Genomic DNA, 288,358 nt, shown 5'->3' with positions numbered 1-288,358 from the left:
GTGGTCTGTCTGGCAAAGAGTCATTGCTCAGGCTCTGTCACTGCAAGCTTGTTTTCCAGAGGTTTAAGAGGTAGGAAAGGAGTCAGACAGCAGGGGAAATGTGGTTATTTCCTGTGGTTTCTAATTATTTCTTAGACTCCTGTCAATTTTTAGCACCACAAAGACCTTGACATGAGCCAGGGAAGCAGCCAGGGTGGGCAAGCAGTGGAGAAAAAAATACTTCACTTCCTGAACATTTGCCAGCTCTTGCTAGGAGTGTAAGTATATTATTGATGACAGCAAGCTCAGAGAGGATCTGTTTGGGTTCTCAGATACTTGTCAAGGTCAGACTGACTTAGCTTTGCATATACAGCTAAGGTGCCCACTCAGTCATTGCCAAGAGAGAGAAAATAGGACACATTTGCATATGCTAATTTATATATATAGATATATAGATATATATCACATTTAGAAGTGATGAATGTACTTTTCAATAGAAATACATTACATCTCACCCTTGTCAGGAAGATTGTGGCCAGGTGATCTGTGTACCTGTCAAGGTGTGTAACAACAACAACAACAACAACAACAACAACAACAACAACAACATTCTGCCCATCTAACTGAGTTGCCCCAGCCACTCTGGGTGGCTTCCAACAAATTAAAACACAGTAGGACATAAAACTATCATATCTACTACTGTGGACAAGAATCCTATAAAAGAATTAAACAGCTGCAATTAGTCTTGCAGGGAAAGGCAAGGGGTGAGATGGTTTTGTATTATTGACAGAGCCAGACTGATACCCAGAGAGAACTTGCTGCAAGACAGACCCAAAAAAGAAAATAACAGAACACCACTAGTCATCACATACAGGTCCCAAGTTAAAACAGTACAACGCATCATCAGAGATCTACAACCTCTCCTAGACAATGACAGTTCTCTTTCTCAAGCTCTGGGAGGAAGACCCTTCATCGCCTACAAACAGCCACCCAATCTCAAACAGCTCCTCACCCACAATAATACAAAAACAGGACTCAACATGGACACTGGTACCAGAGCCTGCAATAAACCCAGATGCCAACTTTGCTGCCACATAAACCCGGATAACACCATTACTGGTCCCAACAACATCAAACACACCATCTCAGGACTATTTAATTGCTCATCTTCCAACATTGTGTATGCAATCAAATGCCAACAGTGCCCTTCAGCTCTCTATATTGGACAAACAGGCCAAACCCTACGCCAAAGGATAAATGGACATAAATCTGATATCAGGAATCACAAGACAGAGAAACCAGTAGGAGAACACTTCAATCTCCCAGGACATTCTATAAAAGATCTCAAAGTAGCTGTCTTAATACAAAGAAATATCAGAAATAGACTGGAAAGAGAAGTGGCTGAATTGCAACTAATCACCAAACTTAAAACCATGGAGAAATCTGGTTTGAACAAAGACATTGGATTCTTATCTCATTATACATAACAAAGCTATCTTTAGCCATCTCACCCCTTGCCTTTCCCTGCAAGACTAATTGCAGCCGTTTAGAGTCGTCAACAGGTTTTCCACACTTATCAGCCGATCACCCATTCCCACCACCCTTCTGAGTAATACCCCTCCCCACTCCCCACTATATTTAAGGATCTGGTGACTTCTGTTTCAGTGTATCTGAAGAAGTGTGCATGCACACGAAAGCTCATACCAAGAACAAACTCAGTTGGTCTCTAAGGTGCTACTGGAAAGAGTTTCCTATTTTGTTTCAAAAATGATAGAATGATCTCGATATGAATCCAAGGCAGACCTTTTAACATCACAGTAATCCAAGTTTATGCACCAACTACTGGTGCTGAAGAAACTGAAATTGACCAATTCTATGAAGACTTACAACACCTTCTAGAAATGACACCAAAGAAGGATGTTCTTCTCATTATAGGGGATTGGAATGCTAAAGTAGGGAGTCAAGAGATAAAAGGAACAACTGGCAAGTTTGGCCTTGGAGTTAAAAACGAAGCAGGGCAAAGGCTAATAGAGTTCTGTCAAGAGAACAAGCTAGTCATCACAAACACTCTTTTCCAACAACACAAGAGACGACTCTACACATGGACATCACCAGATGGGCAACATTGAAATCAGATTGATTATATTCTCTGCAGCCAAAGATGGAGAAGCTCTATACAGTCAGCAAAAACAAGACCTGGAGCTGACTGTGGCTCAGACCATCAGCTTCTTATAGCAAAATTCCAGCTTAAACTGAAGAAAGTAGGAAAAACCACTGGGCCAGTAAGATACAATCTAAATCAAATCCCTTATGAGTACACAGTGGAAGTGAGGAACAGGTTTAAGGATTTAGATTTGGTGGAGAGTGTGCCTGAAGAACTATGGATGAAGGCTCGTAACATGATACAGGAGGCAGCAACGAAAACCATCCCAATGAAAAGGAAATGCAAGAAAGCAAAGTGGCTGTCCAATGAGGCCTTACAAATAGCAGAGGAGAGAAGGCAAGCAAAATGCGAGGGAGATAGTGAAAGATACAGGAAACTGAATGCAGATTTCCAAAAAATAGCAAGAAGAGACAAGAGGGCCTTATTAAACGAGCAATGCAAAGAAATAGAGGAAAACAACAGAATGGGAAAAACCAGAGATCTGTTCAAGAAAATTGGAGATATGAAAGAAACATTTCGTCCAAAGATTACCATAATAAAGGACAAAAGTGGGAAGGACTTACCTTAATATTGAACTTATTTTGGATATAAGGCGCTTCGGGAGATGCGACGGAAAGGAAGCCCGTTTTTCTCCCTTCGGTACAAAGAAAATAACGGTCTTGATGGTACTGCTGCTACAGTGATGGTACATTGTTTCGACTTTTGACAAGTGAGAATGGCTAGATCCCCTTTGGGGGAGCAATGTGGTGGTGGATATCTCTTTTTAAAATGGATAGATTCTAATCTTTTCGCCCTGACTCCAGGGAAAATGGCTGCGGAGACTTAGGAGTGAGATGGAAAAGTACTGTGATTAAGATGGAAAAACACTGAAATTTGATACTCTATGCCCACCTCCACCATGTTAAGTTTCGTTTTCAAGCTGCTTTTAGACTTTGAACTGACTCTTGAACAAAGGATTATTTTGTTGAAGCTAGAACTGATAAATCAAAAATTAATTTTGCTGAACCAGGATATGGCAGAAAAGTTATATCCCACAGGAAAAATTGTTCAGAACATTGCTGATATGGAAGGAAACCTTGGCAGAGAGCTGGAGGGAATTATTGAAGAACAAAACATGATGATTTTGCAACTCCGAGAAGATGAAAAGTCCTGCTGGGGTGGCAGACCCAGGATGAGAAGACTTTCTATATCCAATTTCTGGGGTGAGGGCCCAGGAATGATGGGGAAAAGACTTTTAAATTCACAATTAGAAGAGGAATGGAATTTCGAACCGGAGATGCTGGAAGGTGACGATTTGTGCCCCCTGATGCTCCCTGCAAGGACTGTTGTAGATTACATCTGGAACTGTGGATTCGCAAGAAAAGAGGACATTCTAGAAATCCGTATTGGTCTAAGATGGAGGAATGTGTGGGGGGAGAATGGGTATGTTTAGCCTGGAGAAGAGAAGGTTAAGGGGTGATATGATAGCCATGTTCAAATATATAAAAGGATGTCATATAGAGGAGGGAGAAAGGTGGTTTTCTGCTGCTCCAGAGAAGCGGACACGGAGCAATGGATTCAAACTACAAGAAAGAAGATTCCACCTAAACATTAGGAAGAACTTCCTGACAGTGAGAGCTGTTCGACAGTGGAATTTGCTGCCAAGGAGTGTGGTGGAGTCTCCTTCTTTGGAGGTCTTTAAGGAGAGGCTTGACAGCCATCTGTCAGGCATGCTTTGATGGTGTTTCCTGCTTGGCAGGGGGTTGGACTGGATGGCCCTTGTGGTCTCTTCCAACTCTATGATTCTATGATTCTATGAATCTGAAATGGCGTAAGAAAATGGATAGAAAAGGGATAGGGTGAAATGTATCAGGGATAAAATTAGGATGGTTTACTATGGTACCCTGAAGCCGGAGTGTTAAGATCTTAAGTTTTTAAATGAAAGAAGAGATATTAGAATTTTTTGTTATTAGCAGCAACCTAAGGGAAATAAGGTGTTTGATATGATTCGATATAAGATGTAATATGTTGTGTTATGAAGTTGTACTATTAACTATCATGAAGTTAGAACTGGATAGATTTGATCTAAGTTAATGAGTGATAGATTATTGTGAATTAAAATAAGATTTTAAGAAATATGTTTAGTTTAAATTTTTAAATGATTTAATTGTGATGAGAAGTTATTAAAGTAAAAATGGAATTGGAACTGAAGGAGAGAAAACGGGGGAAGTCACTTAACAATGATTCGAACTAGAAAAGTTTTTTTTATGTAAACAAGAAAAAGAATTGTTGGTGTATTTGTATTTGTTTTATTGTGGTTTGATTGTTGGGGGTGGGTTTGGGTTTGTGTTGTTATTTGTGATATGTTGTTCTTTGTCCTGGAAAAACCAATAAATTCTTTATAAAAAAAAAAGGAGAGGAGGAATGAAGAAGACCTATGTACCCTGAACTCCTTGAGAAAAGGGTAGGATTAAAATGACAGACAACTAGAAAATTCCTCCTCCACCACCACTAAAAGAAGAGCACAACTGGGCTTCTTAATGTCAGCTGCGGAAGAGACACCCTCGCCCCTCCAGCTCCATGATTCTCAGCCCTCTTATCCTGCTCCTCATAGGAACACCAGAAGATCCGTGCAGGATCAGGCCAATGGCCCATCTAATCCAGCATCCCGTCTTCCCACTGGCCACACAATGCCTGTGGGAAACCCCTGCAAGCAGGATCCGAGCACCTTGCAATTCCCATCAACTGGCATTCAGAAGCCCTGCTGCCTCCAACCTTCCCAGGATACCCTCAAATAAATCCCTGCCCCCTCCCAATCTCACACTTTCCATGAAGCCTTGGGCACAATCTCCCTCCCTCCCCAACCAGGTGCCTCTTGCAAGTATGACCCTGGCTAGAATAAACCCTTTCCAACCCCCACACCTGTCTCAACTTCCTTTCCCCCAGGCTTATAAGAAACACAGCTCTATCCATGTTTTTACTTTTCAATCATCCCCCCCCCCATTTAGGCTGTTTCCCATTCCCTCTGTAAGCCGCCTCAAGTCCCTGTCAGGGGAAATGGCAAGATAGAAATCAATATAAAACCTTTTCCCACCCTCACCGCCTCTGCCAGGCCCACCCTTCCCCGAAATACACCTCAGGTGGAGGGGAGGGAGGGCACCCTTTTCCCCTGCCCCAAAGTTGGTTACATCAATGCCACCCCCACCCCCACCACTGCTGCCAGTGAGGAAACACAAAAGCACCGGAAGCCACAGAAGCCTCGCTGCCCGCTCAGTCAGTCCCCGCATGCTGAAGTAAACCTGGTGTTACATTTTGGCCGGCAGGCCAGATTGACAAGCCTGACAGGCCGGATTCAGCCTGTGGGTCGTAGTTTGAGGACCCCTGCCCTAAACCGTTAAGGGTCATGGTGTTTTAGAGGCCACCTCTTCTTAGATGCATGGGGCTGCCCACCTTGGCACTTGTGCTTCCACTGAGATATGGCAGAAACAGTAATTCCCAAACTGTGGGACTCTCTGCTCTGGGAGAGTGATTTTGGCTCATCTCTTATTATTTCCCACCACCAAATTAGCCCCCTTTTGTTTATTCAGGCAAGCATTGGGCTTTCTCTCTGATGTTATTTAGTCCCACAAGTGTATTGTTCTTGCTCTGTTGTGGTTTACTTTTAATTGTATTGTTTTGAATTGCTTCTCTTGCATTACAAGTAGAGATCAGGGGAATTTGGTTCAGTTTGAATTTTAATGCACACCTGCCTTATTCACACTTCCCGAAATGCAGCTCTAGGTAAAAATAAAAATAAAAATATTCCTTTCAAATTTTGCAATGCAGTTCTACAATGAAAACATTCAAACAAAAAAATGCATATATGCAGATGCATATGTTTGCACAAAAATGTGTAATAAAAACATAGAAAAATGCACTCTATCAGGATTGTTTGTTTGTTTGTTTGCAAAGATGTGTGCCTGGCTTTTGCAAAATAAAAGGCAACAAGCAGCAGGGGTCTGAAGACTAGCCATCAGTATGCGCAGCACAGATATACATGCAGCACATACACCAAATAAAACCTGTCTTGTTCTTTTGTATGCCACCCTCCACCCCAAAAACTGAGAGAAAAGGGTTTCCACAACAAATTGTCCTAAGCTGCATGACCTAATGATCTGGCTTAAAAAACACATTCAAACACCAACACACACCAAATAAGGACATCAAAAGTGAGCATTGATCACAAGGTTAATCATATGTGTTTGGCAATCTCCCCCCACCCCCCTGATAGATGAAAGAGATCAAATAAAAGAATTCCCTGCAAGATAATCTTTTATTATTCCCCACCCCAACCAATCTAACAGCTTTGTGAAGTTACTTTCAAGCTGCTTTGATTATTACCTCTGCACAAACTTTTCTAGTGTCAAGAAAACATTTTAAAAAGTATCTATCATCTCTCTCTCTCTGAGTTGTTTTCACATCCAGGTTAAACTGGCTGATTTTCTCTGGTGAACATTCAATATGTGACATGGATTTTGTTTGAAGATATCTTGTTTGAATGCTTGGAGAATTTGTGGGTGTGTGGCTGCTAATTCACTTCACTTGTCTCAAATGGGATCAAAACATACAGTAGGGAAGCCATATGCTAGGTTAGCTTTCCTGTTTGGATTTTATAGCACTCTACTAACCTGTCTACTCAGAAGTAAGTCCTACACAGGGGCGTAGCAAGGCAAATTGGTACCTGGGGGCAAAAAAAAATTGTCACCCACCCCCCAGGCATGGGAAGGTCAGGTGGTACCCAGTGTGGAAAATTTCTTGTCAACCCCCCCATTGATCCCCCCCACAAAAATGGTTTTACGTTATTTCATATTTTCTTACAAAGGAATAATAACAGGTAATAATAAAAAACCTTTTATTTATATCCCACCCTCCCCGGCCAAAGTCGGGCTCAGGGTGGCTAACATCAGATACATAACATTGGTATAAAATCAAACAATAATTAAATTACCTCCTAAAAACATCTCAAAATCAAATTAAAGTCTAATTAGATGGCTTTCCACAGGGTTAGGGTTGGGAACAGTAAGTGTTCTCTGAACTGAAATTTCAGCCTTCATTAACATAGGAAAACAGCCAAGTGAACAGCTATTTTGGTGGAAGAGGGTCAAGATATTAAGCGATATGCATGAAATTTCATATATAGCTATATAATCCCTAGTATAGTAAGATAAGACCTTCGGAGCAGGCATTTTTCCCAAAAAAAAAAATTCCCCCCAAAAATTTGTTCCTTGATAATTTGTCTCCCCCTCCAATATGGAACCCAGGGCAGACTGTCCTCCTCGCCCCCCCCCCTTGCTATGCCCTTGGTCCTACAGAATTCAACCATTGAATCTCCATTGGGATAGTCACACTGGTCGGCTTTACAAGCTGCTGCGAAGATGATTGGGGCAATGTATGCGCCATGTTCTAAAGCACCTGCAATTACCAGATGCTATTATTACAGCATAGTCAGGATTCCAGAGGTTGGGTTGTGGGCTGCAGTGATGGCTGCTCCCTGCAGGCAACATCTCTTTAATGGTCTTAATTTATGACTTTGCTATAGAATGCCTGCTTGGACTCCTTGACAGTGGCCCATGCATCCATCCCTGCTCACCGTATAGCCAGTGGCTATTACGGCATAGAAGTCTCCCAAGGCAGAGGGCCGGGAGGAAGAGAGAGGTGGAAATGAATCCCCTAACCACTTTGCAAAGGAGAGATTATTCCAGGAGAAGAGTGGTATCATGACTCTGACTCTTGGGGATTGTCACTAATCGAACAACAGCAAGTTCAGTGAACTTGTAAGCAATACGAAGGAGCCTGTGGTGTTGTCAGACTCCTGCAAGTGCAAACTGATGCATTATTCACAAGGTGCAAAAGCAATGGCCTCCCTCTGCTCCAGCTGCCAAGGAAACCATTTTTGTCCCAGACTGGAAAAGGGTGTTGCACTCTGCTTAATTGGGTCTGACTGGGGAAGCAACACAGCCAAAGGAATGAACTTCTGCCAGGAGGGAAAACAGGGAGAGACAGGGTGGGCCAGCCAGGCCCCATCGGCATTGCTGGCACTGCTGCAAGGGTCTGTGGGAGCCCTCGATACTAACAACCATTCTAACAACTATTCACATTCTTCCATTGTTTGATACATGTTATGAATAGTAAGCATAACCTTTGCATTTAAAGGAAAACATACCCAATATGCACTTCCCAAAAGCATATGTGAAATGAAACACAGTTCACACTTCCCTGAATTTTGCAACACAGTTCTCTAGCCAAATAATGTGTACAGAAATGTGTGTCTGAAGGTAAAGTGTGAGTTAAAATGCATATATTAGTGAAAATAACACACAAATGCATTACATGATAGGAAATATGTTTTGCAAAAACACATTAGACAAAATTGCATACAAAAATTGTTTATCTGGAGAAACTTGCAATAAAATGCGGGTGAATTTTCATGGTGACCTTTTAAAAATAAAATGAAATAAAACTGCAAACTTGATCCTAGAAAATTGAGAAACTGAACGAAACTGAAATGGACAGATTTGCCCATCCATCCCTGCTCATGTAACCCCTAATGTGGGATAATAACCCTGAAATAACATTGTCACAGTTTTGATTGTGTAACACAAGCACTTGGGCACCACATGTTAAATTTAATTTTGTTTAATTTTTTACTTCTCCAGAGCACTCTACAAACTTACAGGAACCTGATGGAGAGTCCAAGAGCCCCTGCTGGACTCTTGTGAGTAAGGTCAGGTGCTACTTCATGGAATGCTTGCTGGAGAGTTGCTGCTATTCCAGCAAAACCATGAGGTCAAGTAGCATGAACTTTTCATCAAATGTGCAAAGAAATAACTTATTGTAAAGGGAGCAGCTGACATAAGACAGGATGCACCAGCCCCAACTAAGGCTGCACACACACACACACACACACACACGGCTGTAACACATGCAAGTCCACAGAATCAGGTAGGACTCAGTCACTGCCCCCTATGGGCTTTTCATGTGGAATGATTTGCACCTCCATTTATTTCCTCTAATGACACTTGGAGTCAGCCTGCATCGCTCCTTTTCTGCTTTTACAAGGTCAGTGGCAAAAGCAAGGCAGAAGAAAAATGTGTTTCTCAAAGAGCAATATTTCAGTTTTATGACCTGGGAGATATACAGTTGCATTTTCACTGTGAAAGCAGATACAATAAACACCATGCTTTAACTTTGATCCGCTGGGTCATCAAAGCAACATTTCTTGCAGGACGATAAATTGGGTCCTTTCCAAAGCAGCACGTCCTCTTTAACAGATGGGCGCTGTGTAAGGGGGGGGCAGGGCTGTAAATTTCCTCCCAGTGTGTCATACGTGTTCATGCTCTAGAAGCTCTTCTGAGCCTTTGAGAAACAGCTTGGGGTGGGGGCATGCAGGCACAGGGGTGTGTGCTTTTGGTGGTAGGCTGGCACTTGCATGGGTGCAGATGGAGGCCAACCCCTAAGCATCCCCAAAGGGAGCACCCTTTCTGATAAAAAGAGTGGCACCTTTGCTGTGGAAACCATTTCAGTCTCTAGGTCTGTATGGAAGTCTGCAAGCAAGGACAGAGAGTAGGAGTTCCCCCATGGACTTGAGGCTGCCTCTTGTAGTTAAATCCGCTCCACTTCCGGGTGGGGAGGAGTTGCGGTGGACCGCAGAGCCGCTCTTCCCCACTTCCTGTGGGCGGGGGACTTTGTCCCTCGCAGCTTAGGGAGTCCCCGGCCACGTCAGCAGGCATCCGGCCAATCAGCCGGCTGGGGGCGTGGCCGGGGGCTCCCTTTCAAATAGAGAGGCGCGAGCCGAGAGACTCCCTTTCGGCTCGCTTCCTCGGATCTCTTGGTCGCAGATTTCCCTGCTGCTCCCGCCTCCCGCTTCCTCCTGCTCTGCTTCTCCGCTCTTCATCGATCGCCTGCCGTCTCCCCCCTGCCTACCCCACGATCCTTGCTTTTCTTGCCGCGCGATCGCGGCGCTTTGCGCCCAGCGGTCCCCGCTGCCCTAAGCCGGCGCGTGCTGACTCCTGAGCCTTCTGCAGCCTCCGGACATCGTAGGAGCCCAACGCGCTATCGGCGCCATCAAATAGGCTTTCGGCGCCGGCTTGGGGAGCGTCCTGCCTGTTCAGCTCTTTAACGATCGGCTGCTGTTCTCCCTGGCATCGCTGCACGCTCCTTCCACTTTCGCTTACCGCGGCTGAGCGATCGCTGCGCTTGGCGCCCCTGTGGGCCCGCGCTCCCCCCCCAAACTGGTTCCCGACCTCTTTCTGAGCTACATTGCGATCGCAAGGCTCTCGCTGCCGCCGCGGCCGCCACGCTTCTGGATTGAGGCTTCGTGCGCCCCATTTGCCTCACATTGCATCCACAGCCACCGGGATTCAGGCAGACCGAGCCTACAGCCTCCGCATCCCAGCATCGCGCCGAGAAACAGCTAAGTAGCGGGGACTGTGTGGTGAAGTGTGTGGGGGGGGCAGGAACTGGCTGCGCTTTATCCCTTTAGCCTTTGAATTGGCCGTATTGCGACGTCAACGCCCTGGGGGGGGGCTTAAGGAGTTAGCCTACGGTTTAGCCTTCTCTCTTACCCTTTCTTTCTGCTTCTCCGGGGGTGGGTGGCTCCCACCGTGTTGCGGGTTGTTTACTGTTGAGCTGAAAATCGGGTGGCCGCCATCTTAGCTAGCGCCACGTGTGCGGCGCCATTTTGAATGCGCCACGTGACCTTCGGAGCTTTAAAAAATAAATAAATAAATACATACATACAAAATAAATAAATAAATAAATAAATAATAACAATAAAATAAATAAATAAATAAATCATTAGGTAGAAATTAAAGAGAATAAATAAATCAAATAAATTTAAAATATACATACACATAAACAAATAAATAAAGATTGAAAGTGGTTTTTTGCGGTAACTCTTTGGGTCCGCGTGGTTTCCCCACGTTGCCGTGCCTGGGATTGTAGTTTCACTTTTAAAATTCCAGCTGGAAATTAAGATACCTGCATATCTAATTTGAGCGGGGAGGCTCGGTCGGAAGAAAAGTTTCAAGGGGCAACTTTGTTTCCAAAGAAGTTAATTGGGTCTGGAACTGATTAACAGTGCTGGCTGTGCCAATTTGATTGTTTGCGTAGCGGTCCAATTTATCAAGAGTGCGCAATTTTAAATCAACTGATTACGTGCCACTGTGTTTCCAACTAGGTTATTTGGCATCGAAATTTACTAAGAGTGAAATTTACTAAGAGCTTGCAGGCCGCCATCTTGGTCGTGATCACGTGCGCGGCGCCATTTTTGAATGCAGCACGTGGCATTGCTTGAATAATTGAGGCCTTTTTGCTGCAGTAAGCATATTGAGCTCTCCTGTTCTACTGATCTTCAAACCAGTTTGAAAAAATAATAAAAAGGGTCTGGGGAAGCTGTTTTAAATTGGGTGGAGTTGTGCTTTGACTCATTTTGCTGCTTCAGCCTTCCTGGTACCAGTGCTATCAGTCAAGGAAATTCCTTCTGTTATTACAGCGCCTTTAAACAAATAAATCTATCAATCTTCCATTACTGCCATGTCAGCCTCAAAGCCGACCGCTCAGTCCCAAGGAGCTCATTCCGAAAAAGGCCCTTCTTTAGCACGGCAGGCCATTGGACAACTGGGGTCAACCTTAGCTAGTATGGCAAAAAACCCTCACGAGTTGCAACAGTTTTTTAATGAATTTGATAACATGATGCAACGCTTTAGGCCTGGAGAGGAAGATGAGGGGTCAGAAACCCAGTCAGCCTCTGATGTTATTCCTGATACGTTGGCCAGTGGTTCCAATACTGCTCAGGTTAGTGAGGAGTTGGATCAGAGGCCAGGGCCATCCCAAGTTCTGTTCAACGACTCCCAATTATCTGCGGTAGCTTCCCAGCCTAAGTCGTCCTCAAAAACGCGTTCTGCCGCAGCTTCCCAGCCTAAGTCAACCTCAAAAACGCACGCAAAGCAGCCTGCCTCCTCTAAGCGTCCGCAAAAATCTAAGCAGCCGCGTGCAACCGCGCAGCCTGAGTCTGAGGTACAATCACGACCCTCCAGGGCAAGGCAAAGCAAAAAGGCACAACCCTCCTCTTCCTCTGCCAATGCGCCCGAGGGGGAACGTTTTCAATTAATATCTTCCAGTGTTGCACAACCCTCCTCTTCCTCTGCCTATGCGCCCGAAGGGGAATGTTTTCAATTAATACCTCCCAGTGTTGCGCAGGTTAACCCTCTGCTGCTGGTCACTGGTGATGACTCATCCTCCGATGAGAACACACACCCTTTCCCAGAGACAGCTAGGAAGCGTCAGCAGAAGAAGCATTCAAAAAAGAAGAGCAAGAGATCCAGAAAAGACGACTCGGACTCAGATTCAGGTACTTCTTCTTCCTCCTCCTCTGGCTCTGATAGTGATGAGTCCATGGATTGTTACTGGGGTCATGGGGAAGGGGTGCCTGGCCTTCCTTTGTGGGCATGGAATAGGAGAGCTAACTCTCACAGAAAAAGATTTGGAGGGACTTTGGAATGTAAGGATGGGGCCTTGGTTGATGATGTTAAAATTGCAACCAACAGGCCCAAGGATATTATATTGGGTAACCACCTGTCTTCAAAAACCAGGGCAAAAATTTTAAATGGAGAATATGTGGACATGTTTAAGTTAGTGCCGCTGGACGAGGTTCCTGAAAAGTGGGAAGGGAAGCGTGATTATGGCAAGCGGAAGTATAAGTCACCAAAAGTTGAAAAAACGTTTGAGAATTGGTTAAATGGTTTCCAAGTTTTTTCCTGTGTAGTAGCAGCTGCTTATCCTAAGAGAGCCATGCACTTGATTGTCTACCAATCAATTGTATGGACAGCATGCGCAATGGCCGGCGAGGCAGCGGCCATCAGGTACGACAAAACCTTTCGGAGAAACGCCGCTACGCTTCCTTCTGCACGCTGGGACCGGGTTGACCAGTTCACTTGGCTAAAATATGTGGGCCCCCATATCGAGAAGAAGCCTCTGGATCAAGGTAAATTAGGGACATACAACGCTAAAAAGTCCAACGCCAAAAAAATTTGCTGGGATTTTAACAAGGGATTATGCCAGAGGCTCGGTTGCAAGTACGTGCACGAGTGCGACAGGTGTCGTGGCAATCACCCAGTGGTGTCCTGTTATAAAGGAAAGCAGCCCTTTCGTGGGGGCGGGGGTTCCCACCAGCAAAATAGGCAGGGTGGGCAGCCCCCAGCTCCCGGAGGCATGCGTAGGCAATAATTCTCTCTCACTAGCCTTCTCACCCATCAGGTTGAATTCACTAAAATCACTCCTTGACATATACCCAAACAGGAAAGCAGCAATTTATCTCTGGAGGGGTTTTTCGCAGGGTTTCAGGATCCCTGTTTCATTCACTCCACATTCGAAGGATCCCCCCAACCAAAAATCAGTAAGAGAAATGCCAGAAATAGCAAAAAAGAAAATAAATAAAGAAATTGTGGCTGGGAGGGTAGCTGGCCCTTTTCCCCGCCCCCCTATTCCCAATTTACATGTTTCCCCTTTGGGTATAGTGCCTAAGAAAACCCCTGGGGAATTCCGCATGATCCATAATTTATCTTACCCCAAGGGAGGTTCGGTGAATGATGCTATCCCGGCCGAATTATGTACAGTCAAATACGCCTCTTTCGATCATGCCATAAAACTTATTCGGAATTTTGGTAAGGGCGCATTGCTTGCAAAGTGCGACATTGAATCAGCCTTTCGCCTCCTTCCGGTGCATCCTGAGGACTTCCGCTGGCTAGGTTTTAGGTTTGAAGGATCCTTTTACATTGATAAAGCAATGCCTATGGGTTGTTCCGTGGCATGTGCTGCATTCGAGACGTTCAGCACCTTCTTGGACTGGGCCCTGCGCTTCAAAACCGGTATGTCAGGCGTGACCCATTATCTCGATGATTTTCTGCTGGTGGGCGGCCCTAACAGTATCGCATGCACTACTCTCCTTAATGCCTTTGCCTCTCTTTCAGAGGAACTGGGAGTTCCTTTGGCCAAAGAAAAAACAGAGGGCCCAGTTACCACAATGACCTTCCTAGGTATAGAACTTGATACTGTCGCACAGACTTCACGTTTGCCGGAAGAGAAGCTGACAGCTCTTAAGGCAACTATTTCCCAGCTTCTCCCCCTGAAAAAGGTAACACTCAGACAAATACAATCCTTGCTGGGTCATCTGAACTTTGCCTGTCGTGTGGTAGCTCCTGGGCGTCCTTTCTGCTCGCGGTTGGCAAGGTTATCGGCGGGTCTTCGATCTCCCCATCACAGGACGCGCCTCCCCAAGTCGGTAAAGGAGGACCTCCAGGATTGGCTTCAGTTTTTGGATAAGTATAATGGGGTGTCTCTCTGGCAGGATACTCTGAGGCTTTCTACAGATTTCCAAGTACAGTCAGATGCTGCAGGTTCCCTGGGTTTCGGTGTGTATTTCAGGGGGCGCTGGTGTGCCCAACAATGGCCCGCTAGTTGGCGGGGTAAGCCCATCACTCGCGATTTAACATTCTTGGAATTTTTTCCTATAGTAGTGGCTATTCACCTGTGGACCGAGGAATTTAGGCATCACCGCGTTTGTTTCTGGACGGACAACCAGTCAGTGGTTAAGGTTCTCGCCAAGCAATCATCACGCTCAAAGAGGGTTTCAGCTCTGCTCCGGTCATTCGTTTTGCGGTGTCTCCAATTTAACATCGTATTCTCAGCCAAATTCATCCCGGGAGTCAATAATGACATCGCGGATGCATTATCTCGTTTACAGATGGACCGCTTCCGGATGTTAGCGCCAGAGGCTCAGCAGTTGTCGGAGCCTTTCCCGGAACACCTATGGAGCCTTGGAAACGAGACGTGATGCAGGGAGTATTGGCCTCAGTCGCACCTTCCACACTTAGGTCCTACACAAAAGCATGGTCCGATTTCTTAACATACCGCACACAATATTTGGGTATTCATCAGCACACACACCCCTCCACCAGCCACGTCTTGCAGTACTTAGTCCACCTGCGCAACCAAGGACGTGCCCCAAAAACGCTGAAAATCCAGGCAGCTGCCATTTCATTTTTCGCAAAATCCATGCACTTCCATGACCCATGCGCTGATTTTGTAGTTCGAAGGGCGCTTGAGGGTTGGCGTAGATTGCAACCTCCAAGCGTGGATGGCCGCCGGCCTATCACCTATGAACTCCTCTGTAAGATCCGTGACAAATTGCGCTCCATATGTTGGTCAAAATACGAAGCCAGGCTTTTTGCTGCAGCCTATTCAATTGCGTTTTTTGGGGCACTAAGGGTGGGGGAGGTAGTCCATGAGGGTGACCCAGGCCCCCTATCCCGAGGCTTACAGCTCAGCGACATCCAGCTTTCAGCAACTGAGTTGGTGGTTTATATCCGCCGTTCAAAAACTGATCAGAGGGGAAAGGGCGCCATGCTTCGATTGCCAGCAACTATGCAGAGTGGCCCATGTCCCGTAAAAGACACAAAAAGATTTCTCGACCTTAGGCCCCCTGGTTCCGGTCCCCTCCTAGTGCACGAGGATGGGTCCCGTTTGGCCAGACAGCAGTTTACTCGGGTGATGCGTATGGCTATCGGAGCTTGCGGTCTCCCAGCCAAGGAATTTGCTGCTCATTCCTTCAGGATTGGCGCAGCTACCACTGCTTTTCACTGGGGATTGTCAACAGATAGAATAAAGACCTTGGGGCGATGGAGTTCTAATGCTTTCAAAAGCTACATCCGTGCTGGCTCATCGGTTTGAACAATACATGGCTGATCCCTTCTTTTCATTTCCTTCCTTTCCAGGGACCCAGGGCTATGAGATCTGGATGGTTGGGCACAGCATTGTTCATTGGGCCCGGTTGAGAGCAATTGCCAGTGGCCTGGGGTGCCAGCTGGGTCTTCCGGAAGGTGTTCATATCTCATGGATTTCGAGACGAGGGATGCTATGGAGGGAGATGTTGCCAATTGTGATGGCTAGGGCTGATGCTGAAGGCCCCCCTGATGCTCTGGTTGTGCAGCTGGGAGAGAACGACTTGCCTGGCCGAAAGGGCGTGGACTTGCTTCTGAATATTAAGAAGGACTTGGACTATTTGGCTGTGACCTTCCCAAAAATGACTCTTATCTGGTCGCAGATGTTGGAGAGGCGCTTCTGGCGCGACAGTACTAACCCAGCTGCAACGGACTATGCTCGAAAGCGCATAAATCGCGCAGTGGCACAGAAGGTGCACATGTTTGGTGGCCAAGTGATTACGCATCCCGACATAGTGTACAGCAAGATGGCTTTGTTTCGTAACGATGGGGTTCACCTCTCCGATTGGGGAAATGACATCTGGTTGGCCGATTTAGCGGAGGGATTGAAGAATTGGTTACAGCTGTGAGGGTATGTGGCGGCGAGCCCCTTTCGGGACTCTTGTGGCGGTTAGGCATTGAGTGACCTATTGTTGGGGGAGGGGAGGCCTGGCCATCGCCTGCCCCTCCAAGCTTAAGGGTAGTCCGTTAAAGGAATCCGGGGGGTGTGGGATCTTGTCCGAAGCCCGGGGCGGGGCTAGGGCCACTCCACGACCCCATTGGAACCCAAGGGGAACTCGAGTTGGTCTGAATCGACGGGGCTCCCCTTATCAGTGGTTTACCCTTACTGGACTTCCTGCTCTGCGGGCAGGAGTCAGATATAGTCAGGTCCACTCAATGCCTAAGCCAATACCGCTCACATGCTGTAATCAATAAAGTTGTGGCCAAATTTTTTCCCAACATCATTAACCTTATATTCTGTGTCCTGGTCTCTTTATTTCATTCCCGGGAGGGCGGCCTTGGGGTCTCGACACGCAACTATTTGATTCCTAATGGATTGAATACCCTGCATCCTCCTTCTGCCTCTCCAAAATGAAGATCTCCAAGGCAGCAGCCAGAAAACCATATTAAGGTAACAATAAAACATAAAAACCATAGCAATCAAATAGTGCTTGATCTACAGATTTCACCTTAGGGGGCAAAAGTCTGCACTGCTGCCACCCCTCCCCCATGTGCTTATTCCAGTGGCAGCAGTGGGGGAGGACAAAGAAGAGAAAGGATTGCTTCTTCCCTCCGCCACCCTTCCTGCTGCAGTAAGTGACAGAGGGAAGTTTTTGTTCCAAAACACAGCCTTTCTGCTGTTGCTCAGCTCAGGCAGCATCAACAGCAGCAGCAGCTGGAGGCAAGGCGAAGGGGACAATTCTTCTATACCCCAGGAGCATTCCTGCAGCCCCCCTTTTTTAAATCTCCACTGGTTTTCCAATCCTCCTCCTGCTTTGCAAAGCCCACCCCGTGGGGATCCTTTCAACCTCCCAAACGGAGCTGGAAAGGCTCCACACCAGAGACATTTTGCAGGACACAGGAAGGCTTGGAAATCCAGCAGAGCTTCAAAGGAGGCCCACTCCAGCACTGTTGTCAGAGACCAAACCAGAAACTTAAGTACCTGTAGCCAAAAGGGAAACATACTAAAAACAATAAAGCCTCCCCAGGAGAGAAATTGAAACTTGCTGGGAAAAGTGAAGTTTTCAAGCCTGCAAGGAAGACAAGCTAAATTCTGGTGGCAATGAGTGACATGTATTTTTCAATGAAAAAGAAAAAGTTAACACCCTTTACCATCCAATCAGGGCACATGGGGGGAGAGGTGGTGACTTAGAGCTTCAAGGGTGTCAGGGAAAGTCCTCAAGGGCACCAGGGTGCCCACAGGTGCCACATTTGCAACAGAGGGAGTGACATACAGATACGTCCGGCAGCATTATAGATGTGAACCTGTGATTATACGGCAGAGAATGGGGGGGGCACAGGACAAACACGTTGGGGCCGCATGACATTGGCACACCCCACAGTGCACACGCATGACCTCAGCACGCTCCAGGACATGCTGTGTGCTGATGTGTTGTGCACACACCCCGTGGCTTGCACACATGACACGAGCATGCCCTGCAGCATGTGTGCATAGCTGCCAGGGATTTTTGAGGGGGCCTTGTAACCCCCCCCCCCAGTTGGCACACCTGGCACAGGACAAAATGTCAGGCTGTAACTGCAGGAACTGGAATTCTGCTCCCTCCAAGCTTCTTCAAACTAGCTGGGAAATTCAATCTGAGGACTGTAAATCTTTCGAGCTGCACAAAAGGAGAAAGGACAAGACTTAAAGCCATGGGATTTTCCTTTTGAAAAGAGTTGTGTTTTTAAAAGCCCAGATCCTGGAAAAAAGGCAGCTCCTTGATGCCTAGGGGGATACATTGTCTATAAATCAACATGATGAAGGGGGTCTACAAAGCAGGGAAGGAAGTGATCCAAGGCTTGGAGGGGGTGCTCTTTTCGAAACCAGCCTACCAACAACACAGGGACCTCTTGCACTTAGTAGCTATTATATCTACTTGCAGATGCAATGCATCATCTTTAGCTGGAGACACAGCATTTGCTTTTGGGTTTTTTATTTTTATTTTTAAAGAGAATCCAATAGATGCATCATTTTCCAATGGGATATCTAAACACACATTTCTTTTGTCTGATTGTTGTCAAGCTGGTTTTGCAAGTTGCTGGAGAACTACAAAAGCCAGGACAGGCTATTGCAGACAACACATGAACTGTGCAGTGCAGGTAGCCTTAAGTGAAGTGGAATGTGCCCAGGTAACTCTCCTTCCTTGGCAGAAGAATCTGGGTGTTACACTTCCCATAAGAATGAGTGTGAAATGTTGGGTGCTCTTACTTTAGGGTTACCAGATGTCCTCAGTTCCCAGGGACAGTCCCCGGATTTGCAAATCTGTTCCCGGACAAATTCTGTCCCTGGAATGTCCCCAGATTTGAAAATCTGGTAGCTCAGTCAGCTCTGGCTGGCTTCAGGAGCTGCTTGCTGCCATGGCGCAACACATCATATGGGGACTTCCAGCGAGGAAAAATGGCGGACACCACAGCAGCGAGCAGCTCCTGAAGCCAGCCAGAGCCGACTGAGCTACCAGGCTGACTCCGGTCTGCTGACTGCTGCTGCCACCACTGCCAAAGAGGAACCAGGGACCTCTGGCAGTACAGATCTCCTGCCCCTTCCCCCTTCGTTTTGACTGATCAGGGGAGGCTCGGGAGTTGTTAAAAAAAACTCTGCGCATTTATGTTTCACAGGGTGCAAAAGAAGGGCTTTGCACCTTTATACAATATGCATGTGTGCTTGGGCCCAGGGTCTTTTGCCTCACCATCCCCACTAGTGACTCCCTGTTGCTGCACAGCTTACCAAAAAAAAAAAGTGTCCCCGGATTCATTGAAAAAAATCTGGTAACCATATCTTACTTCCTCCTTGACTTGTATTTCCCCACTAAGAAAAGGAGGGCTCATGTTGTTTGAGAAGGTCATGGAGGTAAAGGAGGGGGAGCTTTCAGCAGTAGGCAGCAGGGCGGTGCAAGCAGAGTGGCATTGCTCCCTGCCTGAGCATCTCTGCCTGTAACTGACCTGTGATCCTCTGATGAAGAGTGGTATAGAAATATTATTAAGCCAGAGGGGGAGGGGCGAGGCATGAGGAGGTCCCTGGGATGTGGGCATGATGACAGGGTATGAAGAGGCTGGCCCACCCCTGCAGTGTGCCGTTCCAGGTGTTAAGGAAAGGTTCCGGGGTCAGAGACTACTCAACAGCCCAGCTCATTGGGGTGCAAGTCCCCTGTGAGTCTATGCGGTCAGTAAAAGTAAATTGGAGCAAAATAGCGGTCGGTAGGCTACAATCTTTATTGTTGCACAACAGCAGGGGTCAGCAACCTTTTCCAGCCGTGGGCCGGTCCCTCAGACCATGTGGTGGGCGGGACTATATTTTTTTTGGGGGGGGGGGGGGGAGAGAACGAATTCCTATGCTCCACAAATAACTAGTGATGCATTTTAAATAAAAGCACACATTCTACTCATGTAAAAACACACTGATTCCCGTACCATCCGCAGGCCAGATTGAGAAGGCGATTGGGCTGCATCCGCCCACGGGCCTTAGGTTGCCTACCCCTGCACAACAGGTTCCCATACAGAGTAAGAACCCCAAACATAGGTTACACGCTCTTAAAACCTTCCCCCCTTCCCATAATACCTTTCCAGAAGCATAATTGATACATCACTAATACATCACCATCATGTCATAAAGAGGGAGGGGGATCTTGAGGTTACCCAAGTTCATCAACTTGCTCCGCTTATCAGATTTAGTCCCAGACACCTCAAGTACCCGCCACCCAAAGAACAATAAAACTATCCTTGCCCTCCAGCCTTCCTGAGGATGGGCTGTGGGAACACCCGGCTGCAGCAAACCCATCAGCGGGTGTCCATTGTTTCCCTCAAGGGAGGGGTGCTGTGTACGTGACTGTATATCCCAAGGATTATGGAGGCAGGGGAAGCCCTGGATCCCCTTCTTCCAGAGGAGTCATTAGCCATTGGAAGCAAGGAAATGGGCCAAACTGCTGAATTTTGACGATTATTTGGTTCTGTATTGGATAGTTGGAGGAAACAGTACGATACATGGTATCCACTTATTGCTACAGTTTTATAGACTACAGTCATACCTCGTGTTGCATATGCTGCGGGATGCGTAATGTTCGGGTTACGCACTGCAGCAACCCGGAAGTAACGGAACGCGTTACTTCCGGGTTTGGCAGTTTGCACATGTGCAGACACGTCAAATGGCATCACACGCCTGCACAGAATAGCAGAATCGCGTCGCACACATGTGCAGACACGGTGCTTCATGATACGGACATCATGGGTTACAAACGGGGCTCCGGAACAGATCCCGTTTGTAACCAGAGGTACCACTGTACTTTTCTGAGCTTCTTTGCTATTCTGTATGTATGGTGCCTGTGTCAATGGTCATTTTCCTTGCCTTAGTTAGAGGCTGTGGTGGGGACTTGGGATTTTGGGGAAGTCGTTTCACTGCCCCACCCTCCGTTCCTGGTTTTAACACAGGAGAGTAGCAGGCATATGGAGCAGTAAAGGTAAAGGTACCCCTGATCGTTAGGTCTAGTCGTGGACGACTCTGGGGTTGCGGTGCTCATCTCATTCTATAGGCCGAGGGAGTTGGCATTTGTCCGCAGACAGCTTCTGGGTCATTTGGCCACCATGACTAAGCCGCTTCTGGTGAACCAGAGCAGCGCAAGGAAACGCCATTTGCCTTCCCGCTGGAGCTGTACCTATTTATCTACTTGCACTTTGACGTGCTTTTGAACTGCTAGGTTGGCAGGAGCAGGGACTGAACAATGGGAGCTCACCCCATCGTGGGGGTTCGAACCACCGACCTTCTGATTGGCAAGCCCTAGACCACAGCGCCACCCACGTCCCTGTATATGGAGCAATGGCTTGCATCAACTTTGTGCCCCAGACTGGTGCACCGTGAACAGTGGTTGTGCAGCAAGCATTTAGGGGTTCCCCAGCAGAACGGTGCGATATTGGAAGGTTTCGTGAAGGGAGTGAACAAATGGACAGCACAAGTGGATCATGCAAGCCCTTCTCTTTTACTCAGAGATCTGAAGGTTTTACTGCTCCTTTCTGTATCTTATAAGTGACATGGTTGCTTATTTGGACCTATGGACTGCTTGTGTTACCATATATGTTTACGTGAGCATCAATGGATTATTCTTATTGTCAGTCTGAGCTGATGTTGGCCACACCATACATTTAAAGCACATGGTTCCCTCCAAAGAATCCCTGGAGTTGTAGTTTGTTATGGGTGCTGGGAACTGTAGCGCTGTGAGCATTAAACTGCATTTCCTGGAGTTATTTGGGGGAAGCCATGACAGTTAAAGGTCTATGAATGTGCTTTAAATGTTTGGTGTGACTGTGGCCATTGCTTCTTTCTTCCCCCATCTTTCTCGTATAATTGCAATATAGTATATAATGAATAAAGCAGAAGTCTAAAAAACACTGCCCTCTGTCCATGAATAGAGGGGGAGCTGCTAGCAGTTGGAAAGGCAGTGGTGCACAAGGGGACCTCCTCTTCAAGGGATCATCATCATTGGATGCTTTTGGACAACTGATCAAAAAATGCACCTCTTTAGCTAGGGCTTTGGGTGAGTGAGTGCTTTTCCTCCTCCTGTGTTCTGTTAGGCACACCAGGAGCTGCCTTCCACTGAGTCACACCATCGGCCCATCAAGCTTGCTTTATTTACCGGTATTTGTTTGTTTATTTCATTTATATCCCAGCTTTCCTCCAGGAGGCTCATAGTTCTTCCTTTCCCCATTTTGTCTACACCGGGGGGCTGCCAGTGTTGTGCTCTCCCTAGTCTACAATTCCCATCATCACTGATCATAGGTCATGCTGCCAGGCGCTGATGGGAGTCATAGTCCAACAACATCTGGGAGCTTCCCTTGGTCTGATTGGCTGGAGCTCTTCAGGGTCCCAGGCAAGAATCTCTCTCAACCATGCCTGGAGAGGCTGGGGATTACCATATTCTTGGTTGATTTTATGCTTGTAATTTATTTTTTAATACCAGTGAAATTATGTTTTTAATTGTGATATTTCTGCTGCCTCCCTGGGGATCATCTGCTGAAGGGTGTGCTGTAAGTATACATAATAATACAAACAATAATATAACTGGTTGTGCAAACAAGCCTAAAAGCAGCTAGGTTGTTCTTTTTCTCAGTTCAGATTGCAGCTGGTTTGGAAGGAAACACATCAGAATGCAAAGAAATTACAGGAAAGGTATGGGACAGATATAGATAATGGCAGAGGAAGTGCATTGGATGCAGAGTAAACACAAACCCCTGTGATGCAAAATATGACAATCTACAAAAATGCAAACACAACACGCTGGCTAATAGCTGTTAGTAAATATATAAGTGGTATGATGTCATTCAAAATATACAAAGAAGCTACTTCAAGATAATATATATCATACAACATATCTCACAAAATATACAAGTAACTGCAAGTTGTTATATGTGTCAGAGTCAAACAAAGATTCAAACAACCAATGAATAGTGAGGAATGCCAAACTGTCTCTCAAATGAAGACGTCTCACAAAAGTCTCAGATGAAGACATCTCTCAAAAGGACAGAGCATCCAGAATAGTTCAACTGTTTTGGAATACAGTGGACGCTCGGGTTGCGAACGCGATCTGTGCGGGGGGCCGTTCGCAGCCCACAGCATTCGCAACCTGTGCCGCTGTATCTGTGCATGCGCGTGATGCAATTCTCCGCTTCTGCACATGCACAAGCGCCAAAACCCGGAAGTAACCCGTTCCAGTACTTCTCGGTTCGGCACGTTCGTATCCTGGAAACGCGCAACCCGCAGTGAGCGCAACACGAGGTATGACTGTACTGTAAAGTCTTCATCAGAGAATAATTATCAATGAAATCATACTAGTGAAGATCATACTAGTGGATCAGTGCTCACTGGATAATGTAGATTAGATGCAGAGTAAACAGGAGTGTATACACAAACATGCATATGGACAGGCTTTTACCAGAAAATAGCTGGGTTGCTGAGCATCTACAAAGGCGGACTTTGCAGGGATTCAAAGCTGCCTCTGTGCCCCTCTGCCCTCCTCTTTCCCCCTGCCTCTGCCCATAATGCCAGCCCACAGAAGGCATTAAGGAGTGTCTGCTAACAACCTGGGGGCAGACTTGATGACTTCTTTTCCTTTCTGGAAATGGCTCACGATCTATTAGCGATGAACCATCCTGCCTTCAGACTCATCTTGGCTGGTGGTGCCCTGAACCCTGTTCTGTGATGCATTCGTGTCCCCAGGAATGCACGTATACCCGCCAGCTAAATGTTGTTATTCAGAGGATGTGGCCACAGATGCACAGGCCAATTAGAGCATCCAGCAGCATCTCAGTCCCTGCGGTATTTGGGAAGCTTATGCTCCGTCTCTTGGCTGCTCTTCTGCAGCGTTGGAAGGAGGACTGGCTTTGCTGGGCTTTAATCCACATCAAGCATTTCCCAAGCCATTTCTCCTCTCCTCCCGCTCCTCCCATCCAGGCTGGCTGGCATGCCCAGTCTCTTCCACATGACTGCCTCTGCTTCTGCTGAGTCGGCTAAGCAGCAGGCCAAACAGGACCCTGGTGGATACTTCCTGGCATAGCCTCTCCAAGGTGATCTCTTTAACACCAGCTAATGCCCCAGAGGATGGATGGCTGTAAAAGCAGGCGGGTCTGCTCTGCAGTGAATGGCAGCTCTGGGACACGGGAGTTGGCTTTCATTGGCTTGTTAATGTTCCCTCAAATTCATGCAGATGGGAGCGCATCCTTCTGGAAAAATGAAGTTCTAGGCCTTTTGCAACACCTGGTGTTTGGGAAACGGGAGAAGAAATGGCAGCCCAGAATGAATGAGTTGTACATGTTGCTTTGGCTGAGGAGAGATGCTGAGAGAACTTCACCGCTTGAACACTTTTCTGTGCCTTAAGAGAAACCTGAGGCCTAAAGCTAAAGCGAAGAGATGGAGCTCAGGGGTGGAGCACATGCTCTGCATACAGAAGGTCCTTGGTTCAACCTCTGGCATCTGTCTCCAGGTAGGGCTGGGAGTGAGTCCTGCCTGAATCCCTGGAGAGCTCCTGCCAGTCAGTGTAGAGAACACTGAGCTAGATGGACCAATGGTCTGACTTGGTAAAAGGCAGCAGCTTCCAGTGTTCCTGTTGCTGGACTCATCTGCGGACTAAAGCACAGAAAACAGGCACAGCGCCAACATGCAGCACCCTACAGTCAGGGGTGGAGCAAGGGCGGGGCATTGGGGGCGGACCGCCCCGTGTTCCACCCTGGGGGCAACACTTGGCGACTTCCAAGCTGAGTCCCGCCGCCCAGTAAGAAGCCTCTTTCCATGCGGCGGCGGCAGCGGCTGGCTTGCTTGCTCACCTGCTTCCAGCTTTGCTTCTTCCTTCCTGCAATCGGCACCCCCGATGGGCTGGCGGCCAAGCCAATCAGCGGCCCCAGGGGGTGGGAGGATGGCTTGGCTGCACCAATTGGCAGCCCGCTCCCCCTCCCCTCTGTGGCTGAGTCTCAGGCGAGCTCCCTCTTCCCCCAGCTGGCTGTAGGCTTGGCAGTCGGTGGGGCCCCTGAGGGTGACATTCGGTTGCCCCCCCCCCCCGCGCGACTGAATCCTTATAGTGGCACAAACCCCAGAGCTTATCATCCCATTTCATAGTGTTTAAACAACTTTCTTTCTTTCTTTTTAAAAATGCCCCTTAATTAAACAGTTGGTGCATTTCACCCCCCCTCCCCCCCCCCCACGTCTTTCTCCCTCATTTTCTTCCAGCACAAGCCTCTCTAGGCATTTGTTTCAGCTTCTTTGCAATCCTCCCCTTTTGCCTGCCTGGCAGAAAGAAGCCCCGCCCCCAGAAAAGAGAGAAGTGGGGCGAGAGGCCCCAATCCTGGCATGGTGTAGTGCGAAAAGGGGCTTTGAAAAAGAAGTTGCACACCATGCAAACATCAAAGAAGGCGCTCCGTCCTTTGGGGGGGGGTTCACAGAGGGAGGAGCCCCCATCACCCTTTGAGAGACAGAAGATTACTCCCAGCAGCACTGCAGGGCCGGCCTCCTCCTTAGGGCCCGTGGGGGAAGGGGGGAGGCGAACCAGCAAAGATCAGCGAGGCAGAAAAGACGGGTGGACAGAAGGCAGCGGAGGCAACTTTTGCACTCACCCCCCCCCCCCAAAAAAAAACTCCTATGGGGTGTTGGAGCCTGGGGTGGTGGTCTGTATATGCTCAGAGGCACGCCTTCCCTGCCTGCAATTCCAGTTACAGAGCTATGAAAAGAGAAAAGGGAGGAATCCCTTGGTGGTCTCTGTACTGCTGGACATTTTAATATTTTTTTTAAACAGTTAAAAAAAAAAAGAGAGAGAAAAGGGAGCTGCATGTGGGGAGAAATTGTGGCCTGCACTGCAGGGCTGCTGTGAGCCCCCTATCGCCACCCCACCTCTCAGCCACATGCACCAAGCACCAAGCTGCCTTAGGGGCAAAATGAGAGTGGACTACACCATATGGCTGTTGTAAACTCTTCTCAGCCACGATCCTCCTCCAAACCACAAGAGAGCATAATAATACAAGTGGTCTACACAACAGGGTTGTCTATGTCAGTGTTTTTCAACCTTTTTTGGGCAAAGGCACACTTGTTTCATGAAAAAAATCACGAGGCACACCACCATTAGAAAATGTTAAAAAATTTAACTCTGTGCCTATATTGACTATATATAAAGTAATTCTCTTGAATAGGAATCAAATAAACAAATTTTTCCCACGGCACACCAGGCAACATCTCGCGGCACACTAGTGTGCCGCAGAACAGTGGTTGAAAAACACTGGTCTATGTTACTCCCTCAGGCTGTGCAGTATAGAGAGCAGACTACATGGCAGGGCTGCTGTAGTCCACTGTCACCCTCTGCACCTTAAAAAAAATTGAATAAAAATACAAAGTAAATGGCAAGTTAGGAAGAAAGGCAGGCTTTGATTTCATTGAATATTTGTATTGCACTCGTCCAAAAACAAATGTTGAGCTATAAGTGTTTCACAATAATCACAAACAGCATTATTGCAATCTCTAACATAAAAGACAGCAGCATATAAATAGGGCAAACGACGACAAATTCATTTAAAAATATTGATATAATGCAATAAAGTCACCATAATGTCCTCCCTTTGGTGCTGCCTTTTTGTTTGCAGTGGGGGGTGAACACGACAGCCAGTTTCCCAGCTGGTCCAGTTTCACAGGTGGGGGAAACTGAGGTGCTCAGAGCCTGCCACTCTTTCCCCAGGCAACCTGTGATGGACTGGATATGCCTGTGTGTTTCTGAAAGGAGAAACTGTTCCTACAAAGATCGCAGGGAAGGTGGTGCCAGGACCCAGGCAGAATCAGGCAGCATCTGAGAGCCCCTACGCCAACTTCTTCAAGTTGGAAGCAGGGAAGTAGGAGGAGAGAATAGATGAGAACAGATTGTGCAGGTCCCCACTTGGAGTGCTCCAGGCTAAGTCAACAGCCTCCTACCCTTTTGCCCTAAGCAAGTTTCCAACCATTGTTCCACCTAGCTCAGTATTGCCTACACTGACTGGCAGCAGTTTCAGACAGGGATTTTTTGTGTGCACTACAAATAAAATATGTGCAGTGTGCATAGGAATTCGTTCATATTTTTTAAAAACTATAGTCCAGCCCTCAACAGTGTCTGAGGGACAGTGAACTGGCCCCCTGTTTAAAAAGTTTGAGGACCCCTGCTTTAAAGTTCGGAACAGGTCAGAGAGGCTGAAACATCTGCATATTAAGGGAAATCTTGAGGTTTAAAGAATATCAAAGATAAGGTTTAGAAGTGTTATTGCTGTATGGATTTACTGTTTTTATTCTTTTTTATTTGTGGTTAATTGTGGAAATTAATGGTGAAGAAACAATGGGGGAGCTCCAGCAGCTGACCCAAGATGCTGCGTGTTGCTGGCGCTGGATCTGGGCTGGATGCAGGAAGGACCTTTGTTAAGGTTGAACAAAGGCTGCTGCGGGGATAAAATAAACTTTATGCAAGGCAGTAACCTCAACTAACGTTTTCTGCTGATGGAACACACAGCATGGCAGAAATTCTGGGGCAGCCTAGCTCCCCCAGGTTGGGATTGGCAGAGTTCTCTGGTTTAGCCATCTTGTCAATTGAAAACAAAGTAGCGAAAGGAATTGACTTTGATGATGTGATTTCAAAATTTTCAGAGAACAAAGTTAGGAAAAAAGGGTTTTAAGTCAGAGGCGTAGGAAGCCTGATGTCACGACGCATGCGTCAGGACCGACTGTCCATCCCGCCGGCACTGCTGCTCCAGCGGCAACCTGCTCCTGCTCCTGCTCCTGCTCCTGGGGCTTTAAAGCAGCACGGACGGGGCAGCCCCATGAGCCGCTGATCGCACGGGGCAGCCTCATAGCAGCGCCGGAGGGCGGACCCCGGACGGGTCGTGGGGCAGAGTGGCTTCTCTCCGCGGCTTGCTCAGGGCCCGCCGGCAGGGGGGTAGCCCAAGTGTCACCCCCCTCCCCTGGAACACGGGGCAGACCGCCCCCTGCCCTCCTCGCAACGCCCATGTTTTAAGTGTTTATGCTCACAATGTTAAGTAAATAAATGAGAAAATAACACTTTCCACTGTGAGTATCTTATTTCTCCTTCTTTTAAGAATTTCCGGGGGGGGGGGGGCAAGAAATTTTCTGCACTGGGTACCATCTGACCTTGCTACGCCACTAGGCACAGTCTACCACTAGCACTTACCATGGGTCCCTCCTTTTACTTTGCCCCTCCCCCCACACTCAGTGCTGGGTCTGCCATATTAATTTCCCACAGTTCTTCTGCCATTGCCTCACTCCAGCAGACCCTCTGAGTGTCCCTGTTTTTCCAGGGATTTAGAGAAGCCATCCAGGTTTCTAATTTGATCCCAGAATGCCCCACTTTTCCTTAGGATGTCCCTATTTTCATCAGAGAAATGTTGGAGGGTATGCTCCAGGGTATTGTGGGAAAGTATAATGGCAGCTCCCTGGTGTGTGTGTGTGTGTTCTTTAACATTCCAGTTGGACAACAGCCTCTGTTCTTTGAGAAACTATTTGACTGAACAGTACATTCACATATTTGTGTGTGGCTCTCAAAGGGTAGGCACATATTAGTAGTAGTAGCCCCAAGTGGTGATTTAAAAAAAAAAAAACATATTTTGTGCATTCTGTTTATTTCTTTATAGCATTTGTACCCTGCTCTTCAGGCAAAGAGGCTCCCAGAGACACATGGATGACTTACAACTGAAAACAAGCAAAAAGGACACACAAGGAAAAAGGGACCAGGAGGGAAGAGGAAAACCAAACTCAGACTCCAACTTCTAAGCAGTTGTTCCTATATGACCATCTGGCCTGGTTCAGGAGCAGGAGGTGCCTGGTGGATCTGGGCCTTCTGCTTCCTGTCTCTCCCACTGAGGCAGCCTGGCAGAATGGCTGCTCCCCTAGAGCAGCGGAAGGGAGAGGAGGCCAGTGGAGCTTGGCAATTTCAAGCCAGCATTTCATTCTTAAAATCATTCGACAATATTTTTGACCATTGTATTTTGCCTTTGCAGGTGGTGTTGCTTTAGACTTGTACATCCCCAATTTGTTTTAATGTTTGTAAGTTTTCATTTGCTTTCCTGCCAAACAGTGTTTACGTACACTGTACACAGGCAAGGAAGACTAAGGTGGGAACCCGGGCGGATTCTGTGGATCTTGTGTGTGTTAGAATTCTTTACCTTGTTGATATTTTGCCAGCATACGCTGCTTTTGTTTTGGTTTTTTATTTGCTTGCTTTTGAAACAAGTAAGACCTACTGTATGTTTCTTATTGTCTGTAGACCCTGTTACATTATTTCATGCATCAGATTTGATTTATTAGTTTTTACTGAGTCCGGCCATTGGCCCATCGAGCCCAATGTTGTCTGCACTGACTAGCAGTGGCTCTCCAGGATTCCGGATCAGGAACCTTCTCAGACCTCCTGGAAACGCCTTTGGCGATGGAGCGGGGGTCCTTCTACAGGCCTAGCAGGTGCTTTGCCACTGAGCTGCAGCCGCCCCCCAGGGGAAGAGGCTTCTGCTTGCATTCATGTGAATGAGCGTTCAAGATGCCCTGCAGACCTGCACGCAGCACAGTCAGGGACGAAGGGGGTGGTGAGGCTTGCAGGTGTGCCCCTGCCCTCAACTCATGGATTTAGCTTTAGACCACATCCACACAGTACATTGGAAGAGCCTTGGCTTCTCCTAAAGGATCTTGGGAGCTGTAGCTTGTTAAAGGTGCGCTTAGGAAAAGCCTGTTTCCCTCAAAGAGCTACAATTTCCAGAGAGGTTCAACAACCAATCCTTCCTCCCAAGGAACTCTGGGAACTGTAGTTCCGTGAGAGAAAATAGGGGTTTCCTAACAACTTAGTACCCTTAATAAACTTCAGTTCCCAAGATCCTTGCAGGGAAGCCATGACTGTGGTATTCCTGGTGCTTTAACTGTCTTGTGTGGATGTCAAAAAAAAAATCCTTCCAGTAGCACCTTAGAGACCAACTAAGTTTGTTCTTGGTATGAGCTCTTGTGTGCATGCGTCTCTTTGTGTGGATGTGTCTCTTGCAGGTGCACCAGCTAAGGGGGCCAAGGCCTCCCTAAAGTTCTTAGGGTGGGGCTGGGGTCCCTCAATATTGAGCAGTAACATTGTGTGCGATGTCACCATGTCTTGCACCACATCACCACGTCACATGACATCACGTGTGACATCTGCACGTCGTGTGACGTCGGCCCCTCCAATAGCAGGGGCAAGCTGGTGCCTTGTGCGTTTGGGCAAATGCCAGAACACGCCTTACTTAGCCATCAAAACATGTTGGTTTAAAATTGCCCATTGGTTAGTGTCAAGGCAGAGTGAGCTTAAAAGGGGAAGGAGGGAAGAACAAGCCTGTGAGTAGAGAGGGTGAAGCGTGGCCCGGCCATTTCAGTTACAATGCAAGCAGGTTGGGGTTCATGCTGTTCTCTTGTGTGGTGCCAGAATTTCTCAAAGGTTCTATTGTCATCCAGGCCAGTGGTTTTGCTGCTTTTTCCTAAACACAGGGCATAAGTGTGCTGCTCCAAAAACCTTTTACGTGTCTCAGCGCTGCCAAAGCCCCAAGCAACAGCTGGGAGTCCTCACAGTAAGTGGCAGCCCTCCTTACTGAAGCCATCCGATTTCCTTTCCTGGGGCCTAATGGAGGGGGAGCAAAAAACCCAGCAGAATAACAACTCAATTTCCTCTCACTTGGGCCAGCTGGGAAGAAACCTTTGTTGTTGTTCTAGATGGAGGTAACGTACTTCAGTGAGCAAAGAGGCTGTCAGGTATCAGCATGGCAGATTTATCAAAGCTGAGAATGGCAATAAAGTTTGCAAAGCTAGCCTGTTCCCACTGGGATTGTGGGGCAGAATCGTTGTAGACTTGGAAGGGGGTCATCTAGTCCAACCCCCTCCAATGCAAGAATCTCAGCTAAAGCATCTGTGACAAATGGCCTTCCAACCTCTGCTTAAAAACCTCCAAGGAAGGAGAGTCCACAACCTCCTGGGGGAGACCATTCCACTGTTGAAGAGCTCTTACTGTCAGAAAGTTTTCCCTGATGTTTAGTTGGAATCTCCTTTCTTGTAACAAGAAAACAAGCCTGCTCCATCTTCCATGTGACAGCCATTTAGATATCTGAAGATGGCTATCCTATCTTACTCTCCTCTTTTCCAAGCTAAACACACCCAGCTCCCTCAACCATTCCTCATCAGGCTTGCTTTCCAGACCCTGAATCATCTTGGTCACCCTCCTCCGCACACGGCTTGACAATATCCTTCTTAAATTGTGCTGCCCAGAACACAGGAAGCAAGGAGGCCAGTGGTGTGTGGAGTCCAAGTCAATGGGAGGCAGGGCCAATGAATTCTGGTTTTGTCGCCATCTCCCTGGCCCTGTCCACCCCTGGCATCTGGCCCTTGAAAAGGGTGCCCAAAACCAAATGTGGCCCTCAGGCTGAAAACAGTTCAATATCCCTGAGGTACACAGAAGCCAACCAGACTGGTAACTGGATTATAAGCAGCAGACTACCTTAGAATAATAGAACTGCAGGGTTGGAAGGGGCCTAAGGGTCATCTAGTCCAACCCTCTGCAATTCAAGATCACAATGGACAGATGGCCTCCCAGCTTCTGCTTAAACAAACAGGTGGCAGGGCGCACCCTCAGCTCTTGTCCTCAAGCCCCTCAGTTCCACTCCTTGCCTGCAGCACCTGCTGCCTGTGGCACCAGCCATCTCTGCCCAATGGTAGGGCTGGTCCTGCCTCTCTGGATGGAATTAAGGTTGGCTTTGTGCTGAGCAGAATTAAGGCTGCGTACTCTGTCTCTTCCTGATTCACCCCCCCCCCCCGTTTTGGAATAAGTGGACTGCAGCAGGGAGCTGGGTGACCGTGGGCTAGTCACACTTCTCTGCAGTCTCTCAGCCCCACTCACCTCACAGAGTGTTTGTTGTGGGGGAGGAAGGGAAAGGAGGATGTGAGCCGCTTTGAGACTCCTTCGGGATATCAAATAATCCTCCTCCTCCTCCTCCTCCTCCTCCTCCTCCTCTCCCTCTCCCTCTCCCTCTCCCTCTTCTCTTTCCTCCAAGAAGCTCAGAGGGTGCTTTAGTTCTACAACAATCTTGCAAGGTAGGCTTGTTTGAGAGTCTCGAGGCTTTTCGTCTTCCCACATCCAGGCCAAGTCCTCATGCAGCCCAGTCCAATGCACGTATATATCTCCTGGGGGGGGGAACATCTGGCTGTTCAGATGATGTTGAACTACAACTCCCAGCGGCCCCAGCCAGCATGGGCAATGGTCAGGGCTTATGGGAGTTGATGTCTGGCAACATCTGGAGAGCCACACATTCCTTGTGCCTGACATATACTGTACTGAGAGGCTAGCCCCACTCCTTTCTGTGGGACTTACACCTTAGTAAATGCGCACAGAAGAAGACCTTTGGGTGGCTCGGATGAGCATATCTGCAGGGCACATATACACCTAGGTTTTCCAAGAACCTACAAACCCAGCTGCAAGGGGAAGGGGAAGACTCCCCCCCCCAAGTTGTTGTTCATGGAGGCTGCAAGGAAGCAGAGCTCTTTTGAAAAAGTGCCAGTCTTCCTCTATCTCAGCCTTCCCCCCCACCACCACCATCAGCAGGCTAGGAAGGAGCATTTGTTACTGGGCACACAAAATGCAAATGGGACTGCTAAATATTTAGCAGGATGGGAACTTAACAAAAGGTGTCTGAATTCCATCTGCAAGGAGTGCGGGATTTGACACCAGTAGCAGATGCCTCCCCTTCCTGGCAATGCAGCTGTTGTCTTTGCCAGCAGGGAGGTTCTCTCCAAGCACATCACCACTGAGAGCCAGAATGGGAGGAGAAGGAGGAAGACCCCTGCAGGGACAGGAGGGGGCACATTAAGGAAGGGAAAGGATGCTGGACAGCTCTGCATTTCAGCTGGGACGCATAAGTGGAATGGGAGATGCCACAATTTCATGGGAAGGCAGAAAAGCCATACTATGTGGGAGCAGTCAGTCACTGGATTTAGATGCCATTAGATGCCCTTTTAAGTTAGCAAGTTTCCAATCCAATTGGTTAAAAAAAAGTGGACGGCTTCCAACATATATTAAAACATAATAAACACATTAAAAGGCTTCCTTCTACAGGGCTGCCTTCAGATCTCTTCGCCTTGCCTTGCACCAAGTGGATTTGCTTGTTATGCAACACCTTCATGAGCTAGAATGTGCAATTGCATTAGGGCCAGTCCCTGCCTTTCCAGCCTAAGCTGCCTTGCAGGATAACCATGGCGGTGCGAGGGAGAGGGGAGAGCCTCATAGGCTGCCTTAAAATTCTTGGAGGAAAGGTAGGATGTAAATTTATTTATTTATTTATTTATTTATATTTATTTGTTTGTTTGTTTCATAAAACAGATTAAAATTTCCTCAACTTTCTAAGCATCTGGGTAAAGGTAAAGGGATCCCGACTCTGGGGTTGCGGCGCTCATCTCGCATTACTGGCTGAGGGAGCTGGCGTACAGCTTCCAGGTCATGTGGCCAGCTCACCCTGTCGTGGGGATTCGAACCGCCAACCTTCTGATCGGCAAGCCCTAGGCTCTGTGGTTTAACCCACAGCGCCACCTGCATCCCTAAGCATCTGGGTAGGCTTGTCTAAATTCGAATGTTTTTAGCAGATGCTGAGAAGAGTACAGTGAAGGCCCCTGCTTGATCTCAATAGGCAAAGAGTTCCAAAGTGTAGGTGCTGCCACACTAAATGACCAACTTCTGACAAAGGCGCAATGGATATTACATGGTACTTGTAGTGGTGCCAGTTCTCCCAATTGAAGCAATTGAGTGGGCACGTGTGGGGTAAGGTGATCTTGTAGGTAAACTGGTCCAAAGCTGAATTCTTTCCAGTAGCACCTTAGAGACCAACTGAGTTTGTTCTTGGTATGAGCTTTCATGTGCATGCACACTTCTGAAGTGTGCATGCACACGAAAGCTCATACCAAGAACAAACTCAGTTGGTCTCTAAGGTGCTACTGGAAAGAATTGTTTATTTTGTTTCGACTATGGCAGACCAACACGGCTACCCACCTGTAACTGGTCCAAAGCTGTTAAGGGCTTCATATACTAATAGTAACACCTTGAACTTGGTCCTGTAGCAAATGGGCAACCAGTGCAGATCTCTGAACACAGGCGTTAGATGCTGACAAGACCTCCCTCCTGTCAGCATTCGTGCTGCAGCATTCTGCACCAACTGCAGCTTCCAGATCAAGCACAAAGGAAGCCCCACATAGAGCGCATTGCAGTAATCCAGTCTTGCAGCAACCAACACAGGAACTTCCTTGGCAGAGCTTTCCCAGTCCAGGAATGGCCTTAGGATAGGTAACTGGCTCTCCTGTGCTTCCTGTCCTGCATTGGCAACTGCAGGGGCAGATTTGGGGGAACGTGATTGGTTCAGTCAAACTGGGTTCTGAGCCCCAGGGCTCTGCAGGGAATGGCACAACTATGATATAGAACCAAGTGCGAGAGGTGGAGGGTGCCAAATTTTGGCATTCTACAAGGCACCGCTGAAATTTGAGACCCCAGGATCCGCCACTGGGCAACTGTTGAAGACTTCTTGTGGTGTTTGCAATTCTTTCAGTGGAGCTTCGTGGGGGGGGGGGTAGCAGAGCTCAGTAGCTCTGAAAGTCCCATATTTAACCCCTAGCATCTCCAGGTAAAAAAGAGAGAAAAGGCTCATGTGTGAGGTAATAGAAAAGGCCTCTATCTGAGGCCCTGGAATGCTGCTACCAATCAGAGCAAACAATACTGAAGGGCCCATAGCTTCCTGCTGGAGCACCTGCTCTGCAATACAGAAGGTTCAAGCCATGGGGTGTCTGGGTGCAAGCATCAGACAGCAGATGATGAGACTCTGCTGTCAGTCAGGCAGGCAATTCTAGACTAGGTGGATTATGGCAGCTTCCTATATTTCTGTAGTGGGAGGGAACTGTCACACCTAGAACATGCGTAGATCAAGGGGTCTGACTATCCTTCTACCTGACACATTAGCTTTCTATATGGAGAGTTTTTGGCATGGAAAAGTATTTCATCATGCAGGAGCCCTCATCAGCCTGGCATAGAATTATCACGCTGCTGAATTATCAGTTAGTAGGCATCCAGTAAGTCATCAATCTAAAGCCCTTCTAGTCTAGGCAACATCTGGCCCTCCAGATGTTGCTCAGCTGCAACTCCCATCAGTCCCAGCAAGCATGCCCAGGAACCAGGGGTCCCCACACCTGCCCTATGGGGTGTAGGAAAGGTCCAGCTGTTTATTCCCACTCCCAAAAGATGGCTGCCCAGCCTCTGCTTGAAGACCTTCAGGGAGTAGAACCTCCCCCCGCCCATACATGCTTAGATGTCACTGAGAAAATTTTAATCTATGCTAGTTTTGAACATGTGCCTGGAGTATAGCGACTGAGGAGGGAGCACAAGGGCTTCGGCCTCTTGGATTTGTGTGACTGTCCAGGCTTGTGTGTGTGTTTGTTTCTGACCTGAGCACATGGTCTGAGGGGGAGGGGCTTCTGTTGAGTCAGGTGAGTCAGGTGACTAGCTGTGGGCAGAGCTAGTCAGTGCCTGGAGTACAGCGACTGAGGAGGGAGCACAAGGTGAGCTGAGCTTGGGTTTGTCCCATCTTTTATATTTAGGGGAGCTAGTCTCAAACGTTTATTGGGGGAGACCTAGGCTTCTTTTTTTGTCCTGACTTCAAGCTATTCAGGATGGAGGGTGAGGGAACAACTGCAGTCACCTGCAATTCCTGCGCAATGTTTGTCTTCTTGCCAAAGGATGTAGGCAGCTACACCTGCAGCAAGTGCAAGTTGGTCGCCCTACTAGAAGACAAGGTCCAGCAAATTCAGGCCCGTGTATCTGCGCTCCAGAAAATTAAAGAGCTGGGAGCTTTTCTTGGATGCAGCAGAGCACTGTCTGCACCAAGGAGGAGACAGGGGACATCCCTGAGGTCAGTTCCCCAACACAGGAGCCAGATGTATGGAGGAACGTGACTCATAGAAGGCCCAGGGATCATTCTGATTGTTTAGAACTACACAATCGATTTGAAGTGCTCTCCCTTAACATGGAAGACGAAGAACAGACTCCATTTGAAGATCTCTCCCTCATCACAATTGATCAGGAATATGAAAACGAGCAGCAAAGTCAGTCTTCCAGGAATATGCAGGTGACCTTGGAAGGGACAGCACATGGAAGAATCCCGACCAAGCCTATGAGGAGGCGTGTAGTAGTGATAGGGGATTCCCCACTGAGGGGTACAGAAGCAGTGATCTGTGGGCCTGACAAGACCTCTCGAGAGGTGTGCTGTCTCCCCGGGGCCAAGATCCAAGATGTAACAGAACGACTGCAAGGAATCATAAAACCCACTGACAAACACCCCTTCCTTTTGGTCCATGTGGGAACCAATGACAATGCAAGCCATAGCCTCCAGAAGATCAAAAGTGATTATGAGGCTCTGGGCAGGAAGTTGAAGCAATTAAATGCACAAATTGTCATCTCATCTGTCCTCCCAGTTGAACAACGTGTCCCAGGGAGAGAGGGGAAAATAGGGGAAGTGAACAGGCGAAGTCCCAGCAGACTGCAGGAGGGCAAATGTTGTCCCTATTTTTAAAAAGGGGGAAAGAGAGGACCCAAACAATTACCGCCCAGTCAGCCTGACATTAATACCAGGAAAGATTCTAGAGCAGATCATTAAGCAAACGGTCTGTGAGCACCTAGAAAGGAACGCTGTGATAACTAAAAGTCAGCATGGTCGCTGTCCTTACCCAAAAGCGACGCCAAGGAGCACTACAAGCTAGCTAAGGCTTAGTTTGCCATTCTATTTTATTGTATTTTATTGTTACTGTGGGGTTTTAGCAGCTGTTGTTCCCACTTGCACAAACTGTTTTCTATGTGTTTTTTTTTTTTTTTTTTTTTTTGTATGGGCCTATGGCCGTAAATAAAATTCTATTCTATTCAGCATGGGTTTCTGAAAAATAAGTCATGTCAGACTAATCTGATCTCATTTTTTGACGGAATTACAAGCCTGGTAGATGAAGGGAACGCTGTGGATGTAGCCTATCTTGATTTCAGCAAGGCCTTTGACAAGGTGCCCCATGATATTCTTGTAAAGAAGCTTGTAAAATGTGGGCTAGACAATGCTACCATTCAGTGGATTTGTAACTGGCTGACTGGCCAAACCGAAAGGGTGCTCATCATTGGCTCCTCTTCATCCTGGAGAGAAGTGAATAGTGGGGTGCCACAGGGTTCTGACTTGGATGATGGGCCTGAGGGCATCCTGATCAAGTTTGCAGATGACACCAAATTGGGAGGGGTGGCTAATACCCCAGAGGACAGGATCACACTTCAAAATGACCTTAACAGATCAGAGAACTGGGCCAAAGCAAACAAGAAGAATTTTAATAGGGAGAAGTGTAAAGTACTACACTTTGGCAAAAAAATAAATATGAAAGGCACAAATACAGGATGGGTGACACCTGGCTTGAGAGCAGTACATGTAAAAAGGATCTAGGAGTCTTGGTAGACCATAAACTTGACACAAGTCAATAGTGTGATGCAGCAGCTTAAAATGCCAATGCAATTCTGGGCTGCATCAATAGGAGTATAGCATCTAGATCAAGGGAAGTAATAGTACCACTCTATTCCGCTTTGGTCAGACCTCACCTGGAGTACTGTGTCCAGTTCTGGGCACCACAGTTCAAGAAGGATACTGACAAGCTGGAACGTGTCCAGAGGAGGGCAACCAAAATGGTCAAAGGCCTGGAAACGATGCCTTATGGGGAACGGCTTAGGGAGCTGGGTATGTTTAGCCTGGAGAAGAGAATCATAGAATCATAGAGTTGGAAGAGACCACAAGTGCCATCCAGTCCAACCCCCTGCCAAGCAGGAAACACCATCAAAGCATTCCTGACAGATGGCTGTCAAGCCTCTGCTTAAAGACCTCCAAAGAGGGAGACCACACTCCTTGGTAGCAAATTCCACTGCCGAACAGCTCTTACTGTCAGGAAGTTCTTCCTAATGATTAGGTGGAATCTTCTTTCTTGTAGTTTGAATCCATTGCCCCGTGTCCGCTTCTCTGGAGCAGCAGGAAACAACCTTTCACCCTCCTCTATATGACATCCTTTTATATATTTGAAAATGGCTATCATATCACCCCGTAACCTTCTCTTCTCCAGGCTAAACATACCCAGCTCCCTAAGCCGTTCCTCATAAGGCATTGTTTCCAGGCCTTTGACCATTTTGGTTGCCCTCTTCTGGACACGTTCCAGCTTGTCAGTATCCTTCTTGAACTGTGGTGCCCAGAACTGGACACAGTATTCCAGGTGAGGTCTGACCAGAGCAGAATACAGTGGTACTATTACTTCCCTTGATCTAGACGCTATACTAGGTTAAGGGGTGAAGAAAGGTTGTTTTCTGCTGCTCCAGAGAAGCAGACACGGAGCAATGGATTCAAACTACAAGAAAGAAGATTCCACCTAAACATTAGGAAGAACTTCCTGACAGTAAGAGCTGTTCAACAGTGGAATTTGCTACCAAGGAGTGTGGTGGAGTCTCCTTCTTTGGAGGTCTTTAAGCAGAGGCTTGACAGCCATCTGTCAGGAATGCTTTGATGGTGTTTCCTGCTTGGCAGGGGGTTGGACTGGATGGCCCTTGTAGTCTCTTCCAACTCTATGATTCTATGATTCTATGCAGGGGGATTTTGATACCATGGAGAAGCCTTCTGCCCACATGCTGTCTAGAGCAGTGCAGAACTGAAAGAGTTTTGGCAACCTCCTGGCTCTCTGTGCTTTGCTTTCACTTGAGGGGTGTTTGGTCATGAGGGGCATTGCCAGGGGACCTCAGCCCAGGGGCTTTTGCTCCAAATTTCTTGCTGCTTCCACACTTTTCGAAATGTGGGCATGCTGTGAGACTCCACCAACCCACCCTTTTCATGAGTGGTCTAAGTCTGCATCTTTACATCTAAAGTAGCATATGGAAATTTTATGCAAATTTGTGGCATGGACTCTGTCCTGAAGGTTGTAGCCAATGCTAGTCCTACTCATAGTAGACCCATTGAACATTAATGGGCATGGCGAACTTAGGTTATTCATTTCAATGGCTCTGCTCTGAGTAGCACTAGCATTGAACACAATCCTGTGCTTCTTTGAGTACCTAGCATTGTCACTGTGGGCCACCATCTTTAGCACCTCCATCACAGGGATCAGTGGGGTGGGGTGGGGATCTGTGTCTTTTAATGTCTTCTCTGGTCATCCTAAATGCCTGAGGGATGGTTTGAGGGCACCCCTCTGCAGAATGGTGCACAAAAGACAAGAAATTATGTGTGTGTGTGATTCTTGATTTCAAGCAGCGCTGCTTGATCCAGCTTTATTAATCCCATCCCCCTGTTACCACTTTTATTTGAAACTGCTGTTATTTATTGGTTTTTTATTAGTATTCTGAGCAGCCACTGGAAGGGTGGGGGATATTGCCTAGAAAGAGGCAACTCTTAACATGAGATCTTTTAATGGAAAAATGTGTTGGGTGCACATATGCACACACACTCACGCACTCAGACACACATTTGTTCAGCTCTAGGCCAGTTTTCCACTGTTCTGCAGAAACCAGGCCTCCTTTCCAATCCACCTGGGCTTGTTTCCAAGCCCAAATTGACTATTGTTGGCCCATTTTCTAAACGCAAGAAGAACATGCCCAACACTTCAGTTTCCTCTCTTTCTTAAAATTTAAAAAAGAGGGAGGGAAAAGCTATTTCATGGAAACAGGAGACACAACCCAGTGAAAATTCTTTCCAGTAGCCCATGAATCAGAAACCATTTTGTGGTTTGCCAGCAAGATGGCTTCCTGCTGCAGTGAATCAGGGAACTTCTAAAAATGGCACATTGCTGGCATGTTTACCTTAAGCTTGCTCTGCCTTTTTGTTCTAGTTTTCGTCCCATCTTTGGAAGAGTTCCCAAAGGCTGCAGTCCTCTGCACACTTACCTGCAAGAAAGTCCAACTGAACTCAATGGAGCTTACTTTTGAGTGTACCTGTATGGAGTTGTGTTGTCAAATGCATGAAGTCTGGAAATCTTCCAATGAAATCCTTAACAGTCATGACTAGGGGCCAGTCCCCTGTTTTCTGGTACTTGTCTCTAATAAATCATTGTTCCTGTTTATCCCTGATTTGCTTTTGCAGGGATGCCCTAAAAATGCTTTCTTTAGGATGAACAGGCTGTTATTCCATTACGTGGTGAGCAACTCCACAACAGAATAAATGGTTATGGCCTGTTTCCTAAACCACACGGCTCCAGAAGGCAGTATGTAGCAGGCTGTTAAAAAGCTAAGAAAGAGCTGCAGCTAGGGTTGCCAACTGTTCAGTTGTCCCTTGTAGCTGTGCTTTTAACAGAGACCTTCCAAGTGCCCCTATTTTCCAGGGACAATCCCAGATTTACAGAAGCTGTCACGGTTTCTGATTGGATCCTGTAATGTCCCACTTTTCCTTAGGACGTCCCTATTTTCATCAGAGAAATGTTGGAGAGTATGGCGTTATGTGACACACCTGAGCCAAGGAGATAAGGAGATACATCCATTAGAAGATATCTGAAGGCAGCCTTGTATAGGGATTTTTTTTAATGTTTAATGTTCTATCTTGCTTTTATATATGTTGGAAACTGCCTAGAGTGGCTGGGGCAAACCAGTCAGATGGGTGGAGTATAAAAATCAAACTATTGTTATTATTATGTAATAGGATGTCCCTAATTTCATTGGAGAAATGTTGAAGGGAATGTTAATAGTGGTGTCATTTGCAGCAACTAGCAGGCAAGCACTCTGGCTTGTCCCTGTGTTTGGGGGGAGGGGACAGCACCATGTGAAATGTGAACACTGCCCAATGTGCTGACATCACTCACACATGCAATGCAAGGCATCTCAGCTCAAGCATCCCTGACAGATGGCCATCCATCTTCTGCTGAAAAACCTCCAAGGAAGGAGAGTCTATTACCTTCTGTGGGAGACCGTTCCACTGTCAAGCAGCTCCCACCATCAGAAATCTCCTTTATTGTAATTTGAAGCCATTGGTTCAAGCCCTACCCTCCAGATCTGGAGAAAACAAGCTTGCTCTGTCATGTGACAGCCCTTTAAATATTTGAATATGGCTATAATATCATAGAATTGTAGAATTCTAGAGTTGGAAGGACCCTGAGGGTCCTCTAGGAATCTCAGCTGAAGCATCTGTGACAGAGGGACACCCAAGCTCTGCTTAAAAACCTCCAAGGAAGGAGAGTCCGCAACCTCCCGAGGGAGACTATTTTAATGTCAAACAGCTCTTAATGTCAGAACGTTTTTCCTTATGGTTTGTCGGAATCTCCTTCCTTGAACAAACGATGCAGGAAGCCACTTATCCCAGTGAATTATGACTTTATTTGGCAGTTCATATGACATATGATGTTGTTTGACTGATTGGTCTGAATCATGCCCCCTCCACCTGCCTCTGCTGAACAAGGCCATGTTCTGTCTCTTCCCTCTTTGCCCAGTGGCTTAGGAAGGGGGTGCAGTGGGTGCAGACTGCTCCGGGTGTCATCACTGGGGTGTTTGTGTGAAAAAATGGCAAAAATATGTGTTTTTAAAATAAGAAATTCCCATCGCGAAAGAAAGGTTTTAAGTGCTTATGCTGACAATGTTAAGTAAATACCTGTAAACCAGAAAATACCTGTAAACCAGAAAATAACAATTGCAACTGTATTAAAAGAAGGAAAAATAAGATACTTACAGTTGCAAGTATTATTTTCTGGTTTATTTACTTAACATTGTCAGCATTTCACAATGGGGAGGGGGGTGACAAGAATTTTTTTTGCACCGGGTACCACCTGACCTTGCTACACCACTGCCTTTGCCTTATTCCTGCCTCTCTGGGTTGTATTTACCTTGGCTTTCTATGAATCCATTCTGGGAGCTTTTGTTTTTCTTTAGTATGTTTAGTGTTATTCTGTCATGATTTCCTAGTGCTGCTGTCCTTTCAAAGGTATTTGAAAAAGAAAGAAGAGACAATAATCCCAACTGGGCATATGTCAAGTGACCAGATAGAGAGGGGCAGGGGACCTTTTTCAATTTATCAGGCCAAGGTGAGACCTGGCAAGCTGAACTCCACCCACCCCTTGATGTAAAGCTTTAAATGTTGATCCTGATGTGTGAGAGAACTGACCATTATTGAATACAGATAACAAAATAGAAACATAGAATTGTAGAGCTGGAAGGGACCAAAAGGGTCATCTAGTGTGGGTGGCCCTGTGGGTTAAACCACAGAGCCTAGGGCTTGCTGATCAGAAGGTCAGTGGTTTGAATCCCCGCAATAGGGTGAGCTCCCGTTGCTCGGTCCCTGCTCCTGCCCACCTAGCATTTCAAAAGCAGGTCAAAGTCAAGTAGATAAATAGATACCGCTCCAGCGGGAAGGTTAAACAGCATTTCTGTGTGCTGCTCTGGTTCACCAGAAGCAGCTTGGTCATGCTGGCCACATGACCCAGAAGCTGTACACCAGCTCCCTCGGCCAATAACGTGAGATGAGCGCCATAACCCCAGAGTTGTCGGCAACTAGACCTAATGGTAAGGGGTCCCCTTTACCTTTACCTTTTAGTCAAACCCCCTGCAATGCAGGAATCTTCCTGCCCATTGTGGGGCTTGAACCCATGACCCTGAGATTGAGTCTCATGCTCTACCAACTGAGCTATCCTGCATGAATCAGAGTTGTTATTTTGGAAGATCTTGTAACTTTGTACTGCTTTGGATTTTTAAAAAATGAGGGGCCATACATCCCTTTAAGAAACACGTGTGTGGGGAAATGATATGTTCAGGTTAGCCATTCAACAATGTTTGACATCTAATTCTAGCTGCATCTGTCCTATATCTGTGCAGCTGATGAAAAGCAGCTCCTTGTCGGTGTCATCTCCCAGACAGCCATGCATCCCTCTGCCCCAGTTGTACATTGATCTGCAAAGTGTGTGTGTGCTAGCTGGGTAGGAAGAGTCGGCCCATCCCATTCTTTGGCTTCCCTCTGCTTCAAAACCACAGCAGCCTTGCACAATGACACGTTCAAGACACTCTGCTGAAATGAAGTCCTTTCCAAAGAGGCAGGAATGTCTCCTTGCCCAGATGGGGACACTGTCTACTTTGCTCATGATTGAAAGGTTTAAAAGGGAGCCTCACCTGCCCATTCATAGAATCATAGAATCATAGAGTTGGAAGAGACCACAAGGGCCATCCAGTCCAACCCCCTGCCAAGCAGGAAACACCATCAAAGCATTCCTGACAGATGGCTGTCAAGCCTCTGCTTAAAGACCTCCAAAGAAGGAGACTCCACCACACTCCTTGGTAGCAAATTCCACTGTCAAACAGCTCTTACTGTCAGGAAGTTCTTCCTAATGTTTAGGTGGAATTTTCTTTCTTGTAGTTTGAATCCATTGCTCCGTGTCCGCTTCTCTGGAGCAGCAGAAAACAACCTTTCACCCTCCTCTATACGACATCCTTTGATATATTTGAACATTGCTATCATATCAGCAACCTTCACTCTGATTGAAAGCCTTCAGTGCTGACCTAAGTGGAGAAACAGAGGCACCAAGAGACATGCAGCCATCTCTGAGTCAAAGCACAGCTCTGGGAGCAAGTGGCTTGGATAGCGGTGAAGGGGAATTTTGTGTACAATAATTTTCCTTCCTGCTAGAGCTGTCAAAAGAGGATCATTGCATCACTGGCTGCACCAAAAGGGAATCCCCTTTACTTTCCCCAGATTTACAAAAAATCCACCCTGTGCCATCTAACTATTGAATCCATGGGAATGAATCAAGATTAACTTGTACGTGAACACAACAATTTGAATTTTAGAGGTCCAGGGGAGTCCAGAAATAAGAAACATGCTCTCGCTCTCTGGGATCAATTCCAATCTGTTACCTCCGAGGATGTGGACAAGCTGCTTGGACAAGTGAAACCAGCCACCTGTCTCTTTGATCCTTGCCCATCCTGGCTAATAAAAGTGAGCCGGGAAGGGCTAGGCGATGGGCTCCGCGGGTTGTGAGGGAGCCTTCCCAGACCCACTGAAATAGGCGGTCATTAAACCGCTTCTTTAAAAAACATCTTTAGACCCAGCCAATATGGCCAACTATCGCCCAGTCTCAAATCTACCATTCCTGGGCAAGGTGATTGAGCGGGTGGTCGCTGAACAACTCCAAGCATGCCTGGAGGATGCGGACAATTTTAAGCACATCACAATACCATTAAATGTTTCATTCCCCCCCCCCCTCACTGGGGAAAGCAAACCAATCCCTTCTGTCACCGGGAAAGACAATAAACATTTCACATTTAACATACTTAACATACTACTTCTGAAACTTTCCTAAACCCTTATCAATTTCCCTTACTACAACCTAATTTTATAATCCTAATTTTTTTCTTTTTGCACTCTTCCCTCCCTCCGGTCTCGAAATGTTTAGCTATTTTACCCACCTCCAACCTCCAATTTTTATTTTTAACTTAACTTCATTAATGCCAATATCCAGATCCAACCATTTTAGCCACTTATGGAGGGAAAAATAAAGCACAATACATCCATTTTAACCCACTCCAGCCCTCTGAAATTGAGGAGCCCGAAAGTCAGTCAATGCTGTCTTTCGTTCTCTTCTCTTCTTTTGCAGTGTACTGATCCATATATCATCATCTTTACAGGATACCATCCAGGCTGATTGGACTTCTCTTCCGTTCTTTTGCAATGTATTGTTTTTCAAATCCTCATCTTTAGATATTCCATCCTCTATATCTTCCTCTATACCAGACAGTCCTTTTAAATTGAGTTCCTCACTGTTCATTCCTGTTTCTTGTTGTACTCTGCTTGATAGAAAGTCTTTGGCTGGTTTTATTTCTATCACTTTTCCTTCCACTTCCACAAGTTCCTTTAGGACTGGCACTGTCATTTCCATCATTTGTTTAACTGCACTTTTATCAAAGCTCTCCAAAGTCTGATTCGCACTTCCTAAAGCCTGGTTGGAGGCTCTCAAAGTCTGTTCCATCTCTTGTAAAAGATCCAAAGTCCTTTTCTGAAAAGCAGCAGACCAATTTTCCTTTGTCATTTTCAAGGTCAAAAAACAACTTTGTAGCCAAAACAATCCGTTATATTGTATCTACAACAGTCATAATGCCAAAGTTTCTTGCTAAATCTTTCAAGACCAGGGGGGTGGGGAGGGTAACTTTTTTCTCAATCAGAGTTCAGAACAAATAAATCCCCTTTCAATCCCCCCTTTTTAGGGACACAATCACAGAAGTTTTCCTTATTTTCTAGTACTTTTGACAGCAGCCTTGGTTAAGCTGTTAGACTGTTCCTTCTGCTTCAATGATAAGGGACCGACCTCCGTAATTTTAAGTCCCTTATTTCTTCCCAATTAACTTCAATTCTTTTTTGTTACTTACAGTTCCATAGATTCCAATCCAATTTATTAGAGAAATTGGGGGCACCTGGCAATTGGCAGTCACCGCTTCCTGCAGCCAGGGTAGCCGCTGGATCCACAGTGCTCCGTCTCCCGCACTGCTCACTCTCGGCGGCTCTTATTAGAGCTTACCGGGGAGCAGGGGAGATGTGAGCACCCGCCGTATCATCCATGCCCCCAGGACACTCTTCCTGGGGTTCTTCAGGGGTCCGCAGCGCAGTTGCGGGTTCCCCTCTCCCTTGCCGCATCGGGGAATCTCAGAGTAAAATTCCCCTGACCGAGGATGCGGACCATTTGGATCCCTTCCCATAGGGATTCAGGCCTCAACTTGGGACTGAAACTGCCTTGGTTGCCATTGTTAGTCTTAGAAGTATTGCTAAAGAAGATCAGACAAGATAGCCTAATAAGAGGAATTGTAGTAGGAAAGAAAAATTGTAAGATCAGGGCTTTTGCTGATTACGTGATGATTACAACAGAAAACCCCCTAGAAAGCATACCCAGAACATTGGAATGTATAAATGAATATGGTAAATTGGCAGGATTTAAATTGAATTATAAAAAAAATGTATTAGTTAAAAATACGGATGAAAAGGGCTGAAAAATACGGATGAAAAGTGAGCTACAACAGATTACTGGATTGCAAATCAAAAAGAAGATGAAATATCTTGGAATTAATCTGACACCAAATACCATAGATGTAATTAGTGAAAATTGTGGGAAAATATGGAAAGAGCTTAAGAAAGATTTAGAAGTATGGGAGAAATTAAATTTATCATCATTGGGAAAAATTTCAGTTATAAAGATGAACGTACTCCTGAGAATGATGTTTTTCTTTCAGGGTATTCCTTTATTGGGTGGGGGGAAATGTTTCAACAATTGGAGGAAAGATTTGGCCAAATTTATATGGTCCGGGATTTATTTGGGCGGGGTACAAATAAATTGTTGTTGTTGTTGTTGTTGTTGTTGTTGTTGTTGTTGTTGTTAATGTTGCCTTTCTGTGTATTGTCCTCTGCTGGTTCAGGTAGCTTATGACAAGCCTTGTTGATAAGAGAGGCAAAAGCAAGGTGGTTACAATAGGGAATGTGAACCTCAGTCACACCTGGAAGTTGCTGGGTGAAGTGAGGGCCCCTCCAGCCATCCCTTTAAGTTTTGCATCCCTGGTTATGTCTGCTCATGACGCTACTGGGGTGGTCTCACATGATCTTGCTTTCCATACTATTTGTGCCTCTGAAAGTTTGGGGCAGTCACACTGCTTCAGCTCCTGTCTGTGCACAACTCATAACTTCCTGCTGAAATCCTGTCACTTACCATGTGGCAAATGTTCTGTGCTGTAGCGCCTTGGGACAGCACTAATAAGCATCTCGGAAGAAACTAAAGCAGAATAAATCCACCAGCAATATACTATTACTGTGTTGATAACATGTTGCTCCTTGCAGAACATGCCCAAAATAAAACCTCCATCTGGAGGGGGGTCCCTAGTGATGCTGGAAGCAGACCAGAGAGTTAACATTCAGGGCTCATCCCCACTTCTGTTTGTGCTGCAATTTCTAGGCACAGGTCTGAGTGCTGGGTTTTTTTGTTTGCTTGTTTGTTTTTTTGCCCCACTTCTTTCCCCAGGAAAACTTGCTGTTTACTGCTAAATTGAAACAAACATTGTTTGGGTCTTCCATGGAGTGACGCTTGGTGTGCTTAGCAAAAGAGGCACTGGCATGCCTGGACCAGAGGGTCTGGCATGAGCGGGTCACTGAATACTTGCTCATGCAGCACAACACCCCACATGCAGTCACAGGGCGGAGTCTGGCTGAACTGCTTATGGGCCACTGCCTCAGGTCTCCGCTCGACCGGTTGCACCCGGACCTTGGGGTGACTGAGCCTCCGGGCTGTGCTAATGCACCACGGTCTTTTATTCTGGGGAATAGGGTTTTTGCCCGGAACTTTGTGGGGGACATTCCTTGGGTGCCGGCCATGATAGTGGGAGTCACTGGGCCCTGCTTATACCAGGTGGCACTCGAGAATGGACGCTTGTGGCACTGACACATAGACCAGCTAAGGCGCAGAGTTGGGAATTTGGACAACACTGCTGTGTCCCCAACTGCGGCCTCAGCTCCAGAGCAGACGCTAACAGAAGGCGAGGCTCCACCTACATCTCCCTCACAAACTGCGGACATGGAGCCAAGCTGAGCCGCTGCAATGGTTCTGCCTGACTCCCCTGAGACTCGGACCACTGCCATGCCTGACCTTCTGCCGAGTCTGCTCACAGCAGTTCCATCAACAGCAGCGGAGCCAGGGAACTCGGGCTCAACACCACCGTTGGTCACACCACAGTTGCAGCAGGACTCGGGCAGCCAACCGGACTCTGATACTGGCCCTTGGCGGTCAGGTAGGGTCCCCAAGCGCCCAGCTTATTTAAAAGACTATGTTACCGACAAATTGCACACGTAATGCCACATTGCAAATAGAATTAGTTATGCTTGCGAACTGGGAAAATTGAAACCGATGTGCTATAAGAGTATTGCTGTATATAAGGGAACCACTGATTGTAACCTAATGCCTTTTTTCAAATCATATTTATTAAGGTTTCCAATAAAACATAATCATATGAAACATTCCAAATTACATTCCAAATTATTTCTCCAATTATAAAACAAAAAAGGTTCCAAATTAACCAAATTATTACTTTAAATTTTACTTAAGGCTTCCCATGCTTCAAATTCCAGAGGCTCTATTATCATAACTATTGTCCTTTGCTTTCACATTCCAATATTTTCACAGCCGCTGACATGTCCAACAAGCAAGATGTCCAAAACAAACAGTATCGCTGTGTGGTTTTGGTTATACTTCCGCATTCATTCTTCACCCTTGCTGGTTGAATCCAAGAGTCACATATAAGCAATCGCCATCTTCTTTTTTTATATTTCATATATTTTTCCACTTTTAAAAGCCCCGATCTGCACCAACTTATAAATCTTCGGAGAGTTAGCCAGTCGTACTTGTAAATCGTATCGTAAAAAGGAAAAGAAATGTGGCTATGTCCTCCTTCGTTATCTCACTTTGCAGTCCGGGCGTAATTCCAACTGCGTCATTTCTGGGCAGTCAACCAAAGTCTTCCAATTAAAGTCAATCAGTGTCCAAGGGATTCATCTTTGCCAAAAATCACAGATAAGAACGCTCTTCCCCCTTCCAAATGTTAGCAAAACATTCCACTCAGAGGGACAGCGTATCTTTTTCATAATCCACACAGTTATAAATTTGTACTTCATATATTCTCCTCCAAAATTCAAATTTTCAGTCCTTCAAATCTCACTTGTTATATAAACGTTGGGTCTTCTGGGGGGGGGGTATTTGCCCACTATAGAATCATACAATCATATAGTCCAGGGCTCCTCCCCCCCTTCTGTCCCGTTTCACATACAGATACAGTTGTAGAGTCTTATCTTCTTCTTTTCAAGCAGTGGCTGAGTTCTTTAGCAAAATACTTTCTCCTCTTTCATTTGAAGCATGCCCAAGGCTTCTCACTAATTTATATTTCATAGCGTTGGGGATCTCGGACGATCAGGCCGGTCGCAGGAGTGCCGAACCTCTGGGGGGGCTCTCTGCCCAGGCTCCCCTGCTCATTTTCCCGAAGGGTCAGAGCAGGTTTTGGAGCATCTGCGGGCAAGACAGTCCTTCCCACGCTCCTGGGAAGGTAAGGGTGGCTGCATACTCCCAAAACAGCCTCAAAATTCCCCATGGAGGTCGGGAGCTGATGGAATCACGACCATACCAGTCCGTGCTGGAAACCGGAAGCCTGATTGTAACCTAATGCCTTATCACGGTGGGGAGGGGTGTTATGTATTGAAGTTCTCACTCTAGGCCACTAGGGGTGTTGTGTATATAGTTTCACTCTGCCCACCGTGGCTGCAGTTCTCACTCAGGTCCACAACATGCAAATGAAGGATTGAGAGTGCTGTTCACGGATTGGGTAGCTAGAGAAAGTTGTTACTGTTGCATGGTACTGAGTACTATATAAGCAGGCTGGCTGAGCCCTTCAGTCCAGTTCTGTTCCAGCCTGAGAATAAAGAGAGCTGCTTGGAGAATCACTGTGTCGTCTGCTATGTCCACCCACTACTTACTAAGGACGATTTCAGGTTAAGAACGGACCTCCAGAACAAATTAAGTACGTAACCAGAGGTACCATCTTTGAAATGATTGCTACAGTTTAAATTAGAAATACACACCATAGAAATACACTATATCTCACCATGGTGAGAAGACTGTGACTAGTTACCTTTGGTGCCTTCATAAATTCATTCCATGTCATATTAAGAAGGGTTGTTGTTTTTATGTCATTGTCAGAATTAATCCCTACCTAGGGGTCTCCCTGGAGGAGAAGCAAGGGTGAAGGATCCACTTCCAGCAGAGCTCTGCACTACCAGTGACCCTAAGGAGTTGTGCAATCCAGACCTCTCCACTCCAAATGCCTGGTTCCTGCATGGCTCTGGGACGGCTTCATCCCCAGAGCTACAGGAGCAGAGGAGACAGGGAGCCAGAGGCTGCTCAGGAAGTCCGGGAAGTTCATCTTAGCCGAGGTCCAGACCTTTCCAAGAGCCAGGAAGGGGTGGAACTGCCTGTGCCTCTGTAAGTACTCAGCCTGAGCTACAGCACTTGACTCTTGAACTGGAGGAAATGGACAGTTGCAGTGGTGTGCAATCAGTAGACTAAGGAGACTAGGCGTGTTCCCTAAAGGGTCCAAGAGTCCTCCCGCCACCTTCCCAAATCCCACCTGGCTTTGGGAAGCAGGGCTCCAGCATCCTGTTGTAGGCCTGGTGCCTCCTTTCCAAAGCCTGGGAAGCTTTTTCCCAGCTTAGGGAGGGAGGCGCAAAGCAAGGCTCATGTGCATGATGTCAGGACATCATGCACGCAATGTTGCTGCCACCCCACCCCACTCCACATCGCCCTCAAAAGGTGGTGCCTCTGGCCCAACTGTTCCTCTACGAAAAATGTCACTGCCTACCACTGGATGGCTGTGAACCTATTCCTAATCAACAACATTAGGTGACTTCAAAGTTCAAGTACTGGGGAGGGAGCACACCTCTTTAGCCACAAGTTCCTGCACAACATTGTTGTATAAACCTCCTATTGTGTTCCTATTGCAGCTCAGTCCTTTATGCAAGGAAGCACTACTGAAGTCAGTGTGGGGCTGACTCCAAGCTAAATGCACATAGAAGTGTTGTTTTAATGGTCATTTCTAGAAACGGAAAAGCCTCAGATACTTCCCTTTGTTCCTGCAGTCCCTGATGTCTGTGATAACCTCCTGGAGATGGAACTGGACACAATATCCCAAGTGGGGCTGCAGGATCCAAGAGTATTATGATCTGTGCACATTATTATTTTCAATCCTTTTCGCCAAGTCTTAGTGTGGCTTGTCAGAACAGGAAGGTGGAGGGCATTTCTGCTGTGTTTGAGCAAAATCTTCCACCCCAAGCTACAAACCTCAAGAATGGCTTATGGTTTCTATGAAAGGGAGACAGCTTGTTAGTTAATCTTTGGCTTTGGGGGCTTCTCTGAGGAAAGGCAAGTCCCAGCCGCTCCCCGAGGGGCCAGCTGGTCTCTGTGATGTAGAGAGTTAAAAGGGATGCCAGCCTTCCTTAAATTTACTACAGAGTGTTTCTCAGTGAAGCATTTAAAAGCAGCAGCAACAAAAACATCAAAAACCTTTGCAATGCAAAGGAGGTTTTGAACTAATGGGAAACATTAATAAAGCTCATCTCAATCAGCACAAGGCCAGAAAGAGACAGTTTGGGCGGCAGGCTAATTAAACACTGTGATGTTCTCTCTCTCTCTTCTTCCCCTCCACTGTCACCAGAGCATGCTGCCTCCTTTCAGAGGATGGTCTGACTCACAGAAAGTTAAGCGTGGGCCAGGGAAGAGGAAATGCACCACTGATGAGTTCAAGCAAAGTAGTGGAGGTGGTTGACGTGACATGCAGCACGTATCACCCATGTCTCCTTGTGCTTTTGTGGCATGCATGAGCCTTGAGTCTCAAGTGGGAGCATTTTAGTTCACTGCATCACTGGGGGCAAACCTCCCTGGTCTGCATCCAGACGGAACAAGCTGGGATCGGAATGTGGAAGTGCAGACTAAACCACATGCCTACAAAACACTCAAAGCCCAGGTCACTCCAGCTTATGCCTGTTTATTTTTACGAGACAATAGAGGACAAAAGTGGGAAAGACCTAACAGAAGCAGAAGACATCAAAAAGAGGTGGCAAGAATACACAGAGGAATTATACCAGAAAGATATGGAGGTCTCGTACACCCCAGGTAGTGTGGTTGCTGACCTTGAGCCAGACATCCTGGAGACTGAAATTAAATGGGCCTTAGAAAGCACTGCTAATAACAAGGCCAGTGGAAGTGATGATATTCCAGCTGAACTATTAAAAAAATTAAAAGATGATGCTGTTAATGTGCTACACTCAATATGCCAGCAAGTTTGGAAAACTCAGCAGTGGCCAGAGGATTGGAGAAAATCAGTCTACATCCCAATCACAAAGAAGGGCAGTGCCAAAGAATGCTCCAACTACTGCACAATTGCACTCATTTCACATGCTAGCAAGGTTATGCTTAAAATTCTACAAGGCAGGCTTAAGTAGTATGTGGACCGAGAACTCTCAGAAGTGCAAGCTGAATTTCGAAGGGGCAGAGAAACCAGAGACCAAATTGCAAACATGCGCTGGATTATGGAGAAAGCTAGAGAGTTCCAGAAAAAATCTACTTCTGCTTCATTGACTACGCAAAAGCATTTGACTGTGTCAACCACAGCAAACTATAGCAAGTTCTTAAAGAAATGGGAGTGCCTGATCACCTAATCTGTCTCCTGAGAAATCTCTTATGTGGGACAAGAAGCTACAGTTAGAACTGGATATGGAATAACTGATTGGTTCAAAATTGGGAAAGGAGTACAACAAGGCTGTATATTGTCTCCCTGCTTATTTAACTTATATGCAGAATTCATTGTGCGAAAGGCTGGACAGGATGAATCCCAAACCAGAATTACGATTCCTGGAAGAAGTATCAACAACCTCAGATATGCAGATGACACAACCTTGATGGCAGAGAGTGAGGAGGAATTAAAGAACCTTTTAATGAGGGTGAAAGAGGAGAGCACAAAATATGGTCTGAAGCTCAACATCAAAAAAACTAAGATCATGGCCACTGGTCCCATCACCTCCTGGCAAATAGAAGGGGAAGAAATGGAGGCAGTGAGAGATTTCACTTTCTTGGGTTCCATGATCAGTGCTGATGATGACAGCAGTCACGAAATTAAAAGACGCCTGGTTCTTGGGAGAAAAGCAATGACAAACCTAGACAGCATCTTAAAAAGCAGAGACATCACCTTGCCGACAAAGGTCCATATAGTTCAAGCTATGGTTTTCCCAGTAGTAATGTATGGAAGTGAGAACTGGACCATAAAGAAGACTGATCGCCGAAGAATTGATGCTTTTGAATTATGGTGCTGGAGGAGACTCTTGAGAGTCCCATGGACTGCAAAAAAATCAAACTTATCCATCCTTAAACAATTCAGCCCCGAGTGCTCACTGGAAGGACAGATCCTGAAGTTCAGGCTCCAGTACTTTGGCCACCTCATGTGAAGAGAAGACTCCCAGGAAAAGACCCTGATGTTGGGAAAAATGGAGGGCACAAGGAGAAGGGGATGACAGAGGATGAGATGGTTGGACAGTGTTCTTGAAGCGACTAGCCTGAGTTTGGCCAAACTGCGGGAGGCAGTGAAGGATAGGCGTGCCTGGCGTGCTCTAGTCCATGGGGTCACGAAGAGTCAGACACAACTGAACGACTGAACAACAACAAGGTGCTACTGGAAGGAGTTTTTTATTTTATTTTGTTTTGAATTTAGATTTAGAGAAATCCTGGTTTCTGATTTGATCCCGCAATGTCCCACTTTTCCTTAGGATGTCCCTATTTTCATTGGAGAAGTGTTGGAGGGCATGGAGTTATCCGACCCCCCGAGCCATCTGAAAGCAACCCTGTATAGGTAAGTTTTTTTAAAAAAATTGTTTTATGTTTTATTATGTTTTTATATATAGCATGGGCATGGTGATGTCACTGGCACAAACCAATGTGCCTCTAGCTGTGGGAGGCAGTGGAGGATAGGGGTGCCTGGCGTGCTCTGATCCATGGGGTCACGAAGAGTCGTACACATAGAATCATAGAATCATAGAGTTGGAAGAGACCACAAGGGCCATCCAGTCCAACCCCCTGCCAAGCAGGAAACACCATCAAAGCATTCCTGACAGATAGCTGTCAAGCCTCCGCTTAAAGACCTCCAAAGAAAGAGACTCCACCACACTCCTTGGCAGCAAATTCCACTGTCGAACAGCTCTTACTGAACGACGGAACGACTGAAGAACAAACGGAAAAGTGGGGCATTCTGGGATCAAATCAGAAACCAGGATGGATTCTGGAAATCCAAGACTTTCCCTGGAAAATAGGGACACTTGGAGGGTCTGAGATATAGGAGTCTCATCATTGCTTGCAACTAATACTTTATTATTATGGGAGATGAATAGTAACCCTCATTCACGTTGTGGGGAGATTGAATCCCACTTGCAAAAGGGGCCTTGGAAGGAATCCATTGCCTGAAAGACTCTTAAAACCCCTTCAACCCAGAATGCTTGTTCCATCAGGCCAAGGCTACTGTGGGGAAGATGTAATATATATGAATGACAAGGTAAAAACTATGTAAACTAGACTGTCCTAAGTTCAAGAAAATAGTAATTAGCTTTCATGCAATGTCTGGTCTGTACAGGTTGGTAATTTCATTTCTGAGGTAAAATGTTTGTGTTTTCTCTCTAGTGATCTGAGTTGACGTTCCTGAGATTCTGAAGGTGTGCAAAGCAACACACTAGCAGCGTGACTAGCCATTGCCACCCTCTGGACAAGAGTCACACACCTTTTTAGATCTGCAGGCACATTTTAGATCTCCAGTCACAAAATAGCTGTCACTGGGGACCTTGTTGTTGTTGTTCAGTCGTTCAGTCGTGTCTGACTCTTCGTGACCCCATGGACCAGAGCACGCCAGGCACCCCTATCCTCCACTGCCTCCCGCAGTTTGGCCAAACGCATGCCAATTGAGGACCTAGCAGAGCACAAAATGAGATTGGATAGTCATAGAGGAAAGACTGGAGAAGATTTAGGCAAAGGGTTATGGGTATCATGAGGAAGTTCCTAATTCTCAGCTCTCAGATAGAGTGTCCCTGTTGAGGAACTGTTGTGGCAACAAACAACAACAACATGAAGTGGTTGCAGCTCACCCTCCATCTCCATCACTAGCCCATGGCTAAATGCGCTCCACTGTGTTAGGCTGCAGGATCAGGCCCAAGCGAGAAGGTACAGTTGTGCCACTCCATATTCTCCAACATTTCACAGGTGAAAGAGGACCATACTTGTAGCAGCCTCCAATTCTCCCACTAAGGATAATGGACACTCTGAAGTGTAAGTGGGTTCCCACAAAGCAAGACACCATGATAACAGCAAGAACCTTTATTGAACTAACAGAACTGGACAACTGACTGCCTCCTGTTACGAGCCTCCATCCATAGTTCTTTAGTCACTCTATCCACCAAATCTAAATCCTTAAACCTGTTCCTCACTTCCACTGTGTACTCATAAGGGATTTGATTTAGATTGTATCTTACTGGCCCAGTGGTTTTTCCTACTTTCTTCAGTTTAAGCTGGAATTTTGCTATAAGAAGCTGATGGTCTGAGCCACAGTCAGCTCCAGGTCTTGTTTTTGCTGAGTGTATAGAGCTTCTCCATCTTTGGCTGCAGAGAATATAATCAATCTGATTTCGATGTTGCCCATCTGGTGATGTCCATGTGTAGAGTCGTCTCTTGTGTTGTTGGAAAAGAGTGTTTGTGATGACCAGCTTGTTCTCTTGACAGAACTCTATTAGCCTTTGCCCTGCTTCGTTTTGAACTCCAAGGCCAAACATGCCAGTTGTTCCTTTTATCTCTTGACTCCCTACTTTAGCATTCCAATCCCCTATAATGAGAAGAACATCCTTCTTTGGTGTCATTTCTATAAGGTGTTGTAAGTCTTCATAGAATTGGTCAATTTCAGTTTCTTCAGCACTGGTAGTTGGTGCATAAACTTGGATTACTGTCATGTTAACAGGTCTGCCTGATGTTAACAGGTCTGTTGGGGATCAGGACATGGGTGGCAATGTAGTCTAAACCACTGAGCCCAGGGCTTGCTGATTGGAAGGTGGGCAGTTCAAATCCCTGCAATGGGGTGAGCTCCTGTTGTTCGGTCCCAGCTCCTGCCCACCTAGCAGTTCAAAAGCACTTCAAAGTACAAGTAGATAAATAAGTACCGCTCCAGCGGGAAGGTAAACGGCGTTTCCGTGTGCTGCTCTGGTTCGCCAGAAGCGGCTTAGTCATGCTGGCCACATGACCCGGAAGCTGTCTGCAGACAAATGCCGGCTCCCTCAGCCTATAGAGCAAGATGAGCGCCACAACCCCAGAGTCAGACACAACTGGACCTAACGGTCAGGGATCCTTTACCTTTATTTGTTGGGGAATGGCTACAGGTCAGCAGTAGAGCATATGCCTTGCATTCAGAAGGCCCCAATTCAATTGTTGATATGTCTAGAAAAAAGGCTTCTGTCTGAAATTCTGGGGAGCCTCGGCCAGGGCTCACCCATACCTATCTTTGCTCTGCTTTCCAGGTCCTTATTTGAGCACTTTTTACTGTTGCCCCGATCCTTTCCCTGCGAAAACCTGATCTTTGCAGCTGAAATGGAGCAACTGCAATCTGGTGAAAACCAGAATTACTGTTTGCTCTGATTCAGCAGGAAAAAAATCGAGTTTTCTTGGGGAAGGGGGGGGGAGCACTAGGACATGGACCAGGAAAGCACAGACCTGTTTTTAGAAAGCATGGAGCAAAAGGTAAGCTGGTCTTTGTTTACATACATATCTATTTATCTTTGTTTATCAGAATGAAAGCTGGTATGCATGTTCAAGGCAAAATTCTGTTTTTAAGTTTGAACCCTGCACCCATGTCCTAGACTGGCAGTTCCAGTGGGGGAAGGGGCTCTGATGGGTTTTCCCCATGCACCTCCCTCTGAGAGAGACAGAACAGCATCAAGTCCTATTGCTCTCAGGGGGACAATGCTTCTATTGTATTTCCAAGCATATGGTGGCAGGCTTTGGGCTGCTGGATTATCTATTTTGGAACTTTTAAAGAAGGATTTTACTTTTTAGCAAAAAAGACAGAGGCAGTGCTGCCGTCCTCAGATCACCTTATAACAGGTATGGATCAAAGATGACAACCTCATAAAGGGATCCATGGGGAAACTAGATCTGTCACTGTGAGCCTCTCCTTTCTATGCTCAGGCTGTATATATGTGCAAACATACCCCATGCAGCATGGATCCTACCCCCTAAAGATGCTACAGCCTCCAGTGTCCCTCATGACAAAGGAAACTGACCCTTTGGAACCCTGACATCGCCTACTGCTTGGAGCCTGGGGTTGCACACGGCAGTATGGGGTGGATGTGAGCAGAGTGTCTGGAATGTGGGGTGGAACGGGGTTGGGGGAACTGCCTTCTACACAGGGAACCTTAGGACTCTGACCCACTCACCTTTGTGGACTGGTGCTGCTCAGACAAAAGAGAATGTGGAAGTTGACTTCACAGCTGCTGCTTTCAAGGCCACAATTCCAGATGGCAGGAAGTGGTGGAAAGGCAGAATCCCAGTTCCAGTCCTCAGTTATACTGTGCTTTTGAACATTCAGCTCTGCCCAAGTCAGTGACTCAGTGTGACATCTCAGCTTTGCTCGCCACTGAGGCAGCGTGCGCTGACAGCCAGCTCACCCTCCCGGCTTGTTCCTGTCAGAGGCAGGACATGCCAGTGCTGAGAATGGATATCAAGGTGACCGAAGGCCACCAGAGTGGAGGAGCACGCAAGGATGGTCAGGAGAAAGACAGTGATACCACGTGGCATCCATCAAACGGGCACCATGCTGTGTACAGAGCATCTCCTCCAGCCAAAGGCCTCTTCTCATAAGAAACACACCCACCCTGTGCAAAACTTGTTGAGAGCTGCACCACGTGCCCAAGCTATGGGAAATCGCCAGGGTTCATGTTTACAGTGGGCCTTAGGGGTGTTTGCCGAGGGTTCACCCATGCACAGGGCTGGCCTAAGACATTTTGATGCCTGAGGGGGAGCAGAAAATCCCCCACACCACCCAAAGGAAGGGGGGGAATTTAGAAGAAGAGGAGTTTGGATTTGATATCCTGCTTTATCATTACCCGAAGGAGTCTCAAACATTCTCCTTTCCCTTCCTCCCCCACAACAAACACTCTGTGAGGTGAGTGGGGATGAGAGACTTCAGAGAAGTGTGACTAGCACAAGGTCACCCAGCAGCTGCATGTGGAGGAGCGGAGACGCGAACCCGGTTCACCAGGTTAATCACTACACCACACTGGCTCCCAGTTTGACTTTCCCTGACTTAGAAACAGCTGCAAAGGCAAGAATAGCCCACAATATTTTGATGCCTGGGGCAAAGGACAAAGGTGCCAAGAAGTATACCTGACCACCTGTGGCTTAGGAGGCCTGGGCATGGCACTTAGCCCACAAAGCTCAGTCCACACCCTCAACACCACCTCTCTCTGCTCAGTACCTGCTGCCTGAGGTGACCCTCTCACTTCGTCGAATGCTAGGGCTCGGGAGGTGAGAAGGCATTGTTTTCTGTTCTGCCCCACATTCATCCCATGCAGCATGCATCCTATTCTGCTGCAGTTCCTCTTCTGCCAAGAACTACATCATTCATTTGGCTGTCTGCTGTGGCAAAATTATGTAACTAATGTCATTTGATTAATTAACTATGTAAATGACACAAGCTGCATAAGTTACATTATCATTACTTTGCTCCACTCCCTTTGTTTCAGTGCAAAGGAAACACAATACAGACGGGGAGAAATGTAATCAATTACATATCATTTGTGGACGGAAACTGACCATGACAGCAAATACCAACCATTTGGGGCCGGATTGATTTCCATTGTGGAAATGGATGGAGAAGCAAATGTCAGCAATTTCTGCTCCTGTTCCTGTTTCCATCAGAATTCTCCAACATCTGTAAGGAGGGCCATCCCTGCCTTGAACCTGCTCTGAAATTTGTAGATTGCCTTCCTTAAGAATGTCTAAAATCTGCAGAAATGCTTGCTAAACTCTGGCTCCCTTTTTGTCTTGGAATAGGATGGGTGTGTTCTGATGCTGTTTGCTGCCAAAAGAAACACACAGCATTAAGTCCAAAGTCAAAGCACAGGATAGAAGTGAGGGGACTCTGCTGCAAACTTCACATTACTCCTTCCCCCCTCATGTTGTTTGATATAAATCTTTCCAAACGAAGTCCCCCTAAAAGCAAGGCGGATTTGATTAGGCCTCTGCTATCCAGACGGCATTTTGGAACATGAGCCACTTTGAAGTGTTTCAGAGGCTGGGATCAAAGGTGGCAGTGGCAGGGAGAGATGGGGGGTGTGTGGGTGGGGTGGGCCAGGGGCTCCCAAGATGCTGGGGCTGTGCCGGGTGGCAGCCTGTTGAACAGCTGAGGAAAATATACTTTAAAGTAACACAAGCTGGCATCAGGTGTCTTTATTCAAGCAGTTCTAAGCGAAAAAGAGACCTTGATCATTTGGTTCAAACATGGGAGCCCACCTCCCGCAAGGCCAGTGGAGAGACCCACCCGCATGTGTGTGTGTGGCCTTTATGGCCCATGACCAATGCCCTGGTATTAGTAGGAGCCTATGACAGGCAGCCAGGATCTTTCATCTTGGGCAGGAATTCCAGTTAAACGTCAGCTTCCTTTGTGTAAGATTAAGCACAGTCCTTGGCTTCTCCTGCAGCAGACAAATTCTTTCATGCCTAGTTAATGTTTGCAGAGAATGGATCACATGGAAAGTTCTTGCATCAGAAGAGGGAAAGAGGGCGGGGGATGATCATCCAACTGGAAGGTTTCCAGGCTGCACAGGCACAATCTTCAACTGGATATGCATGGAGAGTTTCAATTTCCAGTTCACAAACAGCACAGAAGCTGACCCATTGCAGCTCTGCTACCAAAACAGCAACAGCTGCTGCTGAAGGATGGTGACGAGCAGTGGCACTAGGTTACCCCCAAGATTTGGGGGCTGGTGTGCGTCACACGTTTATGACACCATGTGCGTGTCACAGGAAATCACACACATCTCCTGATGCTGCGGGTACTGGTGCGACCAAGCGGAAGGCTGCACCGGTCCCTGCAGGGTCAGGAGGTGTGACCTCACGCCTGGCGCACCGGCCCCCACAGAGTTTTCCAGCAGCTCACAGGCCAGTGCAGCCTTCTGTGACATTGCCCCGGGTGCCCTCAATGTGTGTGTGTGGGGGGGGGGCTGAGCCCCCTTCAATCAAATATGGAGGGGGTGGAAGACACCTCCGCCCCCTGGAGTTGGTGCCCTGGTTTGGGGCGGGGGCAAAAGAGGCTGCCTGTTCCCTTCACAGCTTGGCAGCATGGCCAACAAAATGAGCAAAGACTCCCCACCAGGCTTTACTTGGGAAACTGCAAAGTGTCCTATGACTCTAAGCTGTTTTAACTATTTTTTAATTCTGAATTTAAAATTCCTGAAATCTGCCCAGGGACCTGCTGGTGAAGGGTGAGTAATAATAAATATATGACTTCTAACCCCCCCCCCCCCCCGCAAAAGAAGCACCTCCTGTGGTGTTAAATGAGACCTGTGAAGGCTTTCAAAATGTATTGCACTCTCATGTAAGGATGGACAAATCTGTCAGCTTTGATTTTCTCTTGGGAGTTTTACACGTCTTAAATTCAGTTCCCCACATTTCCACAGTACTTTGCAATTTAAATATAAAAATCCCCATGGAAATTCATCAGCATTTTATGGTGAAATTCTCCTAAGAAACACCGTTATTTCATTCATTCATTCATTTGTTGTTTTGACCATCATGGTCATCTCAACCACCACAAAAATGGGAATATGCAAAATACACCATTAAAACACAATATATGCACATATATGTTAAAATACAAGGCAATGCCAATGGGTTTCAATATTTCATTCTCAATCAGATCTTTACAGTCTACCATATTATCCTTGATGAACGTTCTCCTCCATTTTGGGGCAGCAACACAGTTTTGTATTTAGTTTTGACTAATATAAACAAATTTCCAAAGAGAGCTGTGCTTCGGTTCAGATATTGCTTCTAGAGGTGTGAATTGGGTAGCAAAATCACATTTCTCCTCCATGCCTACTCCAGTGGCACAATCCCTTGCCTGCAGATGCCCATATGGGAGCAAAACCCCTTAGGGGTCAAATGAACCCTTTCTATTTTCCCAGCTGTCCTTCAGGCAGGTGTGGACTACACAGACTGCAACATGTGTTTGGCCATTTTCTGGCATGAGAAGGCCATGCACACAGCCCAAGGAGAGACTGATCTGCCTTGTTTCCTTGGGTGCTGAACACATGTGCTCCTCATGCTCGACAGAACAAACCTATGCATATGGCACTGTGAGGGAGTGGAACCACTGATGCTCGCTATGAGAGGTGCACATGAATCTCTCATTCCAGGAGCATGAGCACTTGCAGAACATCCATGTACCCAGAGAAGGGATAACAGGGAGATAGATGGCTTCATTGAATCCCATGATGATCTCCTTCCTCATGCACATGTGCAGAGGAGTATGGACTGTACCACAAACATATGGTAAAAAGGTAAAGGACCCCTGGACAGTTAAGTCCAGTCAAAGGTGCTCATCTCGCTTTCAGGCAGAGGAAGCCAGCATTTGTCCACAGACAGCTTTCCGGGTCATGTGGCCAGCATGACTAAACTGCTTCTGGCGCAACGGAAACACCATGACAGAAGTCAGAGCACACAGAAATGCAAACATATACCAAGTCATCAGTATCAGTATCAAACTTTATTTTGGTCACAGCCCAGCATAAGATAAAATATACAGATAAACTGAACACATAAGACTTAGAACAGGTAAGGGATAAAAACTAGTAATTAAAAGGTGATTATATCATACATATTTAAAAAGATAGAAACAAGGACAAACGGTTAAAAGTGCCTATAAGAGGGAATGTGAAGGAGCACAGGTCTTGCATTTTGGGCCTAGTTTGTGGCGCAAACCATCCTTTGACAATATCCATCATGGCAGTGCAAAATCTAGCAACTGAGTTTTCATCTTGAAGTAGCAGGGAGATAACAGTGGTACCTCGGGTTACAGATGCTTCAGGTTACAGACGCTTCAAGTCACAGACTCTGCTAACCCAGAATAATATCGTGGGTTAAGAACTTTCCTTCAGGATAACAGAAATTGTGCTCCGGTGGCCCGGCAGCAGCAGGAGGCCCCATTAGCTAAAGTGGTACCTCAGGTTAAGAACAGTTTCAGGTTAAGAACGCACCTCCAGAACGAATTAAGTTCTTAACCCGAGGTACCACTGTATAAAGTCTGGCCTTAATTCTTATGAATCCAATTTTGAGACGTATGGTAGCATTGGAGATGTATTTAGGCATTTGTAGGGCTGATCTTAAGAATTTAGATTGTACCAGTTCTAATGGTGCACAATCGGGTACGATATACAAGCAATGCGCAATGGATTTGGCCTCAAACAGTTGGAGGGCTGCAGGTATATATTGTCTGCCTTTAGTCCTAAAGTACCTGAGTATAGAATTTATGCTTCCCTGCAACATAATCCCAGTGGGCTTTTCTGCTTCCCGAGGAATGAAGGGTTATACCCAAATATTTGAAGCAGGTGACCTGATCGATGTTATGGCCATCGATGTACCATGAGCAAGGTTTGGGCCTTTTGGCAAAGACCATGAATCTGGTTTGCTGGTAATTTAGTTCTAGTTTGCTCTCCTTGCAGTACGCTGCCAGTGCTTTTATGGCTCTTTTAAGGCCTGTAGGAGTTCTTGAGAGGATTGCTGCGTCATCTGCGTAAAGCAGCACAGGGATATGCTTTCCTGCTAGTACTTCCATGTACCCAGAGAAGGGATGGCAGGGAGATAGATGGCTTCACTGAATCCCATGATGATCTCCTTTCCCATTCATGGCACATGTGCAGGGGAGTATGGACTACAGCATACCACAAACATATACCAAGTCATCATACTGTATGGGATTACTGAGCTGGCCACTTAACTTCCCGGGGGGGGCATGTTTATTTTTGCTTCCTTCTGCATGCTTTGGAATTCTGTAGAGCAGCCTCCCCTTTTCAGCAGCTTTCATAAACATAAAATTATCCAGTAGCTCGTCCAATAGCTGCTGTTCAGCTCACTTTGGGAATATACAGCCCATCATTTCTGTGCAGAAAAGAGCAGTGTGTTTTCCTTTCACACTACTGTGGTTCTGATAAATCACGAGTTGCTTGATCAGTGAATGATCGTAGTGAGCTTGGTCAAACGTCCCAGTTGGAAGAGGGGAGATCTGGCTGCTCTGACTTCGTTTCAAATTTGAAACTGTTTTCACAAGTTCAGTTACTCTCAAAATGTGTGCTGGGAGTGAGGATTTCAGAGCATTCTGACAAAAATGGAAATGGGAGCAGAAATTTGGGGTTTTAAAAGTCAGCACCCACACTTTGAATTGTGCTTGGAAATGTACTGGGAGTCAATGTAGAAGAAGAAGAAGAGGAGTTTGGATTTGATATCCCGCTTTTCACTACCCGAAGGAGTCTCAAAGCGGCTAACATTCTCCTTTCCCTTCCTCCCCCACAACAAACACTCTGTGAGGTGAGTGGGGCTGAGAGACTTCAGAGAAGTGTGACTGGCCCAAGGTCACCCAGCAGCTGCATGTGGAGGAGCGGGGAAGCGAACCCGGTTCCCCAGATAACGAGTCTACCGCTCTTAACCACTACACCACACTGGCTGCAATATGGTCTGGTAGGGCAGAAGGGAGGGAGGCCAACAGCAGGTGGCGCCAGAGCTAAGGACACAAAGAAGCCATTACTATGGCTTGGTTCCCATTCTCCTCCCTGCTGAGTTCTTCTACAAGGGCAAACCAGAGACTGGTTTGTTTGTTTGTTTGTTTGTTTGTTTATACCCTGCCCATCATACACAGATGAGAACAGGGCAATAATTCTATTCCATCTTTGATCATCAGTTTAATAATTAACCTGGGGGTATTCTCTTAACTTTAATTAGGGAGCAAGCATATCAGGGGATCTCTATGGCTTGGTGGGTGTACACAGAAAACTTAAAAAGCAGGAATTTGTGTGCTTTTTCCTCCCCTACAGTTTGCCAAATTCTCCATGCCACCTCCTTCCAACAGGAAACAATATCATATGGATTGACAAATCTGGTCATTTCTGTTTCTCTCTGTTTCATTTCTGAATTAATATCAGAATATTCCCAACAAACATTCACACAAAAATCTGCATGCATTTTAATGCAATTTCCCCTAATAATATATTAGGAATTTTTATTTTTATTATTGGTCCAGCACCAAGGGCCTTCTGGCGGTTCCCTCACTGCGAGAAGTGAGGTTACAGAGAACCAGCCAGAGGGCCTCCTTGGTAGTGGCGTCCGCCCTGTGGAACGCCCTCCCATCAGATGTCAAGGAAATAAACAACTATCCAACTTTTAGAATACATCTGAAGGCGGCCCTGTTTAGGGAAGTTTTTAATGTCTGATGTTTTATCGTGTTTTTAATATTCTGTTGGGAGCCACCCAGAGTGGATGGGAAAACCCAGCCAGATGGGTGAGGTATAAATAAATTATTATTCATAGAATCATAGAGTTGGAAGAGACCAGAAGGGCCATCCAGTCCAACCCCCTGCCAAGCAGGAAACACCATCAAAGCATTCCTGACAAAAATATTATTATTTATTTTTATTGCTGCTGCATCTCTGTGTGCAAGTTGACTTGATACATACTGGTACATTTCTGCAAGCAATTTTCCCTAATATAATATAATAATGTAGCTTTGCACATTACTTTTACTGATATATGCATGTTGGGGGTTGGAGTAGTGCATCACAAAGTTTTGAGAAGTGTGAATTTCAGAGGATAGCAAAGCTTCTGTTTCTTTCTTTCAGGAAGTGTGAATTAAGGTGGAGAGGTAGACTTGTCATCTATCACTGGGGGGGGGGGGGATCCCAAAACATATGAGTGAGATCTTGTTTTAAGGAAATATGTTTCATTTTTAGCACAGAGGAGTATTCAGCCCTGTGAAGCAACCCCCTCCCCTGCAGCCTGAAGTCAGAAGGTCCAGAAACAGCTTCACCACCTTCCCATCTGCAGTGTGTGCTAAGTAAGCCCCTCCATCTCCACCAGAACCAGACAGTCCATTGTTTACTCAGGAATGTTCAATCTGCCTTTTAAGCCTGATTCCCCCTTCCTGGGCAGATCTAACGTGCGGCTCAGACGTCGTTTGTTTTTCAATCATTTCCAAATTTTGCAACTGAGTTCTTGGCACAAAATTGTGTTTTGATCTGAACATGAGGCGTAGATTGGGTCACTTTATTTAAAAATTTGGAGAAGTGGAGTTCCTTCTGTGTCTTGAAAATCCAATTATATTGGGCATTGTATCATATGAACGTTGCAACCCATGGCTTAGCAGCATGGTACGTGGCACCTCACAACCTTCCCCTGGCACCCTTGAAGCCCCAAACCCCCCACCCCCCAATAGCATTTCCAAAAATACTTCAATAATAAAACATAGTTTTATTGCAACACATGACAGGACCTGCTTTTCTCGCATTATTTTGATCTATGTTAGCAGGATGCCCCCTGGTTTAGGTGGGAATAAGTAAGACAAGTCTAACAAAGTTCTGATTTTTTCCCATGTTAACTACTTGGATGCTTTTTTCTGAAATACTGAATGTCAAATTCTTAAAAGAAAATAATATCATTTTTTTGTGGCTCTGCTTTGCTGGTGCCCTGAGTAATCCAGCATAGAGAGAAGGAGAGATGTGGGGCTGGATAGGTCAATGGCTTCCATTTCTCCATTGCAACAATGATGGAAAAAATAGATTCTTGCCCACCCCCTGCCTGGTTTGTTCTTTCCAGATGGAAATGATCCACTTGACCCAAATAATGAAGTGCTTGTGTGTATGTGGTGCACGAATAGATTTGGATCCCTCTGATAAAAAAAGAAGACTGTAAGGCAACGTGTATTTAGTGAAAGCTTTAAGCCAGACACAGCCTAAAAATAACAGAAGAGTGGAAGGAGCTACACAGAATAATAGATGGCAACAGAATGCTTATAAAAGCATAATTCCTTTCCTATGTAGCTGAGGATCTGTGAAAAATCTCTGGGTTGCAGCAAGAAGCTAGGCAGCCATACCAGCCCTGGCAAATCTGCCAATGCTCTCCCTCCCTCCCTTGGGGCTTCCACTGGTTGGGCGCTGACCTCCCAACCTCCCTGTTCTTTCTCCTGTCACTTTGGAAGGCTTTTGAATGACCCAGACAGAAAAGCTTTGACAGGCTTCAAAGTGTGCGTTTCTCTCTTTGAGACACAGCAGTGAAACATGAGGCCACATAAGTCCTAAGCATGCCTTTGTGGGAGCCAATCAACACACCTAGGAGCTGAAGGAAATACTAGCCGATTCCATGGCTATTTTTGGTTTGTTACTTTCAGTGGGCCTACTCTGAGTAGGGCTAGCCTTGGATGCAGCCCAAAGTCTATTGTGCTTGGAACCTTTTCCTCACCCCTGGGTATGCAAAAAGATGAGAGGAGAAATCAAGGTGCCTGGTGAGCATTTCCAGCATTTCTCAAAATTCACATCCCACTGTTTGGCTCTGGTTATATTTATGAACACCAGCTTATTACCGGTAATTGCTTTTTTTCTTTCCAGGTCTGAGGAAACAGTGCTTCCAAATCCCAGTTGCTGGAAACCACAGGATGGGAGAGTTTCTCTTGTGCTCAGATCCTGCTTGCAGTCCCCCCCCCCCACATTCCGTTGGCCCCTGTGGGAACAGGATGCTGGGCTGGGTGGGCCATGGGCTCCTTTTTATGTTCTTTTGTATTTCACCATCCCCAAAGGCTGCTCTTGTCACACTTCTGACAATAAGGATGGGGGGAGGGAGGGACAGGGGAGCAATCCATGGGGGGATTTTGTGGTGCTAAAAGTCAATTCAAGGTGGTTTGTGCTAGAAAAAGTTTTCATTAGGTTGGGTATGTGTACCTCTCACTCTGTGATCCTTCCTGGCTTCCAGAACAGCCTGGGCATTAGAGTAGCTTTTCTCCACAGCTGAAGGCAGGTTGCGGGGGACAAAGACTGATGAAAGACTTTCTTCTGTCATGCCAAGTATGGGGAACCTTTTTCAGCTGGAGGGTCACATTTCCTTCAAGACAAGCTTCCAAGGGCCACGTGTCTGTGGGGATCAGGGCCAGAGAGGAGAGCTGGCAGAGTAAAGAATGTAAAATTGACTTCTGTACAGTAGGCTGGTTTCTACAGAAACTCACACACCTCTTCCTCTCCTCCATCTAGACAGGCAGATTAGAGTTCAAGGGCATATCCCAGCCAGGCAAAAACACTCAAGGAAGTGCAGAGCAGGGCTGGCAAGCATCAAGTGGCTGGGGAATGTTCTGAGGGCCAGAGAGAGATGCCTGCAGGGGTGCACTGAGGTTCCTGCCCACTGGCTTTTGCTAAGGATTGATGAATGAACACAACGGGGGTGTCAGAGAGCAAAAAGGTGGCAGTGATGGCCACCACCCTGGGTGGCTTAAGAGGACTGGGCAAATTCATGGAGGAAAAGCCAATCCAAGGCCATAATGGCTCTGAACTTTCTCCATGCTCAGAGGCAGTGATGTTGCTGAATACCAGTTGCTGGAAACAGGGACAGACTTTGGTCTTCCAAATTTCAGTGGTGCCTGTGTGAGGCCAACATTTGGTGCTCCCCTACCTCTCACCATCCATGCTGCTCAAGGCACCATATAATGGTGCTTTGCCCTGCTGCATCCCCTGGACTCGGCACCCAGTGTGGCAGCAGAACCGGCCAAAATGCCCTCAGTTTGCTTCTGCTGGAGACCACAGAGAGGGAGAGGGCTCTTGGGCTCAAGTCCTGCTGGCAAGATCTCACTCGCAAGATCTCACTCACATGTTTTGGGATCCCCCCCCCCCCGTGATAGATGACAAGTCTACCTCTCCACCTGCCATGTGTGGGATGTAAACACAGAGCAGCCAAACACAACACTCCTAGAGAGGACATGAAGGTAACTCAGTCCTCCAGGCTTAACTTCCTGTTTACCTGGACTGAGTTACAGGAACCAGAAGTAGGTGTGGTCTTACCTGGGAGGAAGATCCCAAAGATCACTCTCCATTTTGCCTCGTCTCCTGAAGAAGCAGGATGCTCTCTCAGCCTGCAGCTGAGAGAAGCAGAAGTGAAGCTGATTCCATTTCTGCTTCTCTCAGCTGCAGGCTGAGAGAGCATCCTGCTTCTTCAGGAGACGAGGCAAAATGGAGAGTGATCTTTGGGATCTTCCTCCCAGGTAAGACCACACCTACTTCTGGTTCCTGTAACTCAGTCCAGGTAAACAGGAAGTTAAGCCTGGAGGACTGAGTTACCTTCATGTCCTCTCTAGGAGTGTTGTGTTTGGCTGCTCTGTGTTTACATCCCACACCATGTTGGGTGTCCAGTGCAGACACAGTTCTACTTTCTCATGTGTGCTGGTTCTTGCAGAGTCCTCCAGAGTCTCGGCATAAGCTTGTGTGCAGCTCACAATTTCCTTCCATATGTTGGAAATCTGGAAGGCGCAGGCAAGCTGGAGATGGAGTGTTCTTCTCTGCATTGTGGTTCTCCTTGAAGCGTGACATCTACAATTGCTTCCAGATGTGTTTCCAGCAGGCCTGGGTGGATGTGGTAAACTCCATGATGGAAACCAAAACCCAGACCAGATGTGCCATGTCTGTTTCAGCAAAGCACACATCTGGCTTCAGGGATCACCAGAACAAATGGCTCAGATACATTTTACTGTCAGCATCATTGAAGGGTGCTTGGAAGGCCTTCAGCAGACATCCTACCTAGGGAGGCTTCCTACTTCAACTGTTACTCCCTCAGAGAGCTTAGCAACCTTCAATACAAGGATGAGGAAACTGTGGCCCTCCATATAATGTTGGACTACAACTCCCATCATTCCTCACCACTGGTGATACTGGTTGGGGCTGATGGGATCTGGACTCCAACAATACCTGGAGGGCCAAACATTTCCCATCCCTGCACCAGTTTCTCATAGTTCCATGGGCGTACCCAGGGGGGCAGGGGGGCAACTGCCCCCCCCAGAAGCAGAGTCCGGGGAGGAGAGAGTGGGGAGGTTAAGTGAGGCGGAGCAGGGGCTTGGTGCCTTCGCGCCTCCAGCGCCCCTCTGGAGGCGCTAGGACCCTGTTGCGCTCTGAGGGCTGAGCACTCAAGCCAGGGACAGAATCCTGCTGGGCGGCAGGACTCACCCCTTCCTTAAAGGACCAGTGAAGAGAGAACACAACCGGTGCTCCCTTACGACCTTAGCATGTGCAGCTAGATATGTAGGGTCTTGCCCGGCACTGATTTGGTGGGAGGGGGATCCTTTTAGATTACCTGCCAAGCTGCTTTTGTCTGGGGCATTGTCACCTCTCCCCCAGCTGATTTAATGGCTACTATTCCTCACACACTTTTTTCCCCCTCGCAACCACTCCCTTCCACTCCCCTTGTCCATGAGCGAAAGAAAGAAAATCCTTCCTGCAGGTTTAAAAAGGGCACTTTCCCCCCTTCTGAAACCAGCCCCCACACAAAACCATTCATTTATTTTGCTCACAAACTAGAGGAAAGGAAACTTGCTCAGCCATGTAGGTGGGAGGGTTGCCTTGAGGACCTATTACAGGTAGGTAGCCGTGTTGGTCTGCCATAGTCAAAACAAAACAAAATTAAAAAATTCCTTCCAGAAGCACCTTAGAGACCAACTAAGTTTGTTCTTGGTATGAGCTTTCGTGTGCATGCACACTTCTTCAGATACACTGAAACGGAAGTCACCAGACCCTTAAATACAGTGAGGGAGTGGGGAGGGGTATTAACGACTGCAATTTTTAATTTTCACAGGGTCTTAACAGGGAAAGGCAAGGGGTGAGATGGCTAAAGATAGCTTTGTCATGTATAATCAGGGCCGTCTTAAGCTTATCTGGCGCCGTGGTGCAAGGATCCCTCCGGCGCCCCCCCACCCCCAGGCGTGGCGGCACGGCATGACGGAGGCAGACAAGGGCAAAGTACAGGGAAGTTAAGAAATGGCATGAGCCACAATGTATTGAGATTCATGTATCTTTGGGCATTAGCCCAAAGGACACCTCCATCTGCACACCCCCATACAGCATAACCCAACAAAGCCCACCCAGCAATCGAGGTTTTCTTAAGGTAGCCTTGGCTTTGGAGCTATTGGCAAAAGTACACCGTGTTCCTTGGGTCTGCACAGCCAGGTGCAACCTAGTGCCAACCGCCTGCCCCCCCCAATTCTACCCACATTGTTGCGTCCATATAAAGGTACAACAGTGGTGTCAGAAGCCAATGCACTGGTAAAGAAACCGGCAGAAAAAGTAAGAGAAAAAGGAAAGCGGTATTACTGGCAGTTTTCCAGTGGAAGCGGATCACATGGTTTTGATCTCGGGTCCATGGGGGGGGGGTTGCCGAGGTTGGAGACCACCAGTTCTGCAGAAGTGATCACAGGCATGACTCTCTTTTGCTGCTGGGGGGGGGTGTCCAAGAGCAGAGGGGGCCCGTCCAGGGGCAGGAAGCCCAACTTTGGGGATTCTCAACATGGCTGAGCCTTCTCCAAAGGGCCACAAAGCAGAGCTTCAAAAACAAGTGATGGTGGCAATAACTGTTCTTATTTTGAGAGATCCTGAGAGGTAGCTTGGAAAATGTACACTTAGCCATTTTTAAAAAACTGCCAATGGCTTGCTTCCCAGGGGTCAAGCCCCAATGCAACATAAAAAAAACAACACAAATCAATCCTTCAAAGAAAAAGAAACCTGGAAGAAACGGCTTGCAATACTGACTTTTGGTATTGGAGGAATGGCTCATGCAGACCCCGATTTCTCTCTTTTCATCAAAGTCTGTTTCCAGAACCTTTCTTTGCTAGGGGAGCGAGCCACAGGGCAGCCAAGCAGGCTCCCCCCCCCCACACACTTCCTCCTCCTCCAAACCGATGAATGACCCCAGCTCTCGGCTTCAAAAATAAATAAATAAATAAATAAATGGTGCACGCTTAGCGCGGAGAATAATAATAAAAAAGACACACCAACTTTGCACTAGCCCTCTTTCCAAAAACATAAAAGTAAAGTGTTATAAGAATTTATGGGAATATTACCCATTAAAGGGGTCCGATTCCGGGTGGAATCCTGAACCTCAGCAGGATGTTGTTTGTGAACCCCTGCTGCTGTGGGAATAAAAGCCGCCTGACAGGATTTTATGCTGGGGCTGAGCAAGAGCCACGCTCGCCGGCGGAGGACTCCCTGCGCCCCCAGTGGCAGCTTCGGGCACTGCAGGGCTCTTTCCGAGCTCTGTTCAGCTCGGCTCTTCCCTGGAGTCCCGGTCTACTCGAACGCAGCCCGGATTCCCAACCAGGCGCCCTCCGGAGCTTGGCGCCCTGGCGCAATGCGCCACTTGCGCCACAGGGTAGAGACGGGTCTGTGTATAATGAGATAAGAATCCAATGTCTTTGTTCAGACCAGGTTTCTCCGTGGTTTTAAGTTTGGTGATTAGTTGCAATTCAGCCACTTCTCTTTCCAGTCTATTTCTGAAATTCCTTTGTATTAAGACAGCTACTTTGAGATCTTTTATAGAATCATAGCTGTCAAGTTTCGGATTTGAAAATAAGGGATCAGCACCCTCACCCGCCTACGGTTCTCGCGGACAGTCCACACCGCGGTAATCCCCCCCCCCGGCTACAAATTAATTTACACCAGGAAAGAGCTCCCAGGAAAGAGAAATCAGGGCAGAGAAAAGAAAGCACTTATTCACACAGCACATGGTTAACCTCTGGAACTCCCTGCCACAGGGAGCAGCGATGGCCACCAACTTGGATGGCTTTAGAAAAGGATTAGGCAAATTCATGCAGGAGGAGAGGACCACTGATGGCTTCTGGCCAGGTTGGCTCTGCTCTGCCTACAGTTAGGGGCAGCAATGCTGAATCGGGGCACCTGTTGCGGAGAAACATTCGTCTATTTTATCTTCTTCTTTATATATCTGTTTATATGTCTGTTTGTTATTAGGTATTTATATTCCACCTTTTTCTCCAAGGAGCTCCCTGGTCCCAGTCCTCATTTAATCCCCACAACAGTCCTGTGAGGTAGGCAGGCAGGCAGGCAGGGCTGAGAAAGGCAGGGACCCAAGGAGTCCCCAGACTCCAACTCTCCTTCCCGGAAATAAGGGAAATTTAAGGGATATCAACAATAAGGGATAGCTGCGGGAAACGGCTTGGAATAAGGGAGTTTCCCGCAAAAAAGGGAGACTTGACAGCTATGTATAGAATGTCCTGGGAGATTGAAGTGTTCTCCTACTGGTTTCACTGTCTTGTGAGGACCTATGTGAGTCTCCTCCCCACTTTCCCCTCTCTTTCTCTGCCTTTCACCTTTCCTCCTGGCCATCCCTTTCCAAGAATGCCAGGGAAGGGTTAAAAAGGCAATGCATTGGGGGAAACACCCCCCTCCCAACAACCTGGAATCAAAGAGGGAGGGGAAGGAGGGAAGTAAAGCTCCATCTCATCCCTCCCAGCCCAGGTCAATGCCAGGTGGGGAAACAAGAGAAGACTAGATGAGCAATCTTGGCTGTTGGAAGAGGGTGCCAACCTCTGTCGCGTCCCCCCTTGGCAGAGCGGAACCCACTCCCCAGTCAGCCAGGTAGGGAAGGGGGGATTGGGTAAGGTGGGTAGAGGGGCAAATGGCCCTAAGGATGGCTGGAGTGCCCCCCCCACCAGCAGCTAGGCTGGGAATAACTGGGTGTTTCGTTTTTTTCTAATTCCGAACATTCCAGTTATTTATTTAATCTGCAAATAAAGCAGGTGGCGGAGTCATAGCTCTGTGGCAGAGCATCTGCTTTGATGCAGAAGGTCCCAGGTTCAATCCTTGGCAACTCCAGGTATGGCTGGGAAGTGGGAAAGACTCCTGAAGATCCACTGCCAGTCAGTGTGGGCAATACTGAGCTAGATGGACCAAGAGTTTGATTTTGCATAATGTGGCTTCCAATGTATCTATGTCTTAAGGGGAGGGTCATCGTTCAGTGGTTAGAACACCTTGCACCTAAGTTTTCCTCCCTGGCATCTGCATGTATGGCTAGGAATCTCCCCTGCCTGAAACCCTGGAGAGCTGCTGCCAGTCAGTGTATGCAGTACTGAGCTAGATGGTTTGACTTGGGGAAAAGTACCTTTCCAGTAACACAGTCCTTATTTATTTATTTATTTTCTTTACTACATTTATACTCCTCCATTTCCCCCAAGATGTCCAAGGAAGTAAACATGATTTTCATTTCATCTTTGTAACAACTTTGCAAGGTTGGCAAGGCTGAGAGAGAACAACTGGTCCAAGGTCATGCAATGAGCTTCTTGGCTGAGTGGGGATTTGAACCTGGGTCTCAGGTCCGACCTAGCCCAACATTCTTAACTGCTATACTTCCCTGGCTCTCTTATTTGCTTAATCCTATTTTTTTTTCCCATGCTCCTGCCAACCTAGCAGTTCGAAAACACGTCAAAGTGCAAGTAGATAAATAGGTAAACAGTGTTTCTGTGCACTGCTCTGGTTCGCCAGAAGCGGCTTAGTCATGCTGGGCACATGACCGGGAAGCTGTCTGCGGACAAACACTGGCTCCCTTGGCCTATAGAGTGAGATGAGCGCTGCAATCCCAGAGTCGTCCACAACGATCTAACAGTCAGGGGTACCTTTACCTTTACCAGGGCCGTCTTAGAGGGATCGGCCGCCATGGTGCAGCGATCCCTCGGCGCCCCCAGCCTGCTGCCTCTCCGCCCGCCTCCCTCCCGCGCTGGCCGCCCCTTGGGAGGGGGGGCGGGCGAGCGGGGGATGAGGAGCGTGGCATTGGAGCAGGAGCTCGCGCGCCGGCGGGCGAAGGATGAGGGGCGGGCGCTCGCCTCCCGGAGCGCCCGTGGGGGTGGGGGCAGGTTGGGGAGGGGGAGCCCGGTATGCCGGCGGACTCGCGGGGGCGCCCCTGGGGTGCCCGGCGCCCTGGTGCACCATGCTACCAGTCCCTATGGATGAGACGGCCCTGACCTTTAGCTTTACTCTGTCCATTAAGGAGAATCCTTCCCCCCCATCCATTATATGGGACAACCTCCTCCACAATGCCAGTTTAACAGGGGACACATGACCTGAGGAAATGAAATATTAATTTTATAGAGGGATAACTTAACCAGAGTTGGATCACTGGCCTACCTAGCTCCATAGTGTCTACACTTGTGGGAATACACTTCGTGGATCCGTTAAAGATCCGCGGTTATTTGTTTATTTTAATGGTTATTATGCACTACTTTTCGTATCCTTCCGTTTAAAAGTGAAAGTAAAAGTAAGAGTCAGTGGGCACTTTGCCACTGGGATTACTCCGCCTAAAATTGTAGTTCCAGAGGTTTTCAAAGTTATCAATGGTCGTTTATTCTGCTTCCCACCTTTTTGGAGGGCAGCAACAGCGTTCCTATTGGTAAATATATTGGTTATGATGTCACGCTTGGTGATCAATAAAAGGCTGAGGCTCCCCGCTTAGGCATCTCAGTTTGGGGTTAGAAATCTATTGTTAGTCTTTAGTTCTTTCAGTTGGAGTCAAGTTTAGTTTAAGGGTTTTTTGGGCTGAGGGTTGGCTGGGTTGGATGGGTTGGAAGCGCGTGCAGGTGGTAGTCAGGGATTAGATCGCGGAAGACTTGGCGGTAAAGGTTAGATAGCCTTTAGACTTAGCATAGGTTTAGATCGCGGAAGATTTGGCGGTGTAGTTTTATTTAGCCTAGCATTGCGGAAGATTTGGCGGTGTAGGGACTGAAAGTTTAGAGAAAGCTTAGTATAGGGCTAGGAACAGCAAAGAGTAAAAGCCTATGCGGGTCAGCCAAAGCCATAAAAGAAACATCGGTGTCTGTCTTTATTGGGGAAAAGGTTTTTATTTAATTTTGAAAAACGTCAGGGTTTTCACTTAATGCTTTTAACTTTGCCCTTGGTTTAGTTTCCTTTGCTTTAAGTAATAGTGCAGGAGGTCACAAGTGGTTTCAAGTCTAGTTTCGAGGCATCCATTCAGATTTGAGGCATCCATTCATTTTCGAGGCATCCATTTACTCACGCACCTTCAGATTCATTTCCGACTTACTCACGAACCTTCAGATATTGAGGCTTGGCTGGCGCCCGTGCCAATACGCACGTGGAACGCTGGCCGCTTTTCCCCGGCAACTGGTATCCCATGTGTGGGTGGCCTAGACTCACGCACGGGAAGCTCCAGCACCGAATCCCCGCATACACTGACAACAGCCCCCTATTCCAGCATACCTGGAGATGCCAGGGACTGAACCAGGAACCTTCCGCATGTCAAGCAGATGTTCAGCCGCTGACGCCAGTTCTAGAGTAGACCACACATTTAAAGCATGTGACTTCCTCTAGAGAATCATGGGAACTGTAGCTCTGTGAGTGGGAAGCTACAGTATCCAGGATTCTCTGGGTGAAATCATGTGCTTTAAATGTGTGTTGAATGTATGATGTGGGAAATGGGGGGGGGCCCTCCGGAGGGATCTTTGTACTCCGGCACCTATCCTTACTACGCCTCTGGTTATTGCCCCCTGCATCACGGGAGTCCTGGGCCCACGTCATGCCACCCCGCCAGCCAAAAGGTCGACAACTCTGGGAAACCGGGGGGGGGGGCGACCATGGCTTGTCCCCGCCCCTAGTTTTGATCCTGGGTACGCCCCTGCATGGTTCTCATAGCAAAAGTTCTTATGGAGCAGCATGAATGGTGTTCAACAACCCATAAGGTCACCATGCCTTTTCTACCAGAGGCTTTCTATCTTTAATGGTTGGTGGTAAGGCAGAAATTCAACAGGTACTGGTCTCCATCTTCATCACTTCCCTGAGAATACAAGCAGCTACCTAAGACTGATTCAGTCCATGGATGCATCTATCTTATGGCACCATCTACACTGACTGCTCTCCAGGGCTTCAGGCAGGCCTCTTCCAGCCCTACCTAGGGATGCCAGGGATGTACCATTCTGCGCCTGTGCTCCCTGCTCCAAAATGCTGCATCGCTTGATCTCTCCTTTCTTACCTGAGCCAGATGGATGAATGGTCAGACATGGAGCAGCTTCCTGTGCTCCTATAACAGTGGAGTGATTATAATCTACCACCTCTCTCTGTTCTTTGTTGGTCCAAGGGATGGACTATGGGATGGGTTTTAATGGGTAGGAGAAGATATGTTAATTGCAATTTGTCCCTCCAGGTGCTCACATGTGTGGGTTGAAAGAGTTTCAAAATCCCATCCTTGGGAGCAAAATTAAAAGCATAGGAATTAGGCTGTAAAGCCTTGGTTTGAGCAAGTCCAGCTATGAAGTCAGCTGGCTTCCCCCTTCTTCCTCCACTTAACAAAGAATCAGGCAACAAAACTTGGGAAGTAAGTTTAAGAATAAGATTTACTTACTTTATAATCCTGCATTGGTTCAAAGAAGCAACTATGCAGGCAAAATACCTATATTTACAGTATAACCAGCTTCAAGCATCTGCCTGAGTGGGAGCAAGCACAGGGCCATCTGCCCACGTGGCATGTCAAAGGAAGAGAGAGGAACAGGGAGTACTACATGCTTGTTCCTCTCCAGGAGAGGAGGGGAAGTGACATCACACAGAGCACTCTCTATCAATTGTATTCCTATGATCTGAGTATCTGCCTATCAGAAGTATAGCTCTGGGATATTAGCCCCTTCTCATTCCAACTAGCAAGAATATGCATTTGTTAGAAAACACACACATAGGCACCTGGAGGGATAAATTGCAATTAATATACCCTCTCCCACCTGTTAAAAGCCATCTCACAGCTTTAAATCACAGAGCATGCCTGGAAAGAGTGGAGGAAAGGTATTATTATTATTATTATTATTATTATTATTATTATTATTATTATTAATACCCCACCCATCTGGCTGGGTTTCCCCAGCCACTCTGGGCGGCTTCCAACAAAATATTAAAAATACAAAAAAACATCAGGCATTAAAAGCTTCCCTAAACAGAGCTGCTTTCAGATGTCTTCTAAAAGTCAGATAGTTGTTTATCTCCTTGACATCTGATGGGAGGGCGTTCCACAGGGTGGGAGCCACTACCAAGGAGGCCCTCTGCCTGGTTCCCTGTAACCTCAATTCTCGCAGGGAGGGAACCGCCAGAAGGCCCTCGGCACTGGACCTCAGTGTCTGGGTGAACAATGGGAGTGGAGACGCTCCTTCAGGTATACTGGGCCGAGGAAAGGATGCATAAGCCCTTAGTCGGGTTCATTAATTTCAATGAGTCACTGACAGTTAAACTCAGTTAAATACTACCATGTTCAGTTTATCTTACCTCTGTTATTGTCAGGCACCAAGTTGGTTAAGCAGAAATGTGACATTCAAGTGCTTTAAATCAGTGTTTTTCAACCTTTTTTGGGCAAAGGCACACTTGTTTCATGAAAAAAATCACGAGGCACACCACCATTAGAAAATGTTAAAAAAATTAACTCTGTGCCTATATTGACTATATATAAAGTAATTTTTCAATTTTCCCCACGGCACACCAGGCAACATCTTGCGGCACACTAGTGTGCCGCGGAACAGTGGTTGAAAAACACTGCTTTAAATACATGAATGCTGTCGGTATGGAGGATTCTTCATCAGCAATCCCCAGCCTCCTTGCTCCTCCCCAGAATTTCCTGGGGAGAAGGAATGATGATTAAAACACTTAATAGCTGCCTTCCCCAACATTTCGTCTTCCAATTGTTTTGGACTACAAATCCCATTGGCCTCATTCAGCATGGTCAATGACCAGGGACAATGGGAGTTGTAGTCCAAAACATTTAAAGGGCACCAGCCAAACCCTATTGTCCTGGAACATGGCCCAGGCTTCCTGGGGCTGAGAGGAGCTGCAGGGCCCATGTTGACTTGCCCTGCTCTGTAGTGTAGCTGTGCCACCTGTTTCTCAAGCCTGGTTAATGCCTGAGAACAGAGCTGCTATTCCCTGTTGCATTATCACAAAGACATCTTTTAAAAAAAACCCTCCCCTCCCCCCAATCTTGTGGAATACCCTCAAGATAGAGAAGCTTTTGGGTTCTCCCTCTGCATAGCTGAAGGCTCCTCTCCCTTGTACCTGCTTGGGGGCTGGGGGGGGGGTGTTGGACTGGGGGGTGATTAATCTTTGCCAAGCACTTTGAAGTTGAGAAGTGTTAAGAAGGGGGTGGGGGTTGCTGAGCTGGAATATAAATGGAAGCATTTGGAGTAAGCTAATAGAAAGCCAAATGACATCCAAAGCTGAAGTGCTTTTTAAAGTTCACAGCCTTATATATCTGAGATGGGGATACAGAATATAAAAGGCATGTTTTCTCAATCAAGCCTGATTCTGTAGACGTCAACACAAGTGGGTCTTTGTGCCTTGCAGCCAAAAGAGATAAAAGCTCCCCTTCCATAGCGGCTTTTGATCCCCTAAAACCAAAACCAAACCAACCTGGGATTTCAACCCCACAAGCAAGCTGTGCCTTGCCCCAATATTAGTCTTCTGCACTTCCCTAAGCTGCAGGAAATATCACAAAGCAGCCTAATACAGGGTTAGCTTCCTTGCCAGAGGATGCAAGGGGGGGAGGGGAGAGTGCTATAGAGTTACAATATGGTTTTAGTTACAGGTAGGTAGCTGTGTTGGTCTGCCATAGTCAAAACAAAATAAAATAAAATACTTAGAGACCAACTAAGTGTGCATGCACACGAAAGCTCATACCAAGAACAAACTTAATTGGTCTCTTAGGTGCTACTGGAAGGAATTTTTTATTATTTTGTTTTGAATATGGTTTTCTTTTTTGCGGGGGGGGGGGGAGATCCCCTAAACTCCTGGATGTTAGATCCTTCCCATAATTCTTGGATTTAGTAAAAGTTAGATTTGATCAAGGTTTGATGAAAGTGTGCTAAACATGGCTGAATTCAGCTTATGCATAGCAAGCTGAGTGGCGGTCATTGGAGGAACAGAGCTAATAACAGCTGAGTCATTAACCTATCCAGAAAGCCATTAGGGGGTCAAAGACCATGCCAGACAAGGAGTAGTGGGGCTCCTCCTCCAGCTTTGAGAGGGTCAGCAGGACAGGAGGTAGGCAGTTCTGTGTTGCAAAGAGGGTCAGGGTCAGGGAACCGCCCCCATCGCAGAGCAGCGTGGAGTCAGTACGCTCTGAGTATAGGGAACCCCGTCCGGTCATCCTGAGCAATTCCTCGTCGTCCAGTGGGGGTGGCAGCGATCCCTCTAGTGGGGAAGAGGGACTGCGGGGAGGCAGGAAGTGTCGGGGCTTTGGCAGGGTAGCAGAGCCATCACGCCAAGAAGGATCAAGGGAAGGCGCACCTCTTCCGGCGCCCCAGCTGTGCAGAGGGGTTCAGTGCAGGGGAGATAGGAGGAGATTCCGTTTCCCGCGGCTTTTATGTTGGTCCAAAAACTGGAAAGACTCATTCCCGGACTCTGAACTAGGATGAGTCAGACGTGGTCTTTGATGCTCTGCACTGTATATATCCGCACAATAAATGCTTTATAGCAAAGAGCCACGGACTTTGGCTGGTTACTCATGAGCAACACCTGAGAACCTCACAGCCAGAGGTGGTGTTTCAGGTCTCTCTGAATCCAAGGCTGCAGCAATAGAAGGAACAGGGCCCTCTTGGGATGTGAATGCTCTTCACTCTCTCCATTTAGGCTCAGGTTGTATATATATGTGTGTCAATAAACCATATGTCATAAAGACACCAGTTTCCAATGTGCCTCATGGTCCAAAAGGAAAAACAAACCATGGGCAAAGCGCCATGCGCAATCTTGTGCCACTCAGAGGATGGAGTTGCATGCAACAATACTTTTGTCAGCTCAGTTTGTTTGCAAATTGATAAAAAGAAGATGCACAGCACCCTAATAGTACATTGCCTGCAAAAGAAAGGAAATGCATCCAAATAAGACAGATGTTCATAAAATGTTCCTATGCTTATATGTGTTGGAAATGACTTTTGTTATGGAAGGGAAGCTGATGGCCACATATTTTAGCTGGAGAGTCTCTGTGGGGTGTGCCATGCTGTCCCCATGGACACAGGACGGCTGAGTGGATGAAAAGGCTGCTTGGCACTGCATGTGTAGGCAAACCCCTAAAGTTCTTCCCACAGAATTCTTTGCCAAAGGAGGAATGGACAAATCTGTTGATTTCAGTTTCTCTCAGTTTGTAATTTTCTTAATCATACATTCAGTTCTCCACATTTCTGCAGCAATTTACCAATTATGTTTTAAATCCCCAGGGAAAGTCACTAGCATTTTCTCATAATAAACATATTTTTGCAGTCTGGACAAATACAGTATTCACATTTTTGCAGGGACATTTCCCTAACATTATGCATTTTGTATGTTATCTTCACTATTATTTGCATTTTTATCCACACTTTCCCCTAGCAAGTTATCCCCCGCCCCCAATTGTTTGGTTGGAAAAGTGCATCTTGGACTGGGCAAATCTGCTAACTTCAGTTTCTCTCCATTCCTCATTTTCCAGTCTTATCCTCATTTCTGCACTTTTGGACTGCAGCTTCCCTCAGTCCCACCCAGTGTGGCCAGGCTCTCTGGGCTGATGCAGGTGGCAACCCAGAAGATCCAGAGGCCACCTGGATGGAGAAGGTGGCTTTCACACCATCGGCAGTTCATAGCAACTCAGTTTGTTTATCTGATTTGTTTGACACAGCATTTTGTCTTCTGGTTCACTTCAAAACGCGGCCTAGTTATGATTTATGACTTTCTTAGCTGACAGTGACACCTTCCTTTCCCTTTCTGGAATAGTGATTAATGGGCCAACCATTCTGCAAATGTTTGTAAGGGTTTGTTGCAATTCAGTGGGGGGTTGTGTCCTGTTTGGCAATGGACACCTAAATGAAGACGCTATGTACAAAAGAGAATGCGTTTGTGTCAGATGTAAACACAGAGCAGCCAAACCCAACACTGCTAGAGTGGACATGAAGGTAACTCAGTCCTCCAGGCTTAATTTCCTGTTTACCTGGACTGAGTTACAGGAACCAGAAGTAGGTGTGGTCTTACCTGGGAACCAGATCCCAAAGTAGATCGCCCATTTTGCCTTGTCCTTTGAATAAGCAGGATGCTCTCTCAGCCTGCAGCTGAGAGAAGCAGAAGTGAAGCAGGATGCTCTCTCAGCCTGCAGCTGAGAGAAGCAGAAGTGAAGCTTCTTTCCTTATGGAATCAGCTTCACCACATGTAAATATGTTTATCTAAGTTTATATGCCTCTTTGAGCCTGTACTGTGACTCTTGGATGTCCGTGAGTAAACTCTTTCATATCTAATAATCAGTGCTGTATTGTGTCTTTGCTTTTAAGAGGGAAGAAGGGGAATATACCAGGAATATATATTTCTTTTATAGAGGCTCTAGGAAGCCTATGCATCCGTTTTCCGCTGTGTTTTAAAAGAGAATGTAACTGCTAAGTTTGGAGCTTGCTCACACAAGCTGGGATTGAGATATATAAATAATATATACTCATCCACACTCCTAAACATTCCCACAAAGGGTTATGGGCCCAGTATTGCATATTTTTGTGTATTTTTGAAGGATTGCATTGGATTGTGTTTTTGAGTTGAGTTAGATTTTTTTTTTTGAAAGCATTTCCTGGTGAGCACGTGTCTTTGTCTTTGTTCTTTTGTTACTGTGCTGAAAAGGGATTAACTCCCCTCCCCTCCCTCAGAGTTTACAGTACTCAGAGGCAGTGAAGATTTATTTGAGGTTTTTGCATTTTTGAGGTTTTCGATTTTGGAAATTTTGACAAATTTTTGATTTTTAAATTTTTTTCAACTTTTTGAATTTTAAGATGGCTAGTGTAGCTTTTGATAGTGAAGCAAGGCCAAACTATATGCTGCTGAACGACCATAATTTTGTGCACTGGAAGCAACGCTTAATGGTATATCTGAGTGCAAGGAACGTTCTGCAGGCTATAAAAGACCCAAAGCCTACAGGAACAGAAGCAGAAGATTTAGCAAAAATTGAAGCCTGGGAAAGGAAGAATAGCAAAGCCAAGCACATAATTTTAAGTGCACTTCGCGATGAGCATCTATCCTTAATAAACATTGAGGATAATGCATCCCAGATTTTAAAAGACATTGAGCGGATTTATGGAGCATCTACACAGAACGCCTACAGGCATTTGCTAGATAAATTGCTCAAGTTAAAGATGAACTCCAGAGAGCAGTTCACAGAGCATGTTAAGAGTTTTTCAGAGATTGTGCAAAGAATTGCTCTTACTCCTGAAGCTCTTAATGAAGTGACTAAGGTGACATTCTTGCTAGCATCCCTAGGACCAGCATTTTCTTCATTTAGAAGCCTAATGGATCACACGAAAGATCTGACTTTTAATGAATTAATCAGCCATTTAAGAGAGGAATGCAGAGAAAGCCTGGATTCCCCAGAACGCAACTCTAGGAGAAGTGACTGTAATTATGCTTCAAAGCAATTTAAAAAGGCCAAAGAAATAACTTGTTTTAACTGCCAGAGGATAGGTCACATGGCAAAGGACTGTAAATCTCCTAAAGTGAATAGACCCCGCCCCTTTAAGCCAGATGGGGACAAAAGGGGGAAGCATGAGCACAACATGCTCTTGCAAGAAAGGAGCTTAGCTGTCCAGAATTATGAAAATGTGCATAATAAGTGGTTTTTGGATAGTGGAGCCAGCCGCCATTTTTGTTTTAATAAGGACTACTTTAATGAACTAAATGATGAAGAATCTGAAATTCAGATACCAGATGGCCGCATTTTGAAGTCGAAAGGTGCAGGTTCTGTGCATTTGGAATTCAATGTAGACAATGAACCATTTAGAACCAGAGTGTCTAATGTTCTGTTCGTACCAGAATTGAACTGCAACTTACTTAGTGTGTCCACATTTGAAAAGAAAGGTTTCAAGGTCACATTTGAAAATGGACAATGCAATGTAACCAAGCATGGTGAAGTGTATATCCAAGGAAAGCTAATCAATAATGTTTATGAGGTTGATCTTTCAGAAAGCCAGTCTGCAAAGGTTGACACAAAGAAGACTATCATTGACTGTTCCAAGGAGTCAGAATGGACTCAAGAACTTATACACTTTCCTTCTGTAACCCCACAAAGTACTAATCTGCCTTCTAGTGTCATAGCGCCCCCTACAGGTGATGCACCAGAAGACGCAGAGGACCAGAATCCTGGCGGCTCCAGACACGAAGAGGATCCAGAAGGGGACATGCCAGCGTTGGAGGATGATGAAGAAGCTGATGCGGTTCAGGAACCAGAACCAGAGGTCAGACGCTCATCCAGAACCAACAGAGGTGTTCCACCGGTTGTCCTACCTTGCAGGGTCGGCGTCACCACAGGAACCTTCCACATGGGAAGAGATTCAGCGGATGCCAACTGCAGAAGCCAGTCTCTGGAAGAAGGCCGCGCAGGAGGAGATGGATGCACTGCATCAAAACAAGACTTGGACCCTCACAGAACTACCTCCGGGTAAGAAAGCCATTGGCTGCAAGTGGGTTTTCAAGGTTAAGAAGGGGTCAGAAGGGGAAGTGCAATGCTACAAAGCAAGACTAGTAGCACAAGGCTTTTCACAGAAATATGGTGAAGATTATGATGAAACGTTTGCACCAACTGTAAGATACAGTAGTGTGAGAATGCTTTTGAGCATAGCAGCCTCTAAGCAAATGGACGTGCGTCACATCGATGTTTCGACTGCGTTTTTGCACGGCGAGATTACAGAACAGATTTATATGAAACAGCCTAAGGGTTTTATAAAACCGAATGAGGCTCATCTAGTCTGCAAATTAGAAAAAGGACTTTATGGACTTAAGCAGGCCGCTAGAGCTTGGAATCAGAAATTGCACAGTATGCTGGTGCAACTTGGATACAAGCAAGGAAACGCCGATAAGAGCTTGTACAGTAAGTCAAATAATGGACAATTTTCTTATATATTGGCTTTCGTTGATGACTTGATTATCGCGACATCAAATAACAGAGACTATGTGCAGATTGTGAAACACCTCAGCAAAGAGGTGGGAGTCAAAGAACTAGGAGATGTCAAGTACTACCTAGGAATCCAAGTGGAAAGAGAGGAAGATGGATCGTTTCTTCTCAGCCAGCGACAGAAAATAAATGAACTGATTGAATGCATGCAGATGCAAGACGCAAACCCAGTTGCAACGCCCATGACCACAGACTTCCTGAAGAATCAGCAGGATTCGAAGCTGTTGCCAGATAACAGTGAATATAGGTCGGTAATTGGTAAACTTTTGTATTTAGTTACCACATGTAGACCTGACATAGCCAATGCAGTGGGGATTCTTAGCAGGAAAGTGAGTTCTCCCACTGAGCATGATTGGGCTGGTGTGAAGAGGGTGGTGCGTTATCTGAAGGGTACAGTGAACTGTAAATTAAGGTTGCCAGCTGTCAGTGACCCTAAGTTGGTGGGCTACACTGATGCAGATTGGGCTGGGGATAATGCAGACTATAAGTCAACAAGTGGTCATGTTTTTATGTTTGGGGATGGACCTGTTGTATGGGGCAGTTATAAACAGAACTGTGTAGCATTATCTTCCACAGAAGCTGAATATATTTCTGCATCGGAATCGTTCCGAGAGATTGCCTGGCTGGATGAACTCATCAAGGACTTTGGTTTGGTGAGAAAGGAACCTGTCAGTTTGCTGGAGGACAATCAGAGTTGCATAAAACTGACACAGAGTGAAAAGTTCCTTGCCAGGACAAAATATATAGGTGTGAGGTACCATTATATATGTCAGGCAGTCCAGGATGGACTTGTGGAACTGTCGTACTGCTGCACCAATGAGATGGCTGCGGACATCCTGACGAAGCCCCTCCAAAGAAACAGTTTCCAGAATCTACGTGTCAAGCTGGGACTCTTTGTGGTTGAATAAAGTTGTATATTTTTGTATGTTGTGTTTGTCTGAGAAGGGGTTTGTGGGATGTAAACACAGAGCAGCCAAACCCAACACTGCTAGAGTGGACATGAAGGTAACTCAGTCCTCCAGGCTTAACTTCCTGTTTACCTGGACTGAGTTACAGGAACCAGAAGTAGGTGTGGTCTTACCTGGGAACCAGATCCCAAAGTAGATCGCCCATTTTGCATCGTCCTTTGAATAAGCAGGATGCTCTCTCAGCCTGCAGCTGAGAGAAGCAGAAGTGAAGCTTCTTTCCTTATGGAATCAGCTTCACCACATGTAAATATGTTTATCTAAGTTTATATGCCTCTTTGAGCCTGTACTGTGACTCTTGGATGTCCGTGAGTAAACTCTTTCATATCTAATAATCAGTGCTGTATTGTGTCTTTGCTTTTAAGAGGGAAGAAGGGGAATATACCAGGAATATATATTTCTTTTATAGAGGCTCTAGGACAGTGTTTTTCAACCACTGTTCCGCGGCACACTAGTGTGCTGCGAGATGTTGCCTGGTGTGCCGTGGGAAAAATTGAAAAGGTTGAAGGCGTGGATGCCGAAGCGGCGCTCGCAGCCACCCAAAGGCCGGCTGCGCCCAAAGGACTCCCACCACATGAGGACGGTCACCGGCTCATCGCCCTTGTCGTTGCCGCGGCCCCACGCGGGCGGCAGCTCCCGCAGGCTGGTGGTGGCGTAGAAGGCCAGCACGGTGCAGCAGGACAGCCCGACCGCCAGCAGACGCCGCTTCAGCCCCGGCACCCCCGGGTAGGAGAAGCCGTGGCATGGCCAGGGCGCACAGCGCGCAAGCCGGCCTCTCAGCCGACACAACAAGCCCGGCTCCGGGGGCTCCATCGCGGGCCGCCGTCCCCGCCGCCATCGGCCAAGGGGATGAAGAAGGTGCTGAGGGCGCATCATGGTCCTTTGGCAGCGTTTGCCACCGCCTCCTGCCCAGCCCCACCTGCGAGGGCGCCGAGTGGTGCATCCCAATGGGTCCGGGGTTGCAGGCCCGCCTTCCCCAGAGGGGGCCGCGGGCTCTCCGGCCTCCTCCAAGCCCTGCTTCTAGTGGGAGGGTGGCCACTCCAAGGATCTGAACTCCTTGGAGAGCCGCCGGACACGACCTGGTTGCTCCTTGTCCCTTTGTTTGTCTGTCTGTATATGCCGATTTCCTTGGGACGGGCAGAGATTCAGCTGGGACAGATTCCCCCTCCGCCAGCACAGCGGGAGAAGGGATGGCACGCACCTGTTGGATTTCTGCCTGCTGTAAGAGGTGGAAGGTGTGAGCCCGCGAAATCGGATGGCTTCTGCTGTGCTGTTGCCCTCTGCCTGCTCGGAGATGCAGTGATTTAGTTGGGAGCTGGAACGGCTTTAGTTGGAGTTGGAACGGCTTCTGTCTTGCCTACCCGGGAGGGAAATGCCCAAAGCTCTTGCTTTAACAGCGCGCTCCCAAGAAGTCAGCCTCTGGTTGAGTTAACCTGCTGCGGTATTGCAACCCGAAGCACAGAGAAGTGCGACGCAAGTTGTGATCACGATGCAAGAATGATTTTTTTAAAATTAAATTTCTGATTTACATTTTAGAATATTCACCTTAAAATGTCCATTATTACATCAGTAAAAACTTATTTACACGGTTGAATTTATCTTAATGCTGCCCACATTTTCAATTTTCCTCCATATATTCAATAAACATTTCCCAATCTTCTTTAAACGTATGTTCTTCTTGTCTTTTATTCCAGTCAGTTCCAAATGCATACCATACACGCTCAAAGGCATTGTATAGATCAGGCATAAGCAAACTCAGCCCTCCAGATGTTTTGGGACTACAACTCCCATCATCCCTAGCTAACAGGACCAGTTGTCAGGGATGATGGGAATTGTAGTCTCAAAACATCCAGCCAGAATATCAGCTTTGTGTTCAGCCAAACAGACCCAGGTTGCGCACTGAATAAAGTATTTTATAATTTTTCATATTTCTGTTTACTTACTATTTCATAATAAAGTAATTATAAAATACTTTCTTTGTGTTTATTTGATTCCTATTCAAGAGAATTACTTTATATATAGTCAATATAGGCACAGAGTTAAATTTTTTAACATTTTCTAATGGTGGTGTGCCTCATGATTTTTTTCATGAAACAAGTGTGCCTTTGCCCAAAAAAGGTTGAAAATCACTGCTCTAGGAAGCCTATGCAACCGTTTACCGCTGTGTTTTAAAAGGGAATGTAACTCTGCTAAGTTTGGAGCTTGCTCACACAAGCTGGGATTGAGATATATAAATAATATATACTCATCCACACTCCTAAACATTCCCACAATTTGCTTATCAGCATGTTTGCCTCCAAAATGCACAGTTAGGTAAATAACCTGTATTAGGAGCAACGAGAATGTCACAAAATTGTGGCAAGCCTTGGAGTTATCCAGAATTCTTTGGTGTACTTTTGACTTCATAAAAGGTCTTTGTTCTATTCTGCTCTTGCCATAAAAAGTGTTTTCAGCTAAATTAGCACACCAAGCAGCTCGGTATCTTGCCTTCCAACAGCTGGCAGATCTGGGTACAAAGAAGTGCATAGAGTACTAAAAAAAGAACACCATGGCCTGTACTGTACTACCCTATACCTTAGGATCTGCTTTGGATACTCTGCTGGCATGCCCACCGTATGTCAAGAAAGGTGGCTACAGGGAGAGGTCCTTCTCTGGTGGTGTCACAGCTATGGACCTAACTCCCATATCTCTCTGTTACCTAAATCAGTTTAAATAAATGGGCATAATCATTCCCAACAATGCGTAAGATCAAACTCTGGAGTGAATATTATCATGTGCATATATTCATTTTAAATTAATAGACAATTAAAAGCTTTCTGCTGCTGTTCTGGAGGGTGGCTTTGAGTATTTGTATAAATTGCATGTGCTTTTTGTGATTGTTTTTCCCCGTAGTGTATTGTTTACTTATGCTTATTTTTTAAAACATGTTACAAGTTGTTTTATGTGCAACAAGCAATTAACAAATATTATCATAATCATTGTTATTAATAAGAATTGATACATTTGTAGTTTGTAGAATGCTTGAGGCCATTTAGCACTAGCGAATATTTGTCCCACATGTGGACAGTGTTAAACTGCAGGAGATAAGCCAAATATATATTCTATCCATTTTTTGCATCATTAGAAGCATTTGAATCACAGAACAATTTTATGCCTAATTCTTCAAAACTCAGGGTTGTGTGCTTCCTCCCTCCCTCCCACCTTTGTAGACCTAAGCACTTGCTTCTACTACAGAATTTTTTCCTTGGTACTTCTGTACTGTGTCTTGAAACTTTTAAAGTTGCACTAGTCAGTGGCCCCAAGAGTCTGGGGTCGAGAGCAATCCGACTCCAGAGTGGCAATCCAGCTTGCATCTTACTTTTCACCAGGAGGACTCAGTCCAGCTCTAGAGCATACTAACCTGCTGGGAAGAGTGTTTTATTCCCCCATTGCTGGGTGGGGTGGAGGTGGGGGATCTCCATATTCCACATAGGTGCTTATTTTCCTTGCTGTCTGAAAAAGGCAAGGTGGCTGGATGAGCCATGAAAGTTTCCTTGCAACCTGTGAGTGGCAAAGTCATGCATGGAGCACCTTTTCCTGTTAGTATCTTACTGACAACGCAAGGAGCCTCTTCCTTCACTGAGGAAATTGCCACTTAAAGCCAGCATTGGCCTAACTTGACTTTAAAAAAATAATAATTCAAATAACAACTCTTGTAAATAAGAACTTGTAACTTGTGACTTGTGAATAATAATAATAGTTTTCTTACTTTGTTGTTGTTGTTGTTCAGTCGTTCAGTCGTGTCCGACTCTTCGTGACCCCATGGACCAGAGTACGCCAGGCACGCCTATCCTTCACTGCCTCTCGCAGTTTGGCCAAACTCATGTTAGTAGCTTCAAGAACACTGTCCAACCATCTCGTCCGCTGACGTCCCCTTCTCCTTATGCCCTCCATCTTTCCCAACATCAGGGTCTTTTCTAGGGATTCTTCTCTTCTCATGAGGTGGCCAAAGTACTGGAGCCTCAACTTCAGGATCTGTCCTTCTAGTGAGTACTCAGGGCTGATTTCTTTGAGAATGGATAGGTTTGATCTTCTTGCAGTCCACGGGACTCTCAAGAGTCTCCTCCAGCACCATAATTCAAAAGCATCAATTCTACGGCGATCAGCCTTCTTTATGGTCCAGCTCTCACTTCCGTACATTACTACTGGGAAAACCATAGCTTTAACTATACGGACTTTTGTCGGCAAGGTGATGTCTTTGCTTTTTAAGATGCTGTCTAGGTTTGTCATTGCTTTTCTCCCAAGAAGCAGGCGTCTTCTGATTTCGTGACTGCTGTCACCATCTGCAGTGATCATGGAACCCAAGAAAGTGAAATCTCTCACTGCCTCCATTTCTTCCCCTTCTATTTGCCAGGAGGTGATGGGACCAGTGGCCATGATCTTAGTTTTTTTGATGTTGAGCTTCAGACCATATTTTGCGCTCTCTTCTTTCACCCTCATTAAAAGGTTCTTCAATTCTTCCTCACTTTCTGCCATCAAGGTAGTATCATCAGCATATCTGAGGTTGTTGATATTTTTTCCGGCAATCTTAATTCCGGTTGGGGATTCATTCAGTCCAGCCTTTCGCATGATGTATTCTGCATATAAGTTAAATAAGCAGGGAGACAATATACAGCCTTGTCGTACTCCTTTCCCAATTTTGAACCAATCAGTTGTTCCATATCCAGTTCTAATTGTAGCTTCTTGTCCCACATAGAGATTTCTCAGGAGGCAAATGAGGTGATCCGGCACTCCCATTTCTTTAAGAACTTTCCATAGTTTGCTGTGGTCGACACAGTCAAATGCTTTTGCATAATCAATGAAGCAGAAGTAGATGTTTTTCTGGAACTCTCTGGCTTTCTCCATAATCCAGCGCATGTTTGCAATTTGGTCTCTGGTTCCTCTGCCCCTTCGAAATCCAGCTTGCACTTCTGGGAGTTCTCGGTCCACATACTGCTTAAGCCTGCCTTGTAGAATTTTAAGCATAACCTTGCTAGCGTGTGAAATGAGTGCAATTGTGCGGTAGTTGGAGCATTCTTTGGCACTGCCCTTCTTTGGGATTGGGATGTCAACCAAATAACACAGATATTGTGAAAGTAATGCCATTTTACATCATATACTGTAGTATTTTAATGTAAAGTTATCATTGTGGAACAAATCAGTATGATATTGTTTCTCCATTTCATTTAGGCCTATCTGTGTATTTATGTAACTTACTGGTAATTACATTTAAAAATCCTGTCAACTCACATAAAAATGTCATTTTCTTTGCTGAAACCTTTTATTAAGAAATAATAAATTAAATACTGTATTGGATTTTCTGAGAAAGAATTCATTACAAGGTGAAGTGCATGAGGAATTGAATGGGTGGAGGGGGGTTGGAGGAGAGGCAGAAAGAAGGGCTCATTTGTCCACAATCTGGACAGTTCTGCCAGGGGCGCAAGATCACCTGGCTATGGCTATGGTACAAAGGTGTAATTCACATCCATGGTTCCACACACTTTTGTCTCTGAATCTGCCAACCAGCAGCATCTGCCCCCCAAGCCCCCCCCCCAAGGGAAAGGGACCACTGAGCTGAGAATAACTACCCCTTCTGTGACACTTAGGGCTCCTCCCTTTGGTTGGTCACTGGGTACATTATGTCTCATTTGTTCTTTTGGAACTGGGTTGCCCTCATGTAAAACTAATTTGGCCCCAGGTATTTTAATAAAATAAAATAATTTCCAGCAATCCTGGTGCTTTTATGGAAGGATGCTGCTGTAGTAGTCTGAAGATACAGGAAGCATCCCATTACCAGGACCGCTAGGTAGAAGACTTAACAGAAAGGCTTAAAAGTGCTACAACTTCAGTTGTATGAATGACCCAAGTTACACTGAGGGTTTATCGTCAGAGTGGTGAAAGAGTAAACACATCACAAAAAAGAGGACGAAACGATCTGCATAAACTTTGCACATGCTACTTGAGTTGCACAGATATAAATGTAGAAATAATTACTATACTTTAAATTGTATAGTACATCTACATCTCTGCATAATAAATAGGAAAGACCATGTGCAGGTGACCCATGTGTCTGCTCAGTCCGTAACACAAGCGATTTCATTGTAAAAACATCAACAAATAAAACAAGTCCATATGTGAAAACCAATAAAAGCAATTTCATGTAAAAAAAAAATCAAATCCAATGCAGTTACAGACTAGGATAAAGACCACCACTTCAAGGACTTGTTGAAAGAGAAAACAAAATAAAATAAAAAATTCCTTCCAGTAGCACCTTAGAGACCAACTAAGTTTGTTCTTGGTATGAGCTTTCGTGTGCATGCACACTTATTCAGATACACTGAAACGGAAGTCACCAGACCCTTAAATACAGTGAGGGAGTGGGGAGGGGTATTACTCAGAAGGGTGGTGGGAATGGGTGATCAGCTGTCATGTGTGGAAAACCTGTTGAGGACTCTTTAACGATTGCAATTGGTCTTACAGGGAAAGGCAAGGAGTGAGATGGCTAAAGATAGCTTTGTCATGTATAATGATAATAATCCAATGTCTTTGTTCAGACCAGGTTTGTTGAAAGAGAGACCGTCTCCAGCAGGTGCCAAAAAGTCAAGAGAGATGGCGTCCTTTGGATGTCAGGAAGAAACAAGAGGGGAATTGTTGTAGCGTGGGGTTAGTGATTTCGGTAAGTGATTTCAGCTCTCTGACATAGTAAGCAGGAGAAAATTTCTTCATGTAACAATTCTTTATTCAGGCAATAAGACAAGACTGAGGAGAGGGAAGCTACATTTATAGGGACGGGGAACTTGCTCAAAAGGGATACATTTTGGAGGGAACAATTTCAAGCAATCACAATGCTGCCTTTTGATGGAAACCGATCTGAGGATCCAAATACAGCAGCTTAAATTACCCAATAGTAGCTGTTCCTTCTGGAACAGGAAGGCAGTTACTTTACCCTAATGAGAATACAGACAATAGTAATACAGATATAAAAACCATTGAATCAATACACAACAGGAATTTCCAAAGGAAGGCAAGCACTGTTACACTAAAGGCCCAGTTCCCACATCATACAGAACAGAACTCCTGAGAAGATGGTATTTGCAGGAGGCCCTTTCATGCAGATGGTAGGGATCAATGGAAGTGATGGGGGAATCTTTAAAGTAAACTACAGGGCAACCCTCTGCTCTCTCCATCTTGACATGCTTCTTAGTGCCTCCGTGGAGCCTTCTAGGAATGGCAAAGCAGCAGCTTCACAACCACCCAGTGTTGAGGTTTGGTAAATTGTAGCCTCTGATTAATTGTACAATAATCTCATGAAAGCTTTTATACAACCTCTAATGAAATTGTCACTGTCAGCATTTCTTTGGATTTATTTTCCCTCTGATCTGGGACTCAAGCTATACAGCTGCAAATAAAACGTTTTAAGTGTGTTTTAAGTGCAATATACAATGTGACACTAGATGGCGATGGCGAGTCTTATGGAAAATTCAATGTACAGTGGTACCTTGGTTTACAACCATAATCTGTTCCGGAGGTCCAGTTGTAAACCAAAACAGGTTGTAACCCAAGGCGCGCTTTTGCCAATGGGGCCTCCCCCCCAAAATTGGTTTTAATCCATTAAAAAATGGGTTGTAATCTAGAAGAAGAAGAAGAGTTTGGATTTGATATCCCGCTTTATCACTACCCGAAGGAGTCTCAAAGCGACTAACATTTTCCTTTCCCTTCCTCCCCCACAACAAACACCCTGTGAGATGAGTGAGGCTGAGAGACTTCAGAGAAGTGTGACTAGCCCAAGGTCACCCAGCAGCTGCATGTGGAGGAGCGGAGGTGCGAACCCGGTTCACCAGATTACAAGTCTACTGCTCTTAACCACTACACCACACTGGCTCACACACTTCAGGGTTTGACGTGGTTGTAATCCAAAGCAGTTGCAAACAAAGGTACCACTGTATTTTTAAAAACACTTTTTAAAAATCATTTTCAGAATGCTTTTTTATGTGTGTAGATTCCACCCTGATTGCTTACATTTTCTCTCTCCCAGCATTCACGTGAATGTAGATGCCTGTCGAATTAGGATAACGCAAAAACATCTGCATCCCCTCCACTATCCTGTTCATGAGCCATAGCTGTCAACCCTCCCTGCTGTTTCCCAATGCTATAATAAAGGAATTTCCCGCAAAAAAGGAAAAGGTTGACCACAAACTTAAAATCATCCCCGCCGAGGCTTCCCTGCCCCACCATACACCCCCCTCCAACCCCCCACCCTGACAGGCCTTGGCACCACTTGGCCCCCTTTGCCTCTGCCCCAACCGTCGCTGGTCAGCCCCTCCCCACCCACAACGCCTCAACAACTCCTACCACATCCACCAGATTTATGAGAAGGGCGATTTCTGGAAGCTGGCGGAACTTGAGCTCCATGACGTGGAGGAGGAAACACAGGAAAACTTCTTCTAAGACGCTATATCCTCTTTAGGAATCAAAGAAATAGACAGCATATACATTTCGTACACTTCTATCATATAAAACAAGCTGAAGAAGGCATCCATGCCGAAACGGGGCCCTGTCCTGGCATCCCTGGTTTACATCTGACACGCATCGGAGAAGCTCTGACATCAATTTCTAAAAGACTCTTAAGGAAAATTTCCAATATGAAACTACTTTTGATTTAAGACTGTAATTCTTTACAGGGCCAGAGCGTGGCACCAGAGCATGAGAGCCATGAAGGGGGCATCCTGGGATGGAACCAGAATCCAGGGGTGGCTTCCATAATCCCGGGATGTCTCACTGAAATCGGGAGGGATGAGCTTTATGCGTAGCAAGTGTGTTAGCACTCTTCCCTGCTTTCACAAGAGACGGAACTGGAGGTGGTAGAAGAGGGATAGGACAGAAGCCCGCGGCGGGGTGTGGGCTGTAGGAACTGGGTTCATATGGAATTAAATATGGTCTCCTGTCCTTATGCACTGGAAGCAGAGCTTGTTCTCGTGGTGGCAGGAAGAAGCAGGGGTTGGACTGGATGGCCCTTGTGGTCTCTTCCAACTCTATGATTCTAAGCGAGGTCTTCGCAGATCCAAAGTCCAGAGGAGCCCGGGCGCCCTCTGCCCTCCCTTCTCTCTTTCCCTGCACCCCACCCACCGCTCTGGGTGGCCTCCCGCTTGTCTTAAACTTATCTAAATTCTGTACTGTATAAATAAATTGCTGACACCCCCCCCCGGTCGCTGTGCGTGTGGTGGGAGGGGTTGCCGATGGAGTTCGTGAGGACTAGCGACCTGGTGCAGAACCCAAGGCCTGCCAGTCCAGGTCGGAAGGGCTCCTCTGTTCCCGTGAATCTGAACAGCACCGTCTGTTTCCTTCGAGCGGTGTCTGGCCCTCTGGAGCCGGCGGGGCCGCCCGCGTTTGGCTCAGCCTCATTTCACGAGGGGAAAAAGATTTGCCTTTGTGGCGGGAGGGGGGGGGGGAAGGCCCCTCCTCAATCCCCCCCCCCCGGCGACGTGCACACTCACGCACACACCGTGCGACAGGCTTGTGGCGCACGCTAGCCGCGTGTTGTGAATGACGTCATCACGCCGTGTGCGCGCGGCTGTGCCGCCCACCTCCGTCGCGGGGTCGATTCCGCGCGGGGTCGCTCACTGCGCAGGCGCAGGCTTGGATCCTTTCACCCCACCCCCATCCCCCTTGGCTGCTTGAGGCGACGTGAGAGGAAGAGGGAGGAGGAGGGGGGGCCGTGCTCTCGCGAGGGAGACGCCCTTTGGAAGCCCCGGGGAGCCTCCACGTAAAACATTTTGCATATGCTCAGAGGTGTCCAAAGAGGCAGCGAGCTGGCCAACACTCATTTTCCGTAGCACAAGGATTTCTGCTGGCACAACGGAGCTTCCTCTCCTCCCCTCATATGCACCCCACACCCTCCCCAAATCTGCTCTGAAGAGGGATGAGAAGAGGTTTCCTCGTGCAAGAGGGAATTCTTGTGCTGAGGGAAGGAGCAGTTTAGCACTACATTGAATACAACCCATGGTAGTAGAAGAAGATATATTTGCACCTTCTTCAATTGATAAAGGAACCAGAGCTCAGCAAAAAAAATAAAAAATGCATGGGCCCTTGTACAACTAGTGAACAAAAAGCCTGTGGGCCTCACTCCCTTCATCTGGGAAGCATAGCAAGCCCAGCCCAGTTGTTACAGCACACCTCTGATCTCTGCTTTTAGGGTCATGCCTGTATTTTGGAAGTTGAGAGGCCAGAGCTGGCAGTGTTCCTGCCCTTGTATTCTTTGGCATGGTGAGAGGACCATTAAATGGATCTGGTGAGCAGCCCGTGGTGCGGAGGAGGATGTCGTCCCCTGGCCCCCCCCCCAGCAACATTTGCCCAAATACTTTTCAAGGAATCATCTAGGCCAAGGCCTTTCCCATGAGCAACGGAGTTTTATATATATTGTACACAGTCCCAGTAAAAGAACAAAGACAACGCCCCAAGGTTTCCACTATGTCTCATAAAGAATTCTTGCATTAAAACCCCCAAGGAATACAGGGGAAACTCGAAAAATTAGAATATCGTGGGAAAGTCCATTTATGTAAGCAACTGTTTTCATTACCGGTAGCTACTGGAGTTTAATATATGAGATAGCTCATGACATGCAAAGTGAGATATGTCAAGCCTTTATTTGTTATAATTGTGATGATTATGGCGTAAAGCTGATGAAAACCCCAAAGTTGAAATTGTTAATTTGGGGTTCTCACTAGCTGTACGCCATAATCATCACAATTATAACAAATAAAGGCTTGACATATCTCACTTTGCATGTCATGAGTCTATCTCATAAAAAGTTTCACCTTTTAAGTTGAATTACTGAAAAAAAATTAATCTTTCCACGATACTCTAATTTTTCAAGTTTCACCTGTATACTGGAGTTATAAAAGCTCAAAAATGCAGTTTCCTCCAAGATTCTAACCAAACACCTACAAAGGCACCTATCTGCCTCAGCCCAACCCCAGTGGGTGCAGGTGATTTTGAATAGCACTTAGAACTGTTCATTGAGCACTCGCCCACATTTGCTTGTGCAAATTGACGTTACATTATATATGGTCTTTATTTAGCATTCCTTCTTATTTGTTTGCAGGGCAGTTACACGGCAACAAGCATCCATTCTGATTTGCTTGTGGGGTGTTAATAATGTTTTTCTAAAAAGCTCTTGCACAAACCTAAATTTCCGGTATGTGTTTGAATCTCTTCCCCCAATTGGTGATAGTCTGGCGGCATCCCTAGTTGGCCATGGTTCCATCTTGCTTGTTACCGGCAGTGCTTTTCTCCAGGGTTTCAGGCAGGAGTCTTTCCTGCTCTGCGTCAGCATAGGTCCACCCATGGTTATTTTTAAATTAACAAATAAGCTTTATTTTCAGCCAGCTTTTGCAAATTGCAAAAGCCACATGAGTCAGTTTGGCAGGAGAATTTGCTTAGGAGATTTCAATGGGGCAGTTTCCACTATGATGGACAGATCACAAAGGACTAAAATTACAAATGACGGGAAACTGCCTAAAACCTTTTTTTAAATGATTGAAAATTTGGACTTAATTGATACATGGAGGTTGAAGAACCCAACAGAAATGGAAGCAACATATTTTTCGGAGCCACAGAGTTGTGGTCGAGGATAGATTACATCTGGACTTCTAGAAGCCTGGCACCTAAAATTCAGAAGGCAGAAATCTGCCCCAAGACATGCTCAGATCATAATGCGGTACAAGTGGACTTAAAAATTTACTCCAAGGATTCTTTTCGGTGGAGAATGGATGATGCTTTAATGAGAGATACCAAGCTTGTGGAAGATGCAGCTAAAAAGATGAGAGAATATTTCCAATTAAATTTAAATACAGATGTGGAGACAAAAATAGTTTGGGACGCTAGTAAAGCAGTGATGAGAGGGTTCCTCATAAAAGAAAAAACAAAAAGAAAGAAACAACAAAATTTGGAAAAAGAGAGAATACTGGACCAAATAAAAGAAAAAGAGAAGAAATTAAGAGGGCACCCGAAAAACCAACATATTCAGAAAGAAATAAAGATATTGCAGTCCCAATATGCAAAGATTTTAAATCAAGAAATTGAATGGAAAATAAAATTGATGAAGCAAAGAACATTCGATTCAGCTAATAAATGTGGGAAATTGCTGGCTTGGCAGCTAAAAAAGAGACAGAAATTGAATATCATCACCAATTTGAAGGTTAATGAGAAGATGGTAGAGAATCCAGAGGAGATCAGGAAATGCTTTCAAAAATTCTATAAGCATTTGTACAAAAAAGAGAAAGTTGATGAGAAAGACATTGAGCAATTCTTGGAAAAAAATGGATTACAAAGAGTCCCAGAAGAAAAAGCAACAATACTCAACCACCCGATTTCGACTCAAGAATTGGAAGAGGCAATCAACAATATGCAGATAGCGAAAGCCCCAGGACCAGATGGACTAACTGCAAAGTATTATAAAGTGTTGAAAGATTGGCTAATCCAGCCTCTTAATGATGTATGCAACGGTTTGCTGGAGGGAGACAGGGCACCTGACTCATGGAAGGAGGCGTATATTACACTGATCCTGAAACCAGATTCGGACAAAACCCTGATGAAAAATTATCGACCAATCTCGCTTTTAAATGTGGATTATAAAATACTTGCAAATGTCATGGCCTCTAGATTGAAAAGAGTGCTGAAAGACTATATCCACAAGGATCAAGCAGGTTTTTTACCTGGAAGACACATAAGTAGCAACACAAGAAACATTGTGGATATATTGGAAAGATTAGAAAAGAAGATAAATACAGATGCTATACTTATGTTTATCGACGCAGAGAAGGCCTTTGACAATATTTCTTGGAGTTTTATGAAGAAAAATTTGGAAAAGATGGGGGTCGGCCAAAGATTCTTAAATGGCATTAATGCTATTTATACAGAGCAAAAAGCAAAAATTATAATAAATAGTGTAATATCAGAAGAGATAAGGATAGAAAAAGGAACGAGACAAGGGTGCCCTGTCTCCCCTTTACTTTTCATCACGGTCCTGGAGGTACTCCTGAACATGATTAGGACTGATAATTTGATAAAAGGAATAAGGGTGGGAGAGAAGGAGTATAAACTGAGAGCCTTTGCCAATGGTTTAGTGTTATCCTTACAAGAACCAGAAAGCAGTGTTACCAGGGTGTTGGAGATAATTGATAGCTTTGGAAGGGTAGCAGGATTCAAACTGAATAAAGCCAAAACAAAAGTGTTGACAAAAAATATGACGCCACTACAGGCACAAAGACTACAAGATCTTACTGGACTGAACTTTGTTAAAAAGGTAAAATATCTAGGGGTTAACTTGACTCCAAAAAACATCAACCTGTTCAAGGACAATTACGAAAAAGTGTGGAACGAGATTAAAAGAGACCTAGAAATATGGACTAGGTTAAAACTGTCCTTGATGGGCAGAATAGCGACCATTAAGATGCATGTGCTACCAAGGATGCTGTTTTTATTCCAAGTGATACCGATTATAGATAAGTTAGATTGTTTTAGGAAATGGCAAAAGGACTTATTGAAATTTATCTGGAAAGGGAAGAAATCGAGAATTAAGTATAAGATATTGATAGACTCTAAGGAGAGAGGTGGTTTCTCCCTGCCAGACCTACGGATGTACTTTGAAGCAGCAGCCTTTTGTTGGTTAAAGGATTGGTTTAAGTTGGAAAATACAGAGGTGTTAGACTTGGAGGGTCATGACAATGTGTTTGGTTGGCACGCTTATCTTTGGTATGACAAAGTTAAGGCCCACAAGGCTTTTAAAAACCACATAATTAGAAATGCCTTGTATCAGGTTTGGACTTGTAACAAAGACTTGTTGGAGAGAAAGACCCCAGATGGATATCGCCAGTGGAGGCAAAAGCCTATAAAAAACCAAACATGCCTGCAAAGTGGTTAAAGTATGCTGATATACTGCAACAAGAAGGTCAGAGCTTTAAGCTGAAAAGCTATGAGCAAGTGAAAGAGGGAGTTTACAATTGGTTGCAGTATCACCAAATAAATGAAGTATTTAAAATGGATATAAAATTGGGCTTTCAAGCAGAAAAATCTAAGCTGGAAACAGAACTGATAGATACGAACTCCAAAAACCTTTCTAGGATGTACAATTTGTTGTTGGAGTGGCATACGAAAGATGAGATGGTTAAATCTGTAATGATTGATTGGGCGAAAGATGTGGGACATAACATTATGTTTGCAGACTGGGAGAGGCTGTGGAGGGAAGGTACCAAATTTACTGCTTGTAATGTGTTAAAAGAAAATATGATGAAGATGATTTATAGATGGTATTTAACACCAGTTAAACTAGCAAAGATGTATCATGGATTGAGCAATGAATGTTGGAAATGTAAGAAAGTAGAAGGTACCTTCTATCACATGTGGTGGACGTGCCCAAAGGTTAAGGACTTCTGGGAGAAAATATATAATGAGCTCAAAAGAGTGTTTAAGTACACCTTTTCTAAGAAACCAGAGGCCTTCCTATTGGGCATATCCAACCATGAGATACACAGGAAAGACAGAGTGTTTTTTATGTATGCCACAACTGCAGCTAGAATTTTGATTGCTAAATACTGGAAAGGTGAGGAGCTCCCAACAGTGGAAGAATGGCAGATGAAGTTAATTGACTATATGGAACTCGCAGAACTGACCACGAAGCTCCGAGACCAGAGGGAGGAGACGGTGCAAAAAGATTGGAAGAAATTTAAAGATTATTTGAAACAACGCGAAAAATTGGATATTTGAAGTGAAATCAGTGAAAATAATAGGCGATAGCTATACAATGTTAGGTTGAAGTAGTATATATGAAGTGAAGATGGAAGGAAATTTAGAAGTTAGTATAAGATAGAAATTTAAGATGTTAAGATTAATGTGATAAGATTAAGAAATAGTGATAGAGATAAGATGAGTTAAGGTTAAGATGAAGAATTATGGTGAATGTTTATTAAAATAGTTAAGAAGTTACTAAAGTAAATTAATACTGTACGCAGAAGAGGGAATGAGGGAAGTCCCCTAAATAAGATTAGAAATGAGGTTATTAGAAGTAGACCGATATGTTTTTGTGTTTTATTTGATTGTTTTTGTGTATTTTGTGATGTGTTTTTTTTTGTTTTTTTATACTGTTTGTTTGTTGTTTGTATGGAAAATTCAATAAAATTCTTATATAAAAAAAGGATTGCTGGATTTGAAAATTTATTATGAGGCATCTTGTCTGATTTGGATAAAAGAATGGATTGTATTAAAAGATACGGATATATTGGATTTAGAAGGTTTTAACAATAGATATGGGTGGCATTCTTATTTGTGGCAGGATAAAGTGAAGGTTCATAAAGTTTTTCTAACACATGTAATAAGAAAACCAATCTTTGAAGCCAAAGTTCTTATAACAAAAAGAAAACATCCAGTGGCAAGGGGATGCTCTGCCATTTAACAGATTAAAGCACCTTTTTATCCTCTTCCAAACTGCTCTGAAATGTAACGTCTTATTTACAGGAATGGTGTTATTATATACTAGTGGTTTAAGCCCGTTAAGATAACGGGCGCTAGAACATGTGGTGAAACATTTTTAAAAATCACACTTTGGGGTTAACTTGGGGGGAAATTCAGCTTCACACTCCATTTGGGCGCCACCTGCACATCTGGGGAGCAGCCCCTCAAGTTTCCCTCAGCCAAGATGGGGTTCAGGAGACACACACACCGAGCGATCTCTCGGGCGGGGGCGGAGTCTGTGTCCAGCTTCTCACCGCCCCCTCCCGCACCTTAAAAGCAGCACGTGCCCCTCTCCCCCCCTCCCCGAGCGCAGGCGGAGCGCGAGGCTCCCTCCCCTTAAAGGCAGGTAGTGGCCCTCGCTGCTGGCCCCTCCCCTCCCAGGTTCCCTGGCGGGCATCGCCGAAGCGGCCGTTGAAGGAGGCAGAGAGGAAACGCGGGGTGGCTTAACCCTCTCGCTGCCGCGGCGGAGTCTTCTGTGCTGAGAGAAGGAGCGCGAGGCGGCCGGCCAGATGCCCGATGCATTGTGGGACTGGCTGGCTGGGCGGGGGGGGGGCGAGGAGATGAAGGACCTGCTGAGCTTCCCGAGGCCCTTAAAAAAAGTAATAAAAACCACTTGCACGCAGACTTGCAGTTCGGGTCTCTCTCCCTCTCTCTCCCCTCCCCCCGTTTCCCCTGCAATTGATTTTTTAAACTGAAACACACACACACACACATGCACACACACCCCCATAGACTGGTTGCGACTGGAGGTTTGTTGCAAAAAGGGGACAGCACTAAGCAGCATGGGAGAATCCGGATCAAATCTCCGTGAAGCAACAGCCGCCCCATCATCCAGCCCCATCATTTTATTTAGAGCAGGGACAATAGCGAGCTGCCTCCCGGGGCTCAGTGGGGACGCGGAGGGTGTCTTCTGAAATGCAAGCGGGGCACGCACACAACCCCCCAGCACAGACGCCGTTTCTGAGGCGCTACTCCCGCCAGCTCCCCGCGTGGCTCTCCCCTCGGCCTCACGCCTAGTTCACCAACGGCCTGTCGCGAACCTCCCTGCCGCGAGGAACACGGCCACGCCTGGGCTGAAGTGGTTCCGGGTCGGGAGAAGCCGCCGACATGGAGCGTTGGGGGCCCGCAGGGCCTCCAGGAAGCCGGGTGGGGGACCCTGCTGCGGGCCAGGAGCCACCATTGTGCAGCACGCCAGACACGGAGGGAAGGAGGGAGAAGGGGACGGACGGCAGGAGGGAGGCTGCAATGCAGCAGGAGCAGAGGAGCAGCGGAACCGACCCCTTCCTTGCCCATCCCGCGCGCCCGCCCTCGGCTCTTCGTCCGCGCGCTGCTGCTGCTGCTGCTGCTGCTGCTGCTACTGCTACTGCTACTGCTACTGCTACTGCTACTGCTACTGCTCCTCCCTGCCCCGCTCACTTCAGCCCCAGCAGGCAGCTGACGGGACACCCGGAGCCGGGACTCGTAACAACAGGCACCAGCCTCCCTGGCCCTGACCCACCCAAACCACCGCCAGTCATCGCCGCCGCCGTCGCTGCCCCATCGCGCACCCCTGACCACCGCTGAACCCAGTTGAAGCGGCAGTTGAAGTGGCGGCCAAGTCAGACAGCGGCTGCAGCAGCTGTGGCAGCACGGCGTCCCTCTTCGGCATCCGGAGCGTCGGTGCTCCGCGGGGCGGGCTGCTCTGGGCTGCTCCCGGGCCGCTAGGCCTCGGGGCTCGGCTTTCAGTGGCGGCAGCGGTAGCGTGGCCGTCCTCCTCGGCCTCCCCTCTCTTCTGGAGTGCCAGCATTCCATTTCAATGGCCCCGCTTCAACTGCCGCCGCTGCTCCCGGCCCGATGTCTCTCCATCCAATCCCTGTGTCCCTGGGGCACATGCCCGGTAGCGCAAACCCAGAGACACACGGACTGGACGCAGAGACACTTGCATTTTATATATAGAGATTACTTTCATTTCCACACAGTTTATATTTTAGGAACCGTATATGTCCACATATATCACACTTTTAAACTTTCCAATCTTGCTTGTTCAAGATGGTGAAAACAGCTCTTCTGGGGTTGCCCATTAATGTATTATTATGAAGCAAAGTACAGTAACAAAGAGAAGGGCTCCCCCCCTTTCCGTTCCGTTCCCACATACCGATGAGGAGTTGAAATCTTCTTCCTCTTGATCTTTCTTGTCTTCTCAGTGGCTGGATTATTTAGCAAAATACTTTTTCTCCTCCTTGTCTGAAGCATGTCCAAAACTTATTATCTATTTATTCATTTAAGTATTGGAACTCAAGCGACGGCGGGGTAGCCTCTGGGAGGGCCGAATTCTCTCGGGGGCTTTCCACCCCAAAGCCCCCCTGCTCCTTCTTCCTTGGAATTCGTAGCAGAGTTAATGGGCATCCGCGGGTGAGGCAGGGTCTTCCCATAGTTCTGGGAAGATTTGGGAGGCTGCATACTCCCATCGCAGCCTTCAATTACCCCGTGAGAATTGGAGTGATGTTATAGTCAGCCATCACCTTGAGCGGAAGTCACATTAAGTATATCTATAACAAACAACAATCCAAACATTACTACACTATTACATGTTAACTGCAGGCAAGACAAGGCTTACCGACGATGCAATCACACAAGCAGAAACTCCGAACATGCAACAGAGAAATCCTGACTTGTGAGCATCCTCCTCTTCTTCAAGCTCTCTAAAATGGAGGCCTCTTTACCCACCATGCACTTCTCTTTCCTGTCAACAAGACAACCAAGTGTTGCTGTATTCTTCCTTGGCCAGTAGGTGGAGCTGCATCAATTAACATAGCAATAACAACAATCTATATAAATCTTTATATGTACTGAAGGCATGACACTCCCCGTCTGGTATCAACCAATACCACCACTTGAGTCCTCAGATGATAACAGAATCAGTTCAGAGACTGGCCTAAGGAATAACTTTGTTTCCTGGTTTTTGCAAACTGGCTCAACCAGAAAATTGGCGCTCGAAGTCACAGGCATCTTTGTCAGGTAGCGGATTTCTTCCATGCTGAGCAAGGTGATTTGGTGCGTAGCGTTGTTGATCGCCATCTCCCAGAGTGGATCTTGTGTCAGACCAAAGCCGCTGTGGGCAGGAGAGTTGAACACCATCTGGAATAGCGCTTTCAGAGAGTAGGCATAAAGGGCCTTTGCTGTGTACAGGAGCACATAGTGGGAGCTCGTTGGAATGACTTGCACGAGGTGGCCGACTCTTCCTGGAACTCTTCCTAGAAGATGCAAGGTCCCAACAGATCCAATCTGGGTGCCATGTTTCCCTGAATAGAAGTGGGCTTGAATCTCCTCTCCTGTCTCAGCGAAGACCAAAAGGTTAGAAGTGCCGTCTCCATTGACATCTGGGATCTTCAGCAATGGACTCAGCACTGTCAAATTAGGCCTGAAGTTGGCAGTCTCCCTCCACAGAGTCTGGCCTGTCTCCAAGTCGATGGCTGCCAGGATGTCCGGCTCCCATACAATGAGGCAGGCTGGGGTGTGCTCATGCTCCCCAGAGCAGTCCATCAGCAGGAGCTCTTGGACGACAGGCCTCTGCCAGAGCATGCTGCCGTTGGTGCCTGAATGAGTGGCCAGGAAGGCACAGGGGGAGGCCAAGCCTTGGCTGGAGCAAGAGCTGTTTGTGCTGTTGCTGCTGGCACTTGTAGCCTTGAAGGCAAAGAAGACACCCTGGACCCGGTCCCTGTTGACATCCCGCACAGCCAGGAACGCGTAGGTTGCTGCATCCTCGTAGGTTCTGCTCCACATCCTTTGGGAAACGGGCCTTGCAGGACATAAAGGAAAAGGCAAACACCACTGTGAGGCACAGGAAGAGGGAGAGGAAGAAGGCTGCCCTGTGCCATCGTGAGAGCCACTTGAGCTTCTTAGGGGCCGCTTCCTTCTGAGTGCAGTTGGCCAGGCCCTCGGGACCTTTGCCCTCATCGTTCTTGAGTGGGTGGATCTTGGCTTCCAGATCTTTGTTCTCTATCCTTGCTGACTCTTTGGGGAAGAGGCTCGGATCCTTGGGGGGTGCAGGCGAAGAGAGGGAAGAAAGATGTTTAAGCACCTGTTCTCTGTTATTAGGTAGACGTCATCTCTGCGGTTTAAAGGGGAGAGGTGCAACCCAGCTATCTGTATCATCTTTAACAAATCCCTGTTCCATTGTCTGTAAGATCATTTTATCTTCTATAGACATTGCCGCCTTATTGTTGTCTTTTGTTCTTTGGAAGGCTGTACATCCTAGATGGTCCATGTCACTACCACAAGCGAGATCATCACTAGAGGGGCCCACGACAGGACAAGACAGAGGGCTCTTGTTAGGTAATTCTTTTATGAGGAAATGGTTGCAGCATGGTTGGAAAAGAGAAGGGCGTCCATTCTCTAGTGTGCTTGTAAGCATGCTGTTAACAGAGTTTGGTCTGTGTATGCTTCCTAGGCAGACGTCTCCTATAATGACCCATTCTAAGTCTAGTTTCTGAGAGTAAGGAGCATTGTGAGGACCATTAATTTGAGCTCTTGCTTTGTGGACTCGTAAGATGTCTATCCCAAGGAGTAAAATTATCTGAGCCTGGGGGGGGTCTAATTCGGGTATCAGGTGCGCTATGCATTTCAAATGTGGGTGATAAACTGCTGCATCTGGTGTAGGAATCTCAGACCTGTCATCGGGAATCTGATTACATTCAATAAGAATTGGGAGAGTTAAGGAAGTTTGTCCATCTAAGGACTCTACTCTGTCACCCGATGCTCTTCTCCCCGCCGTCTCTATAATACCCACACACGTTTTCAAGGAGTAGGGAGAGCTGGGACCTTTGATGTTAAGCATATCAAAGAAGGTTGGGCTGGCTAGAGACTTGTTACTCTGGTCGTCTAAAATGGCATATAGTTTAACGGCTTTATATTCTTTACCTGCAGGGTAGAGTTTGACTAAACAGATTTTGGAACAGGACCTGCCAGTAATGACCTTACAGTCCTTGGCGAAGTGAAAAGAGGAGCAGCACTTGTAGCAAATGTTCTGTTTCAGGAAGGCTTTGTGTTCTCCCAAAGACTTCTCTCTGAAGGTTCTACAATTCTGAAGAGGATGAGGCTTCCAGTGTAGGGGGCACTGCTTACCAGGGTCTTTGATTCTCGTCTCCGTGAGAGAAGGGTTGGCAGACCTGTAAAGGGAATCTGGAGGATTCACATTAGTTTTGTGTACTGCTACTGGGCGTTTGCTAGTCTTAAGTCCATGGAAATAACACTTGACAGTGAAAAATCAAAACTAGGATCATTTCTTGTCTTGGCCTGTTGGCTCACGAAATCCATGAAAACAGAAAAGGAAGGATACAGAACATTATGCTTTCTCTTAAATTTAGAACCATGTGCAATCCACTGTTCTTGCAAGTTGTAAGGTAACTTTTGTACAATGGAGTTGACACCTCTAGCTGTGTCAAGAAATGCAAACCCAGGTAAGTCTCCTTCGGATTTAGCTACTTGAAGTTCCATTAGTAAATCGCTCAGTTCTCTGAGTTTCTGGTAAGCTTTGTTAGGTATCCTAGGAAAGCTATCAAGCCTTTTAAACAGTGCACTCTCTATAGCTTCTGTTGAACTGTAACACTCTTCAAGTCTAAACAAAATAAAATAAAAAATTCCTTCCAGTAGCATCTTAGAGACCAACTAAGTTTGTTCTTGGTATGAGCTTTCGTGTGCATGCACACTTCTTCAGATACACTGAAACAGAAGTCACCAGTCTATTCCAGATCATTTTAAGACTGGTGTCTGGATAGTTAATGTTTATTGTTCTAATTCGTTTGGCGTGTTCGGCAGACTCATTGCCAATTGACTAAGAGATCCATCTCTACACTGTACGATAAGTCTAGGCCTTCGATAGCATTTCGAAAGGAAGCATGCCAGGCTCAGTAGCTTTCAGGACGATCATTAAACCTTTCAAGTCTTTTTGTGACTAATTCACGTTTAGCAAGGAATTTGGCAAAGTCTATCGTGGTTTGGTTAACATGGCGAGTATCACTATGGTGAAAAAGTGTAGTGTAATCATACCTTTCGGGTGGCTCTGGTTTCATTTGACCTCTGTTGTACTGTTCTGACATGAAGGTTTTTCTTACAGGATTGTTTGTAGGACCAGGCTTGTCGTTTTCTTGTAACGGTACTGTGTAAAGACTTTGGGGTGTCGCTTTGACGTCCTCTTCTCCGGGTTGTTACAGAGGAATGTACTGTAGTTGCTTGGTTTGGAATGATGATAGACGTATTCTGAAGTACATTGTAGGGGATCTTGGAGTCCTGGGTCTGGGTTGAGTATGCTGTTGCGTTCACTGTCAGGATATACAGCCGCTTCTAGAGCATCTGCTTCAGCTATGGCGGCTGCTTCTTCTCTCTCTATAGTGAGCCTTTCTAGGTTTGCTTCTATCATGGCTTTCTCTTTTTTCATCTCCATTTCTTGTTCAGCAAAGGCCGCATGTGTTTTAGCGGCTTCAGCTTTGGTGTAGGCAATGGCGAGTGCGATACCTACGGTTGAGGATTTGGAAGAACCAGAGACTCGGAACCTTGTCTTGTACGAAGATGTTCGACTCTGACATGTTGCTTATGGAGATGTCTGACTGTGTAGAGACTGCTGTGTTGCCGTATGGAGGTGTCTGTGCTGACGGAATAGCAAGCCTCTGTGTAATCTGTATCTCCTATCTACTTGTTGAGAGGCCGCCATTTTACTGTTATGCCCTCGCTGCACTGTCTTGTGACATGTGCAGTTCGACATGCAGATAAACCTCCCTGTTCTCCAACAAGCAGACTATTTAGGAAATCTTGACTTTATTGAAGGAACAAAGATGAGATAAAACTAAAAGGCAATATTAATACATACATTAAGTATATCTATAACAAACAACAGGGACCCAGGTGGCGCTGTGGGTTAAACCACAGAGTCTAGGGCTTACTGATCAGAAGGTCGGCGGTTCGAATCCCTGCCACGGGGTGAGCTCCCGTTGCCTGGTCCCTGCTCCTGCCCACCTAGCAGTTCGAAAGCACGGCAAAGTGCGAGTAGATAAATAGGGACCGCTCCAGTGGGAAGGTAAACGGCGTTTCCGTGCGCTGCTCTGGTTCGCTAGAAGTGGCTTTGTCATGCTGGCCACATGACCCGGAAGCTGTCTGCGGACAAACGCCGGCTCCCTCGGCCTGTAGAGCGAGATGAGCACTGCAACCCCAGAGTCAGACACAACTGGACCTGATGGTCAGGGGCCCCTTTACCTTTACCTTATAACAAACAACAATCCAAACATTACTACATTATTACGTGTTAACTGCAGGCAAGACAAGGCTTACCAATGATGCAATCACACAAGCAGAAATTCCAAACATGCAGCAGAGAAATCCTGACTCGTGAGGACCCTCTTCTTCAAGCTCTCTAAAATGGAGGCCTCTTTACCCACCATGCACTTCTCTTTCCTGTTAATAAGACAACCAAGTGTTGCTGTATTCTTCCTTGGCCAGTAGGTGGAGCTGCATCAATTAACATAGCAATAACAACAATCTATATACTGTACATCTTTATATGTGCTGAAGGCACGACAGTTATCCCTATCTGAAATTCTGGAGAGCTGCTGCCAAACAGTGAATTCAGTACTGAGCTAGATGGACCAATGGGCTTCCTATGTTTCCCCAACTGCTGCTTGGCACACTTGGAATAGTATTTACCACAGCAGGCCAGGCCAGGGCAAGCACCAGGGCCATGAAACAAACTGGCTGCCCTGAGACTTCCGGTTTAGCGCCGGCCATGTCAGACGGGAGCTGAAGAGCTCCGGTTCCCCGGGGGTTTTGGGGCTTCCGTACCCGCGCTACGGGCCCCCTAAAGCCACGGGAAGAGCGTCCCGTGGACCGTGGTCTCGTGGGCTCCAGACGTGTTGTCCCCGCTCCCGATTGACCCTCGTAAGGGGGAAAATCGGGCGAGCGAGGCTCCGGCACGGAGCTGAAGAGACGTCTGCCCCCGGGAAACAAAGCAGCGATCCTGACTGATCTGAGCGCTCAGCACTTCTTAATTGGATTATGCAAAAGAAGCTCTGTGAGTAGTGAACTTTAAGTGACTTTTGGAATTAAAAAGAAAAAAGATTTGGACTTGCAGAGAGAACGTAAAAAGGAAGCCCGTTCTCTTGGACTGCTTAATAGAGCAAGGTAACGGCAAAGGAGCTAAGCCGCAACTAGCGGAAAAAAGTTTGCTAGTTTTGCTGAACTTTTTAAAAGTTGTTTAAAAGTTGTTTAAACTGTTTTATAAGACCTAATATTAAGGACTATGGCAAAAGAAGACACCGCTCGCCCTCTGGAATAGGATCCCGGGTCGGTAGCGGGCTGCGTTACTTTGTTGCCACTTGTTTTGCAACTGTTTACCAGCGGAGACATTTTAACTTCTTTGTGGCTGGCTACAGTCTTTATTTTGGACTTGGTGGTTACATTGCAAAAAGAGTAGTAAAGTACTGTCTTGGACTGTCTTAAGGATTAATTTTTTCTTGGCTTTTGATGAACTTTAAAACTTTTAAAACTTTGGAAACTGAAGCCTAAATTTTGAATGGTTGGTCGAAACTGTTTGGGACTCCTGGCTCTGTTGTTCCTTTGTTCTCGGAATTAGCATGTTGGCCACCTGGTGTTGACTTTTGGGACTGTTGGTCTTTCCCTGTGAATGTCTGAGACAATTACAACAACTGAAGTGACCTTGAAATACCAGCTGCAGAGTGTTTTGGAAATGCAAGATATCACAAGAGCAAAAACAAAAGAAACACGAAAAGCTTCTATTTCTATAATTACCCAAGAACAGATGGCGGCTGCCATTGAGAAACTAAATGCCAGTATTTCGGACTTGTCAGAAAGGCTGGGAAAAGTAGGTGAAGATGTGAAACAAACACAGATTTCAGTAAATACAGCCGTAAATACAGCAACAGAAAAATTACAAGCTGAAATAAAAGACTCCACTCAGAGACTGGAAAAATCTATTGGTGCAATTGAGGAAGGAGTCAGAAAAAATAGAGAAGAAATTGATAAAATTGGGAAGGAGGTGACAGTTTTAAAAAAGGAAACAGAGGAATTTAAAGAAGTAAAGGAGAAAATAAAAACAGTGGAGACGAAATTGGAGAATATTGATTTGGAAAAGATTGAAAAAATTGGATCACAGCAGAAGAACGTGGAAGAAGCTCTTGCGTTTCTGCAACTCCGAGAGAGAGAAGGGAACCTCCGCCTAAGAAATCTTCCAGAACTGGAAAAAGACAGTCTGAAAGCCTTTATAGTTAATGAATTTTCAACATTCTGGGAGCTGGAGGAGAACGACGTCTCAGCACTCATAGTGAAGGCCTTTAGATTTGGATCCAGAGGAAAGAAAAGTTCCAAAGTGGTTAATGATTGTTTGATTGTACTACAGAACAGATACCAAAGAGACTATATTTTGGATTTACATTATAAGAACAACCTGGTGGTACAGCAGAAGAAAATCATAATTTTTAAAGACATCCCCAAATATTTCCTTGACAAAAGAGTATCCTATAACGACTTGGCATCGGAGTTAAGAGTAAGGAAAATTCCTTACAGTTGGGAATTTCCAGAGGGCCTTGCATTTACATTCAAAGAGAAGAAGATAAGGATAAGATCCCCGGCTGAGAAACAAAAATTTCTGGACAAACATCTGGAAGATTTTAAAGGTTCAGCATTAGATCCAGCTTTCTTTTTTCGACTTCCAGGAGTACTGCCATTGCCAGGGGCACCGAGGCCAGAAGATTTAGAAGATTCAGAAAAAGACAAGAAAGCAGAGGCGTCTGGAGGAGTAGATTAGAAGATGGCCCTGAAATTGATGACATGGAATATTCGGGGACTGAACCAGAGACCGAAGAGACACAGAGTTTTTCATAGTTTGGAGAAGAAGAAATTGGACATTGTATGTTTACAGGAGACCCATGTAGTTCGACAACACAGAAGGATTCTACAAAACAAAAAGTTAGGCCAGGAATTTATTTCATCGGATAAAGTCAAGAAGAGGGGAGTGGTAATTTATGTAAAAGAAAAATACAGCCCAAGACAGTTATTTAAAGATGAAGAAGGGAGATACATTGCTATTGAAATTAAGGTACAAGGCGAAATTTTTTTGATCCTGGGACTTTATGCACCAAATGATGGAAAGTCAATTTTTTATAAAAAGATCCATGATTTGCTATTGGACTATCTGGAATATAAAATAGTGTGTCTCGGAGATTTTAATGGTGCAGTTTCCACATTAATGGACAGATCCCAAAGGACAAAAATCACAAATGATGGGAAGCTGCCAAAAACGTTTTTTGAAATGGTTGATAATTTGAATTTGGTGGATGCTTGGAGATTGAGAAACCCAACTGAAACAGAGGCAACTTATTTCTCAGAACCTCAGAAGTCATGGTCGATAATAGATTACATCTGGATTTCAAATGAATTGACACCGAAAATACAAAAAGCAGAAATTGGTCCTAAGACTTATTCGGACCATAATCCTGTACAATTGAATTTAAAGGTAGTTTCCAAGGACTCCTTTAGATGGAGAATGGATGATGCATTGATGAGAGATACCAAGCTGATAGAAAGAGCTGCAAAAAAGATGAAGGAATATTTTCAAATCAATTTGAATACTGAGGTGGAAAAGAGGATAGTATGGGACGCAAGTAAAGCGGTAATGAGAGGGTTCCTCATTAGTGAAAAAGCAAAAAAGAGGAAGCAGCAAAATGCAGAAATGGAACGATTGCTGAAATTGATTAAAGGAAAAGAAAAAGAACTAAGAGGTCACCCTAAAAATCAAAAAATACAGAAAGAAATTAAATACTTACAGTCCCAATATACAAAAATACTGAATCAGGATTTAGAATGGAAGATAAAATTGATGAAACAAAGAACATTTGAATCAGCAAATAAATGTGGAAAGCTATTAGCTTGGCAGTTGAAAAAAAGACAAAAAGCAAATATCATCAACAATTTAGTAATTAATGGAAGAAATGTGGAGAACCCAGAGGAAATTAGATGGTGTTTTCAAAGATATTATAAACAATTGTATAAGGAAGATGAAATAGAAGAACTGGAAATAGACCAATTTCTAGAAAAAAATGGATTACATAAAGTCCCAGAAGATAAAATTAATATGCTCAACCACCCGATTACCATGCAAGAGATAGAAGATGCAATCAACAATATGCAGATAGGGAAGGCACCAGGACCAGATGGATTAACTGCAAAGTATTATAAAACGTTAAAAGATTGGCTATCACAGCCTCTGAAAGACGTTTGCAATGATCTATTAGAAGGAGGTAGGGCACCAGAGACATGGAAGGAGGCCTATATCACACTGATTTTGAAACCAGATTCAGATAAGACTTTGATGAAAAATTACCGGCCGATCTCGTTATTGAATGTGGACTATAAAATATTTGCTAATGTCATGGCTATGAGATTAAGGAGAGTGCTGAAGGATTATATTCATAAGGATCAAGCAGGTTTTTTACCAGGAAGACAAATAAGTAATAATACGAGAATCATCGTGGATATTTTAGAAAAACTGGAAAAAACATAAATACAGATTCAGCATTAATGTTTATTGATGCAGAAAAAGCCTTTGACAATATATCTTGGATTTTTATGAAGAAAAACTTAGAAAAGGTGGCAGTTGGACAACGATTTCTTAATGGCATCAATGCCATTTATACAGAGCAAAAAGCAAAAATTATAATCAACAGTGTGATATCGGAGGAAATTAGAGTTGAGAAAGGAACAAGGCAAGGGTGCCCTATCTCCCCTTTACTATTTATCACGGTCCTGGAGGTCCTCCTAAATATGATAAGGTCGGAGAAACAGATCAAAGGAATAAGGGTGGGAGAGAAGGAATACAAATTACGAGCCTATGCAGACGATCTGATGTTATCCCTACAAGAACCTGAAAGCAGTGTCCCCAAAGCCTTAGAAATAATTGAACTTTTTGGACGTGTAGCCGGCTTTAAATTAAATAAGGTGAAAACCAAAGTATTGACTAAAAATATGAATCCTGTGCAGACACAGAAGTTACAGGATCATACTGGCCTTAATTTTGTTTAAAAAGTAAAATATCTAGGAGTTAACAGCAAAAAATCTAAACCTGTTTAAGGATAATTATGAAAAAGTGTGGGCCAAGATAAAAAGAGACTTAGAAACGTGGACAAGATTGAAACTATCATTGATGGGCAGAATAGCTGCTGTTAAAATGAACATATTACCAAGGATGCTGTTTTTATTCCAAGTGATTCCAATCTTAGATAAACTAGACTGTTTTAAGATATGGCAAAAGGATTTGACGAAGTTTATCTGGCAGGGGAAGAAGCCAAGAATTAAATTTAAGATATTAACGGACTCTAAGGAAAGAGGAGGCTTTGCCCTGCCAGATTTACGGGTTTATTTTGAGGCAGCAGCCTTTTGCTGGTTGAAAGACTGGTTTAAACTAGATAATACTGATGTGTTGGACTTGGAAGGTTTTGATAATGTGTTCGGATGGCATGCGTATCTTTGGTATGACAAGGTAAAGGCCCACAAAGCTTTTAAGAATCATATAGTTAGAAAAGCTCTTTTTCAGGTTTGGATGAGAAATAAAGATTTATTGGAGAGAAAGACTCCCAGATGGATTTCACCTGTAGAGGCCAAGGCCTACAAAAGACCTAATATGTCTGCAAAATGGCCAAGATATGTAGATATACTGCAGCAAGAAGGTGAGACGTTTAAGTTGAAAAGTTACAATCAAATGAAAGAAGAAGTCACTGACTGGCTGCAGTATCGCCAAATTTATGAGATTTTTAGATTAGACAAAAAGATTGGTTTTCAAGTGGAAAAATCAAAGCTGGAAACAGAGCTAATTGAACCAAACTCTAAAAACCTTTCCAGGATGTATAATCTGTTGCTAGAGTGGCATACGAAAGATGAATTGGTTAAATCTGTAATGATAGATTGGGCAAAAGATGTGGGACATAATATTATGATGGATGACTGGGAGAGGTTGTGGAAGGAAGGTATCAAATTTACTGCTTGTAATGTATTAAGAGAAAATATTATGAAAATGATATATAGGTGGTATTTGACACCAGTGAAGATAGCTAAGATATATCATGTTACAAGTAATGTGTGTTGGAAATGTAAAACTGCAGAAGGTACCTTTTACCATATGTGGTGGACATGCCCAAAGGTTAAGGCTTTCTGGGAGAAGATTTATAACGAACTTAAGAAGGTAATGAAAATTACTTTTAGTAAGAAACCAGAGGCCTGCCTTTTGAGCATGACCAGTCATGAGATACCCAGTCAGGATAGAGTGTTTTTTATTTATGCCACAACAGCCGCTAGAATTTTACTTGCAAGAAACTGGAAAGGTGAAGAGATCCCGACAGTGGAAGAATGGCAGATGAAGCTAATGGACTTTATGGAACTCGCTGAACTGACCGCGAGACTCCGAGACCAGAGGGAGGAGAAGGTGCAACAGGATTGGAAGAAATTTAAGGACTATTTAAAAAAGCGTGTAAAATTGGATGATATATGAGCAGAATTAGCTTGTTAAATTGGCTTTAGCTAGTTGATGTTAGATAAAAATAGCATATAAGAAGTATGGTTATGATCGATTTAAAGGTTTAGGATTGTTTTAGGATATGTAGTTTAAGTAATGAATTATATCTGATTAATTAATATCTTGAAGACTACTAAGAAGTGTGGTTAATGTTATAAAAATAAATACAAAGTTACTAAAGTATATTAATACTGAACGCAGTTGAGGGAACGGGGGAAGTCCCCCCCCCCCAAAGAAGATTGAAACTAGAATTAAATAATGATAGTTTATTGTTCCAGTGTATGTAGGTATGTATAAGTTTTCTTTTATTATTTTTTGTTGTTTCTGTTTAATGTGTTTATTATGTTTTCTTTATTATGTATTTGTGTGTGTATTGTGTTTTTGTTGTTTAATGTGAAAATAATAAAATATCTTTTAAAAAAAGAAACAAACTGGCTGCCCTGCCACTGCATCCTGCTCCAAGAAGGCATTCCAGGTTGCAAAATGACAACCCCAAAGGAACCTGTTTCAGAAAGAACTCTCCCGCTCTGCGCTCACGACAAGCTGCCAAACAGGTGGCCTGGGGTGTTGCCAAAGAGGCTCTGATGAGAGTTTGAAATCTTGGGCTTTCACAGATGACCAAATTCCTCCATCAGCCCAGCTGTCATTCCTTCCCACTCAGAGCGAGAGTGGGACTGTCTCCTTGCCCGTGAACCATAGCAAATGCACAGCTATCCCAAGAATCCGCCAGCCTGCTTAATGAGACGCAAGATCCCCATGGCTTCTCCAATGTTGAGAGTCATGAAGACCACACCAACCACCTGTCTCCTTGATCCTTGCCCATCCTGGCTAATAAAAGCAAGCCAGGAAGGGCTGGGTGATGGGCTTCGTGGGGTGGTGAATGCTTCCCTCTGTGAGGGAGCCTTCCCAGACCCGCTGAAAGAGGCAGTTATTAAACCGCTTCTTAAAAAACCATCTTTAGATGCAGCCAATATGACCAACTATCGCCCAGTCTCAAATCTTCCATTCTTGGGCAAGGTGATTGAGCGAGTGGTTGTTGAACAACTCCAAGCACACCTGAAAGAATCGGACCATTTGGACCCCTTCCAGTCAGGATTCAGGCCTCATCATGGGACTGAAACTGCCTTGGTCGCATTGGTCGATGATCTCCGGTGGGCTAGGGACAAAGGTGAGAGCTGTTTCCTAGTTCTACTGGATCTCTCAGCGGCTTTGACACCATCAACCATAACATCCTTCTGGACTGTCTAGAGGGGTTGGGAGCTGGGGGCACTGTTACACAGTGGTTCCACTCCTTCCTCCAGTGTTATGTATTGAAGTTCTCACCCTAGGCCACTAGGGGTGTTGTGTATATGTTTCACTCTTCCCACCGCGACTGCAGTTCTCACTCAGGTCCACATGCAAATGTAGGATTGAGAGTGCCGTTCACGGATTGGGTAGCTAGAGAGAGTTGTTACTGTTGCGTGTTACTGAGTACTATATAAGCAGGCTGGCTCAGCCCTTCAGTTCAGTTCTGTTCCAGCCTGAGAATAAAGAGAGCTGCTTGGAGAATCACTGTGTCGTCTGCTATTTCCACCCACCATAGCTGTCAAGTTTCGGATTTGAAAATAAGGGATCAGCAGTCTCACCTATCCCGGGGATAGTCACATGTCGGTGGTGGGCGGAGCTAGAAGCAAAAGTGGGCGGAGCAGCAATGTAAATTCCAAGCGGGCTCGGAGCGGAGCAAAGAGGAGGGCAGCCATGTGCTCTGTGCGATGGAGCTCCACCGTCTTCTTGTCTGATCACATCAAAACAGGACAGGAGGGGCTCGGCAGCAACGGATAGGGGCTGATGCAGGGGGAGGAATACACCCCCCTGTAAGCACGGGAAACGGCTCCCACTTGCTTTGAGGGCTGAGGCTTTTCTCTCCAAGTAGGCGAGGTCATCCCACCCAGTCCCTGGCCAGCAGGGGAGGAGCTGCTTCCATTAAAAATGGGAAATTTAAGGGAAATAAAAAATAAGGGAGATCAGCGGGAAACTGCTTAAAATAAGGGAGAATCCCGGGGAAAATGGGATACTTGACAGCACTGCCACCCACTACTTAATATCCTGGGTCGTGTTCAGAAAGTGGTGGTGGGGGATGTATGTTCAGACCCCAGGGCTCTCACTTGTGGGGTACCTCAGGGTTCTGTCCTCTCCCCCATGCTTTTCAACATCTACATGCAGCCGCTGGGAGAGATCATCAGGGAGTTTGGGCTGGGTGTTCATCAGTATGCGGATAATACCCAGCTCTACCCTTCTTTCAAATCAGAACCAGTGAAGGCGGTGAAGGACCCGTGTGAGTATCTGGAGGTGGTTTGAGGATGGATGGCGGCTAACAGATTGAGGTTGAATCCTGACAAGACAGAAGTATCCCATGGTCAGTAATACTAAAAGGGAAGGGAGTTCATGATGGATGGGAGTTTGTTAAAATGGAGATATTAAAAGCACAACTTCAAGCAGTACCAATGGGATGAAAACATGGAAGGTGCCTTTTAACTGAGTTAAGATTTAAAAGGGATATGTACAAAAAAATGGAAAAGGGGGGAAATCATCAGAGAGGAATTCAAACAAATAGCCAGCACGTGTAGAGACAAAGTCAGAAAAGCTAAAGCACAGTATGAACTCAGGCTTGCTAGAGAGGTTAAAAGCAATAAAAAGGGCCTTTAATGGGTATGTACGTAGCAAAAGGAAGGAGGAGGAAATGGTGGGGTAACTTAGAGGAGAAGATGGTGAAATGTGAACAGGGGACAGAGAAAGGGCAGAACTCCTCAATGCCTTCTTTGCCTCAGTCTTCTAAAAAAAAAACCACAATGCCCGACCTGAAGAATATGGAGCAGATGATTTAGCAGGGGAAACACAGTCCAGAATATGTAAGGAGGTAGTACAAGAATACTTGGCTAGTTTAGATGTATTCAAGTCTCCAGGGCCAGATGAACTACATCCAAGAGTATTAAAAGAACTGGTGGAGGTGATTTCAGAAGCACTGGCAGTAATCTTTGAGAATTCCTGAAGAGCAGGCAAATCCCAGCAGACTGGAGGAGGGCAAATGTTGTCCCTATTTTCAAAAAGGGGGTAAGAGAGGACCCAAACAATTACCGCCCAGTCAGCCTGACATCAATACCAGGAAAGATTCTAGAGCAGATCATTAAGCAAACGGTCTGTGAGCACCTAGAAAGGAATGCTGTGATCACTAAAAGTCAGCATGGGTTTCTGAAAAATAAGTCATGTCAGACCAATCTGATCTCATTTTTTGACAGAATTACAAGCCTGGTAGATGAAGGGAACGCTGTGGATGTAGCCTATCTTGATTTCAGCAAGGCCTTTGACAAGGTGCCCCATGATATTCTTGTAAAGAAGCTGGTAAAATGTGGGCTAGACAATGCTACCATTCAGTGGATTTGTAACTGGCTGACTGACCGAACCCAAAGGGCTCCTCTTATCCTTGAGAGAAGTGACTAGTGGGGTGCCACAGGGTTCTGTCTTGGGCCCAGTCTTATTCAACATCTTCATCAATGACTTGGATGATGGGCTTGAGGGCATCTTGATCAAGTATAGCATCTAGATCAAGGGATGACTCCTTTCATGGCAAACTATGGCTGCCATCCCAGAGCCTTTCCAGGGGGAGAGGAGGAGCTCATTGTACCTACAGCAGAACGATTTGTGGAGGGAATGCAGAAGATACATCAACAGCTCAAGGAGAAACTGGAAAGGGCCATGGAAATGTATAAAAGGGCGGCAGATGAGCATCGACGGGTTGGGGAGGTAATCAGGGTAGGAGACAGTGTGGCTCTCTTTGAAGGGGTTGCCCATTCAAGGAAGGAGCAAAAAGCTGGAACACCGCAGGTTAGGTCCCTTTGAAGTGATTGAGCAGATCAATCCGGTGGCTTTCAAGCTCCATTTGCCAGCCGAAATGAGAATCCACCCAGTGTTCCACAGATCGCTGCTATCTTTATACCGGGAAGGGCATCACTTTTAAGGGGGACAAAGAGTCCTGCCTGCCCCCTGAGTGTCGCGGACAGGGAACTCTGCAATGAGGTCACGGAGATTCTCGACTCCAGGTGGAACGGGGACAGGGTAGAGTACTTAGTGGCGTGGGAGGGGGAGTCACCAGCGGAGAATACGTGGGTGCCTTCCGACTGGATCACTGAGGAATACCTCACGACAGAGTTCCATGCCCTTTTCCCTCGCAAGCCCAAACCCCCCACAGTGTTTTGGGGAGAGATGTTCAGTCCCACTGATGACGAGGGGGAGTTCTGGGGTTTCCCACCCACAGCAGAGGAGGAAGGGGGGCACAGCTAGACTCATCAGGGGAGGAGGATGTTTCCTGGGTCTTCCCACCTCTTCCAGATGCCCCCGGGGCCTGGGAGGCCATTTTCTCCCCCACTGACGAGGACGACACAGACTTTGTTGTAGCGTGGAGATAGTGATTCAGCAAGCTCTCTGACATAGCAGGCAGGAGACAACTTCTTCATGTAACACTCTTTATTCAAGCAAACAAGACTGGGGAACTGAGGAGAGGGAAGCTACATTTATAGGGACAGTAGACTGGCTAGAAAGGATACATTTTAAATGGAGACTTCTTATTGACGGTTGCTTTTGCTTTTTCATGTAGATTGCTGGTTGAGGTTTGGGTGTTGTTGTTGTTGTTGTTGTTGTTGTTGTTGTTTTTAATCACAAGAACATAGGAAGCTGACTCAATCCATGTCAGATAATCAATCCATAACTGTCATTTTTGAACCTGAGACCTTCTGTTTGTATACAAAGCATTTGCACCCTACTACTGTGCTACAGAGACGCGGGTGGCACTGTGGTCTAAACCACAGAGCCTAGGGGTTGCCAATCAGAAGGTCGGCAGTTCGAATCCCTGTGACAGGGTAAGCTCCCGTTGCTCAGTCCCTGCTCCTGCCAACCTAGCAGTTTGAAAGCACGTCAAGTGCAAGTAGATAAATAGATACAGCTCCGGCAGGAAGGTAAACGGCGTTTCCGTGCTCTTCTCTGGTTCGCCAGAAGCGGCTTAGTCATGCTGGACACATGACCCGGAAGCTGTATGCCGGCTCCCTCGGCCAATAAAGCAAGATGAGTGCCACAACCCCAGAGTCATCTGTGACTGGACCTAATGGTCAGGGGTCCCTTTACCTTTTACTGTGCTACAACTATCCTCCTTGGAGATGTGGGGTATTAAATGTAACAAACCAATTCATTCATTCCATGAATGGGCAAACTAAGTCCTTGCTTTGTTGTACAGCTTGGCTAGTCCTGCATTAGGATTTCCTTTATCTCCAGCAAGTTAGTACTGCTGCCTGATTGACTTCAGTATCGAGAAGGTGTTCATCCTCTGAAGCATGCTTCCTCCCCCACCCTGTTTCTTTTGGTGTGCGAGTGGCTGGATCTCATTACAAGTCACTTAAGGAATTTTGGCTCCCTCTCTGCCTAATTAGATTGGTTTCCCTGCCTATTTCCAAAAAGCTCAGGCCTTCCTCCCCCCCCCCCTTCCTAAACTCCCAGGCTCCACTGTGCAAAATTAATTAAAGCAACTGCTAACTTGGCAGCAATGAGGGAAGGGAGCGGGCAGGAAGGCTCTGCTGTAAGAGGGAGCAAATCCAAGAAGGGAGCGTGCTGACTTTGCAAACAGCCACTTAGATGTGATGGGACTTGTGAATAAAAGGGGGCTTCACATTCAGTCCTGGTGGAAATAGCCGATTAGAGGTAGCAACTAGACCTTGTAAACCGGCATCTGTTTTTGTTTCCTATGTTGCACCTCTTAAAGGAGATTTGATTATGGCCTGCAGACATCCTTTTTACTGGGCACTCATGACAATTTGTGACCATGATGGTATCAGGAATGCAAAAGTGTTGGGGTGGACATTCTGCTTCCTTTCCAATCAGAGTATGTCCCATAGTAACTTCCTGCTGAACTCCTGTAACTTTTTACATGATGAATAGATCAGTTATTTTTTTTCATCCCATTTGTGTTGAGAGTGACCCTCCAGACAGCAAAAATTGAGCATCACAACATTCTACTTCCTTTGTTCTGCGATGCTTTCCCAGTGTTACTGCATTACTGCAGCCTGGTGGGACACGCTTGCACTACAGCACAACAAAAGTAAGGAACCTCCTCCCCAAAAACTTCAGCAGGAAGTTATGGAACATGCACTGATTGGAAAGGAAGCAGTATGTCCACCCCAAACCTTTCACAGGTGCAAATAGTATTAAAAGTACAATTCCATATAACTGCCCTGATACCATCATGACCACAAAGCATCATGGATTCCCAATAAAAAGACTGTCTGGAGGGGCAAAATCTGAATCAGGAAATTGCAGGTTAATAGCTCCGTATTTTAGCCTGGGCACTCCTTTACACCTACATGTCTTGTTTAACTTATTTAGAATATATAAAATGCAAGTGTCTCTGCGTCCAGTCCGTGTGTCTCTGGGTTTGCGCTACTGCGCATGTGCCCCAGGGACACAGGGATTGGCGCAGAGAGACATAGAGCCACGAGCAGCGTCGGCAGTTCAAGCGGGGCAGTTGAATCTGAACACCGGCGCTCCAGAAGCCGAGGAGAGCGGCCCAGAACAGTCCGCCCCACAGAGCGCCGGCGTTCCGCTTCAACTGCCACCGCCGCTGCGTCTTTTTGCTTCCCAAAAAGAGAAGCCGGTGAGCAGGAAGCAGCCGCCCCGCAGGCGAGGTCCAGCGCCTTTTGAGGGAAGCGTGCCTCTTTAACCCCCTTGGGGGTGGGCGTGTCCGCGCTGCTACCACTGCTCCACGGCCGGGTAGAGAAGGAAGAAAGGGGGCGAGTCGGGGGGCGCCTCTTCTTCTTCCTCCGTGGCGGCAGCTTTGCCTTCTTCCTCCTCCTCGCGCTCCGCTTCCCCCTCGCCGTCGCCCGCCTCTCTCTTCCCCGCTCCCTCCATGCTCCCGAAAGGCTGAGGGTGGTGGCGGCGACGGCTCCCTCTTCTCCCTCCTCCTGGACGGCGGCGAGAGTGAACGGGCAACTTTTTTCCACAGGGCGTGCGAAAGAAAGCAGCGGTGGCGGTGCCTCCTTCTCCCGCGTAGACCAGCCCCCTTCCTAAGCCCTGACTGGGCCCAGGCCCGCTGGAGGTTGAGAGATGGGCCGTCCCGGCCTCGCGCGGAGCTCCGCCCCCGTCTTGCCTGTCTCTTCTTCTCCCCTCACGCCGCTTTCCCGCCGCTTTGTGGTGGTGGGGGGGGGGGAGCGGGAGTGGACGGTTCTGCCCCCCTTCCTTTCTCCCTCAGAGGAGGGGCCACTTCAGTAGGGGTCAGTTCTGGCCCCTTTACTTTGGGGGTGGGGGTCCGTTTTGACCCTTTCTGCCTCAGGAGTGGACACAGTTCTTGCCCCCTGGGAAGGGCGACCCCTTTGGGGTCAGTTGGTGCCCTTCCCGCCTCTGAAATATGGCATGTGTATGTGCCATTATTGTCCTTTGTCCTTCGGGCGGCCTCGAGTCGCAACCAGTCTATGGGGGGGAGGGGTTGTGTGTGTGTGTTTCAGTTTAAAAAATCAATTGCAGGGGGAACTGGGGGGGGGGGGGAGAGAGACCCAAACTGCGAGTCTGCGTGCAAGTGGTTTTTTTTTTTTAAGGGCCTCAGGAAGCGCAGCGGCTCCTTCATCTCCCCCCCCCCCGTAAAAAAGCGGGCAAGAGGATAATTTAAAAACTCTTCTCTCTCGACCCGCAACCGACACCCTCCTGCTGCTGCTGCTGCCGCTCTCCTCCTCCTCTTTCCGGGTCTCGCCCAGGCAGCTGGCGGAGGAGGAGGAGAGCCGGCAGCGAGGGAGGGAGGCCGGTCGGCTGAGGCGAGACCGCTGGCGGCGGCCGCGCTGAGGGGAACGCACCGAGCGCCCCTTCACAGAGCCCGGCTGCGCGAGAGGGAGCGCATGTACCTCCCTCCTTCCCTCCCTTCCGAGAGCCGGTTGACCCCAAGGGAGAGAAATCCTATACATTTAACAGCAGTCCCCAAACAGCTCATGCAGTCAGAAGCTGCTCTTTCAGCACAATGCAAAGACTGCGCAAGAGAAGTACAGTGACTGCAAATTTTCCACTTCTCCAGCTCCTCCTATGCTACTGACAGCAGCCTGATATGCGAACATGTAATAGGTGGAGCGTATCCTGACATGGAGAGAAGTGCAGTGGGAAGCTTTGCCACCTTTATTCTTGGGGGTCCTGGTTGCTGACCCAGGGCACCTGTCTATAACTAACATTGAGGCAGAGTCGCCTCTGAAATTCTGTAGGACAAACAAACTGGTGTGATCTATACCATAGACCACATATGTTCTAGCGCCCGTTAATTTAACGGGCTTAATATCTACTAGTTTAGAATAAAATGCAACCTGGATTTCTCACCAGATCCCAGCATGCTTTTCTATTTGTATGAAGGAATCAGCCTGGAAGTGTTACAATGATTCCATTCCAGGTACGGGGTGGGAATCCAAAAGTGGACTGAAGCAGGATGTGGAAAGTTGTGAAATATGGGCACATGCAGAAGACTTCCTAGGTAGTCCAAGTGCAGATAACAAAAGCATCCCTGTCTTGCAATTTAGATCTCATGCCTTCCTGTGCTGCAGGCAGCTTTTCATACAGCCTGTTGGAATACAGTTTTGAGCAGGAGAGGGAGAAGGGAAACTGTCTCCAGTTGCAGATGTAGGCTGCACCCTTAGTGCTTAGCAGTGAAGGACAGGGGTGGGGGATCTGAAGCCAAAACATGCAATTCCCCAATTTTTCTTTCTCAGCCTTACACGTCTAAAGTAATTGTTTAATTCCAAAAGTCTCAACTATACTACCAAGTCCTCTGATATAATCGTTCCCAAACCTTCCTTGAATCCTGTATTTAATAAAGTACATTTACAGAGTATATGAATTCCAGATTTGACTCAGGACTCCAGGGACACATATTCCTGTCCTGGAACTTGTGTATCCGGTCTGAGGTTGGGAAAGGGGATGTGCATTGGAACCAAGAACGCCTGGAGCCTAACAAGCCGTTTTTGCATTTGTTCTGTCTTTGACACACTGAACATGTAATGGGGACTTGGTCTGATCAACAGCATCTGGTGAAAGCAACACACTAGGGGATAGGAAGCCCATCAGTTGCCAACCCCTCTCCCCCTTGCTTTTGTGTGTTTTTGCAGATGGATCAAGTCCTCAGCCAGGGAAGGTGATGTAGGTAATGTTGGCAGGATGCGTGCAAAGTTGTTGTCATATCAGCTCTATTCCACTGCCAGGAGTTCAGTTATAATGAGAGGCACATGCATGCACACTGAATCATATTCCAGTGTGGACAGTGATAGGGAACGCCATCAGTCAAAGAGCTTCATTGAGCAAGGAAGGCTCTCTTGGCAACTTCCAGAGGTTTGCGGTCCATGAACAGGAAGCTTGGGGCAGCTGGACATAGAACCAGAGGCGTGGAGGGTGATGATCGCCAGCTCAGTCCCAGCAACTAGCCGTGGAGAGGAAGATGCTGGTGAAAATGACATTCCCTCTCAACTGAACGGACAGCTCAGATGGACAATGGGCTGCAGTTGCTCCTGTTCAGCACACACTCTGGCACTGGGACAAGCCCTTTTCGTGCATTCATCTCATTGCTTGGAGCTGCCTCCTGTTCCTCTCTCCCGATGGCCTTCTTCAGGAATGATCCAACTGCCTGCAGCTTATACAATCCCACTCGGCTCCCTCACCCCAACTGCTGCCAGGAGCACTCTTGTTTCACATCCGCTCTCTTCTTGGACGTTCCTGGACAAAGCTGAAGATGGAGATCACACAGCACTACATGGCTATAGGTCAGCACCAGCAATAGGCTTTGCACATGTCAGGGCCCAGGGCAACTCCTGGCATCTCCAACACAAATAGAAAGTCTGGGGGGTCCCCTCTTCAGGGCTCCTTGAGAGCTGCAGAGGTAGGGAACATGCCCACCCCTAGATGTTGCTGGACTCCAACTCCCATCAGCCCTAACCAGCCTAGTCCATGGTGATGGGGATGCAGATGAGAGTTGGAGTCCAAGAGCATCTGGAGAGCTGCAAGTTCCTAATCCCTGAGTAACCAATCTACAAGGAAAGGCTAGAACAGGGGTCGGTAACGTGCGGCCCATGGGCTGGATCTGGCCCACAAAGACCGTTTTACCGGCCCATGAGCCACCCTCGAACGGAGCTGCCCACTTGGTGAGTCCCCCGTGCACTGTGCTAAACTGGTGCTGTGCAGCATGGGGACTCGCCGAATAGCACCTGAAATCGCATCTGTGCACGCACAGATACCAGAAATCACTTTTGCGCAAGCCCAGATGATGAAAATCGCCGCATGCGCAAGTGTGATTTTTAGTGTCTGGGCATGCGCAGAAACGATTTCTAGCGTTGCACTGTGCTGGTCTGGCCCACGGATGATCTCTGCAGGAGTGATCCGGCCCATGGCCGGTAAGCCTTGCCGACCCCTGAGCTAGAATGCATAGTGCAACCTAGGTGCTCTGTTGGCAAAGATATCGCCCACTTGGACTACTGCAATGGGGCTACCTTTGAAAGTGACTCAGAAACAACTAATCCAGAATGCAGCTGCTAGACTGGTGACTGGGATTGGCCACCAGGACCATATAAACCAGTCTGAAAGGATCTACTTTGGCTCCCAGTAAATTTCCAAGCACAATTCAAAGTGTTGGTGCTGACCTTTAAAGACCTAAATGGCCTTAGCCAATTATACCTGAAAGAGCATCTCCACCTCCATCATTCAGCCTGGACACTCAGGTCCATCTTTGAGGATCTTCTGGCAGTTCCCTCACTGTGAGAAGTGAGGTTACAGGGAACCAGACCAAGGGCCTTCTCGGTAGTGGTGCCCTGAGTTGTCAAGGAGATAAATGATTTGACTTTTGGAAGACATCTGAAGGCAGCCCTGTACAGAGAAGTTTTTAATGTTTGATGTATGACTGTGTTTGATGTTTTAATTTGCTGGAAGCCATCCAGAATGGCTGGGGTAACCCAGTCAGATGGGAGGCATATAAATTCATAGAAGCATAGAATCATAGAGTTGGGACTTCCGGTGGAGCTGTGGCCATCGTAGGATCGTGGAATATCCCCTCTGGGAGTTCCGAGCTTACCTGGGGGGGGAAAGGGGTCGCGCAAAGGCTAGGCTGACCCGGTCACTTCAAGGGGTTTACCTTGAAGCTCTGTGTACCCGGCAGCGTCATTTGCTGCACCCCCGAACCCGAGGTTTGAGTGCAGACTTTGGGAGAAGGGGTGAAAAGCAGACGCAAGACGGGGACATCGCACCCCCCCAGTGGCGCAAAGCCTCAAGATCCGGATGAAAGCAGCCCGCTTCCAAGACAAAAGAGTAAGAGAATAAAAGAAGATCGGCAATGAGAAAGATCGAAGTTGCCCACATTTGAAGAATTGGCATTTGCATAGATTTGGATGAGAGTAAGAGACGCAAAAAGGGAGTCCGTCCTTACTCTGGCGAAAAAATGGCGTGGGCATGACTGTGCAAGATGAACAGAAAAACAACGTTCCTGTAAAGTGAGTAAATTTCTTTTTGACTGATCACCCGGGAAGACAACTTACCGGGCAGATTAGAGGATTATAATAATATAAGAAAGAAGGACTAGAGTGTAACAGAAACCAAGAAGATCTTGCGGGGGGTAGAATAAAGAGGGGAAAGAGACTTTTAAGAGACTTTTAGATCGGCTTGTCATTGTGCCAGCAAACTCAGGACAGAGAAAGCGAAAGGAGAAAGGGGTTTGCGTTGTGGTACGGAGAGATAAAGGCTGTTTCTGATTTCTGGAGAGCTTCATAAAACTTTAAAATCTGTTCTGCCGAAGCTTTCTGAGCTATTGAAGTGTCCCAGAGAAAGATCTGCCCCCCCTCCGAGCGTAAGAAGATTAAATTGGCAGGCAGTGAAAAGAAAATAAGGGGTATCAACCCCATGGATTGCAGTTTGTTTTCGTTTTTCTGGCTTAAAGTTGAGGGGTAATGACCCCTCGGATTACAAACATCGTTTGATTAGAATTCTGAGTTAAAATCATCATAGTTTGATCTAAAACACCGCGGGAAGAAACGGAGATTATTGCAACCGTCGGACTGAGTTTCTGGGGAGTTTTTGGGGAGGGAGGGGGGGCTTTATTTTACAGGTTTGACTTTCGTCTTTTTTATTGACAATCTTCTGACACCGATTGCTGACTGAAAGAGTACTTAGGTGAACTGCAGACTTTCTAGTGTCTACAAAGTAGTGAGAGAAGAGACGGGTTTGAAACAAAGAAACTGAAAGTAACCTCGGGACTCTGGTGAACAAAGAAATCGAAAGTAAAGTGAAAGGACTGTTGGACTGAGTGAACAATAGACGCTCTCCACGGACTATCTACCTAGTAAAAAATATATGAAGGCGCCACCTATAGGTTTAAATTAGGTTGCAGGGCTAAAGATAGTAAGTTAATTGAGATTTGAGCCCCCTGGTGGTTGGAAAAATAATAGCAGAAATTAGATTTTGGATTAAAATGAAGGGGAGCAAAGGGAGTGCAACACCAGGAGATAGAAGGGCCTCAAAACAAGAGGAAGGAAAGGAATGGGAAGGTCTATTATCAGAAATAAAAAAGAGATAAGACAAAGTGAACAGAATATTGAGAAAAAAATTGTAGATCTGAAAGAATCAATGGATGAGAAATTTGAGAAAGTAGTTGGAGAGTTTGGATATTATAAATTTTCCCGTTCCAGGGCTGCCACCCCCAGAAATCGTTTCCTTTTCCCGGAGTTGCCCAGCCATTTCGAACCATCCTTCAAGCACCCCTCCCAGCTCTTTGCCAAGGTTTGATTCCATTGTATAAAACTTTTGAAAAGCCTCCTCTGTGGAAAGTGAGTCCTTTTTATTTATAATTCCACTCAAAACTTGCAGTTTCCGATTAAGCAGTTCCAGCTTCAAGACAGTGAGCATTTCCTCATCCTTTAAACCAGAGTTCAATACCAGTGCAAACACAAAGTCCAGCATTTTAGAAGGGAGGGTGAGTGTCAGATTTCAGTTCCTGTCTCTTCCTTCCTTTGTTTCAATTTTTTCCCACGACAGTCCAAGTCGTCGCCATTTCTCCGAAGCCGGAGTATAAAGACCAAAACTTCAAATGGAGATATTTTTTCCCCAGTTAACCCCCGAAGGGAAATCTCAGCAGTCTCAGTTTTCAAATTCCAGATACTTTCTATCGATTGTTGTAGCAGCAGTCACTTAAACGGTTAATTTCTTTCATCTCCCGAAGGGAGGGAGGCGGGCTGCCTTTCTTCTTTCCCCCAGATCGTTCCAAGAATACAAAGAGTCAATCAAATACTCACAGCCACTGGGTTCTTATCAGCTCGTTAAAGACAGGTAGAACTTAGACGCTCATCACAGGCTTTGTCGCCGCATTTACATCCCGGTAGGGGCATGTCCCCTATAGCCCGGCTCCGTCGTCCCTTCACCCCCACTCCCCCTTTACAGGGGGAGCGGGGGAAGGGTTCGGAGCCACAATGGGCACAGCCGGGGAGCCCAGGGTGCGGGACGCTCTTCCCGCACCCCAACCGGAGCCCCGCTTTGCGGTAGCAGGGCTCCTAACCCCCGGGATGGACTGGGTGCTTCGCAGCCGAAGCAGCCCACGACCACCCGCAATGGCGTCGCCGCCGGAAGTCTCGGGGGCAAGGGACATGGAATTAAGATTTCTACAAGAAGAAGAAGTATGGTACAAAGGTACGGAGGAGCCCAGAAAGGAAGTGATGAACACCCTGAAGCTCGATGCTAGGTTTGTTGTGAATGCCTGGATCTGTGGACACTCAGAAGAAGATAATTGGAGATCCGGTTCTGGTGAAAGACAGAAAAAGACAATGGACAGAGGGGGAGTGGGTTGAAGTATTAAATGTATAATCCAAATGGTCTGTCATGGTATCCGAAATCGGAGTGTGAAGTCTGTTAATTATAAGTTTATTTTAAATAAGTAAGGAGATATTGAATCTTAAGTCAAAAGCAGCATGATAAAGGATAGAAGAAATAAGTTTAGTTATAAGAATATATGGTTAAGATCTAGGTTATAATAAAAAGATCAAGATAATTGTGTTATTTTTAAGTAAAGTTAAAAATTTTTATAGAGAAAAGTTGTTAAGGAAATAGTATATTGATTTAAAACCGAAGGTGAGAAGGCGGGGGAAGTCAAACGTCAAGATTCAGAAGTAGAAATTTTTTTTTTTGTAAGATATACAAATAAGAAGAAGAATCCTGACATTATGTGTATTTGTATTTGTTTTTGTATTTGTAGGTGTGGGGTTGGGTTTGTGTTATATTACGAAAATGCTAATAAATTCTGTTTACAAAGTAGTTGGAGAGTTGACAGAACAGCTAAAAGATCTGTCTACTAAATCTAAGACAATAGAAAACTCAGTAAAGAAAGTACAGAAGGAAGTTAAACAATCGAAGAAAGATACAGAAAAAGTAAAAGAAGAAATAGGGGATCTTAATAGGGTCCAGGAAGAGATGTTGGACAATTTAGCTATGTTAGAACTAAGGCAAAAGCAGCTTAATCTTAAATTTCGCGGGATTCCGGTGGAAGCCAATGAAAATATAAGACAAAAATTAGTGACTGAATTGGCTAGATGGTTAGATACCAAACAAGAAATTGTGGAATACTCCATTCTGAATGTTTTCAGAATAGGGGTGAAGTCAGCAAAGGCAAGAGCGAAAAAATTACCAGGCGATTGCTTGGCAATGTTTAATTCGATGGACATTAAGAACAAGATCCTGAAATTAAGCCATTCACAGAAATTGATAATAGGAGGAAGGGAAATCATCATATATAAAGAAATTCCAACAAGATTCCTAAAGAAGAGAGAGCCATATCAAACGTTGGCAGGAATTCTTAGGAGAAAAGGGATAAGTTTCCGATGGGAATTTCCTGAGGGACTTACCTTTTATTTCAAAAACAAGAGATTTAAGATTAAGAGTGTGCAAGAACTAAAGAAATTCACCAGAAGATATCCGAAGGAGCTGGGATTGGAGGAGGATAAGAAGGGAAAGAAGGTAAGAGAAGCAGTAGAAGGAGTGACGGAGGAAGGAGCAGTGGGAGGAGTAGAGGAAGAAGAAGAGGAGGAGGAAGGAGAAGGCGAAAGAAGTGAACAAGAAAGAAGAGGGAGAAGAGGAAGAGGAGCAGGAGAAGGAAGACAGTGAGAACACCAACACCTAAGAAGTCTTAATAAAGAAAGACACCAGAATCGGAAAGGAGATATGATTTTAAAGCTTCAGTCATGGAATATAAATGGTTTGAACAATAAATGTAAGAGAAATAAAGTTGGGCATGTTTTGAACAAACAAAAGCTAGATGTCATATGTTTGCAAGAAACCCACATTGCTAAAAAACACAGAAGAATATTAATAAATAAAAGATTGGGTCTGGATTTTGTGACGGCAGATAAAAAGAAAAAACGAGGGATGGTCTTTTATGTAAAACAGAAGTTGGAACCCAAGCTGACTTATAAAGATGAGGAAGGGAGAGTGATAATTGTACAAATAACATGGCAGGGAGAGAAAATACAGCTGGTGGGAATATATGCCCCGAATAATAAAAAAGCCAAGTTTTATAAAAAGCTTGAGGAAATACTGCTTGAATATGCTGACCAAAAACAAATCTTAATGGGTGATTTAAATGGGGTTGTGACCCCAGCAATGGACAGATCATCAAGAAGTTCGGGTTCAGGGGGTAAATTACCAAAGACCCTTTTTACATTGACAGATAATTTAAGTTTAATAGATATATGGAGAGCAAAACACCCAACAACAAAACAATACACACATTTTTCAGAGCCCAACCAGAGTTCAGGAAGAATAGATTACATCTGGGCAACTAAGGGAGTGGTGTCAAGAGTTAACAAAATAGAGATCCAGCCGAGAACCTTATCGGACCATAATGCCATATATTTTTTTTTTTTTTTTTTTTTTTTTAAACATATTTATTGATTTTCCAACATATATTTCCAATTACCAAACAAATTACAATGCCAAATTAATTATACAATTCCAATTATAACAATTCCAATTATGCCAAATTTTTAACTTGTGAATTCCCCATGTCTCGGACTCCGGAGCGCTTTCTTATGATCTTTTCCAGTTGCTTCATAAAGTCAATATTTTCACAGCCTCTGATAAATGCCAGCAAGCAGACACTCTTATAGTAAATAATGTCTCTGTGTGGAAAAAGCCATCCTCTCCCAATATCGCATTTCGGCTGACGCCATCTTGAAAGTCTCTCATAAATCAAACTTGTAAATCAAACTGCGACACACCAATTTCTTCCCCTGTGAGCCGTCCCCACTCCTTTCCGGGAGGGCCAGACCCTCGTAAATTCCACTATCAATCGTCCATCAAATCCGGCTTCTCCCTTTGAAGTGGTGTACAGCTCCACAGGCTATCATCAGCACTCGGCAGTTAATTCTAGCTGCGTCACAGCCAGCCGAGGATCCTCCATTTCTGTTGAGTCAAGTCCAGATCAAGTTTCACCTCCACACAGTTTATTTTTGTAATTTCCATTCTAATTTCCATTCTGTCTTTAAAGTCCACTTGCCATTTGCCTGTGAAAGTGGATTTTCTAGGGGGAGGTTTCGCCCGTGTTAAGTAGATATTGAGGCAAAACAAACGGAGATTCCAGAGCTTACCCCCCCTTCTTTTCCCTCCTTCACATACCAATGTAAAGTCCGCGTCTTCTTCCAATCTTCATTCTTAATCACTCAGGGCTGCAGTTAGCAACATTCTTCCCACTCCTTTGTCCGAGACATGCCCAAAATCTTTAAACAAATTTATATATCCAATTAAAGGGAGCGTGCACGAACGGGGCCGGCTCCAGGAGCTGCATCTGAAAACGAGCCCTATGTGCCCAGACTCCCCCACCGGTCCCGAAGGACCCAAAGCGGGTTAAGGAGTACCGCGGGCAAAGGCAGCCCTCCCCGTCGTCCCGGGGAGGTGGGAGGCTGCTTACTCCCATCGCAGCCGCCAAATTAACTCGTGATAGATAGCAAAGATGTTAAAGTCCGCCATCCTCCCGCTGTGCACGCCGGGAACTCCCATAATGCCATATATATGGAGTTAAAAGGAGAAGGTGCCAAAAGCAGGTGGAGAATGAACAAGAGTTTATTCAATGATGAAAAAGCTGTAGAAAAAGCAAAGAAGGTATTAAATGATTGTTTTGAATTGAATATAAATAAAGAAACAGATTTGAGTACAGTTTGGGATGCCAGTAAGGCCGTGATAAGGGGCTTCATGATTTCACAAGATATTGGTAAAAGGAAAGAAAGAGAAAAGAAGAAAGAACAAATTTTGAAAGCGTTGGAAGATAAAGAAAGACAATTAATTCTAAAACCGAAAAATCAGGATTTGAAGCAGAGTATTAAGGGGCTAAAGAATCAATTTGAAATATTAATTAATCAGGAAATTGAGTGGAAGTTAAAATGGATGAGACAAAAGAATTTTGAGTATGCAAATAAGTCAGGGAAATTATTAGCATGGCAGTTGAAAAAAAGACAAGAGCAGAGTATAATAAATAAAATAAAAAAGAATGAAGTAATGATAGAGAACCCAAAGGAAATTAAAAATGCATTCCAAGAGTTCTACAAGAATTTGTATCAGAGAGAGCAGGAAGAAAGAAGAAGAAGAAATGGATTTATACTTGGAGGAGAATAAACCAAAGAAAATTTCAAAAGATGACCAGGAACAATTAAATGCCCCAATATCAGAGGAGGAACTTAAGCGTGCAATACAGAAATTAAAAGGGGGGAAAGCCCCAGGCCCCGACAGCCTATCGGCAAAATATTATAAGGATTTGGCACCGCAATTAGCACCAAGAATGTTAGAAGTGATGAATAGGATTTTAACCAGCGGAAAGGTCCCAGATTCGTGGAAAGAGGCTTTCATTACATTAATCCCCAAACAAGGCACAGATTTGCTAAATGTAAAAAATTATTGACTGATCTCATCACTGAATCTGGATTACAAATTATTTACAGATATATTGGCAGGTAGGTTGAAAAAAGTTTTAAATAAAATAATTCACAAGGTTCAAGCGGGTTTCCTTCCGGGACGCCAAATGAAAAACAATATAAGAACAATTGTGGATTTAATTGAATATTTAGATTTGAAAAGCCATTTTTGCATTTGTTCTGTCTTTGACACACTGAACATGTAATGGGGACTTGGTCTGATCAACAGCATCTGGTGAAAGCAACACACTAGGAATAGGAAGCCCATCAGTTGCCAACCCCTCTCCCCCTTGCTTTTGTGTGTTTTTGCAGATGGATCAAGTCCTCAGCCAGAGAAGGTGAAGTAGGTAATGTTGGCAGGATGCGTGCAAAGTTGTTGTCATATCAGCTCTATTCCACTGCCAGGAGTTCAGTTATAATGAGAGGCACATGCATGCACACTGAATCATATTCCAGTGTGGACAGTGATAGGGAACGCCATCAGTCAAAGAGCTTCATTGAGCAAGGAAGGCTCTCTTGGCAACTTCCAGAGGTTTGCGGTCCATGAACAGGAAGCTTGGGGCAGCTGGACGTAGAACCAGAGGCGTGGAGGGTGATGATCGCCAGCTCAGTCCCAGCAACTAGCCGTGGAGAGGAAGATGCTGGTGAAAATGACATTCCCTCTCAACTGAATGGACAGCTCATATGGACAATGGGCTGCAGTTGCTCCTGTTCAGCACACACTCTGGCACTGGGACAAGCCCTTTTCGCGCATTCATCTCATTGCTTGGAGATGCCTCCTGCCCTGCTTCATTTTGAACTCCAAGGCCCAACTTGCCAGTTGTTCCTTTTATCTCTTGACTCCCTACTTTAGCATTCCAATCCCCTATAATGAGAAGAACATAATTCTTTGGTGTCATTTCTATAAGGTGTTGTAAGAATTGATCAATTTCAGTTTCTTCAGCACTGGTAGTTGGTGCATAAACTTGGATTACTGTGATGTTAAAAGGTCTGCCTTGGATTCGTTATCGAGATCATTCTATCATTTTTGAAATTGCATCCCAGTACAGCTTTCGCCACTCTTTTGTTGACTATGAGGGCCACTCCATTTCTTTTACGGGATTCCTGCCCACAGTAGTAGATATGATAGTCATCTGAACTGAATTCGCCCATTCCTGTCCATTTTAGTTCACTGATGCCTAGGATGTCAATGTTTATTCTTGCCATCTCATTTTTTACCACATCCAGCTTTCCAAGGTTCATGGTTCTTACATTCCAGGTTCCTATGCAATACTTTTCTTTACAGCATTGGACTTTCCTTTCACTTCCAGGCATATCCGCAACTGAGCGTCCTTTCGGCTTTGGCCCAGCCGCTTCATCAGCTCTGGATCTACTTGTACTTGTCCTCCGCTCTTCCCCAGTAGCATGTTGGACGCCTTCCGACCTGAGGGGCTCATCTTCCAGCATCATATCTTTTATATGCCTGTTGTCTTTGTCCATGGAGTTTTCTTGGCAGGGATACTGGAGTGGCTTGCCAGTTCCTACTCCAGGTGGATCACGTTTGGTCCAAACTCTCCACTATGATCTGTCCATCTTGACCTGTCCATAGCTTCCCTGAGTAATTCAAGCCCCTTCGCCACGACAAGGCAGTGATCCATGAAGGGGAGTATTCCTGTACTACCTCCTTACTTATTCTGGGCTGTCCCTGCTGAATCATCTGCTCCATATTCTTCAGGTCAGGCATTGTTTTCTTTCTTGGAGAAGACTGAGGCAAAGAAGGCGTTGAGGAGTTCTGCCCTTTCTCTGTCCCCTGTTCGCATTTCACCATCTTCTCCTCTAAGTGACCCCACTGTTTCCTTGTTCTTCCTTTTGCTATGGACGTACCCATAAAAGCCCTTTTTGTTGCTTTTAACCTCTCTAGCAAGCCTGAGTTCATTCTGTGCTTTAGCTTTTCTGACTTTGTCTCTACATGTACTGGCTATTTGTTTGAATTCCTCTCTGGTGGTTTCCCCCCTTTTCCATTTTTTGTACATATCCCTTTTAAATCTTAACTCAATTAAAAGTTCTTTAGATAGCCACCCTAGCTTCTTTAGGCACCTTCCATGTTTCCGTCTCGCTGGTATTGCCTGAAGTTGTGCTTTTAATATCTCCCTTTTAACAAGCTCCCAACCATCATGAACTCCCTTCCCTTTTAGTATTTCTGTCCATGGGATTTCACCCAGCATTTCCCTAAGTTTTCTGAAGTCGGCTTTCTTAAAGTCTAGAATTTGAGTCTTAGTATGCTTGGTTGCTCCTTTCCGCTGTATAATAAACTCCAGTAGAGCATGGTCACTCCCACCTAATGATCCTGCCACTTCTACCCCACTAACCAGGTCATCACTATTGGTTAGGACCAGATCTAAAATGGCTGATCCTCTTGTTGCTTCTCCCACTTTCTGGACAATGAAATTGTCTGCAAGACCAGTGAGGAATCTGTTCGACCTTATGCTCTTGGCTGAGTTTGACATCCAACAAATATCAGGGTAGTTGAAATCCCCCATTACTACTATCTCACTTCCTTTTGAATGCTTGGCCATCAGTTCCAGGAAGGCATCATCTGTGTCCTCAGTTTGGCTTGGGGGTCTATAGTAGGGGAGAGGGGGGCACCTTTCAACAATTTTTACTTAAGAATTATTTGTGAAGTAATACTGCTTTAAAAACTAAAGTTCTAAGTACCATTAACTAAATTGATACTTGAGGTATCCTCTCAATTTTTGCCATATTTTCTAGACAATGGCAAAATACCAAATTTTACATTTTTAATGAAGCATGTACTTTGTTGAAATCTGCCCCTCCCGGGGGGCAGTTATCAATGGGAGGTGGGGTACATTTCAACAATAGGAAAAAAATCTACTAATTTCATACATTTTACCAAAATAAACTTCATTCACAAAATAATATAGTTATTATTATTATGTAACTGCAGTGATTCCCGGATTGCTGTAAGGTTCTCAGTTAGTTGCTCATGAGTAAGCAGCCAGAACTCCGCTGTTTCCTTTAAAGATTTTATTGTGCAAACTATGTACAGTGCAGAGCTTAAAAGTTCATGTCTGTATCAAGCAGTGTCAGAATCCGGGAATGGCCCCTTCCGGTTCTGACCCCAACAAGAGAGTTTCGGAATACGAAAACCTCGCCTTCCATCCTTTCTTTTCACCCCACAACATCTGTGGGGCGACGGAAATTGCGTCCCCCCTGTATCGCCCTCAGGACTGTGGGAGTGCTGGGACTCTCTTGCACCCCCAGAGCCTCTACTCCCTTTCCCCTGTGAACTCTCCCCCTCCTCGCTGGACGTCTCGCCGCTCCTCTCGCTACCAGAGGAGGAGCTGCTGGCAAGGTGGGACTGGGGCTCTCTGTAGCATCTGGAGAGCCCTTCCACCACCTTGCGCTGCAGTGGGGACAATTCTCTGACATAATCTGAAAGAGCCAAAATAATGGGGCTAAGCATTTTAATTATAAGGATCTTAATATTAAAATACATGTCTTAAACTGTATGGAAAGTAACATCTTAAACTTTTCAAATCTCCTAAATTTATACTTTTTTAATTCAAAAACAAATAATAAATTGTCTTGAATATTTTAAGTGATTATTAAAATTTTAAGAGGAAAAATATTTTATTGATGCTTCTAATGAGTTCTGTTTATAAATTCTATTTAAAGCAACAGTAGGCCTAAGAAAACAAAGTTGAGTGTTTTAAATGTAACAACCCTGATTAGCCCTAATAGTCCTACTATAGACTGTTATAGGCCTAGGCTTATCATGCTTCATGTAGCCATAAACTGTAGCCTAAAATTATCCTGAAACTTTTTAATCCAAGCTAGGTGTCGATCTAAAAAATTACAAGTCAATTTTCATAATTACTTAACTGAAAAATGGTAAGGGGCACCTTTCAACACTGTTGAAATGTACCCCCCTAAGCTCTGTTGAAATCTGCCCCTGGTGCAGCCATTTTGGTTAAAGTATTGTCAACCATTTTAGAAAAATACTTGTGACTTATTGATAGTGTATTTAGAAGCATAATTAAATAAACTATTAGGTGAATAAATATAACTTAGCTGATTAAAAGATTACTGGTTGATTAACTGTTTCAAAATCAAAGTTTCATTTTCACTTTTGGGGTGTTAGAACTTGATCCACTGAGTAACACAACAGTTGTAAAAAGAAATGGCTGAAAACTAAATGTCAGCAGTTACTCATACTAAAAGCTTATTGGCTGGCATATTGGCCAATCATTGTGCAGTATTAGAAGTCAGATATTCCAGTTGTTGAAAGGTGCCCCATGTTGAAATGTACCCCCCTCTCCCCTAAACTCCCACAATGAGATCACTGTTATTTTTCTCTCCCTTAATTTTGACCCACAAACTCTCAACTTGGCTTTGGAGTTTCAAATCCTGGATCTCTTCACAGGTATATACATCCCTGACATATAACGCTACTCCTCCTCCTTTCCTGTTTGGTCTATTTCTCTGAAATAGATTGTATCCCTCTATTACTACATTCTAATCATGAGACTCATCCCACAAGGTTTCAGTGATGCCTATTATGTCATATTTAGTGTTCTGTACCAAGAGCTCAAGTTCATCTTGTTTATTTACCATGCTCTGTGCATTAGTATACAGACATGAAAACCATTGATCATCCCCCCATGGCTCTTATTTAAGGATATTTTCCTCCCACCACTAGGTCTGTGTGCTGTTTGCTCCATTTGGTCCTTGACGATCATCTTCAGTACTTGATAGACTCCTACCTTCAGGACCACTGTCTCCCTCCCCCACATAAGTCATTTTAAATCCCTCCTGATGAGGTTTTTGAGTTTCATGGCAAAAACATTCTTTCCAACCCTTGTGAGGTGCAGCCCATCACTTGCCAGAAGTCCATCTTCAAGAAACTGCAGACCGTGATCTAAGAATCCAAACCGTTCCTGTTTGCACCATTTGCGAAGCCAGTTGTTCACTTCCCCTATTTTCCCCCCTCTCCCTGGGCCATGTCGTTCAACTGGGAGGACAGATGAGATGACAATTTGTGCATTTAATTGCTTCAACTTCCTGCCCAGAGCCTCATAATCACTTTTGATCTTCTGGAGGCTATGGCTTGCAGTGTCATTGGTTCCCACATGGACCAAAAGGAAGGGGTATTTGTCAGTGGGTTTTATGATTCCTTGCAGTCGTTCTGTTACATCTCTGATCTTGGCCCCGGGGAGACAGCACACCTCTCGAGACATCTTGTCAGGCCCACAGATCACTGCTTCTGTACCCCTCAGTAGGGAATCCCCTATCACCACTACACGCCTCATTTTGTCTTTGATTGACATAACAGCGCAAGTATTGCTGCAGGAATTGGCCCTTTCCGCTTGCCCATTGGTCTGCGGGTGCCTGGCCATGGAAAAGTTTGCCTCTACCTGCAACAAACTCATGAGTTTGCACCAAAAGCGAGAGGTAAACTGTCTTCCACGATCACTCACCACCCTCAAAGGCACTCCATGCAGGCGAAAAATGTGGTCGACGAAGAGTTTGGCTATGTCCTCTGCCAACACGGCTCTGGGGCAGGCCACAAAGTGGCACATTTTAGTCAGAATATCTACTACCCCCAACACTGCAGTTTTCCCACTGGATACGGGCAAGTCTGTTATGAAATCAATGGATACCAAGGCCCTCCCAGGACAGACAAGGGCTCCAGCAGCCCTCCCAAGGTCCTGTTTTCCCCCTTGGCCCACTGACATGTGTCACACCCACTCACATAATCCCTCACATAATCCTGCATCTTGGGCCACCAAAAGTCGCTGGCGACCAACAGGATGGTTTTATGCTGTCCAAAATGTCCTGCCGTGGGGTTATCGTGCAGTTGTCTTAGCACTCGGGCTCTGAACTCCTCCCCAGGAACATACAGTGACCCTTTGTAAAACAAGAGCCCTCCCCTTTCCTTGAAACCTTCCTCCAACCCTCGACCCTCCTGGAGTTCCTTGAGTTTCTGTTGTGCGAAGCAGTCCAGCCGAGTGTGTCTAAGCAACTCCGACGCTTCTGCCATAGTCCCTCCACAGGTCCATCTCTCGGTTTGAAACATGTGTCTTGCCACCGGTGGCCCATCGTCTTCCAGGTACTCCGGTTTCCTGGACAACGCATCTGCTCTCACGTTCTGCTCCCCCGGAACGTAATGAATCTGAAAGTTGAAATTGGCGAAAAACTCCACCTACCTGATCCACTTCTGGTTGAGGATTCGTGCTGTGTGCCAGTACTCCAGGTTCTTATGATCCATGCATACTTGGATCTGCTGTCTGGCCCCAATGAAAAAGTGCCACCACTGTTTGTATATTTGTTTTTTTATAAAGAATTTATTAAATTTTCCAATAAAACAAACAATACAAAATACAATAAAACAAACAACAGCAAACAAAAAACTACAAAACTACAAAAATACTAAAAATACTAAAAAAAATCTGTCTTTATCATAATCATAACATACTATTGGGACCTCCTCGCATCCTCTCTTCTGCGTTCATTTCAAATCTTCTTTAGTAACTTTGTAACATTGTAAAATCCTCTTTCTCACCTAATCTTATCATTATAACCCTCAATCAACATTTAACTCAATTATAATCCTAATAAAATCCACATAACATAATTCTAACTACTTCTTATATCCTATTTTCAACTAACTTCTAACAATACTGTAGCCTAAAATGTCCTTCTGATTTTGGTTTCAAATCTTTCCACGTCGTTTCAAATACTCATTGAATTTCTTCCATTCCTCTTGCACCAATTCCTCCCTCTGGCCTCGGAGTTTCACGGTCAGTTCTGCGAGTTCCATGTATTCAATCAACATCACCTGCCAATCTTCCACTGTTGGTAATTCTTCAGTTTTCCAGTTTTTAGCTATCAAAATCCTAGCAGCTGTAGTGGCATACATAAAAAAATGTTCTGTCTTTGTTGGGAATTTCATAGTTGCTCATGCCCAGCAGAAAGGCCTCTGATTTCTTAGTGAATGTGTTTTTCAACAGCTTTTTAAGCTCATTATAAATCTTCTTCCAGAAGTCCTTTACCTTTGGGCACGTCCACCCAGGGCCTTGCAGAGCCAGGCAGAGGCCCGGGCCAGGTACATAATGTGCCCCCCCCTTTTTTCTCTCTGGGGATCACTGAAGTCTTATAAACAAGTAAGTATATAAATAATTTTTACAAAAGTTATGCTGACAAATAATTTTATTTCAAGACTTGAACCGTATCTGCATATAAAGACAAAACGGAAAAATATAGATATACAACAGTGCTTTTTATGTCCTCTGCACTTGGCGGCCTCACAAGGAAGAGGATGGGGGACGAGGAGGACAGGAAGAAGCCGCAAGTGCTGCAGATGGTACGGGCAGATGGGACAGATAAGAACTGTTTTACGTTTGTGTTCCACAATGAGGACCACACCCTTGGCAACTCCCTTCAATACATGATCATGAAAAACCCTGATATGGAGTTCTGTGGATATAGCATCACCCATCCTTCTGAAAGAAAAATAAACCTCCGCATCCAGACCAAAGGAGGCCTACCGGCTGTTGATATGTTCCAGAAGGGGCTGGAGGATCTCATGGGTGTCTGCCAGCACATACTCAGCAAATTTGAGGCAAGCATGGAAGAGTACAATGCCCAGAAGGATGTGACTATGGAGGAAGCATAGTCTTGAGTTGCAATCTGCTGTTGAGTCCTGGCCACAGAACTTAGTCTGCTTTGGTTGTCCTGATGGATGGCCTTTGCAGAGTGTGGGACAGGGAGTGTGACCTTGCTCCTGCTTCTTGTTACCTCATTGGCATTTGATGCCGTTAACCATGGTATCCTCCTGGACAGGCACCAGCAAATGTGATTGGGGGGCAGTGGTTCCAACCCCATCTTCAGGACTGAGTCTGACATTGGGAGGGTGCCTTTTGAACTGGAAGCTGCAGTTATTGCAGAATGCAGCAGCATCACAATCAAGCGGTGGGGAGGGGGTGGGGTTGAGAAAGAAAGGGTCTTGTTTTTTATGGACTAAAGGTTCCCCCCCCCAATAAACATTGGATGATGGAATAAAAAAAAACAGTGCTTTTTAAAAATACATAGGGAAAAGGATTGTTTTAAGTATTTACATTTAAAAATGCTTTCCTAGCTTTCTTTTCTGCGAATTATTGAATTACGCAGGAAAAATCTAGCAACTTCGCCTTATCATGGTTTATGTTTATCATTGCTAAACCATTTAGGCGTTCTTGAGCCATTGTTGATCGAAAGAAAGACTTAATCCATTTTAATATATTGAAACTTCTCTCATTGGAGGCCACTGTAGCTGGTAATGATAGGAAAATGCGTAATGCAATTAGAAGGTTTGGAAAAACGTTTTCCAAATTCAAGTTTAGTATTTGATCGGCAATTTCTTTCGGTGACGGAGAAATAAGTTTGAAATTTGTATCGAAAATCCGCTTAAGGAGGAGCACTTCACTCTGAATTTCATCACGGGAAATATGTTTTGAGTATCGCAAGTGAAACTGAGTGCATTTTTGTATCAGTTCGTCCTCATTGAAGTGTTGGAACTTCCACAAAAAATCGAAAAGTTCACATATTTCCCTAACAACAGAAAATCGCCGTGTCAGTCCAACAATAACTAAGTCAATTATTTTGAAGAATACATTCACTCTGAAGTCTTTTTCAGCATCCTCTTGAGTTAGACATCCCCTGCGAGTAATAAAAGTATCTGAAACACCTAGTTTGACTGATACATGTCGACATTCTTGAAGTATGTTATTCCATTTCTCTCTAAAATTCGAAATGTCTGTACGCAGTTGATCTATGTTGTCCCTTTCAACATCCAATGTGGCATTGCGTGATTCTATTACCAAGTTTATCTCATGTATCATTGTGAGGAGTTTGATCCAAATACTTGACATTACAACACATTCAAAAGTGTTCAAGTATTTTTTTATTCCCCGAACATCAGCTTTACATTCTGCAGTTAAATTTTTAAATTCACTGATCTCAGATACTGCAGTTCGAATACCATCAAAATGGTTTGCAATTGGTTTTACACTATCAATTCTTGCTGACCATCTCGTTTTCGAGACTGCATGAAGTGAGGCAGGAACATTTTTCTTCAGTACCTCCCAATGTGAAGGGCTTGCACTGAAGACATTGAACATTTTCTGAATGGTTCCAAAGAAGGTAATAGCTTCGTTACAGGCTTCAGCGCAATTGGTACCAACGAGATTCAGAGTATGATTGGCACAACTGGAGAAAATACAGTTCCCATTATTTCCTTTTAGGATAGCCTGTACACCTGCATACTTTCCAGCCATGTTAGACCCATTGTCATATGCTTGACCCACACAGTCTTGAAAGTTCAAATTGAGCCTCTCTAAGACTTCTAATATTTCAGTGGCAATTTCTTCTCCAGTCTTTATGGAAAATTCATGAAAACCAAGAAAGCGCTCTTCAATCACAAAACTTTTAGCTTCCCTCCTCACATATCTGATGATGAATGATAACTGTTCTTGGTGAGAGCAATCAGGGGTTGCATCAACAGCAATCGCAAAATACTTAGCTTCTACTACTTCTTGAATGATACTCCTCTGGACGAATGATCCACAAATTTCAATAAACTCATTTTGAATTCTACTTGATAGGTAGTGTACTTGGAGCCTTACACCATTCTCCTGTGCATTTCGTACTTGTGCAACATGTTCCGCTAATAATGAATCGTATTTACTGAGGAGCTCAACTAAACCCAAAAAGTTACCATTGTGACTATCACCAAGTCGTTCAGAAGAACCAAGGAAAGGGAGACCTCTCTCAGCCAGAAACAGGATAATGTTGAGGATGCGTTGAAGTATTTTCTTCCATTTAGTACTTTCAGTCTTGAGCAGATCAACAACATAATTGTCAACTGCAGAACCACACAGAGCAGCTCTACTTGACATTTTCCACGCAATATAGTTTTCTTTATGTAAGTTAGAATTTTCATGGCTAGGAATGCGATCCTTTAATCTTCTCCATCCTTTCTCTATACTCCATCCTGGATGATCTGTTAATGCACTCACATTAGCCGTAACTCCCCCTTTAGAGAACAAAAAACAAGGTACACAATACAGCGATTGCTTAACTTGGTTCCAACACAACCAATCTCGTTTATGTTTTTCGCCATTTTTCATTATTACAGTAAAAAGACGACTTGGAAATGAATTATTGTCCTTATCACTCAGAACATTCATTGGTACCTCAAAGTCCTGAACTTTTAAAAGTCTCTCAGTATCATTTCTATTCCTCTTATTAATTAACCCAATATCGATTTGTGGCTGTGGGGCAGGGATTATTTCAACTGAAGATTCTGTATTATTATCTTCAGGTTGTTGAGAAGGCGCTTGTAGTTCCACAGCTCGCTCGGTTGATTGATCGCCAGTTTCTTCAATATTATTAACCTCTATAACGGAAGTTCCTGATTCAGCAAGATGATTAACAGGGTTGACTTGTTGACTTCTGACTACGAATGCAGTAATAGATTTTGATTGTTTTACAGCTGCGTCTTGTTGTTTAGCGCGTTTTCTCTTTGATGCACCACTTTCGAACTTCCTCCCTGTGCTACTCATGTCTACGCTCTACGGAACTGATCTGTAAAAATCTGTTTAAAAAAAAATGAAACTCCGTAATCTGGCTGAAGTGTGTTGTCTGTCAGAACCTCATGAGTACATTACGACTATCTAGAGTCATTTAAGCCCTGGCTTGTGATACCATTTGCACTGCCAGGTCCTAGCAGCTTGCTCTTTGAGATTTCAACCTGGAAGTGAGTTTCCCAAGCTCTCAGAGGCCTTGCCGCCTTCCGAAGCCAAGCCCCGACCTCTGCCGGGCTTGCGGAGGCTCCGCGATGGGACTGTAGGCCGCAATGGGCCTCCAAAGCCTTGCAGCCTCCCAAAGGCAAGCCCCAAACTCCCCCGGACCTGCGGAGGCTCCACGATGGGCCTGTAGGCCTCCATCAGCCTCCGAAGCCTTGCAGCCTCCCTGAGGCAAGCCCTGAACTCCCCCGGACCTGCAGAGGCTCCACAATTGGCCTCCAGGCCATCGGAGGCCTCTGAGGCCTTCACAACCGCCCAGAGCCAGCCCCCAGCATCCTCAGGATGCCCAGCAGGTCGCATCCCAGCCCCAGAATTAGGTAAGAAACACTTACCTAACGAAGACCAAGAGTAGTGTAGCTGCTAAGAAAACAAAGATGAGCTTGGGCTGAAAAGGCCTTTACCAACCTTTGCCCAACCCCCAGCTATAGAAAGATGGGTGGCAACCAGCCAGGTAAGCCCACCTACCCTATGGTGGGGGGGGGAGTGGAAATTTTTGGGATTCTGCAAGGGATTTTGGGATTTTTTTACATGAGTCTGCCCTGTGCCTTTGTCTCTGGGGTTCAGGAGCTAATCAAGAAATGAAGCTGCCGTCCAATAGGCTGAGATTAGACAAGTGAGCCTGACCGAGGCCCCCTTTGGAATCGGAGGCCCGGGCCAAATGGCCCATATGGCCCACCCTCTGTTTGGGCCTGCGTCCACCACATATGAAAGAAGGTACCTTCTACCTGCTTACACTTCCAGCATTTATTACACAGACCATGATACATCTTAGCTAGCTTAACTGGCGTTAAATACCATCTGTAGATCATTTTCATAATATTTTCTCTTAAAACATTGCATGCAGTAAACTTAGTACCTTCCCTCCACAGTCTCTCCCAATCCTCCAACATTATATTATGCCCAACATCTTTAGCCCAATCAATCATCACTGATTTAACCATTTCATCTTTCGTATGCCACTCTAGCAGTAAGTTATACATTCTGGATTCTTCAGTCTCCATGAATCTATCAAATCCAAATTGTCCACCATTTCAAATAAAGTTTTTGGCAGTTTCCCTTCGTTTGTAATTTTAGTCCTTTGTGATCTGTCCATCAATGTGGAAACTGCCCCATTGAAGTCTCCAAGGCAAATAAGATTGTAGGCCATATAATCCAATAAGATGTCATGGATCTTCTTAAAGAAAGTTGATTTTCCATCATTTGGTGCATAAATTCCCAGTATTATGTATTTTTCGCCTTGCACAGTAATTTCAATCGCAATATATCTCCCTTCTTCATCCTTGAACAGTTGTCTTGGGTTGTATTTCTCCTTTGCATAGATTACAACTCCTCTCTTCTTGACCTTATCTGAAGACACAAATTCTTGACCTAATTTTTTATTTTGTAGAATCCTTCTATGCTGTCTGATTACATGGATCTCCTGTTAACAAATTACATGCAAATTCTTCTTTTCTAATGCATAATTCACTCTATGTCTCTTAGACCTCTGGTTCAGACTGTGGACATTCCACGTCAATAACTTCAGCATCATCTTGCTCAGCAACCTGCTCCCCCGACTGCTCCTTCCTCCTTTTCTGATTCTTCTTCTTCTGGTGCTGGTTTCCCTGGTATAGATGGGAAGAGTCTTGACGGATCTAGTGATAAACCTTTAAAATCTGGTGCGTGTTTCTCCAAAAACTTCTGTTTGTCCTCAATCGATCTTATCCTGACTCTTCTTTCTTTGTATCTGAACGTTAGGCCTTTTGGAAACTCCCAGCTGTAAGATATCTTCCTACTCCTTAATTCTGCAGCCAAATCATTAAATCCAAATCTTAAATTAAGGAAGTATCTGGGGATGTCCTCATAAATAATCACCGGATGCTTTTGTACCACCAAGTTATTCTTGTAATGAAAGTCAAGAATCTGATCTCTCTGCTGCTTGTTCTGGAACACTATCATACAATCATTAACAGTATTTGTATTCTTCTTGCCTTTGGCTCCAAATCTATAGGCCTTGACTATAAATGTCTGCAGGTCATTCTCTTCCAGTTCCCAGAAAGCAGAAAATTCTTTAACTATAAAGTCCTTAAGGCTCTCTTGTTCCAGTTCAGGAAGATGTCTCAACCTTAGGTTCTGTTCTCTTTCCTTTAGCTGCAAAAAAGCCAGTTGTTCCTGTACGTCTCTTTGCTGATTCTCAAGCCTTTGAAATTTATTTGTGTCCAATTGTTCAACTCTATTCTCCACAGCCGTAATTTTAACTTTGAATTGTTCTGATTCTTCTTTCAGTACTTTAACTTCCTTTCCAATCTGTTTAATTTCTTGAGTGTTCTGCTTCACTGTACTCTCCACTGATTGAATGGATTTCTTGAGATCTACTGTAGATTCTTTTAAATCATCTGACACAGCTCGAATAGATGCATTAATTTTTTCAAAGGCTGCTAGCATTTGCTCTTCAAATGATTTAGTTGCAGAAGTTTTCCTTTTCTGCTTTTCCTTCTGTTTATCTTCCTTCAACTGTTTTGTTGTTGCTCTTGTAGAACCAAGTGGTGTCGCCGCTTCCATATCCAAACAATCTGCAGCTGGGAACTCAAGGTCACTTTACTCTCTGTAGGTTACAAACCCAAACAATCCTCCAAATAACACCGGGTGGCTTCCAAGGCTGAGCCAAAAAGCAAACAGTCCACAGCACAGTCCTTTCACAACAAGAATCCCATGCAATCCCAGCTCCAACACTTTGAAATGCACATTTAAAAAGTTCCAAGTTTGTACTTCTCAAAGGTCAGGAAAAGAAGCACAAAACAGTCTAAAAAAGTAACAATCCAAGACAACTCGACACTTATAGTCCAAATTCCAGCATGAAAATTTAAAAAGTTTCACTTGCACAGTAGCAGAACTGCTACTTAACAAAGTATCCAGTCAGAAATGAAAGTCGGAAACAATCAATCAAGAAGTATCAATCGCCGCCCACTAACTGACCCAGACTCCGTACTCCAGAGCGTGAACGGTGTCTTCTTACAATTATAATCCACAGGAAGAAATTTTGGATATTTCAAGTTCTATACCCTTAACAGGGTTTTCAACAGTCTATAGAAATCAACACAAAACTTAAAAGCAAGTCTTTCGCGGCTTCAGTTCAGTAACGTTACTTTAATCTTGCCGCTGTCAGAGAGAGAGACGGACTTCCTCTTTAAACCTCTCTCCATAAGCCAAATTCCAAAATTTAGGGGAAAATTATGCTCAGTACTTACAGAGTCCTCCTTTTCTTTTCTGCACGGAATGGCGCTTCACCGGAAGTCCCCTGCCGCCACTGTTTGAAGGCCATGTGGATCGCCAGAAGTTCCTTGTCCCAGATAGTGTAGTTCTGTTCAGACTTGTTGAGCTTCCGGGAGTAAAAGGCACAGGGTCTCCAGTCCTTTCTGTCATCCTGCTGGCGGAGCACCGCTCCCAGAGCTCGGTCAGAGGTGTCCGTTTCCACCCGCAGGGGTTTAGCAGGATCAACATGCAGCAGCTGCTCTTCCGATGCAAAGACTTTCTTCAGCCATTCAAAAGCCTGCTGAGCTGCTGGCGTCCACACGAACCCTTTCTTCCCCCTCAGGTAATCAGTGATGGGTGTGGTCAGGTTCGCAAAGTTCCAGATTAATTTCCGGTAAAAGTTGCTGTACCCTAAGAACCATTGCACATCCATCTTGGTTCTGGGGCTTTTCCAGTCCAGCACTGCCTTGACCTTGTCTTTGTCCATGGCCAGACCCTTGTCAGAAAATTGGCACCCCAGAAACTCCACCTGCTTCACATGGAACTGACATTTCTCCAGCTTGGCATACAGCTGGTGCTCCTTCAGCCTTGCCAACACCTCTCTGACATGCTGCACGTGTTGTTGCTCGTTCTCCGAGTATATCAAAATGTCATCCAAGAAACAAAACAAAATAAAAAATTAAAAAATCCTTCCAGTAGCACCTTAGAGACCAACTAAGTTTGTTCTTGGTATGAGCTTTCATGTGCATGCACACTTCTTCACATACACTGAAATAGAAGTCACCAGACCCTTATATATAGTGAGAGAGTGAGGAGGGGCATTACTCAGAAGGGTGGTGGGAATGGGTGATTGGCTGATGGGTGTGGAAAACCTGTTGATGACTGTTAACGACTGCAATTAGTCCTAAAGGAAAAAGCAAGGGGTGAGAAGGCTAAAGATAGCTTTGTCATGTATAATGCGATAATAATACAATGTCTTTGTTCAGACCAGATCTCTCCATGGTTTTGAGTTTGGTAATGAGTTGCAATCCAGCAACTTCTCTTTCCAGTCTATTTCTGAAAATCCAAGAAACAGACACAGTTCTTGTACAGCAAGGACCCTAGCACGTGATGCATGAAGGCCTGGAAACATGGGGATCCGGCTTGCAGTCCAAAAGGCATGACGAGGTATTCAAAGGCCCCCAGGGGCATGAACATGGTCGTCTTCCACTCATCCCCCTCACGCACCCAGATGAGGTTGTAAGCCCCCCGGAGGTCCAACTTGGTGAAGAGCTTCCCCTTCCTCACCCTTGCCAGCAAATCATCGATGCAAAGCATGGGATAAGTGATGGGTTCAGTCAAGGAATTCACGATTCTGAAATCAACTACAGTGTGGACCGTTTCTTGTCTATGAAGAAGACTGGACTTCCCCCAACTGCCTTGGATTCATGAATAAAACTCCTTCTCAGAATCTTGTTAATGAATTCCTTCAGCTCCTGGATCTCCTGATCCAACATGGAGTATAGCTTCCCCGCTGGTAGTTTGGCCCCGGGGACCAGGTTGATTTTACAGTCATAGGGGCGGTGAGGAGGCAGCTTGTCCGCCTCCTGCTCCCTGAATACCTCCGAGAAATCCCAATACTGCAGGGGTATCCCCCCAGTCACCTCTAACCTGGCTGTTGTGGCCTTGGCCCGGTGGTTCCTGGCACCATCCTCCCCCAGACAGCTCTCCATACAATGCGCTGAGCTGAAGGTAAGTGACCTTTGGTGCCAAGACACTACAGGGTCATGAAGGTGGAGCCAACTCATGCCCAGAATGATGGGAGGTCCTGCCAAGGTGGTCACATTGAATGCAATGGTCGCCGAGTGCCTGGACACCCACATCTTCATGGCAGGGGTTTGATGCATGACTTCTCCTCCCAACAGTTCCCTTCCGTCAATGGTAGTGACTTGCAAGGGCAAGTCCTAAGGAAGTAGATGAATCTGCTGCTCCAATGCAAATTCTCTGCAAAAAAAGTTTGCACTCGCACCTGAGTCCACTAAGGCGTCCACCTCCACCAGGTACCCGTTGGGAAGCTCCAGAACCACCTTGACCACAATTCCCACTTTGGGAGGGTACAGCGAGGGAGCTGTCTCTCCTGGAGGGGCTGCTCTTGCCTTTCCGCCTGACCGCTGCCCTCCCTTTCCTGCAGCCAGGCTTGCCCTCTTCCCTGCTCTTGTGCCTCTGCTCCCACCTCTTTCACAGCAGTGCCTGTCATTCGCTGCCAGGCCCTGTGCTGTGGGCACACTTTGGCGAAATGGTCTGGGAGCTCACACAGGAAGCATTTCTTGGTGGCTTTCCAGCCTTTTCCCTCTGTTTTCCTTGGGACCGTGGTATTTGAAAAGTCCCGCACGCAGGCTGTTCCAATTTCCATCAGCTCCTCAGGTGGAAGCCTGGGCACATCGCCATGCCCGGGCGTGCTGCCAAAAGGTCTCTCTGGCAAATATAGCTATGGGAATGCTCCCCCTTGCCTTCCCGCCTTTCCCAAAATAATGCCTCCTGATGAATCCCAATCGATAAAGCCGACTTGGTGAGCTCATCCATACTCTTCGACCTTGGACCTCTCGAGAGCTCGTCCTCAATGCTTGGGTTTAACCCCTGCATGAACAGGGCTTGCAGGGGTTCCAAGAGCAGATCCCAACCCAGCTTATGGGTCAGCATTGCAAGTTGAGACCAATAAGAGCGCACCGTCATAGAATCATAGAATCATAGAATCATAGAGTTGGAAGAGACCACAAGGGCCATCCAGTCCAACCCCCTGCCAAGCAGGAAACACGATCAAAGCATTCCTGACAGATGGCTGTCAAGCCTCTGCTTAAAGACCTCCAAAGAAGGAGACTGCTTGAGCGTTTGGAGTTCTTGCCGCATTACATCTAACTGCACTTCGCTAGTAACCATCGCATCCATGGCCTCATTAAAGGCTGCCAAGTTCTTCAGCGCAGGGGTCCCTCCCGCTATTAGGGGCCTGACCCATTCCCAGGCACTTCCCTCCAAGTGCGACACCGCAAAAGCTACCCGCTCCTTGTCATTGGCAAACTCCTTTTTCTGCAATTCCAGGGCATAATTTATCTCAGTCTTAAAGCCCAGGTACTCTTCGGGATTTCCACTGAACTTGCTCACTAGAGCCAGTACCTTTCTGCCAATGGGGTGGTCCTTTCCCCTGCATGCAATCGATGCTCCTCGAGCCTGCCTGTGATCTCCTTAATGTGGGCTTCCAACTCCACATTCCTCTGCCAGAACTCTGCCTGCTCCCGCCGAACATCAGCCTTCTGCCCAGCACTGGCAGCAGCCCCCTGTGACTTTGGCCCTCGCGCCTTTCTCTTCGTCACTCATCACTGGGTTTTAGCAGGAACTACTCGTGAGCAACGTTGAGGACTCCTGGATTGCTGTCAGGTTTGGCTTAGGTTGCTCATGAATAAGCAGGCATGAGTCTGAACTGTCTTTTAACAGTTTTATTCTGCTAAGCTATTTACAAGCAGAGAGCTGAAAAATATGACTGTATCAGTCGCTAGCAGAATCCAGGAGTGCCAGTTTCCAGCTGTGACCCCAACAAAGGAATTTCGTCATCCCCAGGCACCTCATCCCCTGTCTCCTTTTGACCCCCCTGCACAACTGGGGTGACCGAAGTGGCGTGCTCCCCTCTAAACAAATGTTGCGGGAGGCACTGGGGCTCTCAGCAATATCCTCAAGCTGCTGCCTCTCCAGATGGCTGGTTCCCTGCCCTTCCCCACCAGAGGAGGAGTCACTTTGCCCGCTGGGAGAGGTATCGCTGCTTAGGTGGTGTCGGGGCTCTCTGTACATTGGCGAGACCTTACGCGGGGGTGAGGGCAGTTCCCTGACAGCTATCATAAGGTTTTTTTATGGAAAAGGTGGCAAATATATTCTGGCAGCCTCCCGGGTCTTTGCTGCAAAGGTACTATCACAACTGACTTATGGCTCACAGATCTGCAGCTTTCAAAATTTTGATCCCTTAGAGACCTTTCAAACCAAGTTTTATCATTCCCTACTAGGGATCCCTTCTTGCCTGTTTAATATAGCTGTTCGCTTGGAAGTCGTTCGAATCCCTGTTAGAACTTGGATATGGATCCTGAAGATCCATTACTGGATAAAACTAATCTTCTTCCCTGTCGGGTTGGCACCCTTAACCCTACTGGATCCCTATCAATCAAAATTGAAAACTACATTATACAAAAAGCTAAAAGACTTGGAATTTTTGCCACAGGCACTGATAGCCGCAGGTTATGAGAAAGCCAGAGCAACAATTTGCCAACAAATCTGGGACGTAGAATTTCAGTGTCATGTGAGTGAGATGAATAAGCACCCAATCAAAGACGGTTTTGTTGTTGTTCAGTCGTTCAGTCGTGTCCGACTCTTCATGACCCCATGGACCACAGCACGCCAGGCACCCCTATCCTCCACTGCCTCCCGCAGTTTGGCCAAACTCATGCCAGTCGCTTCGAGAACACTGTCCAACCATCTCATCCTCTGCTGTCCCCTTCTCCTTGTGCCCTCCATCTTTCCCAATATCAGGGTCTTTTCTAGGGAGTCTTCTCTTCTCATGAGGTGGCCAAAGTAGAATCATAGAATCATAGAGTTGGAAGAGAGACTCAACTTAAGGATCTGTCCTTCTAGTGAGCACTCAGGGCTGATTTTTTTAAGGATGGATAAGTTTGATCTTCTTGTAGTCCATGGGACTCTCAAGAGTCTCCTCCAGCACCATAATTCAAAAGCATCAATTCTTCGACGATCAGTCTTCTTTATGGTCCAGCTCTCACTTCCATACATTACTACTGGGAAAATCATAGCTTGAACTATACGGACCTTTGTCGGCAAGGTGATGTCTCTGTTTTTTAAGATGCTGTCTAGGTTTGTCATTGCTTTCCTCCCAAGAAGCAGGCGTCTTTTAATTTCGTGACTGCTGTCACCATCTGCAGTGATCATGGAGCCCAAGAAAGTAAAATCTCTCACTTCCTCCATTTCTTCCCCTTCTATTTGCCATGAGGTGATGGGACCAGTGGCCGTGATCTTAGTTTTTTTGATGCTTCAGACCATATCTTGCGCTCTCCTCTTTCACCCTCATTAAAAGGTTCTTTAATTCCTCCTCACTTTCTGCCATCAAGGTTGTGTCATCAGCCTATCTGAGGTTGTTGATATTTCTTCCGGCAATCTTAATTCTGGCTTGGGATTCATCCAGTCCAGCCTTTCGCATGATGAATTCTGCATATAAGTTGAATAAGCAGGGAGACAATATACAGCCTTGTCGTACTCCTTTCCCAATTTTGAACCAATCAGTTGTTCCATATCCAGTTCTAACTGTAGCTTCTTGTCCCACATAGAGATTTCTCAGGAGACAAATGAGGTGATCCGGCACTCCCATTTCTTTAAGAACTTGCCATAGTTTGCATAGACGGTTTTACTCCAGCAATATATCAGTCAAAATTACAAATATCTAAATATAGATGGACGTTCACCCTCACTAGATTCAACGAGCTGCCATCTGCCTTATTGCAGGGCAGATATGTGGGTAAACCATATGAAGAGCAAGTCTGCCCCTGTGGCCTGATAGAGGTAGAAACCGTCTCTCGTGTCTTGCTACAATGTCGTTTTTATGAGGATATTTGCTCAGTCTTTATCACCCCTGTTATACAGAAAATTCCAAGTGGGTCTGAATGTCAATGCTTAAAATCCCTAATGAAGGATAAGGATCCAGAGAGCATGCTAAGGGTGGCCAGATTTTGCGTAGCTGCCTCAGATGCAAACTCTAGATAATATTTTAGAGACTAAACCACATTTCTAATGGCTGTCATATTCATATTGTTTATTGTTATATTCAATTGTTAGACCCCTCAAATATTTTATTGCAGGGGTCAAGGGGGCCCCTAGGAATTGGCTCCTATGGTGTGTGGTAGGCATGTCAGTGTGTGCCTGCATGTGTGCAAGTGAGTGAGAGATCTTCAAATTATACAAACGTGAGATGAATTGGAATCCCCCCCTTTTTTTAAACACACTCTCACCACTTCATTTAAGATGCTTTGAGGTTCCTCTATGCAAATTGCCCAACAAAGGAAGGATTTCTCTAGTCCCTGCGTATCCCGCTGACAGTGTTTCCTTGATGAACAAGTGAGCCAGGAGTGCAGGTTATTCATTGTCCAGATGTCACTGCTCTCTCCTGCACCTTAAAACTAATTATTCTTCAGAAACGCCTGGTTCAGGATCATAAATGCAAACTGTGGAGATGTTGGCAGGCGGTCTCACCGCTCACATTGGGAATTTTGTCCCCAAACCACCTTGAAGTGCCTGATGCTCTGAGATGGATATAATAGCTGCAGGCTTCCTTCCTCCCCAACCCTACCATGTTCTGTAACGCTGAGCGAAGCACTTTTGGAAATGGCTTGGAAAAAGCTGTTTGGCACTGGCCACAATGGAGCTGAGTCGTAATTTAGGAATGTCAGTCCAAAAATTTGAGTGCACTTGGAACTGATAGATAGTGCAGCATACAAACATGGCTCTGGAAGACACCCAAAGGTCACATAGACTGAACTTCTCTCACTAGGTAGGAACTTCTATAGCAGGGATGGGGACTGTGTGATCCTCCAGATTTCCCTTTACTCGTTACCATTGGCTGTGCTGGCAGGGGCTCATGGGAACTGGAGTCTAACAATATCAGCAGAGCCAAGGGTCCTCCATCTCTGTTGTGCAGATTCATCCAAATGTCAGCCTTCCAAGTTTGGATTTCAGAGACCTGAATTCAAATCCCATGCACTACGGCTGTATACACACCATAGATTTAAAGCACATTTCTCCCCCCAAAGAATCCTGGGGAATGTAGTTTAAAGGTGCTGGGAATGTTAGTTGTGTGGGTGGTAAACTACAGTCCCCAGGACTCTTGAGAGGGTGTAGGATGAAATGGAATGAAATTTATTATGGTCCCAGCTTCACATACCGTACTAAGCGAACCTAAAACACAATAGAATTAAGTTTGAATTGTTACAAGGAGAGACAGGCACCAGAAGCGAGCCAAGGGCTGACTGATCCTTACTTTGAGATAAGAGTGAAAAACAGGAATTTTCACCCAATAACAAGGTTGTAAAACATTATGTGCATAAACTCATGAAGGGAGGGGGGAAAGAGGGACTTTGAAGGGATAAAAGCTGTATGTATCGTCTGTTGGGTGTGTTTGCTGTGAATGATCATGCAGGTGCCTTTCTGCCATCCTAGGAAGCAGAAAATAAACGCTTTCTCTGGATCAACCCTCGGTGTTCTTTTTGACTCCTCCCTCCCTCCCAGGGAAGCAACGCGTACCCAAGCTAAGGGAAAGGTCTGCAAAAGGCTACAAGACCAATTGCAGTCGTTAGCAGTCTTCAACAGGTTTTCCACACCCATCAGCCCATCACCCATTCCCACCACCCTTCTGAGTAATACCTCTCCCCCTCTCTCACTATATACGGTATAAGGGTCTGGTGACTTCTGTTTCAGTGTATCTGAAGAAGTGTGCATGCACACAAAAGCACCAAGAACAAACTTAGTTGGTCTCTAAGGTGCTACTGGAAGGAATTTTTTAATGTTTTTTATTTTGTTTTAAATAAAAGCACACATTCTACTCATGTAAAAACACCAGGCAGACCCCACAAATAACCCAGAGATGCATTTTAAATAAAAGGACACATTCTACTCGTGTAAAAACACGCTGATTCCCAGACCGTCCGTGGGCCGCATTTAGAAGGCAATTGGGCTGCATCCGGCCCCCGGGCCTTAGTTTGGGGACTCCTGTCTTGAGTTCACATCAGCTTGTTTTGTGGTTTTTTTAAATCATCATAAAAATTCACCAGCAGTTTAGATTACATTTATCCTAATATGCACATTTTTGCATGCAGCTTCCCCAGATAAAATGCACTTTGTATGATACTTTCAATGTATGATACTTTTAACCTGTATTCTTAGGCACACTTTCTCCTGATGGACACAGTAGACACATTTTTGGTAGGAGAACAGCATTGAGGAATTTGGAGATGTTGAGATTTCTAAGAATGTTTGTGTTTCAGCCCATGTGTTCTTTCCAGAAAGTGTGAATTAGGAAGGTGTGTATTAAAAAAAATTCTCTCCCATCTTTACTTCCAGGTAAGGAAGGATTGCTTGGTAAGTATCATTTCAAATGTATTGAGAACTCTTCTCACTGGTTCATTTCAACACTTTCAGAAACCATGTGTGTGTTGGATAGGCTTTGAGTGCATCAAGAATCTCTGAAACACCCTATTCACTTTCAGTCACAGCAGAAAGTAAGTTTTTCTTCCTCTCTCCTAACAGAACCAGGAGATTCAGGACACCCACCCACCCAGTGCATAATTCTATAAACCCAAGGCATTTAGCAAACAACAAAAACAGCACTCCAAAGACATACCAATGCCATTAAAATGTCTTGTTTGGAAAGTAATTGGAAGGAAAACGTACAGTACGGTAAAATATAATAATAAACATACAAAATAGACACTGCAGAACAGAGCACCCAAGCAGCTGCCATGGAAGGAGACTTGCAAAGAGGACCTGTAGGACTTGACCTGGCATGTGTGGCAGAGACTTGGTTGGATGAAGCAGATGGGCCTGTCCTTGCCACTGCTTGTCCACCAGGTTTATCTTATGCACAGCAACCCAGGCCTTGTGGGCAGGGAGGGGAGGGGGTTGAAGTGATTTTTAGGAAGTCATTAGCTTGCACCAGGAGTCCTGTTGGGAAGACCCAGTTTTCTGAGTGCATGTGCAGGAAGGTGGGCAATAGTGACAGTACAGGATTCCTTTTGGTGTAATGACCTCCCCACGCACCAAGGATTCCCCTGCTCAAGCTACTTCAGGTCGTGGCAGATGTTCTCCTGGAGAAACCTAGTTTGGTTGTCCTAGGGGGTTTTCATATCCATGCCGACATGCCCCTTACAAGGGGCTGCTTGGAACTTTGTGGAAAGCATGGCCTCCATGGGGCTGTCCCTGAATAAGCTTGGCCCAACTCAAAGTCGTGGACATGCCTTAGACCTGGTGTTCACATCTAGTGATGTGGGTGATCTGACACTAAGTAAAAGCAAAACAAAAGAAGTGCCATGGTCAGATCATTTCCTGGTGCAACTGGACTTCTCTGTGACCCTTCCCCTCTGCAGGGAGGTGGGACCGATTCAGATGGTCTGCCCCCACCACTTAATGGATCCAAATTGTTTCCAGAGAGCGGTAGGGGATGTTATGCACCATGTTGAGGGCCTGTCAACTGATTCCTTGGTGGCCCACTGGAATGTGGAGTTAACCAGGGCTATTGACTTTCTGGCTCTGAAGCGCCCTCTCCAATTGCATGGAGCCCAGACACCCCTGTGGTTTACCCCAGAGCTGAGGACAATGAAACAATCGCTGAGATGGCTAGAGCACTGGTAGTGGAAAACTCATTCTGAATTGGACCAGACACAGGTTAGAGCTCAATGTCGAGCCTACCAAGTGGCGGTAGCGATGGTTGAAGAGGACCCTCTTCACCGCCTCTATTGCATCTGCAGAAAACAGCAGCAGGAGACTCTTTCAGGTGGTTCGCAATCTAATGGAACCACTTTCATCATTGGAGCCCAGTAAGGCTGAGACCCTACCTGCCCACAGACTGTCTCGCCAGAGTGGTGCATGCTCTAGTATCTCCCGCTTGGACTACTGCAATGCACTCTACATGGGGCAACCTTTGAGGGTGACCTGGAAACTACAACTAATCCAGAATGCGGCAGCTAGACTGGTGACTGGGAGTGGCCACCAGGATCATATAACATCAGTCCTGAAAGACTGGCTCCCAGTACATTTCTGAGCACAGTTCAAAGTGTTGGTGCTGACCTTTAAAGCCCTAAATGGCCTCGGCCCAGTATACCTGAAGGAGCATCTCCACCCCCATTGTTCTGCCCAGATGCTGAGATCCAGTGCTGAGGGCCTTCTGGTGGTTCCCTCCCTGCGAGAAGCGAAGTTACAGGGAATCAGGAAGAGGGCCTTCTTGGTAGTGGCAGCCACCCTGTGGAATGCTCTCCCATCAGATGTCAAGGAAATAAACAACTACCAGACTTTTAGAAGACACTTGAAAGCAGCCCTGTTTAGGGAAGTTTTAATGTTTGATCTTTTATCGTGTTTTTAATGTTTTGTTGGGAGCCACCTGGAGTGGCTGGGGAAACCCAGCCAGATGGATGATGATGATGATGATGATGATGATGATGATGATTCCTTGGGACAAAGGTTCAAGACTCAATGAGGTTGGGGGAAGCACCTTTTGCCAAGCAACAAAATGGAGGGAGCAGGACAGACCACAGAGGAAGCAGAGCCAGCCCTACCATTGGGGAGAGTGAGGCGGCTGCTTTACTGGTAAGTGGCAGACACTTGAAGGGTGGCATGTTAAGTATAATTGGTTTAATTGACCCTAAAATGGGAATGGCTATGTGTATTGACGAAAAGATTTAACTCTGGGGAAATTCCACTGCAGTATTCTAAGAGACTCTGAGCTTTAAGTGAGTTGATAATTGACTGTTGTTATTCTTTGCTAGCTGACCATGAGTGTGACCTTAGATCACATTACAGGTAGGTAGCCTTGTTGGTCTGCCATAGTCAAAACAAAACACTGAAAAGCTGTTTCAGTGTATCTGAAGAAGTGTGCATGCACACGAAAGCGCATACCAAGAACAAACTTAGTTGGTCTCTAAGGTGCTACTGGAAGGAATTTATTTTATTTTATTTTATTTTGACTTAGATCACATGAGAGGTATTGAACTGCAATTTGATATCTGGAAGGGTGGTAGCTTGGTTCTTTGTTCTTAGATTCGGTGAGAGTGAGGATGCAAATGACTCTCTCCGGGGAAAACAGCTCCAGGAAATGGAGGATGTAAAGAGAGAGAGAGATTTGCTGATAGGTCTGTTTGTATTCACATTTTCTAAGATGACGAGTCTGTCATAGATAGCTCAAGATGCCTTTTTGAATATTTGGATGTATTTTTGATGTTTTTGTCTGTTTTGAAGAAATTCTGCAATAAAAGTTTGAACAAACATATTGGCTTTGTCAATGTTTTATTTCCCAAAGAGAGTCAGTTCCATGCATCCAGTCACTTCACACACTGCAATATTCATATCTGCAATATGGCGATACTGGAGAACAGAGCTGTATGGGCTACACAGGCAGTCTGTTACCCCCCCCCCCTAAGCTAGCCTTCCTGTGGCCCTCAGATATGCAATGCTAAATAAGAGTCAGTCCTCTGGGCACTCGTACATGGACTGCAGGCTTCCAAATTTAATTTGGGGGGGGGACGGACAACAGCGTGCCACTGCTCTCAGAAGTCTGAGGAGGTGGCAAAGGGGTCAGCATTGCAGGAGATGAAAATGCGTCAATGGTTCTGTGGGATATGTCAGTCAAATCCAACATTCTAAGAGAAGACTAACTGCCTGTATGTGACAGTCAGTTTGGTCCGTTGGTCCGTTGGGCTGCTGCTGATAGATGTGTTAAGTAGTCAATGCTCTGATCAGGGGCATACCCAAGATCAAAACTAGGGGGGAGCAAGCCATGGTCGCCCCCCCCCCCCCGTTTCCCCAGAGTTGCTGACCTTTTGGCTGGCGGGGTGGCATGACATGGGCCCAGGACTCCCGTGATGCAGGGGGCAATAACCAGAGGTGTAGTAAGGTTAGGTGCAGGGGCCATCTTAAGCATATCCGGCGCCGGAGTACAAAGATCCCTCCGGAGGGTGCCTCCCATTTCCCACATCATACATTCAACACACATTTAAAGCGCATGATTTCACCCAGAGAATCCTGGAAACTGTAGCTTCCCACTCACAGAGCTACAGTTCCCATGATTCTCTAGAGGAAGTCACATGCTTTAAATGTGTGGTCTACTCTAGAACTGGCGTCAGCGGCTGAACATCTGCTTGACATGCGGAAGGTTCCTGGTTCAGTCCCTGGCATCTCCAGGTATGCTGGAATAGGGGGCTGTTGTCAGTCAGTGTAGACACTATGGAGCTAGGTAGGCCAATGATACAACTCTGGTTAAGTATCCCTCTATAAAAGTAATATTTCATTTCCTCAGCGTCATGTGTCCCTTGTTAAACTGGCAGAAAAGGAGGGGCCCCACCCATTTTTTGCACCTGTCCTGCCCACCCACTAGTATGCCACCCCTGAGAAATGGCCCTTCATGGAAAAGGTTACCCATTCCTGGTTTTTAAACTACCTTGATATGTTTTATGAGTAAAAGTAATCCTAGCTTCATTCCAGAATACAGTATCTGATGTTTACATAAACATTTTGGAAACAGATTTGTCATGGGTTGGCTTCATAATTTCTCAAACTTTTTGGAGTCCTCTGTCCATAGGAAGCCCAAGTGAGCCAGTAGTATTTACTCAAGTTTGCTTGGCATTCTTCTTCCTCACTTACTGGAAAATTAAGTGTCCTTCCTTGTATTTTTTGAAGTAAAAGGTAAAAGGTAAAGGACCCCTGGACAGATTAAGTCCAGTCAATGGCGACTATGGGGTTGCGGCGCTCATCTCGCTCTATAGGCCAAGGGAGCAGTGTTTGTCCGCAGACAGCTTCCGGGTCATGTGGCCAGCATGACTAAGCCGCTTCTGGCGAACCAGAGCAGTGCACAGAAACACTGTTTACCTATTTAACTATTTGCACTTTGAAGGGTTTTCGAACCGCTAGGTTGGCAGGAGCATGAAAAAATAAGATTAAGCAAATAAGAGAGCCAGGGAAGTATAGCAGTTAAGAATGTTGGGCTAGGTTGGACCTGAGACCCAGGTTCAAATCCCCACTCAGCCAAGAAGCTCATTGCATGACCTTGGACCAGTTGTCCTCTCTCAACCTTGCCAACCTTGCAAAGTTGTTACAAAGATGAAAAGAAAATCATGTTACTTCTTGGACACCTTGGGGGGAAATGGAGGAGTATAAATGTAGTAAATAAAGAAAACAAGCAAGCAAGCAAACAAACAAATATGGACTGTGTTACTGGAAAGGTACTTTTCCCCAAGTCAAACCATCTAGCTCAGTATTGCCCACACTGACTGGCAGGGCCTCTTCAGGAGTCTTTCCCACTTCCCAGCCCCTAACTAGAGATGCCCAAAGATTTCATTTATTTATTTATTTATTATTTATTTATTTTTATTTTTTAGAGATGCCAAAGATTGAACCTGGGACCTTCTGCATCAAAGCAGATGCTCTGCCACAGAGCTATGACTCCGCCCCTTGCTTTATTTGCAGATTAAATAATAGCTGGAATGTTGGGAATTAGAAAAAATAAAATGAACACCCAGTTATTCCCAGCCTAGCTGGTGGGGGGGGGCACTCCAGCCATCCTTAGGGCCATTGGCCCCTCTACCCGCCTTACCAATTCCCCCTTCCCTACTGGCTGACTGGGGAGTGGGCTCCACTCTGTCAAGGGGGGATGCGACAGAGGTTGGCACCCTCTTCCCACAGAGCCCAAGTTTCCTCATCTAGTCTTCTCTTGTTTCCCCCACCTGGCATGGACCTGGGCTGGGAGGGATGAGATGGAGCTTTACTTCCCCTCCTTCCCCTCCTCTTTGATTCCAGGTTGTTGGGAGGGGGGTGTTTCCCCCAATTGCATTGCCTTTTTAACCCTTCTCTGGCCCCTTCAGCCACAGATTCCTATGAAGGTCACTATGTAGCATCTTGGTCAATGCTGAGGTTCATGGACAGGAATTTGAAGTCGTTTTTATATCTTGCAAACCCCGTTCTGCCCTGTTATGCCCCGCCACTGTTCACCCGTTTTGCCTTTTTCCAGGTCCAAAAGGATCTATGAGTTGGCAATTGCCTGAAATGGTCTCCGGCTGTACAGTTTCACAATATGAGTATTTATTATCATCGCCAGCCCACCTTTTTATTATTTTCACAATATGAGTATTTCTTATCATCACCAGCCCACCTGGGAATCCTTCCCAGGAAAGTAACATTTTTAAATGCATTGAGAAATTCATTTAAAAAAATTAAAAAATTCCTTCCAGTAGCACCTTAGAGACTAATTAAGTTTGTTCTTGGTATGAGCTTTTGTGTGCATGCACACTTCTTCAGATCCACTGAAAAAGAAGTCACCAGACTTGAATGCAAACTTGATAAGACTTGAAGGCAGGAAAGTGGGAAAACAAAGGGTTAAATGCTGCTGGGCAAAACAGCAAACTAAGGAACAGGGAGAAGCCACAACAAGGATGGGTCTTAACAACAAGGTGGGTTTTAACACAGCAAAAGGCAGGGAGGGGCTGAACAACAGTAATTGCTAGCGGCAGGTAAAAGGACGCTGCGAAACACCAATCCAGGAGATCTTTTTGCTAGCGGTAGAAAAGCAGGGATTTTAAACAGCTCAGAAAAAGGGGGACAGAGGGAAACACCAACTTCAGAGCAGTAAAGTAACTTTAAAAGGGGGAACCAGAGGAGTCGGGGTGAAGGAATGACAGACAACACAACGCCAGGAACAGGCAAGCCCTCCAAACGTGTTAATATTCCCAGAACAGCGGGAGGGAGGGAGGGAGGGAGGCTGAGGGAGGCGTGAGAGGGAAGAGCGAAGCCTGACGCAGCGGCAGAAGCACAGTGAGATGAGCCGTCCCCGCAGCAGCCGGGCAGCCTGGGATGCGGCTCCTCTTGCCCGGCGCCGATCATTTTTGCTTCTGGGGGGGGGCAGCTGGCTTCTAGGGGGGCAGCTGCCCCGCCTGCCCCCCCCTCGGTACGCCCATGGCTCTGATGGAGTCTTTTTAGGACTCACTAATATCTAATATATAGTTTATATCTTTTGTAACCTAAGTATGTACTCAATGAATCTGACAGTTGTTACGGAAAAATCCCAAGTGTGCTTGTCCACCTGGCCCTATGAGAGAAGCCCACGGGTTCTGCGGAGATCAAGGAGGAAGCCAGCAGGAGCAAAGTAAAGCAAAGAAGCTTTATTGCGCAACAGGAGCAGCCAAGACTGTTCAACGGGGAAAGGGGTGACATGGACTTTTAAAACTTCACAAACATCCCAGAATACCCTTCAGGAACGTCATCATCACATGGGGGAAAACGTCAGATGATTGACAGGAGGAAGGGGGGGTTTTCAGGATCTACATATGGGGAAACAAGTTTAGCATAACGATCAAGGTGGCAGGAACAGTAATGGTTTAAGGGTGGGTACAATACACTATAGAGGTTTCCACTGGGGAAGAACAATAGGGATCCTTGGGAGGATGTCTGCTACTATGGTAACTGATGGATGAGGATTGAGTGGATTTATTGGGAGGGGTGCATTCCTGGATGAGGACGTGACTGCCTGCTGAAAGGATTATGAAGGTCATCGACACAAAGTCCAAAATATATTGTTCAAGAAAGTGTACTTCGGATGGCGGAGGATGGCGGGAACCGAGGGGATGGAGAGTCCATCTCCTGAGGAGAAGATAGACACTCGAACTGAGCAGATTGGACACTGCGTTCAGGAGTTACGGATTTTACAATAATAAACATTTCGAGCTGTCAAAAACAGGCCACCCAGTCTTAAATGTCCATTTGATACATTGGTTGCAAGTTATAATTAATAGTTTCCCCAACTGGATACATTTTGGTTTCGATTCCATTGTTCTCCCAGCAGGGAGCCTGTCAATACCCACTTAGCGTTCAGTCAAGCGTGAAGGTGATGATTGAATCATAGTATCCGAGCTGAACGTTCCATTTTGCAGGCTGAGCTGGATGCATGCTCCTGATTGGCGGGCCTGCCGCTCATTGAGAAAATGGTGTGTAGCGAAGCGCTTCTGACAGGCGAAGCGGTACGGGTTTTTAGGCTTTATGTACAGCCTTTTGAAGGGGGTTATTGGGGAAAATCAGTGTGCTGCTTGTGAGACCGGTGGGGAAACATGTGGAGGGTTCTCGGGGCCCAGGGGAAGTGTCCTAAAGGCGATCCGGTGAGTCCCGGCTGGCCGCCTTGTCAGCAGGCCTCCGGGAAGAGCGCTCCCCCTGCCGGTTTCCCTATCATATCCCCCATTCGGAGAGAGGGTTGCGGCCCGTTCCGGAGGAACAGCAACCCCTTCTCTCCGCACCTTCACAGTTCGGTGATCTGATATTCCCTTCCCCCAGGTGCCGCATCTGTACGTATTCAGGGAAGGGAATGGCGGTACTGGGAATAGGCTCTAAGGGGAAATATAGCGTTAGGGGCTTTCCGGGAGGGACAACGAAGCAAAGAACAACACGGTCCCCAGCAGTGAGCAACACAACAAAAGGTCACAATGCATACGGTAACGACTAAAACAATCACAACTAGTCCCTTCAGGAGTTGCTTCGCCCAGCCCAAATCAGGCAGCCAACCCCACAGGTCGAGCCCCGACAGTCCCTTCATGCTGGATGTCACGCAGGGTCCCAGCAAGTCTATGTATGTTGTTTAGGTGTCCCGTTATGTTTAGGGTTTGGTCGGTTACATACGTACAGCACTCTGAACCAATCAGAGCACAAGTCCCGCCCTCCGATGACAGTAAAAAATCGGTAGCAATCCGGTTTGGATCGATAATTGTCGTACCTGGGAGAGCTCAGTGGTTAGAGCATCGGTGACCTGTTCGGTTTCTCGCATGAATTTGAGGAGGATGTCCGTGAGTTTCAAGATGTCAACGTGATTGGAACCCGCTCCGTAGGCAGGGAACAATGCTCTCCCCCACCGTCTCTCCGTTAGCGGCCACATCGGAGAGGTCCGAGAGAGCCTGTTCCTCTCTTTTGTTCCTTTGTCTCCCGGTAGGCAGGTCATGGGTGACTCGGTGCCCGGGACAATATATCCGATATAACAGGAGCCAGACATGTGGGGGCTGACCCACCGGTACCCGCGGTGAGCACAGATCCACCCACAGGCCCGCGAGGTAGGACTCCATCCGGCCTGAGGCAAACTCTGTAGGAGAGCGGGGTTCGGCGTTCCCACAGGTCCAACAACGGTAGTCCAAGCGGCGGAGAGGTCGGAGGTAGTCTGTGTGCCTCTCGGGCTGGTGATGATAACTTGCCCTGTCTCACGGAGTTCCAGGTTGATGTCGCACACACTGACCCCAACGTTAGGTCCCTTGTCCAGTGAAGCGGCGGCAAAGGGGCGCCCCTGGTTGGACCTGTCAAGTACAGGTATTGGTGGGTGAGATTCAAGGCGGTTTAGGTTCCATGAGGCAACGTCCCCTGACCGGAACTGCTCCAGGGTGACGGCCACCGGAACCAGAGGTAGTCCTTGTCTCATATGGTTTGGGGCATGAGCACAGATCCAACATCCCGAGTAGTGGTCTCCTTTGCCACCTTGCTGAGGAGTTGGATGAAAGAGTTCTGCTCCAGGAGGAGAGGAGGTCCGGTTCTATGCCAGACCGGTTCAGTCCTAATTGTCGGGGAGCGGTGCCTATCGGGTGAAGGGGGTCAGTGGAATTAAGGAGGCTGACGTTGGAGGCAATGCCTCCACATCTCATAGGTCCTGTATGGTCCCAAGCAGGAGGATGGGAAGGGGCTACTGGGTGATGCCACCCTTCTAAGTACTCTCTCCCCTGCCAGTTTCCCGTAAGTCCAAGGTCCCAGAGGCAACAAAACCTCCGGAGACATACGCCTTGCAACTGGGATCTATGGGGTCCCGGAGCCATACGGAGGCATTGAAATCCAAAGAGGAGACTCTCAGAGGTTGGTGGGTGTCCGTGTAGGCGTGTGAGGCTCCACCAAGCGCCACCTCAGTCCAGTTGGGAAGCCTGGTAACTTCCCCTCGTTCATAGAGGAGGTAGGACCCATTCACGCATTGCAAACGGTAATGCCCATGGTCCAAGGCGAGGACAGCGGCTCCAATGCGATGGAAGTATTGGGTACGGATAAAGAGTTCCCAATACTGAGAGTCAGAGAGTTGGGGTACTGCAGAGTGACGCAAGAGGGTCCGGGACTCAGGAACACAAAAGTCAAAGTCCCCCATTCGATCCTGGTTGTCCCTACCCCCTAGGTCACCAGCATGGAAGTCCAGGTAACGGTAGTCGGTGTGCAAGTGCACGCAGTAGTGTGCTGCGAAGGTGATAGTCGCAGCAGTTAGAACAAGGGATAGAGTCCGGGGAGGGCAGAGAAATTGGGGCGCATGGTAGAAGTTGAAGGTGGAGCTGTCAGATAGCTGTCAGCTGTCACGAGCTGTCAGAAGGCGAGGCGAAGCGAAGGACGAGCTGTCAGCGAGCTGTCAGAAGGCGAGGCGAGCTGTCACGAGCTGTCAGAAGGCGAGGCGAAGCGAAGGACGAGCTGTCCACGAGCTGTCAGAAGGCGAGGCGAAGCGAAGGACGAGCTGTCAGCGAGCTGTCAGAAGGCTAGGCGAGCTGTCAAGGAGCTGTCAGCGAGCTGTCAGAAGGCGAGGCGAAGCGAAGGACGAGCTGTCAGCGAGCTGTCAGAAGGCGAGGGCGAGCTGTCAACGAGCTGTCAGAAGGCGAGGCGAAGCGAAGGACGAGCTGTCAGCGAGCTGTCAGAAGGCGAGGCGAAGCGAAGGACGAGCTGTCAGTCGCGTTTCAGGCGTAGTTTGATACCGGTGTTGCCGGGAACGATCTCGGAGGTCCAGATGGCGCCGGTCCGGTCTGTTGACCCGATCCTGGTCCCGATCCTTGTCGGTGGCGAAGGCTGTTGGACCCGATCCTGGTCCCGATCCTGATCCGGTGGCGAAGGCTGTTGGACCCGATCCTGGTCCCGATCCTGATCCGGTGGCGAAGGCTGTTGGACCCATCCTGGTCCCGATCCTGATCCGGTGGCGAAGGCTGTTGGACCCGATCCTGGTCCCGATCCTGATCCGGTGGCGAAGGCTGTCGGACCCGATCCTGGTCCCGATCCTGATCCTGTGGTGGGGCGATATGTTCTCCGTCCTCGTCGTCTATATAGGAGGCTGCAGTGGGAGGTGGGTTATCAAAAGTATAATCCTCCCCCGCTTTCCTGTGTCTCTGTGGCGGTTGTGTGGCCTTGCACCTGGTATGGTGAAGCCAGGCATTTTTCTCCCCCACTTTTAGATGTGAGTGAGACGAGGAGGACCTGATATGGACCCTCCCAGGCTGGCTGCAGTGGGAGTTTCTGATAGACCTTCACTAACACCCAGTCTCCTGGTTGGAATGGTGAACGGGGGCATCTGCTGGCAGGTTCTGGCCTTCTATGGCCGCATATTATGGAGGCTGCGCAGCTGTTTCTGCAGTTGTATCACATAGCTGGTAAGTTCAGCTTCCCCAATGTCCAATTCTGATAAGGGGAACTGGGTGTTATAGATAGGAGGGGGTCGTCCGAAGAGAAGTTCAAAGGGGGAGAGTTTTAGGGGTCCAGTGGGGGCGCTCCTGATGTTGTGAAGGACTATTGGCAGTGCATTGACCCACTTCAAACCAGTGGAGCTACAGATTTTCCCCAATTGGACCTTATTTCCTGATTCATGCGTTCGACTTGCCCTGAGGAAGCGGGGTGGTAGGGGGTGTGCAGTTCCCACTTAATGCCAAGAGCAGATGCCACATGCTGGACCACAGCCGCTGTGAAGTGGCTCCCCCTGTCAGAGTCTAACTTGCGTGGGATTCCAAATCGTGGAATGATCTCATGGAGTGGGCTGGCCACAACCGAGGCTGTAGCCCTTTTAGCAGGAAAGCCCTCAGTCCATGAGGAGAATTTGTCAATTATAACCAGAACATGATGAAAGCCCTGACACGGGGGAAGATCAATAAAGTCCAATTGTAAGTTTTCAAAGGGGAAAAGCCCATGGTCTAGCCCCTGGTGGCCGCCTGGGCTCACGTTTAGGGTTATAATTTTGGCAAGTGACACAGTTCTTAGTAGCAGCGGCTGCTGCCGTGGCTGTCCCAGGGGCATACCAGGATCTTTGAACAAAGTCTATCAGCTTCCCTTTGCCCCAGTGGGTTTGTTGGTGGAGGACTCTGACAAACTTAGGGGTCCAAGCCCTGGGCATGACGACTCTCCCATCTGGAAGAGTCCATACGCCATTGACCTTTGTCGCACCAATGGTAGTCCACGAGGATTGCTCCTCTTCAGGGGCAGTCCTATACATTAGATCAAAGTCGAAGTCTGCAGGTATTTGAATGCATTGGAAGTCTGCCCCCTCCCGCGGGGTTTGCAAGGCTGCCATTTGGGCGGCGCGATCCGCCCTCCTTGCCTTTTGAGACCGGGTCCCTCCCTTTGGTGTGGGCCTTACAGTGGACGACAGCGATGGAGGCCGGTAGGTGAATTGCAGACAGCAGTCTTTCCACTAGGGCGGCGTGGGAGATTTGCGATCCTGCAGCCGTTAGGAAGCCCCTTTGGAGCCATATCTGCCCCGTAGTGTGGACCAGACCGAAGCATATTTGCTGTCGGTGTATATGGTGGTGCGCTTTCCTTCGCTAAGTTCACAGGCTCTGATGAGGGCTACTAGTTCGGCCGCCTGAGCACTGTACTGGGCATGTATGGGACCCGCTTCTAATACTTCGAAATCAGATGCTACCGCATACCCAGTCTTTCTCTCTCCATTCACTATCTTAGAGCTGCCATCTGTGTATATATAAGATCTGGGTTCTCCAGGGGGAGGTGATCCAAATCTTCTCTAGGTTTTTCAGTTTGTCTGACAATTTGAGCACAATCGTGATGGGGGGTGCCATCTTCCGGCAGTGGAAGTAGGGTCGCCGGGTTCAAGGAGTTTACTCTCTTGATGACTACGTTTGAGGGAGCCAGTAGGAGGGCTTCGTAGCGGTTTAGACGCGGATTGGAAAAATGGGGGTGCCTTTCATAGATAGGAGGGTGGAGACTGCATGGGGCACATGGATGGTAATTTCATGCCCAGTACTGTCTCCTGCGCTTTCTGGAGGAGTATTGCTGCAGCGGCTATGGCCCTAAGGCAGCTTACGGCTCCTTTGGCGGTGTTATGAGCTGCAGACTGTAGTAAGCCACTGGCCTCTGCCGGTCCCGAAAGGATTGAGTTAGGACTCCCGAGGCCACCCCCATCTGTTCGTGGACGTATAGATTGAATGGGATGCGGTAATCTGGGAGGCCTAAAGCGGGGGTGGAACGTAATTCCCTCTTCAGGCGCTCAAAGCAGGCAAAAGCCTCCTCGCTATAAACTTATCGGGGTGGTCCTGGCGGGTCATGGCCGACAGGGGCTTCGTTATTTCGCTGTAGGCGGCGACCCATTCTCTACAGAACCCAGCCATCCCGAGCAGCCCACGCAATTGTCGTTTAGTCTGAGGTAGGGGTATTTTCGTGACTGCATCTATTCTGTCGGTTGCCAGGCTCCGGGTGCCACACCCCTAGGACGTGTCCAAGATATCTGACCTCCTGCTTGCAGAATTGTAGCTTTTTGGGGGAAACTTTGTGTCCTTGTAGGCTAGGGCGACAAGGAGGTGTTTGGTGTCCAATTTGCATGCCTCCTCGCTATTAGAACAAATCAATACATCAACGTAAAGCAGATACTTGGATCCAGCAGGCAGTTACTACATCCTGTAGATCTTGGTGCAAGATGGCAGAGAAGATGGCCGGCGACTCCACATACCCCTGGGGTAGCCTGGTCCAAGTGAGCTGGCCGGGTCCCCAGGTGAAGGCAAAGAGAAATTGACTTTCAGGGGCCAGGGGTATGCTGAAAAATGCAGAACATAAATCTGCAGCGCTGTACCAGGAGGTGCCCGGTGTATTGCATTTAGTAGGGAGTTTGGGTTCCCCACCACCGGGTGGCGCGGCACCACGAATTGGTTAACTAATCTCAAGTCTTGTACAAACGGTAACGGGTTGGGGCGCCCTCTGTAGCGGCCTTCTTAATGGGGAGGACTGGCGTGTTGCACGGGGAGGCGCAAGGTACTAAAATTCCCTGTTGTAGGAAATCCTCTATCATGGGTGTAAGTCCCTGTATTGCAGCCTGTGGCAGTGGGTACTGCTTAGTACAAGGGTATGGGAGATCTGCTCTATAGGTGATCTTGACAGGCACAGCGGATTTTAAAAGCCCTACAGAGGTGGATTCTGTCCCCCATAGCCAAGGGGGTAGTTCCAATTCAAGGTCCAAGGGGAGATCTGGGAACTGACGCTCCTGGACTGCTTCTGTACAAGTCCCTGGAATGCAGGTACAGATTCCTCAGGCATGTGCAGATATATGCCGTCCTGTGAGCATTTAATAGTCGCTCTCAGCTTGCAAAGTAGGTCCCTCCCCAAGAGATTCACTGGGCTGCTGGTTAGCAAGAAGGTATGTTCCGCTAATAGGGGCCCAGGGTGACCTTGGCTGGCTGTGAGAGCGGGCAGGTGCGGGGTATCCCATCCAGTCCCATGACCTTCTTGGTTTCCTGCCCAGGTTCCAGATGGCTGTTGGCCAAGGTGGAATAGTCGCTCCGGTGTCGAGAAGGCACTCATAAGGGTGCCCATCGATCTCAATGGTGCAGATGGGATCTTCCGGAGAGAGCGCTAGGACTGGGCAAATGGAGTGGGTCTGGTTGGGATCCCCGGCTGATTGTCAATATGATTTGCTCCATGCGGCTGGGGAGGTAGAGTGGCCGTGGTGCTGCAGGATTCTGGACCCACACTCTGGTGAATCGGGGGCGCATATTGGACTGGGATGCCTGCGGTGGTCTGGAAGGTGGTTGGGGCCACTGTCCTTGAGTCGCTGGGGTTGGTTCCCAAACCCTGGGGCAGCCTGTTGGTTAGGTAGGTAGGGCGCATAGCTCGTTCCTCTGTGGTGGGAGGCCTGTTCTCTTGTGTCCAATTAGTTACTGGATTAAGATATGGACAAAATTTGCGTATGTGCCTTCTCCTGGCAATGGAAGCAGCCCCCTCCTGTATAGCCCAGGGTCGGTTTGTGACTTGTGGCCCCTTCCTCTTCCTCGTCCTCTTCCCTGCTTTGATACTGAGCCGGTTCCATGCTGAGGGCGAGCACATGGTCGTCCTCTGGCCTTGGTTCTCTCCTTTTCTTCCATCCCTAGTGTTGAAGATGGTTTTTGCGATGGAGAGGATTTCACTGAAACTCTTTCCATCGTATCCTATCTGGAGGCTTAGAGCTTTATGTCCGGGCTGGATTGATCCTTAAAGAATCCTTTCACTATCACTGAGTGCTGAGGATTGTCGGGGTCTATCCGCCCAGGTCTTTATCGCCGATACCAGCCTAGTATAATAATCTGAGGGGTGCTCATTAGGTCCTTGTAGAACGACTGGACTTTAGTCCAATTCACGGTGCGCTGGCCAGCCGCTTTAATCCCATCTAGGATGGCTTTCTTGAAGATTTTTAGGCGCCACACGCCGCCAGGGGTGTTGTAGTCCCAAGCAGGCTCCGGCTCAATCCTAAGATTTTGGGCTGTCAGCGGTTCAATACCGTCGGGTTTGTTTTGCTGGTAGTTTTCAAGCTCTAGTGCTTCCCCGCCTTGGCCAAGATATCTGCCTTCTCCGCCTCATTGAAGAGGGCATTAAGGAGAACATGCGTGTCAGCCCAAGTCGGATGGTGTGTGGAGAAGATAGCGCTTATTTGGCGATAACATTTATCAGGGCTATCTCTTAGAGACGGCATCTGGCTTGCCCAGGCCACCAGGTCCGCTGTATGAAACGGTTGGTGGGTGTAAATCATACGGGGTGGGCCATCTGGTTCCGCCGGTGGTATGGGCAGTGCTCTCAAGGGCATCTGTATCTCTGGCTCCCCACTAGGCTTAGATGTGCTGGGGTCCGCGCCTGATGATGGTGGCGGCGGTTTCCAGATGTGCTGGGGCCCGCGCCTGATGATGGTGGCGCTTGCTTCCCTTTTGTTTTATTCCCGCTACGAAGGGCCATCCCCTCCTCCCCCTCCGATCCTCATCCTCTGAACTTGTCCCGAGGTCTGAAACGGGTGCTGTTGCGCCCTGGTAGTAGAAGGGGATTAAGGTCCGATCTATGAGCTCTTCATTTGAACGTTCCTCGTAAGGGGGAGGGACGCGACTGGGCTGGTTTTTGGCGCCTCTTCTCGCTGGGCTTCCGATTAGGCTTGATGATGGGAAGTTGCAGCGATGGGGCAGTCTGCAGGGAGCACAGAACCTGCTGGACTGCCTCAAAGGTAGCCAGGTATTCTAGGGCGGGGTTTTCTTCTAATAAGTACTTCTTCAGAGAATTGAGTCGGTCTTTATTGAAAGACCCGTCGTTGGCCAAGCGGAGCTCGGGTTTAAGGTGGCAGAGATTTGGCCATAGATTCCTGCAGAGGTCTCTAACTTATCTTGCTGGTCTTTTTTTTTTTTTTGTAGCAGTTCGTGCCCTGGTATTTGTTCCAGTGGGCTAAGACGAACTCAAGAGGGGAGTCGGGGTCCAGCTGAGAAACGGAAGGCTTCCGTGAAGCTTTCCTCTCAGAGGGAGCCCGCTCATGCTTCGAAGCTTTAGTTCCCATCTCGCGACTTCGGGGTTCGGGTTCCTAAGAACGGGAAAAAAGGGGTAGGGGTTCGGGTTTCTTAATTGGATATCCTTAGTCCTCCCTTTCCTATTCCTAACACTTCAACTTCAACTCTGGCGCCTATTTCTTACTCCGTCGGGGTTCCTTCCCCAGACCTTCCTTTCCAAACAACCAGGGGTTTCCTCACCACTCTGCCTTGTCTTGCCCCTCAGGCCAAGCTCCCTCCTGGCAACCTCCTACCTGACGTTACAACTTGAGAGAGAGGGCCCTACTGGACGCCCACTTAGCGTGGTGCCAGATCAGGTAGCCTCTGGATAGAGTTTTCGTTCCGGAATACCCCCCTTGCGTTTGGAAGCGGGCTCACACGCGACAAGCGCGTACACGTGTCCCGACCAGTGCGGCTAGGGTAACGATAGAAAGGAAGTCCCCTGCCCCTCGGCTGGTAGGTCACCCGTTGCGGGGAGGTGGGTTTAGGCCGTCCTCCCCGTCTTATTTCTCGGGTTCCACACCAATGAGGAAGACAGAGGTACGAAGAAGAACTCTGGCCCCTTGCGTTCGATAGGGTACCCACAGCGGAGAGGTGGTTGTTTAGGCCGTCCTCCCGTCTTACGTTCGAGTCCCGTCTCGGTGCGGCTGACCAGAGGTTTAAGAGAAAGAAATAGAGCTCAGGACTCCCCTGTCGAGTTGAGCATGGGTCCACGCGTTGGACCAAGAGAAAGGCAAGAAATAACGATAGGTAAGAGGGCAGAGAATTGGTTGCCAGGAGTCACCACCCCTCCCACCGATGCACGGGGATTCAACCTATACTCACGTCTCTGGTCCTGTGATCCCGGGATCAAGAAGGTAGCCGGCGAGCTTTCCCTTTGCTCCCTGGTTGGTCCCTCGGAGACTTGCAATTACCGCCCGGAGGATGGCCGGAGGTCCGGAAAAACTTCCCAGGCAAAAGGGCCCGGTGCCGGCTGAAGGTTTTGGGGTCCCGCGGCCAGCCACACGGGAGCACCGCAAGACTCCCGGGTTTCGGCACCAGCTGTTACGGAAAAAAAGTGTGCTTGTCCACCTGGCCCTATGAGAGAAGCCCACGGGTTCTGCGGAGATCAAGGAGGAAGCCAGCCAGGAGCAAGTAAAGCAAAGAAGCTTTATTGCGCACAGGAGCATCCAAGACTGTTCAACGGGGAAAGGGGTGACATGGACTTTAAAACTTCACAAAACATCCCAGAATACCCTTCAGGAACGTCATCATCACATGGGAAAACGTCAGATGATTGACAGGAGGAAGGGGGGGGTTTTCAGGATCTACATATGGGAAAACAAGTTTAGCATAACGATCAGGTGGCAGGAAACAGGTAAATGGTTTAGGGTGGGTACAATACACATAGAGAGTTTCCACTGGGGAAGAACAATAGGGGATCCTGGGAGGATGTCTGCTACTATGGTAACTGATGGATGAGGATTGAGTGGATTATTGGGAGGGGTGCATTTCCTGGATGAGGACGTGACTGCCTGCTGAAAGGATTATGAGGTCATCGACACAAAGTCCAAAAATTATATATGTTCAAGAAAGTGTACTTCTGATGGTCGGAGGATGGCGGGAACCGAGGGGATGGAGAGTCCATCTCCTGAGGAGAAGATAGACACTCGAACTGAGCAGATTGGACACTGCGTTCAGGAGTTACGGATTTTACAATAATAAACATTTCGAGCTGTCAAAAACAGGCCACCCAGTCTTTAAATTGTCCATTTGATACATTGTTGCAAGTTATAATTAATAGTTTCCCCAACTGGATACATTTTGGTTTCGATTCCATTGTTCTCTCCCAGCAGGGAGCCTGTCAATACCCACTTAGCGTTCAGTCAAGCGTGAAGGTGATGATTGAATCATAGTATCCGAGCTGAACGTTCCATTTGCAGGCTGAGCTGGATGCATGCTCCTGATTGGCGGGCCTGCCGCTCATTGAGAAATGGTGTGTAGCGAAGCGCTTCTAGACAGGCGAAGCGGTACGGGTTTTTAGGCTTTATGTACAGCCTTTTGAAGGGGGTTATTGGGAAAATCAGTGTGCTGCTTGTGAGACCGTGTGGGGAAACATGTGGAGGGGTTCTCGGGGCCCAGGGGAAGTGTCCTAAGGCGATCCGGTGAGTCCCGGCTGGCCGCCTTGTCAGCAGGCCTCCGGGAAGAGCGCTCCCCCTGCCGGTTTCCCTATCACAGTAAAATAGTTTATACTGTTATCATTCAGATTCATGTGTATTTTTTTTAAGAGGGACAAAAGGGATTAACACCAGAAGGCAGGAAGGTAGAAGCCTAATTATTTAAAAGGACTCAAACGAGTCAGCATTCCGCTTGCTGCTGTGTAAATTCAAATAAGGAAACATTTAACCCTGCTATATTATATATAAACGTTCCTACAGGTTCTTCCAACCTAAGTCACCTTGGGCCCTCCAAGGCTGGGCTGGGGGGGGCTCTTCTGTATCCATTGTTCTCACTTTTACCCCTTCCGTCTTTATCTTGCTCAGAACTGAATTCAAACCACATCCTTTGAAAAACAACAGAGAGAATAATGGGATTGCAGGAAATGAGTGTGCCACAAGTTTGAGCTCACAGTCTGAAATGCACCAAGGATGTGTACCTACAGGGGCAGAGAGGGGAAACAGCAATTACATCCACCAACACAGCCGGGTCCCAGAGCAAATTAAGTGCCAATTTTCTGCACTGCTGAAGAGTGAAGAAGATGATAAATACAGGAAGTTTCAGATGAAAAGAAAGAGTGAGGCAAAGGAGGCTGACTGAGAGAGAAGTTCTCAGCCTCTGGAGGTCAGCCAGCAAGTCAGGCAGCAAATGCGCAGGCCCAGCCGCCCTCTACCGGCCAGCCGGTCCCCGAGGGAGCAAGTGGCCTTTGTGGGAAGGGCATCTTCCCTTTGGGATCAAGCACATCCCACTTTTGACCACTATTCATTAGATTTATATGGTGCCCTTCACTGTAGATCTCAGGGTGATTCACAGAATAAAATACAGGATAAAAGCAAGTAATTAAAACCAAAACAGCAAAACAATAACACCCCACCTTCCCACAGACATTTAAAAGGCTGTAGAGCAGTGGTTTCCGTTTAGGGGTCTGGGGACCCCAGGGGGTTCACAGCACCTTCCCCAGTCAGGGACTCACTTTAGGGCTGTGGGATAAATTGCCATACCATACCAGTATTGAAATTACTGGGGAACAAAAAGGTGGAGAGACCTACAGCTAGGGGACGGGATGGGACGGGACCAGTCTCTCCCGCTGTGTTTGCTTTCTCCCTTCTCCCTCCTAACTGATGAGAAATGACAATAAGCTCTCACACAAACCAGAAGACCTTTAAAGTTTAACCAGTATGTTGGCTAGAGAAGCAAAGACCCAGCGCCAAAGTAAAACAAAGAATGTAAACAACAAAGAACTGGAAAGTGCTTCTTTCTTTCACCCCTCACACCCACACCCACCAGTGAAAAAAAAGGGGGGGTTCTTGTTTTTATTTCCCCCCTAAATAGCTTTCCTCCATATTAAAAAGGAAGTTTGTTTGTTTGTTTGTTTGAGATTATCTCTTTGCTTGCTTGCTCTCTTTCCCTTTGTGATATATCGTGATATTGAAAACCAAATAGCACCCAGCCCTAACTCAATTACCTTAGTAATTGTATAGTGAAAGTCACAATAACGATCCACAGATCATCCAGCCTCTGCTCACAACCAGCGCCCTGCTTGGTGGCAGGGGAAAAACTTGTGAAAGAGTTGCTGGATGGCAAATGAGCTGAGATTGGGCACAAACCTCTGGCATAGTTGCTTAGGGTTCTTGAGATTGGAGGGAAGGGGGGGAGTGCAAACAGCTCACATACTTATTAATTTTTTAAAAAATGTAAGCAATTCTTTCTCCTTGCTCTCTACTTTTTAACTGAAAAGAACTTTGTTTTGAGAATTATAAGGTCTAAAATATACAGAAATGTTCATAAATGTACCACGCAAACACATTCATAAATATATAAACCACATGTCTGAACAGTACAGGAAAATAGTCCTGAAACCATTTTGACTCTCACAAATTGACCTCAAATGTTCCTCTGCAAGGAGGAAGGAAATGGGAAAACCTCCCCATTGTCTCTTTGCTCACAAATCCTGCCTTAAGGGCTTATCTGTGTATGAATAGGGTGAGGTGTGACCTGGATTCAGAAACTGAGTTATTTACCATCACAAAAGAATGCCCAAACTGCCCAGAAAATGCAACCAGTGACCATTATCAGGTACCCTGGCAAACAGGATTTCTGCTGTAGACCACCCCTTCTGTGGTGTATATATGATGTAGTGGGGGGGTGGTCTGGAGAGCTACAGGGCGGGAATTTCAAAAGTCTATACACCTTTGTTCTGGTCCCTCCTGCCTCCTGCCTGTGGCTGTGAGCACCCTGTTTGCAACACTTCAATAAAGATCAGGCTTACTAGCTGCTTTGCTTCTCAATATTTTCTGGTTGGCCTCTGTTATTTTCTCCTACCGATAGGGAACCTACATTAGGACTGTATTTGGACTCTTGGGAAAAGGAGCAGTTTTTCTTATAACAAACTTCTAACTGCTTTTAATGACTATCGGGTTTAGGGGACTCTTCCACTGCTTGTAGGGAGGGTTTTCAGTGAATCTTGCCTGATGGGTTTGCCAAACAAGTGTTTGAATAGGGCTCCTGGGTTTGCAGATGTGCAAATAATAGCTTAGCCATTCCTTGGTTCTGTGCTCCTCTGTTGGACATTTCTTTTTCTTTTGTCTTTGCAGGGTTTCTGCAGGGATCCACCTTTTTTTCTTTCTTTATCAGGTGGGAAAGACAATAAGCATTTTAAGGCACTAGAAAAACTCACAATGTCTTCTTTCTGTCTATTCCTATGCATTATATGATGGGGAAGCTACCAGCTCTCAGCCCCACCAACTGAAGAACTGGCTGTAGTTTATCCACTGAGCGAACGCTGTTTCTTCATTGGCGTAGTGAATCTGGCCTAGGAAGGAAGACCCTGACCCTAGTGCATTACAGTATTCTACAGGCACCCCCACTCACATCTAATCGACTCGTGTGCGACCGCATATATGCATGGTGCTGGGAAATAGATTAAATAAATAGAATCATACCAGGAAATGGCAGGGGAGAGCTGGAGAGTCCGTGTGACTCGCAAGGAGTCACCCTCTCTGGAGCCCAAAGAGGACGTCAGTGAGGGCGAGAAAGTCCCAAAGAGACCGGAGGCTCAGTGGGGCTTTGTTTGGGCTGGTCAGACCACAGATGACATGCGGGGCAGCACAACAGCCGCCACCACTACTTTTCCACACATCCTCCGGCCTCAGAGCTTCAACTCTAGTTGGGGAGAGTTGTGTGGAGAGATTGCTGGAGAGCAGGAAAAAACAGGCGTTGGGAGGCTGCTACCCACCTTATGTGATTTCACTTTGGACACGGGGGGCCCCAGAATGTAACCCCCCCCCACTCCTACATTTCTTTCACTCTGCAGACATACACAGAACCACTATAACAAATAAATTATCTGAAAGAAAAACTACAAGCAGGCTCTTCTAATAGTCTTATGGGTGTCAGAAACAGAGAGTTTTTTGGGCTGCAGTAGGCACCTACTCAAGGATGGAGCAACTTTGCTTCAGCTGCAGAGCAGCACATGTCAAATGTCATCCGCTGAAGCCTAGGGAGCAGGGCAAGGGACACAGGACAAAACATTACCTCCCACCTCATCCTGCCAAGCCCAAGCTGCTACTACAGAGTACAGGATCTGGAGCAATTTGTCCCCCAATCACAGCGGGGTGACTGTATGTAACACACACACACCCTGCCACCACTGCTGCCCCAAAGGAGGGAGGCCAATCAGGTGCACAACTCTGGCCTGTAGTCTTCCACAAACTGCTGCCCTCCAAAACATCTGAGGGTGCCAGCTTGGGAAAGGCTGACAGGTGATAGGCTGTGCAGCATGTGGGACTGTGTCTCTAGTACCTTTCAAGAGTGTTTAGATTTTCCAGTTTATAGATCACTCCCCACCAGTCAAAACAAAATAAAATAAAAAATTCCTTCCAGTAGCACCTTAGAGACCAACTACGGTAAGTTGTTGTTTTTGTTGTTGCTGCTGTTGTTATATTGAATTTTTTTTTGTGATGCTGTCTGTATATTCTCCACAGAAATGAACAGCACAATGGATGGATCTTTGCTTTCGGGGGGTAATAGCAACCCCCCTCCAAAAAAAATACTAGATTGTGGCTTGAGTGTCAAGTGTCATGTTCTGAACCAAAGTCAGATCCCACAGAGAAAACAGCAAAGCTGGAGGCAACTTAGAATCGTAGAATCACATAACTGTAGAGTTGGAAGGGACAATGAGGATCATCTAGCCCAACCCCCTGCAGTGCAAGAATCTTTTGCCCAATGTGGGGCTAGAACACACAACCCTGTTATTAAGTTGAAGCTTGTCAGACCATGGAGGGGAGCACCTTGCTCCATGGAGACTGAGATGTTTGAAGCCTGTGGCTACAGGCTCCTCCTCCAGACTTCACCCCTTGTAGAGGACTTCAGAGTCCTAAAGGGCCACCTTCTGACCTGAAGATGGCCATGCCCGCCGCCTCCTCCTCCTCCTCCTCCTCCTCCATCCATAGTTTCCTTCCTGGTGTGCTCTCTGAGCCGCTAGATACATTGTGCCACAGGTGAACATGCCAGATTTCTTTGTTCTTCTACGGAGCCTTCTGAGTCCTGTGGCACCATTTGATGTTTCTCCATCAGTGCTATTGTCCACACCTTCTGTCTTCGCAGAAAGAGTAGAAGATGGGTCTAGATTTTTCCAGTTCTGCAGGATGAGCTGTCAGGCCACCACAGTAAGATAGTCAATAAAGCCATTATGTACACAAGTCTTCAAACACTGAGTAAGGTGCCTGCAGGGGTCTAGATTCTGGCACTACAGACCTCCCTTGGTGGTCTGGGAGGGTCCCTCTGAGGACTCCTGTCCACAGCCTCAGGTGCAAGGGTCCTCCCCATCTTCATTTCTGAGCCCTGACCCAGACATGGCTCCCTATCTGTGCCCCTGCAGTCTTCGACTTCATGTCCAGATCATGACTGGCTGGATGCAGAGGAGTGGTGGGAGGCACCAGCTGGGGAACCCCAAGGGAACCCCCCCCCCCCGGGGAAGAAGGCTCAGAGCCATGGGACTGGTGGTGGGATGATGATAATTGTCAGAGGGAGAAAACGGGGGGGGGGGTGAAGCAACAGTGCTTAGTGAGCAGGAAGAGGTTGTGGCAGATAGCAGCAGTGCTGTCAAGTATCCCGTTTTTCCCCAGGATTCTCTCTTATTTCAAGCAGTTTCCCACTGCTCTCCCTTATTTTTTATTTCCCTTAAATTTTCTGTTTTTAATGGAAGCAGCTCCTCCCCTGCTGGCCAGGGACTGGGTGGGAAGACCTTGTCTACTTGGAGAGAAAAGACTCAGCCCTCAAAGCAAGTGGGATCCATTTCCCGTGCTTACAGGGGGGTGTATTCTTCCCCCTACATCAGCCCCTAGCCGTTGCCACCAAGCCCCTTAGCTGGCAGGCGGAGCCTGGCTGCCTTTGAGCAGCTGCTGCTTCCTGTCCTGTTTTGATGGGATCAGACAAGAAGGCGATGGGCTCCATCGCGTGGAGCACATGGCTGCCCTCCTCTTTGCTGGCTGCCCTCCTCTTTGCTCTGCTCCGAGCCCGAGCCTGCTTGGAGTTTACATTGCTGCTCCACCCACTTTTGCTTCTGGCTCCGCCCACCACTGACATGTGACTGTCCCCAGGAGAGGTGAGACTGCTGATCCCTTATTTCAAATCCGAAACTTGACAGCTATGGATAGCAGTCCAGAATCAGAGGCAGAGGAGGAGGCTGGAGAGGAGGAAGGCCAAGAGACAAGCTGTTGAAGAAGCCAGGATATCTCCCCTTCCTGCTGTGACCAGCTCCACTCCACCCTGGTCTCTCAAAACCCAAAGAGGAATGAAGAGGGTGGGGCAAAGAGAGACGAGACAAAGGAGCCTTAGGTTGCTAGGGAAGGAAGCAGGGAAGGAACATTAGAGAACGGTGGGAAGGTAGGGACCCTTCAGTCCCCTCATTGATGCAAGACCTATTGGGAAGAGTTGCTGCGGTCAATAGACCTGTGCTGTTTGGGTATCTTCATGTAAATTCACTGAAACCGGGGGTCTTAGTGCTGACCTGTTCCTGACTCTGCTCCTGACATAGATTCAGGAATCCTGACACTGGGGCAGGAGTGGGGAACCTCAGCCCCAGGGGCTGAATGTGTTTCCCCCAGGCATCTTTCTCTGGCCCTTGGGACTCTCCCCAAGCCACAGCCTGCCTCCATGATGGCTTTTGCCTGCCTACCCAGCATCCTTGAGCCTGCCTGGGGTGGAGAGATGGGTTGACTGCACCAAGGGAAGTGTATGTCCACCAAGCTTTGCCTCTGGCCTTGTGCTCTGCAGGGATGTGGCCCCCAGGAGGTTTTCTTAGAAAGGAATGTGGCCCTTGAGGCTGCAGAAGGCACCTCATTGCTCTCTTAAACTAAAGGAGGCAATTGTAGTCTCTCTTTTTTTTAAGGAAAAGGAAACAATCTGTGCAAGCTCTCGAAATTTCTCTGGTGGAGAGGACTCCTGCTCTCCCTGCAGCACAAATGTGCATTTTAACAGCATGACAGGAGTGGGGCTGTTACTGGAGCAGGCAGGAAAGGGGGAGAACATGCCCAGTCCAACCTGGGTTTCTGTTTGCAAGGCTGAAATCCAAGGATTCTCAAGCCCCACTGCCAAGTCCTGAGACTCAGCCCAGGCTGTCTAGCTGGGGGATCCCCAGGGCACTGTCAGTTCCTTTTGCCAAAGATTACAAAACATCATTTTCCTCTGACCAGAAGCTTTGCTGTCTCTCGCTCTGACAGATACCCCCATCCCGTCCCTCCCTGCCTTGGTTCGTCCCCTTCCTTCCTCAAAGCTCCTCCGTGGCCTCGTCTTCCTACTTCATGGTTGTTTCTTAAGATGCAAGGAGCAAAGGACTTTGCAGCTGGAGCAAGGTAGGACACAATCAGAAGAGGGGGGTGAGGGGGCAGCCCCACAGAGCTTGGCTGTTGCTTCAGGCCAAGGAGGAAAAGAGCAGGGGGAGGAAATGGACTTTCTGCACAGCACACACATAAAACGGGCAGGGACACCCCCCCCACCCCCACCCCCTGGCATGCCCCTAAGTTGCCAGGCAGTCCATCAAACAAATTATTATTTGTGTGCCTGATAGCTTAGGGACATATGTACCTCATATGCTCTTTTTTTGGTGATGTGATTCCACTCTCCCTCTCTGCAATGACTTTCCTAGGCTACGTAGTACAGGGTGAGTAGTGCCCATTGAGATTGGCAGGGCAGAAAGCAGGGCAATCCAGGGTGGGCAGAGCCAGAGCCAATGCATTCTAGACACACACACACGCACACACACACACACACACACACACACACACACATCCTCTTGCAATTCTGGTTGTAACCAGCAAAGCAGGCAGGTGGGGGCAACTGAGGTTCGTGGCAGTTCCTCATTTGCCCTAATGGAACAGCCCCTCTGTGTAGTGATGGGACCTTAAAGTTCATGTACAGGCATTTCCATGTGTGCACTTTGCAGACAAGATGTACAGGCCCAGAGGTTTAGCTTCTAGAGCAGACCTCATCAACTGGATGCTCTCCAGATGTTTCTTCACAATTCCCATCAGCCACAGCCGGTCAGAACATCTGAAGGGCACCAGGTTGATGAAGTCTGTTCTACAGAAACTGGGTAGAAGCTCAACTCCAAGAGTGAGAACTCTAGTAACTCTTGCAAACCCATTTTTGCAAGGCATTCCTCAAGGCCAAAAATAGGGACAAAATAGAGACAGCGATTTTTCCAACAATGGTTTCCATAAAACAGAGACCATGGTAATAAGGACAACTGGAATGTCTGGAATGCATCACCATGGAGATGAGTTATGTGCTTGAATTCTGTAAAGAGCAATGGCTTTAAAAGAGGATTTGACAAATTTGAGGCAGAGAAGGCTGTCAATGGCTGCTAGCCAGGATGGCTCTGCCTGCCTCCATAGCTGGATGGTTATGGCTATCAGTTGATGGGGAGAGGGTTCTTGTGCTCAGATCTTACTTGCAGGTTTCCTGGGTGCATCTGCTTGGTCACTGTGATAACAGAATGCAGGACTAACTGTTCATTGTTGAATAACTGCCCCACAATCAGATCAAAACAATTGAATCATAGAATCAAAGAATCATAGAATCATCGAGTTGGAAGAGACCACAAGGGCCATCCAGTCCAACCCCCTGCCAAGCAGGAAACACCATCAAGCAAATTGCTCTATAAACACCAGATATAATCTAACCTCCACATAAGACTTGGGCTATCAAATCACAACCTATGCTCAATGAAGGCTGGCATCAGCTCACCTCCCCATAAGCTTTGTGCAAGCAAATCAGGAGGAACACTCTGGGGAGCCCCAGGAGAGGCTGAGGTTGTTTCATAGGGGCTGCGTGCTGACAACCCAAGGGATCTCTCCCAGCACTGATGAGATCGTAATTGTCGTTGCTCACATGGCAAAATGGGAATTCCTGAGGGACATTTAAAGGAGCAATGCAAGTCATGGTGGAACGGTTGTGCTTAGTCACACTCCCCAGGAATAAATCGGGAAGGCTGCCCTTTGGCCATAGGGTCGAGGGAATGATCTCGGTTGATCATTTCCCAGCACACGGAACTTTCCATGGGGTTGGTTTGTGTGGCTCATCTTTCCCATCTGTTCCTTTCCTGGCAGCTCCTGCTATGGCACAGCCTGAGGAGCAGCAAAGCAGAGTTTGGAAGTGGTGCTGAGCTCAAAGGCTCTGGGACGGGTGCTGGCGGCAGAGGACACCTTGAATTTCAGAGGCTGCCCCGCACAGGGTGAGTTTGCCACCTCGCTTCACTTTGTCTAAAGAAGTCTGAGGGATGTTTCCAGTGTGTGGAATATTGGGTGCTGCCTTGGACCAAGTGACTATGGGTTCGTCTGGTTCCATATTGTCCACAATGACTCAGTGGTTTGAGGGAAGGGTGTAGCTCAGTAGTAGAGGCATCTACCTTGAGCACAGAAGGTCCCAGGTTCAATCCCTGGCATCTCCAGGTCGGGCTGGGAGAGAACCTTCCCTGAAATCCTGGAGAGTCACTGCTACAGCAGAGTTTGTAACCAAATCCATACTTAATAAACAGAATACAGAATTAAAGGCTAAACATATGGTCCTCCTGAAGTTTTTTAAAAGTGCTGTACAGGTAGAATTTTTCCAAATCTTTAGTTACCCTATTTGTTACTTTATTACAAATAGAGCAGTGGCTACTATAATGCTGGACTTACACAACTAAAGTGGGGTGTACAGGGTGTTAGGAGAGGGGGTAGCACCTCTGGTGGGGGACACGTCATGCTCCTTCAAGAGTAGTTTGCCTACCTTTGGTCCCTATCCTGCATTCAACTCTCACCTGTGGCTCTAGAAGTTGTCAGAAGGTAACTGCAGCCACAACCCCAGAAATTGGCTTCAACTGACTGGCTAAGCAGGTGAGGTTGGCTGACGGGTCTTAAACCCTTGGTGAGTTAGGGTCTTCCCTGCATGCAAAGACAGGCTCTGGCGAATGGAGCAAATGAGATCAAGAGTGGGTCCAATGGTCAGGAAGGAGGTTTCTGCGTGTGCTGGAGAGGGAAGTGAGGGCACGTGGGGCTTGTCCACCTGGGAAGGGAGCCCATTTAAGGGAAGGAAAATTCTGATCCTAAATCTCTGCTTCCTTCTGGGAGATCTTTGGGAGAAGGAAAGGCTCAGGAGGAAACCCTACAGAAATCCGGAATGGAGTCCCTAAGATGGTTGGTGGCACTTTGTACACCTCCTTCCTTCCAGCTACTACTGCAGCCCAGCTGGTACCAAACATCTTGCTCTGCTTTCCTTTGGACCACCTTAGCACGGCTGAGAGACAGGGGGCCTCCAAATACACTGCCCAGGCTTGCACCCAGGGGAGGTCACTTCAGTGCTGCCAATGCACCTTACCCCTGGAGGTGCACTCCATTGTCTCTCGAGACAGACAGATGCAAACTAGTATAGTATCAAATATTTTTATAAATAAGATTACGCAGCAAAAGCAAGGTCACACCTCTCATTGAGTTTGTGCACACACTTAGGGTACATATTTAAGTGGCTTGTTTATCATTCTATTTTGAGAATGATTCGTGTTTTTATGTAGCAGCATTGTTTATACTTTTTGGATGTCTCATTATCATATTATAAAGTAGTTGTGTTCTGTGTTACAAATGAAGCATTGCTGGGAGTTGTTTCTCCACCACACACCCCATGTACAGTATTTCTTATCAATAAAATATTTGGTTTGGTACCAGCAGATATTTATTCTGAAAGTGTGGCTCAGAGCAGTGGCAGAGGAAGCAGTGGCAGAGGAAGCTCAGAGCAGTGGCAGAGGAAGCTCAGAGCAGTGGCCTCTCCAGCACCCTGGGCGCGGCAGCCCATACGGACACTGTGCCCTCGACTGCTCTACAGCTGGGGGGGGGGAAGCAGCGGGCCACCTTGTCACACACACACACCACCCCAGGGTGGCACCTGGGGCATGCCCCCCGCCCCCACCTTCGTACGCCCCTGGCCCGGAGAAAATAACTTTGAGACCCAATTACCTAGATGGGCTCTTCTGGTGCCAAACAGGAGAGCAGATACCAATGGGCTCCACTGCATAATTTAAACAGGTCTTAGGATATGGATGGCCAGGGTGCAGAATTTTATTTTATTTTACCTTTTGCACTGCACAAATTTATGGGTTGATCTGCTGCCCATGGGGTGCAGCAACTACCAAACTGGTCGTAGAGCTGCAGGAAACTGCCTTGTTGAAGGAAGACCTTAGGTCCTTCTAACTGAGTAATGATGACATTGGCTGGCAGCTGCTCTCATGAGCTTCAAATATAGGGAATCTTTTCCATCCTTACCTGGAGATGTTGGGAACTGAACCAGAGGTCTTGTGCATACAGAATGTGGGCTCTACCACCCCCAAAACTGCCATATACCCAGCACTGAACTGAGTCTGTAGCACAAATCCTTACCATCACCTGCTCCCTGATCCTTTTACTTGGAGATGCATCTGGGATCTTTATCATGCACAGCACCTGCTCTGGCACTGGCTATGGCTCTCAGGGTCTTCTGCACATGCACACTCCCAGAGCTCCAACCAGGATGGAGAAGAAATTCAATATTTAAAGGCAAATGTGCATTATTTGTCCCTTCTAAAACAACACAGCAAGACCCTTCAAAATACACACTTCTCTGAATTTTGCAGTACCATTTTTCCAGCCAAGTTGTCTGCACAAGAATGCATATACTAAGGTGAAGCATGCATACAGACGCGTTTACTAGTGAAAGTGACATACAAAAATGGGGAAATGTGCTTTGCAAACATGTGTATATTGGGCAAAATTGCATATAAAGGTGCATGTTTCAGGAAAAAATTCATACTAAAATGCTGATGAATTTTCACAAGGACTGCTTGAAAAAAAATTGCATGTGGAGGTGTGAATACCAGAATGTAAGTTTGGAGAAATCAAAAACAGAGAAACCAAAGCAGATATCCCTAGTAAACTGATACAATAAATTCTCATTTGGTGCTTCTGCATCTTGAGTGTGTTGGCAACGTTTTTACTGTGGATTCTACACATCTAGTTAAAGAGCAAGCCAGGGGCTAGTCATGTGTGTTTCTCTTTAAAGTTGGGCCTCAGTTTTGTGGGGCGGGGAAGGGGGGGGGTGAGTTATTGCCACTTGGCAGAACTCCCTGTTTCTGAAAGCATTATGAAAACCTTCCCAGAGAGAAGTGATGACATTCTTGGGACGCCAGCACAGCACTACAGTCCTCCAAGAGCCAACCATTCTGCCTGCTGTTCTGCTGTTTATTTAAGAGAATTGACTGGGCCATCAAGCTCCATCTTAATCTGTTGCTACTTGGGCTTCATTACTTGGCTATGCTTTCTTATTTTAGGCACCTCAAGCTTTTGCCTAAGGAGAAAACAAGGGTGGATTTAAATGCTGTTGCAAATAAAAATAGCTGCTGATTTATTTTAAAACTCCACCCACTGCCTCTTCCATTAACAAGCTTTCTTTGACCAGCCAGGACTTGAGAATCTCACTGATCTCATCTGGGGTCTGTGCCTTTGTTACTTTCTTCTGTAGGGCAGGGTGGGCTTTTCAAATTCTGCAATTGTCATCTCTCCAAATCAAGAAATAAGTAGTTTGGACTTCATATGGCTCTTAAAAGAGGCAGGGAGCCTTTCCCAGCCCCAGGGCTATGTCTCCACCTGGGCAGCCTTCCAGGGGCCACATGCTGGGGTAGGCAGGGCCAGAGGCAAACAGTGTGCAAGGCAAGAAACTTTGCACCACAGAAAAGACAGAGGTTTCTTCTTCTGTAGGCCTATGTATCTCCATCCAAGTGAGCAAGAGACAAGGAAACATTCCGCTAGGCAAAAGCTCTCGAGGAGGGTGTGGAACATGGCATTTGTGGGACATGGTCTGGGTTGGAGTGCTGAGGGCCTCTGGTGCTCTGCTTGGTACTCCTTCCACTGCCACAAAGTGGCAGGGAGTTCCATATGCAGCTTTTTTAAGGTGCAGTTTTCTGCTGCTGCTGCTGCTGCTGCTGCTGCTGCTTCCGCTTCCCTCTCTCCACCAGCAAGCAGATTGCTGCTCTTCGGACAGCTGCATGCACCCCCCAATAGCATGCCCATGTATCCAGTACTGATACCTTGTTCCAGGACTGAAAATTTTCCTAGGGCTGCAATTGCATTTTCAGGGGAGGTTTCAATCCTGGCATTCCTAGCTGTTGTACAGAAAGAAACACTTCCTGCTAGGAAAATGAGGCGACCTAGAGCACTGCTGCCAGGAAACACACAGGTGCCCCTCTCACTGGTACTTACGCATGGCACTATATTCACACAGATGCCCAAAAAAGAGCAAGCCGATTCCATTATGAAGTTACCATTTTCTTTTGGCTGGATCCGTTCTAGTCCCTTTAACAGCAGCCTGCGCTGTTGGGTGTTTTCCTGGCATGGAGATAAAATCTCACCAGCTTCATTTGCACCTCTAAGGAAGCTGTTATACGCACAGAAGCAAAGCCACATTGGCGGCCCCATTTCCAACAACAGCAAACCAGGACCGACTGACCAGCCCTCACCATGTCCTCCATACAGCAACTTATTTTACTTTACTTCATTTTATATTTTACCAACTCCACTCCTGTGCTTTTGATGAGAAATCAGCAAGTGACATATTTCTTGGCACCAAGCAGGAGGGGTTCAGAGAAGCTTCACCTGCGGAATTATCGCGTTATAAAGGCACAGGCGCCCCGCCAGAGATAGCATTGGCTCCCGCCGCAGTTAACAGAAGAGAACTGTAGCTCCCTCGGCTCGCTTCGTCTCCCATGTCAGAAAAGACTCGCTGACTCAACTTCGATGTCTCTGGGCTTTTATTGGGAAAAAGCAGAGGAGCAGCTGCAGTAGGAAAGTTGGCAACTCCGGCTCCTACGGTTCCCTCCCGTCCCCTCTGCATTGCTCCTGCGCTTGCAACGCGGCCGATCTTTGCCCTTCCGCACCTGCGGCCCGGGTCCGCCCCTGCGGCCGGAGCTGGGCGCGGCGCGTCCGCCTGGAGCTGCGAGCCGGCAACGCCCCGGCCCGGCGGGCGGCTCTCCCCGTGGAGCGAGGCGCCTTCGTGGGCGATGGGGGGAACCCTGAGCCGCCGCGGGCAGCCGCCGCCTCCGCCTTGCAGGCTCGAGGGGGCCGGGTAAGTGCAGGGGGAGAGACTGACAGGTGACCCTCCCTGGCAAGGGGGTGTAACCCCGGGACGGTTTCCTTAAGAGTGAAACGATGATGAAAAGCGGTGGGGTAGACAGTGTGGTGCAGTGGTTGGAGCGTCCGAGAGCCCACGGAGTGACCTTGGCTCCGTCCCTATCTCTCAGCCTCGCAGGGTTGTTGTGGGGATAAGACGGGAAGAGGAGACGTGTGCGCTCCCTGCGCTCCTTGAAAGGTAGTGGGATACACAGATGACAAAATAATAGCTCCCCTCTTGTTCCCGTCAAAGCTAAGGCTGCACCATTTAAGTGCACTTTGTTAACTAATCAGTCCCTTATGAAAATTGGAATTTTTGAAACGCCCCGAACTGCTAGGAGGGAGATGTTTTCTGTGCATTGTAGTTAAGCTGCAGTCCTGGTCGTCTTTGCTTGATGAGAAAATAAATTTCCTTAACATCGGACAAGGCTTCGGTGAGCCTGCAGAGGATTGGGCCCTTCTTCTCTTGTGGGTCAAAGATGGCTTCTGGGTGGCTGTCGCCATCCCACATTCTCCCCCGTTGGTGGTCATGTCTCTCTCCTCTCTTGGAGGCAGAAGGCCTCTGAATGGGAAGGGCGGTGCAGTTGGGGGCTTTCCGGGCACCTGGAGGCAGGGAGCAGGAGGGAGACTTGCAGACTCAGCCTCCACTGCCCTTTTGTCCCGCAGTTGCTGCTGCACCTTGAGAAGGGCGGCAGGTTGAGCAGCCAGAAGGCTGGGCCACCAGAAGGCTGAGCTTGCCAGCCCTGCCCACGGGCAGCCAGGGGAAGTTTCGGGGGGGGGGGCTGCTTATTTGAAGGCTCCATAGCCTTGGGGCCTCCCCAAAGGGGTATTTCCTTGGGGGTTTATCCTCTGGAGGGTGATGCAGGTGACAGGATTCCCCTTGAACTGTTGTTTGTGGATGGCTTCCTCCTTGGTAGAACAGCTGTGGCTGGAAGGAGGCCGGCAGGCAAATGGGGGGTCAGACTGGCTTCTAGTTGAGAGGCAGAAGGTTTGGAGAGCAGAGCTTGGGGTGAGAGCGCAAATGCAGCACCCCAACTGATGGTGTTTCTGGTTTTTGCTGTTTTCTATATCTCCTGTAGTTATTGTACTTTTGTGTTTGCAATTACTACAATTTATTATGTTTTCTTTTGCATTAATCTGTTCACTACTTTGGGGGCCCTCAGGCCAAAAAGTCCATATAAATAAACCAATCAATGAGTGAATCTGGTTGAGAATAAGATGCTGCCCTGGTGGGCTTTGGCCTGATCCAGCACAGCGTTCCTGATCTTTTGCAATCCTGTTTCTCCTGCTCTCCTGTTCTGCACTTGTCCACCCCTTTGCAAGGGGCCCCCATTAACTTTCATGGACTACTGGAGTTAGGACAATAAACCAGCTGAGCCTCTTCACTGTGCGTCTACATCAAAATAACTCCCACTGTGGCCAATGGGGCTTACTTCCAGGAAGTGGATTTAACATCCTGGCCTCTGAAATTTGTGACTAGTCTAGCAGATTTATTTTGACATCTTATGCCACAATAAATCTGCTAGTTTTTAAGGTGCCACAATCTTTTTGTTGCTACTGCTGCTTTGTTGAAACATAATGCTCTCCCCTCTGGAATATGTCACAATAAGCTAGCCTGATGGTTACTCACTTGGATGCCTTTATAAATGAAAGGATTAGAAGTGTTGGAGGGTGAAAAGGACTGGATGTGTAAGACTGGAGGGGGATTCTCCCTGTGCTGTTTTGTACCTGTGGGCAGCTGTGTGAGGTGGGTGGCAGCACAGTGGGAGAGCACTTGTTTTGCCTGAGGGGCTCTGAGGTTCAGTCTCTGGGATGGTCAGGTAGGGCAGGGAAAATCTTCTCCCCAAGGCCCTAGAAAGCTGCAGCCTGTGAGTGCGTAGACAATGCTCCCCCAAATAATTCTGGGGTGCTACTTGGTTAAGGGTGCTCTGGGAAGAAGCATCAAATGTGAAGCCATTCTGGGAAGCCATAACATGATACCCTAGTACAGTGGTACCTCAGGTTACAGACGTTCCAGGTTACAGACTCCACTAACTGGAAATAACGCTTCAGGTTAAGAACTTTGCTTCAGGATAAGAACAGAAATCGTGCTCTGGCAGCGCAGCGGCAGCGGGAGGCCCCATTAGCTAAAGTGGTGCTTCAGGTTGAGAACAGTTTCAGGTTAAGAACGGAGCTCCGGAACGAATTAAGTACGTAACAAGAGATACCACGGTACTTTAAAAGTATATTGTGACTGTGGCCTAACATGGATGGAAAAGGTACAGCGAAAGGGCAAGCCAGTTCTGCCAGGTGTGACTAAAAGGCAAGGGGACACTTCCTGTTGCCGAATCATTTCCTGCCAGGCTCTTGCTCCATGACTTTTGACAGCTCCCTGGCGCACAGATATTACACAGGTGGAAGGTATCCTATTGCTTCATCTCTCTACCAGCGATGGAGCACATGCCATGCACACACCTTCTCTCAGGCAGGTTCACTTTCTGGCAGTGGCGGAGGAAGCCTCTTGGCCGCCTGGTGCGGCGCGCGGAGGCACCCCCCCCCGGAGGCAGGGCGCCATGACGCACGTCAGAAATGCCGCGCGTGTGCAGTCCATCCAGCCTGCATGCTACTGCTCCCGCGGCGACAGGGCAACCCACCGAATGGGCAGCCAGTCATGGGGCTGCCACATCCATGCTGCTTTATGGACGGGGCGGCCAATTGGGCCGCCACTCACTCGGTCGCCGCAGGAGCAGCGACACCGACTCGGATGCACTGTGCATGCCTGGAATTCCAGGCATGTGCAGTGCATCTGGCTCGGCGCTGCTGCTCCTGCGGCGACTGTGTGGGCCGCCAGGTGGGCAGGGGCTTGTGGGGCTGCTCCATCTGTGCTGCTTTACAGAGGGGGCAGCCCCACGAGCTGCCCGCTCGCTCGGTGGTTCACTTGGTCACTGCGGGAGCAGCGGCGCCGACTCGGATGCACTGCACATGCCCAGAAATTCCGGGCATGCGCAGTGCATCCGGCCCGGCGCTGCTGCTCCCGCGGTGACCAGGGGAGCCGCTGGGCGAGCGGTGGCTCATGGGCTTCCCTGGCCATCTGTGGAGCAGCATGGGTGGGGGTGCCGGGTGGCGGGGAGTGGCCGGAGGGGCTGCCGAGTGTCACCCCCCCTCCCCTGGAACCCGGGGTGCTCTGCCCCTATCGCCCCTCCCTTGCTATGCCACTGCCCTCTGGCATCTCTAGGAAGGGCTGTCTAGAGCCCTGGAGAGCAGCTGCTAGTCAGTGTAAACAATATTGAGCTGATAAAAGGCATGGGAGCTCTACAACACACACACCCCTCAAAAAAAACCCACCATGAGTGCTGACTCTTCTACTGAGACCTAGTTCTGTCTCAGTGCTTGCTGCTTCCACACATCCGCACCCAAATCAGTCCACCACACCTGCCCAACCAGGACATTTGTCAATTAAAGAATTAATACATCATAGAGGTCCAAATCCTGTCCTCTCTCTGTGGCCCTTGAGGCCTTGATGAAGTTCATGCAGTTGCACAGCTTCTGCCCCCGCACTCAAATCCTGCCACTGAAATTGAGCTTATATAATATGTCCCTACTGTTCTGGTTGAGAGAAATTAACACAACCAGAGGACAAAAGATCTAGGATGGAGAAAATATGGAAAGTGTTCATTGATCATACACATGCAAATGCCCCCTGCCCTCAATATACTCTAGACTATATCAACATATGCTGCTGTTGATGCTCCTGTGCGTGCTTGGGAAGACCGCTCCCTCCTCCGGCCAACTCCATCGGGCCTACGCTCACCACCACATATTAAGAAGCACCGAGAAGGGCAGCCTCGGCTCTTGCTCTGTAATGTACTAGTGTTTGTATATTTTTACATTGCAATGTAGCCAAAGCAAATTCCAAGTATGCTGGAAAATGTACTTGGCCAATAAAATTATTCCTATTCCTATGGAGCTTTTGAGTTACTCTTTACCTTGAAACCCTGTAAAGAAATAAAGGAAAAACAAAGGAGAACCATCAGGATCCACATTAGCAAAGCCTTCTTCTTCCCCTGCTCACCTAATGAGGAATCCAGGAACATCTAGCGCTCCCCTCCTTCTACTTGGCTATGATCCATGTTAAGTAGGAACATCTTTTTATTTTATGTTTCTCCAGAATATAAGATACAAATTAAAAACAAAATGGATACAAAGGGGGAGTAACCAGCTGAGGCTTAAGACAGCTCAATACTTACGGATAATATTCACACTTGCTATCTCTGCATGGCAAAGGTGTCCCTGCCCAGGTAAGGAGAGGATGGTCCTCTTCCCTGCCCAAGCAGGGAGAGAAGAGTGCTTTGCAAACTTGGAACCCACTGAAGCCACAATTGCAAAAGTCCCCCTTGCCCACCACCCAATGATTTCACACAGAGACCATTCTGGAATATGCTGTCTTACAACCTGAGCTCTGGGTTCCTGTTATTAGTTCCAGTTCTATTTTGTTTTGTTTTTAAAAACATTCTAAACTGGATTTAGATGTTGTCATAGGAAGTTGTGCAGCAATTGCAAGCTATCTGTGAGAACCCATTTATAATTTTTGGTGCAAACAGTTCTGTGAGAAGAAGCAGCAGATGCTGTCTTGAGGACACCCCTCCCTTAAAAAAAATCAGGTTCCGAATTTGCGCCCCACCCAAACATTGTTGGCATCCATCTGTCTTGGGAGATAATGGAAGAGTGTGCCTTCAGGGGTAAGTCATACCATTGGAGAATTACAGCACCTGCTGTGGTGATAGAGACTGATAGGGGAGAGACATGTTTTGGTTGCAGCTGGGGCAGATGAAGGTGTCTGGTGTGCTGCTGCAGATGCACCAGGGTGTTTCTTTTCTCACGCTCCTCCCAGCAGTCATTCCTCCTCTGGTCACTGCTGACTGTCTCCAGGCACTGCACTCATCTGCAAGGGATTCCTACACGGCAGAGTTGATGTTGCCAGTCTTCATGTCACATTTGCAGGTGTCTTTGTTGCACAGAAGTGGTCTGCCAAAGGGCCCTGGTGCCTAAAGACACCTCTCCATAGACCACGTCCTTTGGGGATTCTCCTATCTTCCATTCTGTGTACATGACCAAGTGAGCGTTGCTGTTGCTGAGACAGAAGTGTGAAGATGCTGGGAGTAGCTCAGTTGATAGTATGAGACTCTTAATCTCAGGGTCGTGAGTCTGAGCTGCATGTTGAGCAAAATATTCCTGCATTGAAGGGGGTTGGACTTGATGACCTTTGTGGTCCCTTCCAACTGGTACAGTTGGGGCATGTTCTCAGGGATTGTGTGAGGAAGCCCAAATGACTGTCAGGGGTGGCAATTTGACCCCTGGGGTGTCTGCATCTGAGGCATTATGGGAGTTGTAGTCCAACAACAGCTGCAGAGTTGCATGCTAGCTGCTACTGCCTGAAGCTTGAGGAAGGGCCAAAACCCAGGGGCAGAGCATCTGCTTTGCCTGCAGAAGGTCCCAGGTTCCATCTCTGGCATCTCCAAGTAGACCCTCCAACACCAAAGAGCAAGTGGGCTACATGGACCAAGGGACTCTATCCTGAGCCAGGCCATTGGTGTTCCCAAAACAAAGAGTCTTGTGCATAAGCCAGTGGTAGCTGACCTGTGATCCTCCAGATGTAGCTGAACTGCAGTTTCCATCTGTCGTCCGTCCCCCCCCATCACGGCCAGTGACAACAGCTGAGGACCCCAGGCTGGATTGCCATCCTGACATAAAGTTCTGTGGACTCCAGTCTGCTGCATCTGATGAGGTGGACTCCCATCCACAAGAGGACCTGCCACAGGACACTTTTTGGTTATTTCCAGAATACCTGTTTGCTGTACTTTGTACAACTTTTGTTTGGAGGTTAGGTAGTATTAACTATTTCATGAGCATTCATTCTGATTTGTTTGCTGGGTGGGGGAAGACATGGGGAATATCAGTACATCTTCTCATCACTGTACCACAAAATGTCCAAAATAGTGGTGGGAGAAGCTGGTCTGTTGTGCAAAAACACCAAATGAACTTTAATAACACAACCTGAATTTCCTGGCATGTAATGAAATCCCACTGTAAAGTAACAGCATCTCCTGAAGTGTCATGAGACTTCACTGTTGTCTGCTGCAACAGCCTAACATAGCTACTTGAATCTCCTAAATTATTTGGAAGAAACACCAAGCCCACCGATAATGTGCGGGAAAGCTTATAGCAAGCGTACAAGATTGAGGCAAGCACAGTGTGAGCTTTTCAGGTCAAATCCAGTGTTAACTGTCAATTTAGTACAAAACCTTATTAATGTTGCTTTTGATTTGACATGCTCTTAATTTTGACTAACAGTCAGAGGGATAGTTAGGATGATAAAGGATATTGCCTCCATCTGTGGGCAATGGATAGTCATGTCTTCTATTCTGCTTTTCTGTATTCCTGCTGAAGAGCTTTCTTGCATTTGGTCCTGTTAAGATGTGCACTGGCTGTCTCCCAGCAACAGTGCTGAGTGATTGTCAGTGCGTTTGCAAAGAAAAGGAGGTTCCATTTTGTTTGATCAGAGTCTGTTCCTCACAGTGCAGATATCTGTAACTGAGAGGTGGCTTGACTGTGTTGTCTTTTCGGCTGTGATCCTGTGGAGCACAGGAAGGCTCCTCATGCCGAGCCAGCTCTAGATTGTTGGCACTGGCTGGCAGCAGCTCTCCAGGAGGCATCCCAACAGCTACCTGCGGCATCAAACCCCCTGAGGATGTGCTGTTTCTGTCTCTGACATAAATGGCTGTCACTCCAACTGGTATTGCTCCTCTGTTTCTTAGCAGAAATGTAACTTGAAACATATACTGCACGGCAAGCTGAGTCACACCAGCGGTTGCAGTTCATATCAAGGGCACCACGTACACAGCACAAATCAGAAACGGTTCAACTGAAATAAATTGTGCCAGTTTGCATCTCTCTTGTTGCTTTATTAATTGTACCTAAGATCTGCAAAGCAGTGATGGGGAAATTTCAGCCTGGGCATCCCTGATTCAAAGCTCTGGGGGTGTCCTCTGTCATTGCATGAAGACAGTTGCTGGAGCTGACAGCAATGGGGAAGCTGGAGGCTGAAATCCTGAAGGCAGAAACCACATTCTCTGCTGGGCGGGCAAAAGTCAAAGGCCAGCTCCTCATCTTTGCCGAGGGCAGAGACTTCATACTGGCTCCCAATCCCAGAGGCTGAGGAAGGGCATCCAGGATCTCCATGGCAGAACTGATGCTCTGCATGCTGAAGAAGAAGAGTTTGGATGTTATACCCCGCTTTAATCACTACCCGAAGGAGTCTCAAAGCGGTTAACCATCTCCTTTCCCTTCCTCCCCACAACAAACACTCTGTGAGGTGATGCTGAGAGACTTCAGAGAAGTCCTGACTAGCTCAAGGTCCATCACTGCATGTGGAGGAACGGGGACGTGAACCCAGTTCACCAGAATTACGAGTTCACCGCTCTTAAACTACTACACCACACTGGCTCTCTGGGAGCTGCTGCCAGGCAGTGCAGACCATGCTTAGCTGTTAGCGTGACTCAGTACAAGGGCAGCTCTCTGCCCCATGAGGCTTGGTGGTTCCAGGTACCGGTAGCTCATTTGACTATGTTCCAGGTAGTCCCATCATGACATTCCTGGTTAAGCCTTGGAGTCTTTGAGAAGTCCTGAGGATGGGGGTTACTGGTGCTTTAGTGACAAAGGAATGGAAGACATGGGGGGGGGGGGAGACACACCACCCCGATCTCCAAGTGATGCAAGATTCCAGGGGTTCCAGGTGATTACCAGTGTTTGTGTTTCCTTTGGAAATGAGGCACGACAGAGACTGTGGTGTCCTTGTGATATAGGGTTTATGTACACATATCTACAACCTGAGACTACGATGGAGGAGCTCACAGCATTACACGCCAAGAGGTTCTTGCTTCTCCCATGGTCTCAGTCTTGGGTGCCAGCAGAAATAAGCCACGGCCCTCTGTCTCTCTGCTCTGCCACTTTTTTTTCCCTCAGCTCACATCCCAGCCAACTGCAGTTCTAAAAACAACTCCTCTTCTTTCAGCTCTAAAACTCTACTTCAGAGGTCTCTGACACAGAGCCACTCGTTTTGTCCCCCAAGACTCATCTTTAGGGGCCATCACCAGGCTGGCTCCTGCCTTGTATTTCAACATGCCAAAGCCAGGAATTAGAAGGGGTTCCCGGAGTCAGAAGGGGAGTCCAGGCACCCCACATACTCATAATATTGAAATCTAAGACTGTGGCACAATGTGGTGCCCTCTCCCTGTATTTTGAACTCCCAACTCAGCCCCAGCCAGCATTGCCAGTGGTCAGGAATGATGGGAGTCAGTGGCCTACAGTTAGGCCTCCATGGGGCTGTCCCTAAAAAAGTGTGGTCCAACTCACAGTCACAGACATGCCTTAGACCTGGTGTTCACCTCTATGGGTGTTGGTGATCTGACACTAAGTAAAAGTTAAAGAGTGCCATGGTCAGATCACTTCCTGGTGCAACTGGACTTCTCTGCAACCTTTTCCTTCTGCAAGGAGGTGGGACCATTCAGATGGTCCGTTCCCGCCACTTAATTGATCCAAATGGATCCAAATGGTTTCCAGAGAGTGGTAGGTGATGTTTATCCCATGCTGATGACCTTTCAGCTGATTCACTGGTGGCCCGCTGGAATGCAGAGTTAACCAGGGCTATTGACTGTCTGGCTCCGAAGCACCCTCTTGATTGTGTATGGTCTGCTGGGTGGTTGCTCATGAGTAAACAGCCAAAACTCCGTCCTGTCTTTTAGCAGTTTTACTGTGCATACTATTTACAGTGCAGAGCTACAAGTTCATGTCTGCATCAGTCACTTGCAAAATCCGGGAGTGGCCCCTTCCAGCTGTGACCCCAACATAAGAGCTTCAGTGTGCGAAATCTCCGCCTCCCCTCCTTACGTTTCACCCCTCTGCGCACTTGGGGCAACGGAAATGGCATGGCGGGGCGAGGGGAATGCAAGGTCTCTCCACCATCCCCAGAGCCTCTGCTCTCCAGCCTCTGAGCTGCCTGCCCCTCCCCACTGGAGACATTACTGCTTCCTCTGCTGGAGGAGGAGGTGCTGCTGGTCAGGTGGAGTCGGGGCTCTCTGTAACATCCCGAAAGCCCTTCCACCACCCTGCGCTGAGCCTGGGACAGTTCCCTGACAGATTGCATGGACCCCAGACAGCCCCGTGGTTTCCCCCGGAGATGAGGGCGATGAAACATCGTTGAGATGGCTAGAGCATTGGTGGTGGAAAACTCATTCTGAGTCGGACTGGACATGGGTTAGAGCTCAACATCAAGCCTACCAAGTGGCAACAGCGACTGCAAATAGGACCTTCTTCACCGCCCCTATTGCATCTGCAGAAAACAGCAGCAGGAGACCCTTTCAGGTGGTTCGCAATCTATCCGAACCACCTTCATTATCTGGGCCTGGTAGGGAACCCAAGACCTCCTGCAATGCTTTTAGAAAGTTTTTTGCAGATAAAGTCACTCAGATTAGGAAGGAAGTAGACTCCACCATGGAGCAGGGCTGGGGCAGGAGAGTGCTGGAGTCCTGTCTAGTCATGTTAGATGGGATCAATTCCAATCTGTTACCTCCGAGGATGTGGACAGGCTGCATGGACAAGTGAAACTGACCACCTGTCTCCTTGATCCTTGCCCATCCTGGCTAATAAAGTGAGCCAGGAAGGGCTGGCTTTGTGGGGTGGTGAATGCTTCCCTCTGTGAGGGAGTCTTCCCAGACCCACTAAAAGAGGCGGTCATTAAACCACTTCTTAAAAAAAACATCTTTAGATGCGGCCAATATGGCCAACAATCGCCCAGTCTCAAATCTTCCATTCTTCAGCAAGGTGATTGAGCGAGTGGTTGCTGAACAACTCCAGGCACGCCTGGAGGATGTGGACCATTTGAATCCCTTCCAATTGGGATTCAGGCTTCATCATGGAACTGAAACTGCCTTGGTTGCGCTGGTCAATGATCTCCAGTGGGCTAGGGACAAAGGTGAGAGCTATTCCCTAGTTCTGCTGGATCTCTCTGTGGCCTTTGATACCATCGACCATAACATCCTTCTGGACCGTTGAGAGGGGCTGGGAGCTGGGAGCACTGTTATACAGTGCTCCTTCCTTCTGGGCCGTATTCAGAAAGTGGTGTTGGGACATGAGTGTTCAGACCCCTGGGATCTCACTTGTGGGGTGCCTCAGGGTTCTGTCATCTCCCCCATGCTTTTTAACATCTACATGCAGCCGCTGGGAGACATCATAAGGGAGTTTGGGCTGGGTGTTCATCAGTATGCGGATGATACCCAGCTCTACCTCTCTTTTAAAACGGAACCAGTGAAGGTGGTGAAGGTCCTGTGTGAGTGCCTGGAGGCGGTTGGAGGATGGATGGCACCTAACAGATTGAGGTTGAATCCTGACAAGACAGAAGTACAGTTCTTGGGGGGCAGGCTGGTGTGGAGGACTCCCTGGTCCTGAATGGGGTAACTGTGCCCCTGAAGGACCAGCTGTGCAGCCTGGGAGTCATTTGGACTGACAGCTGCCATGGAGGCACAGGTTAATTCTGTGTCCAGGACAGCTGTCTACCAGCTTCATCTGGTACCCAGGGTGAGACCCTACTTGCCCACAGACTGTCTCGCCAGAGTGGTGCATGCTCTAGTTATCTCCTGCTTGGACTACTGCAATGCGCTCTATGTGGGGCTACCTTTCAAGGTCACCCGGAAACTGCAATTAATCTGAATAAGTGTGCATGGCTGAGGGCCTTCTGGCAGTTCCCTCACTGCAAGAAGTGAGGTTACAGGGAACCAGGCAGAAGGCCTTCTCGGTAGTGTGGCCTGCCCTGTGGAATGCCCTGCCATCAGATGTCAAGGAAATAAGAAACTATCCTACTTTTAAAAGACATCCGAAAGCAGCCCTGTTTAGGGAAGTTTTTTATGTTGAATGTTGTATTGTGTTTTTAATACAGTGATACCTTTGGTTACAGACGCTTCGGGTTACAGACTCCGCTAACCTAGAAATAGTACCTCGGGTTAAGAACTTTGCTTCAGGATGAGAACAGAAATCACACGGTGGCAGTGGGAGGCCCCATCAGCTAAAGTGGTACCTCAGGTTAAGAACAGTTTCAGGTTAAGAACGGACCTCCAGAACAAATTAAGTTCTTAACCCGAGGTACCATAGTATTTGATTGGGAGCCACCGAGAGTGGCTGGGGAAACCCAGCCAGATCATAGAATCATAGAGTTGAAAGAGACCACAAGGACCATCCAGTCCAACCCCCTGCCAAGCAGGAAACACCATCAAAGCATTCCTGACAGATGGCTTTCAAGCCTCTGCTTAAAGACCTCCAAAGAAGGAGACCACACTCCTTGGTAGCAAACTCCACTGCCGAACAGCTCTCACTGTCAGGAAGTTCTTCCTAATGTTTAGGTGGAATCTTCTTCCTTGTAGTTTGAATCCACTGCTCCGTGTCCGCTTCTCTGGAGCAGCAGAAAATAACATTTCACCCTCCTCTATATGACATCCTTTTATATATTTGAACATGGTTATCATATCACCCCCTAACCTTCTCTTCTCCAGGCTAAACATACCCAGCTCCCTAAGCCGTTCCTCATAAGGCATCGTTTCCAGGCCTTTGACCATTTTGGTTGCCCTCCTCTGGACACGTTCCAGCTTGTCAGTATCCTTCTTGAACTGTGGTGCCCAGAACTGGACACAGTATTCCAGGTGAGGTCTGACCAGAGCAGAATATAGCGGTACTATTACTTCCCTTGATCTAGACGCTATACTCCTATTGATGCAGCCCAGAATTGCATTGGCTTTCTTAGCTGCTGCATCACACTGTTGACTCATGTCAAGTTTATGGTCTACCAAGACTCCTAGATCCTTTTCACATGTACTGCTCTCAAGCCAGGTGTCACCCATCCTGTATTTGTGCCTTTCATTCCCCCCCCCCCAAGTGTAGTACTTTACATTTCTCCTTGTTAAAATTCATCTTGTTTGCTTTGGCCCAGTTGTCTAATCTGTTAAGGTCATTTTGAAGTGTGATCCTGTCCTCTGGGGTATTAGCCACCCCTCCCAATTTGGTGTCACCTGCAAACTTGATCAGGATGCCCTCAAGCCCATCATCTAAGTCATTGATGAAGATGTTGAATAAGACTGGACCCAAGACAGAACCCTGTGACACCCCACTAGTCACTTCTCTCCAGGATGGTGGGTGGGGTATAAATATTTTATTATTATTATTATTATTATTATTATTATTATTATTACTACTACTACTACTACTATAGTGGACTAGGGGGACTAGGGTAGTCCCCTAAATGTTCCTCTGCCACCTCCTTCCCAAAGCCCGGGAAGTTTCTGCCCAGCTTAGGGAGGGAGTCGTAATGCTCCTCAGTGTAATGTCACACATACACCCCATCGCCCTTGCAAGCTGGCACCTCTGGCCCTAACTGTTCCCCTACAAAAAAATTCACCACACACCACTGATGGGAATTGTAGTCAGACATCTGGGCCACCATGTTGGCTTTTCCTGCTCTCCTGTTGAATTTATTAAAACCATACTTCACTTTCTCAGATTTGGCAAGAATGACCTCCACCTTTTGGTGCTTTCTGGGGGAGCTCTGAAGTGCTAGAAATGTGTGCTGTTTCAAAACCAAGAAGCTGAGAGTCTTAAGATCTGGCTGCAATATTGTGTGTTGGATGCAATTCTGTGCTAGTGCTATGCAGGGCCAGAAAAGCATAGAGCCCCTGCTTGAGTGCAGAAGCTCCAGGTCTAGTTAAATAAAGATGCTGGTCGGGGCGTGGGGGGGGACCTGTGCTTGAGACCTGGAGAGGTGCTGCCGGTTCCAGTAGACAATACTGGGCTACATGGATAAATGGCTTGACCTGCTAGAAGGCAGCTTCTGATGTTCTCATCCCCAACTGGCAGCATCAGTATTTTAGGCACCCAAGTAAATCAGCACATGGAGTTTCTTCTACCACTCTGAACCCATTTTCTATGGGAAAATAAGGTCATTGCAACATTTTGTCAGTGTTCCTGTGCATGTTTACTCAGGAGTAAGTTCAACTGACTTATTTCCAATGAAGTGTGCATTGTCTTCCTGAATCTTTGGATGGTTGCTGTAAGAACAGCTTATCTGCTCCTGTATTTATTTGCAGGCTTTCTCCCAGCCACATCAGGGCCTCTTCCCACTTCTTGTTTCTTAGCAACTGCAAAAAATGTTATGTAACTACGGTTACAGAAAAATTATGTGCTGAGGGATGTGCGTGTGCAGCCCTAATGCCAAGTGTGGTGGGAGTAAGCAGAGAGTCTACAGAATCTCAATGGCTCAGATTATTCCAGAAACGAAACCACAGGCCTGCTGTTTGCTGTTCTGACTGGAGAAGGGAGCCTTCTTTTCCTGGTGCTTTCCGTTGGAAAAGCCACCTCAAAGCTCCCTCTAGTGATAGTTACAGGTAGGTAGCCGTGTTGGTCTGCCATAGTAAAAAAAATAAAAAAAATAAAAAAAATTCCTTCCAGTAGCACCTTAGAGACCAACTACCATAACTCTGTTCTTGGTATGAGCTTTCGTGTGCATGCACACTTCTTCAGATACACTGAAACAGAAGTCACCAGACCCTTATATATAGTGAGAGAGTGGGGAGGGGTATTACTCAGAAGGGTGGTGGGAATGGGTGATTGGCTGATGGGTGTGGAAAACCTGTTGATGACTGTTAACGACTGCAATTGGTCTTTACAGGAAAAGGCAAGGGGTGAGATGGCTAAAGATAGCATTGTCATGTATAATGAACACCACTAGTAATCACATACAGCTCCCAAGTTAAATCAGTACAACGCATCATCAGAGATGTACAACCTCTCCTAGACAATGACAGTTCTCTTTCTCAAGCTTTGGGAGGAAGACCTTTCATCGCCTACAGACAGCCACACAATCTAAAACAACTCCTCACCCACAATAATACAACAACAGGACTTAACATGAACACTGGTATCAGGGCCTGCAATAAACCCAGATGCCAGCTTTGCTGCCACATAAACCCGGACAACACCATTACTGGCTCCAACAACATCACACATAGCATCTCAGGACTATTTAATTGCTCATGTTCTAACATTGTGTATGCCATCAAATTCCAACAGTGCCCTTCAGCTCTCTATATTGGACAAACAGGCCAAACCCTACACCAAAGGATAAATGGACATAAATCTGACATCAGGAATCACAAGACAGAGAAACCAGTAGGAGGAACACTTCAATCTCCCACAACATTCTGTACAAGATCTCAAAGTAGCTGTTTTACTATAAAGGAATTTCAGAAATAGACTGGAAAGAGAAGTTGCTGAATTGCAACTAATTACCAAACTTAAAACTATGGAGAGACCTGGTCTGAACAAAGACATTGGATTCTTATCTCATTATACATGACAAAGCTATCTTTAGCCATCTCACCCATTGCCTTTTCCTGTAAAGACCAATTGCAGTCGTTAACAGTCATCAACAGGTTTTCCACACCCATCAGCCAATCACCCATTCCCACCACCCTTCTGAGTAATACCCCTCCCCACTCTCTCACTATATATAAGGGTCTGGTGACTTCTGTTTCAGTGTGTCTGAAGAAGTGTGCATGCACATGAAAGCTCATACCAAGAACAAACTTAGTTGGTCTCTAAGGTGCTACTGGAAGGAATTTTTTTTTTTGCTTTTTTTTTGTTCTCCTTCTAGTGAGTTTTGCTGCTAGAGCTCCCAATAGAGTGAGGGTAGCATTTAACAACTCCAAACTCAATCACAACTGAGATTCTGGGCTCCTCCAGATGCTTTGCTCATTGAACATTTATCCTGACCCAGCTACACCCCTCATCCGCGGAGGTTGTGAGGCCCAGTGTCCTGGCCATTGTTAGCGATAAGGGAATCTAACAGTTTCAGTTTCTTCTTTTTCCAGCCTCGGATTCAGTTCTCCACATTTCCACGTCAGTTTTTGATTTTTTAAGTGCTCGTGAAAATTCACCTGCATTTTAGGGCAAATTTCTCCCACTATCCACATTTTGTATGCAATTTTGTCTAATCGATCCATTTTTGTTTTTAAATTTTCATAGTATGGTGTCTACATTTTTTACACATTACCTGGCTGGAAAAGTGCACTGTAGAATTTGGAGAATGGCTGAGTTTGTGGCCACCTATTGTTTTGGAAAGTGCAATTTTATTAGATTTGCCTAAGCATAGAAGAGCTTACAGGAGGCATTGAAAGGTTGGGACAGAAGGTGCCTCTTGTTGCTGAGGCCTGCTGTGTTTCGTTCCAGGTGCTCCATCTGGCAGTCACTTAACTTTCACATATGTGCATATGCAATTTAAAAAAGGGGGCCTGCTATGAGAAAGGGGGATCTGTGTGCACATCTAAGATCACTTCTTAATTTTAACCTTGAGTGGAAGTGTTTGCAAGGGTGTACAAAGGTGGGGGTGGGACACCTAGGGTGCCACCCGGGGGGTTGACAAGATGGCCCCCTGCCTCCCCCCCCCAGCTGCAGAGTGACCGAGGGCACAGCGTCCATATGGGCTGCCCCGCGTGCATGCCCCCCCCCCGCCTCGGGTGCCAGAGAGGCTTCCTCTGCCACTGAGTGTTTGCATTTGACTCTGAGGCTCTGAACAGCAGCTGGCCAACTGTGTGCTGGCTGTGGGAGGAAAGCCTTCTGGTGCTCCCTGCTTGAACATCTGTCCTTTCTTGGCAAAGGGCAGGGACGACAAATATGGGCCTCAGTGACAACAGCCTTGGCAAGGCACAGATTGAAATGGAGCCAATTCCCTTTCATGTGAGCCTGGCATGCTCACCCAAATATGCTCCCAAAGTATGACTGTCCTGCATTCAAGAAGAGATGCTCTGTTGGGGAGGAGCGGCTCTCAGGGAAGATTTCAGCCACAGTGATGGGATCATGTTCCAGCACCTAAATCGAGTGCACACACAGTGTTATCAGGAATAGAGATGGACGGATCTTTTGGTTTCAGTTTCTCCCAATTTCTCCCCCCCCCCCATATTAAATTCTCTTCTGCCCACTTCCATACCTGCAAGGTTGTTTTTTTTAATTCAGAAGCATTTTAGTGTGAATTTCTTCTCAGATACACAATTTTGCATGTGATTTTTACTCATATCATGCATTGTTGTATGTTATCTTCATTTTTATAACACTTTCCCATAATATATATGATTCTGGAGATCTGTGTTGCCAAATTTGGAGAAGTGCAAAATTTCAATGATAGCTGTGTTTTTGGAAGTGCAGATTAAGTATTTACACATAAATGAGAAACAAATGGAATTTCTCTCCTGAATTGGCAAGGAATTCTGTGAATTCCTATGCCCTTTAATTCTGAGGCCCATCATTCCTAATTAATTTTTTCACCCTGCACCTCATAAACATATTTTCTACCCCTGGGGCCTTTTTGACCACCTGTCCACCACTGGGCCTTTCTACACCCTCTGAATCACTGGTCATTACAGGAACAACTGCATAGAAATTGGTGCCTGAGTGTTTCTTCTTCTCTCCTTGTTCCTTTTCCTTTGTGTATTGTGCTTTTTTAAGACTGTAAGCCTGAGCGTGAGGACTGTCCTGTTCTGCTTGTAAGTAAGCCCTTCTGGGAGACTCTTCGGCTGAAAAGTGGGGTACAAGTGCTCCAAATAAATAAATGCATACATGGATAAGCCTGTTGAAATTAAACCTGGGACTTTCTGCCTGCAGAGCAGATGCTCTGCTGCTGAGCACACAGCATCCCCTTGGTTCCTCTGGGGCTGTGCTCTCCTTAGCACAGAGCAGTGACGGTGAACCTTTTAGAGACTGAGTGCCCAAACTGCAACCCCAAATCCACTTATTTATTGCAAAGTGCCAACACGGCAATTTAAGCTGAATACTGAGATTTTAGTTTAGAAGGGGAGATTGGCGCATCCATGTGCAGAGAGAGTGCAGCAATACAGTGGTGCCTCGGTTTCCGAACTGCTTAGTTCTTCAAACATGGAAATGAGTGTTCCAGTTTTCAAACCCAGAAGTGGAACATGCTCTGTTCTGAGTATAACTTCCGTTTTGAGTGCCACAGTTCTGTTTTCAGAGTGAGGGAAGGTGGGCTGGACGGCAATTGAGCAGGCACCTGCTGCCCTCCAGCACTGGGTCCCTCCACCGCTGCCACCACAACAGCAACCACCCTGTCCTCCAGCTCCAGAGGTGCTGAATGAATGAGGGAAGGCTGGGCTGCAGTGAGCAGGCAAGGGATGTCGCTGTCGCTGCCACCACCACACCCAGCCTGCTACTGCTTGCAGGCAAGTGGGACTGGGATTGAGCTGCTTTGCTAGGCAGCATTGCTGCTTGCACAGGAACAGGAGCTGGATGAGGGCTGCTCAGCTGGGGATGTGCAGGCTCCATTACACTTTCAATTGAGGGGTTCATGGCTGCACTTATCCCAAGGGAGAAGTTTAAAGGACCTCCGCATGAGATCCCCTGCAACTCTGTGAAGGCAACTAGGCTGAATAGTGGAGGCAGCCCGGAAGCTGCATCTGAGAGCCCCTGCACCACTTGAAGGCAGCTAGGCGCTCCCCAGCTGAGCTGCCCGATCCCGCTCCTTGTTGTTGTTCAGTCGTTCAGTCGTGTCCGACTCTTTGTGACCCCATGCACCAGAGCACGCCAGGCACACCTACCGTATCTTTCACTGCCTCCCGCAGTTTGGCCAAACTCATGCTAGTTGCTTCGAGAACACTGTCCAACCATCTCATCCTCTGTCGTCCCCTTCTCCTTGTGCCCTCCATCTTTCCCAACATCAGGGTCTTTTCTAGGGAGTCTTCTCTACTCATGAGGTGGCCAAAGTACTGGAGCCTCAACTTCAGGATCTGTCCTTCTAGTGAGCACTCAGGGCTGATTTCTTTGGAGCAGTCATTTCAAAAAAAAAAAAAAATCCAAAAAAAAATTCAATTCCCCCCCCCAACAAATTATTCCTTGATAATTTGTCACCCCCTCCATTATGGAACCCAGGGCGGCCCGCCCCCACCCCCTTGCTATGCCCCTGGTGGAGGCTCCCCAAGGGGAAACGTGCGCCTAGGAGGTTGTGGCTCCATTTTGCACACACACATCCCAGCGCCCCGTCCGAGGCACTTCTACTCGGACACAAGTTGAGCTGAGGACTCAGCTGCCGGCTCTGTGCTGGGGTGAGGGCTCTGAGTGGCCCCTCTGGCACACGTGCCATAGGTCTGCCACCACTGCCATAGAGTAATCCTAGCCTGACCTGGGATTTGGAGGAAGATCATGCCAGTGAGCCTTTTGTGGCTGCCCCCCTTGCCTGCCCTCTCTTCTTGCTCACCTGGCAGGAGTCTCTCTTCTTGGCAGCACATGATGTCCTGCCCAGACAATTGAAGGATGTTGCTAATGCCCTCCTCCAGATTGGCTGCAGCTTCTCCTGGTCCTCATCTAGCAAATGCTGGTTTAAAGGAATTTGCTGTTCTGCGGCCTGACTTTTGGCAGTCGGGAGAAAGTTGAGCTCTGCAGCATCTGCTCCTCCCCTTCTGCAGGGTCACATGGGGGCGTGGGGCTCCTGTGCTGCAAGCCAAATTGTCAAGCATTGCAACCAGTTGCACAAAAGCTATTCCTAGGGAAGAGGCTTTTATAAGAAAATTGGCACCAACCTCATGAACCTTAGAGTTGTAATGGGGGCTGATCTGACTGTGTGGCTATGGGAGGGGGAAACTGCTCCCTGTCTTCCCTTGCAACAATCATTGTGTGAAGAATTGCTTAAAACAGATGCTCCTCGCCCCTCACCGTCCTTTTGTTCTGACAGAAAAATCGACCCTGGCAATCATTTCTAATAGGCGATCCATCTGCGTGCCTTATTGACGGGAGCAGCTCCAGAGGTCATTGCCTGCAGGGAAAGCTTTGTGTCCTCTCCTCCTGCTGCTGCCCCACAAGGCCTTTGGATAAGCCCACATCCCAGACTTGCCATTGGGGGGCTGGTCTCCAGGCTCACTGGAGAGATTTTTCTCCGGGGGGCAGTTCAAATGGACTTCACGTCCAAAGGGAAATGTGACTCCAATAGTGCCATTCTTTACAAACACACGCACACACACACACACACACACACACACACACACACATCTTGTGGTGTGCCTATAGCTACTCTGGAGATTGCAGCACCAAAGGCAACTGCCAGCACAGCTGAATGGGTCACCAAAGCCTGTAGCAAATAAATGGAGGACAGCTGTGGTGGATGCTTTTAAAGCAAAAGTTGGATGGTCATCTGTCAGGGATGCTTTAGTTGTGATTCCTGCATTGCAGGGGGTTGGACTAGATGGCCCTTGGGGATCCCTTCCAGCTATACAATTATGGAGTTCTATGATCTCTTTGAGAAGTGTTCAGCTGAGTGAAGTCTGCAGGATGAGAAGGTACCTGCCTTCCATATTACAATTGTACTCTTCCTGTGCTTCCCCATGAAGGAAGGGATAAGATTACTCAGTAGTAAGGGAAATGTACACTGCATATGATCATGAACCCACCTTTCCCCTTGCTTTCTAGGCAGCCTCCCTTTGCTGAAGTTTAATGGACTCCCTTGAAGTAGACTTGTCATCCCGATGGCATTGCTCTATGGAAGCGATGTGTGTCTGGGTGGCATGTTGGCCACCATGGTGGCTTGCCTTCTCCACCGGCCATCTTTTGACCTCTCAAAGCATGAACATGTCCTGACAAGCAAGCAGGCATGGGGGATCTGCAGCTTTAACCCTCCTTGAATAAGGAGTTCCCTCGCCAATACAGGTCTTGCTACAAAAGTTGGGTGCCTCCCCCACTCCCTGCTGAGCTGCAGCAAGAATCCATGGGGCTCCAGGCGCTCACCGGGTCCGTGTTCCTTTGGATAATTGACACATGGCAGAGACTGTTGTAGCTTTAAGAACTATGGCTTATTCACCTTTTTACACCTTCCGTCTGCATGGAGGGAGTCCAAATCTTACAGTGTGGTCATTTCAAGAGGAGCTTGTCCCCCACAGCAGTGCAGCCCTGGAGTCCATGGCATCTCTCCCAGCCAACCTGCAGCCAACCTGCCCAAGATGGATCCCAATCTTCCTTCCTCCTTCTTCTTCCCAGAACACAGCTCTGCAGCTTGTACTTTCATCCACATCCCAAATAATCAAAATCCTGCCATTTATTAATTTTTAGGGTTTAGGGGGTCATCCCCCCAAAAAAATTCTATAAGTGTGTGTGTGTGTATAAAATCTCATTGCAGACATCTCTGGTAACACTATTTGAAACAACCTGTTTGAAAAACACTCCCTCTCTCTTCAGGCCACATCCTTCAGTAGCCACGCTTCATACCCTCCTCCATCAGGGTTTTCTCCTGGCTAAAATATGTCCTTGAATTCCATTAAGAACTCTTGGCTACCTCCGTGGAGGAGAGGGGTGTGTGTGAGTGTGTATAAACAATCCTATTGTACAAAAGCAAAATATATTATTAGAACAAAACAAACCAGTAACCCTCTCTCCAACAAACACATTCAGAAGGCCATAGAATGTTAATCAGCCAAAGGCCTGGTTATAGAGGAACATTTTTGCCTGGTGCCTAAAAGTGTATCATGAAGGCACCAGGCGAGCCTCCCTGAGGAGGGCATCCCACAAACATGGAGCCACCACAGTATAGGCCATTCTCCTGCTGCCACCTTCTGGGCCTCTCGTGAAGGAGGCACTCAAAGAAAGGCCTCACATTATGATTGCAGAGTCTGGATCAGTTCATATGGAGAGAGGCGGTCCTTGATGTATTGTGGTCCTGAGCCATTAAAGGCTTTATAGGTCCAAACCTTTATGTGTATTCTTTTTTTTTTTAATAAGAATTTATTGGCATTTTTTCCTTATAACAACATACACCCATATCCACACCTACATTTATACACATACAAAACAAATACAATTATAAACCAAATACAAACATTGCTAGGATTCTTCTTCTTATTTAAGCATCTCGTAAAAAAAAAAAATTCTATTTCTGAATCTTGACGGTTGACTTCCCCTACCTTTTCACCTTCGGTTTTATACCCCTAATCTGCTTTTTAACCTCTTCTTCTAAAAATTAAACACAATTATATATAGAATTAGACAATCATCTTAATCGTCTTAGTCTATAAACTTAATCATCTTATACTAGATTTACTAGCAATACATCATCATAAATCTTCACAAATCGTTCTTATCAAATCTACACTATCTCCTCTGTTCTTTAATCTGCTGCTAATAACATAAAAACTTCAAATATCTCCTTTCTTATTAAGAAAAACTACATATAGCTAACAGTCTTCACCCTCCGATTTCAGAATGCCATAACAGACCGTTTTAGATTTTACTTAATACTTCACCCCACTCCCCCTCTATCCATTATCCTTCTCCTAGTGACGCCAGAACCAAACTTCCAGTTGCCTTCTTTTTCCAAATGTCCACAGATCCAGGCACAGTTCAGAACACTCCTTGCAACGAGCCTCAGGGTATCCATCTCATCTTCTTTCAGCTGCTCCGTTTCTTTATACCATTCTTCTTCTTCTTGTAAATATCTTAATTCTTTGTCCCTTGCCCCCGAGCTCACACCTCGGGGTCTGGATATAACAAATCTTATCGTCGTCCTGGGGCTGCCACCCCCCAAGAACGAATCTTTTTCCCGGAGTCGCCCTGTCATTTCTCTCCATCCTTCCAGCAACCCTCTCAGCTCCTTGCCAAGGTTTTCTTCCAAAGTGTCAAAGTTTTTGAGAGCCTCCTCTGTGGGAAGTAGATTTCTTTTCAAATCCCCACACAAGACTTTCACTTTCCGATAAAGCAGTTCCAGCCTCAAAGCATTGAGCCTTTGTTCTTCCGTTAGTCCAGAGTTCAAAACAAGTTCAAAGACAAAGCCCAACATGATGGTAGAGGGGGTGGGACTGAGTGTCAAATTACAGTTTCTGTCTCTATGTTCTTCCTTTTGTAAGAGTTGTTTTTCACCTCAGTTTAAACTTTCCGTCGCCATTTTTCCTAAGCCGGAGCGCAAAGACCGCAGCTTTAAACGGAGATATTTTCCGCGAATTTACTCCCCAAAAGAAAATTTTAACAGTCTCATGTATCAAAGTTCACCAGTTCTGTAGCAGCAGTCACTCAAATTGGCTAACTTCTTACACTCGAAGGGAGGGAGGCAGGCTGCCTTTCTCCTTCCCCCGGATCGTCCAAAAAAACATAATATCTAGTCCAATCAGGTACTCACGACCACCGGGTTTCTTTAAATCCATGCATCAAAGGTAGAACTTAGACGCTCATCACAGGATTTGTCGCCGCATTTACATCCCGGTTGGGGCATGTCCCCTATAGCCCGGCTCCGTCGTCCCTTCACCCCCACTCCCCCTTTACAGGGGGAGCGAGGGAAGGGTTCGGAGCCACAACGGGCACAGCCGGGGAGCCCAGGGTGCGGGACGCTCTTCCCGCACCCCACCGGAGCCCCGCTTTGTGGTAGCGGGGCTCCAAACCCCCGGGATGGACTGGGCGCTTCGCAGCCGAAGCAGCCCACGACCACCCGCAATGGCCGCCGGAAGTCCCAAACCTTTATGTGTATTCATTGCTTACCCACTTCTGCCTCTGGCTCTGCCCCCCAGTGGCCTGTGTTCCCCAGAGGGTTCCCAAGAAGGGAAGGTGGCCCTTTGACTGGAAAAGGTTCGTCACACATCTATTACAGCTTGGTCCCTTCTCCCAGAGGCTGTCCTTAGAGTGCCCCTGCCACAGGAAGTCTAGGGTTGAGTTGTGAGAGTCAGTGCCTTCTCTGTTTTTTTTACCAGCACCACCCCGTGTGCTCTGAATGCTTTCCCTGGGAAAGATCCCTCATGTTCTCTCCCCAGAATCAGGACAGGGTAATTTTTTCTGTTCTTCCTGTTTTATGGTTGAAGGTTTCAGCTCTTCTGTTTTTTTACTTGTTGGGTCTTAGTTGCTGTTTTTAGCTCCTATGAGGAATTTTAGCTCTGGTTTTGTAATTTTTCAATATATATTTGCTGGCTTGGATTTTTTTTTTTTGTCTTATTGAAGATTGTGTGTGTGTGTGTGTGTGTGTATTGCTATGTTTTAAATGTATATGAAAACCCATGCAATACATCGAGTAGATATCAGAAATGGCAATAGGTAAAGGTAAAGGGACCCCTGACCATTAGGTCCAGTCGTGTCCGACTCTGGGGTTGCGGCGCTCATCTCACGTTAATGGCCGAGGGAGCCGGCGTACAGCTTCCAGAGCAGCGCACGGAAACGTCGTTTACCTTCCTGCCAGAGCAGTACCTATTTATCTTCTTGCACTTTGGCATGCTTTCGAACTGCTAGGTTGGCAGAAGCTGGGACCGAGCAACGGGAGCTCACCCCGTCACAGAGATTCGAACCGCCAACCTTCTGATCAGTAAGCCCTAGGCTCTGTGGTTTAACCCACAGCGCCACCTGGCTTAATTTCACCATCAGTGATGAACAGTTGCAAAGCAAGAAAACATGCCTCTCTGTGTGTGTGTGTGTGTGTGTGTGTGTGTGTGTGTGTGTGTGTTTGTCCACACACACACACACAAACAAGCCAAATAAGGAAGGGCATTGCCTGACTGTGGGGGAGAGGTAAAAAGTCAAGAATGTAAATAACTCAGGCGTATGATGAAGGAAAGTACAAGTGAAGGCTGTCTTATCTAGATCAGGCAGAATTGGCTAAGAATGTAAGAGTCCTGCTGCATCCAGCCAGTTACCTCTGGGGAGCTTATAGGCCTGGGCACGAGGGCAATAGCCTTCCCTGCTGCTGATCCATCAACAACCCGTATTCAGGGGCCTAAGGTTCTTGATATTGCAGATAATATGTAGCCCTCATGGCTGGTAGCTGTTGATAGCCTTATCTTCCACAAATTTCTCTAATCCCCTTTTAAATGCAGTTTGGTTGGTGTGTAATCCCATATTTTATGGCAACAAATTCCATACTTTAATTTGGATGCGGAACCAGACCTGTCAAGTTGTCCTCTACCAAGTGCAGGCCAAATGTAACAGGTGGGTGCAGTGTCTTCCAGCCTGCTTTCTGCAGAAAGTTCCCTACACCTGATGTCGCACAGGTGTGGCTCTGGGAAAACAGCCTTGCAGGTCAAACTGGAGCACATACTAAGCCACATCCAGCATGCGGGCCAGGGGTTCCTCACTCCTTGTTTCACTAGATGCTGTGTGAAGAAGCACTTCCTTTTATCCACCCAGAATCTCCCACTGGATGACCCACTATTATTCACTGGATGACCCCAGGCTCTAGAATTATGAGAGAATAAGTTTGCTTTCCTCCTCTTCCTTATCCACCCACTTCCCAACATGGGTGTTTCTTTGTAAGATTACCCTACAATCAAAATGTTAGTAGGTTGCATGTGGGGGCTGAGGAATGAGATTGGTTTGTGACAGGGCCGTTTTAGAGGGATCGGCCACCATGGCGCAGCAATCCCTCAACGCCCCCGGCGTGCCGCCTCTCCGCCCGCCTCCCTCCCGCACTGGCCGCCCCTCGGGAGGGGGGATGGGCGAGCGGGGGATGAGGGGTGTGGCACTGCAGCTGGGGCTCCGGGAGGCGAGGGCGGCCGGCTTGCAACCCGCCCGCCCACCCATGGGGGTGGGGGCGGGTTGGGGAGGGGGAGCCCGGTATGCTGGTGGGCTCGCAGGGGCGCCCCTGGGGGGCCCGGCGCCCTGGTGCGCCGCACCACCAGCCCCTATGGACGAGACGGCCCTGTGCAGGTGTGGTGCTCAGCGGAGCAATCCGTGGTGCTGTTTTGCCCCTCCAAAAGAGCTGTTCCAGTTATGCATGTCCCCAAAGTCAAGCAGTGTGCCAGAGCAATGGAAGCGTTTCTGCTGACACTTTCCTTTGTAGTTGCTTAGCCCTGAGAAGGTGAGGTTGTGGCTTCAGATGTCACATCGCAGGAGAGAGGATGTCAGCATTTGTATCAAATCAGTTGCCAGAGCCAGGACATTATGCACTACCTGGACTGCAGGACACAGAACACCTCTGTGGACCAAGTTACTGGGAATGGCAACCAAGTTGTGCTCACGTTCCGCTTGCAGAGTTCCCAGGCAGTGCCGGATTAAACCCTGTGGAGGCCCCTAGACAGTTGAAATCTTGCCCCCGCCGCCCTAGTGGGATAACTAAGAAAGCTTGATTGTAATTTCCCCCCAAGATCAAATCAATATTATTTTCAGCGGTTGTCACATGGGGCCCAGAGGCCGGTGCCTACTCTGCCTATTTGGTAATCTGACACTGTTCCCAGGGGCATCTGGTTGGCCACTGTGACGAGGAAGTGCTGGTCTGGAAAGGCCTAGGGTCTGATCCTGCAAGGCTGGTTGGTTGGCATCTGTCTGTCTCCATTGGAGAAAGGGGAGGTAAAGTCAAGCTGTTGGGAGGTTGCAGCACCTGCTGTGGCTGGCTGCAGAGACCGATGCAGGAGAGAGACATGCTTTGCTGCAGCAGATGAAGGCTTCCAGTTGTGCTGCTGCAGATGCACCAGGGCGTTTCTTCTCTCTGCTTCCTGCCAGTGGTGCGGATGCATGGCCTGACTGACTGTCTCCAGGCAGCCCTGGATTTAGTGTGGTGTGGGAAGTTCCCCCGCACACGGTGCCAAACTGAGGGGGCACAAAATTGAGCAGATCAAGTTGGGGTTGCCAAAGATGACCAATATTCGTTCGTGCTCCGGGAGCTGCGGTCGTCTGCAAAGGCTGGCCCTTTGTCCCCAGCCCTGCCTCTCTGTCTCCGGTGCGGCTGAGGGCGACTCCTTTCCTCTCCCCGCGAGGAAGCCAGCAGCCCGTCGTGCTCCCTCGTGGATGCGCCTCCGCAGCCCCGCCACACATGGCGTGTTTGGGGCACCTGCCAGTCTTCCTCCCAGGGCACGCTGGATGGCCGAGCGTAACGTGTGAAGCGGCCGTGCGCGTGCAGGCGGGGCGAGCTTGCCGGGGCGGCGCTCGGGCGGCTTCTGCTCCGGATTGGGCGCTCTCCTCCCGCGCGGGCGGCCGGTTGAGGCGGCGGCGGCAGCAGCGAGTCCGCGCTCGAGCGCCCCAAGCCAGGCGGGGCGGGCGAGCGGGCGGGGCGGGCGCGGGAATGGGCTGAGCGAGCGCCGACGGTCCGCGGAGGCTCCTCTCGCGCGGCACTTGGGCCCGATCCCCTTCCCGGCGGCGGCGAGCAAGGGAGCGAGTAAGGGAGGGAGGCGGCGCGCAGAAGCGGAAAGCCGCGCTCACGACGGAGCCCATCGGCGCCGGATCCGCGCCTTCCTGCCGGCGCTTCTGGGGCCGCCCCTCCATTTTGAAGGAAGCCTCGTCCCCATGGCGTTCAGCTCGTCGTGGCAGCTGCTGTCGCCCGTGCAGTGGGCCAAGTGGACGTGGTCGGCCGTGCGCGGCGGCGGCCCTACGGGGCCCGAGCAGGACGGCCTCGCCGGGGCGGACGGGCAGAAGCAGCCCGAGGACGACGACGAAGACGCGCAGGCGGACACCAAGTCGCTGAGTCTCAGGCAAGGCGGGCGGCCATCGGGGTTCGACGGAGCCGGAGAGCTCGCGGGACGACAGGGGCCGTTTCACACGACACGAGACGCGCTGGCAGCAGCCCCTTGGCGTTTGGGTGGCCGTGGGATGCGGGAGGGCTTCGCGCTCGAGGGGCTCCTCCCTCCCTCGGTCCCCGGCGCCGCTCGGCCCAGGCCGGGCTTCTCCGTGGCGCCGGGGGCCAGACCGGCCGCGGGGATCGGCAAATGCACGTCGGAACGGCCGCGGTGTCTGTCGCGTAGTAGAACTAGAAGGCCCATCTTCATGTGCAGGGCATCCTCTGACATGCTAGGTGCGTGTGTGAATTAGCCCAGATCGGTCATCCGTGAGGAGCAAACCTCTGTTTTAGACCTGATTGCCACATCCACCCACAGAGTATGCGCAGTTAAAAACGTATTAGATGCCTATTTTGTTTCTTGAATGAAGTGTTCAAAGAAGCTGGGTCTTAGTCCTTGCAACCACTTTTTGAATATCTATAATGTGCCTGGAAGAGAAATACCCAGTGGAGATGTATCTCTGAGTAAAGGCAGAATGTGTTTACTTATCGTAGCGGTTGTATTCGGGGCTCCATAGGTGAGCCCCCTTCTCCTCTTGCAGCCGGTTCTCAGGCCTGCTTTCTGTGGCTACTCTGTGATCAGAGGAATGCTCTCCCCATTTGGTGCTGCTTCTCAGGGGGATTTAAGAGAGGTCAGGGTTTCTAGGTCAAACTTTTTGGGCAGCCTTAATTTCCAGGAAGTAACTGCAGGGCTTAACTCTCCCTGGACCTCACTTCATCTCTCGGAGGTACCAGTACATGTTCTTACTTCTAATACCAGATGCAGAATTCTAACACATGCACTCCCTTGGCTGTATGCTGCTGTAGAAAACTGGTTGTGGGAGGACAGCCTTACAAAGTGAGGCTCAGCCAAAGTCCTACCTATAAGCAGGGGAAGCAACTGCCTCAATTCATCAGGCAATGAGGCAAGGTGGGAGTCTGCCTGAGTGACATTCCATAGGCTGGGTGTGAACCACCTCCTTCTCTATCCCAGATTTCTGTTGGGGTTGCTAGTTCTTGCTCTGGAGTGGGGAAGCACTTGGCACATGCTTTTAAGGCCAAATTCTTTATCACCGTTTCACAATTTCCATGCCTGAGCCCTGGCACAAAAACTGGGTCTTGGGTTTTGCTTTACTTCTTAATGCATGATGAATTAATGCTGTGAAATGCAGCCCTCTCCCAATTTGCTGGGTGCCACCAACCAGGGATTCATGCCTAGTTGCAACTCCCTGCAGAGTGACCCCCAAGCATTTGCAGAACTACAGTTTTCTATCCTTTTTCTGTTATGGGTTAGAAAGTGGCAGCCCTAGGGCTGAATCTGGCCCTCTGAGGCAGCCTAGAGAAGTGTGGCTGATGCAGCAGTAGGACTTGCTGGCTCTCTGATTTGGAGGGTTGCCATGAACCCTCCTGCTCAGAATGGTTGCCCCATGAAACTAGATGAGCAACCAGGGCAGGGATGGAGAACTTGGGGTCCTCCAGATGTTGTTGGGCCGCAACTCCCAACATATTTGGCCATGTTGACTGGAGCTGATGGGAGGTGGAGTCCAAGAACATCTGGAGGGCTGCAAGTTCCCCATCTGTGGTCTGCTTCAACAGCTATTAGCTTTGTCTTATGGACAAAGGGTCCCACCAGCAGAAGCCTGAGGAAGGACTTCTGCTTGCTCAAGGGGTCTTCACCCCACCTGCATCCCCTGCACTCCCTAAAAATTGGCTCTGGGGGGTCCAGAGAACCCCAGAAGAGTGCACGGGTGGAAGAGAGGCCAGCAGAAATATTTGCCCTGATCAATACTCTGCAATATTGAATTCCTCCCAGAACCTCCATATGCAGAGGCAGTTATGCTTCAAGTACTAGACATAGGCAGCAAACTGTGGGGAAGGGCTGGGGAACCTTGATCCCAGCGGCTAAATTTGACCCTTCAGTCTTCTCCACCTGGTCCTTGACCTCTCCTCAGGAAGCACCCCTCACTGTCTTGACCAGGGACTCTTTTTGCCTGTACTGTACAAAGTTTGCATTCATTGCTCCTCCCACTTTTGCCACTTGCCCTGTTGGCCACTGGCATGTGGCCCTCACAAGGTTGTTGTTGTTGTTGTTCAGTCGTTCAGTCGTGTCCGACTCTTCGTGACCCCATGGACCAGAGCACGCCAGGCACGCCAATCCTTCACTGCCTCTCGTAGTTTGGCCAAACTCATGTTAGTAGCTTCGAGAACACTGTCCAACCATCTCATCCTCTGTCGTCCCCTTCTCCTTGTGCCCTCCATCTTTCCCAACATCAGGGTCTTTTCTAGGGAGTCTTCTCTACTCATGAGGTGGCCAAAGTACTGGAGCCTCAACTTCAGGATCTGTCCTTCTAGTGAGCACTCCGGGCTGATTTCTTTGAGAATGGATAGGTTTGATCTTCTTGCAGTCCATGGGACTCTCAAGAGTCTCCTCCAGCACCATAATTCAAAAGCATCAATTCTTCGGCGATCAGCCTTCTTTATGGTCCAGCTCTCACTTCCATACATTACTACTGGGAAAACCATAGCTTTAACTATACGGACCTTTGTCGGCAAGGTGATGTCTCTGCTTTTTAAGATGTTGTCTAGGTTTGTCATTGCTTTTCTCCCAAGAAGCAGGCGTCTTCTAATTTCGTGACTGCTGTCACCATCTGCAGTGATCATGGAACCCAATAAAGTGAAATCTCTCACTGCCTCCATTTCTTCCCCTTCTATTTGCCAGGAGGTGATGGGACCAGTGGCCATGATCTTAGTTTTTTTGATGTTGAGCTTCAGACCATATTTAGCGCTCTCCTCTTTCACCCTCATTAAAAGGTTCTTTAATTCCTCCTCACTTTCTGCCATCAGGGTAGTATCATCAGCATATCTGAGGTTGTTGATATTTTTTCCCGGCAAGTAATTCAAGCCCCTTCGCCACGACAAGGCAGTGATCCATGAAGGCGCTCACAAGGTTACTCAGAAGGAAATGTGGCCCTTAGACTGAAAAAGCTTCCCGACCCCTGCCATAGTGGGGGTGCTCTGCTATGTGTGTTGGAGCACGCATGTGTTGAGACAGCCCCATGGCCAGGGGCGTAGCTAGGTAAATTGGTACCCGGGGGCAAAAAATTTTTTGTCACCCCCCCCCCGCATCTCCATATGTAGCTAAACGTAATGTGCAGAATCAAACCATAGTTTGCTTTTGACCATTTACTGAACTGGATTGGGCTAGTACGTTGGCAACCTGAAATGCTCACATCCATTTCAGCAAGTCGGAAACACACCTTACTGTGTGGATTTCTGGCTGTTAGAAAAGGCAATGCAGCACATTTCCCTTCAGAATAGCCTATTCAGCTATTTTCCTTTCTACTTAAAAAAAAAACAAAAAACTGTAATCTTTTGTAAGCAAACTATAACTTGAAACTTAGCCATAGGTTGTCTGCATTGCCCTGCAGAAGGTTTTGTCAATCCCTCTCCCTCCCCGCTCCACAGCCAGCGTTTGCTACAACCTGAGCCTTCTGGCTCCTTTGCTTGATGATCCGTGTTGTTGCTTGTGTCTTTTGCCGGGGCTGCTGAAACGGGTGGGGAGGGGAGAGAGAAAGACGCTGCACAACTGGGGGGGGGGGGGAGTTGATCTTCCGGAACTAGTAACTGTCACTCATGCATACCCTAAATTTTGGGAGGGGGGCGAGAGATTAAGGCAGCACTTTTCCTCCTGGTTTAATTGATAGCTATAAGATTAATAAGGCAAACCGCAGGAGGAGGCAAGCTGAACGTGATGAAAAAAGAAAGTATCGTGGAAGGAGACTTGCTGCAGAGCCGGTTTGAGACCTCTAATTCAGGAAAGAAAGGATCTCTAATTCAGGAAAGAAAGGATCTCTCCCCCCCACCCCCCAGCACGCGTTACCCCGGCTTTGCTCCAAACAAATCCACCCCCTCCCCCCAAAAGTTGTCGTTTTACAAGCACCTGAAATCAGGTTTTGTTTTCTTTTTTTTAAGAGAAACCTCTTAAATCGCCAGGGGTTTTTTTCTTTGTGGGGTGGGGGGGGGGTTGAGAGGCAGTTGTGGGAAGGAGTTTGCAAAAGAGAAAAGTGGGAAAGTTGCCATTTGGGGATCTAGAGGGAACAGAAGCATGTAAAAGTAAAGACAGCAGCTTTGGGAGGAGAAACCTTCGAAATCTTTTTTTAAAAAAAGGTTTGTGTGTGTTTCCTTTAAAGAAAGCCGGACGGGGGGGGGGAGGCAACAGAAGAACCTCCATTCAGAGAGAAAAGGCAGGAAAGAAGTTGGATCTCTCTCGCAATGCTGCACAGAATGTTACCGAACAAAAGATCCTCTTCCCTGACTCCCTCACCTCTCGCTCGCTTTTGCATAGCTGAGTGCCTGGAAGGCATTTCTCATGCTTTTTTTGTCCCTCTTCTCTCCCCCCCCCCCCAAAGTTGAACACTCTTTGCAAACACCGATCGGATACTCTCCATGCACACGAAAACACACACACAAACCACCCGGCTCTCCACGAGGGCGCACCATTCTCTGTTTCTCTGTTGAGAAAACAGACGGCAGTTTTACAAAAGAAAAAACCAAACCCCCGAGCAAAAAGAAAGAGAGGTTGGGGGGGGGGTGAGGACATATGCACCCCAGCAACTTCCCAGTTACTTTTCCTGGTCGGTTTCATTTTCTTCCTCGCAGCGTGGGCAGCCTCGGAAAAAGAAAAAATACAAAACAAAGCTGCAGGCGCGCGGGACGAGGGGCGGGGCCAGCGAGGAGGCATCACGGGCCAGCCAGCCACTAGCGTGGCGCCGCGCTAGCCCACCCCTCGCCTCCTCTCAGGGCCACCCCCCCCACCCAAGCCCAGCAGCCTCGGAAGAAAAAGAAAAATAAAAAAGAATACTGTAGGCGCGGGCTGGCTCTGGCTGCGTTGCTGATCGCGGGGGTGGGGCCAGCTCCGAGAGTGTCAACCCCCCTCCCAGGGGAAAGCTAGCTGAGCCGGCTGAGAGGCTGAGAGAGCAGCGGCCGCCTGGCGATATAAAGCTAGCCACCGGTCGCACATTGGGCTCACGGATCGCGGCGAGGGTGGGGCTGGCCGCCCGCTTCACCCTCCCCAGGGGTTGAACTGGGGGCGTCCCGCCCCCATCGCCCCCCCATAGCGACGCCCCTGCCCATGGCTGTCAGGGAGGCCATGAAGTCCTGTGCCAGCTCATTTTGGCCACCTCGGCATGGATATTGAAGTCCCCTATTCCACCATGTGAGTGAGTGGATCCCCCATGGGCACCATAGGTGAGTTTTCTCTCTGTGCAAACCCTACTGGCTGTTTGCCTTTTAAGAACATGTGCCTGTTAACTGCAAAACTCATAATGACATTGTGCATCAGTTGACCATGACACAAATGGTGTTTGGTCTGATTCATCAGAAGTCTCAGTAAGAGAAATTTTGAGTGCCTGGCAATGGCCAGGAAGGTTTGTTGAAACCCTACTTGAGAAGATGTTCAGAGCTGGGCTGGGAGGAGTGGCTAATTTGTCCTTCTCTTCCCTCTCCTTGTCTGCAGTTCAGATTCAGAAGGCCATTTTGGGACTCCCGAGGCAGAGACCCCAATCCGCTCGCTGGGGAAGGAGCTGGAGGAATCATCCCTGCACCTGTTGGAGCCTGAGACTGAGCCCCAAGGTAAAGAGGCATGGAGGTTTCTTTTCACACCTTTCTAATGGAGTTAGAAGATGGCGTTTGATCCACAGGTGCCTCTTGTGCAGGCAGGCTTGATGGTTTTGCAGACCTCTCTGTGAAGACCAAGGCTGCAGATCATCTCTGTTTGGCTGCTTTGGGAAACAGGATGCTTGACTAGGCAAGCCTTGGAAGAGCTCTTTTCATGCTCCTTTGAGAGCAGCAGAAAGGTTGCAGCCATGTCTGGCAGACAACAATTGCACAGCAGCACCTTGGTTTGTGTCTGTCGGTTTCTATAAATAGGTGATGGCCACCCCCCAGTCCCTCTGGATTGTGTGCCATCTGAGGGAAGGGTGTCATTTCTCTGGGGTCTCCCTGAAGTCTCTTAAGGCAGCCTGCTATGATAGGTTCTACAGGTGAGGTGCTTCAAGATGACCTGCTTATTGGGCCTTCATTCTGATTTGCTTGTGGGAAGGTTTGTGTCCAAGCAAGTGCTGTCTTGCACTTCCTAATGTGCTTCTGTCACTTTTCTGATCTGTTGGGGAAGTGGGTTTGTTGCACAAGATCTCGTAATCAGCTTCTGTTTCACAACCTGAATTTGCTGTTATGTGCATCCCACCTGAAAATAGTGGGCATTCTTGAAGGCACCTTTCATTGATCCCCCCCCCATTTTATTTTTGCTTTTTTGTTGTTCAGTCGTTCAGTCGTGTCTGACTCTTCATGACCCCATGGACCAGAGCACGCCAGGCACGCCTCCCGCAGTGGCCAAACTCATGCTAGTCGCTTGGAGAACACTCTTTTTGCTACAACAGACTAAAACTCTTCCCCTCTGGGAGTTCCTCAGCAGCATGCCGTTCCAGAGCCTTGGCCCGGAATAGTGCAAAGGCTCCTAGCATGTTCAAGGTGCAGCTCTTGGAAAGGCAGCTCTTTGCTTCACCCTCCCCATAGTCTATTGGGACCAGTTTTGGACTTGGTGGGCTGAACCCTGTGACCATAAGGTGGGAAGCTCAGGCAGAGAGGCCTGGCAGCTGAGCTCTAGAAGGCAAAAAAATAATTGCATCTGCTTTGCTCTGCCCATGCTAGAAAGTGGAAGAAACACTTTTTTGCTATTGTGAGTTAGAATTTGTAACAGTTCATTCAGTAGCTATTTTCATTCAAATCTGTGTAGCCTTGTTATGAGAGCTGCAGAAATACTGTATCTGCAGAAACACACTAAAGTGCCAACTATTTTGCTACATGTGTTTATTCTTGGCCATAATCTAAAACACAATTCTATTAGCCAGTGCATCTTAATGGACAGATGTTTGGGCTTAGATCTGGTTTTGAGCCACAGTGCTGCCACAGATTTTCAGCCCCAGCTCCCGCAGTGTAAAATAATAGTGTTGTTTCTCTCAGGTGATTTTGAACATTACTGTAATGCTTTGGCTCCATTTGTATGTAACATGAAGCCAAACCATGATCTGCTGGAGAGGAGATTGTGTCTGCTTTGCTCCTCTCTGGTTGTGCTGCTGCTCTGCTCAGCCATGGTTTGGTTTAGTGTGTCCACCCAGTGTGGGCTGGTGTCAAGAATAGGCCTGGTTGGGCCCCTGCCAGGAGCCCACACCCCAGCAGGGGTGCCCCTGATGAGAGCCTTGTGGACCTGCTCCCGCTTCTCATTCTCACTGCAAGCTGCTTCTTCACCTGCCTCTCTCTTTGACCCAGACCCAGACGGAGTGGGCAAGCAAACAGATGATGGCGGGCTAAGGAGGTGGAGTGTCCACCGTTGTTTACTTGCTTGCTCTTCCCACGACAAGCAAGCAGGTGATGAGAAAGAGGAGCAGCAGCAACTGGTGACAGTGGGCAGCAGCACTGGGGGTATCTTGCCCAAGAAACCCAACCCCAAAACCTGTGGCATTGGTACTGAGATCAGATACACTGAAGCAGAATGCAGTTGCCCCCTCTCTTAATGTAGCCTTCCCCAAAATAGTCTAGCCGTGCTGCACTTTCTGCATGTTCCTGGTGCATCCTGAATATGGATGCTGCAGCAGTCTGGAACATGATAGCACTTTACCTTAGCTCTGGGGCAGCTTTAATCCTTATTGGTGATGCTGCTAACATTAAAAAAAGATTTTTGTCTCACAAAATGGCCAGGGACTTCCCCTTGGTTGTGACAGTTGTACTCCCATTATTGTGAGCTCCTAGTATCTTTCCATTGTTCTCTCATGCCTCACTGACATTTCTCTTCTTCCTCCTGGACTCCCCACCTCTCTCTACAACACCACAATCCTTTTTTTTTTCAATGAGGAAGTGACACTTCCTGCCCACAAGGTTGCTTAATTCCACCCCTTTTGGAAAGGCTTCTTGTGGCCGTTGAGGCTGCTTTGATCCTCTGACATCCTTCCAGCAAATGTATTGAGAGAGGTAGCCTGGTAGAGAAGCTGCCTGGTTTCTTGGTGTATACATCTCTGCCAAGGGAGAGAGGAAAGAGGCCACTTGCTGCAGCTTCTACTGATGGGCAATGGGGGGGGGGAGAAGGACATTTCAGGGCATCCCACTGTCCCCATCTAGCTACTCTTGGTTAGTGCCCTAAGAAATGTAGGTGACCTGGTTTACTCTGCCTGCAGGGATATTTAGCCAATGGGTATTTTGATGTATTGCAGCTTGCACATCCTGTGCTTTTTAAAAGGGCTATATTTGGAAGAGCTGTTTAAGAAGAGCCTTGCTAGACCAATCCAAAGGCCCACCTAGTCCAACATCCTGTTCTCGGGGTGGGGAGGGGAACCAGACGCCTGTGGGAAGCCCACATGCAAGACCTGAGTGTAACAGCAACTTATGATTCTCAACATAAGTTTCTCAGCATTCAAAGCCATTTTGCTTCAGACCTTGGAGGTAAAAGATAGCCAGTGTGGCTATTAGCCTTTGCCTTATTCTGTGCCTACAGAATTTTAGGTGCAACCTGCTATTTCTGGCAGAGTTTGCATTCCTGGGAACTTCAGAACTTCTTTCAAAAGCACAAGAAAGTTACTAGTTATCATGGCTGCAGCCTGATAGCAATACTTTGCTTTTATCCAGCACTTCGCCTAAAGCATTCTCTCTCCCCCTACGGTGCATTATCTTAATACTGTACTTAATGTTGCAAGATGGGTCAGTATTATTGCACCTGCATTGTATTGGGACTTAGAAATGTGGCTTTTCTAGGGCTGCTACTGGGTCATGTGCAGTGGACACTGAATTTTGTTGAGTTGACAGAGTGGCTGATATCTGAAGTCCTGCTCCTGGGAAGGCTGTCTTTCAGCTCTGTTTGGTTGACAGCTGGCTGTGCTGCGCCCGGAAGGATGGTGCACATCAGTCCAATACTTTTAAAAAAGCCATCTAAGCTAGTAATCATCCCTACATTCTTTGGAAGAGAAATATGTATTATTATCTTAAATGCTTTATTTTTGTATCTGTTGTTGTTTAGCCATCTTGGGCATGATTTGTGGTAAGGCAGAGTGCAAATACTCACACATTATAATACCAGTAAGTTAATTGCATCTTATTGGAATAAGTACTTTTTAAACCCCACCTGAGCCAACTGCCAAGGTCTGCTGTTGTAAGAGGAAAAAACTCCACACATTCTTTAGCCTTTTTTTTCCCGTTTGAAGCAATTCTTTTTTTTTTTTTTAGAAGATAACTTTATTGCTCTTTAAAAATATTCATTACATATCTCGCATATATGGATGAATATATACAGAAAAGGAAAAACCAAAATCAGAACTTACATGTATCTACATTCAAAGTCTAAAAGGAAAAAGGACAAAAAAGAAAAGAGAGAAAGAAAAGAGAAAAGAGAAAAGAAGTAAGAGGAAGAAAAAAAGGAAAAGAAACCAAAAGAGGAGTAAAGAATCTCTAGTTATCATACATGATTAAACTTCAAAAAATACTTCCACTGCTTTAACAACGCTTCATGTTTTTAAATAAATTACCTTGTTATATCTGTCATTTATACTATTCCTCAAATTATACAGATCTTCCAGTCATAACTTTACTAGCTTTAGTTCCTTTCATTATTCTAAGCACAACCAATATCTTCCGTTCATATCTTGTTTCCCCAAATATTCGTTAATATATTTCCATTGATTTTTAATTATTTCTTTTGAAGTACCTCTGATAATATTCGTCAACTTCGCAAGCTCCAGATACTCTACTATTTTACTGAGCCATTCATCCTTTGATGGTAGCTGATCTCCTTTCCAATATTTGGCCACGAGCATTCTTGCAGCGGTTGTTACATAAAGAAAAATATTTATTCTGTCTCTTGGCACTTCATTAGTTAGTATTCCCAATAAATATAGCTCTGGTTTTTTTACTATACGAACATCAACACACATTCTTTAGCCTTAGTGGTTGGAGTGTTTTGCTGCAACCTGGGAGAGGGGGATTTAAATCTCCCCTCTGCTCACTGGGTGACCTTGGAGTAGTCAACGTAACCCACCACACAGGGTTGTCACGAGGAGGGTGAAGAACTATGCACACACCTTCTTGAGTTCCTTGGAGGAAAAGCAGGATAGAAATGCCAGGAAGCAGAAAGGTATGAGGTCCAACTGCAGTGCCTCCTTTGGGTGCTGTGAAGAAACCACTAGCCCCTGTCACGGGAGATGAGAGGTGTGGAGTTGTTGTTGCTATTTGGGTGGGAATTGCGAGACTTTTTGACCTTGTTTAGGCATTGTAGTGGTAGGTACCATATAGACTGCCTGAGAGTTGTTGTTTGGACTGAAGCCTGCTTTTGTCTTTGAGCATATAAGGAAAGGTCTTGGCAAGTGATGGCACTCAGTCTCCCTCCCTCCCTCCCTCCCTTTCTCTCCCTGCCCCCAAAACTCCCTGGAGCCAGATCTGATTTAATGGCTGTTAGGGAGGAAGAGAGAAAACTGTTTCTCCCTCTCAGCTGAGGTTGACTCAGCACTAAGTCACAGAAACCACAATGCATTTTTTTTCTTTAAAAAAGAAGAATCAGTATTTGGACTCTTCCCTGACTGAGTGTGCGTAAGAGTGCAAGGAGGGTCCTGCTGGGTCGGTCCAAGAGACCGCCTTGTCAGCATCCCATTTCCCACAGCAGCCGATGAGGTGCCTGCAGGAAACCCACCCACACGGCTTGGCAACCACAGCCCCACCTCCCTGCTTTGGCATACTGCCATCACAACTTGCAGCCTCCATCTCATCTGCTTCTCAAAGCTGTTTCAAGCTGGAGGCCATTGCTGCCTCTTGTAGCAGAGAATCCCAGAGTTCAGCTATGTGCTGTGTGAAGAAGGCCTTCCTTCTGCCTTGTGTCCTAGTGTTATGGAAGAGAGAGGAAAATGTGTCTCTGCTGTTTCCAAGCCATGCATACTTTTAGAAACCTCTAAGCAGGGGCCTGATTTCACCTTCATTGGCAAATCATAGGATCTATGGATCCATCTTTTCCTGTCCTTAGCTGCACTTCTTCTTACTGCTTATATCACAGCGGTTTGAGCCTTGGCACTGTGAACAGGTTTGAGAGCTCATCTCTGAAAGGAGGAATTTAGCCGTTCCTCCTTCCTCTCCACTCCATTCCATAAGACCTGCTCGCTGGGTGAACTGCGCCTGCCAGTTTGGAGATAACAGTAGACTGACTTTCAGAATTCTTCAGTCAGGCTCCACCTATTAAAGCAATGGTATTTGAGGCTGGCCAAACATCACACAATGGTGCCCTTCTCAGCAAATCCTCAATCCTCCTCCCAAAGTCTGTGCTTGGAACAAATGGTGTAAATGAAGGGAGTTTGTGTGCTTCTGCACAAGTGATCCCCATTGCAAGGTTCTGGTTTGGATAATTCACAGTACAGTATGTCTGGGAGGCGGATGGAGAAAGGCAGACAGAGAATCTATAGAGGTGCTCAGGATAGAAGAAGCTCTGAAAACGCCTGCAAAAGGTTTTATTTGGTCTTTGGTTTTACACAGATGTAGCAACCTATGCAAGTTCAGAATTTCTCTGCAGCTGCAAAAGACATTGTTATTTATAAAGAAAAAGGAAACAGATTCCAAGGAAATTATGTTCAGCATTTTATTCCAGATTTTGACAGCTTACACACAAACACATTTCTTTCAATAGGGCTTGCAAAAGCTATTTTGGATGGGTGGTGCCAGAAGTGGGGAGGATTTGCTACCTTGGACGTCAAAATGTTTTGCCTTAGCCCTGTATTCTGCAAATATAGGTGCATAGCATGCAAATGGTTTTGGGTACTGTACTTTTGATCGCTGCCTGGCAGCCTCTATTTCTGCTGGAGCTTGACTAATACATCCATTGAAATTCTCTTGACCTGAATGGCTTTGCTAGATTCCCAGAAGGCCAAGAGAAGCATGTTTTCTGCAGGTAGCACGTGCCGTTCATGCAAGCAACCTGCTGCCAAAGAGGTAGGGAGCTGTAAAAATACAAATAAAATGTACTAACTAGGGCATCTGTTTCATTTAACACATACTTGTCAGTGGCTAAATAGCAGAGGTGCCATTCCATGGTGATTAAAGGGTTTTCTCTTGTGCTCTCTGGAGCAGCTGTTGTATGTGAGGCCTACAAGCAGCCACACTCCTAAATGGAGGGGCAACCCCACCTCCGCACATTTTTCTCTTTTGGTGCCTCTGCCATGCCAGTTTGATTTGGCTGATCCCCATGCTAAAAGCTGGGATACCTTTGGTGCTGAACTACAACTCCCACCAGTCCCAGCAAGCAGGACCAATGGTCAGGGATGGTGGGAGTTGTAGCTGAGCAATGTCTGGAGGGTCATTGATTCCCTACACCTGAGCACAAGCAGGTTGGTATTGGGTTATTCCATAAGGACCAGAAACTTCATTTTAGAAAGAAGAAAGCTGAGATTCTTCATAAATGGAACCCTGCACAGCTTTCCAGCACACAGGTCTCCAAATCTGCCCACTTTCAGGCTGGCAAGGCAACTGTGTGTTTTCTCTGAAACCACCATGTTCAGAAAGTGACCTATATAATTTTTTGTACCTGCTGATTCAGAATAATTACAAGTCTTTGTTTCTCCATGCAACTGGGAGAGTTTAGCAGGCAGACATGTCAGGATTCCCTTCTCTGCATGGGGTGTGTGTGTGTGCATAGATCACTAATTTCCAAATATAGCTGCTTCTCAAGATCTCTGGCTGTGGTCACCCATGTCACCCACCCAAAATGCATGGTGCTGCAACAAAACTGCTAACACATTTGCAAAGCTAATCTGGTTTCAAATTGGACAGAGGACTGTGTGTTGAGATTCCTGCATTGCAGGGGGTGGGACTAGATGCCCCTTGGGATCCCTTCCAATTGATCATCCTCATTACCTCATCTACATTACCTGCTCCTTTTTGATGGCAATGCTGGGGGTTGAGCCTGGACCCCTTCTGCATGCAGAGGTGGTGTTATCCCACTTAGGAGTCCTCAGGGTGGATTTAAATTTTAAAAATCCGATTTAATTTTTTAAAAATCAGATTTTTATTTATTTAAATCCACCCTGAGCCTTACTGACTAGTGATTTAAATCGTGATTTAAATCAAATCCAACCTGGGAGCCCTACTCGCTTGTTCCCTCCCTTCCAGCCACAGCTGCCACCAAATGAGAGGAACCCCCCCCCATCTCAGTCAGCATGCCTGCAGTCCTTGAAGTGCAGCGGACTGAGCACCAGTAGCTGGGAGCCTTCTGTAATTCAATGAGCCTCTTGCTGCTTACATTCAGCCCCCAAGATACAGTCGTACCTTGGTTCTCAAAAGCCTCAGTAGCATAGCTGTCAAGTTCTCCCTTATTTTAAGGGAACTTCCATTATGCCAAATAGGCTTCCTCATGAGAAAAGGTAAAACTTGACAGCTATGCTCAGTAGTCGAACAACTTGGAACCCAAATGCTGCAAACTGGAAATAAGTGTTCCGGTTTGTGAACTTTTTTCAGAAGCCGAACATGCTCTGCTCTGAGTGCCACACTTCCATTTTGAGTGCCATGTGCTGGTGGTTGTAACCGGCAGTAGTAGCTGTCAGGGCAAGGGAAGAACAGCCCCCGCCCACCCGCGCTGCTCGCACCACCTAAGAACTCAAAGTTTCCCTTCGTTGCCCTTTCAGCTGCCCTCTGCCCCGCTCACTGTGTCCTGTCAGGGCAAGGGAAAGGATGCCCAGAGGTGCCTTTTCCCAGGCCAGCCCCAGTGCTGAGTGAGGGAAGGCTGGGCTGGGCGGCAAGCGAGTGGGCAAGGGTTGATGCTGCCGCCTCCCAGCGCTGGGTCCCTCCGCCACTGCTGCAGCAGCAACCATCCCCTGCGGCTCCTACTGCGTCTGCCCTCCTCCAGTTCTGGGTGTTGTCTGCGGCTGATGCTCCAGGCCCTGGAGCAATGCCAAGCAGCTCAGGCCCATCACTGACTGCCGCCGCTTCCTCACAGGGTGCGGGATTACGTGGCAGGATGCAGGCGCTGCTGCTGCAGTATGAGTTCTGCTTGTGCCTGCCCTGAAGAAGGTGAGGAAGGGGCGCTGGATGGGGGGGGCGCTGGATCCAGAAAGACTGGCTGGGGGGGGAAGAGAGCTGCTTTGGGGGAGGGGTCATTCAATGCCAAATCACCTGATTTTAATACTCGACAGTGCTCTCACATTTTTAAAGTAAAAAAAAATACATACATTTTTTTCTTGCTGATTCAGAAAGATCATATTGCATACAGTGGTCAAAACTGTTAGGGCTTGAAACCTGAGACGCTGGCAAATTAGCAAGGTCACATGATTTAAGTTGTTAAGCTTGTTAAGTAGTTAAGCTGCTCAGTATATATAGAGTGTTTGTTTTGTTTGCCTCTGGGGTGTGGAGCAGTCATGTCTGAAAGCACCGGAGGAGTGTTTGTTATCTGTCTGCAATAAACCTGTCTTTAGAAAGACGGGCTTCTGTGTGTCATTATTTCGTTGCTGCAACAAGAACCCCACCGCTGGATTTGTTTAATGCTCTGCAAAGAGAACGGTTGCTGGTTCGCGCAGCGGAAGCATTACTGGACCAGTACACTAAAAAAACTGTTAGGTTATGGGCCCTTTTTTTAACGGCTGTATTGTGTGCAGAGACAGTGAAAGCAGCCTTTGTGTGAAAGAAGACCAGCTTGGTCGTAAATCCACGTACCGAGAGGCTGTGAAAGTTGAAGGGGCTGCAGAAGTGAAGATTTACAGCTTTATTAGCTGCAAAAGGCTAGCTTTACCTCCCGTTGTGTGTGTGTGTGTGTTTTTTGGTTTTTGGGGTTTTTTTGCTACTAAAAACAGCGGACGGTGGAAGGTTGCTAGTGAAGAAACGGAGGGAAGTTTAAAGGCTTCAGAGAAGGCTCGGAGCATCTGAAAAGTGAGTAATACAAATCTCAAGGGAGAAGAGAAGCGAGGGCACACGGAGGGAGTAGCATAGAATCATAGAGTTGGAAGAGACCACAAGGGTCCAACCCCCTGCCAAGCAGGAAACACCATCAAAGCATTCCTGACAGATGGCTGTCAAGCCTCCGCTTAAAGACCTCCAAAGAAGGAGACTCCACCACACTTCTTGGCAGCAAATTCCACTGTTGAACAGCTCTTACTGTCAGGAAGTTCTTCCTAATGTTTAGGTGGAATCTTCTTTCTTGTAGTTTGAATCCATTGCTCCGTGTCCACTTCTCTGGAGCAGCAGAAAACAACCTCTCTCCCTCCTCTATATGACATCCTTTTATATATTTGAACACGGCTATCATATCACCCCTTAACCTTCTCTTCTCCAGGCTAAACATACCCAGCTCCCTAAGCAGCAGACCTCAAGAATGGCAGTGGAAAATTTCCATGTTCCTTTTCCAAAGTTGAACTCCACTAATTACGTGCAGTGGTCTAAGAGGGCTCAAGTTTGGTTAGAAGCTAAAGAAGTGTGGACAGACTACGTCCAACGGCGAAAGCCATTTGTGGCTGTTGCAGCAAATGCCACAGCGGAGTGACAGGCTGCTGCACATGCTCAGAATAGAGAATATGATAAAATGGATACCAAAGCTAGATGTATGTTGATGGTATCGATAGATGACTCTCGATTACCCCATGTTGAAGGCCTAAGGTCTGCATTTGAAATTTGGGAAGCCCTTAGGTGTATTCACCATAGAACCACGCCTGGAGAGAAGTTGACTATTATACGTGCTTTGTATGAGTTAAAACTAAAGCCAGGGGACAGTGTGGTTGAGCACACGTCACAAATGACTGAATACTTTAACCGGTTGTCGTCTTTAGGCGTGATCTTTCCTGAAAATATTAAAGTTTATACTCTGCTTAGCAGCCTGCATGCAGGGTTTGAAAACTTAGTACTAACTTTACAAGTTTTGCCAGAGGACCAGCTGAATGTGAATTATGTGACTGGTAGATTGTGTGAGCAAGAGTATCAATATCATCGAAAGCGTACTGATAACCCAAGTGTTGGGTGTTCAGATAATTCCCAACATGGGGGAACTGGCAGGCAGAGCTGTAAGGAAGCTTCACAAGTGTCTGCTATGGCCAGCAAGTCATGTTTTCGATGTGGCAGCAGGTTTCATCTAATAGTAAAGTGCCCAGAAAAGCAACAGGAGTTTCAACAGCCAAAGGCCAATTTCCGGAGCTACCAGGGAAGACGACTAAGAACTACAAGAACCAACGACCCAGAGGGGGAGGAGGTACTGATAAGGGACTATCTGCAATGGCGGCCCAACAAAGCCCTAAAAGGGACCTACAAACCTTGAAATTGATAATTGATAATGGAGCAAGTCACAGTTTAGTTCTGGCGACATCTTGTGGCAGCCTGATGAACTGTAAGACCTTGCCAGTTGCAAAAACTGTGACTACAGCAGACAATAGTAAACGAGAAATGAACCTTAAAGGCACAATTTATGTTAATTGTTTGCAAACTAAACTTCCTGTTTTCTTCCAGGAATGAAGAATGGACTTTTGAGTGTGTCATGCCTGGTAAAAAGTGGTTTTAAGGTTGAGTTTGAAAATGTTGTGTGCACCATTTCAGAACAGGGGAGGGAGATGGTTAACATTCCCTGTGGGGATGGGCTTTTTGTTTTGGATGAAGAGCAGTTAGCAGCAGGCAGATGTTCAACAGGTGAAGCACAAGCTAAGTGTGTAAATAAGGCTCCTCATACAGGTTGTGCACATCTACTACACAGAAGGTTAGCTCATATATGCTTTAAGTATTTAAGCAAGATGCCAGATTTAGCTGAGGGGTGGAACATTAAACCCTGTTTGAATTTTCTGGATAGTTGTGCTTGTAAACATGCTAAGGTTAAGACATGTAACTACCCTAGATCTGATAGAGTAAGCAAGAAACCCTTTGAACTTGTACATTCGGATGCGTGTGGGCCTATGCCAGTCAGATCGCTTGGAGGTGCGAGATTTATGCAACTTCTGGTGGATGATTTTTCAAGGGCTAGTTGGGTCTTCTTTCTGAAGAAAAATCACAAGCAGCTTCAATTCTAATAGATTGGATTGAAGAAGTCGAGTGTAAATTTGACACTATTGCATTGTAAAATGCAATCAGATCGTGGTGGAGAGTTTGTGAACCACACACTAGAGACATGGTTAAAAAGGAAAGGTATAGTTCATAGGCTTACCAATCCCTATTCACCCCAGGAGAACGCAGTTGCGGAAAGAAAATTCCAAACATTACAAGAAGCCATTGCTGCTTTATTGTTTGATTCTGGACTTCCACAGCGTTTTTGGGCTGAGGCTGCGCTGTATGCGAATTATACTTTTAACAGAGTGTACAACATCATAGTAGGCAACACTCCTTACTTCATGTTAATTGGGGGAAAACAAAAAATCAATCATCTAAGAGTTTTTGGATGTCGTGCTTGTTTTTCCTTAATAATTTTTATTAAGTTTTCTCGTAATTCTTCTTTAAACAAAAATTGTACAGCATTTATAAATTACATATATATACAGAGATTATATCTCACACACATAAATAATACTCTTATGCTATTATCCTGTAGAAAACTTGTACAATTTGTTATATAGAAAAAGAAAGAAAGAAAAGAAAAAAGGAAAAAAAAAACCCCTTCCCCCCTTCTGCTTCCCCCTGTTCTTCTTCTGTTTTCCTTTGCCACCTGTATCCACGGATATATGCTTCTTTATTATGATTATCATCTGTCACATATTTTCAATCTGTTCCCATATTGTAAAGCCACTCCTTCAAATTTATCTTATATTATTAATAAAACATTAACTTATATTGTCCAGAAAAAAACAGCTTTGTTATAAATATAAAAGAACTAAATCATGTATTCATATTCCATTTGTATCTTTTCTCTCTTAATATTGTTTTATAACTTCTTTGATTTCCCAATAAAGAATTTTTTTGAATAACTATGAGACTTGCATTTCCCTTTCATTTTCTATATTCCATATAACTTATTCAAATACACCCTAAATTTGTCCCATTCTTTTCCAAAAGTTTCACCTCCTTGTTGCCTAATCTTTGATGTTAATTTTGCTATATCCATGTATTCGACCATCTTTTGCCTCCATTCCTCTATGGTAGGAATCTGTTGCTGTCTCCAAACTTGGGCCAGCAAAATTCTCGCTCCTGTTGTTGCATAAAGAAATGTTCTCACATCATTTTTCTCGATGTCTTCTCCTACCATTCCTAACAGGAATGCTTCAGGTATTTTTTTAAAGTTATATTTGTAGATCTTTTTTAGTTCATTGTATACTTTTTCCCAGTATTGTTTTATTTTGTCACAGAGCCACCACATATGTATAAAATTACCTTCTTTGGCTCCGCATTTCCAACATTTCTTATCCCCAGACTTATACATTTTAAACAGTTTTGTTGGTGTGAGGTACCACCTGTACATCATTTTATATAGATTTTCCTTGAGCTGTACACATGCCGTGAACTTGATTGTTACATTCCATAGCTTATACCACTTTTCATAATCAATATTATACCCTAAGTCGATTGCCCACTTGATCATAGAGCTCTTAATTTCCTCGTCTTTGGTATGCCATTCTAGTAGAAAATTGTAGATATTCGATAGATTTTTAGTGTTATCACATATGACTGTTTTCTCCAGTATTGTTTTTGTTTGTTCAAACCCTTTCTCTTTTTTATCTTTCAAGAACAAACTATGAATCTGTCGATATTCTAGCCATCCTTGCAATCTATCTTTTATGTCCTCATAAGGTTTCATTACATATTCATTGTCTTTCTCTACTAGAATGTCTCTATAGGAAAGCCACTGTTGTTCCGAGTTTTGTTTTTTGACAGAGAGTGCTTCTTGAGGGGATATCCAACCTGGAGTTTTCCTTTCAAAGGATGTCGTGCTTATGTACTAGGGCACAACATAAGAAAGGTGATCCCAGATCTAAGGAAATGTTTTTCTGTGGTTATCAAACAAACACAAAAAGTTGGAGATTTGTGAATGTAGAAGGCAATCAAACGAAAGTCACAATCAGCAGAAGTGCTGAATTTTGTAGGATGGTTGGAATAGAATCCATGAAAATCCTGGCATATTATTTGATGTGCTGAACAGTAATGATCAAACACAGGCCCCAGGGCAGGTATTAGTTCCAGAACAGGCTGAGGAATTTGAGTCTGAGGACGAGGCTGAAAAACCATCTAGTTCACCCAAGTTTGTAAAGTCAGAATCATCTAGCTCTGAAAGTTCACCTGTACAGCAAGGGAGACGCGTAAAGTCAGAACCAGAAAGTTCCTCAACTACTAGTGACAAACAAGTGACGACAGGTGATTCTGAGTCAGAGGGGGCAACTGATGGAACATCGCAGGAGCTGTTAAGATGCTCCAAGCGTACCACCAAAGGAAAACCTCCTGAGAGGTATCAAGCTATTAGTGTTTGGGCAGGGTTGGCGAATTGTGAACCCGAAAGTTTTGAGGAGGTTCAGCGATTGCCTCAGGAGGAGGCCAGCAGGTGGCGCGAGGCCATGCAAAAGAAATTAAATTCTATGAAGGAACTTGGTGTGTTTTCCATCGCCAAACTGCCAGAAGGTACCAAGGCAGTAAGTTGCCGATGGGTGTATAGAATAAAGACAACAGCAATGGGGAAACCAGAGTACAAAGCAAGGCTTGTAGCTCGAGGTTTTACACAAAGAAAGCAGTTACATTACACCGAAGTTTATGCACCCACTTCAAGGAGTGAAACCCTGAGAGCACTATTAGCGGTTGCTGCTCAGAAAGGATTAAAAGTGACATCAATTTGATGTCTCAACTGCTTGTCTTCATTCAGACCTGGCTGAAGAGCTTTATATGGAGCTACCGCCAGGATTGAAAGACAATAAATTAAATCAAGCATGGAGACTACATAAATCTATTTATGGACTCAAGCAATCTGCTCATAATTGGAATGACATTTTGGTAGGCATTGGTTTTAGCAGGAGCAAAGCTGACAATTGCTTATATTTCCGAGGTTCAGGAGATGCTCGAGAATCTTTGCTTGTTTATGTAGATGACCTGATTTATACTTCAAGGACACAAGAACAAGTAAAAAAACTGGCCAAAGAGTTAAATAAACACTTCAAAATTAAGAATCTTGGCGATGTAAAGGTCTATCTTGGTGTTCAGATAGATAGGACCAAAAATGGCAGTTTCCTGCTGAATCAAAAAGGCAAGATATTGCAAATGTTGAAAAAGTTTGGCATGACGGAGTGTGCAGGTGTTAGAACACCAATGGAAATCGGTTTCGTAAAAGACAATGAGTTCAAGGATAGTGCTGAATTCAAGCATCCTGAAATTTTTCAGTCAGCACTGGGAAGCTTACTTCACCTTTCGCAATTGAGTAGGCCAGACATTGCTTATGCTGTTAATGTGCTTAGTAGGGAAGCTTCAAAACCTAGCGCAAATGCATGGAAAGGAATTCAAAGAGTCTTAAGATACTTACAATAAACCCAAGATATTTGTCTTGAATTATCTTCTGAAGGACAAGCACAGGTTACTTGCTGGGCAGATAGTGATTGGGCAAACTTAAAAGATAGAAAATCAGTGTCTGGCTGTGTAATAAAATTTGGTAACTCTCTAATTGGATGGAGATCCAAGAAACAAAACCTGATTGCTTTGTCATCAACAGAAGCTGAGTTCTGTGCTTTGTCCGAATTATGTAGAGACTTAGAATTTTACAAATGCTTGGCACATGAGATGTATGAAAAACTCATCACGCCAATCACTATATGGGGTGATAAGCAACCGTGTCTTAAGTTAGCACAAAACGGACAGTTTAAAGGTCGTACAAAACATTTGGATATCCGTTTTCAAAATGTTTGTCAAACAGTGAGAGCAGGAATTGTTAAATTAAGTTACTGTCCCAGTCATGAAAATCAAGCTGATAGTTTTACAAAACTGCTTGGGTTTCAGCATCATGAAAATTTTTGTGAAGAAATGAGTCTGAAGTAATTTGGGGGGGGTTGCCAGCAAGAGGGGGTGTTAGGGTTTGAAACCTGAGATGCTGGCAAAGTAGCAAGGTCACATGAGTTAAGTTGTTAAGCTTGTTAAGTAGTTAAGCTGCTCAGTATATATAGAGCGTTTGTTTTGTTTGCCTCTGGGGTGTGGAGCAGTCATGTCTGAAAGCTCCGGAGGAGTGTTTGTTATCTGTCTGCAATAAACCTGTCTTTAGAAAGACGGGCTTCCGTGTGTCATTATTTCGTTGCTGCAACAAGAACCCCACCGCTGGATTTGTTTAATAATGCTCTGCAAAGAGAACGGTTGCTGGTCCGCACAGCGGAAGCATTACTGGACCAGTACACTAAAAAAACCTCTTAAAAACAGTATCATTGACCATATTCCATATATGGGAAACAAAATAGCTTTGACCATATCATTGCAGAAGTGTTTTACACAATAAAATGAACAAGGGCTCTAGGACATATTTTGTTTTTATTAAATAATCAATAAAACTTAATTTTTAAAATATATCAGATGCCATCATTTGTCAGATCACCTCATTTGTCTCCTGGAAATCTCTATGTGGGTCAAGAAGCTACAGTTAGAACTGGATATGGAACAACTGATTGGTTCAAAATTGGGAAAGGAGTACGACAAGGCTGTATATTGTCTCCCTGCTTATTTAACTTATATGCAGAATTCATCATGCGAAAGACTGGACTGGATGAATCCCAAGCCAGAATTAAGATTGTCGGAAGAAATATCAACAACCTCAGATATGCTGATGACACAACCTTGATGGCAGAAAGTGAGGAGGAATTAAAGAACCTTTTAATGAGGGTGAAAGAGGAGAGTGCAAAGTATGGTCTGAAGCTCAACATCAAAGAAACTAAGATCATGGCCACTGGTCCCATCACCTCCTGGCAAATAGAAGGGGAAGAAATGGAGGCAGTGAGAGATTTCACTTTCTTGGGTTCCATGATCACTGCAGATGGTGACAGCAGTCACGAAATTAGAAGACGCCTGCTTCTTGGGCGAAAAGCAATGACAAACCTAGACAGCATCTTAAAAAGCAGAGAATCACCTTGCCGACAAAGGTCCGTATAGTTAAAGCTATGGTTTTCCCAGTAGTAATGTACGGAAGTGAGAGCTGGACCATCAAGAAGGCTGATCACCGAAGAATTGATGCTTTTGAATTATGGTGCTGGAGGAGACTCTTGAGAGTCCCATGGACTGCAAGAAGATCAAACCTATCCATTCTCAAAGAAATCAGCCCTGAGTGCTCACTAGAAGGACAGATCCTGAAGTTGAGGCTCCAGTACTTTGGCCACCTCATGAGAAGAGAAGACTCCCTGGAAAAGACCCTGATGTTGGGAAAGATAGAGGGCACAAGGAGAAGGGGACGACAGAGGATTTGATGGTTGGACTTTTTTATTTTTTGTTTTGTTTTGACTATGGCAGACCAACAAGGCTACCTACCTGTAACTAAAAATGAGTTTGTGCTTTCCCCAGCTTTGGGAAGGAGGTAGGAGGGCTGTCGGACCCTGCCAGAGCCTTGCGCCTCCTTCTCAGTTCTCTACACGGCTTTGGGAAGGCAGCATGAGGACTGGGGAAGGTGTCAAAATAGTGTTTGTCTGCTGATGAAAGAGAAGCAGGGGGAGGGCAGTCCGCCTTCTCATGGATGGAAGGGATTTCTGTGATCTGGGAGCAGCCACCAAGAAGGCCCTCTCTGTTGTCCTCACAAAACATGCCTGTAACCAGGAGAAAGGCCTCCCCAGAAGATCTCAAAGCCGAAGCCAGCTCATCTAAGAAGATCAAGTCCTTCTGATAGCCTGGACCAAAGCCATTTAGGGCTCTGTAGGCCAGAACCAGCACTTGGAATTGTACCTGGGAAGGGACCAGCAGCCAGTGGAGCTGTTGTAACAAGGAGTTGCCATTTTCCCACGCAGCTCGCCTGACAGTGATCCAAATGGGGTGTAACCAAGGCATGTATTGCCATTCCTTCATTCTGTCTGTCCTGAACCTGCTGCCATCAGTTGGCCTGGATGTTGTGAGTTAGGGTGTTATGAGAAAAAGAGAGATTCATTTCACTCTTACCCTCTGTTTTTGCCATGCGTCTGGTTCACACATCACTTTGTTCTTCTGCCCTTGATGACTGACAGCTAAATGTGGCAGGCTGATTTCAATAGTTTTACACCCTGTGGAACTCAAAATGGACTTGATTCTCTCTCTCTCTCTCTCTCTCTCTCTCTCTCTCTCTCTGTGTGTGTGTGTGTGTATATATAGAATTGCACTCTGAACAACATTTTATTTGGGTGATTGGCTGATAGAAAAGTTATACGTGTAGTGAACGTTGGTGGCTCATTGATGCATGAAGATAATTGGCAGATGTCATGTTGGGCTCATGAATTAACTACTGAGTCCCATCATTATCCCATATGCCTAGACATATATGTGTACCTTTATGTATCCAGATATAGGAGGACACTGCTATTTTTTTGTTTCAAAATCTCCAGAGCTACAGAGGAGGGCTGGGATTACAAAAATAGTCTCTGGATTTTACTAAGTAACCTGTCAGTTCTGCTGGTTTGACATAGCAAGTTTCTCTTGTCTTTCTGAATATCCTCCAAATGCTTCAAGGTTTCAGGAATTGCCTCTTTGCATGGTGCTCCTGTAATTTTCTGTGGAGGGAAACACTTTGGGTTTAGGGCAGGTGGGGCTGTGGCTCCACAAGGGAATTCAAGCTATGCAGCCAGCTCCCTGCCCAGCTCTGTCTGTGTCCTGAGCAGGGCGGAGTGCTTTGCTAGAAACCCTCTCCAGCCAAGAGCCCTGCTGGCCCAGACCACAGAAGATGCATCTGGGCCAGCATCCTGTTTTCACAGTGGTCACTTGGATGCCTTTCCCAAGGGGAAATCCCATCACAGGCTTTCAGGGGAGGCAATAGGTAGTGCAGAGCTGGCCCAAGGCTTTTTGTTGCCTGAGGCAAAGGACAAGGTGGCTCATTCCAGGTACAGAACTGGGGGGGGGGTCCTTTAGGGGTCCCCACCAACCTCAGTTTCCCTTCAGCCAGTCTCCACCTGCCTGCATCTGGACAACCAGTAAAAAAATACCATCAAATATACAATATAAATTGGGAAGTTTTATCACGTTGTCTGGATGGCATGCAAAAACAAGAACACAGTGCAGTTGGCATGCCGTGCACAGGGGCACTGGTCACCCCGCAGTACTTGTGTAGGTGCTTGTGGGAGCTAGTCTGAGGTTATAGGCAGGGTTTTGGGTTTGGAGCAAGGTGTCAGGTCCCCACTCCATTCTGAAGCTCCCTTGGCAGTGCAGAGTTTTTGCAAAGATTTTTTAAAAATGGGTATAGGTAGTGCAACTCCAAGCTGTTGGTGGGCAGGGAAAGAAACATAAATGCCATTGGTGATTTACTATACAGTGGTACCTCGACTTATGAGCAACTCGACTTCCGCATTTTTCGACTTCCGAATGACCTCCGGAAGCGAAAAAATGGCCGCCACTTCCGAAAATTTTGACTTCCGGAGGTGAAGCGGTGGCACGATACCTCAACTTATAAGGTTTTCAATGCGGTTTTTTCAACTTGCGAAGTTTTTTTTCCGTTCCGAGATGGCGGCTTCGACTTGCGAAGATTTCCACTCACGAGCACACCTTCGGAACAGATTAACTTTGTAAGTCGAGGTACCACTGTAACTAGTAATTAAGCTGTGGGTTGAGCAAATGCTGCTGTTTCTTCAGCAGCAGTACAGTGCCCCTTTTGGCACAGAAAGGGGTCTTGCTTTGCATCGCTGTGGTTTTAACTGCTGCTGCTAACTGGTCAGGAGTTTGGTTACTGGAAGGTATCTTTGCAAAGTGGCAGACTGTGGGGCTGGCAGATCTGGGCCATGGGGAGATTCTGTTGCACAAGTTCTGTTGCCACAGAGATAAATGGCACAAGAGCAAGCTCAAAGAGGTCTGTAGCATCTAAAGGACAGGTGATTTTTTTCTGGGGCAGGCTTCCCAAGGCAAGAGACACCTTTGCTAGGTTCCAGGTAATATTTTTTGTGTAGATCTTTCTGGCATAGTACATGAATATACTCTATTTGTCTTTTGCTCATATTTTGGGGGAAAGTTCATTGTATTCAGTGGGACACACACTGCAAAGTAAGGCCACATTCACACTACATATTAAAAGCACCATTGATACCACTCTAACAATCAAAAGAATCCTGGAACAGTAGTTTTTTTGAGGGTGCTGAGAGTTGTTAGGAGATAACTGGTTGGGAGCTCTGTGCAGGGAACAGCGGTCTCCTAACAGAATGACTGTTTATAGTGGTATAAATTGAGCTTTAGATGTGTGGGGTAGATGTGGCCTCAATGCGCACAAGACTTTAGCCATGATTCTTTCATCCCAGAATGAAAATGAGAGGACACAGTTGGCTTGACCACAGCCTGCAGTGTCCATGAAATGAACGTGTGAGTCTGGAAAAATAACAAGAAAGTCTTGTGGCACCTTGGAGATCTAAGAGATGAGCTGTATAACTCTTTAGGACAGCCTTTCTTTCCCCAACTTGGCACCCAGCTATTTTGGACTATAACTCCCATTAACCTCTTGCTGGCTGGGACTGATTTGAGTTTGTAGTCCAAAACATCTGGAGAAGGCTGCCTGAAGGTGCTGCAAGACTCTTGAATTGTGTACGCAGTTCCTGATACAGTGAATAAGGATCAGTTCAGGACAATTTCGGGTTTACTTCCAATTTCGCCACGCACGCACGTGCAAAAGCGTTCTGCACACCTCGCGCATGCGTAAAAGCGCTGCTCTGGTTGTGGACTTTTGGGGTGCGAATAGCACCCCGGAACAGATCGTGTTCGCAACCAGAGGTACCATTGTATTTATCTGTGCACACATCCAGATGCCACAGATTCTGAATAAACACCCTGGCAATTGTTGCTATAAGTGGGTCCTAAAACCTTTGACCCATGTGGTGCTGCTGCCTGGAGCTGTAATCAATCAGCTTTACGATGCAGCCCGACTTCTATGGCTGTCCAGTTACGCTCCTCTCACAGGCTGCGTGGTTAATTCTTGTCACAAGTAGCAGAGCTGGCATCAGATCTGTATATTCAGTGGTGTCTTAAATAAATCAGCTAGACACCAGTGCTTCTAAACTAACAGAAACTTTTATTTCAGTAGCAGAAAAAGAACAGAACATCCTAGAGACGCGAGCTGCATAGCTGCCACGTTCTCTCGGCACACAGAAAAGCGAAACCAAAAACTCTTCTCTTTAGAGACAAAGGGGGGAAAACCGTATGCTGTGGGTGTAGCACCCAGAATCAGAACGCCTACTGGTGGACAGTTAACTCTGTGTTCACCAGAAATCTAACACCCCCTCTCATTCGCAATCCATATAAACAACTTAACCAACGTTTAACCCATCGCAGAATTCTTCATGTTTCTGAAAACTTAAGGGCTTTGTGAATCCATCAGCAAGATTCTTTTCGCTAGGACAATATTTCAGTTTAACCACATTTGCCTTAACACTTTCCAAGACATTTTTGAACCGAATATCTAAATGTTTTGTCCGAGTATTAAATTGGCTGGATTCCGCCAACTTTAGACATGGCTGGTTATCTTCCCATATGGTGATTGGTAGGTAACACTTTTCACACACTTCCTGCACTAGGCACTTGTAGAATTCAAGCTCTTGGTAAATTTCTGACAGAGCACTGAATTCTGCCTCAGTTAACAAAAGAGCACTCAAGCTTTGTTTTTTTGGACCTCCAGCCAATTACAGAACCTCCAAACATTATAACCATTCCAGAAATTGACTTTCTGTCTGAGCCGCTAGCCCAATCAACACCAACCCAACATTGAAGCTTTTCATCACCCTAGGCTGTCAGTGTGAGCCTGAACTCTCTGGTCTCTTGCAAATATCTAAGGACCCTTTTAATCCCATTCAATGCCATCACACTGGGTTTTGCTGCCTCTTGGCTCAGCAGATTAACTGCAAATGCAATGTCGGGTCTACTCCATTGTGAGAGATAGAGCAAACTCCCCAGAGCAGATTGATATACCTCCTTGTTCTCAAACTCTTTCTTTTCCTCAGACTGGTTGTCTTTAAGGAAGCATGTTTCCATTGATGTTCTGACACCTTTGCAGTCTGCCATCTTGAATTTTTTGAGCAATTGATCAATCTTTGCACTTTGGTTCAGCATAAAACTGGCATCTTGATCTCTGTGAATCTGAACCCCTAGGTACATACTCACAGGACCCAACTCCTTGAGTTTGAAGTGCTGTCTCAACTTAATTGCAAACTCCTGCACCTGTTTGTTTGTACTGGCAACTAATACAATGTCGTCAACGAAGATAAGAGCCAATTCTTGTTACTGATCTGACCCCTTTATGTACAAACAACTATCTGCACGACTCTTCTTAAAGTCTAGCTTTTCCAAAGCTTGGTTGAGACACTGATTCCAATTTCTGGTGGATTGTTTTAAGCCATAAATGGATTGGTGCAGTCTCCATACCAGACCTAGCCTATCACCTTCAAACCCCGGAGGAGGTAACATATAGATCTCCTCCTGCAGCGGTGAGTTCAAGTAGGTGACATCAATATCAAAATGAGCGGCTTCCGCGCCTCTCTACGCTGCTATAGCCAGAAGCAATCTCATGGTCTCACTATGGGATGTGGGTGCATACACCTGCATATAATGCACTCCTGGCCACTGGCTGAAACCTCTTGCCACCAATCTAGCTTTATATTGTGGCTTTCCACTTACGGTGGTTTCAACCGGTAGACCCAGCAACAACTCACTGCCTGCTGGTCAGCTGGCAGAGTTGTAAGTGTGAAAACTCCAAGAGATTTCATGGCACTAAGTTCTTTCTCCATGGCTTGCCGGCCTCTGCCTGAGGTAATTTCTGAACCTCAGCAAAGCTTTCTGGTTTGCACTGGGCAAAACTGGCCCACACATTAGTGGCTTGAAACCTATCAGGAGGTTTGCCCTTTGTGGTGCGCTTGGAACGCTGTGGCACCACTGGAGACTCTCCCTCTGACCCAGACGTGCTGGACTCAGCCTGTGAGTCCCTGACATCTGGTGAACCACCAAGCAACTTGCTGCGCTTGCTGTGCCCTCCTGGACTGGACTTGACTGTGGGGGAATTTGGAGACCTACTTCACTTGCGTCTCCTAGCTCTAGCTTGCTCTAGAGATGTGGGAGCACTGCTGGTTTTGCCTTCATCTGTCTTTTTGGGATAGCCTCCTCTGGCACTGCACCCTGGTCTTGTTCGGGAACTCGGCCCAGACCACCATCTGCACCACCAGCAGGTGTAACTTGTTGATCCTGAAAATCAAGATCACCAAAAATGTCTGTGAGCACCTCAGGATTTCCATGAATCCTCTTCCAACCTTGCTGCTCACAAAATTCAGCACTCCTGCTGATTATCACCTGTGAACAATTGCCACCTGGGTAGGCAAATCTCCAGGCCTTTGAACCTGCCTCATATCCACAGAAAACCATTTTTGTGACCTAGGGCTGCCCTTTCTACGTAACTGCCTGGGAATGAGCACCCCAGCTTCTGCTCCAAAGGAACAAAAAAATGCACCTTGGGTTTCTTCCCGTAGAGTAGAAAATAGGGTGTGCTCCCTATCACAGAATTGAATGTCCTGTTAAGAGTAAAAGAAACAGTTTTCCAGGCTTCGGCCCAGAAGCACTTGGGCAAACCTGCATCGAACAAAAGAGCATCTACTGCCTCCTGCAGGGTTCGATTCCTGCGCTCCAAGACTCGGTTCTCTTGAGGAGAGTAAGGAGCAGTTTTCCTGTGCTTAATACCTTTGGCACGAAAGAAACTGCAAACTAGACACAGTAATTCTGTGACTTGGTCAGTCTGGAAGGCTTTTACTCTGGTGTCAAACTCAAGCTCTACTGCCTCCACCCATTCTTTAATCTCCCTGGCTGCTTGCTCCTTGTCTTTGAGTGTTAAAATCCACCCCATGCAAGAAAAATCATCTGTGAGATAAAGAACGTATTTAGAATTACCCATACTTGGCACCAGCATCGACCAGAGAGATCAGCATAAATGAGCTCAAAAACCTGTTTGGTCACTCTTTCAGACTTTGGGTAACTGCATGAATGTACTTCGGCTCTTTTACAAGCTCTACAATCTAGAAATTTAGAGCACTCCTTCATTTTACAGCCTACAGCGCACTTTACCTGTTTGCGCAAATATTTCCAGTTTGCGTGCGAAAACCTTCTATGTCATAAGTGCACGCACTGATCATAAGTGTGTATGTTGGCACACTGAGCTTGTGCCTCCTCAGAGATACCATTACCTGTTTCAGCACCTGTTGTGAGTTTCCAGTATATACACCCCATCATGGCCTTTCACCTGGACCAACTGCTCCCCACCTTTGGAGATGGTGCATACCTGGTGCATACCTGGTTACCAAAACTGATCAGATAACCTGCAAGGTCTAGAGCTGAAACATAAATTAAGCCATATTTTATGCCATCTAGAACAAACACACCAATTTCATCATTAAGGCAAGACATATAAACAACACCAGCTTTGGTAACAGATCTTGTAGTTGCATCAGCCAAAGTGACTGTAGTCGCATCTTGGATCGGCCTGCAGTTCCACAACTGACTGCCACGTGGAGCTAAATGCCTGCTGGCTCCACTGTTGATGATCCAACGCAGCTTGGGGTTGGCTATTGTCTTTCCAACAAAAGCATAAGCAGCTGCTTTGTGATGAGCTCCAGTATCACCGCCTCTGCCCCCTCTCATAGGGCCTATTCTTCCACAACGTGCTCTCCCTTTCATCTCTCAATTGCTATGGGAACCAGCTTTGAAGTCTGCCTGAGTGCAGCCCCTGCGCAGATGCTTATCAGAGCCACAGACGTAGCAACGCTTTGCTGCAAAAGCTTTTACAGAGCTCTCAGTGTCTTCTCCAATCCCACTCCTGGGCACAGAACAACCCAGCTTCACAGCTTTTCCTTTCTCTCCCTAAAGTCTTCCTCATCCTGCAATCTCCCAGCCACATAATCCATGTTAAGCTGCACAGCAGGCATGGATTCCAGCGTAAGAGAAAGTGTCTCAAAACTGGGGTCTAAAGAGCTCAGCAAGATATAAACTTTCTGTTCCTCTGTAAAGGGAACCTGCAGCTGTCTCAAAAGGTTGAAAATTGCCAACATTTTGGAGACATGTTCACGTACACAGCCTCCAGGTTGCAAACGTAATTAAAACAGCTGCCTAGTAACATGAATTCAGGCACAAGCAGAGTCCCTCTGAAACACGCGCTGAAGGGCCTCCCAAATTTTGTGGGCGTTGGTGGCTGTGTCGATGTGCACCAACTGAGCTTCATCAATGCCCATAACTAGGTGAGCAGTAGCTCTTTGGTCTTTTCTCTGCGCTGCAGCTGCTGCGTCAGCAGGTGTTTGAACCGGTGGGTTCTGCGTGCAAGCCCAAAGGTCTTTAGCAGTTAATAAAACTTGCATTTTCTTGGACCAATCTGCCCAGTTCCTCCCATTCAGCCTTGGGAAGGGCACCGTAAATTTTTCCTGGGCCTCTGCCATTTCCCCCCTGGGGCTTGAGGTAACTCACGTGGCTGCAAATTCAGCACTTGCCTCTCAGCTCCCAGCTCCAGAAAATGGCTACTTTTCACCAGCGAGGTTCCCTTGCTCTATGCCTTAAGGCTTGGCACAAAGCAGTCCTCCAGCTGGGCTTTTCTGCGGGCTGCAGCAGACACGCAGGCCTCTCATCCTGGCCATTAATCACCTCAGGACACCTTGCCATCAAAGCGTAGCCTCTCTCGCCATAACCTGTTGATATAAGTGGGTCCTAAAACCTTTGACCCATGTGGTGCTGCTGCCCGGAGCTGTAATCAATCAGCTTTACGATCCAGCCTGACTTTTTGAGCTTTTGAGCAGGCCCAGGCAGTTCTTAAATCTGACATTGTAAATTGCAAAACTCACTTTCCTAGCTGTAACAACCAGGAGTCTCCCATGGCATCTTAAAGATGAGCAGACTTATTGTGGTGCCTGCTTAGCTGGGCAAGGGTTTGCCTCATCAGAAGTATCTTTTCCTTTCCTAGATGTTATCTAGCACAGTGCTTTTTTCATTAGACAAGTGCTTTACATCAACTACTACTACTACTACTATTATCATCATTGTTCCCCTCCCAGTAGGTGCTCAACATGGTCCTTCCAATGCTCAACACATTGACCTGTATCGTTGTTGTCATTCAGTCATGTCCGACTCTTCGTGACCCCATGGACCAAAGCACGCCAGGCACACCTATCCCCCACTGCCTCCCACAGTTTGGCCAAAGAGTTTAGGATGTCAATCAGATCAACCAAAGGCCTGTTATTGTTATTGTTGTTTAGTCATTTAGCCGTGGCACTCCTGTCTTCCACTGCCTCTCGCAGTTTGGCCAAACTCATGCTAGTTGCTTCGAGAACACTGTCCAACCATCTCATCCTCTGTCGTCCCCTTCTCCTTGTGCCCTCCATCTTTCCCAACATCAGGGTCTTTTCCAGGGAGTCTTCTCTTCTCATGAGGTGGCCAAAGTACTGGAGCCTCAACTTCAGGATCTGTCCTTCCAGTGAGCACCCGGGGCTGATTTCTTTAAGGATGGATAAGTTTTATCTTTTTGCAGTCCATGGGACTCTCAAGAGTCTCCTCCAGCACCATAATTCAAAAGCATCAATTCTTCGGCGATCAGTCTTCTTTATGGTCCAGCTCTCACTTCCATACATTACTACTGGGAAAACCATAGCTTTAACTATACGGACCTTTGTCGGCAAGGTGATGTCTCTGCTTTTTAAGATGCTGTCTAGGTTTATCATTGCTTTCCTCCCAAGCAGCAGGAGTCTTCTAATTTCATGACTGCTGCCACCATCTGCAGTGATCATGGAGCCCAAGAAAGTAAAATCTCTCACTGCCTCCATTTCTTCCCCTTCTATTTGCCAGGAGGTGATTGGACAGTGGCCATGATCTTAGTTTTTTTGATGTTGAGCTTCAGACCATATTTTGTGCTCTCCTCTTTCACCCCCATTAAAAGGTTCTTTAATTCCTCCTCACTTTCTGCCATCAAGGTTGTGTCATCAGCATATCTGAGGTTGTTGATATTTCTTCCGGCAATCTTAATTCTGGCTTGGGATTCATCCAATCCAGCCTTTCGCATGATGAATTCTGCATATAAGTTAAATAAGCAGGGAGACAATATACAGCCTTGTCGTACACCTTTCCCAATTATGAACTAATCAGTTGCTCCATATCCAGTTCCAACTGTAGCTTCTTGTCCCACGTAGAGATTTCTCAGGAGACAAATGAGGTGATCCGGCGCTCCCATTTCTTTAAGAACTTGCCATAGTTTGCTGTGGTCAACACAGTCAAATGCTTTTGCGTAGTCAATGAAGCAGAAGTAGATGTTTTTCTGGAACTCTCTAGCTTTCTCCATAATCCACCACATGTTTGCAATTTGGTCTCTGGTTCCTCTGCCCCTTCGAAATCCAGCTTGCACTTCTGGGAGTTCTCGGTCCACATACTGTTTAAGCCTGCCTTGTAGAATTTTAAGCATAACCTTGCTTGCGTGAAAAATGAGAGCAATTGTGCAGTAGTTGGAGCATTCTTTGGCACTGCCCTTCTTTGGGATTGGGATGTAGACAGATCTTCTCCAGTCCTCTGGCCACTGCAGCCTTTTCCAAACTTGCTGTCATATTGAGTGTAGCACCTTAACCAGTATCATTACCTTGTTTACTCCAATGTTAATTATGCATGAACCCTCCCGTCAGGTTTTCTGGGCATCTTAGAGTTAATGATGCAAGAGGCGTTCTGATCCTGGGAGCCTTGCCCACTGTAATACGGGCACTTTTCCTTTGTCTAGAAAAGGGGAGTTTGGTTTCACTTTCCCCTTAGCCTTACCGTTTTCTGTGCTTACTGCTGAATGTGATTTCTTTGTTTGCTGCAGAGATGCAGCTCGAGTCTGTAGGACTTGTGTATGTGCTACTAAATAAAGCTTAGTTAGTTGAGTAGCACTGGCGTCTGTCAAGTTATTTCAAGACGCCACGGAGCAGACCTCAGCAAGCCATCTCGTCGCTGCGATTCACTCTGCTACTGGAAGAACGCTCAGGGCGCAGTGAGAAGTGTGCCTGGGCGCCATTGATGTCGGAGAAGATCGTAAAGTGATGTCGGAGAAGATTGCAGTGCCGGCCAGCAGCACCACTTGGGTCAAAGCTTTTATGACCCAATATCAATACAACAACACCTCCCCTTACCGCCCCTTTTCTGAGTTTTGCTTATGTAATAATTGTGAAGGAATGACGTTTCCTGAACTGTATCTTGGGATGTGGTGGGAAGTTTTAAAAACCCATGTCACTCTTTTTCGTAGTTCAGTTTTTTTCGACTGGAACCTTGTTGCGCAATAAATTTGCTTTATTTTTTGCGCCAGTTTAGCATGGGGACCGACCGAGAAGGCAGCAGGGTATGCGAGGTTCATGGGCCGGATTAACGAGCCTGGTGGGCCGCATCTGGTCCCCGAGCCTTAATTTGCTGGCCCTTGGTCTATTGCTTGGTTTGTGGGTGATGCAAAACGCAGGGTTTTCGCTGCAAAACCTTTGCCAAAGTTTGGTTCTGGTTTGGAGTGAATTAGACAATGTGGGGGGTTTGGGTGTTAACTACGAACCCTTGTTTGATGTATCAATTACTCCATTTGTGGGGTACTGCAAAACATGGGGGTTTTGCTGCAAAATGACTTCAAAAAGTTGGCACCAGTTTCCAGGGGATCACAGATTCTGGGGTTCATAATTAATGAAGCTAAATAAATTCCCCAAGTAGGCTTAGGCACTTTGATTTCTGCCTTGCTGCAACCTCGTTAAATAATGACATAGGCAAATAGCTTGAAGGGAGTTAATGGTTGCAAATTCTGCAGCTCCCCTTTGAGTAAATTATGGGAATTGATTAGGTTATGCAAGTGTTGATTTATTTTAAAAATTGATCAAACTCCTGTGGACTTGTGTAATTCTATCTATCTATCTATCTATCTATCTATCTATCTACAGTATTGTCCCTTGCTTTTGGAAAGCTAGCATGTTAAGGAGCACGGTTCTGATCTAGCCTCCTTCTTGATAGGTTAGAAGAAAAACTTACCTCTATCCATCACCTCCACACTGTTTATCATGTCCCTGGTTAGTCTCTCCCCCCCCCACCCAATACTTGTGAATTTTGCCCTAATCGTATGTGGGTGGCAAGGACAGAGAAAGAGAGTGGGAGAAATGTGGGATTGGGTGGCCCCAGCTACCCAATATACAGTCATTTACAGTTTTAAAACATTTTATATAGTGCTGATATCCATGTACATGGTACTTCTGTAGAGGAATAACAAGATAATAGGCCCCTGCCCCAAGGAGCAAACACTTTCATTTTTGAAAGAAAAGAGGGTAAAAAGAAAGAAGAAGGATGCTGTCCACCACCAGGTTTGCTGGGGAGAAATCTTTTTTACAAGCCATATTCTTTATTCACTTGCCCCCTCCCTCTCTTTCCCTAGAATCACTTGAAGATGACATGCCATTTGTGGCTGACATTTTGGAGGAGAATGTGCACCTAAAAGGCTCAGCTTCAGCAGAGAATGAATGGAAAGCAAAGCCTGCAGTCCCACAAGCCAATGAGTTGTTCACGCCAGAAACCAATATTGGGATTGGCATAGGTCCATCCATGACTCCATCTGCACCAAGGCCAGAGCCGTCCACGGAGCAGCAAATTGCGGAAGAAAGTGCTTCCACAGAGAGGTCGGATCCAGACCTAGCTTCAGCGAGTGCTGTGCCCGCAGCAACTCAGGAAGAACAACAGGGAACGTCTCGGGGATGTGGAGTAGCACTCGTTGAAGGGACTTCAGAAGTCAAAGCAGTTGGTGAAACACTTGTGATCAGCAAGAGTAAACTCCCCAGGGCAAGACCAGCTGCCCTCCTGAAGAAGATGGGAGGAGAGAACCCTGAGACTGAAACGGGTGCAGAGAGCTGCCCCACCCCCAAAGCCTCCTACCGCTTTGATCCAGAGGAGTACAACGAGAACACCAACCCCTTTGCGATTGGGGGCTCTAAGCTCCAGGACTCCCCCCCGGCACCCCAGCCAGGCTTTGCTCTTCCATACAGTGACGTCAAGGTGTTGGGGCTGGGAGTTGCTGGCGAGTCGCAGGGCCGGGCTGTGAAGCTTGAATTTGATTTTGCCGATGGTGTGGAAAGTGCAGAGTCGAAGAAAGCCTTGCCAAGGAAAGCCAGAAGGAAGCCGGCCAGCAAACTGTCTCCTAAGAAGCAGAGACCTGGTGCCAACCGACCCACTGTGGGCACTGAGGGGGCAGAGAATGCCCTTGCTGTAGATCCACCTGAGGTGCCCCTCCCCAAGGTCTCCCACCAGGTGGATGCCATCCATTGGGATGGTCCTAGTTGTAACCCCCTTGCGGGGAGTGCGGGCTTGCAGAGCTCGCCAGTCCTTCCGAGAGATTCCTACAACCTTGACACACCTGATCCTTTCAAGCCCACCCAGACCTTGGCTGGCCCAGGAGCCGACTCCTGCCCCTCTGCGGAGAACAGTCTCAATGAGATATTGGAGCTGCAGACCCTGGAGGCCTGCGAGGGCGAAGAGCTGCAGAACGGTTTGGCCTCTCCAAAGAAACCCAAGTCCCAGCTGATAACGTGAGTGAGGACGGGCAGGGGGGCATCTGGCTTTGCTGCAGGGTAGCACACAAGCCCCATAGTTTACAAGGCTCTGGGCAGGGCCGAGCGTCTTCTGGACCCACCAGTGCACCTCATCCAGCACCCCAAGGAAATTTCTTCACCCTGCAAGAATCCCCTGATTCTGGTGGAGGCAGCAAAAAATAAAAGCACAATGACCCAGTGCTGGGCTGGGGAAGTTTCTTCCTCTCTGCCCAACCCAGCACCCCAATGGTGCTGCATATCACCCACCCACCCAGCCATCTGGCCCCTCAATAAGTTTTTTTGTTACTGTGGGTTGTGGCCAGGTAAGTTCTACTCAGAGTAGAGCCGTTGCAGTTAAAGGACCTAGTTAATGTTGTCTATTCATTTCAGTGGCTGAGTATGACTTAAGATTGAACCCCCCTACAGATGGGGTTAATGGAATCTGTCAATATCTGGGGAGCCACATGGGTATTTATTACTTATTTATTGAGGGCATTTGCACCCCACTCTCCAGCCAAAAAGGCTCCTGCCGTGGCTTACATAGAATTGAAACAAGACAGTCCCCACCTGCAGACTTACAACCTATTAAATGAAAAAGACACACAAGGGGAAATAGGCAGGGGGGGAAGAGGGAAAAAACTAGCCTCCGGCCCCAATTCTTGAACTGTTGCTCTGATAAGGAATGGCTGCCCCAGTTGACAGCGGAGAAGAGAGGAGGCCTGCAGGGGCTGCCCTGAGGTTCCCCTACCCACTTGCTCTCCACACTGTTTCTACTTGGATTCTGCATTTTTCCCTCTGGGGTGCAGGGAGCAGTGTGGTGACTGTTTTTCTCTCACTCTGAACTCTTCCAGGCGTTGAGTTTTGCTGTGAAAAAGTCCCAGAAGCTCACGGGCTGCCCAGTTCCCTGGCCTGAATAAATGTTTGCAGCTGGAGAGAAGGCAGTGTCTTGTCCAGCTGCTCTAGGAGCATGAGGATGGAGAATGCAAAGGCGTCCAGTGGGCCCAGGGCAGTAGTCATCAAGCTCTGTATTTTCAGGGATTCTAGCAAGACATGGTGCAGAGGGGCCACGAAAGAAACAGCTCATTGTTCCCAAACAGTACCACCCAAGCCTTGGGCCATTAAACAACCTGAGGGGTGAACGAGGACTGTTGCTAGGATTCTTTCTTTTTTATGCTGTGTATTATCTTTTTATTATTGTGCTGCATAAATTATCTTCTTAATGTTGTAAACTGCCCTAAGATCTTTGGATAAAGGGCAGTATAAAAACTGAATTAACAGCAACCACAATAGCTTCAGCAGGGGTGGGAATCTCTGGCGTGGGGGATGAATGCAGTCCTCCAAGCCCTTGGGATGCCCCCCCCATCACACCCCACACTGGCCTTGCTTCACGTCCTCCTTGATTGTTTTTGCCTGGCTGGAATGTGTCCTTGAACTCTGATAAGGTCTCTTGCTTGGAGGGAGGGAGGATTAAAAGCCTAGTGTAGAGATTAACCTATTGGACAGAGGTAAAATTTGCATCCATTTCTCTGCCTGCCACTGAGAAAGGCTCTCCAGCCCTGAAAAATGGAGTGCATGAGTGGGAACTGCCTGATCGAATGCTCCATCCTAAGACAGATTGTATGTGTGTGTGTGTGTTGCAATTTAAATATTAAAGCTCCTTGCACACAGAAACCTAGTATGCCAAGGGAAATGGTATTAGCCCTTTCTTCATCCTGACATACTAGTTTTCTATATGGGGTACCTCACCCACTTCCTCTGTGGAGGAGAATACAGCCCCCCCCCCAACCTGCTGTCTGAAGTGGTATGATCCAGCAATGGGTTTTCCATGGTTGTCTCCAGGGTTCTGGGTCCCTGCAGCAAACATAGGTTTTTAGATTCCAGCACTGAAAATTAGGAAAGTTCTTGTTTAAGAGAAGCAAAAGATTCCTGTCTTTTCAGGGTGCTGTGGAGCAGGGTATCTCTCCACCCCCGCCAGGCTGAATAATCACTGGATGTCAGGATGAAGTTAGGTGATGTGGGGCTTTGAAGTCTGGATGTGCCAGGATTTCAAAGCACAGGGTAGATTCTGGAAGCCCTTTTGCCAGCAGTCCCCTGCTGCACTTTAAACCTCCAGAAACACTGGGCTTGTTGCAAAAGTGCTTTCAGACAAGCCCACACTGCTTTTGCCAGCACATGCCTGCTCTCAGCAAGGGAACTGGGGTGTGCAGCCAGTGGAGCAGGATTTAAGGGGAACTGTCATGCAGTCAAAGCAGAATAGAGCCCCTCCCACAGGACAGGTTCCCTAACCCTGCCATGGCACCCTCGGCCTCTGCTTAAATGGCCACCTTCCCTGGGAGGTGAGGGGAAAGCATTCCCCCCTCAGGGCCCGAGCTGGAATATGAAACGGTTAGAAAGCTGGTGACTTTGGAGGTGGGAAAATCTGATACTGCCTTTGAAAAGCCAGTGAAGCACAAACACTTATTGTGCAGGAGACTTTTCTCCTTGGGCCCTCCCAGCCCTTCGTTATTTACAGCTTCCATACAGTCTTGGGAGCCATGGTTCCAAGGGCACAGGTACCGGCAGGAATAGCCACAGGCCCCTGGGAGGTTGTGGTAGTGCTTGTGTCTTGTTGCACCTTGTTCTCCTGTAACACACCAGGGTTCAGCAGGGACTAGCAAAGGGGTGAGCTCCAAAGCAGTTTCAGCCCTGACGAGATTTCTGTGTGTGAAGAGCTTCTGCATCCAAGAGAGCATGCAAACCACAGAGGTGGGCACTTGCGGCCACAGTGAGCCACATGCATACCTGATGGGAATCCTTGGTGGGTTGAGGCTCCCCTGCAAGCACACACCAGATGTGTTTGCCCACAATGCCAAACAGACAATTCTGGCTTCAAAAACCTGTTAGTGCACAAGTAGTCTTCACTAGAAAAGAGTTTCCTTTGCAGCCACTTCACTGCTTCTTTCAGGTGAGTAGCAAAACAAGCCAGGATGCAGCTCACAGCCATAGCTTCCTGCTACATGTAAATCTGGAAATTTTGGTTAATGGATTCAACACAAGCTGGGGTTGAAGCCATGGTTTGATATTGGCTTCATATCTTCATTTGAAACCATGGTTTCCAGGTTTTCATGCAACAGGAAACTATGGCTGTGAGCTGGGTCCTGGCTTGTTTTGCTACACAGGTGAAAGGAGGAGCCAAACATCCTCAGAGAGGCTCTGCATCTGCAGAAAAGCTCATGCCTAAGTATTTTTGCCTTTGCATTGTGTGCAAACACACCCCTCCCGCTATATACATGAAGCAAAAGATTCTTGGGCATATGCGAGCATCACAACTTGGTCACATATAGCTGCCAGAAGGGCTCCACATGGAACTACCTGACACATAGAGTTTTATTATGTTGGAAGGTGGTCTCTGTTGTTCCAGCCCTAGTAGTGTGGTTGGCAACACACAGTATTGTATAGAAATTCAGTGCATTTCAGGAACTGGGATGTACTGTAGGAAGAGGATAGATGTTAAGCAGCTGTTCATAGCCTATGCAAATTAACAAATATTGGTATGGCAAGTTTGCAAGAACTGAGCTGTTAGATCTAACTAGAACCTTGTCCCAAAGGTCAACTCTAGCTACAGTTGGCTTTGGGTAGTGCTAGGTCTACACTATGCTAAAAATGCAAGAAACCTGTGCCTGGGTAATCCTGGCCCTTTCCCCTCAAAGCTGAATTTTACAACTTTGAGAACATTTGCATAGTTTCCCTTCCATTGCACAGTTCTGCAGTTTTTGTTTTGTCTTGTTTTACTGCTCTTTTGTGTAATTCATTTTTGTTCTTCTAGCCATACTGAGGAGCAGCTGCCAAGTGGAGCTAATGCTCTTCTGGCTTTTGAAATTGCAGTGGGGTTTGCCAGTGCAGAAAATTCATGGCTGCAGCTTCCCTGATAGGCAAGGGATAGGGCTGGATGACCTTTGAAGTGTCTTTTGCCTCCGTGACTCTATGTCCACACATATTGAGGCATATCTTCATAGCCATGAGATCTAGAAACTTGAGATTTTGTTTCCTGATTCTCAGGAGGCTAAATTCTATTCCCCCGTGTAGCATTCTCCTGCCTTACATCAACAGGGAGCTCACATAGCTCTGGCTCTGAGTTATGCACTCATTTGTACAGTTTCTGCACACCAGCAGCAAACATTTGAAGTTTTACACCTCTTCTTTGCATGGTCTTTCCACTCATAGTATGACTTCTGTATTTATCCAGGGAGGAAATATATATACTACACACACACACACACACACACACACACACACACATCTGGGTCTTTTACATGTTTTTCCCCCTCTCCCTCCAACTCTCTACCTTTCTTTCTCGTCTGTTCATTTTTGGTGCACCAGGACTACAGAACAAGTGAAATTTCTCTGTTTTCTGTTGTAAGTACTCATTTCCTTTTTTCTTGTGTTCCTCTTTGGGTTTTGGTGTTTTTGTTGGCCTTTTCTCTCCCTCTCTCTTCACTGCATGCAGCTTCCTCGCCTATTTACCGGTATTCTGAGATTTTTGTCTGTCTCTTGTTTCCAGCATCCTCTTAGAAGACCATAATTTTACCTGGCAGCTTAGCTTTGCAGCAGAATGAGACCTGGGAGATGACTGGGCTGGCTGTTGCAGCATGCTTGCTTTCTATGGGTTTCCAAGGCATAACAAATTCTGTGCACTTGCAGCAAATGCTGTGTGCCCCCCACTCCCCCCCACAAAAACACATTATGGCTCTGTGTGAGTGTCTGGAGGCGGTTGGAGGATGGATGGCGGCTAGCAGATTGAGGTTGAATCCTGACAAGCCAGCAGTACTGCTTTTGGGAGACAGGGGGCGGGCGGGGGGGGACGCCCTGGTCCTGAATGGGGTAGCTGTGCTCCTAAAGGAGCAGGTGCGCAGCCTGGGAGTCATTTTGGACTCACAGCTGTCCATGGAGGCGCAGGTTAATTCTGTGTCCAGGGCGGCTGTTTACCAGCTCCATCTGGTACGCAGGCTGAGACCCTACCTGCCCGCGGACTGTCTCGCCAGAGTGGTGCATGCTCTGGTTATCTCCTGCTTGGATTACTGCAATGTGCTCTACATGGGGCTACCTTTGAAGGTGACCCAGAAACTACAACTAATCCAGAATGCTGCAGCTAGACTGGTGACTGGGAGTTGCCGCCGGGACCACATAACACCGGTCCTGAGAAATCTACATTGGCTCCCAGTACGTTTCTGAGCACAATTCAAAGTGTTGGTGCTGACCTTTAAAGCCCTAAATGGCACCGGTCCTGTATACCTGAAGGAGCGTCTCCACCCCCATCATTCAGCCCAGACACTGAGATCCAGTGCCGAGGGCCTTCTGGCGGTTCCCTCACTGCAAGAAGCAAAGTTACAGGGAACCAGGCAGAGGGCCTTCTCGGTAGTGGCACCCGCCCTGTGGAACACCCTTCCATCTGATGTCAAAGAAATAAGCAGCTATCCTATTTTTAAGAGACATCTGAAGGCAGCCCTGTTTAGGGACGTTTTTAATATCTAACGCTGTATTGTTTTAACATTCGTTTGGGAGCCGCCCAGAGTGGCTGGGGAAGCTCAGCCAGATGGGCGGGGTACAAATAAATAAATAAATATTATTATTATTATTATTATTATTATTATTATTATTATTATTATTATTATTATTATTATTTCATTCCAAAGCCAAGAATTCATTTTTGGTTAGCCAACCTTTGTTCAGAAACAAATGTCTGGGTCTTCAGTAAATAAGCCGCATAGTTTCAGAGACCATGGCCCTTCACAGTATCTAGTGGCGAGCTTCAGCTAGCTCTTATCTGCCACATTGCAGAAATGGAAAACCTACAGATCCAGACACGGTAAAAGTTCCCCTAGAACAGAGGGGGCAGGATGTGGTCCTCCAGTCCCAGCTGTCATTGCCAACAGCATAGGGAGTGACACCAGTTATCTGCCATGCCATCTGAAGAGAGGCTGCAGTAGGTGCCTTTTCTTGCTTTAGGAAAAAGCCTGAGGCAGCACTTGGGGAACCTTGTTCATCCCAAGGGCCACCTTCCCTTCTGGGCAACGTTCTGGGGGCCACCTGCTAGCAGTGGGCAGAGGAAGGACTGCCATATTGATCTTTGTTTATAGGGCCGGTTTCCACACACAGCTGGGAAGCAAGAGGCATCGCTGGCGCTCCGGGACACCTTTGCCAGAGAGGGGTGTGGCCTACAGGAGGGGCATGGCTTGGAGAAACTGCCAAGGGCCACACTGGGCTCCTGGGTCTGAGTTTTCCCCTTCCTGGTATAAGGCCAGGGCCTTTGATAGATCCTTTATCAAATGCTGCACAATGCTGATGGAGATTTTCCCCATCACATTGGATGGATGGGCAGTTTCAAAGGCAAACCATAGTCGAGTCTTCCTTCGTGTTGCTGTGGCAAGATGACTGTGAGGGCTAGTGGGTTAGAAAGGGGGATTAGATGCCTATGGGGTGGGTCTTGCTGCATGGCACCCCGTGGTCAGAGGCAGCAAGTGGATGGCAGCTTCTGGGCAGCCGTGGCAAGAGGGGGCTCTCACTGCCCAGCTTCGTTGGTGGGTTCCTACCACTGTGTTCAGTTCTTTATGGATGTGAGCTGCTTTGGGAGGCCAGTTCTCTATGAAAAGTAGAATAAAATCTTCCCAGCCTCTGGCATAAGTTGTGGGAAGTGCTCTGCTACAGTCAAGCACACCTGATCGCTGTAAAAGGGGTGAGGGGAGCGCAAAGGGGAGCATTAGGGTCATTTTCTGCCACTGATTGTCTTCTTGCCTGTTGGCTTGTTGTTGCCATCAGCGTAGTTTGTAATTTCTTGTTGGTTGGTGACATTCTGCTGTTTTGGGTCTTTCCTAATATGTCATGATTTGCACAGGGCTTCACAGGCAGAAGCAGCTCTCTTGCTCCTGGGGAAAACTTTTTGCTCCACTGTGCTTTCCTCTTGTGCCCTTTCCTGCAGTGGCATCACTTGGCTTCCTCATCCATGGTATTGTTCCTCTGCTTCTCTTGGAAAGTGTTGGCCCACTTGGACTAGATGATCCTTGCGGTCTCTTCCAGCTGTACAATTCTATGGTGCTATGATTTCAGTTTCAAACATTGTTGAGCCTAAGTCATTACAAGAGGCAAAGTTAACTTCTGAGATGCTTTAGCAAGAGACCAGTAGCAGTGTAAGAAGGTGCCTCAACACCTCGTATCAAATCAGATCATGGATCGATCTAGCTCAGTATTATCTTCTCTGACTGTCAGCAGATCTGCAGGTATTCAGGCAGGACTCTTTCCCACCCTACCTGGAGATGCTGGGGGTTGAACCCAGGGCCTTCCTGCATTTAACAAGTACTGTGCTGCTGAATCGTCTCCTTTTCCCCAGCTGGAAAAAACTGACTGCTGCTTAATATCCAGGATTTGCTGAGTTGGCAGCAGACCTGTGTTTGCCCTCCTGAAAAACGGCTTTTAAGTGTTGGCTGTTTCAGAGGAGTCCATGGTCTTTTGAGCACAGTAGCCGTTGTGCTGGTCTCTCCCTTCTTTCCCCACCTCCTGCTTTAAAAAAGAACATGGCCTTCCCTGCTCAGGGTTCAGATCTGCTATGCCAACAACGTGGGTGCTAATTCTGCTCCTGCCATCTGGTCATGCCTACTTGCCTCCCTCCCTGACTCCTCAGCTCCCTACCCTACACCCAATAACAGAAAGTCCAACACTGACCCCGTCCTCCCTTTCTCTCTGCAGGAGTGGCTGCAAGGTGAAGAAATATGAAGCACCGCCCCTGGTTCTCAATGTCTGCTCTCAGGTATGGGGTAGCCGAGAACTGCCACTTGCTTCCCCACATTCACAGGGAAGAAGGCCCACACGATGGCTATAGTCTCCCTCCACTGTCAGAGGCTGTGCACCTCTGGATGCCATTGGCTGAGAATCACAGTAGTGGGGGGTGGGGGAGAGCCGTGGTCCTGCTTGCAGGCTTCCCTTAGGCACCTGCTGGGGGAACGTGAGAGCAGGAGGCCGCATTCAATGGGCCAGTGGCTGGATCCAGCAAGGCTTTTCTTAAGTAGTAATCCATGTGGAAGAGCTTTGGATTTGGAGAAGGGTTCCTTGCACTAGCAGCCAGGGACAGGTGCACCTTCCAAAGTTGGCATCCTTGGGACTCTGCCTGGGCCCACGTCCCAGTAGGAGGCTGGCTGCTGACCCTCAGAATTACTCTCTGCTGTTCCTGCCTCTATCTGCCCTCTTCCTACTGTCCAAAAGGAGACAAGGGAAGAAGAAGGAATGGCAGCTTTTGCTTGCCTTGCTCTTTCCTGCAGGGCAGCAGAGCAGATTGGGCACAGGGGGAAAGGACAAGTGGCAAGGAGGGGAACCTACTCAGGGAATGGTCCACACTGAGGGCATTTTAACAATCTGAAGCAAACCCTCTAGAATATAGGCTGAGTCAGACCATTGGTATTGACTACAGTGGCTCTCCACCAAGCTACATCTCTGTCCTGTCAGAATAAACATTGGGAGCCGCCTTGTGCCAGAATAGGCACTGGCAGGAGCTCTCCAATCTTCCAGAGAGGGTCCCCCAGCCTGAACAGGAAGAACCAGAGCCTTGTTTGAGATACAGCATGAGCCATACCACTGAGCCATGACCCTCCCCACAATTGCCTGCCTGTTAGGAAGACAAGCTGCCAGCTAAATTAACTCTTTTTTTTAAGAAGCTTTTTTAAAAAAGAAGAAGAAGAAGAATCTTTATTTATTTAAACAAGAATATACACCTCAGTAGCACACAAGAACCAGGGGGGGACTTGAATGAAAACTAAAATTAAACATGCTCATACAAAGTAAAAATATGAGTTGTTTCCTTGTCATCCCTCCCTCCCAAATATTATTGTCATTATTACTGGTGTTGAGAAGTAGCAGCATTTTAAAAAAATGATTTATTTAAAAATATCAGGATATTGACTTTGAGAACTTGTGATATTCTCACTTTAAAAGGTTACTAAGAATTCCAAATAGAAGCGTTTTTGAACATTTCAATCATCATTAATATATGAAATACATTTTGCCATGTAATCGAGAATGGATCTTTTTTTGGAGGGTGTCCTCTGGTGTACCGGTACCTTAATTTTCAAGTTTGTTTTTCAGCGTATTAGCTATGGACCAGATTTGACTCTACCATATATCCTTATTCAATCCCCCTAAATATTTTAATTTTCTTGCAAGAACCATTTGGGTGGCTGACAATGTTTTAAGAAGCTGGAAAGTGAAAAGGAGTGGAATGGAAGACACAGACAGCTGTCAATGGGCACTTCCGGATTCTGTCTCCCCCCCCCCCAATTAATGTTATCCAAGTCCTGGGCTTAACTGTCTCCTTGCTTGTGCAGGACAAAGAGGAAGTTGTCCTTGCCTCCAAAATCCCAGACCTTTCCAACCGAGATGGGCATGCCACTGACGAAGAGAAACTGGCTTGCACATCCTCCAGTCAAAAGGCAGCGGACTTGGAGGTGAAAGGTGAGCCCGAGGAAGACCTGGAGTACTTTGAGTGTTCCATCGTTCCTGTGTGTGCCATAAATCATACGTTTTCATCCCCAGGAGAAGGTACGAAAGTCTCTCCCTCTCTGTCCCCCCCCCCCACCGTCTTAACATTAGAGGTTAATCTCCCCCATCCTATGCCCTCCAGGTGTTTGGGACTAGAGCTCCCAACAGTGCTGGCTATTCTGATGGGAATTGTAGTCGCCAACACCTGGAAGGCTCCAAGGGGAGGAGCGGCACTAGGGGTCATGAACATGTGTATTTCCTGAGAGGACTGTCAACTGGTAAATGGATTTTGGGTCAAATAGCCACCTGCCATTTTGAAAGCAACTGTGCAGTGCTGTCTTATGTGTGTTCACTTGGATGTAAGCCTTGCTCCATTTGATGGAACACTCGGTCCCTAGCAAGTGTGTTTAGGACTGTAGCTTTAATTCCAGTTAAGTTTCACTTAATGTGCTTATCACCAAAGCCCATGTAAAGGTGTCTTTTTGAGATTGGGAACCAGACATCTAATTTCATGGCTATGCACTCACTCACTCACTCACTCACTCACCCACCCCACCCCCACCCCCCACCCCATTGCTAATTTTGCACTCTTGGTGTAACTCTCCGACCCCCAGTGAACTTTGCTTTATCATGAAAGTGCCTGTTCACACCAGGAGAACCTTTTCTTCTAAGGCAAAATTGCCGTGAAGGGTGTGTGTGTCGAAATTACAGCTGAGGAGAGAAGACTTTCTCCTCTCCGGGTGCTGCACTCTCTGTGAACAGGAGGGGCTCCCACATGCATTGGTATTAAACTTTAGGACAAAGGAAGAGGCCTTCCTTTATCCCATCATTTAGCCCAGCGTTGTGTGCCCTAACTAGCAGTGGCTCTCCAGGGTCCCAGGCAAGGGTCCCTCCCAGCCCTGCCTGGGGATGCTGGCATGCAGTGCAGATGCTGTGCCCCTGAGCCCTCCCCCTTTTAAACATCCAGAAATGGTTGCTAACCTTGCAACTGGAGTAACACCAAGTTTTCCCTAAGCCAGTATACTGTTTAATTATTAGGTGGCTGGACATCTTTTATGTTTTCCACATTGATTTTCTGGTAGAGCTACATAGCAAAACCAAAATGGCCTACTAGAAAAAGAAAACTAAAGAGGGGAACCTTTAACTCTGATTAAAATTTATCCAGTCCGATTAATTAATTGATTAAAACTTTTTGTGATCTACTGATTTAAAACTATTATCCCCTTGTAGACTCTCTTTCATTAACTACAGAACCATCCTCATTCCATGCTTTGCCAGATTGTATATCTCAAAAGTTTTAGAAAAAGCTGTAAATGGCTCTTTTTGGTGGGAGGCAAGAGAAGGAACAAAGCCTGGAGCCTTGCTTATCTCTGCATTTGACAACGGTGCAAGCAGTTACAGGAACATGTTCAGCATTTCCGAAGCAGAAGGACTGAAGTCTGTGCTTATCAGCTATGAGCCTAGAATTCAATCCAGCGAGGAGTGCACTGGCAAAGCAGACCCCTCCCTGCAGGCTAGCTGACATATGACCTCATGGTGGTCTCAGATGATTAGGAGGTGGATGGCCCTGCCCAGCTGACAAAGTTGACATGTGCAGCAAGGCGAGATAAAGATCTGACCCACCAGGTTCTCCACCCCTGAACTAAGTGCTGGATCATTCCATGTCAAGTGATCAAATGCCTTTTACCTTACCATTTCATACTGCTTTCAGTTTCAGTTTCCTAAAAGTAGTCTTAAGAAAAGGTCCCAGATCTCATCCTGTTTTTATCTCATCCTGTTTTTTAGTTATGGGAGAATTTCAAAAAATGGACAATTTTTGCTTTGCCATATTACATAAAAATCTTTAAAGCTCAGCCCAGAATTGTGATATTTCTTTTTTTAAAATAAGAATTTATTGGATTTTGATAATAAACATACACAAAATACAAATACATACACTACAAATCTTAAATCTTATTCTTATCAAACAAAACATCAAATTCCACATCTCCACTTCTTTTATCCTCTCTTCACTTAACTTTGTTTATAGTGGCCTAAATTTCTTCTGATTCCAATTTCAAATATAAAAAATCACATCTTAACAAATACCTAAATGTTTCTTCCATGCTCATAGTCCGTTTTCCCTCTGGTTTCGGAGTTCCGTGGTCAGCCTTTATAGTATCCCCTTTAATTCATACTTTACCCCACCCCCCTCCTGTCCATCACCACCCTTCCCATTGCCTTTCCCATCCCCCACAGGTCGTCCCCCCCCAAAATTCCCCCAATCCAGTTTCTTCTTCTTCTATTATTTCCTTCATGTCCAATTTTACTTCTTTTTCTTCTGTTATTTCCTTCATGTTCAGTTTTAAACTTAGTATTCCTTGTTGTAGCTTCCTCTCCTCCAGAATGTAGCATTCTTCTTGATAAGTAGTTGCTGTAACTTTGTCATAAAGTATCTCTCCTCCACTCTCAGCTCCATACTGCATTTTCCATTATTGTTGTTCTCGAACCCCTGGGCTCCCACCCCAGGGGTTCACTGTACTGTCCAAACTGTGGGCTCCCCGCCTCTCACGCCAAGGGAGCCTTGTTTTCCAACTTGTGTGTCCTCTTCTTCAGAAAATTCCTCTGGATCAGCATCCTTTCCATCCTTTCCATCGAGTGGGTATATAAAACAGTTCTCTAAAGTAGTTCCAATCTGGGTAAACTTATCTATAACTTTCTGCTGAAGTAGTTGAAATTCTAACAATAGTCTTTGTTGGAATGGTGTCATTGTTGAGTCTAGCATTCTTTAAACTTCAAGGACACCGTGGGATTTGAGTAGGCAGGAAGTGATGGGGTCTCAGTAATTTTCCAGCTGTGCAATCCCGTCCAAAGCCGCCATTCCCTGCCTGACCCAGACTCCTTGGCCAGAGGGTTAACGATATCTTTCCTTTTAGTTTGTAATCCACAAGAAGAAATAAATCAGACTCTCAGTCTACCCCCCAAACAGGGTTTTCTAAAGTATACAAAATCAGCGCTAAACTTTAGAGCAAGTCTTAAGCAGCTCCAGCTCCTTTGACGTTACTTTGATCTTGCCGCTGTCAGAGAGAGACGGACTTCCTCATTTGAATCTCTCTCTGTAAGCCAAATTTCAGACTTTTTAGGTTCAAATTATGCTCCGTACTTACAGAGTCCTTGTTTTGAGTCCAAATAGAGGAAAAGTGGAGCGCTCAAAGTCCGGCAGTGCCCGCTGCTTCGTGTCTTCGGTTAGCGATGGCTCTTCAGCACCGCACCAGAGCCTGGCTCGCTCAAGCCTTCCTTTTACAAGGGTTGCTCGAGGGCCAGGTCGGCGCATCTGGCACCCGCAAGAACCCAAGCCCTCGGGACGCCCCTCCCGAGGTTTAACGGAGCCTGCAGCGCGGTTGCAGTCACTCCAAATCCCCGAAGACACCGGAGCCGAGATGGCTCCCGACTGCACGGAATGATGCTCACACCGGAAGTCCCGAATTGTGATATTTCAAAACTAAAAATACTAATCTCTTCAGATCTTCATGGGCTTTAATACGATATGTTACATGATGGACTTGCTTTGAATTCTAAATCTAAGTTACAAAATTAAAAATTAAAAAAATGATTAAAAAATTAATATGATTAAAAATTTCCAAAGAAATGTATTGATTACACCATATTTCTAAGAGCTACCTGCAAAAATTCATCTTGGGATCTCAATGGGATCACATTTTTAAAAAATACTTTGTACATACATGTCTGCCTTACTGGTTTCTATTTAGGATAAATGGGTCTTCTTGGAGTAAAATAAACAAGATTTCAAACTATAATATCAGTTCCTTCAGGCATTTCTTTAAAACGTTATTCCTTTAAAAGGAATCTAAAGAGCCAGTCAGGCTTTTCTTTTAAAAGTGTGTTCCAAGGTGGAGGGATCTTTTGTTGTTGTTGCAGGATAGAATTAATGCTTTGAAAGAGCTCTTGTTAGCTTGTGGTTTGGCTTGCTTGAAACAAACTATGAGTGATAACCCAGGACAAAACTTGGCTGCAGTTTGTTTGGAATGATTGTAGAAATTGGAGTTCTTGGTGATATCCAGAAGTCAAAAATAAAAAATCCAAGAACTCTGGCCAGGCAGGAAATCAGTTTTAAAGTCTTCAAACAGTTTTATTATTAAGGTATTGGAACAAATTCCAGTTGAGACAAGGCCCTGTTTCAGGCATGCATAGAACTGGTACACCTTGACCATGAAAATCTATCTGATGAAGAATTATTGAAACAGGGCCTTGTCTCAACTGGAATTTGTTCCAATACCTTAATAATAAAACTGTTTGAAGACTTTAAAACTGATCTCCCGCCTGGCCAGAGTTCTTGGATTTTTTATGTTTCTTTGGAATGAGACAAACCATAAGCCTGGATTTGCATGGCACACTAAGCCAAAATACGACCCACAAGCTAAAGCAAAGCTTGGTTCTTGGGTTCATAGTATGTCCTGAGCCAGTGTGGTATAGTGGTTAAGAGCGGTAGATTCGTAATCTGGGGAACCGGGTTCGCGTCTCCGCTCCTCCACATGCAGCTGCTGGGTGACCTTGGGCTAGTCTCACTTCTCTGAAGTCTCTCAGCCCCACTCACCTCACAGAGTGTTTGTTGCGGGGGAGGAAGGGAAAGGAGAATGTTAGCCGCTTTGAGACTCCTTCGGGTAGTGAAAAGCGGGATATCAAATCCAAACTCTTCTTCTTCTTCTTCTTCTTCTTCTTCTTCTTCTTCTTCCTGGGTGAGACAAACCACAAGCTTCAGTTTGCATAAAACACAGAGCAAAACCATGGCATAGCTCCTGGTTGCAGAGCAAATCAGCTGCATTTTTCGCCCCATGCACCCGATTGTTCGCACTAAACCACAGTTTGGCTTCTTGTTTCTTATGAACCGAAGTCAGTGTGTAGGAGGGGAAGCGCCATTTCTTAGGATATTTGAAAAGGAGATCTCAGGCGCATATAGCTTGTCTTGCAGATGAGCAAACAAGCCACAGCTTGGTTCTGTGGCTCCAGCCTCATCCCCTGTAGCTTGGTGAGTTCCAAAGCAACCCTTGGTTACACAAAGTTGTTGGGTGTGGAAGAAGAGAGATGTGCAGTCCAGAGGCCAGAGAAGGAGCTGGGGGGGGGGGCTTATTAGCCACCCTTTGGCTCCCCTGAGACACTTGCCCAATCAAACCTGCAGTTACCTGGAACTGGGTGACTGGCCTCCCAGCTGTGGGAGGCCTGAGGAGGCAAGCCTCGAGTGAGAGACTCAAGGGTGGCCAGCAGGTTCCAGGAACCTTCTTTGTTGTGAGATCTCAGGGGTGAATTGGGAGTTTGTCTGGGCCCTCAGTGGGAGCCAGGAGGCTGAGACATGTTGAGTAAGGAGGTGTGTCAGGAGGAGGAGAAATAGATATCTGTATATATTTAAGACTAATTTGTATAATGGTTTATGTGTAATTTTATAATCTTTATTGTTGCTATTTTAGTTGCTTATACACCACCTAGAGGTATTTTTATATATTAAGTAATATAGAAATAGTCTAGATAATGATCATGATGCCAAACCATAGTTAGAACATGCCACAGTTTATAAGCCAACAACTGACCTTGGCTTCACAACCTGATTTTGTTGTCAGAAAACAACCCCTAGTTAGTCTGCTGTGCTGGGTTCAGACATTCACACAAACCTCACTTCAGCTAAACAAACAATGGCTTAGCGTTATTTGTGAACCAGGCCAGTATGAAAAGGGTTCCCTGCAAATACACAGTCTTGAATGCTTTAGCAGATCCCCAAAGCCCCATGGCTTAGTCCAGGGGGCTTGAGGAGCATTCTGAGGCAACTGGAGATGGTATTTATTGGCCTAGCTGATAAGAATAGAAGAAGACACATGAAACTCATTTCGGTCAGCTTTGGCTATTATGATGCTTGCATTCTTGTTATTCTGGGGAGAGAAAACAGCTGCTACTAAGAACCACATGCAAATCTCCACAGGGTGTGATGCCCCATTTCATGGAGTGGAGCAAAACAACAGCTGTTTCTCCTGCAAAGCAGCAACAACAAGGAAGGAGAACAGAGAAGAACAAAAACTAAGAGTCACCCTATTCTGGCACTTATTTTCTGCAATTTTTCAATGTTAATTTTTGCATGTGGAGGAATCCACACAAAATCTTACTATCTGAAGCAGAAAAACTAAGCAGCAGCCCCCCTTCTGTCCTGCTAGTTGACATGTGCTATGATCTGCGATGAAGTTTTCCTGAGCATGCCTCATTGAAATGAATGGAGCTGTACAAGAGCAATGTATTGTTTCCTTTCCCCATCCCTGCACATCCAGGTGTTATTCAGATCCTAAAAGCACAAGAAGAGCCTGGCTAGATCTGTCCAGCATCCCATTCCCAAGATGCCACCCAGACGCTTCTTGCAGAAGCCCACCCCAAGCAGGAGAAGAGGGCAATTGCTCTTTCCTACTGTTGTTCCCCAGTGACTGGTATTCAGATGCATCCAGCCACTCAGGCCTTGTACTCCATTGGCCCAGCTGGCTGTAGAAGTCTCACAACATCTGGAGCACCACATCCCATTGACATAGAGGTTCTCAGGTTACCTGCAGAGGGTGAATGGCTTGGTTCAAGGTCAGGCTTTATGACTGATCTGGGATTCCGACCAAGCATTTTATTTTAACCAATTATGCAGCACTCTTGGATTCCTCATTGTCGAGCATCCTCCAACATTTCTCTCCTAGCCCCTTCTCAGGCTCTGACATTGATCTGAAGGGCTGCTTCGCACATTATAGGAAGCCGCATGTAGGCTTGTGTAGCATAGCTAATCTTGGTTCTCTGGGGCTTAGATTTGCATGCTGCAAGCATTTCCAAATGTTTCCAGCGGCCACATCCTTGCTTTATACACACAGCAGATGTACATCGAAAAGGGGGACTGTAATTCTGAAGAAAGAATGTGGGGAAGCACTTCTCAACATTTAAAATGTGAAGGGTGGGCAGTGCAGTGCACACCCGGTGACTGCCAGAGAAGAGGTCTGTTGGATCCCAGCCCTTTTCCTACTGTAGGGTTTTGGCATTGCCAGGGACATTCAGGTGGCCTCCCAGGATCTCTTTATGCAGTTTCCTAGGTTGTCCATTTTGCAAAATTGCCCAGCTGGAGAAGGTGCCTGTCCTTCCCATCCTCAGTCATTGAGCCACTCCAAATGAGGGCCACTTCACCCAAGTGTCATTTGTGGAAAAAATCATCCCAGATCTAACAGCTCAGCTGGTCCTTCCATGTCATCCAGGATCTCCACAAGTGTGTCACATCTGACTAAGATGAGATAAACGCTCAGTTGTTTAGCTGCCAAGTAATAAAAGAATCAAGTGCAGGGATGGAGCAGGGAGGGACCCAGCTCACTGAGAGAGCACATGTTTTCCATACTGAAAGTTCCAGGTTCAATCCCAGGAGTCTCCACTTAAGAAGGAACAGGTAGATTAGGTGATAGGAAAGAGCCTTCTCTGCCTGGGAACCTGAAGAGACACTGCCAATCAGAGTAGACAGCAGTGGACTGGATGGACAAGTATTCTGGCCAGATATAAGGCACCTGCATGGGACCTGGGCTGGATCTACATTGATCTCCTAAACGTCTTGAAAAATAATGTAGAAAACTGCTTGATAGCAGTTTCCCATTGCTTTTGGTTTGCTGCTCTCTGGTGTCACATTTTAATAACACATTTTTAACGTTATAAACAACAAGTGTAGATCTGCCCTTGGTGACCCTTAGAGTCCTTCATATCAGGACAAGTCTGATCCCTGCATCTCAGTTCAAAACATTGGGTTTATCTGCCCAAGACCCTGGAGAAGAAGTGTTTTTTTACTTGTCCTGAATTTTTGAACATTCTACTTCCTGGGTAGTCCTGGGTGTCCAGGAGTGCTGGTGTGATGAGAGAGGGAGACAAGCTTTTCTGTATCCCCGTTCTCCAAGCCATGCATGATTTTATAGGCTCCTCCTCCTTAGTCTCAGTGTCGCCCTTGTAGAACTCAGCGGGGAAGAGGATGGGGACAAAACTCCCAATGAGTTGGCTCTCCCTGTGTTTGGTTCTGGTTCCCCCTAGAGTTGGGCCCCCGCCAGTCACAGCGGGCACCAGCCACCACTGCCCTGGAGAGCCACTGCCAGCCAGAGCAGACAAGACTGAGCTGCGTGCTCAAATAGCCGAACCTGGGATAAGCTATCTTCCTATGAGCCGTTGCAAGGAAGCACAGAGGGAAATCTTCCAGGTGCGGCTTTGGCATCCCATAGTCTTAAAAATAGGGGTTGGGTGGGAGGGCAGGAGAGTCTCGACTCAGAGAAAAGGTATTCCACTTTCTTCTTCCAGTCCCAGCAACCAGTGTGTGACCCCCCACTTATTTCTTCTGCTTTAGGTTTTGAGAAGGACACATCGTTGAGCAAGCTGGCGGAGAGGGGCAACCCTGGGGATCCCTTGGTAAGCACAAGAGTGGTTTCTGCCCTCCATTGAGCAAAAAAAATAAAATGCAGTGGCTGCACCTGTAGAAGCCGTGGATAATGCTCTTCCCCTGAAGGCATTGCAGCAAGGGCTCTTTCACCCCCTCCCTTACTTTTGAATATATGTGGGGCTGTTTCTGCTGAAGCAGGTGGTATTGTTGGCTAGTGAATCCTGCTTGGGAAGGATCTCTGATTTCTTCTTGGTTGTGTGGGTGTACATGCATGCATGATTTCTCTGACTTTGCCTTAGAGCCAAACAACGTGTGATGCTATAAAGGGCACTTGGTAGCTGCACCTGCAGTTTCTAAAAATGTAATACTAGTTGGGGATTGGGATTTCATGGGGACTGCAGTGTGTGGAGGGGGGAGCTTCTCCCCCTCCCTCAATCTTACAGTACTACAGGGCGGGCAGTTTTCGTTGGCGTGTAGGAAGCTTCCTTATGCAAAGTCACAGCCATTGCTCCCTGGAGCTCAGTTTTGCCTTTCCAGGGTCTCGCACAGGGACAGTCCCAGTGTGACCTGGAGATGCAAGGATTGAACTAGAGAGCCTCTGCATGCTTGGATGTGGGCTGTAAGCTCCTGCCCCACATGTGCAGAATGTGAACATGGGTGCCATCTTCAAAGTTTTCAACGAAGGGATGTGGGAGACGAGCTGTGTCTCCGAGGGCCTCTGTTGGCAGCTCTGCTGTGAGAGCCCTTGCTGGAATAAAGGCCTCTTGGCAGCAACATCCACCCCATACATTTCAAGTGCTGTGACACCACTTTAAACATTTGTGGCTTCCACCACAAAGAATTCTGGGGGCTGCAGTTTGTTAAAGGTGCCGAGAGTTGTTAGAAGACCCCACTCCCCCTCCCTGAGCTACTACTACCAAAGTTCCCTATGGGGAATGATTGATTGTTAAATGGTTGATTGAATGGGGGTCTCCTAACAACTCTCAGCTTTCAGCTGCAGCTCCCAGAATTTTTGGGGAGGATGTGGCTGTTTAAAGTGTCATTGTGGTACTGTAAACATATACCTGTAGAGGGGAGGGGGAGAGAAGGGATAGAAAAGGGCAGATTTTAAATGAATCATGCCACTTTCTTCTGGGACGGATCAGGGCTGGTTTTTACTTTGCAGCAGCCTCTGTCCAAATTTTGCAACCAAAGGGTGCGTTATTGTGTTTAAAATGAAATGGTGCAAAAAGTTGCATGGACGTGCTCAATTTATTAGAATCTGAGACTGTGATGTTCAAGTTTTCTTTTGTTTTTAACCTACTTTGCAAGTAGTATAGTGGCAAGAGCAGGGATACTGACATCGTGTTTCTTTCCCTGAAGTGCTCTGTGGAGAGAACCCAAAGGAGATGTAGGCAGCCAAGGACCCACCCACCACCACCCACTTCCATTACATTAGTTCTCGGATTCTGAAACTCAAAATAACAGTATACAGTATACCTTGGTTCTTGAACGGCTTAGTTGATGAACAAATCAGAACCCAAACGCCGCAAACCCGGAAGTAAGTGTTCAGCTTTGCGAACTTTTTTCGGAAGCCGAACGTTTGATGCGGCTGTCAGCTATTGTTTCCAAGGTGCCTGCACCAATCGGAAGCTGCACCTTGGTTTTTGAACGTTCCTCAAGTCAAACAGACTTCCAGAACAGATTACATTTGAGAACCGAGGTACCACTGTAATCCTATACATGGCCGTCTGCCATGGGGGTTGGACTAGATGACCTTGGGGTCCCTTCCAACTCTACAGTTCTATGATTCTGTGCTTACTTGGATGTAAGTTACATTGAGTTCCAAGGAGCTCACCTCAGGTAACAGGTTGAATTATGCAAGTGAATACAGTTGCACACATTTTGCAGTGTACACGCACCTGGCTAATTTTGTTGACAGGTGCCTTTTTAATGTTGCTGCTTTTGTGCAGGACTTTGGGGTGGAGTGGAGAGCAAACTACGCAAAAGTTAGGTGTGAAATGTGAAAGAACAGCTACAGAAATTACCCTGGAAGCACACAAAGAAGTTACATAGGATAGTAATATATCTCCTGGGGGGGTTATTAATTATACCTCAAACCTCTTTTAGAGATGGGGAGTTTATGTAGTCCCAAACAGCAGGGCCAGCTTATGACATTTTTCTGCCTGAGGCAAAGGACAAGACCACAGACTCATAGAATTGTAGAGTTGGAAGGGACTCTGAGGATCATCCAGTCCAACCCCCTGCAATGCAGGAACAGGCAGTTTCCTCATACAGGGATTGAACCTCATTTTAGAATCAGAATTGTAGAGTTAGATACAGCCCTGCATGGTTGATGTATCAGCACATTGGTGCTGCCCTGGCCATCTTTGCTGCTTCTTTTTTCCTCTGTCTTTATGGTTATGGTGATATATCCTTGGAAGACTCAATATCAAAAAAGGATAGTTTATGGAGCTTTCAAAACACGTGCTTGTTAGAGGCTGGGCCCAGTTTGCCTGGCCAGAGCTCTTCCCCCTCCTTTGACATTTCCCCCTCCTCCTCAGACTTTCCACAGTATTTTAGACTTCAAAGACCCACAGATTTGCCCCCCATCTTCACTTTCCAGAAACAATTGAAGACATTTTTGTTCCAACAGCCTTTCCCAGATGGATGGCTAGAGATCTCTGCTGTGGGTCTCCATTTTATGTTTGTGTTTTAAATCGTATTCTGTTTTTTGTGTCCCTTTAAACCCTTTTATGGTTGTTTTTATTATATCTTTTTACATTGCCTTGAAATATATATGTGGAAGGTGGCTTATAAGTTCTGGGTTGTATCCAAAGTTGCACTGAGTAACATGTTCCCGTCTCCTTGGAACTCTTGTTTGGACCACAAGTTCAGGAAGAACTTTCCCAGTTTGAAAGGGATGGCTGGTTTTTGTCTTGATGCAGTCCTTCTTTCCACAGGGAAGTTCTGAACTATCCTCTGGGGAAAAGGCCTCTGGAACTGCACCCCATGATACGCCAGGGAGTGCTGAAAGCCCCCTAGATGCGATTTGCCTCAGTGAATCCGATAAGATGGCAGTTCTGACTCTGATCAGAGAGGAGGTAAGAGCTGCACCCTCGGAGGGGGGGGGTGACCCCATCAGGATGTTGGTGGTCTGTGTTTTTGGAGTGTATGTTTTGGATATGTTAGTTTAAGTCACTTAAATAATGAAGACAGTGTTCGGAGGGAAAACAAATCCTGATAACAATTTACTGAGGAACTGAACAGAAAACTGTGTATAATTTGAGGAGAGAGGTGTTGTCATTCTTATTTCAGGCCTTGTACACAGCCATTCAACTAAACATTGACAGGAAACGACACAGCCAATTGGGTGAAGATCATACCATTCCGACTGGTTGCTGAGCAACACCCCCCCCCCACTCTTGTCTACCTGACTTTAACACTTACAGGATTAACTCTTAAATTGCACACAGAACGATCTCTGTAGTTGCAATTCCAGTGGGGTTATGTTTGAGAACAGTGCTTTATCACTAAGAATGATAAAGTACTTTTAAAATCAGTTACAAAATGTTGAGGTAGAAATGGGCTATAGTAATAATAATATTACAACAGAATATTAAATGCAATAATATATTAAACGTTAAAAGCTGCCTTCAGATGTCTTCTAAAAGTCTGGTAGTTGTTTTTCTCTTTGACATCTAGTGGGAGGGTGTTTCACAGGGCGAGTGCCACTGCTGAGAAGGCCCTCTGCCTGGTTCCCTGTAACATCACTTCTCCTCGCAGTGAGGGAACCACCAGAAGGCCCTCCGCACTGGACCTCAGTGTCCGGGCAGAACGATGTGGGTGGAGACGCTCCTTCAGGTATACTGGGCCGAGGCCGTTTAGGGCTTTAAAGGTCAGCACCAAGCTTCCGTCTGTTTTTAAAAAGCAGGGGTGGGCAACCTGCAGCCTCAGGCCTAATAGCCAAAGGCATCTGTGAGTGATCAGTCCCTCTCCTGTCACTCCTGGGAGGAAGAGGGAATGAGAAAGAAAAGGCAGAGAGAGAATGTGCTCCGCTCCCCCCCCCCCCCCGCACAGTCCCCATAGACTGGCCTTCAAACTCATGGGTTTGGGGACATCAAAGCATGACCGAGGATGAGTCACAGGAGCAGCAATGCCACTAAACAAGTAAATGATTTAAAAAATTCAGAAATGGGTCCACAAATGTATGTTTGGGTTCCAGGTCTGCAAAGGCTGAGAAGCACCCCAAGAGAAAAGCTTGCCCATCTCATTGTATGGTGTGCAAGGGATCAGGGTTTTCAACCAGGAATCTTCTGATCCGAGGTCTAACCCTGTGAGCTACAGAGCACTCAGGCTTTGCAGCCTCTTCAAATGCAGACAAGGACATCAGCTCCTCTGACTGGCAGGCAGTATCAAGTGGCCAGGGCTGGCAGTAAATGCCAGGAGCCTGCTCTAGCTCTCTCAGACTCACTGTTCTGCCCTCTGGAAATGAGATAACCACAGTCTGGGTCTGGGCTCAGGACAGGCCCCCACAGCCTGGGCCTGAGCCTGAGCATGTGAAAGTGGAAGGTAGCCTTGTCCAAAGTCTGCTAGTGCCTCAGAAGCGCTGGGCTCCAGGCCTGCCAGGGGGTCCACCCAGTCTGAGGTGGGTGATGTTTACATGCAAGCTACTACTACCCACAGAAAGGGGCGCCATGTCAATTTAAAAGTGGCAGGCAGAGTTTTTACACTTGCGCCTGACCACTCCCGATATGTGCCTTCTGCTCTGAGTGTATCCCATTAGGTATTTTTCGAAATGCCTCATAGTGGCTTCACACATTACTTTTTACAGTTAGAAAGCTCTGAAATGGAAAGCTAAAGGCTGTTCTTTGTTCCCATGTTTTCTAGATCATCTCCAAAGAGATTGAAGCAAACGATTGGAAGTGGAAATATGAAGGAAGCCGGCAAGAGGTTCTGGAAATGAGGTAACTCTCCATCCAGCCCAGGGCCCTGGTGGGGATGTAAACTGCCCCCTCTCCTGTAGTTTGATCAATCATTTGCTGAGCAAGGAGAGTGATAGCCCCCTACCTCAGCTGATGTACATGTGGGAGTGTATAGTTTTTTATTTCATAAAATTTATATACCAATTGATTGTAAAAACAAACAAACCAAATACCCTGAAAACTGTTTTCAAAATAATAAACCAATAAAATTACTGGTAAAAACAGTTAACAATAAGTATTTAAAACGTTAAAAAAAACATTGATAAACTAAAAACATATTAAAACACATGTTAACATTGTCTATATTTGGGTAGGCTTGTCTAAACAAAAATGTTTTTCGCAGGCACCAAAAATAGTACAGTGACATGTTCTCTTAAGTGTGTAGAAAGGTAACATCCACTTTTGTCCACACCTGCCCTTTGGCATGCAGCCTCTGGAGGGTTGGCCAAGGGCTAGTGTCCCTGGCCTAGGAATTTGACCTGGGCAGGGAAGACCCCAAGTCAATCTCCACTCAGCCACAAGACTTCCTGGGTGATCATCAGCTTGTCCCTCTGAATCCGACCTGCCTACCTTACAGGGTGGTTGTGAAGATAAAAGAGCAGGACCTTTGTGTGTACCATATTAGGAGAAAGAACAGGATACAAATGGAACAAATTTGTACATAGGTGTTTGTTAACCAAAAAGCACCCAAACCAAAAAATGTGTCAGTTTTCTTTACCTACATTTTTGGAAAGAGTTCTGGAAGCCAAAGAGGTCTATGCAGTGAAATGGATGTGTATGTAACCATTCTCAAGTTTGCATGCATCTTAAGATGCCTGCAGAAGAGAAACTTTGATGGCTGTCTGTCTGTCTTGCATAAGGATGAAATAATGTAAAAGGCATCCGGCCCTAGGATGAGTGGGTGGAGCTGGTTCACTGAAGCAAGAAGTGAGCAATTCTGATTCTTGTGTGCTGTTTCCTGATTTTCTGTCTAGGAAGATTGTGGCTGAATACGAGAAGACCATTGCCCAGATGATAGGTAAGCCATGGCTTTGTGGGCAGAAGGGACAAGAAAGCTAACCAGCCCAGTGCCTCATCCTCTATAGATCATCCCCTCCAGATAATCCAGGCCATAAATGTGCAGGAGGAGGAGGCATATCTTCATTCATTCATTCATTCATTCATGTCAGGGGGCTGCCCTCGCCTCAAGGCAAGGAGTTGCCAGGGCTTTATTGGGATCTCGAGCCCCCGCCTCAACTGCTGAGCAATTCATCTTCCTCCAGTGAGGAAGGCAGTGATCCCTCTAGTGGGGAGGGAGAGATGGGAATGGGAAGTAGGAGTCAGGGCTCTGACAGGGAAGGAGAGCCCTTGCACCAAGCAGAGCACGGAGGGGAGGCACCTCTTCCGTCTCCCCACTTGCGCAGGGGGGAAAGACACAGAGGCAGGGGTTCCGCATCCCGCGGCTTTTATGCTGGGCAAAGAACCGGAAGGGGTCATTCCCGGACTCTGCCGAAGGATGAGCTGGACGTCTTTTTTATAGCTGCACTGTACATATTTGCACAATAAAGAAACCTAGTCTCAGAAACCTCGGCGTCAGGCTGATTACTCATGAGCAGCCATTGAAGACCTTACAATTCATTCATTCATTCTATTAAATTTGTATACCGCCCTGTCTGTACCTGTAGATCTCAGGGCTGTTCACAAATGCAGTTTCAATGCAATGTGTCTGGTCTCTGCAAGCATGATAAGTACATAAGAGCCAGATAGATTAGGCCCAAGGCCCATCTAATCCAGCACCCTGTTGTCGGGGTTCGGGTGCTGGAGCTCCTCGTGCACAAACTTAGGCTGCCCATGCACGAGGTACCAGTAGCGGGGAAAAGCGGCCAGCGTTCCGCGTGCTTATGAGCACGGGCGCCGGCCAAGTCTCACAATCTGAAGGAAGCTGAGTAAGACGGAAAATGACTCCGAAGGTGTGTGAGTTCTTGAATGCCTTCTAACTAAAATAATGCCTCGAAAACTAATGGATGCCTCGAAAACCAAAGGACGCCCTGAATCTGAACCATGTGAACCAAACCAAGGACATTGCGTTGAAATTAAAATTCTTAAAACCTTTACCCCCTTTTCCCCAAATGACGACAGACACCGGATCTTTCTTTTGTGGCTTTGGCAAAACCCGCATAGGCTCGTCTTCTGGCCCTAAGCTAAGTTTCCCTGAGCTCTAAGTCCCTGCGCGCCAATTCTTCCGCGATGCTAAATTAATCTAAATCTAAACCGAATATCTTCCGCAATTCTAGCCCTAGGCTAAACCTAAAAGTCTAACTAAAGCTAAACCGAATATCTTCCGCGAACTAAACCTAACTAAAAGCAAAACCCATCCAACCCAACCAGCCCGCTCCCAAAATCCCTTAAACTAAACCTGAACTGAAAGTAAAAGTTCCCAAAAGAATAAAACGTGCCTAAGCGGGGAGCCTCAGCCTTTTATTAGGGAACAGATGTGACATCACGATCGATGCCTCAACCAATAAAACCACTGTTGCTGCCCTCCAAAAAGGCGGGAAGCAGATTTAACGTTCATTGATAACTTCAAATATTGCCGGAACTACAAATTAAAGGCGGATTAATCTTATTGGTAAACCAACTATTCATTCTTACTTTCACTTTTGCTTTCACGCGTAAAGATACTAAAAGTAGTTCTCAAAAACCCATTAAAACAAATGAACAACCGCGGATCTTTTGACGGATCCACGCAGCGTATTCCGACACCCTGTTCTCACAGTGGCCAACCAGATTCCCATCATAATAAGATTTTTTTTATTTGTACCCCTCCCATCTGACTGGGTTGCCCCAGCCACTCTGGGCGGCTTCCAGCATAATAAAAACACAGCAAACGTCAAACATTAAAAACTTCTGGAGACAAGGCTGCCTTCAGAGGTCTTTGAAAGTTGTGGGGTTGTTTATCTGTTTGACATCTGATGGGAGGGCGTTCCACAGGGTGGGCGCCACTACCGAGAAGGCCCTCCGCCTGGTTCCCTGGCTCCGCAGAGGCAGAACAGAGCACAACAGCACTCTTTTTAAAAAATATTGTCTAACTGGTGGGAAATAGCAGATATCAAGGATAGGATACCTCTCCATTTGGAATTGGTATCTAAAGAATTGTGTATGCACACAAAAGCTTATACCAGAACAAACTTAGTTGGTCTATAAGGTGCTACTGGACAATTTTTTTTTTTTTTTGACTACTTCAGACCAACACAGCTACCTACCTTAATTTGGAATTAAGTGAGCCTTCCCCAACCTGGTGCCCTTCAGAGTTGTCGTCCAAAACCTCTTGAGGGTGCCAGGTCAGTGGCACTCTTTGGCGGAGCTCTTGGAACACGTGAAAACCTGCCCTCCTGCACTGCTGTTTAGCACTGTCTTCTCTGATAGGAATCATAGCTGGGGAAGAAGGAACGCCTAACTGCTACTTAGGAGCCAATACTTTCCAGGTAGGCTTAATGTTCTCCTTTTCATCTGAATCCACAGAGGATGAACAGAAGACAAACATGGCATCCCAGAAGAGTCTTCAGCAACTGACGATGGAGAAGGAGCAGGCTCTGTCTGACCTGAATTCTGTGGAACGGTCCCTTTCCGACCTGTTCAGGAGATATGAGAACCTGAAGGGGGTCCTGGAAGGCTTTAAGAAGGTCCTTTCTCTGCATAAAAAGGCCTTTTCTCCTTCTTACCTGTAGCTCAGAATCCCTGCCTTGTCTGCTGTAGGCCAGAGCGGGGGACCTGTGGGCTCCAGAAGTTCCTGGACCCCTAACCATTGGCCCTGCTGGCTGGGCTGATGGGAGTTTGAATGCAGTAATTTCTGAAGGGCCACAGGTACCCTGATGCAGGAGGGAGTATCTTTTTTGGGGTGAAATTGATTTTTTGCAAATTTCTTCAGTGAGGGGTCTTAAAAATATGTTTTTGGGTGTGATTCAAATCTGCTATTCTTTTTGTGATTGGACAATATTTAGTAGCTCTATGTCCAAGGAAGAAGCACATAATCTGCTTTTGGAAAACCAAAGAAAACCAAAGAATTTTAATTTTAGCTTCTGAGAATGTCAGGAATGCCTTATTATTATTATTATTATTATTATTATTATTAACAACAACAATAATAATTTATAGTAAAACTGCAAGTACTTGGTTAGCATTTTTAATGATTTCTAGGCAATTTTACACACATTTTACTTATCAAGTGAAATTAAATTATATTACCGTATTTTTCCATGTATAATATGCCCCCGTGTATAAGGCGATCCCTATTTTTGGGGACTCCGAATTAAGGAAATGATGGGAGATTGCCCAGAGTTGTTGAGCTTTTTGGGAAGGAGGTTTTGCACACCTCGCCAAAGCCACCTATCATCTGTCCAATCACCGCCGGCAGCTGGCAGTCAACTGCACAATTGCCGTATTTTAGCAGAGGAAATAATCCCCCTCACATATTAGGAATAGGAATTAGGAATAATTTATTGGCCAAGTATCAATCATACTTGGAATTTTGCTTCAACTACATTGCAATGTAAAGAAAACGTACCTCATACAAACACTATTCCCCTCACGATACAACAGCACAGCAAAGGAACCCCACACCACCAACGGACCTCCCTTCCACACACAACTACAAATTCAACAGTTTGATGGCACAAAATATTATTGCATTTATGTATTAGTATTAGTCAAGGATTTATGGATTAAGCCTCTTGCAAAGTCTCATCTTTTTTAAGAACACCTAGTTTATGAAGGTGTATTCTTTAATATTCATTATCCAAATGGGTGCATTCGTTTTGATGAATGTATAATCTCCATTGGAGGGCTGGATCCAGAACTGGCCCACCCTCTTTGCACCCCTTTTGACCGAAATGTGGGCACCTCCACCAGTCTGTTTCCTGACATCACATGGCATCAGGCGATTCAGATGTTGCCCAATGGGGCAGTATCAGGAAGCCAACAATTCTGCTCCAGGTCAGATTTCAGTCCGCGCTGGAGAAGAATTTAGAAGCTCGTGAAGCTTGAATGCTATTTCCCTATGGACTTTAAGAAGCCTTTGAAGTACTTCCTCCAAGTTCAGCTCTGGAGAACTTTGCTAGCTTCTCCATCTAGATGTTCTGCCAGTTGACACACTTGCATCTTTTGTTGCTTAACCTTTTGCATCTTCCTCCAACTTTTGACTTCTAGAATGAGGACGCGTTGAAGAAGTGTGCTCAGGATTATCTCACTCGGGTCAAGCAAGAAGAGCAGCGGTACCAGGCCTTGAAAATCCATGCTGAAGAGAAGTTGGACAAGTAAGGAATGTTTGGCTTTCAGGAAAGAGAGAATGGCAACACTGAACTGTGGTTAACAGAAAGCTGGAGTGAAAGCTTCCCGTTTCCTCCCTGTGGGTGTGCTGGAGGAGGAGAAGGGGAAGCAAGTGAGGCCAGAGGAAGGTTCTCATGGTGTCTTGATTAGGGGGGATGGGGAGCAAAAGCGTCTTTGCCTGCAACAGAATATACAAGTACAAGCTCAAGTTTCAGGAATAATGATGACGATAAGCAGTTGAAGGATCAGTGGTGGCTGATGCTCTTTGGGGAGTGATAAGGTGGAAGCAGAGTGAACAACAGCTGGTGCAGCCAGAGCCAGCGAAAAGCAGAGCTAGTTAATTTTAGTTTTGTCCCCATCATCCTCCATGCTGGAGGGAAACACTGAGGCTTAAGGCAGAGGAGGCTTGGAAGGCAGGCAGGTGGCAGCTGTCTGAGGGCAGAGCAAGGTTGGTGGGCAGAGCTACCTGTTTGCTGTGATGGACCAGCCTCCACTGCCAAAGGATTGCAGCGCATCATGAATAATATCAACAGTGGGCTGCTTTATTGCAGACACCAAATCCCGCAGTTGAAAGCCTTCACCCACAAACTGAGAGTCAGTTTTCTCTGCTAAGGACATTTTTATTACAGCTTGGCTGAGCACAATACTGTCACTCTCAAGGGCCATCCAGAAGATTAACCTTATTTGTATCTCTGTTTCTCTTGCTGTCTTCCCCCTTCAATGCAGAGCCAATGAAGAAATTGCTCAGGTGCGCAACAAGGCCAAAGCGGAGAGTGCAGCTCTTCACGCTGGGCTCCGAAAAGAACAAATGAAGGTGGAGTCTCTGGAGAGGGCCCTCCAGCAAAAGGTGAAGGAGCCTCTCTTAGCTTTTTCCTGCTGCAAAGAAAAGAGCAAATTGTCTGAATCCAGAGGCGTACCCAGGATCAAAACTATGGGGGGGCAAGCCATGGGCGTTCAGGTTGTGACATTTCAGCACGGAAAGGCGAATGAAACCAAAATCTTAGGAAAATTATATATAATTATAGCAGTGCTTTATTACGGTAGTTATTACAATTATTTGCTTGAATTTTTTTTTAAATTTTTATTCTATTTACATGTCTTATACCAGGGGTGGCCAACTCCCAAGAGACTGTGATCTACTTTCAGAATACAAAATCTGGCAGTGATCTACCCCCGTTTTTGGGGGATCAGCTCAAAGTTGAGGAATGCCCTGTTTTTTAGGGGTTCAGTTCATTTTAGTTGTTGAGCCTTTTTTTAGGGACTAGACCTTCTGAAGTAATTGATTTAAAAATATTAAGATTAAGATTAAGATTACTTCAACTTCCTAAGCATCTAGGTATGCTTGCCTAAGGAAGAATGCTTTTAGCAGGTGCCCGAAAAGAGTCTAGCAAAGGCACGTGCTTTGCTGCAATAGGCAGGGAGTTCCAAAGTGCAGGTGCCGTCACAGTAAACAATACAGTACAGATATTATGTGGAGCCTGTAGTAGTGCTTGAAACTACTGGAGGGGAGGTTTTATTTATTTATTTATTCAGCTCCACTGAATTGAAATTTCAGCCAGGCATGTCCAAAGTCCATTTCGGGGACCTAATTCGGCCCACCAGTTGGTTTAATCCGGCCCCTGTGGCAGTTTATTTCCTGGGGTAAAATCCTTTAAAAACCTCAACAACTTCAACCGTGGAAAAGGTTAACAACTTTGGTCGGCCCTTTGGTCAGCCCTCACGGCCCTTCACTTCATCAAATCTGGCCCTCTTTGAAAAAAGTTTGGACACCACTGGCTTACACCATACTAAATTTGTTAGTCTTTTAAGGTAACTCTTATTTAAAGCAGGCCCCTACCCACCCCAAAAAATACTTTTGGTCTCACAAATAGCAGCACATTCCACCTCAAAACAAAATATTAAACAGTAAAAAAAAATTATAACTCCTGTTAGGATAATTAAACCAATCTTACACATAGATTTTATGGGCCAATTTATTCACACAGGCTTTTCCTATGAGGTTTTGACAATTTGAGAACTCAAGCAGTGAAATTGCTAGGAACCATAATATAAGTTTCACAGGTGCAGTATGCACAGATGTTGGTCACATAAGTTGGCATCTCTTCATATATTCCTTTACTTCTCAACTACTTTATAAGAATCAGAAAGCAAGGAGACATAGCAACTCACACCTCTTCCATGCAGCAGCATATCAGAACACTAACACTTTATGCCTAAATAGCTTATAATTTACTTTAATTACTTGCATGCAAGCAAGTGTTAACCATTAAGTGGTGACAAGATGGTATTCTGAAATGCAAAGAAGTGAGTTGTTTGAAAAGCACAGGAAAACATCACTGCTTATTTATACTCCAAAACAAAATAAAACAAAAAATTCCTTCCAGTAGCACCTTAGAGACCAACTAAGTTTGTTCCTGGTATGAGCTTTTGTGTGCTCAGATACACTGAAAGAGAAGTCAACAGACCCTTATAGTATGCATGCACACGAAAGCTCATACCAAGAACAAACTTAGTTGGTCTCTAAGGTGCTACTGGAATGAATTTTTTATTCTATTTTGTTTTGACTATGGCAGACCAACACAGCTACCTACCTGTATTTATACTCCAGTCATCAATCCAGCAATAGAAAGTACATCAACACACAAGCACACCGAATCATGTGTGTTTGTTTACTACCAGTTAGGTAGACTTTGTTTAGTTTTAATTTAGATTTGAAAAAATCACCCAAACACTTTTTTTAGGGGTTAAAAAAAGGCGGGGGCGGGGGTTAAAGTCAATGGACAAGGGGGTAAAGTCACTCACCAAAAGATTGCTGTGGATCAAAACAGCAGCACAGAGAAAGCTCCGTCTTCCCTTCCAGAGATCATACAACCATGGAGGGTGGGGGTGAGGGGGAGGGGCAGGAGTCAGTTTTAGCGACCAGGACCATCAACTGGGATTAGGCGTTAATAGGTCACAGAGTAGCCTGCTTCTTATCAAGCAGTCTAAGGTGGGTGAAAACGTCTGGAGACTGATAAGGAAGCTGGGGGGGGGGGGGAATCAGGGATATCTTAATCTCCAGTCCTCTCCAGAAGTTTTCACCCAGCACACTTCCCTCTTTGCTCAGTCTCAGCGAACAAGCATTCAGCAATGGTAGCAGCGCTGCTTTTTAAGCCAGACCCAGGAGAAGACTGATCATTTTTGCTTCTGGGGGGCAGCTTGCTTCTAGGGGGGCAGCTGCCCCCCTCTGCCCCTGCCTGGGTACGCCCATGTCTGAATCCACTACATGCTGCTTGAAATTCCTTTAAGATGGACAGCAAAATGTACATTGAGTTTTCAGTATTCTCCTGATCTTGTGATATTGCTATTTTTTATTTTTCTTAATTGTTCAATGGCCTGATTCATTATTGTGTTTTTACAATATTTCTATTGTGCTACTTTTTTTATAAAGAATTTATTGGGTTTTACAAAGTAACAAAAACAAAGAATAACAAAAACATATAATAACAAACAAATACAAAATACAGAATGGAAAAACAGAAAAAAGAGCATAAAAAGAAAAAAAAGAAAAAACAACAATTATCTTATATCTTAATCTTATTCTAATTCTTCTTTAGGGGGGACTTCCCCCGTCCTCTCTCCAGCGTTCAATTCTAATTTACTTTAGTAACTTTGTAATTATTTATTAATCATTCACCTTAACTATTCAAATTCAATATATCATCTTATCTTATCTCTATAAACTTAATTATATATTCCAAACATTGATTACTTTAGTTGCAAACAACCTTATCTTACTTTCTTGTTTACTATTTTACTCTAACATTGACTAGCTGTCACCTATTATCTTTCTCTGATTTCACTTCAAAAAACCAATTTTTCACGATGTTTCAAATAGTCCTTAAATTTCTTCCAGTCTTCTTCCATCTTCTCCTCCCTCTGGTCTCGGAGTTTCGCGGTCAGTTCTGCGAGTTCCAAAAAGTCAATTAGCTTCATCTGCCAATCTTCTACCGTTGGGAGCTCTTCACCTTTCCAGTTTTTATCAATCAAAATTCTAGCGGCTGTTGTGGCATACATAAAAAACACTCTGTCTTTCCTGGATATCTCATGGTTGGTTATGCCCAATAGGAAGGCCTCTGGTTTCTTAGAAAAGGTGTATTTCAACACTCTTTTGAGCTCATTATAAATTTTCTCCCAGAAGTCCTTAACCTTTGGGCACATCCACCACATGTGATAGAAGGTACCTTCCACTTTGTTACATTTCCAACATTTGTTACTTAACCTATGTTACATCTTAGCAAGTTTAACTGGTGTCAAATACCATCTATATAACATTTTCATTATATTCTCTCTTAACACATTAGATGCCGTAAACTTGATACCTTCCCTCCATAACTTCTCCCAATCCTCCATCATTATATTATGACCCACATCTTTAGCCCAGTCAATCATTGCCGATTTCACCATTTCATCTTTAGTATGCCACTCTAGCAATAGGTTGTACATTCTGGAAAGGTTTTTAGAGTTCGGTTCTATTAATTCTGTTTCCAATTTTGATTTTTCTATCTGAAAGCCAATTTTTTTATCTAGCTTAAAAACTTCATTTATTTGATGATACTGCAACCAGTCCGAAACCCCGTCTTTCAATTGTTCATAGCTTTTCAGCTTAAAAGTTTGGCCTTCCTGTTGTAGTATATCTGCATATTTTAACCAATTCGCAGACAAATTTGGTCTCTTATACGCCTTAGCCTCCACTGGAGATATCCATCTGGGGGTTTTTTTCTCTTGCAAGTCTTTGTTTCTGCTCCAAACCTGATACAAGGCATTTCTAATTATATGGTTTTTGAAAGCTTTATGTACTTTGACTTTATCATACCAAAGATACGCATGCCAGCCAAACACATTAGCATGTCCTTCCAAGTCCAACACGTCCGTGTTATCTAATCTAAACCAATCCTTCAACCAGCAAAAGGCAGCCGCTTCAAAGTAGAGTCTCAAATCTGGCAGGGAAAATCCACCTCTCTCCTTAGAGTCTGTCAAGATTTTGTATTTTATTCTGGGTTTCTTCCCCTGCCAGATAAACTTCGATAGATCCTTTTGCCATTTTTTAAAGCAATCTGTTCTATCAATTATAGGTATCACTTGGAATAAAAATAACATCTTTGGCAATACATTCATCTTTATAGCTGCAATTCTTCCCATCAGGGAAAGCTTTAATCTAGTCCATATCTCTAAATCTCTTTTAACCTCATTCCATAATTTCTCGTAGTTGTCCTTGAACAGGTTTATATTCTTGGGAGTCAAACTCACCCCCAGATACTTCACCTTCTTAACAAAGTTCAGTCCAGTTTGTTCTTGTAGTTTCTCTGACTGCAATAGTGTCATATTTTTTGTCAGTACTTTTGTCTTGGCTTTATTCAGTTTGAATCCTGCTACTTTCCCAAACCTATCAATAGTCTCTAAAGCTTTGGGAAGACTTTTTTCAGGTTCCTGTAGGGATAACACCACGTCATCTGCAAAGGCTCGAAGTTTATATTCTTTCTCTCCCACCTTTATTCCTTTTATCTGTTTATCAGTTCTAAGCATATTCAGGAGCACCTCCAGGACCATAATAAAAAGTAAAGGTGAGATAGGGCACCCTTGTCTTGTACCTTTCTCAATCCTTATTTCTTCTGATATTACACTGTTTACGATAATTTTGGCTTTTTGTTCTGTATAAATGGCATTGATGCCATTCATAAATCTTTGACCGACCCCCATCTTTTCCAGATTTTTCTTCATGAAAGTCCAAGAAATATTGTCAAAGGCCTTTTCAGCGTCAATAAACATCAATACTGCATCCGTGTTTATTTTCTTCTCCAGTCTTTCCAATATATCCACAATATTCCTTGTATTGCTATTTATATGTCTCCCAGGCAAAAAGCCTGCTTGATCATTGTGGATATAGTCCTTCAGCAGCCTCTTTAGTCTCGTGGCCATGACATTTGCAAAAAATTTATAATCTACATTTAATAGTGAAATTGGTCGGTAATTTTTCATTGATGTTTTGTCAGAATCCGGTTTCAAGATCAGTGTAATATAAGCCTCCTTCCAAGAGTCTGGTGCCCTATCTCCTTCTAATAAGCCATTGAATACATCTTTTAATGGCTGAATCAGCCAGTCCTTCAATGTTCTATAGTATTTGGCAGACAGTCCATCTGGTCCTGGGGCCTTCCCTATCTGCATGTTGTTTATTGCCTCTTCCAGTTCTTGTGTTGAAATTGGGTGGTTGAGTATTGTCGCTTTTTCTTCTGGGACTCTATGTAAGCCATTATTCTCCAAGAATTGCTCTATGTCTTTCTCCTCTACTTTATCTTCTTTGTACAATTTTTTATAGAATTTCTGAAAACATTTTCTAATTTCCTCTGGATTCTCCACCATCTTTTCATTAACCTTTAAGTTAGTGATGATATTCAATTTTTGTCTCTTTTTGAGTTGCCAGGCCAGCATTTTCCCGCACTTGTTTGCGGAATCAAATGTTCTTTGTCGCATCATTTTAATTTTCCATTCAATTTCCTGATTTATAATCTTAGCATACTGGGACTGCAAGATTTTGATTTCTTTCTGAATTTGCATACTTTTAGGGTGTCCTCTTAATTTCTTCTCTCGTTCTTTTATTTCATTCAATAATCTTTCCTTTTCCAAATTCTGTTGTTTCTTCTTTTTTGCTCTTTCTCTTATTAGGAACCCTCTCATCACCGCCTTGCTTGCGTCCCAGACAATCCTTTTTTCCACTCCTTGGTTGAGATTTAACTGGAAATATTCTTTCATCTTATTTGCTGCTTCTTGCACCAGCCTGGTATCTCTTAACATTGCATCATCCATTCTCCATCTGAAGGAATCCTTGGAATGAATCTTTAGTTCCAATTGTACCGCATTGTGGTCTGAGCATGTCTTGGGGCAAATTATGGCCTTTTGTATTTTTGGTGCCAAACCTTTAGAGATCCATATGTAATCCAACCTCGACCACGACTTTTGTGGTTCCGAGAAATAAGTTGCTTCTGTTTCTTGTGGATTTTTCAGTCTCCAGGCATCTATTAACTCCAAATTATCAATCATCTGGAAAAACGTTTTAGGCAGTTTCCCATCATTTGTAATTTTAGCTCTTTGTGATCTATCCATTAAGGTGGAAACTGCACCATTGAAGTCTCCTAAGCATATCACATTGTAATCCAGATAGTCCAACAACAAATCGTGTATTTTCTTATAAAAGGTTGACTTTTTGTCATTCGGTGCATAGAGTCCCAGAATTATATATTTTTCGCCTTGAACTATGATTTCAATTGCAATATATCTCCCTTCTTCATCCTTAAACAGCTGTCTTGGGTTGTATTTTGCCTTTGCATATATAACAACTCCTCTCTTCTTGACTTTATCCGATGATATAAATTCTTGGCCTAACTTTTTATTTTGTAATATTCTTCTGTGATGCCTAATTACATGAGTCTCTTGTAGACAAATTTAGGCAAGATAAGTCCCAGAGAGCCAGAAAGTCAATTTCAAAACATTCCCAGTTGTAAACACCAGGTGGCCGGCAGACACAGTCAGGAAGCCGCAGGCAGGGAGACAAAGAGACAAAGAGAAACCAAGCGGCTCCTTAAAACAAAGAGCCCTATACTTTCACTTCTCCAGCTCTAATGGCGCAGTTTTAAAAGTTCCAAAAGTTTTGAAAGTTCCAAAAGTCAAGAAGGGTATCTTAGCTAAGCCTAGCCAAGGCAGCTGCAACAGTATATCCAGCAAAAGTCTCTAAAAAGTTAGTAAAGTAGCAGAGAGTCATATAAAGTAACCAAATCTCGATCGGAAACAGTGATTAAAAAGCAGTTTTGCAAGTTAGTTTCGCCGCCCGCTAACTGACCCGGACTCCAAATCCAGAGGGTGTAGCGGTGTCTTCTTAAAACAATTTAAAAATCCACACAAGAAGAAGTCTTTCAATTCAAAGGAAAGCAATAAGTAGCAGTAAATAGTCTTTCAGTTCAAAAGAAGAGCAGTAAATAGCAGTAAATAGTGAAATCAGTCCTGTAGCTTTAAACAAAGAGATCGCGGCTCAGCTCCACTGACGTTACTTTCATCTAGCCGCTGTCAAAAAAGGAACGGGCTTCCTCATTTTACGTTCCTTTCTGCAAGCCAATTCACAGTCTTTTATATCCAAATTGATTTTTAAAGTCTCTACTTACAGATCCTTCATTTTAAGTCCAAATTGAGGCAGAATAAGGGCGCTCTGTTCTGGCAGATCCCGCTGCTTCGTAGTTTCGGTTTGTGATGGCCTCTTCAGCGCCGTGCCAGCGCTCCGCTCGCCCGATTTCCCCCTTTACAGAGGTAGATCGGGAACGGAGATAGCACGTCCTGGTGCCCGCTAGAGTGCCGGTCCACGGAACGCGCCTTCCGTGGCTTTAAGGGGGCTGTAGCGCGGTTACAGGCACCCCAAAACCCCAAAACTACTGGAGCATTCAGCTCCCGGCTGCAAACGGAATGGCGCCCTTACCGGAAGTGCTTCATTTCTATTGTGCTTCATTTGTCCTGTATTTTTAATATTTTCTTCAGTGTTGTGGGAGCCTTATATGCTGAAGGGTGGTACAATCCTAACGATGATATAATCTGTGTTCCAAATATTACTCCTGAATCTGTTTGGGTTAACTTGGTTATGTTGGTTGATTTCCTCAATACCAAGACCCTATATTGCTATGGTCCCTAACTTGACACTCACCTTGGTGCCTGCAAAAGCCCTTCCTAGGTTTCTTTTTCAAATACTGAGTTTTGGGGACTTGTTGTTCTGGACTCGGAGGCTGGTGTCCTTAGCTACTTTTTCTGTCAGTGTTTGATTTGGTTTGGGATGCGTGTAGATGTTTTGCCTGTTTGGGGGGAATTTTGTGGTGTTCACAACAGTTTCTTAGGTTTCCAAATGTGGCCTAGGGCACAGAAAGGTGACGTAGTTGAAAGCATTTAAAGGAGACTCCATTGCACTACAGGTGCCTTATTGGATTTTGCAGGTTTCAACTTTTGCAATGGAAATGCTCTACAGCAGGGATTGGGATCCTGTGTGGAGTCCACCAGCATGTGGGCTCAATCACAGACTCCCCATCCCTGGACTGTGTCCACTGCTTATACTAGAGCTTTCCAAACTTTTCATGTTGGTGACATACTTTTTAGACATGCATCATTTCACGACACAATAATTCAGTTTTACTAGCACTAACCCTTTGCCAGTTCCAGGGGGAGCAGCATTCACGCAAAGTGCCTACACACTGTAGGCAACATGCTAATGTGTTGCAAGACACAGTTTGGAAAGCTCTGGCTTATCCCATTATCCCATTCGCCAGCCCAAACCCTCTGCATTCTCTTGCATCCAATGATGGCAACAAGAAAGGAGATTTAGGAATGTGTCCACAGCCTAAATCCACAGCTCTTCACTTCCTACATTTGTGTGTTTTTCAGAACCAGGAAATTGAAGAACTGACCAAGATCTGCGATGAGCTGATTGCCAAGCTAGGAAAGGCTGACTGACCCCCTCTCTCTCGTCCAGAGCAACCATGCTCTGCTACTTCCTGTCGTCTATCTGCATCTTCAAGTGAGCACCCTGCCTTATTCTCCAGAACTAATCTTCCCCCTGCTGCAGGAGAGGGAAAAGCACATGCACTTGCCTTCTGTATCAAGCAGTCTTCACCTGCAAGAGGGAATCAGAGGCCCTATTATGTGTTCATTTCCATCAGGTCTCCTCCTTGGCTTCACTTCCGCTGTCCACTTTTTGTAGCCCAGCTGCAGTTGGTGAGGCATATGCAGTATATACATATTAGACATGCCATTTTATTTGCAAGAAGGCATTGAGAGCAGCCGCTCTGTTCTGCAACTAGGTGGGGCTCCAGCCCACAGAAGATGCTGCATTTGCTGCCTTGAGAGCTGGTGCCTGATGAAAAGGGACATTGCTGTAAATACCTGCCGATGGTGATGGGGAGGAGCCAGGAGGAGGTGCCGTTTACCTAAACAGGTGCTTTTCCATATGCGGTTGCAGTGAGCATGGGGAAGGCACAAGTGAGATGTGAAGTAAGCTGCATTGGAGGGGGTGCGCAACAAGGCCAGTTTTAATGCAGCTGTTGCATGACACAGGCTGGTGTCTAGATTGCTTCCTGAGGGTGGATCACATGTAGAATTCAAATTAGGGTCTACTGGATTGTGCAAGAGCAAGTCTTTGTGAGCCATGATTGGCAATGAAAAAGGCAGTGCTTCAGGGCGCCTTAAAAACTTTATAAGGTCTTGTAGACTAGAAGGTTTGTGCCACAATACATTTTCTTAAGGCTCTTGTGTGTGTTCAGGCACAGACCAACATAGGCTACCCTGCTGGAATTTCTCTTTTCAGTTAGTGCACTTTAATGCTGCGGCAGGAGGACAGTGTTCCCTCCCAGAAACAGAGAGAGAGCACATTTCCCAGAACGCACCTTGAATGCAGGGCCTCCCAAGTGAGTAACAGCTCCTAGACATTGAAGAATATGAATATATAATCTCCTCCCTGTTAATGGATTCTAGATGCTCCTGTCATCTCTGGAAACTGGGTGAAAGAATGGAAGGCAAACTGCAGCAGACAGGTGCAGTTTCTAATGCAGTTGTGCTCTCTAGCAGGAACAGTTTTGGCACTGGGTTACCCCATGCTACACTGTCCCAGATTGCTGTCATTTTTTAGTTGCTCACCGACCTTGTAATGGCTTCTGCAACTTAGTTCTGGTGGTGGCAGATGCAGCCTGTTCCCATACTGTAAGAAGTATATGATTCTCTCCCAAATGGTCAATGTAACACAGGCGACCTGTGTTCTGAACTCAAAATCTGGGTGGAGGGGAAGGTTCTGGTGGTGTGTTTTGGAATCTGTGCTTCCATATTGGGCTGCACGGGGCAGCCTTGCATCAGAAAAATCCAGACTGGATGATTCTCTTATATCTGTCTGATGACTAGTTAAATCATCCAGTTGATTCGGTTTAATTCCAGAACAGAACAGAAGCAATTTGCTAGTCTCTGGTTCCCAGCATGCCTTTCTCTCTCTGCCGTGAAAGCTAAACAACCCTTTGCACAAAGGAACCTGCCTACAAACCCATTTATTGCTGTCTGCCCAGCGTACAATTGCTGAGAACACTTGTCTGCCACAAAGTCCCCAATATATATTAACCTGACAGTTACTTTGGTTCCCTTGTACCATCCAGCAAAGGGTCTCCAGCCCCTGGGCCAGGATGCCCTGTGGCTGGGGCTGCTTTGTGCAGTGGGTGTGACTTGCTACCATCACACATTTGATATGTATGGTAATTTCCCTTTTCTATGTCAGGTAAATATTTGTAAGAGTTATACTCACACAAATGAGATTATAATAATGATTACTAATATATTTTTTTCCATGTCCCATTGCCTGAATAAAAATAAAGTGTTTCCAAGTTGGGAGTATTTGTTTTCCTTTTATTACTGTGCTTTGTGGGGTGTTTGTGTGTGTGTGTGTGAGAGAGAGAGAGAGAGAGAAGTCTGTTTTGCTTCTACCCTCTTGTGACTCTCCAGTGAGACAAGGCCAAACTGGCCAGCCAATGAGACGGCGTTCACACCATACATTTAAAGCCCTGTGATGCAGCTCTAAACAGCCATGACCTCCCCCACTGAATCCTGGGAGCTGCTGAGAGTTGCTTGGAGATGCCTGTTCCCCTCCAGGAGCTCCCCATGGAGGGGGATTTTTAAACCTAAGCCAAGTTAACCCTCTTGCTCAGGACACATTTTTCCTTGCACAACTGTGCATTACTTCTCAGTGCTGAGGGAATGAACCAGGGATGGGGAATTTGTGGCACTCCAGATAGTGTTGGAGTCTAAATCCCATCCTGGCCATGCTGAACTCCAGCAACATCTGGTGGGCACCACCCTGAGACCTGTGGGTATAGGGTGGTACAGTGCTTTTTTCTGGGGACGCATAGCCCTAAACATTTTGTGAATCTTT

General features: G+C 46.5%; 3 protein-coding genes across 7 annotated transcripts; 2 read left to right on the top strand and 1 right to left on the bottom strand.

Moving 5' to 3' along the window:
• Positions 1-101,272: 101,272 nt before the first annotated feature.
• LOC117060273 (protein FAM234A-like) lies at positions 101,273-120,730 on the bottom strand. The gene is given in 5 exon segments (XM_033172486.1): positions 101,273-101,494; positions 103,204-104,044; positions 104,046-104,269; positions 107,929-108,079; positions 120,576-120,730. Coding segments are annotated over 5 exon segments (1,593 nt in total).
• An 18,355-nt stretch (positions 120,731-139,085) lies between these two features.
• LOC117059936 (DNA-directed RNA polymerases I and III subunit RPAC2-like) lies at positions 139,086-139,604 on the top strand. The gene has a single exon (XM_033171889.1). It carries the CDS (start codon positions 139,088-139,090, stop codon positions 139,442-139,444), a length of 357 nt encoding a protein of 118 aa, XP_033027780.1. The 5' UTR covers positions 139,086-139,087; the 3' UTR covers positions 139,445-139,604.
• A 46,284-nt stretch (positions 139,605-185,888) lies between these two features.
• TACC1 (transforming acidic coiled-coil containing protein 1) lies at positions 185,889-287,820 on the top strand. Of its 5 annotated transcripts, none has more exons than XM_033172669.1 (14): positions 185,889-185,968; positions 218,082-218,197; positions 247,065-248,208; positions 252,571-252,606; positions 255,931-255,991; positions 257,559-257,772; positions 266,087-266,148; positions 269,062-269,202; positions 270,989-271,065; positions 272,058-272,101; positions 274,585-274,745; positions 276,268-276,374; positions 277,114-277,234; positions 285,838-287,820. In XM_033172669.1, the coding sequence occupies exons 1-14, from the start codon at positions 185,904-185,906 to the stop codon at positions 285,904-285,906; spliced, it is 2,418 nt and encodes an 805-aa protein (XP_033028560.1). In that variant the 5' UTR covers positions 185,889-185,903; the 3' UTR covers positions 285,907-287,820. The 5 variants fall into 5 exon arrangements, with proteins under 5 accessions (XP_033028560.1, XP_033028559.1, XP_033028556.1 ...); XM_033172668.1 differs by lacking the exon at positions 185,889-185,968 and adding an exon at positions 212,088-212,504 and having other exon boundaries at positions 257,559-257,685; XM_033172665.1 differs by lacking the exon at positions 185,889-185,968 and adding an exon at positions 212,088-212,504.
• The last annotated feature ends 538 nt before the right edge of the window (positions 287,821-288,358 follow it).

The sequence above is a fragment of the Lacerta agilis genome, chromosome 15, assembly GCF_009819535.1.
Source record: "Lacerta agilis isolate rLacAgi1 chromosome 15, rLacAgi1.pri, whole genome shotgun sequence".
Taxonomy (NCBI): domain Eukaryota; kingdom Metazoa; phylum Chordata; class Lepidosauria; order Squamata; family Lacertidae; genus Lacerta; species Lacerta agilis.
The sequence above is the reverse complement of the archived record's forward strand: the minus strand, read 5'-3'. Positions and strand labels throughout refer to the sequence as shown.

Bases quoted from the DNA above. Each gene is read 5' to 3' on its own strand.
- LOC117059936 (XM_033171889.1), top strand. From the start codon at position 139,088: ATGGGGGACGAGGAGGACAGGAAGAAGCCGCAAGTGCTGCAGATGGTA.
- TACC1 (XM_033172665.1), top strand. From the start codon at position 212,320: ATGGCGTTCAGCTCGTCGTGGCAGCTGCTGTCGCCCGTGCAGTGGGCC. The intron at 272,102-274,584 runs GTAAGCCATGGC...CTGAATCCACAG, and splicing joins GACCATTGCCCAGATGATAG to AGGATGAACAGAAGACAAAC. The intron at 277,235-285,837 runs GTGAAGGAGCCT...TGTGTTTTTCAG, and splicing joins AGAGGGCCCTCCAGCAAAAG to AACCAGGAAATTGAAGAACT.